The sequence below is a fragment of the Hemitrygon akajei genome, chromosome 2, assembly GCF_048418815.1.
Source record: "Hemitrygon akajei chromosome 2, sHemAka1.3, whole genome shotgun sequence".
Lineage (NCBI taxonomy): Eukaryota > Metazoa > Chordata > Chondrichthyes > Myliobatiformes > Dasyatidae > Hemitrygon > Hemitrygon akajei.
In genome coordinates this window covers 99,952,167-100,195,959 of record NC_133125.1, presented here as the reverse complement: position 1 = coordinate 100,195,959, position 243,793 = coordinate 99,952,167, and the positions used below count along the sequence as shown (strand labels likewise).

The 243,793-nt window shown below is 40.4% G+C and overlaps 1 protein-coding gene across 2 annotated transcripts; it reads right to left on the bottom strand.

The window, feature by feature from the left end:
* Window positions 1–9,586: 9,586 nt before the first annotated feature.
* acvr2aa (activin A receptor type 2Aa) lies at window positions 9,587–154,692 on the bottom strand. Of its 2 annotated transcripts, XM_073026022.1 has the most exons (12): window positions 154,225–154,692; window positions 67,067–67,274; window positions 61,845–61,951; window positions 51,353–51,507; window positions 37,976–37,999; window positions 36,649–36,792; window positions 36,364–36,507; window positions 33,736–33,881; window positions 32,959–33,073; window positions 28,147–28,285; window positions 21,485–21,615; window positions 9,587–15,386 (listed from the first exon to the last, which is right to left on the bottom strand). In XM_073026022.1, the coding sequence occupies exons 1-12, from the start codon at window positions 154,277–154,279 to the stop codon at window positions 15,192–15,194; spliced, it is 1,563 nt and encodes a 520-aa protein (XP_072882123.1). In that variant the 5' UTR covers window positions 154,280–154,692; the 3' UTR covers window positions 9,587–15,191. The 2 variants fall into 2 exon arrangements, with proteins under 2 accessions (XP_072882123.1, XP_072882131.1); XM_073026030.1 differs by lacking the exon at window positions 37,976–37,999 and having other exon boundaries at window positions 154,225–154,690.
* Between the last annotated feature and the right edge of the window lie 89,101 nt (window positions 154,693–243,793).

Here is a 243,793-nt window from a genome sequence, read left to right as displayed (position 1 = left end):
CTTAAGGGAATCCTGAACTTGGACTCCAAAGTCCCTTTGCACTTGCAATTTCAGACCTCATTTGTGAGGCCTCTTCCAAATCTCAGTACTAGATTTATTTTGGGTACTGGACAATATTTATCCTTCAACAGTTAAACAGATTGCTTGGCATTATTACATTGGTGATGGAGTCTTTCAATTCATGAAATGGTTATGATTGCCAAATGAAGAAGCCAGAATAAGAAGGGGTTGGGTGAAGTGGTATACACTAGAAGGTAATAGGTGAAACCAGGTGATGGGGGAAGGGGGTGATGAAGTAAGAAGCTGGAAGGTGATAAGAGGACAAGGCTGCAGGAGGAATCTGATAGAAGAGAGTGGACCATGGGAGAAGGAAGGAAGGTCACTGGAGGAAGGTGATGGGCAGGTGAGGAGAAGAGAAAGGGTAAGAGAGGAGCCCGAATGGGGAATAGAAAAGGAGAGAAAGGGGATGGGAGGAAAAAGAACCAGAAGTTGGAGAAATCGATGTTCATGCCATCAGGTTAGAGGCTATCCAGATGGAATATGAAGTAAATTCACAAACAGGGTCTCGACCCGAATTGTGAACTGTGTACTCTGTCATAGACGCTGCCTGGCCTGCTGAGTTCCTCCAGAATTTTGCATGTACTGCTTTGGAATATGAGTTGATGCTCCTCAAACCTGAGAGTGGCCTCATTGTGGTGCAAGAGGAGGTCATGGACCAACATGTCAGAATGGAAAGGAGAATAAAAATGGTTGAACACCAGGAAATCCTCCTGTAATTAAAATGATTGGCCACCGGGAAATCCCTCGTTACCTAACTTGTTCTGACTTTGTTTTTATTGCCGATTTCAAGGATGTCTCTCTTCTCCCCTTAAATTTAGTTAATATTTCTCTAGAAAATGGAACAGCCGCATTTGTTCAAGATGAGGAGTTGCTCAATATCAAAAATAAACCCATTCTTCTCGCGGATCTCTTGATCCAAATGCCAAACTGCTTCTGTTAATTGGACAAGTTCAACAAGCTTTATCCAACTATCAGATTATTTCAGTGGCACATTCCATCACTGAAGCTGCAAGGAAGGCCACTGAAGCCAGTGGAGCAAACAGCAAGCAGACATACTTTATTGATCCCAAGGGAACATGCCAGGACCTTGCTGCTGCCTACGTTAACAGAGATTCTAACATCATTGCATGGAAGAAGCAAGTTTTCAGTGATACTTAGGATCTCAGTTTCATACACAGGACTACATTTTCTTAAATGTGTGCATTCCGTAGAAAATTTAAAAAATTACAAAATTTACTCACATTTTTCCAAGGTGAAGCAAATGAAAGTCAAGTGGTAGGGGAAATTAGAAGTAACAAATAACATTATCACTTGAGAACCTAGTTTGTAATCACACAGAATACCCACCTTCTCTAGTGTGCATGGGAATCAAGTAATTGGATGATACAAGTCATTTATGTTCCTGAGAGTCAGTATCTCAGAGGATCTATCCCAGGCCCAATACATCGATGCAGTTACAAAGAAGGCATGGCAGCAGCTATATTTCATTAGGAATTTGAGGAGATTTAGTATGCACATTTCTACAAACGTACTGTGGAGAGCACTTTAACTGGCTGCATCAACATCCGGTATTGCTGGGTGAGGGGTGCGGTGTGTTTTGGCGCTACGCATGATTGAAATAAGCTCCAGAACTTTGTAAACTCATTCAGATCCATCATGGACAGCATCCAGGACATCTTCAGAAAGGTGGCATCCATCATTAAGGGGCCTCATCATCCAGGACATACCCACTTCTCATTGCTACCATCAGGGAGCAAGCTTCTTTCCCTTTGCCATCAGACTTCTGAATGGACACTGAAGGTATGGATACTACCTCACTACTTTTTCTTCTTTTTGCAGTACAGTTACTTAATTTAACCTCTATATATACACACACACTTCTTATTGTAACTTAGTTTTTATTATGTATTGCAATGTACTGCTGCTACATAAAAGCAAATTTCTCAACGTATGTGCGATTTAATCCTGATCCTGAATACAGCGAACTGTATCATACGACAGAGAGGTGGGAGGGGATGGGGAAATTTAAGAAAGGATCCCCACCATTGATACACTACTGTCAGGAAGGAGGTACAGAAGCATCAGGACTAGGACTGCCAGACAGGGTAACAGCTTCTTCCCCTAGGCTGTGAGACTAATGAATATCCTGCCACCACTGAGGTCCTGTCATTAGCTTTCTGTATTGTTTACCTGTGCTGCTCACCACATGCGTATTTGAATTATATTTGTTAACTAATTTGTGGTAATATTTTGCTTTACGTGCTCTGTGTGCTCAGTGTTTTGTGCTTTGGAGGAATGTTTGGTTGTATACGTGGGGCAGCACAGTACTGTAGTGAGAAGCACAACGCTTTACAGTACAGGTGAGCTGGGTTCGATTCCTGCTGCTGCCTGAAAGGCGTTTGCACACACGTGCCATGACCACGTGGGCTTCCTCCCTCAGTCTAAAGACCCACCGATTGGTCATTATAAATTGTTCCATGATTAGGCTAGCATTAAATCCGGGGATTGCTGGGTGGTGTGGCTTGAAGGACCCTGCATCTCAATAAACAAACAAATAAAAAAATAAATATGTACAGTCAGATGACAATAAACTTGAACTTGAGAAATTCTGCCCAAGAGTATTTCCATTGCACTGGCACAGTTATATGTATAATTTATTACCATAATCAATGCAATATGCAATTCCAATTAAAGATTTATAATAATCCTAGTAACTTGCAGCCAGGCAATGTACAAGTAACAATGGGACTTGCATAGTGCTGAATCAATTAATCAAGCACGTTTTATCATAGACGTCAAAGCCGGAGCAGAGGGGGTGATGATAATGGTGTCAGTGACAAACGGGCGGAATGATACAAGTGCTGGCATTATTTTGGATAAAAGTGAATAAATCAGAATCAGGTTTAAGATCACCAGCATGTGTCATGAAATTTGCTGTTTTGTGGCAGTACTATGCAATGCATAATAATAAAAAACTATATATTACAACATGCATATTTATATAATGAATTAGTGTACCTGAGTGTGGTGCAAATAGGTGACAACAAAATTTGAAAATTTAATTATTTTATTGAAATTATCAAAAATAAAAACCAACTGAGAGAGAGGAGAGGGCACTGGATTCAACAGTTTGAATTCAGTGGTCACACTGGAAGACTATAACATACCTTGTCAGCAGTGAAGATCCTGTTCACTAATTATTATTTTACTTGCACATTAATAGATACTAAAATTTGAGGCATCATTCAAGTGAGTATTTTTTAAATAACTGAAAATATTTTGCTGAATATTAATAAAAACTGGGAGGAAAAGAAATCCTCTAAATTGACACACAAAATGCTGGTAGAACACAGCAGGCCAGGCAGCATCGATAGGGAGAAGCGCTATCGACATTTCGGGCTGAGACAATTGAAAAGGTTTCTGTGAACTGTGGGTCTTGAAAGATTCGGGCAGCACAGATTTAGTTCAGTTCTGAGACAGGCAGTCCACTTTGAGGTTCCTTGTCATGTCTTGGTGAAACACGTTATGGCTTGTTCAAGCATCATCAGAGGCCAAATAGAGTGGTCCTAGACCCAGTGGGATGGAGTAACATGACAGGCAATGGAAAATTCAGGATTATTTCTGCAGACTGAATCATGACTCTCTGAAAAGTGGTCACTCTAGCTGTATTTGGCCTTTCCAATGTAGATGACATGATATTATGAGAACAGAATCAACTCATCAGCACATTTATTAAGTGCATTTTCTATTGAAATATGCACAAACTGATCCAAAACCTCTACAGAAAACTCCACAAAGTTTTCTGAATAATTCTGCCTGGACCAGGCAAGCTAAAAGTACTTTTTAAACACACACAAAATGCTGGAGGAAATCAGCAGGTCAGGCAGCATCTATGGAAATGAATAAACAGTCAATGTTTCAGGCTGAGATACCTCATCAGGACTGGAAAGAACGTGATTTGCTGAATTCCTCCAGCATTTTGTATGTGTTACTCTCGATTTTCAGCATCTGGAGAACCTCGTGTTTATAATAGTCTTTTGCATTAAAGACTATTTCCAGCACACTGTCTCTATCCATCAGTCATAAACATTCTGGTACTTTGTCAGGACAAGCTAATGTTCTTTGGGAAATTGAAGTATAGTTTAAGCATAAACTTCACTTTGTGGGAGGTTCAGCATTTGCAAGTTACCTGCACTAACTCAACAGTCTGAATTAATGGCTGCTTCACCAAGAAATGACAAGGAACCTCAAAGTGGACTGCCTGTGTCAGAACTGAACTAAATCTGTACTGCCTGAATCTTTCAAGATCCACTGTTTGCAGAAACCTTTTCAATTTAGGGGATTTCTTTTCCTCCCAGTTTTTATTAATATTCAGCAAAATAAATTATTTTCAGTTATAAAAAACTTGGATCACTTGAGTGATGCCTCAAATTTTAGTATCTATTAATGCACAGGTAAATTAAAATAATAATTAGACACTACTTCTGCCTTTATTTTATTTTTCAATGAATTCTTTTTCTTTCACATATTAATCCAATTTCCATCTGTACTTTAATGGTTCTGTTATTTTTGAATTACCATCATGCAAATAGCCAGTAGTACTGCAAAATAGGGGTTGGTCAGTAAGCAACTGAGCCTTTCAAAAGTCATGCACAACATTCAGAAAGCAAATTTAACCGATAATGTAATATTTGCCATGTTGACACTTATTGTTGGCACAGAACCTTGCTTTTCACTGGTAAAGTGAATTTCCAAATAGGCCTTCGGAGTGCCATTTTGATCAGTTAAAACCAGACTATTAAAGTGCCAAAAATAAGCTGCTAAAAAAGAATATTTATCTCAACTAGCATGTGACCGTGTGTACTAATAATGTTTCTTCCCATTTCATCTACAGATTTCCATTTTTCAAAAAGACAATTCTATCCTTTCTTACGTGAATACATTCATTTTAAATTCATTTAAGACATCTTCCCCAATTTCTTCCTGCAATTGAATATACATGTCAGTTATGTTGATTCAAAGTACATTTATTATCAAAGTATATATGCAGCATACAATCCTAAGCTTCACCTTTCCACAGCCAGCCTTGGAACAGACACACACTATGGAACCTATTCAAAGAAAAACATTTAATTCTCAATGCATATAAAATAAAAATTACAGAAGTGGCAAAATAAAAACCAGTGAAAAACACAAAACTCCGACTCCCGAAGTCACTGAAGGAGGCATGTTCAGTTCAATCTAGTGCTGTCGTTTGTATACAAGTGTCATATTTCCCTTTTTATTTTAGTGTACGTATTGTATTTGTGTGCCAAAGTTTTAGACTCTCCCACACACTAACGTTCTCTCCATGCATGCCACAAGTCATCTGTAATTTTACAATTCTCTATTGCCAAAGCTTATCAGTTTAAGTCTTTCTTAGTTGTAATATATCAGTGTCTGTAGATAGATAGATAGATAGATAGATAGATAGATAGATACTTTATTCATCCCCATGGGGAAATTCAAGTTTTTTTCCCAATGTCCCATACACTTGTTGTAGCAAAACTAATTACATACAATACTTAACTCAGTAAAAAATATGATATGCATCTAAATCACTATCTCAAAAAGCATTAATAATAGCTTTTAAAAAGTTCTTAAGTCCTGGCGGTTGAATTGTAAAGCCTAATGGCATTGGGGAGTATTGACCTCTTCATCCTGTCTGAGGAGCATTGCATCGATAGTAACCTGTCGCTGAAACTGCTTCTCTGTCTCTGGATGGTGCTATGTAGAGGATGTTCAGAGTTTTCCATAATTGACCGTAGCCTACTCAATGCCCTTCGCTCAGCTACCGATGTTAAACTCTCCAGTACTTTGCTCACGACAGAGCCCGCCTTCCTTACCAGCTTATTAAGACGTGAGGCGTCCCTCTTCTTAATGCTTCCTCCCCAACACGCCACCACAAAGAAGAGGGCGCTCTCCACAACTGACCTATAGAACATCTTCAGCATCTCACTACAGACATTGAATGACGCCAACCTTCTAAGGAAGTACAGTCGACTCTGTGCCTTCCTGCACAAGGCATCTGTGTTGGCAGTCCAGTCTAGCTTCTCGTCTAACTGTACTCCCAGATACTTGTAGGTCTTAACCTGCTCCACACATTCTCCATTAATGATCACTGGCTCCATATGAGGCCTAGATCTCCTAAAGTCCACCACCATCTCCTTGGTCTTGGTGATATTGAGACGCAGGTAGTTTGAGTTGCACCATATCACAAAGTCCTGTATCAGTTTCCTATACTCCTCCTCCTGTCCATTCCTGACACACCCCACTATGGCCGTGTCATCAGCGAACTTCTGCACATGGCAGGACTCCGAGTTATATTGGAAGTCTGATGTGTACAGGGTGAACAGGACCAGAGAGAGCACGGTTCCCTGCGGCGCTCCTGTGCTGCTGACCACCGTGTCAGACCTACAGTCTCCCAACCGCACATACTGAGGTCTATCTGTCAAGTAGTCCACTATCCAATCCACCATGTGAGAGTCTACTCCCATCTCCGTTAGTTTGTGCCTTAAGATCTTGGGCTGGATGGTGTTAAAGGCACTAGAGAAGTCAAGGAATGTAATCCTCACAGCACAACTGACCCCATCTAGGTGAGAGAGTGATTTGTGCAGCAAATACGTGATAGCATCCTCCACTCCCACCTTCTCCTTATACGCAAACTGAAGAGGATCCTGGGCGTGCCTGGTTTGTGGCCTCAGATTCTGTATTATCAGCCGCTCCATGGTCTTCATCACGTGCGACGTCAAGGCAACAGGTCTGAAGTCATCCAACTCCTTTGGTTGTGGTTTCTTCGGTACCGGGACAATACAGGATGTTTTCCACTGTCTGGGTACTCTTCTCTGCTCCAGGCTCATGTTGAAGATGCGCTGTAGTGGTTCTCCCAGCTCAGTCGCACAGGCCCTCAGTAATCGTGGGGAAACTCCATCCGGTCCAGCCGCCTTGCTGGTACAGATCTTCCTCAGTTGACCTTCCACCTGTGCAGCCGTAATCCTGGGCGTGGGCAAGGTCTCCTGTGAGTGGCTATTTTCCTGTAAGGGAAGTAAGCCTGGTGTGGATTTCTGCGGTGAGGATGAGATTGAGCTGTCGAACCTGTTGAAGAAGTTGTTCAGCTGGTTCGCTTTCTCCACATCTCCACTTATGTTTGCCCCCCGCTTTGCACCGCATCCGGTGATGATCTTCATCCCATCCCACACCTCCTTCATGCTTTTTTTCTGCAGATTTTGTTCTAGCTTCCTCCTATACTTTATATAGAACCCCTTTTTTTTAAAAAAAGGTTGAAGACTCAGTCAGTTCCATCATAAGCAATAGCTTCCCGACTGTCCAGGACCTGTTTAAAAGGCAATGCCTCAAAAAGGCAGCATTAATCATTATGGACCGCCGTCATCCAGGATGTCCTCTTTTCTTATTACTCCCATTGGAGAGGAGGTACAGGAGCCTAAAGACGCACACTCAGTGTGTTAGGAACAGCTACCTCCTTGGCCATCAAATTCCTGAAGCAACAACAAACCAGTCCATGAACACTACCACTCTATATGGGCTTTTTGCACTACTTATTTAATTTTTAGATGTATGTTTCTTATGGTTGTTATGTATTACACCGTAAAGTTGCTGTATAACAACAAATTTCATGATATATGTCAATAGTAAATGCATTTACTTGATGTTAAACCATCAGACCAAAGCTATAGGAGAATTAGGCCATTTGGCCCCTCGAGTCTGCTCCGTCATTTCATCATGGCTGACCCATTTTCCTCTCAGCTCCAAACTCCTGTACAACAAATTTTTGATAGGCATTATAGGGCTAAAATACAGTTCCAGATTTTTATTTTATAATTGTTAGATATTTTTGTTTAGAATCTTTTGAGAACAAGTCCAAGTGTTTTGGAGTTTAACTGCTGATTTTTTCCCCTTAACAAGTGTTTTTTTGAGACGTGAATAATCACAGGTATTTCTAGCCCATCCCAATTGCCTCTCAACTGCCAGTCAGTGGGGTGAAGGGATTTACAAACATTGCTAGGTGAGAAGTTCCAAGGTTTTGATGTAGTGACAGTGAAGGAATGATAACATATTTCCAAGCCATGACAATGTGCAAGTTGACATACAAGCTGAGCTTTCCAGCTTTGGGTGCTCTATAAATCTGCTACCATTGTCCTCAGCAGCAGTCCCATGCTTGGATGATGCTGTCAAAAATACCCAACTATTTTCTACAATGCACTTTGAGGATAATAGTGATATAAGGGGTGAATTTTAAGATGGTGAACAAGGCAAGAACATAATGTGCAGCTTTGTTCTGGATTATGCTGAGCTTTAGCCATTGAGTACCCCAGCACAGAATCAGGTCCTATGGACCATCTAGTCTGTGCCATACTGTTATTCTGCCTAATCCCATCAGCCTGCACCTTCCATCCATATATTTATCCAAATTTCTCTTCAAACCCACATCCATTGACCTTTGATGGTCATTGGAACTGCGCTCTTTCAGGCAAGTGGAGAATAGTCCATCACTCCCTTGTGCCTTGTAAATTAAGAGAAGTCTTTGCATCAATATTACATATTGGGACTGTAAATTGCTACTGCTACGACTGCATGTGGATGGCTGAGTGGATCTGGTCAATAACTCCCGGAGAGCTGACAGTGGGGGAAAATTGATAATCTTAAAGTTACTGAACATAATGAGGACGTAGTCAGTCACTTCTTTGTTATAAGCGGTCCTCGATCAGCACTTCAGGCACACATACACATGGCCACTTCATTAGGTAGACCTTCCCATTAATGCAAATATCTAATCAGCAAATCGTGTGGAAGCAACTCAATGTATAAAAGCATGCAGACATGGTCAAGAGGTCCAATTGTTGTTCAGAGCAAACATCAGAATGGGAAAGCAATTGTGGCTTTGACCATGGAACGATTGGCAATACCAGGCAGAGCTATTTGAGCATCACTGAGACTGCTGATTTCTTGGGATTTCCGTGCACGTTTCTAGAGTTTCTAGAGAATAGTGTGGAAAAAAAATCCAGTGATCGGTGATTCTGCGGGTGACAATACTTTGTTACTGGGAGAGGTCAGAGGAGAATGGCCAGGCCAGTTCAAGCTGACAGGAAGGTGACAGTAACTTGAATAACCATACATTACAGCAGTGGTATGCAGAAGAGTGCATCTGAAAGCACAACACCTCAAACTTTGAAGTGGATGCGCTACAGCAGAACAAACATATAGTACACTCACTGGCAACTTTATTAGTCATAGGAGGTACCTAATAAAGTAGCCATTGACTGTATGTAATTAACATTTTTTGCAAATAGCTCTTTACTAATCCGTGAAGGACACAAAATGAACAAGAATGCCAAATAACACAGCATATCCTCTGGATTGTCTCCTGTGAAAATTAAGCATACTCTAATATAATAAAATTTTAAAAACACATTAGATATCAGCAAGTACACTTCACTTTATGGATAGAATGTATGCATGTCACACAGCAGTCACTATATAGTTTATTCTTATGGGGAACAGCAAGTATTTCTGTACAATATTCAACACTTTCTCCCATCTTTCCAACCAGGCCATTCCTAGGCCTCCATTTGCTGGATAATTTCAAAACAAATACCCCAAGTACATATCCAGAATTACAGTAATTTGTGCCCACAAATGCACAGTACATTGATACAGACAAAAACAAACAACTGTTTAGAGGTATGTGTATCACAAACTGCTTAAAGAACCGTGTTGGCAAGTTCTGAGGTAAGCAACACTTAATAATAGAATGGCATTTGTATCATTCGCTCCACAAATTGAGAGGTCAAAAAATATTTCAACATAGTAATAATGATTATATTGCATAATTAACAAATTCACCCCCTTTCAGGCAACGCTGTAGGCTGCACGGAAAGACTTGACATTTAAAACATTACCAAATCACAGCTATGTAAGTAATTGCAATTTCTATGTGGATGAATGATACAAACCACACTCCGTAGAACAAGTGCCCAGTAGAGAAAAATACTCCCGGCAGAAAAATTGACTTGTGTTTTTTGAGATGGGCACCAGTTGACGATGGCTGTACAAGTGGGCATGTAGAATATATACACCATTGCATTTGCCCTTTATTCCCTCTCTGTTTGAGATATGGGGACAGATTTTCCTGTATTGACACCACAATTTTCTTGTCTGAGCCTATGCATAATAAAATTTCAGTATATTATGCAATTTGATGTTAAAAACAAGCACTTGTTTTATGCATATTAATCCAGAGAGTACTTGATTTTTAAATTAAAAAAAAAACTTTTATACTTCTGGTAAAAAAAAACTTTTATACTTCTGGTAAAAAAAAACCTTGCAATAGGGAGGAAAACTGTTCCAAAAATAAATTGAAATTACCTGAAAGTTAGAAATGTTATTCCTAAATTTTCATTGGTGAATAACCCGTTTATAATAAAACACATGTACAGCAAAATTTTTGATTTCTTTTTAAAGTTTGCATAGCCTTATCATTCTACTTCTAATCTGAGATACCTGAAGGTTATTGCTGTTCTGCAATGTTGCTGTTTACAGTACACCAACTGAAGCAACCTTGTGAGAGAAGTCACTGGTGCTAAAATTCAGGGACTAATGATAGCAAGTACCAAGAATATTTTAAAAAAAACTTGAGAAAATATTAGCTTGTGCTCAAGTTTTTAAAAATCAGGTGCTTTGGAATTGTAAGATTTTAGGATTCTTGGACCATCCTTCTCAGGAAATCGCTTCCAAAAGGTAACTGCTCTCTGGATGGAAAGATCCCCTCTAAAACTCTTGCTTCTCACCTTAAACCTGTGCCTTCTGGTTATAGATATCTTTACACAGGGAAGAAACTTACTACTGTCTTCCTCACTATTAGCCTCCACACAGCCTTCTTTGCTGCAAGGAAAACAAACCTAGACTGTCAGTCTTATTCAATACCCGAGATACCCCATCCTCAATTCCATTCTGGCTATGGTCTTAATCTAAATATGCTTAAAGATGCTTTAGGGTTTTTCCTCGATCTCATTTGCCAGTGATATTTCATGTTCCTCAAAAATTCTTAAACACCCTTGTCTGTCTCACTGTCTCCCAAAGAGCCTTCCCTATTTTCTATACTCTAAAACTACCCTATCCTACCTTTCTTTCTTCGTAAAATCTTTTGAGGTCCATTCACATCGAGGACTCCACACTCACTTCTACAGGAACATATTGGACTTGAACTTTCACTCACTTTTATGATGCCATTTGCCCGATGTAGACCAACCCACAAATAGCAGAATTTTGTTGAAATTAACCTTCCCCTAATTTAGTGCCAGAAATTCAAGACCATCCTTGCTCCTTTCCATAATTAATTTGAAACTTGCATAGTTGTCATTGTGTCCACTGGTACTTCATCCAATTGCCCAGCTTCATCATACAGGTGAATGATGATTACAAGAAAATCTGCAGAGGTTGGAAATCCAGAGCAACACACAAAAAAAGCTGGGGGAACTCAGCAAGTCAGGCAGCATCTACGGAAAAGAGTTATCAGGCGACAATTCAGGCCAAGACCCTTCTTTAGGACTCGTTACATAGATACTCTTTTCCAGAGATGCTGCCTGACCTGCTGAGTTCTTCCAGCATTTTGAGTGAGTTGCTCTGTAAGGTTAGGTTCCCTGGGATTCCGGGGGAGTTAGCAAGGCGGATTCAGAACTGGATTGATTATTGGAAGCAGAAGTTGATGGTTGAATTTTGAATCTCTGACTGAAGGCCTGTGACAAGTGAAGTGCCCCAGGTCTCAGTTTTTGACCGGTTATTATTTATGTAAATGATTTAGATATGAATGCATATAGCAGGATTAGCGGGCTAAACTGGGATGTGTTGATAGTGAAGTAGGTTACAATGAACAGAGAGTCCATCTCCCAAACTGATCAAGATAAGGAATGGCAAGTGGATTTTAACTTATCCAAGTGTGAGGTGATGCATTTTAGACAGCCAAACCAGCATTTTTCTTATACAAAGAATGATATGGTTCCACGTGTTGTGGACCAGAGGAACCTGGGAGTAGAAGAGCAAAAGTTGAAAGTAGCAATGAAAGGATTTATCTTGCTGGCCTGGTCAGGGCATCAGGTTCAAGAATAGAGACAGTATGTTGCAGTTATACAGGGTCGCACAAGGAGCATTGTGAACAGTTTTGATCACCCTGTTGTAGGAAAGACATTGTCAAGCTGGAGAGAGCGCAGAAGAAATTTACAAGGATGCTGCTTGGACAAGATGATATTGGGAGAGGTTGACCATGCTGGATCTTTAATTCCTGCAGAGCAGGAGAGTGGGGGGGGGGGGGGGGGGAAGAAGCAGTGACCTCAGAAGCTTATTAAATTATGAGGGGAATGTGCAAGGTGGGCAGTCATAATATTTTCTCCCAAAAGTTTATGTTTTGGATTAAAATATTCTGTATTTTTTTTAGTCCAAAACTAGAAGGCAAAGATACAAGATAAGGGGGAGATTTAAAAAGAAACCCGAGAAGTAGTTTCTTTACACAGAGGGTAGTGAGTATCTGGTAAAAAGAAAGCTGCCCTTGAAGGTTACAATTGCACAATTCTAGAGGCACTTTGATAGCTACACAGAGAAGAAGCGCTTGCAGGGAGGATGCTGTGGTTGGAACGCTTCCGTGCTGTATCACTCTTTGGCAGATTTGCAGATTTTTCTAAGATATCCTGCCTTATTATTGCTGTGACAGTGTCATTAATCATCACTGCAATACCAACTCCTCTTTTATATCCCCCTCTGCACCTCACCATGCCTGAAGGTTCTATACCCTGGAACATGGAGATGCCAATTTTGCTCTTACTTCAACAATGTCCCGGTGAGAGCTACAATACTGCAACCCCAAGTACCAGTTAAACTCCTTACAGCAAAATCAATGCAATTTAACTCATCAGGCCTTCCGCTTACAAGGCAGATCTAGTTATTCTTGTATATTCCCTCACAGCTCTGCAATCCTTTTGCATTTGATTCCCCTACTAAATTAGTTTAGGACCTTTCCGAAAGCATGAGAAGAACTCCCAAGGATTTTGGGCCCATTCTGATTCAGGTGCGACCCATCCTTCTGTACTGATCCCACATATGTTAATGACCCAAAAACCCAAAGACCTCCCTTCTCCCTTTAGCTATCCATTCTTCTGATGTACTCTCACTTTCATGCACTCGGTAGTACAAGATACTGGAAGCAACCCAGAGATTACAACCTTTCAGATTCTAATATTTAATCTACTACCTACATCCCTAAATTTATTTTGCAGGATCTCATCCTCTTCTCTACTATGTCATTGGTACCATTGTGTTTAACCTCTAGCTGGTTACTCACCCCCTTTAGAATACTGAGACTTTTTAAAACGTGACTTCTTTTTTTCCATTCATTTACAATAATTATTCTCAAAATGAAGTTAACCATAATTGAGGAAATTTGTTATAATACTCTTAAATATAGCCTGATGAGTGATCCTACTGTAAAGTTGGCAGAAATGTAGGAAAGACTTTAGTGTCATCTATCCAGAACATTTGGCACCTCATCACTACTTGCAGTCGGTGGAGGTCTATTGGTCTTGGTGATCACCCACATTATACAGTTTTGTACTGAGGCATCTAGGAAACCTGCAACAATGCAATGCATGGTTTACACTTGGTTAAATGTAATTGAACCCTGGCCCTGAATAGGTAAACTGAGCAGCAAATGCAGTGGTGAATTTTGACATGTCAGTTTGCAAAAAGTATAAAACGGTTGTAATACAGAGGAGCAGAAGTTAGTACCTGTCAGCCGTTTATGTATCCATTGCATATATTATTTCTTTAAAACAAAAAACTCTGTTGCCTTGTAAGTTTTCCTAGGTTTACTGAAATGGCACCGAGATTAGTGTAGGATTGTCACCACAACTCAAAACAGAGAGGGTTTCAGGTAACAAATTCCTGAGGTTATGTTGGTAGTGACACAGTAGATTAATGACTGCATTTATAATAGGTATGTAAAATCACTTTACATGTGTAATGAAAGAAAACGAAAGGATATATTACTTTCCAAAATAAAAGCATTCAAATTTTTAAAAAACACCTCCAGTGTTAACTATATCTTGCAAATTTAAAAACAGAAAAGCATGCGTAAATCTTTGAACTCTCTACAGACACAGCAAAACTAAAATAAGTGCTTATGAAAGCCAATTTCGGGCAAAAAGATATTTCCAAAGCTTCGCGTAGCAAAGGAGCTATTAAAAGCGGACCACTGCATGATAAAAATTACCTGGAGCATGTACAACAAGGCAGAAGCACTTTTTTGAACAGCCTTCTCCCATTGGCATAGAAAGGTATAGTTTACTCTTTTTAAATTGTAGTGAATTAATACACGGATCACATTAAGGTCAACTGTCAATTAAAGTCAGTTAGTGTTAAACTAAAATTTCTAATATAGTTTATCAAATATGGAAACTGAGGTATACCTTGTTGAGGGAGGTTTATGGTTACAATGTAATGCTTGAAGCTTCTTTGCTATGTCCCAAAAAACCTTGATTTGTTTATACGTATAACAGCAGCACACTGAACATTCACAAGCTATGTCATATTGGCATTACAATAGTTCTTTGTGAACGCAAATACTAAATGCAATAAAAATGAATCGCACTTCTTTCTGAAATCAAATGTACTATTGTTAAAAATTAACAGTAACCCATCTGAGTGACTGAGACATCTCCATGATAAGCCAGTTATCTGATGCACTCCTTTCACTTAAGCGCACGCTGTCAAATTTGAGAGCGACGTTTGACGCATGCTTAGCTTTATTTGCTGGAAGTAAAGAGTTACCTTCCAGTATCCAGAGTGATGCGTAATGAATTAGCAAGTGATCTTTCCAACAATCACTTATCTTCAACATCACCTCTGACTGACTCACTGACTGTAGTACCTGTTGCCTCCATTGTCCACTTGCCACTGCAATGGCTATCAGTTCTGTTAAGTGCGTAAGGACAAGATACTGAATTGTTTGTTGTAACCAGTGAAATAAATTCAGGAGATAGCAGCTCTACTGCAGAGTCTGATGGTCTGGTTTATGACAGCTGAAACCATCATAGGCTAGATTCTTTGGGTGGAAAGTCAACATTTGTAACCATAGTGACTACTGTCACTATGTTGTCTGTAGTAATTGTGCTCACAAGTCTTCGCATTTGAGTGATACGTTCTGCGACACAACCTGCTGACAGTCTTGCTTCTGCATCGTGATCCCAACATTCTTCTATTGTCTCACACAACATGGCCATTCCCTATGACAGGAAAAGTAAACACATTGGAAAAATGTTCAATGAATGAACAAACTCAGGAGAAAAACTTAAAGTATTATAAATATAGTAATATAATAAAAGACTAAATTGGTCATCCTGAGGAAAAAAGTTCAGCTTATTGTATTAAAAAAAAGGTGCCAATGGGTTCCAATATAAATCACTTTGCAATGCTTCAATAGGCTCCTATATAGATGAACTTCAGGAGCCACGTGATGCAATACAGGCATAAATATGAGGGGTGAGAAAAAAAGAGCAGCAAAATCTATCCAAAGAATGCTGAACCAGATTGGGTTTTATGACATGTACTTGTTTCACAGTCACTATTATTGATATTGTCTTATGTTGTGTATTTGATATTTCAGTAATTTTTGAATAATATTGTAAATTTTGGTTAAGCATTCTTCATCGTTTACATAATTCATTACAGGTTATATATAAAAGTACATGAATGGCATGCCATCATATACTAAATGCATACCTCACTCATGTAAAAACTTTGAGCATACACCTTATTCCCGGTTCCATGTTTTCTTTTAATTTGTTATATGTTTTGAAATTACAAAGCATAACAGTGATGATAAGGAAGTTTTAAATAAACCTGAGATGACTACCTACTTTCCTGTTGAAATTCAGCGACACATTAAGAGTAAAATAGAAGCACAGTGAGATACTTGAGTTTTTAAAAAAAACACAGTACTTGGTTTATTTGGAGGGGGATAAAGCCAGCCAAGTTTAAAAAAAAAGGCAGAAAATGTATGAATTCATGGGTTCATAAACAGTGAATACCGACTGATAATAAATTTAAAAAAAAAGCCAAGATAGCTGGCTACCTCAGAAAGATGGATATGTTCAACTGCACAAAAGATAATTGGCTGCTGTATACAGAACTAACTACCGTAGATTCCGGATTTTAAGCCGCTACTTTTTTCCCACATTTTGAACAGCTTTGAACTCTGCGGCCTGTAATACAGAGCGGCTAATACCTGGTTTTTTTTCATGCCGCCAAAAACATTTTGCCTCGTAACAGTAGACCAATAAAATTGATGAGTAGTTCACAGAGGTCCAATGAAATTGTACGATAAATCAAGCGCACTTTCACAATTAAATTATTGTAAATCAGTCATTTGTACTCACCCTCATCAACATGGAAAACACTCGAAGAAAAGCATTGTGCTGCCTTTATGGCAGTTATTTAGTTTATAATATTTTCGCTTAGTAATTCATTTGTTAGTTAAAGTTAGAACTGTTTTAACTATATTTGTTTTCTGTACTACATCGCGGGATGCTATGACGTCACACCCGGTTTCGCCGCGTCTTGTGGGAAAACGCCGGTTTGCGATAAACGGGACGGCGGGGGGGGAGCGGCATTACGCGAGCGGAGCGGCGGAGCCAAAATGCTGCTTTTAAGTTAAAGGCGATCAATAACTTTTCCTGGTAGGCTGCAGTATATATATTTTTTACCAGTCGTTAGGAGATATTGGAATGTTGTTCAGTAAAGAAGTATACGCAACGTATATTTAAAAGTAGCCGCGTTACAGGCACGGTTCGAAAAAAAGCATTTGCAATATGTATTTGTTTATGTTACCATATGGATTTAATTAAAAGTTAAAAAATCCTCACGTGTAATATCTTTCTGTGTAAATATCTCATATTACAACGTGGGACACCTGCGGCCGAAAATCCGGTGCGGCCTGTACAAGTAAAAAATTGATTTTATTTCTAAAATTAGAGCCAGCGGCTTTTAATCAGGTGCGCTCTGTAGTCCGGAATCTACGGTAATACAGTACGTTTAAGCAAATTACAATAGCCATTGAGAAGTTAGTGCAAGTTTTGCTGAGTGTACAAGGTGGAAGAGAATACACTTTGCTTAGAAATTTAACAGCTCCAATCAAACCAGCCAAAATGAGCTTTGCTGATATCATGAAAGTAATGCAGGAAAATTTTGAACCAAAACCACTGTTATTGCAGAATGCTTGAGGTTTCATAAGGGAAACAAAAAGGAAGGAGAGTCCATTTCAGCGTATCTGGCTGAATTGAACAAGTTGTCTGAGTTCAGTTCAGTGATTGTTGCATTAAGAGTTGCTTAGTTTGTGGAATCTTGCAAGACAGCATTCAAAAACAGCTCCTAACTGAAGTAAAACTCATTTAAAGAAGCAGTTAAAATTAATGTATCAATTGACTCAGCAGGCAGAGACACAATTGAGTTGCAGTCAGAAATTGTAATGTCTACACAGAAACTTGCTTGGCTGAACAAGTAGTGTTACCACTGTGGCAGGGGCTCACATACACCAGACCAATGCAGGTTTAAAGTTGAAACTTGCAGAAAATGCAACAAAATTATGACACATACAAACAGTATGTCAGGTAGATAAAAATAAATATGCTGCACGGGGACAAGCACTAATCTGCATGGTATTGATGAAAAGTCTGATAATGATGATAGTGACTGGGTGGCCTTGAGATTTACAATATGCGAACTTGCATGTGACAAGCAGTAGGGCTTACAACAGAAGAGAAAGGCAAATTAATTATAATGGAATGGACAATGGCTCGGCTATTTCAGTTTTTCCACAAAATGTGTTTGAACAGCATTTCAAAGATACTGAACTGAAGCCTGCAGATATCCAACTAAAAACTAGAGAAAAGGTAACTCCTGTGGAAATGAGATTCATAACAGCGAAATAAACACAAAACAAGTTTATATGCGATACAAATAGGAGGGCCAGCGTTGCGGGGCTGTGACTGGCTGAAACTACTACAACTTCATTGGAGATCCATCCACTATTTGCATCCTCTGCAACCGAGTCAATTGAGAGAACTTAACTAAAAAGGCAATACGGGGAGAAAAAATGAGGTACGAACGCAAGCTAGCAGGAATATAAAGGAAGATAGCAAAAGCTTTTTTTAGGTATGTGAAGAGAAAGAAGATAGTTAAGAACAATGTTGGGCCCTTGAAGAATGAATTGGGTGAAATTGTTATGGGAAACAGAGAAATGGCAGAAGAATTTAATGAGTACTTTAGATCTGTTTTCACTAAGGAAGACACAAGCAAACTCCCAGATGTATGGATGGGCCAAGGACATAGGGTAACAGAGGAAATGAAACAGATTGACATTAGGAAGGAAACAGTGATGAGAAGACTGATGGGACTGAAGGCTGACAAATCCCCAGGTCCAGATGGTCTGCATCCTAGGGTACTAAAGGAGGTGGCCCTGGAAACTGAGGATGCATTGGTAATCATTTTCCAATGTTCCTTAGATTCAGGATCAGTTCCTGAGGATTGGAGAATGGCTACTGTTATCCCACTTTTTAAGAAAGGAGGGAGGGAGAAAACAGAGAACTATCGTCCTGTCAGCCTAACATCAGTAGTGGGGAAGATGCTAGAGTCCATTATTAAAGATGAAATAGTGGCATATCTAGATAGCAGTGATAGGATTGGGCCAAGCCAGCATGGGATTTACCAAGGGCAAATCATGCTTGACTAATCTATTGGAGTTTTTCGAGGATGTAACCAGGAAGTTAGACAAGGGAGATCCAGTGGATGTAGTGTACCTCGATTTTCAGAAGGCATTTGATAAGGTCCCACATAGGAGATTGGTGAGTAAAATCAGAGCTCATGGCATTGGGGGGGAAGATATTGACATGGATAGAAAACTGGTTGGCAGATAGAAAGCAAAGGGTAGCGGTGAATGGGTGTTTCTCAGAATGGCAGTTAGTGACTAGTGGGGTGCCACAGGGCTCGGTATTCGGACCACAGCTGTTTACGATTTACATCAACGATTTAGATGAAGGCATTGAGAATAACATCAGCAAGTTTGCTGATGATACTAAGCTGGGTGGCAGTGTGACATGTGATGAGGATGTTAGGAGAATTCAGGGTGACTTGGATAGCTGGGTGAGTGGGCAGATACTTGGCAGATGACGTTTAATGTGAATAAGTGTGAGGTTATCCACTTTGGGAGTAAGAACAGGAAGGCAGATTATTATCTGAACGGTGTAGAGTTAGGTAAGGGAGAAATACAAAGAGATCTAGGAGTCCTTGTTCATCAGTCACTGAAGGTGAATGAGCAAGTGCAGCAGGCAGTGAAGAAGGCTAATGGAATGTTGGCCTTTATTACAAAGGGAATTGAGTACAAGAGCAAGGAAATCCTTTTGCATTTGTACAGGGCCCTGGTGAGACCACACCTGGAGTACTGTGTACAGTTTTGGTCTCCAGGGTTAAGGAGGGACATCCTGGCTGTAGAGGAAGTGCAGCGTAGATTCACAAGGTTCATTCCTGGGATGTCCAAACTGTCTTACGCAGAGAGGTTAGGGAGACTGGGCTTGTACACGCTGGAATTAAGGAGATTGAGTGGGGATCTGATTGCAACATATAAGATTATTAAGGGATTGGATAAGATAGAGGCAGGAAATATGTTCCAGATGCTGGGAGAGTTCAGTACCAGAGGGCATGGTTTGAGAATAAGGGGTAGGTCATTTAGGACAGAGTTAAGGAAAAACTTCTTCTCCCAGAGAGTTGTGGGGGTCTGGAATGCACTGCCTCGGAAGGCAGTGGAGGCCAATTCTCTGGATGCTTTCAAGAAGGAGCTAGATAGGTATCTTATGGATAGGGGAATCAAGGGCTATGGGGACAAGGCAGGAACCGGTTATTGATAGTAGTTGATCAGCCATGATCTCAAAATGGCGGTGCAGGCTCCAAGGGCCGAATGGTCTACTTCTGCACCTATTGTCTATTGAAAGTGAATTAAGAAAGGTACTGGATGATGCCACAGCAGAGTGCAAGGATGGCTTTGGAAAACTCAAACATATCAAGGGTAAAATAGTGTTAAATGACAATGAAATACCCAAGTTTTACAAAGCCCATTCACTTCCTTATATCATCCATGATAAAGTGAGCCAGTGAGCTAGATTGTATGGAGGCTGAAGGAATTCTTTCCAAAATTGAGTGGTGCCCAGTGAAAGTTTACTATACCGTGGATGCCTTAATAGTAGTTGTATTTCAGAGTATACTTTATCTATCATATACGTATACAAGTTGTGATGCAATCTATATTGAGTTAGAGTTTATAGTTAGGCAGAGAGGAGTGCTGTGTATTCAGTATTTCAGTAACATTGTAAGTATTTTGTTTGATAAAGCTCTCTTTGTTGTTTACCTAATTCTTTACAGTTATATGTAATAGTTCATGAATGTCATATGTCATCATGTCTCCACATTACAAGTGCACGCTTTGCTGAAGTAAAAATGAAACTAGAATACATGTTATTCCTGGTTCCATGTTTTGGAATTACAAAACCTAACACCTTGGTATCCAAAATGATTTAATTAACAGAGTTTTGACTCTCTAGCTTGTCATGGAGGGAACAGACCTCGTGTCTCATGAATACTTGTCCAGGACTGCAGACAGTACTAAGACACTATTAAATAACATCAACTCATCTTCCATAATGCTGCCCATTGATTCCAAAATATGCACTTAAAAATATTCAGACTGAGCTTCTTTTAAATGGCAGGGAACAAGACTTATGAAAGCTGCAGCACTTCAAATTTTTGAGGCATATGAGACAACACAAAAGACTGGAGGACTTTAGCAAGTCAAGCAGCATCTACAGAGGGGAGTTGGGGGTGGGGGCTACTGTTCAGGATTGAAATAAGCTGCAGAGAGTTGTAAACTAGCAAGGTCCATCATGGGCACTGGCCTCCATAGTATCCAACGCAGCTTCAAGGAGTAAGGCCTCAGAAAGGCGGCATGCATCATTAAGGGCCCCCTTCATCCATGACACACCCTCTTCTCATTACTATCATCAGGGAGGAGTTACAAAAGACCGAAGGCTCACACTTAGCGGTTCAGAAACAGTTTCTTCCCCTCTGCCATCCGGTTTCAGAATGGACATTGAACCATGAACAGCAGTTCACCAATTTCTATTTCTATTTTTGTAATATATATATATATATATTTACTGTAATTTGTGCTATTTTCTATTATGTATTGCATTGTACTGCTGCCACAAAAGCAACTAATTTCACAACTTATGCCAGTGATACTAAACCTGATTATGATGATCTACAAGTAAATACTTACAGCATGCTTTTGCCAATATTCTCTAAAAACAGGCCTCAACTTCTTATGCACAACCACCTCTTGCATATCTTCAAGGGATGGATGCTGTCCCACTTCTTCTTCAAATGGCAACATATATTCATCTACTGGCCCTGAGGGTCAAACAAAGAGTACATTCATTGATAGTTTTAAATAAAAGCAGGAATACATTTATGCTGGCTTAAGGATTGGTAATATAGTAATTAAGGTAATGTAGTAATACTTAACCAGATCCTGAAATCATTTAGCAAACTTCAAAATAGAATATCTCTGGATAAATGAAGATGATGTCCTGAAAAATCCTCATCATAATGAACTTGCAAAGGAAATATTTTTAAGTGAATCAAAGAATGTTTTTCGCACTTTAATAATTACTTAGTAATCATGAGAAGGAGATTTTAAGCCTGAATTTGGAAATCATGACTGCTAATATCAGATTTGAAGATACTCAAGAAAAATACCAAGATGCAAAATATATAAAATATGCACAACTTGCTAATAAGCAAAATGTAGTTATGCGTTTGTGGGTAAATACACAGGTACTGACAGCTTAATATCCTCTGAACAACTGAAAGGACAAAATTGAACAAAAAGGCAGACATGGCAAAAAATGAAAAGGGAAATACCAACTACAAGTGAGAAAATACCAGCATGGTAACAGACCCATCTACCCTGAGCCTACATCAAGCACGCGTTTTTACTAATCCCATTTTTTATCCTCTCCACATTTTTCCATTAACTGCCCCCAGATTCTATCATCCAGCTACAATAGTGAAAATTTACGATGACAACCCACTTGCATTCGGGATATGGAGGAAACAGGTGCAACTGGACAAAACATACACAGTCACAACAAAAATATACAATCAGTGGAACTTCCAGGCAGCAGCTCTACCAGCTGCACTACCCCTTATCCTTTAATATTTACCTACCCAGAGGAAATATATCCGTTTCGTGGATCTGATCTTTTCCCATGACATTATGAAGGTTGCATTTATGTCAATGACTTGCTTGAGTTGATTTTTCTTTTTCATTTTTGCCATGCCTTTCCCCATCCCTCCCCCGTCTCCCTTGTTCAATTTTGCTCTGCCAGTTGGTCAAAGGATTTAACCTGTCAGACCCTTGGTATTTCCTACACAGCAACACAAGCTGGGGGCACTTTGGAAAACTGTTCGCTTATCAGATTCAATTTTCAGGCAGCCTTTTGATTGTGCATTTTTCGGAAAACAGAGACCATCTCCTCTTCACAACTCATGTTCTCAGCATTATTTTTTATTCGCAGTTTGTTTTCTTTTGCATATTGGTCGTTTGTCAGTCTTTGTTTATATATTGCTTTTTGTTAATTCTATTGTATTCTTTTATTTTTCCTGTCAATGCTCTTAAGAAAATGAATCTCAAGGTAGTATATCATAGCATTCATGTACTTTGATTAATAAATTTACTTTGAATTTTTAAGCAGTGCATGCCAGGACTTTCTGGGATCTCTCTCAGATCCTCCTGAAATTTCCTAACTCTTGTCCTGTAAGACAAGCTTTTCACTTTAACTCTGGAACTGGTTTATTATTATCACATATACAATGTCCTATAGCTTTATCTACTGTGATTTCCTGCAGTCCATCCTTTCTATACCCCTCATGACTAATGTATAAATTAAGCACAACTACTCTTAACCTCTGCTGCTCCAGGGAAAATTGACCTGGCCTCTGCAGCCTCCCACAACCAAAATGTTCCATTCAGGGCAACATTCTGGTGAATCTCCTCTATATACTCTCTGGTGATATCATTTCTTTGTTACTGTGTGGTGATCAGAACAAGACATTGCTTTGCAAAATTCTATATTATTAACTAATTTAAATTCTTCACCTGCAATTGAGGAATTTAAATTCCCCCAGGCCAGAGACTTGGACCCTGGCCTCTGGGTTACTAACTGTTGTTCCTTCGCTGTGACCTGCATTATAGAATGCCTTGCCAATCAGCTAAATTGGGTGTCAGTCACAATAACCATAAATACTGTGTCAACTGCTCAGAGCCTGCACTTCCTGCACTGTGTAAGGCAGCTGCCATTTCAGCGTCTACAGACTGTGACGGAACAACTCAATTTACCCAACTAACTTCAACACCATAACACTAACCAGAACTGGCATTTAGATAAAACGTTTATCATTCACAAGATCTATTGGAGTAATCTATCAAGACTTCAAATCTCTAACCAGCTACCTCTATTACCAGGACAGAGAAGGCTAACATACTTAATGAGTCTATCGTTAAAAGGGCAGACACACAGCATAGAAACAAGCCTTTTCAATCTTCTACCATCTGGCAGGATTGACAGAAACACCTCTGCAGACATCCAGACTGAAAACCAGCTTTTTCCCCAATGACAGCCATGCAACTGAACAACGCCCCCCCACCCCACAACCATGCATAGTTCACAGGCACTATGAACAATTTGAAAGCGCAATATATGTGCATGTGCGATATTTAGGTTTAATGCGACAGCTACCTTCCTTTGAGTTCAGAGCTCTTTTAAATCTCAGCTTTAATTCCTGATGCTATTTCATATTTAATCATTGATTTTATAACATGGGCATGTGCAATACTCGAAATCAGCAGTCTCTGTTGCTGTTAATTTTAGAATTGTTTGCTTTTAATTCAGTTGTAACTTAGATGTCATTCTAAATAACTCTGACATTATTTTAAATGTAGTCATTGTGTTTTTAGTAATTGAATTGCCAGTATGCTATTTTGGCTCTAAAGGTAGTCATAGCCCAAGGGTGGTAGTGGGGACAAGCTCCCACTGCTAAACAAATGCTCTTCATGGCGTGCGTCCAACTCCTGGCCTTCACATGTGGCGTAGTTCTTATGCCTGGCGGAGCTGTTCTCACTGACAGGAGAAGGGGCAAAGGCGGGCCACTGGCACCTTAAAACCAGTTGCTCTGGGCAGATGGGGCTCGTTAACCACAGATGGTAGCTCATCTAGGAGAGGGAAACTCTGATTTCAAACCTCCGCTGCCTTGCGGCTATACCTGCTCACGGGAAAGGCTTTGGGAGTAAACCCTGAGGAAGATCCGGAGTCGGAGTCCCGAAGGCAGCTGACTGCTGTACCCAGCACCGGCACGGCAACTCCTGCGATGCTGCTGGCACCAAACTGTACCCACCTTCGTTGTTTCTTTGGACCTGTCATCAGCATGGGGGGGGGGGGGTCCCACTGCATGGGCAACAGACGGATCTCCATTATCAACTCTGACCTGGCTTGTGCCCTGGAGAGGCCACTCCAGCTTCGCTTCAGTGACTACCAGAGGCATAGTACCCATGGTCGACGACGACCGACAGAGGCCACACACACAACATGAATGGAGATAGCACTGCAATCTCATTGTCCTCACAAAGACAATAAAGCTCTAACAACAACGAACACGGCTTTGACACACCACATTCATGATAGCTGCTTTGTCCCATTTGCATTAGGTTTAGGTCCTTCTTTGCCAGTCTGAATGCCTCAAACATACAATCCAACTCCACCATAATCCTCCAACACCAAGTGCCAGGCATCAAACATTGTGTAAAAATATTCCCCTCAGATCCCATTTAAAAAACCTTCTCATCTAAATATAACTCACCCACACAACACAAAATAACATCACTACAAATAAACTAATAAATAATAAGGTGCATTTACAAAACAAGTTAAAAAGTAAACAGTATAATGCTCTCCTTTCAGGACACATTAATTGTTAAATCCATATTTATACTCTGGAAAATGCACAGCTAAAATCTATAAAGTAATGAAGTGGTGATTGATGACAGTCTGTATACCAAAAAAAACTCAAGTACTCTGAAGAAATTTTTCTTTCTTGCTGGAATAAGACCACAAGGCCTAAAACACAAGAGCAGAGTTAGGCTATTTGGCCCATCGAATCTGATCCATCATTCTATTGTGGATTATTATTATCCCTCTCAACCTCATTCTCCTGCTTTCTACCTTTGGCGTCCTTACTAATCAAGAACTTATCAACCCCCACTTATAAATATACCCAATGTCTTGGGCTCCACAACTACCTGTGACAATGAACTGCAAAGATTCACCACCTTCTGGCTAAAGAAATTTCCCTTTATCTCTGTTCTAAAGAGACATCTTTCTATTCTGAGGCTGTGCCCTCTGGTCCTTGACTCCCCCACTATAGGGAAACATCTACTCCATGTTTACTCTATCTATGCCTTTCCGAAGTCATAAAATGACCTCAGTCATGAGCTTCTCCAGCTTGCATTCCGAAGGTAACTGGTGAGAAACTGCTTACAAAGGTAAATGCACGAGAGATGCGATTTCTTTAACATAGAATTGACCTCAAGCATGTTGTATTATTATTGTCAAATGGTAGTACTTGGTATATTTCATAGGTCAACACAGGTCACACTTATACAATTAACAAAAATGTTTCAAGTTTAAACATGGTGATAACCAAAAGAACGAATGTGACTTGGGATAGCAATCACTAACCTGAACAACTTTCATTACCTAATACAGAAGGCTGTGTTCAGCAATAATTCTTATTTTCTACAATTAGATGGTGGTTGAGCTGGGGGTAGGGAAACTATCTGCTTGTTGGATGGCTCTTTAAACTGTATAATTCTGTGTAGAAAGTGAAAGAACTTGCTGCATAAAAAATAAACTGTGAATCTGACTATCTATTTTTCAATATTTTGATGAATACGCCAAGTTAATTGCAGTGCTGTCCTAGTCGCTTTCTGTGCTGGAACATTCTGTTGACATGGGCTTGAGCCAAGAAAGAAAAATTTCCATTACTCTTGCTTATTTCACAACCCTTAATTATCCCAATGTGCACTGTAGCTAATAAAACTACATTCTTAAGTGCATTCTCTGTTAACATGCAATCATTGCTGGAAACATATAGGATATATGACTATGAATTTCTGTATGACAACCTTCCACTGACTTTTGATATTCACCAAGTAATGACAGTCATTTTTTAAAAACGATTGAATATTAAATATTAGCCAGGAATAATTGCCCTACTTCATCTAAGTGAAAGAAACATGACTCAACCAGTAAAACAATTATCATAATGGAGAACTGGCCTCAAACTCAACCCTGGTGTTCAAGGCTCTACAGTGAGATTTGAACCCTCAACCTTTTTGACACATGAGTGAGTTTCCAATTGAGTATCAAGGGAATCAGTGTGATTGCCCAAAGTACGCGGATGAAGATGCAAAAAGGTTAAAATATTATTAGTATAGATGGATGCTTTATGGTTAATGCTGAAGCCATTTCCATGCAGTCGGAGCTTATCTTTTATTTTTGAGAGAAAGGCATTTCTGACGCAGGAAGCAATTGTGCTTAATAGAATGGAAGAATTTGAAAGGCAGCTGGCCAAACTCGGAAATAAATTGTAAAACTAGATGTGGTGGGAGACAGAGCTGTCGATGGGATGAGTGCAAGCTTCAGCAAAGATCAGATGAGAACAACTCAGTTCCATGCATTAAGTTCAAAATAATAGTTTTTAGACAACCACCAAACCAGCATTAGAAGATTTCCAAAGTTACAGCAGGAACATCTCTGACTCCATCACACTGAGCACTGGATCCCCACAAGGCTGTGTACTTAGCCCACTGCTGTTTACACTGCTAACACATGCCTGTGCAGCCAGATTCAAGGAAAACCTGATCATTAAATTTGCTGATGATACCACAGTGGTGGGGCTCATCAGCAAAAATGATGACACAATGTACAGGGAGGAGGTCAAACACCTAGAGAGCTGGTGAAGTGACAACAACTTGATGCTTAATGTCACCAAAACCAAGGAGATGGTCGTCGATTTCAGACGGTCTCAGCCTGAGCACACACCCCTCAGCATCAGCTGCTCCACAGTGGAGAGAGTGAAAAACATCAAGTTCTTTGGGGTGCAGATCTCGGACAGCCCAGCAGAGATTGCACTTTCTGAGGAAGCTTAAACAAGCATCACTCCCCACTAACATCTTAAATACATTCTACAGAGGCGTGGTTGAGAGTGTGCTGACCTTTTGCATCACAACCTGGTACTCCAGCTGCAGCGCTGCTGACAAAAAAGCCTTGCAGAGGGTAGTTAGGGGAGCAGAGAAGGTTATTGGGGTCTCCCTACCTTCTATCCAAGACCTCTTTCAGAGTCGATGCCTCCAGAAGACATGGTACATCATTAAAGACCCCTCACACCGTCTCCATGAACTGTTTGTTCTTCTGCCATCAAGTAAACGTTACAGGAGCATCAAAACTAAAACCACAAGGCTACTAAACAGCTTCCTCCCACAGGCAGTCAGACTGCTAAATAGCTGCTCTACCTGACTCTGTTTTGGACACTTAACTTGCACTGGCCACTTATAACTTGTTTTTAACTGACATGTGGCTGTTGTGTTTTACTATTTATTGTTATGTTTATTATTTAATGTTGCGTTTGTTATTTTATGATTGCACTGCTCCTGGGAAACGCTGTCTCATTCTGCCCTGCAGAGCTGATGTACAGTTAGAATGACAATAAAGTTTTTGAATCTTGAATAAAAAGCTTATTGTAAATTGCCACTTGTAAATTTTAACTCTATTGAGAGGCAACCAGGTACCTTTTCACAATTTTTATGATTAAAGCCACACTTACCATCAGTAGCTGTGCACCTTGATGCCAATTCCCAGAGCACAAGACCCACTGAGTACATATCTATCCTGAGGAATGCATCACGTTGAAAGTTAATGGCACCTTCCAAGACCTCTGGAGCCATGTACCTTCTGGTGCCAACCTTGAAAGAAGCAGAAGTACATGTATTTAAAAATCTTAAATATACAATTTTTGTTGAAGAAAGAGTAATGCCTTTTACATAGCTTCTCAAGACCTTTCAGCATTCACAAAACTCTCCATTTGCTTTTAAATGTAGTCATAATATTGTAGTAAATGTAACAGCTAATCCAGCCACATTATTATTCCAATAAAGAGCTATGATATGACCATTTGTCCAAATGCAAATAATAGACCTGATGTTCTATGGTAGGTTCATAATTCAATGGGAGATAAAATATAGATAGATCTGCACTCAATCTCTGCAGATTGAGTTTCCACCTCCCAGCTCCATCAAAGGGCACAACCCTCACCACCACTGAAAACCTCTTTCAGAGGTGATGCCTGAAGAAAGCAGCATCATTAGTAAGGATCCTCCCCATTTGGGACATGCCCTCTTATTACTACCATTGGAGAGACAGTACAGGAGCTGGAAGACCCACACTCAGCAGTTTAGGAACAGCTTCTCCCCTTCTGCCATCAGATTTCTGAATGGTCCATGAACACCACCCTCCATTCCTTTCTTTTTGCACCAAGTTTGTAATGCACAATAATTTTTTTCTGCACTGTACTGCTCTACAGAGCAATACATCTCATGTTACACAAGTCAGTAATAATAAAGCTGATTCTGATAGCTGTGGACACAGCTCAACACATCACAAAACCATACTCCCCTCCATGGACTCTCAACATTTCTCACTGCACCAGTAAAGCAGCCAATATAACCGACTGCCCCACCCACGCTGTCTGGTATGGAGGGACCAGTGCACAGGATCAGAAAAAGCTGCAAAAATTGTAAACTCAGCCAGCTCCATCATGGCCATTGGACTCCCCTACATTGAGGCCATCTCCAAAAGGTGATGCCTCAAAAAGGTGGTACCCATCATTAAGGACCCCCATCACCCAGGACATGCTCTGTTCTTATTACTACATCAGAGAGGAGATATAGAGCCTGAAGACACACACTCAATGTTATAGAAACAGCTTTTTCCACTTTCATTTCTGAATGGACAATGAAACCATGTACACTACGTCACCATTTTTTTGTTCTCTTCTTACATTACCTATTCTGTAAATATAGACACAGACACAGAGAGCTGTCTAAGTATTAGGCACATATAGGGTGCCCAAAACTTTTGTACAGTACTGTAGTAATTTTATGCATTGCACTGTACTGCTGTCACAAAAAAAATCGTGACATATGTGAGTGATGATAAATCTGATTCTGATATGGGTCTCTATTGTGGACTGAGAGTGGGAAAGAAGACAGAGAGAAGGGAATTATGGTTGGGAAAAGGGGAAGGGAGAGGGGAGGGGAGCAGGAAGCTAAAGAGACATTCTGTAATGATTAATAAACCAATTGTTTGGAATCAAATGACCTTGCCTGGTGTCTTAGAGCTGGGTGTGCCTACACCTGCGCCATCCCTGTCCCGGCACTCCTTCTCTGCCATCTGTCCCTCACCCCTCCCAATGCACTCCATCCTCACCGTTCCCAACATCTTTTGCTCCCGCCAGATTCACAAACTCGCTCTCAGTTTCATATTAACAAATACAGCACTGTGCAAAAGTCTCAGGCACCCCAGCTATATAATATGTGCCCAAGACTTTTGCACAATATTGTATTTTTTAATGTAATTTATAGTTTTTTTTAAATTATGTATTGCACTATACTGCTACTAGAAAACAAATTTCACAGCATAAGCCAGTGATATTAAAGATGATTCTGATTACGGATCAAATTAACCTCTCTCCCATTAGGTACATACCACCAGGCTCTAGGACAGCTTCTATTCTGTTCTTGTAAGAACAGCCCCTTATACGATAAGACAATAGACAATAGGTGCAGAAGTAGACCATTCGGCCCTTCGAGCCTGCACCGCCATTCTGAGATCATGGCTGATCATCTACTATCAATACCCGGTTCCTGCCTTGTCCCCATATCCCTTGATTCCCCTATCCATAAGATACCTATCTAGCTCCTTCTTGAAAGCATCCAGAGAATTGGCCTCCACTGCCTTCCAAGACAGTGCATTCCAGACTCCCACAACTCTCAGGGAGAAGAAGTTTTTCCTTAACTCTGTCCTAAATGACCTACCCCTTATTCTCAAACCATGCCCTCTGGTACTGGACTCTCCCAGCATCTGGAACATATTTCCTGCCTCTATCTTGTCCAATCCTTTAATAATCTTATATGTTGCAATCAAATCCCCTCTCAATCTCCTTAATTCCAGCGTGTACAAGCCCAGTCTCTCTAACCTCTCTGCGTAAGACAGTCCGGACATCCCAGGAATTAACCTCGTGAATCTACGCTGCACTTCCTCTACAGCCAGGATGTCCTTCCTTAACCCTGGAGACCAAAACTGTACACAATACTCCAGGTGTGGTCTCACCAGGGCCCTGTACAAATGCAAAAGGATTTCCTTGCTCTTGTACTCAATTCCCTTTGTAATAAAGGCCAACATTCCATTAGCCTTCTTCACTGCCTGCTGCACTTGCTCATTCACCTTCAGTGACTGATGAACAAGGACTCCTAGATCTCTTTGTATTACTCCCTTACCTAACTCTACACCGTTCAGGTAATAATTTGCCTTCCTGTTCTTACTCCCAAAGTGGATAACCTCACACTTATTCACATTAAATGTCATCTGCCAAGTCTCTGCCCACTCACCCAGCCTATCCAAGTCACCCTGAATTCTCCTAACATCCTCATCACATGTCACACTGCCACCCAGCTTAGTATAATCAGCAAACTTGCTGATGTTATTCTCAATGCCTTCATCTAAATCGTTGACGTAAATTGTAAACAGCTGTGGTCCCAATACCAAGCCCTGTGGAACCCCACTAGTCAACACCTGCCATTCTGAGAAACACCCATTCACCGCTACCCTTTGCTTTCTATCTGCCAACCAGTTTTCTATCCATGTCAATATCTTCCCCCCAATGCCATGAGCTCTGATTTTACCTACCAATCTCCTATGTGGGACCTTATCAAATGCCTTCTGAAAATCAAGGTACACTACATCCACTGGATGGACTTTTGACCTCATTATCAACCTAGTAAAGGCCTTGCACCAAACTGCCTGCCTGCACTGCACTTTATTTGTAACTCATAACAATTTATTCTGCCCTTGTTCATTGTTTTCCCTTGTACAACCACAATGAAATGGAATGGTCTATATAACTGTATGCTAAACAAAGGTTTTGTACTGTACCTTGTTACATGTTACATCTTTAACCAAATTACTGAAATTTTAGTTCAAAGCAAATTTATTATCAAAGTTCATACATGTCACCAATTGGACCCTGAGGTTCATTACCTTGTGGGTATACTCAATAAATCCAATAACCATAACAGAATCAATGGAAGACCACACCAACTGGGAGTACAACCAGTATGCAAAAGACAACAAACTGTGCAAATAGAAAAAAGAACAAAATACCGGTCGACCTACTATAATCCGGCACCATTGGGACCTGAGGAGTGCCGGATTAGTGAAAATGCTGAATTACAGAAGGATCACATTAAGCAATAGCTAATGGCCTCATCATACCTTTAAAATATCATGTAAATCAGTACAAGTTAGATAATAATGAATTCGGGATTCGGCGCTGGGCTCTTCCCTCTTCACTCACAGTTACTGAGGGAATCCTCGTTAGTCTCTTTTCCTCCGCTTAATAATATGCTTAAATTCAGCGGGTCACCACGTCTGATCTGAGGTCGTAGGCAGAAGAGAAAGGAGCACCGGCCGGGCGATATCGGAGGGTAGTATGTGACTGCCAGCGGGTGGGCAAAAAGACGAACCGACACAGCGCATGCCAGCTCCCCCGTCGCTGGCGGGTGAGACGGGCAGGAGCAGGGTGGCCACGCCTCACGCAAATGATATTAATAAATGCAGGAAAACAAGCAGGAATCGCCTGTCTGTGCTTACAAGAGCGCACCAACACGTGAACAGTTCTAGCCCAACCAAAACAATGCGCAGCAGATTGGTACAGCGGCCCGGGAAATTTGAAATTACAGTTGCGCGGAAAACTTGAAATCAGTGCCGGATTATAGGTAGTCCTATTAGTGAAGGTCGACCTGTAATAATAATAATAATAAAAATTTAAAAAATCAATAAGCAATAAATAAATAAGTCCTTAAAAGTGAGTCCATAGGTTGTGGGAACATTTCAGTGATAGGGCAAGTGAAATTGACTGAGGTTATGCCCTCTAGTTCAAGAGTCTGATGGTTGCAGGACAGTAACTGTTCCTGAACCTGGTGGTGAGAGTCCTGAGGCTCCTGTATCTTCTTCCTGATGGCAGCAGCGTGAAGAGAGCATGACCTGGATTGTGGGGACCCCTGATGATGGATGCTGCTTTCCTCAACAACACTCCATGTAGAAGTATGGAGAGGGCTTTACCCGTGATGGACCGGGTCATATCATCTACTTTTTGTAGGAATTTTCCATTCAAGGGCATTGGTATTTCCATACTAGGGTGTGATGCAGGCTGGTATACGTGTACCTGGTATTTTGTACCAAATTAATCATATTTGTAATTCCTTTAAAAACATCTAAGGTACAAGTAATAGACACAAATATTTAAAAAAAAATATTTGAAGAGAAAATCTTGACCAAATCATGCTTTAGCAACTCATACCTGACCATGTGTATCACCTGCTGACTTGCCAGCTTCAAATCTCAAAGCTAAACCAAAATCTCCTATACAGGCAGTGAGATTGTTTTTCAGCAGCACATTTTTACTCTTGAAGTCCCTGTTCAGACAGAAATACACATTCCTCAATATACAGATCATAGATTCATTTACAATGCATGATTTAAAAAGATCAGTAACTTGCACTGATAACTGAAGCAGCCATTTCATACACTGCAAAAATCAATGACCAGCTGAAGTTTGTGTTTTTTTTTGGAAAATAAATGTTAGCCAGAATTAATTTTGGGTAATGCCATAATGTCCACCTAAAGTTAACAGGTCCTAAACCTTTTAGAATCATTTCTAAGGGGCCTTTTTTGTACTATGTCAGTTAATGATAATACTGACAGACGAGTATAAAATAGAAAATCTAGATCTGTGTTCAAAATCTGCAACATTTGAAAGTATCAGCTTGTAACTCAGAGGTGAATGTGAAGCTAGATAGAAAAAAAAACAGGTAAAGAATAATGGCAGCTCAACAGGAACAAAATTCATATATCATTCAACACAGCAAGACCCTTTGGCCGAAATGGTTCATGATAATCACAGCATTCTCCCTGCTCGTCCCTGTTCAGTCCATAATCTGCCAAACCCTTCCCCCTCTGTGTGCCTATCTAAATGCATCTTAAATTGTCAGAATATTCCATTCTGGACCAGAGTCTAAATTCAACTGCTTATTTAATGAACCTTAACAGAAGTTATATAAACTTCCATGGATCATACCTGTGAGCAATGGCTGGCTTGTGTCCATCTTTTAAACCAGGTTTATCTTCGTGAAGATAAGCTAGTCCTCTTGCCATGCTCTCAGCAATATGACACAGTTCATTCCAGGATACTACATTGGCTTTCAGATAGTCTGTCAGAGAACCCTGAAAGGAAGATGAGGAAAATTAAATTTGGAAGGATCCACATAAAATGAATTTAAGAACTATAAATAGAATTATGGAACTAGCAGGAAATGTTATTTTGTTTCCTTAACACAGATATGGGAAAACTGAAACAAAACTACATATTCTGGAAATACTCTGGCTATATGTGCGGAGAGAGAACCAGAAGTTAACATTTCAGTCAGTAACTCAGAATGGGTAAAATGTGTGTGACATTAACAGAGATAAAGAATCACACAGCACTGAAACCATTAGTTTGTGCTGACCAATTTGTCTACCTGAGTTCACCCCTCTTCTCTTAATTTGGTCCATATTCCCATTAAACATTATCCATGTATCTGTGTAAATGTCTTTTAAATGTTTTAACTGTACCCCTTTAACATTTGTCCCTCAGATCCCTTTTTAAATTCTCTTCCCTCCTCCCCCCGTAAACCTATGCCTTCCAGGTTTAGATTCCCTAGTCTGTGAAACAGACTGAGGCCATTCACCTTAACTGTACCTTTTATAATTTTATATACTTCCATTGTCACTCCTCAGCCAGGAAAGAGAAGTCCCAGCCCACCTAGCCTCTTCTTATAACTCAAATCCTCTAGACCCAGTGACATCCAACTTTAAAAAGTTCTCAGCACCTCCATATTTAGGTTTCACACAACAGAAACATTCTTAAGTTCACAGGCCAAAAGCTAACTACCAAGTTTATCCAATTCTGCCTGATAATCAAATATAAATCTCTAATTTTGTGTAAAAAGAAATTTATCACCTCACTCTCCATCAGTGATGAAAAAACAAGCCGTATAGACTACTTTCTATGTATGTATGATACAATATCTCAATCATTCATGAAACAACTATTCAAGTGTAGCTCCAGAACAATTCTCCTTCCAATAGAAAACATTTTACTTCCAGCAGACACACCATTAAACATTTAAAACACAAGATGCAAGCTCACAAGTGTTTCCATAATATTAGATCACTATTGATAATAAGGTAGAGGAAGGAAGTTCAAAATAAATAATAAATCACACAAGTTGAACATTCAGGAGAGCTTCAGACTTGGATGCAAAAGACAACACATGTGCCACTGTACACATTCTGAAAAGTCAGCTTCAAGTTAAATCTGGCATTCAAATTCATTTACACACACTTAAAATCTTCCATAGATTAATGAAATAAAATCAGTTTATATTATCTCTTTGCTTTCAAATATATTCCTAGATATATGTAAGTGTGGTAACAATGCCAGTTTAGAAATAATGGAAGTGTAGTTTTAAAAAGAATGACTGGTCCCCATGTGAGTAATACAAAGAACTGAACAAAGAATATATCAGGAACTACACTAGCTTTATTGGCAAAGTTAATTTCTTAGTAAACGTTAAACCTTGCCAAATGTGACCATTTATGCCCTCATTTTAAAAAGCGTTCAATTTTAACAACTTTCCGCCTGGGCTTTAACAGACTGAACAGAAACTTGCCTTTGTAACAGAGATAGCTTGCACTTCAAATTTTGCAAACTTTTGATGCGTTTACTATACTTGTACAATTTCGACCTAGGAACAACTAGGAACATCTGAAAAGAAACTTAAATTTTCCTGAGCTATATTTTAAACAATGCCTTATACCTATTAAAATATGCTCCAGAAGCCAAATCTATAGTTACCAGCTGCAGTTGTAACAATGACAATTTATTTTTTGTTTAGCATTTTCCACCAGTTAATTTTAAATTGACGAGCTTTTAAACTATGTATATGGGAAGTTTTATCTGTTACCAACTTTGTTCTGACCAACTTGGCAAGCACCCTGATCTATTTTGTATTGTCCAGAGTAAATACAGCAATGGTGCAGGTAAGGTTAAAATTATTTTTGTGGTAGCTAAGCAGACAAAAATCAAATTTCATAAGTACCACTACAAAATAGCACCAAATCCCAAGGCACAATATCCTGCATGTACTTCATTCTCATTAACTCTGAATTTCTCTTAAATCATATTTGAGGTTTTTGAAGTTTAGGCTTGATTACAGCTCACTTATCAGAATAATGAAATGAAACTCATGATTAAGAAAAATAACAATTCAGTGGCAAGATTCATTTAGTCATGGAAATAATAACATAATTAAATCAAACAGTAAAAAATGTTGCTAATTTAAATAAACTCATCTATTTTAATCTGAACCTTCAAATTGATTTTGCTGTAGATCTTTATTCACTTTGTTGAAAGCAATCTTTAAAAGAGCTAATATGATTAGAATAATCTGTCACCACTTTTAATGCATCAAATCACCAGCTTACTCGAGCAAACAAGAATAAGCCGAATAAAGATGCTCATCTATTTCAAAATCACTGTTTTGTCTACAATAAATTCAGTACTAGTGCTGGAAGGGGCAAGGATATTTTAGAGGCAATTCAGCACAAAAAAAAAATCAAATTCTGAAGAAACAGACAAGTTTCCTAAAACACAAAACTTTACCTTTTCATGAAATGATGTTATTAACCACAACTCCACATCAATATTTGAACCTCTTTTCTCTGCCCCAATGAAGTGCAAAATATTTTCATGGTTCATTCCAGGTAGACAGTATATTTCATATTCATTTTGCCAGGACTGCCTGTCCTACAATAAACAGAAACACCATAGCATTATAAAATGACATGTTGACATGGGCTTGAGCCAAGAAAACAAAAGGTAAATATTGCTGAGAAATGATTGCCCATATCCCTAATATGCAGGAAGTGAATAATAAAAGCACTGTACCTGAGCTGGGAATATTTTAACTGCCACATACTCATTAAGCAGTTGAGCCTTCCATACACAACCAAAGCGCCCTCTAGCCTTGACCTCTAGTAACTGCAAAGGCTTTAGACCAAGCAATGGAGAGGGTGGTATTGGCCCCGGGTCCTACAAAGTAAGATTTTGATATAGTTTGAGTAGCAGATTTCACCGGAAAGCATTAAAGCTGAGGAAAACAAACAGGAAAATTCATCTAATAAATTTCAGATTTCTGCTTCATATTATTTGAATGTGAAAAAAATAACATTTAAGTAGTTATGAATACCTCATTTGATTTTTTAAAAAGAAATCCAATATAAATATTTTCAGTTCTTCAACAAGATTATGCTAGCAATTAAAATTTACTACAGTCCACCTAACTTACATCATGTTTTCTCTAGTGACGATTACATTCAAGAACTGAATAACCAGTATTTTCCAAAAGTGACGTTTTAAACTGTAAATACTTAAAACAGGATTATGCAATTTTATAATTTTCAGAAATCAAGGGTTCATCACAGTACATTAAATTGGTCCTAAGAAATGATTAAAACAAGTCTTGAAATTTTCCATGCTGTATTTATTTTGAGGAATGAAGCTAAAGATATGAGATAGTATTTTACAGTAAATGAATGTACTGGAAAATATCCACACAAAACCTGTTAAGCAATTTTCAGGACTTTGGCTATCGCATTAAAAGTGAGCCAACCAGAACAGAAGGAATTATTATACAATTCAAACTTTATTGCAGAACAATCCAATAATTCAAGTTAATGGAAAGCTTTACAGCAAATCTCAAAGTTCTAATCAATTAAAATCAAACATAACAAATTATTGTATTCTCTATCTTTGCCAGTTCAACATGTTATGGTCAATGCAGAAAAGTTGGAAAAAAACCCAGCAAAATATGTCTAAAATAATTTGTGCATGGCAGAAACTTTCTTTTTTTAAAAAAAATATGGGCAATGCACAGCATTTTATTGCATGCTCTAATCTCTGTCTAGTACAGCACTAATTATTGCAACTGTTAAATTAATATTTATAATTAAACAATCAAAAATGTTTCCAAAGCTGTAGTAGAGGTTAAAGTGTATATAATTTAGCTGCTGTAAACAGTTTCAGAAAGAAATATTGCATTATAAACAAGTTTATTAAATACAAGTTTTTTTCTTTATTAAAAACCCATATTAGCATTTCATGCAGAGAATGGTTTCGTGCAGAACTACCTTTTAAAAAAATTAGTGTGATATAAAAAGTGAATGCTGCACAGATTCTAAATTTAAAAATCTTCAATGGTTCCAAGTTACCTTACCTCTATCTCTATATGAAAGGCATGCTTGAGAAAAGAAAAGCAAAAGAAATTACCATTTGGAGAAAGCATGAAGCTGAAACAGATAAAAGTAGTTTAAGCAAATGATGGATGTTCTGGATGGCCACGTGATATTGATATGTTTACTATCTACACCTATTTAGATTCAGTACCTGGCACAGGCAAATATGCAGAGCTATTTTAAATATGTTTAACTTCTATTCATGCTGTAATATTGTTAAAAGCAGCCCCAGTCTTATGTACTATAGTGGACAGAAACACTCTCTGAAGTGTCAGAATTAACAGAAGTACCTAATCATTTCTGGAAGTTTACTAGCAGATTTAAGGTTGAAATAGTTAAACAAATTAAACTTTACCCAAACAGAAATGAAATTGCAGCACTAAATTGTGACTGTAATGCTGATTTTTTTTCTGTTTAAATTCCATGAAATATGTTTCACAAGTGATAACCTCACTGTTTTTTTTGGTGACTCCAAAATTAAAATGTGCAACTGAATTACTGGCACAAACATGTGGTTGCCAGATTAATAGTCACAGTTGTGAGTGAATACCATTTCAGTGGAAATGACTTGAGCAAAAACAAAATGATCAAGTGCTCACAAAGTTTAAAGAGCATACAAAACTGAAGCCCTCCAATGCCAGGTCAAAACCTTCATGTTGAGAGACTCTGTAACACTTTATTAACTGACTGGTGCTTGTCCTTCATCTTTAAGAGACTAATGCATATTTCTGATGTGTCTTTACACAATTAGTTGGAATGCAATGGTGGTATTTCAGCAACCAATTTCAACTAGCCTGACTTAGCAACAGATTTTTCTTAAAGATTTTGTCAATTGATTGCAACCAACATTTTTATATCAACTGTTCTCACGACCTGCATATTACTGGTGCGGACAAAATTTATTGCCATCTTCCAGCAATCTTGATTTTAAATTGCTAATTAAAAGATCTCTTCAAACACCAGTTGAATGCCAACTATCCTGGTGTGAACATATAGAACAGGCCAAATTAGGATAACTATAAGAAGATTAAAGACCTAATTTTGTTTTTATTACAATCCACTTTGTCACTTTTACTGATGCCAAATGAGATGGAATTCAAATGCTCATATAGCTGTACTACAGAACCAAAATACCATGGATGTTGGAATGACCCAGGCTTGGAAGTTGTCATTCCTAAAGTTTCAAACATTAGGAAGGACTTCCCAGCCTGGGGACCGGGGACCCTATGCTGAATGGGATTGGTCTATGGCATAAAAAAAGGTCGAGAACCCCTGCTCTAACACGATGATGGTGGAGGGAGAAAATTCAAAAATCAGAGGTGCAAAGGGACTTGGAAGTCCTCATACATAATTTCCAAAAGGTTAACTTGCAGATTGAGTTGGTTGTAAGGAAAGCAAATACAATGCTAGCATTCATTTTAAAAGGATTAAAATATGTAATGATGAGGAAAAGATATAATGCTGAGGCTTGATAAGACATTGGTCAGACCGCACTTGGGAGTACTGTGAGCAATTCTGAGCCTCTTATTTAAGAAAGGATGTGTTAGCATTGAAGAGGGTCCAGAGGAGGTTCACAAGAATGATCACAAGAGTGATCGCAAGAGTGAAACGGTAAGGAGCATTTGATGGCTCTGGGTCTGTACTCACTGTGACTTTGAAGAATTATGGTGAATCTTATTGAAACCTATCAAATACTGAAAGGCCTAGACAGAGTGGATGTGTAGAGGACTTTTCCTGTAGTGGGCAGGTAAGGACCAGAGGACACAGCCTCAGAATAGAAGGGCGTCCCTTTAGAAACTGGATAAGGAGGATCACTTTAGCCAGAGGGTAATGAACCTTTGGTGCTCTAGTTCTGTGTACCTCAGGGCTGGAGATAAATATTTGCCTGGATTTTTTCTCACCAACTTGTTAATGCTAAATATAATTCTTTTTAAATGACTTTGTGCTATAGATGTTTTTGGATCATCTTTCTTAGGAGTATTTCTCTGTCCAATATTTTTGGAAAATTTGTAAAGTGTGAAAGAATTACAACTTACATCTCTGTTGGCAGTTGGATTATTTACAGTTATTTCTTGAACAGAGTATTTGCATCACACTTAATTGCGGAAGGACAGGGTGTATGCAGCCAAAGGCTAGTCCTTCTCAAGGCACAATAATTTAGGCGATACAGGTATCCCCGCTTTTCGAAAGTTCGCTTTACGCCACTTCACTTTTACAAAAGACCTACATTAGTACCTGTTTTCGCTAACCAAAAGAAATCCGAAGAGGATTTTCACTTTTACGAGAGAAGGCAAAAAGCGAAAATAACGTTTGTTTTGCAGCGAGCCGTTACTGTATAGAGGCAGCGCACCCTGAGCAGTGAGAGTGGTGCTGCCAAGCTCCTTCCCCGGGAACTACACTCAGCATCAAGCTGCCATAGCTTTGAACTGTGTCTGTGAGCATCTGTGTTTTATCTCAAATTATTTTGTGAATCTGTTTGCAAGATGTGTCCTAAGGTATCAGAAGAGCCTAAGAGAGCTCGTAAGAGTGTTACGCTTAGTGTAAAACTAGACATAATTAAGCCCAAAAGTGAAGTTGCCCAGGAACTGAACATGAAGCACTTGCGTGAGATTTTCGCTACGATTGACAGTGCTGCAATGATTGCAGAAAAGTATGACTTTAATTTTGAAAGGGTATGTAGGTTTAGGACAGTCTTGCAGGATGTTTTGAGTGCTTACAAAGAACTGTATGATAGAAAAATGTGTGAGGCTAAGCAGTCAAGCATACTGTTGCATTTCAAGCCTTCCACATCAGCCACAGCAGACGACGAACCTCGTCGACCTTTGACATTAAGGCAGGCAGACATAGAAGAAGGTGTAGACGTTAGTGACCTGCCTGCCCCGATGGATTCAGATGACGATGAGATGTTAATAGATGACACTCTTCCTCTCTCTCCTACACCCCAGTCTCCTGTACCTCCCACCACCCCAACCTCTGACAACTCAGCCATCATCACCACCTCCATCACCTCTCAACCTTCCAGTGTGCTCGCTGTCTTCCCGATTCTGGTAAGTAAAACTACATTGTACATACATTTATTCTACTTTATATAGGCTGTGTATTTATCATATCATTCCTGCTTTTACTAAATGTTTGTGTTATTTTAGGTTTTATGCGTTACTTGGTATGATTTGGTTGGTTATTTTTTGGGCTGGGAACGCTCAAAAGTTTTTCCCCATATAAATTAATGGTAATTGTTTCTTCACTTTACACCATTTCGGCTTGCGAAAGGTTTCATAGATAGCGGGGGGAACCTGTAAATGGGTTTAACTAGATGATGTTTAAGACAGCTGATTTTATCTTCACCCTAAAACTTTGAAGAAATGCCAATGCAAAACTTGCGATAGTGGGTGTACTTTGCCGTTTGAGCTGAATCACCGAGAATAACTTTTCAGGTCCAATTTACATCACTCAGCTATGAATATCCTTTTAATATATGTAAGTGTCATCGGTATCCAATGGGGAATATCTCACTTATTTAATGGATTATCAAAACACAACAGGTGGAGAAAGCACAGGATTTGTAAGTGTAGAAGCCCTAGGGATGGGAATCTCATTGAAACCTATCAAATACTGAAAGGCCTAGATAGAGTGGCCATAAAGAGGAAGTTTCCTGTAGTGGGGGAGTCTTGGACCACAGGGCAGCCTCAGAATAGAAGGACATCCCTTTAGAAGAGAATGAAGAAGAATTTCTTTAGCCAGAGAGTGGTGAATCTGTTGAATTCATTGCCACAGGCATCTGTGGAGGCCAACTCATTGGGTATAATTAAAGTGGACTCAATGGGCTGAACGTCTTAATTCTACTCCTATGCCTTATGGTCTTATCAACTTTTAGATCTTTCTTTGATGCATGCTTATGCCAAGCAGTATCTACATGGTATGTACACACTGTCCAACGTATCATAGCACAATTGGGGGTGTGGTTGTGAATGATGTGAATTGGACATTATTTCTTTCATACATGGTTTTAGGTTCATCTTCCCTATATTACTAGACAACACAAATGTTTATGTAATTATATCTATGTAAATATTGTATATGGAGGAATATAAATCATGTACACGCAGGAGATTAGGTGTCATTAGCTTCATTAAATTTGGCAGAAGGTCATGGCCCAAGGGCCTGTTGTACTTTGCTCTATGACAGTAAACTGAGGCAAGGGTGGATCTGAATCAAGAAGTCACCTTATTTTAAAAGATACAAGCAAAATTATAAGTGAGATTTCAAGTTCTGTTACTTTCTATTTCACTTTTAAGAGAAGTCCTACCATGCTGTGATGCATCAATGATGTTTCCCAGTTAGCCTTGTAATCCTGACTGGCTCCAAACTCGAGCAAAGTTGTGCCTTCCTTGCATCACCCATGCCCCTTCCAAGCTTAATGGTACTAACCTTGCCCTTTTCTCTATGTCGAAGAAATACCAGATTTATTTAAGAATCCATCAATCACACTAGCTATCTTCTGCTCATAGAATAATACCAAAAAATAACCTCTAAACGTGTATGCAAACAAGTGCTTTATTTGGAATGGCAGTAGTTGATCACTGTCTAATATTAAAGGTAAATGGCTCATCCTGTCCAACTTAGCAGCTTAAGCTGAATTTCAAGTCTATGACAATTAACTTGAAAAATGAACACTTCAACACAAATCGATCGTATAAAAAATAACCAAGAGGAAAATCTAAGCTATAACAACTTTAGATGAATGTTGCACAAAGTTAGCCAGAAGAAAATTTTACAGTAATATATTAAATAATATAGGATTTTGTTTTGAAGCAAATTGAGGCATTGAATGATAAGCTTGTTTTTGCAAATGTAGTTCTAAGCAAAGGGAGGATGAGCATCCAGAAGATGTGGTACATAGTGGTACCAAAGACACAGGTAGAAAAAGGAAGGAGGTCTTGAAAACAGAAAACGGAGTTAGGAAGGAAGCTGAGAAGCAGGACCTCAAGGGTAGTAATCTTGGGACTGTTGCCTGTGTCATGCGACAATGAGGATAGCAATAGAATGAGGTGGCTGATAAATGCCTGGCTGAAAAATTGGAGTAGGGGGCAGGCATTCAGATTTTTGGATCACTGGGACCACTTCTGGGGCAAGTGTGACCAGTACAAAAGGGGCAGGTTGCACTTGAATCCAAGGGGGACCAATATCCTTTGGGCAGGTTTGATAGTTGTTGGGAGTGGTTTTTAAAAAATGACCGGGGGTGGTGGGGGGAGAGGGGATGGGAAACAGTATGAAAGAGCTGAGGATGAGCCAGCAAGTTTACAAGTAGATGATGGGTGTAATGTGAATGTAAGGAAGGACAAGCCAATGATTGGGTACAAACACAGACAGAACAGAGTGAAATTGTATTACAGAGGCAAACTTCAAAAGGGCAAAGAATGCAGGACTGAACTACTGTATTTAAATACATAGTATTCAGAATAAGGTGGATGAACTTGTGGTGCAATTAGAGATTGGTTGGTTTGGCGTTCTGAGCATCACTGAGTCGTGGCTGAAAGAAGGTCAAAGTTGTGAGCTTAAAGCCAAAGGATATACTTTGTATCGAAACGACAGGCAGGAAGGCATAGACAATGGTGTGCCTCTGTTGGCAAGTGATGGAACTACATTCTTAGAAAGAGATGACATAAGGTCAGAGAAATGTTGAATCTTTGTGGGTGGAATTATGAAACTGTAAAGGTTAATAAAAACATTTTGGGGATCATATTTAGGCCTCTAAATAGTAGCCAAGATGTGGGGCTGAGATTGCAAATGGAGCTGGAAAGGGCATTTAATGTCACAATTGTAATGGGGGACTTCAATATACAATGGAAAATCAGATTGGTGTCGGATTGCAAGAGAGGGAATTTGCTGAATGTCTACAAGATGGCTTTTTAGAGCAGCTTGTGCTTGAGAATACTTGGGAAAAAGCCATTTTAGATTGTGTGTTGTGTAGTAATCCAGATTTTATTGGGGGCTTAAGGTAAAGGAATCTGTAGGAGACTGATTATAATATTATTGAATTCATACTGCAATTTGAGAGGGAGAAGCACAAGTCAGATGTATTAGTATCACAATGGAATAAAGGGAATTACAGACACATGAGAAAGGAGCTTGCCCAGGCGGATTGGAGGAGGATACTGGCGGGAATAATGGCAGAACAGAGATGGCTGAAGTTTCTGGGAATAGTTCACAATGCACAGAAGTAGTTCTCAAATGGTAGGGGCAGGCAACCATAGCTGACAAGGGAAGTTAAAGACTGCATAAAAGTCAAGGAAAGAGCATGTTATGTAGAAAAGTGAGTGGGAAGTTGGATGATTGGAAGTTTTTAAAATCCATCAAAAGGCAACTAAAAAAAGCCATAAGGAGGGCAAAGATGAAATACAAGGGCAAACTAGCCAATAATATAAAGCAGGATACCAGTTTTTCAGTTATATAAAGAGTAAGAGGGAGGTGAGAGTTGATATTAGACCACTGGAAAATGATACTGGTGAGATAGTAATGGGGGGGGGGGGGGGAAAAAGAATTAGCAGATGAACTTATTAAGTACTTTTCATCAGTCTTCACTGTGGAAGACAGCAGCAGTGTGCCAGAGGTCCGTGAGTGTCAGGAATCAGGATTGAGTGTCATCCTATTACAAAGGAAAAAGTGCAAGGCAAACTCAAAGGTCTTAAGAACATAAGAAATAGGAGTAGGAGTAGGCCATCTGGCTCGTCAAGCCTGCTCTACTGTTCAATAAGATCATGGCTGATTTGGCCACGGAGCTGGATAAGTCACCTGGACCAGATGGACTACATTCTAGAGTTCTGAAATAGGTTGCTGAAGAGATAGCAGATGCATTGGTTATGAACTTTCAAGAATCTCTTGATTCTGGCATGGTTTCAGAGGACAATTGCAAATATCACTTCACTCAGTAAGAAGTGAGGAAGACAAAAGGAAATTATAGGCCAGTTAGCCTAACCTCAGTAGTTGGGAAAATATTGTAGCCTGTTATTAAGGATGAAGTTTCAGGGTACTTGGAGACCAATGATAAAATAAGTGAAAGTCAGCATGGTTTCTGCAGAGGGAAATCTTACCTGACAAACCTGTTAGAGTTCTTTGAGGAAGTGAAGGGTGGACAAAGGAGAGGAAGTGGATGTCATTTACTTGGGTTTTCAGACATCACTTGATAAGGTGCCACAAGAGACTGCTATGGCGTTACAGAAAAGATACTGGCACAGACAGCAGAATGGCTGACAGGCAGGAGGCAGTGAGTGGGAATAAAAGGGGTCTTTTCTGGTTGGATGCCAGTGACTAGTGGTGTTCCTCTGACATCAGTATTGGGACCGCTACTTTTCACATTGTTGTCAGTGATTTAAATAATGGAATTGATAGATCTGTGACAATGTTTGCAGATGATATGAAGATAGGTGGAGGGGTCAGTAGTGCTGAGGAAGCAATGCAATTGCAGAAGGACTTAGAGAAACTAGAAGAATGGGCAAAATAGTGGCAGATGGAATATAGTACTGGGAAATGTATGATAATGTATTTTGGTAAAAGGAACAAAAGTACAGGCTGTTAACTAAATGGGGAGAAAATTCAAACATCAGAGGTGCAGAGGGACTTTGGAGTTCTCATGCAAGACTCTCAGAAGATTAATTTATAGGTTTAGTCTGTGATAAAGAAGGCAAACATGATGTACATTTTGAAGGGAATAGCATACAAAAACAAGGTGATAATGCTGAGGCTTTATAAGACACTGGTCACTTGGAGTACCGTCAACAGTTCTGGGCCCCATATCACAGAAAGGATGTGTGTCATTTCAGAGTCCAAACGAGGTTCATAAGGTGATTCCAGGAATTAAAGGGTTAGCATATGAGGAGCGTTTTAGCAGCTTTGGGCCTGGACTCACTGGAATTTAGAAGAATGAGAGGGTGGGGGGAGTCTCACTGAAACCTGCTGAATGTTGAAAAGTCTAGATAAGGTGGGAGTGTAGAGGATGGTTCCTATGGTGGGGGTGTCAAAACTAGAGGGCACAGCATCAAAATTGAGGGGTAACCCTTTAGAACGGAGGAGGAATTTATTTAGCCAGAGAGTAGTGAATCTGTGGTATGCTCTGTCACAGACAGCTGTGTAGGTATATTTAAAGCAAAAGTTGATAGTTTCCTGATTGGTTAGGGCATCAAAGGTTATGGCAAAAAGGCAGGTGTATGGGATTGGGGGTGGAATCCAGGCTCAGCCTTGATGGAATGGTGAAGCAGACTTGATGGGCTGAATGGCCTAATTCTGCTCCTTTGTTTTATGGTCTGTGGTCTAAGCCACTAAGTCAAATTAATCTACCCTTATGAACAGCAGATGGCAGTAACACCTTACAATGTTAATCAATTTGCACATTAGTGACCAAATTCTGGGAATTTGACACGAGGTAAATACAAAAGCACCTGTCATTTTAAGATCACATTTTATCCATCCATTTCAAAATCTTCCAACATTGATAGAATTTTCTTTTAGAACTGCCCAAAAAACCTGCTATTCAAATTTAAGCTGAAATTCGGATCTTCACTTCCAATTTTTAAATGAATCAGTATCAGTTCTGCTGTCTTTGCTTTTTAGTGCCACAAATACCATAATTACTACTTACATGGCACAGACCCCATAAAGGAGCAAAGAAGAGTTAAAAGACAAGAAAACTGATGAATATGTAGGTCTAGCATATGAACACATTAGTGTTTACCTGTGCCATCCAACCTATTATTACCAAAAAAAATGTCCTTTCTGCTTTAGATTTTGGGAAGAAATAAATTTAGCTTTTGAGTGATGAATGTTTTTTTGAGATCAGCAGATTGGTCATTAACCACTTCAATATAATTTCAAACAATTCAGTGAGATTCCACTGCCAGATGCATCTTCCCCTCCAGCATTCCACAGTCATCACTCCCTTAGATTCCTCGGTCTGCCCTGCCACCTCCACCAACTATTCCCTTTCTCACAGTGCTCGCCCATGAAAAAGCATTAGATGATACAGTTTCCTTCCAAGGACCCAAATAATCCTTCCGAGGACCCAAATAATCCTCTACTTCTTCCCATATCGTGTACATTTGCTGAACATAATGTTACAGAAACAAAAAGCAGAATGGATGAATGCTTTGCATAGCAGCTGCGCTGTAAGACCCAGAGCTTCTCGTTGCCTGTCACTTTAATTGTCAGAACTACTCTGATTCCTGTGTTCTGGTCTCCTACACTCTACCTTCATCAATACATAACAAGGTGCAATGTGTGCTGGAGGAACAGCACCTTATCGATCATCTACGTATATCGCACCCTTCTAGACTCGGTATCTACATCAGGCAACTCACTTTTTCTGCTAAAATCAGAACCGAATTTGGATCTGCTTCCCCACCTCTCCCTCCAGAACATTAGCACAGCATGTTGTACTGGGTATTTCCCATTGTTCTGCATTTGACTACATGGTTCCTTTGATTCAGATCTTTCTCCAAATGGTCTCACTTCACAGCTCTTCCCCTCCTTTATTTGTGTTCTTATAACTCATCATCCAAATTACTTCACTAGCATTTGGAAAAAACATAGTGTTATTAGAAACAGTCAGTGTGGCTTTGTGAGGGGCAAATCGTGCCTCATGAAACTTATGACTTTTAAAAAGCGACAAAATAAATTGATGAAGGTAGAGTAGTGGACGTGGTGTACATGGATGTTAGTAAGACGCTTGGTATGTCCCCATGGAAGGCTCATCCAGAGAGTCATGAGGCCTGGGATTCATGGAACTTGGCAGTGTGGATTCAGAACTGGCTAGCTCACAGAAAGCAGAAGATCATAGTAGATGGAGTGTACACTCTGCTGGGAGATAGTGGTGGTCTGCAGCTATCTGTTCTGGGGCCCCTGCTCTGTGATTTTTGTAAAAGACCTTGGATGAAGCAGTGGAAGGGTGGGTTAGTAAGTCTTCAGATTATACAGAGTTCAGTGGAGTTGTAGATCGTGTAGGAGGTTGAAATAGGTTACTAGAAAGAGACAAAGTTACACGGTTCGGAAGATTGCACTTGCCAAAATACAAAGTTAACGACAGGATTTTTAGAAATGTGGAGGAACAGAAGTCCAAGTCCACAGATCCCACAAGCTGCCACACAAATAGATAGGTGTGGCATCCGAGTTTCATGATAAATTCTCCGTGGTGCTCAAATGTGGTGGTTTTGTTGTGCTCCTGTTCCCCCGACCTGAAACACCTATTGATTAAGTGCCACCCATTCTACTTACCAAGAGAGCTCTCCTCCGTGATCCCGATTGCAGCTTTGGCATCACCGAACAAAAAACACAGTCCACCCCAATACATTTCAAATCATTATAGGGGACTTCAATTAGGCTTGTCTGAAGAAATCGCTACCTATATACTATTTTTATGCAACCTGCAGCACCAGGGGTACTAACACATTGTAACATGCTATATTACATTAAGGAATGCCTACCATTCCATACCCCAATGCCCAGACCACGTTTCAGAAATCTGATCATTTGGCTGTCCTTCTCCTACCAGCATTCAGGCAGGTGCTAAAGAGGAAGGGTACAGAGATTAGAACAACAAAGAGGTGGTCGTGAGAGGCAGAGAAGCGGCAATGGGATTGCTTCAAGATGGTGGACTGGGCGTGTTCAAGGGCTCAGAGGATCTGAATGAATACACCACACTTGTCACGGTCTTTATACAAACAGTTGTGGATGAATGGATTGCCATAAAAATCATTCGGTGCCTTCCCTAACCAAAAGCCCTCAATAAACCATAAGATCCACAATCTGCTGATGAACAGATTAGTGGCATTCAGGTCTGGCGACCGTGCAAGATTTAAGTCATCCAGATACAATCTGTGGAAAGCCATCTTGCAGGAATAATGGAAACTCTGGACTAAACCTGAATTACTGAAGGATGCTCAACAGTTGTGGTGGGGCTTGAATGCTATCACCTCTTATAAAGTAAAATCAAGTGACAAAGGTGACAATAAGGCTTTGCTATCAGATGACTTCACTGCCTACTATGCTCACTTTGACCATCGAAACATGAACTCCCACAGCCCTTGATGACCGTGATTACAGTATCTGAGGAGAACTTGAGAGTATCCTTCATGAGGGTGAATCCATGGAAAGCATCCCGCCCAGATGGGATACCTGTGCTGATCAACTCGCTGGAGTGTTCACTGATATTTTTAACCTCTTACTTCCGCAGTTTCAGGTACCTATCTGCTTCAAGCAGGCTTTAATTATACAGGTGCCCAAGAAGAACATGGTAACCTACCTCAATGACTATCATTCAGTAGCACTTACATCCACTGCGATGAAGTGCCTTGAGAGGTTGGCCATGAAACATATCAAATCCTGCCTAAGAAGTGACTTGGATCCACTCCAATTTGCCTACCATCATAACAGGTATACAGCAGATGCTATTTCATTTACTCTTCACTCAACCCTGGAAAACCTGGACAGCAAAAGTGCATACATCAGGATGCTCTTCAGCTTGGCATTCAATACTATCATCCCTCAAAACTAATCAATAAGCTGCAAGACCTTGGTCTCAATACTTCCTTCTGCAATTGGATCCATGATTTCCCACTTGCAGACCCCAGTCAGCTGCATTGGTTACACGATCTCCATCAACACAGGTGCACCACAAGGCTGTGTGCTTAGCCCCCTGCTCTATTTGCATTATACTTGACTGTGAGGCAAAGCACAGCCCCAATCCTATATTTATGTTTGCTGACGACTTGGCCAAATCAAAGGTGGTGACGAATCAGCAAATAGGAGGGAGATTGAGTGTGGCACCACTCAGCCAGATTTTCAATTTCAGCAAGACCAAGGATCTGATTATTGATTTCAGGAGGAAGAAACTGAAGGACCATAAGCAAGTCTTAATCCAGAGCATCAGGGGTGGAGAGGGACAGCAACTTTAAATTCCTTGGTGTTTTTGTTTCAGGGATCTGTCATGGGCCCAGCGTGTTAAGTACAATTACGAAGAACGCATGGCAGCACCTCTACTTCCTTAGAGGTTTGTGAAGATTTGGCATGACATCTAATACTTTGACAATCCTCTATAGATGTGTGGTGAACAGCATATTGACTGATTGCATCACAGCTTGGTATAGAAACACCAATGCCCTTAAATAGAAAATTCTACAAAAAGTAGTGGATATGGTGCAGTCTAGCACAGGTAAAACCCTCCCCACTACTGAGCACATCTATACAGAGCATTGCTGCAGGAAAGCAACATCCATTATCAAGGACCCCCACCACCCACGTCATGTTCTCCTCTCACTGCTGCCATCAGGAAGGAGACACAGGAGCCACATCATCAGGTTCAGGAAGTTATTAGACCTCAAACATCAGGCTCTTGAATCAGTGGGGTTAACTTGACTGAACTGTTCCCACGCCTTTGGACTGTCTTTCAAGGACTCCACATCTCTCTCTCAATCACACACACACACACACACACACACCCTATTCTATGTTCCACATGCAACCTGCCCTTGTGTTTTTCATTCTCTACCAAAGGAGGTGTAATGCACTCCTTCCCTCCACTAGCCTGCAGGTCACCCTTGGGCAAGGTGTAGCACCTGCTTAGCCCCCACAGTCAGGGCCATGTGAAGTCAAGGGAGCAGGTGGTGGAGGGTCGTATGAGCAGCTGGTGCACATCACAAATCCTCTTTATGTGACCACTGATGCCAGGCAGACAATCTCTGAAGAGTATCGATAATGGTTGGGGAGGCAGTGGAGTCACCTGTCTTGTGATGCTGCCCAGAAGGAAACAATGATAAACCACATCAATAGAAAAAATTGTGAAGAACAATCATGGTCATGGATAAGACCATGATCATCCATGCCATACGATACAGCTGGTGATGATAAAAGTACAGGGAGTAATACAACACAAGAGCAGCCATTTGGCACTCTGACCTGGTTTTACAGTGCAATAAACCGGTGACCTCAACTTCATGTTAACTTGCATCCATGTCCTTAAATAGCTCTCAACCCTTGTTACAGCTACAGTGAAGAATGGTCAAAAGAAAGCAAAAGACTACATATTACAGAATAGAAATGTTTGGGCAATGATTTCAAGAATATTAATTCTAGTGCAGAAATGTACTTCAAAGTATCTGATCGTGAATTTAGAAAACAGTTCAGCATGCCATTGATTTCTGTTTCTGTTAGTGACTGAAGATGTATACAAGAATTGCTGATAGATACTTTAATCAGACACCAATTCAAGTCAGTTGCACTAATGCATAAAATTACTTAAGGTATACTTGCAGCCTCTTTCAATCAGAGCATGCAAAAATATAAGTGGTAAACAAATGAGTTTGGAACCATACCTGTGTTGGTACAAGTACTGGTGGATATGCCAACTTGTGATGCCTATACATCCAGAAAGAGAACAACACAACCACAGCAAATCCCATAATGGGCACTAGTGAATAAAGCAAAGTATTGAAGAGTGGCTGCCTTGTTGTAAAGGGATTTAATGTTGCTGTGGAGGAAAAGAGAAAATAATTAAGGGTTTTGTGGGATACAATTTACATCATAGCCATGCCCACAATGAAAATTCTAATGATTTGATTACTTCCAAGAGCTCTCAGCACTAGAATAAATTGGATTCAAAACTATTCAAAAATAAAAGGCATACAATTCCGGTTAGTTGGGACCAGTACATTTTGGCCCAATTAAGTGGCTGCTCCAATTACTAGCTGAAGTTTCATAAAAATAGTTCATTAACAAATTATATAGTTATATCAAATACAGAACAAATTAGAACATTATCAATATTACTATAGTACTATAAAATTGTATTAGTATCAAATAGTAATCAATTAAGGAATTCATACATTTTTACTGACTGTAAATGAACAAAATCAATAATCCATGAATATATCACTGAGACTGGGGTTGTAGTGGACAGCATATATCAAAGCTTGCAGTGGTATTTGAACCAGCTGGAAAAATAGCAGATGGTCTCTAATGCAGACAAATGTAAGATGTTGCACTCTGGGAGAACCAACTAAGGTAGGTCTTACACTGAGCAGCAGGGCACTGAGGAGTATGGTAGAACAGAGGGATCTGGGAATACAGGTCCATAATTCCTTGGAAGTGGTGTCACAGGCAGAAAAGGTCGCAAAGAGAGATTTTGGCACACTGACCTTCGTAAATCAGTGTGTTATTGAGTACAGGAGTTGGGGTGTTATGTTGAAATTATTTAAGACATTGGTGATGCCTAATTTGGAGTATTATGTGCAGTTTTGGTCATCTATCTACAGGAAAGATGTAAATAAGATTGAAAGGGTGTACAGAACATTTACAAGGATTTTGCTTGGACTTGAGGACCTGAGTTCCAGGGAACAGTTGAATAAATTAGGACTTTATTCCCTAGAGTGTAGAAGATTGAGGGGAGATTTGATTAGAGATATACAAAATTATGAGGAGTATAGACAGGACAAGCAGGCTTTTTCCATTGAGATTGGGTGAGACTACAACTAGAGGCCATGGGTTAAGGGTGAAAGGTGAAATGTTTATGGGGAACATGAGGGGGATCTTCTAAACTCAGAGGTTGGTGAGAATGGTGGATACAGGGCAGATTTTAACATTTAAGAGAATTTGGACAGATACATGGATTGATGGGAGGGGAATGGAAAACTATGGGCCATATGTAGGTCGATGGAATTAGGCAAATTAATAGTTCGGCACAGACTAGATGGGCTGAAGGTTGTTTCTGTGTCTTAATGTTCTATGATGGTCATTTATACTACAAATAGTGTGAATTGATCTTCTGGAAGCTCCAATGAGAGCAACCTTCCAATTTCAAAAACATTCATCAACCATTATCCTTCAACCCCCAACCTTTGTCTTTCCACTGAGCCAATCAGCCACTCTCCCTTGCATCCCATACATTTTTACTTTTCTGATTATCCCTATGTTGATGGAACTTTTTCCACAAGTCTTGCTAAAATTCATAGAAGCTCAATCACATATAATTTCCACATATCCTTGCTACATTTCAAAATAAATTTGATTAACCAAATATTCAAGATTGTTTAATACATTTCCAGTATACAAATGTAAAGGAGAGCAAAATGATTATTACTCTGGTTCTGACACAGCATATAAAATGCTAAGATAAAGAATACAATAAATATAAACACAGAAAACAGTTTATAGACATAGATTGACTATATATACATAAAGTGAAAACAGGTATACCCAGTGTCTGTAAATATTGTGACTGACAGGAAATTACAAACTAGAGGTGGTGGGGAGGGTTGTGGGGGTGGGGGTGGGGGTGTTGATTAGCTTTACTGCTTGGGGAAAGTAACTTTTTAAGTCAGGTGGTACTAATGTGGATGCTACACAGCCTCCCCCCGATGGGAGTGGGACAAACGGTTCATGAGCAGGGTGGGTGAAGTTCTTCATCATATTGCTGGCTTTTTTCTGGCACCTTTCAGAACATACGTCCTCGACCGCAAGTAGGCTTCTGCTGGTGATGCATTGGGCAGTTCTAATTACCCATTCTAAAGCCTTCCTGTCCACCACAGTGCAGTTTCTGTACCATCCAGTGATGCAACATGTAACAATGCACATCTGTGGATGGTCCTTAAGTATTCAAAAAGACCACAAGAGCTGAATTATACCATTTGGCCCATTGAGTCTGCTCTGCCATTTCATCATGCCTGATCCAATGTTCCTCTCAGCCGCAATCTTATGCCTTCTCCCTGTATCCCTCATGCCCTGACCAATCAAAAATCTCTCAACCTCTGCCTTAAATATACATAAACACTTGTTCTCCATAGCTACCTGTGACAAAGAATTCCACAGATTCACTACTCTCTGGCTGAAGAAATTTCTCATCATCTCTGTTCTAAAAGGACGCCCCTCTATTCTGAGGCTGTGTCCTCTGGTCTTAAGACTCTCCCACTATAGGAAACATCCTCTCCGCATCCACCTTATTGAGGCCTTTCTCCATTCGTTAAGTTTCAATTAGGTCACCCCTTATTCTTCTGAGTTCTAGTGAATACAGGCCAGAGCCATCAAACGCTCTTGATATGGCAAACCATTCAATCCAGGAATCATTTTTGTGAACCTCCTTTGAACCCGGTCCAGTTTCAGCACACCCCTTCTAAGAAAAGGGGCTCAAACCTGCTCACAATACTCCAAGTGAGGCCCCACCAGTGCTTTATAAAGTTTCAACATTACATCCTTGCATTTATATTCTAGTCCTTTTGAAATGAATGCCAACATCGCATTTGCCTTCCTCACCACAGACTCAAACCTACAAATTAACCTTTAGGGAATCCTCCACAAAGACTCCCAAGTCCCTTTGCACCTCAGTTTTTCGTATTTTCTCACCACTTAGAAAATAGTCTTCCACCAAAGCCCATGAACGTACATTTCCTGACACTGCATTCCATCTGCCACTTCTTTGCCCATTCTCCTAATCTGTCCAAGTCCTTTTGTAACCTACTTCCTCAAAACTAGCTGGCTCACCACCCACCTTCATATTGTCTGCAAACTTTGTACCAAAGCCATCAATTCCATTATCTAAATATTTGATAAACAACATAAAAAGAATCGGTCCCAACACAGACACCTGTGGAACACCACTAGTCACCGCAGCCAACCAGAAAAGGCTCCCTTTATTCTGACTCTTTGCTTCCTGCCAATCAGCCACTGCTTTATCCATGCTAGAATATTTCCTGCCATACCACGTTGTTATAACTTGTTATTCAGCCTCATGTGAGGCACCTTGTCAAAGGCCTTCAGAAAATCCAAGTACACATTAACCAATTCTCCTTTGCCTATCCTACTTGTTATTTCAAAGAATTCCAACAGATTTGTCAGACAAGATTTTCCCTTGAGAAAACCATGTTGACTGTGGCCTATTTTATCATGTGCCTCCAAACACCCTGAGATTTCATCCTTAATGATCAACTCCACAACTTCCCAACCACTGAGGTCAGACTAACTGGCCTATAGTTTCCGTTCTTCTGTTTCTCTCCTTTCTTGGAGCGTGGAGCAACATTTGCAATCTTCCAGTCTTCTGGAACCATTCCAGAATCTAGTGATTCTTGAAAGATCATTATTAATGCCTCCATAATCACTTCAGCCACCTCTAACAAATCCAAGATTACCTATCCTTCCTTAATCTGCACCTTTCTACAGCTTACATCATCACTCAGAAGCTTTTTGCTTGGAACAGAGGAAGAAAGAAAAGACCCAGATACTGGGCCTACAATTGTATAGTATCAATTCTATGAATTATGTAATGAAAGAAGAAAAAAATTTGAATACACTATTCCAAAAAGAACACAAGGTCCTGGACTCTCTGGGAAACAAATATAATGATCATAAATTTAGTGCAAAACATTTGACATTACTTTACAGCATCAAAAGAAGAGAGCACTGCAGACAAAACTAAAAGTACAAACGTAGAACTGAACATCTTAAGTACTGAGTAGTTTGCACATTCAAGTCACACCTGGCAAAGTTAGAATTTAGAATTCTGGATTCTGAAAAAAATAATTGTAACCCCAAGTGATTCAGGATCAGTTGTTACCAAGCTGTATGAGAAGTTATTAATTATTCATGCTACATCCGTTCTCAAACAGCCCATAATACAAGCAAATGACCAATCAATATTCTGCATCTTGTACTTCCAATCTTGTGGATAATATCACCTAGTTCCAAATATTCACCTAGCAATAATGCTCTATATTTAATCACTCTGAAATTCAGAATAAATGAGAATCCAACACAGCCTAACAGGTACATACAGAAGACCTTGGACTGTTTACTTTCTTTTCAAGATACTCTATTTTCACTTCAAAAAGAATTATTCCAGAATCATCTTAAACGGTTTCCCTTGTAAATGAGAAAAGAGCTCCTTACCTTTTTGAAAAAGTGTAGAATTTTCTAATACCATTCACTCCTTTGAAAATAGAAAGGTCACTCACAAACAGACTGACAACACCCTTTATGACACTTAGTAAAAAAAAAAGAATATACTGTTTTCCCTGATAATTTCCTACAAGTAAGTTCCTACAAGATAAATATGCAGGTTTTAATCTTACCATCGTGAAGCATCCATAGCAACAGCACTGTTGACAATGTTATCAAATCCACAAACTAAAATACACAATCCAAACCTAGATTAAACTAGCACTTGGTTATATGACAAAGCATATCCAATTATTTTGGAGAAGTAAATGATGCCAAACACACATAATCATATTAAAATGAACCAGTGCACAGTTTTCCCAGTGATGCAGCATACATTTCTGAATCTGAGGTTTCCATGGGTAGCTTGATTGTATTAACCATTTCAGTTGTTTCTCAGAATGACTGGTTCTTCTTTCTACGCCAACTCCACCTCTGTAGCCATTATGTATTATGCAAAATCTGTATAAGCTCACACAGATGGTGCAGGGGGTTGGGAGTTTCTACACTTCATATACTCCTGAATAAACTTTACAACCTGTCTTCCAGCCACTCCAATATTTTGAGTGATCACAGGATACAAGTCAACGGCATGGTAATTATTTCCCCATGAGGTTCTGAGAATATTCGAGGTATCTGCAGCTCAGATGACCGAAGAATGTGCTGGCAGTGGTGAATTCTGTGAATTTTGCCAATGGTGAAATACAATCTCCAAGATTTGGGATAAAATCCACATTTACTAACCTCTTGCCTTTGAACTTTCTTGTTTAAGGATGAGGAAGTTGGTGCAGATTCTGTGTTGTCTTGTATTTAATGCAATATTTATTCTCATGTGTTTCAGTATTATGTAAATGGAATTCAGCCTGCAAGCAGGTACAAAGCTCAGGATCGTCCGCATCCTGCAGCTCAATGATTGAAATTATATTCATGTAAATTTGGAACTAAAGGCATTGAAATTTGAAGTTTCCTTGTTTGTTTACTACATTAAGAGACTTGTTGGAAGTGAGATGCAACAATTTGCGATAACCCTTCTTAATGCTCCCCCCATGTTTAGACTTATCCTTATTCATAACTATTTTAAAACCTGAACTGTAACTACTGAATCATCAGCACCTAGTCAGGCTCATTTCCCAAGAGGTGCTTTAAAACCTTCCGGCTTAAGATGGTCCTGGAGAAGCACACCAACGACTTGCTGGTAGCAACCAAAACAAAAAGAAAAATTTACTGTATTAATCACACTTTTTCTTGGATATAATCACTGTAATCAACAGCCTGCAGCTGCCCTTTTGGGGCTGAGCTGTATGACCTGGCAGTTTTGCAGTGTGAACTGGTCTTGAAGGTGTAGGGTGGTTGTGGCGTGGCATGTATGGGCTGAATTGAGGTGGCAAGGCTTGGGCACAAGAGCGGCGATTGATCCAATGTTTCACCATCGCTGGAGCAGACTTTGAGACAATTCGATGCAACAGAACTGAGGAGAGGTGAGGTGATGCAGGGTCCAAGGGTATATCAAAGTGGCAGGGCCCAGGATTGAGAGCGAGGAAGACTGTTTGCACGATTTAAGTGCCTGGCCAGATTGTAAAGATCAGAGTGCTGGCTGGAAGCAAAGGATGGATCAGTGTTCAGCTCGCTGCTCTGTGAGATTTACTAGTCTCGGTGCTGAAGTGAGACTGTGGCCTACAACTAACGAGCACCTGGATTGGCTTCGGTGACGACTGGCTTTGTGGCCATGGACTCACTTTTGTGAACTTCAGTTCTGAAAGTTATTTGCTTACTTTTATTGTTGGCACTATTTTTTTTTCTGCACGTTGGGTGTTTGATGGTCTTTTTAAAAAAAACAGGTTCCATAGGATTTCTTTGTTTTGTGGCAGTTTGTAAAGAGATGACTCTCATGGTTGCATATATAGCATACATACATACATACTTTGAAAAAAAAGTACTTTGAACTTTTTAAAGAGGTTGGTTAGAGCAGTGGTCCCCAAACACTGAGCCGTGGACTGGTGGTTGGGGACCACTGGGTTAGAGCACAAATCAATGTCTGTCTCACATTTGCCTACCACCACAGCAAGTCAACAGTAGACATGATTTCTCTGGGTCTTCTCCCTGCTCTGGACCATCAGGAAAACAGGAACTCATAGGTCAGGCTTGCTGTTTGTTGACTACAGCTCAGCATTCAACACAATTATCCCTCACCGACCTTCAAAACAGGTGCAAATCAGGCCTGTGTGCTTAGCCCCTTGGTGACTATACACACAGCACCAATGTAGTCTTCAAATTTGTCGATGATTACACTGTTGTTGGACAAGTCTCAGGTGGTGATGAATCAGCTTACTGGAGTGAGATAGTTGATTGGTTTTGCAAAAACAACCTCTCATTCAACGTCACCAAAACTGAAGACTTGACTGTTGATTTTGGGAAGGGAAAAGAGGATCAATATACACCAATCTAAATTGGGGAGATCAGCAGTGGATGGTCAGCAGCTTTAAATTCCTGGGTGATACATATCAGATGACCAGTCCTGGGCCTTGCACATATATGTAATCATACAGAAAGTGCACTGGAGTCTTTACTTTCTTTAGGGGTTAAGGAGATTTGGATTGTCATCTAACACTCTTAACAATCTTTCACAGATGTACTGTTGAACATATCCTGACTGATTGCATCAGTCTGCTATAGCAACTCAAATGCTCAGGAAAGCAAAAAGTCCAATAAATATATCATGGGCACATTATTCTGCGCCATCTACAGGAAGTGCTGCCTCAAGAAGGCAACATCTATCAAAAATCCCCCACCATCCAAGCCATGCCATCTTTTCACAACTACCATTGAGTAAGAGATAGAAAAACCTGATGTCTCACACCACCAGGTTTTAGTACAGGTAATTCCCTTCAACTATTTGATTCTTGAAGGAATTGGCAAAATCCAAATCACTACAGTTTGGCAACACAAGAACCACTTTGCACCAAAAACGGACTTTGTTTTTGTTTTGTTTAAATTGCATTTTCTTGCAAAAATTGTATAATGTTTATATGAATACTGCTTATATGAATTTATGTTTTGTGATGCTACTGTACCTGTCTTCTGCTTATGACAATAATCTCAACTTGTCTATTTCCTTTTTGCCACATCCGTTGCTTTCCAGCTGTCTGGTACCTCAAGTGCAGCTAGCAAGGATTTAAAAATCCGGCTTTGCTTCCCATAGCAGCTTGGATACATTTAATCAGATCTAATTTTAAAATCTGCTAAGACATCTAATAACACATTCGTAATAAAAAAATATTTTCTTCTCTCCACTGTCCTAAATTGTCAAACTATAATCATAATAAAGACTTCATTTGCGACCTCTGGCTCTGCAACAGATTGTTCTTGTGGTCCCTCATGGAACCTAACTTCCATGATTATTTGCTTTGTGATTTTCCTTAATCTTATCTGCCAGTCAATTCCCCTTTGTCTTCCCAATTTCTTTTAAACTAGTTCCTTACTAAGTCTACTCGATAATGTTACACCTCAGATGTTTCCATATGCTTGCCTTTTTCCTCCCAAACACCAGCATCACTCCAGTCCTACTACTCCTTAGACTTCTTGTCCTTGCCATTCACACTTGTGGTTAACACGTCAGCCCTGAATTCTCACTCTTAAATGACTGGCATTTGTTGGATGTGCCTTAAAAGCAATTAGCTGACCCTGGTGCATTTTTGTCAGGCCCAAGCTTGCAATATTGAAATCAGCCTTTCCCCAGTTCATGACCTTAAATTCTGATCTATCCTTCCTCATCCATTTCAATTATCATCTTGACATTTAATATTATTGTTACTTTTGCCAGAACACCCACCAAACAACATTTCATCCATTTCCTTGGCTATATGCTTTAATATTAGATCCAATAGTGCCGCTTCAAGTAACAGTAGCTCAAATAGTTCTCATGGATACCCTTTAAACATACTCTTTATAAACATACTACTCAGGCCTTTCGTGCTGAGGTAATGCCAGTTAATACTGGGGAAATTGAATCTCCTATTATTCTCAAACCTCTGATTGTACTACACGTCTCCATCATTTGATCCACATTGTTAATACCAAGGATGAGGCACACATTCAATATGTGTAAATTCCAAAGAGAGAATATTCTCATTTGGTTTGCTAATTGTAGTCTTACATCTAAGGGAATGCTCAACAGTTAATGGTTCTGCCTATGAATGAGAAGCTGAAGCAAACATCTATCCTCATTCCCTTCATCCATCCAAAAGAGGTCTCATAACAAAACACAACTTGAAGAAAAAAAGCAAAAAATTCTATGCCTTTACAAAAACAAAACTGATATTGGTAGATATTTCTGATTATCAAACTTACCTGATGAAGGGAGTTTGCCATATTAAAATTTGCTGCCACATTTCCATATAGTAAAAACATTTCTACCCCATACTGCTCAAATCAAAGTTATCAAATCCTCTATAACTAAAGCTACATCCAAGAGGCACTGTGAAAAGCACCTTTATTTGCATCTTTTATATACAAGTTCAGTAGAGTCAGAGTAACACAACACAAACAGGCCGTTCGACTGATCTAGTCTATACCAGACTGTTGTTCTGCCTTGTCCCAGAAACCCGGATCATGGCCCTCCATACCCCCAACGCCTGTTCATGAACTCATCCAAACTTCTCTTAAATGTGGCAATCAAACCTGTATCCACCACTTTTGTGGCAGCTCATTCCACACTCGCACCACCTACAGGTTGCCCTTAATTATTTCATCTTTCACCCTTAACCTATAACCTCTGGTTCTAGTCTCAACCAACCTCAGTGGAAAAGGCGAGCTTGCATTAACCCTATTTATACCTTGCATAATTTTTATGTACCTCTATCAAACCACCCCCTCCTTCTCCTATGTCCCAGAGAATAATATACTAACCTATTCAACCTTTCCCTCCAATACAGACTCTCAAATCCTGGCAACACCTTTGTAAATTTTCTCTGTGCTCTTTCAGTTTTCTTGATATATTTTCTGCAGTAGATGAGAACTGCATACAATATTCCAAATTTAATCTCTCCAACATCTTATAAGACTTCAACATAACATCCAACTCTTGTACTCAATATTTTGATTTATGAAGGCCAATGCACCAAAAGCTCTTTTTATGACCCTACCTATCTGTGACATCACCTCTAAGGAATTATAGATATGTATTCCCAGATCCCTCTGTTCTACTGCACTCCTCAGTACCCTACCATTCATTCACTGTGTAAGTCTTATCTTTGTTTGTCCTCCCAAAGTTAAATGGTTATAAAGTGTAACACCTTACACTTGCCTGCATTAAATTCCATCTGCCATTTTTCCAGCCCATTTCACCAGCTAGTCCAGATCATGCTAAGCTTTCATAACCTTCCTCACTATCCACTATGCCCAGTCTTAATGTTATTTGCAAATATGCTGATCCAGTTTACCACTTTATCATCCAGATCTCTGATATAAATGACAAACAACAACAAATCCAGCACCAATCCCTGCAGCATACAGCTAGCCAAGGCCTCCTGTCAGAAAGACACCATCTAGTACCACTCTGGATTCCCCCACGAAGCCGATGTTGAATCCAATTTAGTACTTTATCCTGAATGCCAAGCCACTGAACCTCCTTGACCAACCTCCCTTGCGGGACTTTGTCAAGAGCCTTGCTAAAACCCATGTAGATGACGTTGACTACCTTTGCTTCATCAGCCTCCTTGTAAAACTATTAATTTAATAGCATTCAAATATGTAGCATAGACTCCAAAATATCTAATTATACAGAAATAGACAATTTCCATTATTTTATTGTTTCTTGATAAAAACCAATTTAATGCAAAAAATTTTAGGACACTTAAATATAAAATCAAATAAGTCAAAACTTACATGGTACTGTAATGACTGGAACATAAAAAATCTTCTCATTACACTTGCTTCCTTCACAACAACAGAAAAACACCTCAGGGCTCTCTTTTGTTTCGATACATTCACCCCTATAAAACAAAACAAAAGTATATGGAATGCTTGATATACGTTCAGTTAAGAAGTTACAATGGACCTCAAATTTAAATGGTGAAGTATGATTTAAATCTTTCAAAATTCAAGTGCACAAAAGGGTTTAACAAACAGAAGCTACATATTTAATAAGATTGAGTACAGTAATTAGGAATATGTGAAAGGGTTATCACATTTGACTAACTGAATAAATTGAGTACATGACCAACAAAGATAGGGGAGAATAAATTAATATGATGTATCTACTTTTTCCAGCAGGCTTTAAAGAATTTACACAAAGGTACTTGGAAATGGGGGTTATGTACTGGCATGAGATGGGAATTGTTTTAACCAGACAGAAAGCAAAGATTGAGAACAACCAGGTCTTTCTCAGGTTGGCAAACTGTAACTAATTGGGTACTATAGCGAACAAATGCATAGGCCCAGCTATATGAATCAATCATTCCATCAATCTCTACCTTCAATATACTCCGTGATGGAACCTCCACAATCACAGAATAACTATCTGTATTTACTCTGTCAATAAAAATTCTATAGGCTTTAGTGAGATGATTTCTCATTCTTCTAAACTCAAGAGCATAGGCCCAGCCAGCTAAATTCCTTATGGGAAAAAACACACTGTGTACAACTTTGATGCGACATGCAGGTTGTGGTATTACCATGCGCATTTTGCTCTTGCGCATACTTCTTGGTGGTAGAAGTGGTATGTTTGGAAGGTGGTATTGGAGCATTTGGGTGAATAACTGCAGTGCAATTTGTAGTAGGTATGGACTGCCACCACAGTGCAGTGGTATCAGACGGAATGAATGTTCAGGGAGATGGATAATGCACCAACCGATCAGCTACTTTGACTTGTATGCTGTCAAGCTTCTTTGAGAATTCTGGAATTGCACTCATCTATGCGACAGGAGGGTATTCCATCATGCTCCTGATTTGCACCTTGTAGATTATGGAAAGGAGCAGAGTTACTCAATGCAAGTTCTGGTCTGCTCTTGATGCCAGACTATTTCAAAAGCTGGTCTTGGACTTCTACATAATTGTCACCAAAAGGTACCAGTGGCGGGAGTTTTACAAAGGATAATACCATTGAATGTCAACGCAGTTGGTTGGATTCTCTTTTATTAGAGATGACTTTTTTCCCCCGACACTTCTGTAGCATGGATGTTGTAGTGCATATAATTAGCAGTCATGGGTTATGTGAGGAGAGTAGAAAAATTGAAAGCAAGACTGGATCAACCATGCTCTTATTGAACAATTAATTAGGTCCAAGGGGCTAACTAGCCTACTCTTTCTCTCTCTAAAACTGGGGTTCCCAACCTGGGGTCCATGGACCCCTTACTTAATGGTATTGGTCCATGACATTTAAAAAAAAAGGTGGGAAACCCTGCTCTGAAGTTTTTCTGCTGTTTTGCTGTATCTGAACACTAAGTTTAAGTGTTTGGTGTATATGGATACTCAGATCTCTTCAAATATCAAACACCTCTCAACTGCTCACCATTTCAAAATGCTCCATCTTTCCCTTTTCTCTCCATCAAAACTGGTAACTTTATTTTACCTCACATTAAATTCCATTTGCTGTGCCCTCATCCTACCTATATCCCACCAAAGCTCCTTCACATCTTCTTCTCATCTCATACTGTCACCAATCTTTTTATCATAAGTCTAGATCAGAATCTCGATGAGCAACACACACAAAATGCTGGAGTAACTCAGCAGGCCAGGCAACATCCATGGAAAAAAGTAGTCAACGTTTTGGCCGAAATCCTTTGGCAGCACTAGAGAAAAAAAGCTGAAAAGTGGATTTGAAACGCTGAGGGGATGGTGGGGGGGAGGGAGAAACACCAGGTGATAGGTGAAACTTAGAGGGGGAGGGATGAAGCAGAGCTAGGAAGTTGATTGGTGAAAAAGACAGAAGGTCATGGAAGAAAGAAAAAAAGGGGCAGGGGAAAGGAGTACCAGAGGGAGGTAATGGGCTGGCAAGGAGGTAACATGAGAGAGGGACAAGGGGATGGGAAATGAAGGGAGGGCAGGAGGCATTACTGGATGTTTTGAGCAATATAGGTTCATGCCATCGATGTTCGTGAATTTAGATGAATTAGTTTTGTGGTCTCTTTCATCACATCAAAGATAGAGATGGTCAATAGCTTGAGGTTCTGTACCAAGGTTTGCTGCATACCATGAATACCAACTTTCCAACCCAGAAGATCTATTTACCATCACTGTATTTTCTAACCAACAATTAATCCATAATTCACATCAGTACTGTATCCCATTCTGGCATGTTGATCCACGGTCTCCTTTACCGTCACAATGACACCACTTTCAGATTCGAGGAGCAACACCTTATATTTCATCTGGGTAGCCTCCAACCTGATGGCATACCACTAACTTACAGTAAACTCTTCTGCCTCCGTTTCTCCCTTTTTTCATTCACTATTCTGGTTCCCCTCCAACCTCTTCACTTCTCCTCACCTGCTTATCACCTCCCTCCGGTGCTCCTTCTCCTTCCCTTTCCACTCTCTTCTATCAGATTCCTCCTCCTTCAGCCCTTTACCTTTTCCACCTATTACCCACCCCCTCTTCTTACTTCGTCTTTACTCCCCCACCCACCTTCCCCCTCACCTGGTCTCAACTATCACCTGCCAGCTTGTACTTCTTCCCCTTCCTCTACCTTCTGGTCTGACTTCTTCTTTCTTCCTTTCCAATCCTGATAAAGTGCCTTGACCCGAAATGTCAGGCTGTTTAATCCCTCTCCACAGACACTGCCTGGCCTGCTGAGTTCCTCCAGCATCTTGTATGAGTTAATCTGGATTTCTAGCATTGTAGAATCTTTGTGTGTGCGTGCATGCTGAATATTACTGACTTTTCACCAATTCATATTGACTTTGTCTAGCCCCATTACAAGTTTTTTTTTAAAAAGTGTCCTGTTATCACTCCAGTATTAATTGATTTCAACAATTTCCCTACTTCTGATGTCAAGCTAACTAGCATGTACAAACCCCATTTCAAGAAAAGTTGGGATATTTTCCAAAATGCAATAAAAATAAAAATCTGTGATATGTTAATTCATGTGAACACTTATTTAACTGACAAAGGTACAAAGAAAAGATTTTCAATAGTTTTACTGACCAACTTAATTGTATTTTGTAAATATACACAAATTTAGAATTTGATGGCTGCAACACACTCAACAAAAGTTGGGACAGAGGCATGTTTACCATTGTGTTACATCACCTTTCCTTTTAATAACACTTTTTAATCGTTTTGGAACTGAGGATACTAATTGTAGTAGATTTGCAATTGGAAATTTTGTCCATTCTTGCTTGATATAAGACTTCAGCTGCTCAACAGTCCGTGGTCTCTGTTGTTTGATTCTCCTCTTCATGATGCGCCATACATTTTCAATAGGAGATAGATCTGGACTGGCAGCAGGCCAGTCAAGCACACGCACTCTGTGTCTACAAAGCCACGCTGTTGTAGCCCGTGCAGAATGTGGTCTGGCATTGTCCTGCTGAAATAAGCATGGACATCCCGGGAAGAGACGTTGCCTTGATGGCAACATATGTCTCTCTAAAATCCTAATATACGCCTCAGAGTCAATGGTACCTTCACATACATGCAACTCGCCCATGCCGTGGGCACTGATGCACCCCCATACCATCACAGTTGCTGGCTTCTGCACCTTTCGCTGATAACAATCAGGATGGTCGTTTTCATCTTTGGCACGGAGAACTCGAGGCCTGTTTTTTCCAAAAACTAGCTGAAATGTGGACTCATCTGACCACAGCACATGGTTCCACAGTCTTTCGGTCCATCTGAGATAAGCTCGGGCCCAGAGAACTCGCCAGCATTTCTGCATAGAGTTGATGTACGGCTTCCTCCTTGCGTAATACAGTTTCAAGTTGCATTTCTGGATGCAGCGACGGACTGTGTTAAGTGACAATGGTTTTCCGAAGTACTCCCAAGTCAGGTGGCTATTAATTGTCACAGTAGCATGACGGTTTCATAGGCAGTGCCGCCTGAGGGCTCGAAGATCACGCGCATTCAACAGTGGTTTCCGACCTTACCCTTTATGCACTGAGATGTCTCTGAATTCTCTGAATCTTTTCACAATATTATGTACTGTAGATGTTGAAAGGCCTAAATTCTCTGCAATCTTGCATTGGGAAATGTTCCTTTCGAACTGACTAACAATTCTCTCACGAATTTTGGCACAAAGGGGAGCCATGACCCATCCTTGCTTGCAAAGACTGAGCCTTTGATGGACACTACTTTTATACCCAGTCATGATACCTCACCTGCTACCAATTAGCCTGCTTAATGTGGAGTCTTCCAAACTGGTGTTACTTGAATATTCTGTGCACTTTACAATCTTATTTTAACTCTGTCCCAACTTTTGTTGAGTGTGTTGCAGCCATCAAATTCTACATTTGTGTATATTTACAAAATACAATTAAGTTGGTCAGTGAAACTATTGAAAATCTTTTCTTTGTACTTTTGTTAGTTAAATAAAGGTTCACGTGAATTAACATATCACAGATTTTTGTTTTTATTGCATTTTGGAAAATATCCCAACTTTTCTGGAAATGGGGTTTGTAGTTCTGAGTTTTTTTAAAATCCTTCTTCTTAAATAGAGGGATATAGAGTGATTATGCTTACTACCTTGTTAATCCATTCCAGAAATCTGTAATTTTTGAAGATGATAATCCATGCATTTCTATTTTTATTGTTCCTCCCCCTCCCCTTTCAAAAACTTGTAATGGAAATTATAAGCTCTTGGGGATTTCTCACTCAGTTCCATTAACTTCTCTGATACATTTTTTAAAACCAATTGTGATTTCTTTCAGCTTCCCATTCTCTCTAGATTTGTTTCTTTCTCCACCACTTCCAGATCATTTGTACTTTCTTCTGTGACTGATACAAAACAAACATTTAATTTCTATACCATTTCTTTCTTCCCCCCAATACAATTTCTTCAGAATCAGTCTGCAAGGTATCCATACTAACTTTTATTTTTTATTCCTTTTTACATAACCACAGAAAATTTAAAGGATTTTGTGAAAAAAAGATAGGAGTAACAATTTTTTGCCTACTTGTCATAGCAGTTCCAATCATCCAGCCAACAGCCTCCTTTTACAATTTCTACTGAACCAGAGTTGTTCTTCCAGGTGGCATAACAGTGTCCCCGTTTATCCTTTTCTTCAACACAGTTCTCAATCGCGGTGTTATTTGCTCGATCTTTATCCCTACTGGCGTTATAGATAATGCATACTTGCTTCTCGGTTCGACCAAGTATAGCACCTTAAAGAAAATTTTGGTTGGATTTATTAAAAATTGAAAAAAAATCCAATTTAAACATTTATATAAAAATTATATCAACAGCATATTGCACCAAATACTGTCTAAAAGAAAATTATGACAATTCAGGTAAAGAAGTGCACATTAGGTACAGTATTTTTTCCACTCAGATTGATTACACAATTACATGTGGAATGATTAAGCATAAATAACAATGATGAAAAAAATTGAATACAGTACACTAACATTTACAAAAGCAAATATAATTAATCAATGCTGTGGTAAATTGATTTATTATTGTCACATATATCGAGGTACTGTGAAAAATTTGTCTTGCATACTGTCCATAAAGACCAATTCATTACAATGGTGGATTCCGGTCGCACATGGTAAAAACAATACCAGAGTGCAGAATGAATTGTTACAATACAGAGAAACTGCAGTGCAGGTCAAGAATCTATTTTATTGTACCAAGGAAACATTCAGTAAGTAGTCTTATAAACAGCAGGACAGTAGCTATCTGAGTCTGGTGATGCATCCTTTCAGGCATTTGCATATTCTGCCTGGTAGGAAGGGGTATAAAAGAGTATGTTTAGGGTGGGTGGCATCTTTGATTATCCTGGTTGGACCAGGACAGGCTGTGTTTTTGTATAAATGGAATTCCTATTTCTGGTGCACCCCAAGTAGTTCATTATTTATATTACTCAAAACAAGATGTTAATTCAAATATGAACTCCCCACCTTGGTATGACAACAACTGAGGACTTGCAGCAATCGCTCTTTTTATTAGTACAGGAGCTCTCCAAACTGCTTTTTACAAAGAAAATCTGTTACATGCATAATTATGCAAAAGGAAGAATGATAAAGATGTGCAAGTAATTTGGCAGTAAGCTAAATGCCTAGAAAAAAGATCTATTGGGCACATATATCAGACTGGAAACCCAAATGAATTGGGAATGATTCTTTGATATAAAACTGTAAAAAAAAACGATGAACAACATTATTATGTGATTTCAAGTTTTAAATTGGTACGGCACGTACACATGGAGCCTCCATACCAGGCAGTGATGCGCAAATCTTTGGAGACACACCAAATGCTTCACAATTATATCATTGTGTTAGGCCCAAGATAGATTCTCCTAGAACTCCAAGAGACAATGGGAGATTATAGACTCAATCGCCATATGCACAACCCTTCTCACCACTGAGGACATCTACAAGAGGCAAAGACTCAAGAAGGCAGCATTCACTACAAAGGATCCTTATCATCTGGGACATACCCTCTTCTTATTACTGGTGGTCGAGGAGCCTGAAGACCCATACTCAGTGATTCAAAAGCAGTTTTTTCCCCCTCCAACATTAAGTTTCTGAATGGTCCACTAACCAAAGAACACTAGCTTGTTATTAATTCTCCCCCCCCCACAATAGAATTTTTGTAATTTATAGTAAATTTGTGTCTCTTTACTGTTCTTCTGCCACAAAACAAACTTCATGTCACACTTATCACCAATAATAAACCTAATTCTGATTATGTTCCTTTTATGGCATTTCTACCATCTGAATGAACAAATTGGGTTTATACCTGTGTATATGTGTTTATACCCATCTACTGCTTCCAGGTACAATAGAAGCACTGCACACCACAACTTGTCAAAGAGGTGTCATTCAAGTTCACAGATAATATATAGAAAATGAATGAGCCTTGCCTATTGCTTACTCTCACTGTGAATATACAGGTAGGTAAAGTTCCATCCACAATATAGAGGCTTTGTAAAGTGGTTGGGTCTTATGCAACAAAGTACTGATATACAGGGTGCTGGATTTAGGGTAGGAGAAAAGTGAGGGGAAGAAAAACTGACGTTGAAGCTTTGGCCTAGTCCTTACCAGCTGCAAAGAACTTTGTAATGAAACAAGGCAGGAAAAACAGCTGGAAATGCTAAAAGCAGGCAGAATATAATTGCAGAGAAAAAGAGTTAACATTACAGGTTGATGATCTTTCAACAAAACCCATCATAATTTACCACAGAAATTCAGCAGGGTCCCAAGTGCTAATGGTGGGCTGTAGGCAGTAAATCATGCAGTTCAGACAACAAATTCAGGTATTTTGTGTTTATTTACAGTGGTTGTGATCAAGTCCAGACAAGTACAAGCAATTTCACTTATCAATTAACAAAGACAAAAAAAAGTGGCCTTTTCTTCAAACACTGAAGAAAATAGAAGTAGGCCACCAGGACCCCAAAGGTTGCCCCACCATTTGATACAGAACATAGAAAATCTACAGAACATTACAGGCCCTTCGGACCATAATGCTGCTCCGACCATGTAACCTACTCTAGAATTTTCTAGAGTCTCTTAAAAGACCCTATTGTATCCGCCTCTACTACCTTGGTTGGCAGTGCATTCCACGCACCCACCATTCTCTGTATGATCATGGCTGGTCTCAGCTAGCCTCTTCCCATAATCGTCAATCTTTTATATATTCACTACCCAAAAGGAGCATGAGTATCCTTACTTTCTTAATGGATTAAACAGTTTGGGCACATCATCAACAAACTTCTATAGATTACTTACTGTTCAAAGTATCCTGATTGGTTGTGTTATGGTTTGGTACAGCAATTCAAATGTGCAAGAGCACATGATGCCAAGCAGAATAATGGATCCAGCACAATCCATGATAGGCAGAATCCTCTCCACCAGCAGCAGTATCTACATGAGGTGTTGCCTTGAGAAAGTACCATCTATCATGAAAAATCCCCACCATCCAGCCCATGCCATCTCTCACAGCTACCATTTCAATCAAACATCAGACCATAAGACAGGAGTAGAAGTAGACCATTTGACCTGTTGAGAATGCATTGCTGATTTTCCCCCCTCAATCCCTTCCTCCTGCCTCCTCTCCCTGTAAACTTCAATATCCTTACTATTCAAGAACCTATCAAGATCTGCTTTAAATATATCCAATGATTTGACATCCACAGCTGTCTGTGGCAATGAATTCCATAGATTCATCACCCACTAAAGAAATTTCTCCTCATCTCAGTTCTAAAGGGGTATACTTCTATTTTGAAACTGAGCTCCATTGTTCTAGCCTTGCCTTCTAATATATAGGTGTATACACTTCAGGCTTAAAATGACCAATCCCTTAATCTGTAGTCTTGTTCCATTCTTCGTGATTTGATCAGTGACAGTATCTCAACATCTTCCCCAACAAATTCCCTTAGTATCTTGTATGCTTAAGCAAGGTAACCCCCTCAAACCTCTATACTACAAGGAATGCAAACCCAAACTGATTAGCCTCTTTTATTGGACAACCATACTCACTGTAGAAACAAGTTTTTTTAGCCAAAAGGACCAAACTTGTGCAGAGTATTCCAGGTGTGGCCTCATCAAAACCATGTACAACTGTAACAAAATTTCTCCATTCTTAAACGCGATACCTTCACAACAAAGGCCAAAGTGCTATTACCTTTCTTAACTATTTCCAAACCAACAAGCCATGCCACCCAACAACTTAACTTTTTAAACACTGGCCCAATCACAATGACTAATTAACCAACTAACCAGTGTTTCTTTGGATTGTGGGAGAAAAACTGGAGCACCCAGAGGAAACCCATGCAGCCACGGGGAGAATGTAGTAACTCCTTAAAGATGCTGTCAGAAAGAAACTCTGAACCCTTGACACCAAGCTGTAATAGTGTTGCATTAATCACTATGCTACATGATGCCTCTGAACCTCATTTGTTTAGAACCTATCTCTATTTAGATAATAATCACCCAGGAGAAATCCAGTCACAGGGAGAATATCCAAAATGCACACAAGACAGTACCTCTTCTAGCCATTGTGCTAGTATTCTGTTAGCCTTTCTGATTATTTTACATGCTTGGCTATCCATTTTTAAGGAATTTATACAGATGTACCAACCCCAACCCCCATCTTTTGAGTCTCCACATCATGTAGTTTCTTTGCACTCTTCTATTATTACTGGAAGCAGTTGAGGTAATAAGTAATGTTTAAGGCAGACTCTATACACATGAAAGAGAAATAAATTGAACGATATGCTAATTGAGTTTGATTGGAATTATAAGCAGAATATTATTGTAGTGACGGACTGGTCGACCCTATAGGCCAGTTTTGTGTTGCATATCTGATGCAAATTTTTTTTGAATGGACTAAAGTCATATATAATTTAAATTTCTAATTAGCATGAACACATTCTATAGTTGCCACATTTTTTCATTTGCTTCTAGAGTAAAGCACAGGGAAACAAAGCACAAAAACATCTTGGACCAATGGTCCACCCTCAGATGACTTCAGAGAGAACAGCTTGTTATTTGCGAAATGCCTAGAGGAATTCACAGGAATACTATATAAAAAAAATAACAAACACAGTTTCCAAACTTAATTAGCCTGAAGGGCTAGCAACTAGTCCATGATGTTCCGGTATTCGAGGGAAATGGGGATAATTCTGGAAACTACAGATCAGTGATTCTCACAGGCACTTGTACGGAAGGTACTGGAGAGGGTTTATAAGCATTGGAAAACATGGCCTAATTAGGGACTCAACATGGTTTTATGTGGGACAAGTCAGATTTTACTAACTTACATTGAGTTTTTCCAAAGCCATGAATGATGAAGGGAGAACTGTAGGCATATCTACATGGATTTCAGTAAGGTGCTGGTCAAGGCCCAACATTCAAAAGATCAAGGTACACTGGAACCACAGTGTCTTGGCTACTTTGGCACAGATTTGGCTGTCTTATAGAAGGCTGAAGGTAGTGGTCAATGGGACTTATTCTGGCTGGAGGTCTATGAGAAGTGGTATTTCACAGGAATCCATATTGCGACTTCTGCTTTTTGCCATGATACAAATGACTTTTATATGGATATGGATGTGGATGGGTAGGTTGGCAAGCTTACAAATGATACTTATTGGTGGCACTGTTGATGTTGTAGAAGATTGCCAGAGGATAGCTGGTTATAGACCAGTTGTAACATAGGTGGTAAAATAGCAGGTGGAGTTTAATCTGGCTAAGTGTTGCACTTTGTGAGATTAAATGTTAATGACAATACCCATTAACAGTCTGGTGTACAGAAGAACCTCGGGGTTCAAGTTCATAGCTCCCTGAGAGTGGCAACACAGGTTGGCAAGGTGTACTGTACACATCCCTATATTATCCAATACATTGAGTTCAAGAATCAGGAAGTTACGTTGCAGCTTTATAAAACTCTGGTCAATCTGCGTCTGCAGTATCGCATTCAATTCTGGATGCCCCATTATGGGGAAGATGTTGAGGCTTTAAGAGGCTCACGTGCCCATCTAAGAATGCGCAGAGAATAAGATCATAAGACATAGGAGCAGAATTACACCATTCAGCCCATCCAAAGCTGTTCTACCATTCAATCATGGCCGATTTACTTTCCCTCTCAATGCCATTCTCTTGCCTTCTCCCCATAACCTTTGAAGCCCTTGCTACTCAAGAAGCTATCAACCTATGCCTTAATTATGCCCAATGACTTGGTCTCCACAGCCATCTGTGGCAGTGGACTCCAGATTCACCACCCTCTGGCTGGTGCAGTTCCTTCTTGTCTCTGTTCTGAAGGGACATCCTTCTACTGAGGCTGTGCCTTCTCATACACTAACTGGAACACCCTCCATATCCATTCCATCTTGACCTTTCAAGAATTGAAGGGTATAAATATAACATAGCAGAAGGGATTCATTTAGTTATGCATTGAATTACCAGTTTAACCAGTTTAGCATGATATCATGGGCCGAGGAGCCTGCTCCTGCTCTATATTGTTCCATGTTCTAGATTCTAAAATCTAAGTGCTAGAGAATGAGGTTTCTGGGCAAACGTATCAAAGAGATAGATCTAAGAAAGAGGTAAATGAAGGAATGACAAAACCTATAATATGAGGAACATGATTAAGTAAACAGGGAGGAAGAAGGCCAAAGAGATATCTGGAAAAGAGAATGAGCATTAAAAAGCATCAAAGTATACCTTGATACAACTTGCAAGCTCATGAGCATATGGGTGCAGCAAGTCACAAGAACCAGAGTCTTTGAAGAAACTCAAGATATTGAAGGAGTATGAATATGTGAAACCAAATGGAAATCTATATTAAAAACAGTCAAATCTACTGATAACGAAGATTGAGTGATAGGCTCAGCAGCAGAAGAGATGGACTAGGGCCTAAGCAGAACTGCATTGATTATTGTAAAATAATAAAAATCACATTAGAATGTAAATTGCATGGGAGCCATTCTGTAATTAGCATCATGATGCTAGTCACAGAACACTGGAACACAACCAAACTTTCAATATATTGCACAATAACTTATTTTCATTTAGAAGTTGTGCAACTTGCAGCATGCATAAATCATCCAGACAGAAATTGTTTTCAGACAGTCATGATTATATTTTATGATTAATTACATCCACTAGAATATGCTTAAAATTTTGAACCAACTTTGTTGATACATGTTCAATATAACCCACATTCATTCTCTGTAGTTATAATTTTACACATCCCCCACATTCCCTTAAATTGAAAGGCAAATTCAACAAGAGAAATAGTAAATTAATTTTCCTAAGTTATTATTCAATCTGCTTCTATTAATCATTCAGGCTGTATACCCTCAGATGGCAATACATATTGTGGAAGGAAATAGAACAGTTGCCCTTTAGTTACTGCTATAGGAAATCCCTTCATTCCTAATCCTATACCAGATATTTAATGGGATTCCAAACACTTTAATGTTAGCATTTATTAGTCAGTATTAATTAGATCTCAGTAGATAAAACTTAACTGCATTGCTTGTTAAATATGTTAATCTGAAATAATGATTGTGGATTCAAGACCCACTCTAGATAATTGAGCACAAAAAGTAATACATCATGTTAATGCCGGCTTTTGGACAAGACAATGAGGCATAACTATCCCTCAATAATTATCACCCAAGACTACCTGACCATCACTGTACCACTGTTTATGAGTTGCTGTGGAAAGATTCAACGCTATAGTTCCTACATTTCAAGTGATAGCACTTTATCTAGCATTTCACTGGCTGCAAGGGATTTGGAATGTCACAAGACTGTGAATACACTGTATAAAACTGCAAGCCTTTCCTTCCTTTCTATTATTTGTTTTTACTGCCACATTCTGGTTTAAAACACTTAACATTTCATTCCCAAAATTTTCATTGATGCTGCTTTGTTCAGCTGATGCATCTGTAACTTTAGAGTATGACTAATCCTGTGTGCCAAGATCAATAAGGCAGAGCAAATATTAATGCACAAGTGCTACTGAAACCAGTATTAAACAAAGACATATAGCTTCGCAACAGATACCGAAATTCAACTATTTTCAATATACAGGAATATTAATGTCTTCTGTACTAATTCAACCACCAAAGCAAAAACAGTGTAGTGGTTAGCGCAAAGCAATTACAACTCAAGTCATCGAAGTTCAGAGTTCAATTCCTATGCTGCCTGTCAGTAGTTTGTACATCTTTCCCATGAGTTTCCTCTAGGTGCTCCAGTTTCCTCCCACCTTCCAAAGATGCACTGATTAGTAGGTTATTTGGTTATTGTAAATTACACTGTGAATGGGCTAGGGTTAAATAGGTGGATTGCTGGGCAGCATGGCAGAAGGGCCTGCTCTGCGCTGTACAAATGAATCAACAAATAACATAGAAAACAATTAGAATGAGCAGATAAAACAAGGCAGGGTTATTTAATAATGATTACATTCGAGAGACTGCAAAGCTACAAATGAAAAATCATTGCATCAAGTTATGGAACAGATGTATAGACTAAAAACCATGAATAAGGTGATTTTTAGGACTTAAGGAGGACATTTCTGTATAGAAATGGATTTCAAAGAATAGAATCGAAACGAGTGCAGGCATGAACTAAATTAAGAGGCAAGGTCTAAGGAAGGAAATGTTCAAACCTGCAGAATGTTCCTAAGAGAGGAAAATACAAGATAATGAATCTACAAATCTCATTTGGTTAAAGAAGGGGTTAAATTCCTAAAGAGCATTTATTACTTGAAAATTCCTGTCAGACAGTTCTCAACTTTCACATGAGATACTCATTGCTGTAAGCCAGAAGGTAATCAATCCTCTCCCAATAAAGATGCAGTGAATTAAAAGCAAGCCACAATGGTTTTGACAAGACCAAATACAAAAGATAAAATGTACAAGTCAATTATCCAACTGCCATTTTTGCCAAATTTATTAAAAATAGACTATCAAGAATGCTTTCCCATTTTAGTACTCACTTGTGTTTAAGGACAGTCTCCAAACACGTTCCTTATTTTTTATATTGTAGAAAAGTAAACTTTGGAAACCAGTGTCGTTCAAACAATGTGAGATGCGCCACCAATCGTGATCTTTGTAAAACATAGCACTAAAGCATAGATGCAGATAAAATCTATAAAACACATGTTCAAATCTGAAGTTTAACTAACATAATCTTTGCAATGGTTGATGGCTATAACCAAATTTAAAAGACTGCATACTCAACAAGACATACCTCAAAGTAAAATTATTATCAAAGTACATATATGTCACCATATTCTACCTAGAAATTCATTTTCTTGTAGGCATTCACAGCAACAGAAACACAACAGAATCAATGAAAAACTGCACACAAAGACAGACAACTTATCTGCACAAAACAAATTGTGCAAGTACAAAAAAGAGAAAAATGTAATAATAAATAATACAGAAAATATGAGCTGCAGATATGCTTAGCCCAAAATGATTTTGTTTCTGCACAAAGATAATCTATATATAGATTAAAATAAATTAATCAAACACTAAATAATTGAGCAACCATTAACAAGGCAAAATAACCTAATGGCTGAGCCATTTAAAAAGTGGGAGGTGGTTAACAATTAGCATCTAAACAAAGTGAAATTGATGCTAAACTCTTATGTCACCTGCTGATATCAAGGATAGGATTGTAACATAAAACATGCATCACAAATCTAATTGCTCTGGCACTGCTTGGATGAACTTTTTTTTGGTTTATTCACATACAACTTGTTACTTGTAAAGCTTTTATGGAACAAAACTGACTTGCCCAAAAGTTCCACTGTGAATTGGAGAACATACCGTAGATTCCGTACTACAGAGCGCACCTGATTAAAAGCCGCAGGCTCTAATTTTAGAAAGAAAATCAATTTTGTACTTGTACAAGCCGCACCGGATTTTAAGCCGCACTGGATTTTAGGTCGCACCGGATTTTAGGACGCAGGTGTCCCACGTTGTAATATGAGATATTTACACAGAAAGATATTACACGTGAGGATTTTTTAACTTTTAATTAAATCCATATGGTAACATAAACAAATACATATTGCAAATGCTTTTTTTCGAACCGTGCCTGTAACGCGGCTACTTTTAAATATACATACGTATCGGTAACACACAAATTACGTTGCGTATACTTTTTTACTGAACAGTGCACGAACAACATTCCAATATCTCCTAACGACTGGTAAAAAAATATATATACTGCAGCCTACCAGGAAAAGTTATTGATCGCCTTTAACTTAAAAGCAGCGTTCTTGCGCGGGTCTAATGCGCTCCCCCCACCTTTCCGTTTATCACAAACCGGTATTTCCCACAAGACACGGCGAAACCGGATGTGACGTCATAGCATCCCGGGATGTAGTACAGAAAACAAATATAGTTAAAACACTTCTAACTTTAACTAGAAAATACTAACAAATGAATTACTAAGCGAAAATATTATAAACTAAATAACTGCCATAAAGGCAACACAATGCTTTTCTTCGAGTGTTTTCCATGTTGATGAGGGTGAGTACAAATGACTGATTTACAATAATTTAATTGTGAAAGTGCGCTTGATTTATCGTACAATTTCATTGGACCTCTGTGAACTACTCATCAATTTTATTGGTCTACTGTCACGAGGCAAAATGTTTTTGGCGGCATGAAAAAAAAACATGCATTAGCCGCACCGTAGTAAAAGCCGCAGTGTTCAAAGCGTGGGAAAAAAGTAGCGGCTTATAATCCGACATCTACGGTAATTTTAAAATAAAGATTAATGCTCTTGTGAAGGATTTCAACTCAATATTTTAAGTATGCCCCAGTTCAGTACTTCAGGTACTATCTGCTTAGAAAAAAATTAGCCTGTGAAAACTGGTCCTTTATAGGATATAAGAAGATGCTGTCTTTAATAATGATTTATGTCTAATATGCCACTACTGCAAGTTACTTGATTAACTAGGACGAGCTAATCTCTATACAATAGACAGGAATGCAGGTATAATTTGTTATAGTTTTCCTTTTCTGGTTCAATTAGTGCAAAGCACTTTTAACGGCTGGGGATCCAACTCTAGCAATACTGCAATAACTATTCTACGTATTGTTCCTTGTCCCTATATAACAAGGAAACTGGTAAAAAGATTAGAAGACACATGAGATTCTGCAGATGCCGGAAATCTTGAACAATACACAAAATGCTGTTGGGAAGGAACTCAGCAGGTCAGGTAGTATATATGGAAGGAAATGAAAGGTTACCTTTCTCTAGGTCCTCCCCTTTGTTTTCCCCTCATTATAGAGGCTCTCATCCTTTTTCTTCCCCTCCTCCCCCCCCCCCCATGATCTGCTCACCTCCCTCTGGCTCCCACGTCCTTCCCTTTATTCCATGGTCTACTGCCCTCTCCTTATCAGATTCCTTCTTCTTCAGCCCTTTACATCTTACATCTATCATCGTCTAACAAGTCACATCATTTCCTTTCATCACCACTCCCACACACATCTACCTTTCCCTATCACCTACCGGCCGGTGCTCCTATCTACAACTTTATTCTGGCTTCTGTCCCCTTCATTTCCATTTCTGAGGAAGTCTTGGCCCGAAAGCTCAATTGCTCATCTCCCTCCATAGAAGGCGGCAGCTACTAATTCTACCTGCCCCATACCTTTTACCAAACTCAACCCCCGCTCTCACACCCCAAATCTGCAGGGTGTCAAATGGGGTTACGGGCAAATGCTTTAGATATTTGTTGTAGAATGACCGGTACAATAAGGTCACCTGCAATCCAGTATCGAGAACAGCTTTTGTGTAAACTCCCTCTATCCGTAGGCACACACTGGCACGGGGTCTGTTGTTTGTGATGTACATCAAAGATTTGGATGAAAATGTGGATGAGCAAGTTTGCAGCTGACAACAAAATTGGTGGAGTGGTGGACGGTGTTAAGGACAATCAAAATATACAGTTACAGATGTGGGCAGATGGAGTATAATCTGGGCATGTGTTAAGCGTTGCACTTTGGGAGAGCAAATGAAAAGAGAAAGTAGACAGTTAATGATAGACTCCTTAACATCATTTAGATACAGAAGGATCTTGAGGTCCAGGTCCATAGTTCACTAAAAATGGCTACACAACTAGAAGGTTGTAAATACTTGCCTCCATTGATGGGAGTGTTGCTATAAGAATAAGGAAGTCATGCTGGAGTTAAACTTTAGTCTGCCTGCATTTGGAATATTGTATCCAGTTCCAGTCATCCCATTATAGGAAGGATGTGGAGAACGTGCTCAGGAGTTTTACTGGGATGCTGCCTAAGGAAGATGATTTGAGTTACAAAGGCAGGTTGGACAACCTTGGGTTGTTCTCCTTGGAAGAGAGGCTAAAGGGAGACCTGATAGAGGTTTTCAAAATTATAAAAGCAATAGATAGATCAGACAGTCAGAATCTGTTCCCCAGTGAGTAAATATCAGAACCAAAGGACATTCTTCTCAGGTTAGAGGCAATGTTTAGTTTTTCCTCTAGAAACAGAGTGATGGGTGCTTGGAATAGCTTACTGTATTAGTACTGGAAGCAGTCAGTTTAGTGATGTTTGAGAGGCTTTTAGATGGACACATAAATATGAAAGGATTGGAGGGATATGGATGATATACAGAAGGATATCAACATAATTTTCAATATTGTGGGCTAATTGGCCCATCATGTGCTGTACTGTTCTATGAACACTTTTTAAACACCTTGAACTTCAAGGCTGAAGGCCAACAACCACATCTCTTCCACCCCACCACTCAACATAGACATAATTGGCTAAATGAGTTTCTTCCGTACTACAGATTTCTAAAGTGTTATGTTCAATGGACTTTCAACTGGATATACCTGGTAAACATTGCATGGTATCCGACCAGAAAGGGGGAAATCCTTAGCAAATGCTTCTTCTACACTCAGAAGTATACGCCCCTATGAAAACATGATTATAGACTACATACTTATGAATGCAACTGATTTTCTGTTCTGGAATTTTGAAAATGCCAGATAAAATCTTACCAGAAATTATTCCCCTAGTTCAGGACAGTCTTCACTAGCAGTACTCAATTAGATTTAGTTTAAAACGTCTCAAGTAATGGATGTGGGAGGGTATCAAAGTCTTCTAGCATTCCATTACACAAGACACAGAGAGACGAATTTGCTACCTACGACATTTAGCCTGGTACCAAGTTTCCTATTCCTCACAGCGTTTCCTAATCTCCAGTGTTCCCACAGCCCTCAAGCAAATAATAAGATACCACTACTTTTCCTAGTTCAAAAATAGTGATTACTATTTGAAACATGATTTAAATTGCATTTAATCATTATTGTACGATTCAAGATTCTTGGTCGCAGGAAAAACAAACACCTAATGCAAAATTTGGAACAAACAGCCTTTCATTTCATGTGCACTAATGGGAAAAAAAACACTAATAGAATCATACAACACTACAGCACAGAAACAGGCCCTTTGGCCCATCTACTCCATGCCAAGCTATTAATCTGCTAGTCCCATTGACCTGCACCCAAACCACAGTCCTCCATACTCCTCCTATCCAACCATGTATCTATCTAAACTTCTCCACCACTTCCCACTGGCAGCTCGTTCCACACTCTCACCACCCTCTCAGTGAAGAAATTCCCCCTCATGCCCCCATCAACATTTCACCTTTCACCCTTAACCGATGACCTCTAACTCTAGTCTCACCCACCTCAGTGGAAAAAGCCTGCTTGCACTTACCCAATATGTACCCCTCATAATTTTGTACACCTTTATCAAATCTGCCCTCAATCTTCTATGCTCTAGGGAGCAATTCAAACTGATGTCACTTACTGCTTAGTGTAATATACCAAGTGACTGCATGCCTAAGGCATCTTTAATTTGCATTTTAAATGAACAGTTCAGCATAGGCCACCCAAAAGCACAGATATCTCAATTTAACATGCTGAGCCTTCTCAAAACCAAAACAGAACTGGGAAACTCACTCAGTCGCCTAACTCTGCTAAATCCTCTTGATCTTGTGAACCTTGCTGCACTTTCTTCAATGCCAATATATTTTGCACTATCCTGCAGAGCACGATTGCAGTGCATTTGGTCCTTAAATCCAAATATGACTGCTACAGTTTAAAAAAGACATACCATGAATCTGGCACAAGCTCTTGCTTCTACTCACACTTTCACAGCAGTGAAACAGTGATCTCATTGCAGTTTCCATCACATCAAAAAGTAGGTGATGACAGAGACTTTAGCATCTGGTCTGTCAACACAAGGAGCAGCCACTGCTAATCGTTTGTAATGGCCCACACTCACTGTGTCACTCTGGGAGCAGCCCTATGCTTACACCCAAGCTCCAAGTAGCTGTATCTTGTCACAGTCACCCAAACCTCACAGGCACTGAATGCAAATTCATTCATCAGAATCAGAATCAGGTTTATTATCACTAGCATGTGACGTGAAATTTGTTAACTCAGCAGCAGCAGTTCAGTGCAATACATAATCTGGCGGAGAGAGAAAAAAAATAAATAGGATTTTAAAATAATAATAAATAAACAAGTTATTTACATATATTGAATATTTTTTTAAAATATGCAAAAGTAGAAATACTGTATATTAAAATTAAAGTGAGGTCGTGTCCAAAGATTCAATGTCCATTTAGGAATTGGCAGTAGGGAAGAAGCTGTTCCTGAATCACTGAGTGTGTGCCTTCAGGCTTCTGTATCTCCTACCTGATGGTAACAGTGAGAAAAGGGCATGCCCTGGATGCTGGAGGTCCTTAATAATGGACACAGTGGTCCGAAGATGTCCTGGGTACTTTGTAGGCTAGTACCCAAGATGGAGCTGACTAGATTTACAACCTTCTGCAGCTTCTTTCGATCCCGTGCAGTCGCCCCTCCATACCAGACAGTGGTGCAACCTGTCAGAATGCTCTCCAGAGTACAACTATAGAAGTTTTGGAGTGTATTTGTTGACATGCCAAATCTCTTCAAACTCCTAATGAAGTATAGCCGCTGTCTTGCCTTCTTTATAACTACATTGATATGTTGGAACCAGGTTAGATCCTCAGAGATCTTGACACCCAAGATCTTGATGCTGCTCACTCTCTCCACTTTTGATCCCTCCGAGGATTAGTATGTGTTCCTTCATCTTACTCTTCCTGAATTCCATAATCAGCTCTTTCATCTTACTAACGTTGAGTGCCAGGTTGTTGCTGCAGCACCACTCCACTAGTTGGCATATCTCAGTCCTGTATGCCCTCTAGTCATCACTTGCGATTCTACCAAAAATGGTTGTCTCATCAGCAAATTTATAGATGGTATTTGAGCTATGCTTATCCACACAGTCATGTGTATATAGAGAGTAGCCCAGTGGGCTAAGCACACACCTCTGAGGTGCGCCAGTGTTGATCGTCAGTGAGGAGAATATCTTATCACCAATCCACAGAGATTCTGGTCTTCCGGTTAGGAAGTAGAGGATCCAATTGCAGAGGGAGGTACAGAGGCCCAGGTTCTGCATGATGGTATTAAATGCTGAGCTACAGTCAATGAACAACATCCTGATGTAGGTGTTTGTGTTGTCCAGGTAGTCTAAAGCTGTGTGGAGAGCCATTGAGATTGCGTTTGCCGTTGACCTATTGTGGCAATAGGCAAATTGCAATGGGTCCAGGTCCTTGCTGAGGCAGAAGTTCAGTCTAGTCATGACCAATCTCTCAAAGCATTTCATCACTGTTGATGTGAGTGCTACCAGGCGATAGTCATTTAAGCAGCCCACATTATTCTTCTTAGGCATGGGTATAATTGTTGCCTTTTTGAAGCAAGTGGGAACTTCCACCCATAGCAATGAGAGGTTGAAAATGTCCTTGAATACTCCCACTAGTTGGTTGGCACACGTTTTCAGAGCTTTACTGGATACTCCATCGGGACTTTCCTCCTTGCGCAGGTTCAGTCTCTTTAAAGACAGCTTAACATCGGCCTCTGAGACGGAGATCACAAGGTCACCAGATGCAGCAGGGATCTTCACAGCTGTAGTTGTGTTCTCCCTTTCAAAGTGTGCATAGAACGCGTTGAGTTCATCTGGTAGTGAAGCATCGCTGCCATTCATGTTATTGGGTTTGGCTTTGTAGGAAGTAATGTCTTGCAGACCCTGCCAGAGTTGCCGTGCATCCGATGTCACCTCCAAATTTGTTTGAAATTGTCTCTTCACCCTTGAAATAGTCCTCTGCAAACCACACCTGGTTTTCTAGTACAGGCCTGGTTGCCAGACTTGAATGCCACAGATCTAGTGTTCCGCAGATGATGTACCTCCTGGTTCATCCACGGCTTTTGGTTTGGGAATGTACAGTAAGTCACTGTGGGTACACACTCATCCACGCAGGTTTTAATGAAGTTGGTAACAACTGCAGCATACTCATCCAGGTTGGAAGATGAATCCCTGAATACAGTCCAGTCCACCGATTCAAAGCAGTCATGTAGGCGCTCCTGTGCTTCCCTTGTCCAAACCTTCTTGGTCCTCACTGCTGGTGCTGCAGTCTTCAGTCTCTGCCTGTACTCAGGGAGCAGAAGTACAGTTAGGTGATCAGACTTCCCGAAGTGAGGGCGTGGAATAGCACGGGAGGCATTCTTGATGATTCACTCTGTGCAAGTCTTAATCCAGTGAAAACATTTCAATTGTTTTATCTTTGCTGTAATGCCAGCAGAGAGCTAGGCCCTCAATTTGGCTCTCAGCGCAGCAGCGCTCAGGACAGGGAGTTGCATGAGGTCCCTAGCATAGCAGCAATGTCAGTGATGCACATGTAAAATGCTATAATGACCACTTTCTCTGTCAATTCTACTGTCACTTTCGTTTCTGGGAGAGTATCCTGAGAACTATGTGAAATAGAGTTCATCTTTCCTTGGGTGGTGCACCCAAATGAGAACTGAATAATCCAATTAAAAAGTTAGTCTAACAAATTAAAAGCAAAGAACTAATATGTTGTGACTATTGCACAAGTAAATCCACAGCTTCCTTGCATCTGAAAACTGACTTATTCACTTACTTCCCTAGTTTGCAAAATCACTTCCATGTGCATGAAATCTAAATCCCTAGCTCATAATTTGAAAATGCATCTACTATACTGTTGTTTATTAGTTAATTAGCATTTCAGAACTTCTCGTATTCTTGCGTTATGTTTCTGGGTTTGATATCAGACCCACATTCTTATCTTCTTTCCTGAAATCAAAATCATTTATAAGGAATTAAACAGATGGATCACACACATTGGCTTGATTTTTGTTGTGTCAGAATCTGAAGTTTACAGTTTAATCCTGATTTTACTACTCCCATTAAATTTCCTACCAATACCACAAGATTCTATTGTTAAACGTAACTAATAGTCAGCAAATACAATTACTTTGTTGAAGAGCAATATGTGAAACTTAGTCAGAGGGAAATTTATATTAACTTTAATAGCTTGCCAAGCACTGGAATCTGCTGAAAGCACATTCGCAAGTAACACTTAATGAAAATTAGCATATTTCCATCACTATTTCATAGGTAACTGTGCCTGAAGCATATACAGAGTATGCATATATGCTAATTACAAACATTTTATCTAATCAAGTGTTTGGAATTCAGTGCCTGAATGCCACTGACATCCTTAATGCACTTGCATCATTCAAACAGGAAAATTTTCCCAAGCTATCATCTCGTCATTGATACACAACTATGGAACATGAACAACGGGGTTTAGAAAAGCCTAATCCATACACTGCTTCTGGTCAGGCATCTTTTATTTTAACATGATAATGTATTAGCAAATGTTTCGGGTTATAAATCAACATGACTCATCTGGGATCAAGTTCTCTTCAGGTGAAAATACACTAAAAACTAGATCATCATTTGTTTACTAATAAATTCACAATTATCAGGTGAAGAGGGAAAAGCAGCAAATAAGCTGTTCTTTCAATGCCTGCAGTAATTTCTCAGATCACCAATGAAGTTATAGTTTTATTCTTTAATATTTGATGAAGCACTGAAACTTATCAGCAATTTAAATTCAACAAGACTGTGCCCTAGTAGATAACTTGTTCTCATACTTGATCTTAATTTTTAAAATATTGTAGTTTAATACTTCCAAACTATTTAGTTTAATTTTTGTTTTAAGATACACTTAAAATATTTTTATTTACTTTGCTTAATGGTTTTAAATTTTTTCAGTAACATCAGCAAAATTCAGATATTATTAAAAGCATCACAGCTTTCACAATTAGCAAAAAGGGGGAAAGGACTTTGCTGGCTCCGAAAAGATTTCAAGATGCCATTTACCCCTGGTGTTGTTCAGGCCATGCCTATGAAGGTCAGGATATTTCAGAGAAGTGAGATTAGCTCTCTGGATCCAGACCAGAGAACTGTAGGTATCAATTTCATGTGATGATCCTTGGCCAGTAGACTCAACATGTTAAATAGTTTCTGCAAATTTTATTTACATAATAAAACATAATTAGTCTGTTGGAGCTGCATTTCTCAGTCAATCTTAACTACAGGAGAGCTCAGATTCATTCTGGCCTAGTAACCCTAAAGAAGGTGAATGATTACTTCAATGAAGGACAGTTTAATCTTTTAGTATAATTTTTTCAAACATTGTCACTTTAGTTATTGTATAGATTCCAAGATCTTCTCCACGAGTGATGTTTGAATTATTTGTCTGTAATTCCTCACTTTTTCTCTTCCTGATTTTTTTAAAATATTGTTACGAATGAGGAGCAAATCTGCTGAACAGAAGGGTCCAGAATCGCCAATGCCTGCCCCCCCCCCTTTTGAGAATCGCAAGATCGTTATTATTTCGGGTCTGAGACCCAGGAAATGAGAGAGAGAGACGCAGGATCACAGCAAAGGCAGTTGTTACAGACAACGCAGAATACACAACAAGGTGGAATGTCTCCCAACAGAAGCGGAACGGAACCACTGATTACTGCTATTGTCTCTTGGAGAAGGAATTGTGTATTGAGTATTGTACTATTCATTGAAACCTCTCGGGACAACCAGAGTGGTCTGGTTGAGGGATTGCATCATCCCAACATGATTGACATCTGAGACCACGTGAGTGAGGATAAAAGAGGGGTCTGGGGAACACCCCTCAGACACACCAGGAGAAACGCTAGAAATCCAGTGACAGCGTTTTATAGCGAAAGCCGGTGAGAGCTCGTGTGTGTCCTCCTTTGCCTGGGTGGCGGGCTCATCACGGAAGAACGGTTTAGCTAAAGGAGAGGTCCTACTTGAACGGCCACAACAACGAGACACCGACGGATCGAAATCATAAAGGAAGGTTGGCAAAAACAATAGCGGTAACTGTTCCCATTCTTCTATCTCTCTCTCTCCTACAATTGCAACACAGCGACAAACAAACGACGGCAGCCTGTGTGAACTGCAGCGAACTTCATATTTCCATCGGACAATTCATTATCCCCTAGACAACGATAGAGCTTATTTCTTATTGATTATTATTATCCCGCACTTTTAGGTTTAGTATTGACGACATATATTATCTGTATATTTGCATTGATATTATTTTTGTGTATTTTTACTAATAAATACTGTTAAAAGTAGTATCACCAGACTCCAACGGACGCCTCTATCTTTGCTGGTAAGTAACCCAGTTACGGGGTTCGTAACAATATAAATTTGTGAAGTTCCATTGTGTCTGTAAGGAACTGCTTCAGGGTCTGAAGAATTCTTCAATTTGATTGCTAATGCATCCACTAATTCCAAGGTCATTTCTACCTGATTATCATGATTCGAGGATTTATTAGCATTTAACTTAATTACTTTACTTAGCACGGTTTCTTTACTGTTACTGGTTTTCTTCAGTTCCACCTCCCTAGAACCTTGGTTTGCAAACATCCAGAGGTTATTTGTGGTTCTGTCTTCATAAAGGAGGACAAGTGTATATTGTTCTGTCACTTCTGTGTTCCTATTTTTCCTCCCATTTCTGGCTGGAGGAGACTACATTTGTTTTCAATAACATTCTACCTTCACACATTCATAAAAACTTTCAGTTATATTTTTTAAATGTCCCTTGCAACTTTGCTTTTGTATTTCACTCTTTCCTGATTGTCCTTCTATGCTGAATTCTAAATTGTTTACAATTCTTAGATTTGCAGCTTTCACTGACAATTTTATACATCCCCTTGTATCAAATATTATCACAGCTTCCTTTATGACTTATTTTTGTGCCAGAGACCACTAAATATTTTTTATAATTTAATATGCATTACTTAAGTACAGATTGATTATACCTTTTCCGAAATTTCAAAATCTGCAAACCTCTGAAACTGAATTTTTTTTTTTAGCACTGACATGAAGTCACAAATGCAAAATTCTACAAGGTGCTGGGAAGGTTCTGCACACCACAGACTTTTCTGAGGAGTAACCTTACAAATGTAATAAACAGAAGTTAATGAAAAATAGAAAAGTACTGCATAAAGTGAAAATTGAAGATTTCGATCATGTATTGAAAGAGTGAACATCAGCGGCATGAACAGATGCCGCTTAAATGGTATGCTGATCATGAAACAAGCCGAGATCTATCACGACCAACTGTAAACTGATCATAATTATGAATATTCAGCAGGCTGGATGCGGAAGTTTAAGAAAAGGCACATCATTAAATTTTTAATGATTTAATTTTTTTTTTCAGAAAGCAAACAGCCAGTCAGGAAACAGCAGAGAGATTCATTGATGAATTTGTGAAGATCATTGCTGGTGAAAATCTAACACCAGAACAAATCTACCATGCTGATTGTTTTAATACCTTATATAAAACCTAAAAAAAGTAAAATACAAATACAGTGTGCTGTATAACCTTTTAATCAGAACACAGCATCGTAGATGGTTACTGAGAGCCTGTTGTTTATTGTTGTTAAACAGCTGATTCAGGTATTCTCCCGATGCTGTTGTGCTGCTTTTGTTACCCTGCTGACATCATATTTATGGTGTGTAATAATTTTTACTGTGTGATTAACAGGTCTAAGACAAAGACCGCTTACTGCTAGCACATAAATTCAGTCAGAAATTAATGGTGATCCAAAACTATTTTATTATATATTCCAAAATCAGAAAAAAAATCCAAAATCTGAAACACTTCTGGCCCAAGCTTTTTGTATAAGGGGCATGCAACCTGTTTTATGCATTACCTTTCCACCATAAACTCATGTCAAGCTCTCTTGCTTTCATGATAAATTTGGACCTCACCTCCTTGTAGTATCTTTTGTTCAGATTCAGAACCCCAGTTTCTACCGTAGATTCCGGACTACAGAGCGCACCTGATTAAAAGCCGCTGGCTCTAATTTTAGAAATAAAATCATTTTTTAAATTATACAGGCCGCTTCGGATTTTAGGCCGCACCGAATTTCCAGCGGAACGGATTTTCGGCGCACTGGATTTCCGGCGGACCGGATTTTCGGCCGCTTGTAATATGAGATATTTACACAGAAAGATATTACACGTGTTGGGCTTCAAATTCTGCCCTGTGTTCGTTTTGGAAGAGAGACAACCAACACCGGATTACAGTGCAGCGTGGCTTTATTGCAGAACGCGTTTTGCCTTCCCCTTACATTCTGCTCTTATTTATACTCCTTTTTCCCCCAAACCAAACCCTCGCTACACATATTTGGTGAGGCTAAACTTTGTTATACCTACCGGTATTTGGTAACATCGGACACTTGTGTCCTTATTGGCCCGATACCATTCACACACGAGTTTTACTGTTTTTTTTGTTTACTGAATCGCTAGCAGTTTCGGTGCAGCGGAATCCTCAGTTTCGCTCCCTCCCTCCCTTGTACTGCTGTCTAATATCACGTGAGCCATTCCTGACCTGAAGCGGCAGTCCCAAATTAAATCTCCACCGTCTCACCATCGATTCATGTATGCCAAGATTACGCGCAGCAGCTCGATTTCCTTGTTCAACCGCCAGATTGATTGCCTTTAACTTAAAAGCTGCATCATATGCTTTTCTTCGAGTGTTTTCCATGTTGATGAGGGTGAGTACAAATGGCTGATTTACAATAATTTGTGAAGTGCGCTTGATTTATCGTACAATTTCATTGGACCTCTGTGAACTACTCATCAATACTGCCTCTACTGTTACGAGGCAAAATGTTTTGGCGGCATGGGAAAAAACTTTCTATTAGCCGCACCTTATTATAAGCCGCTATGTTCAATGCTGTTCAAAGCATGGGAAAAAAGTAGCGGCTTATAATCCGACATCTACGGTAATTCTACTGCTTCAACCTCCATCTTAACAAGAATGCTTTAATCGTATGATTGGCCTTCCCTCGAGAACCATGCACAGAATTGTTAATTAATTCTTTCTCATTTGCACAATACCCAGTCCAGTATAGTCTATTCTCCAGCTGATTCCTCAATGTATTTGTCCAAAAGATCTGACACACACCAGGATTTGCTCCTCCCTATCACTGAATTGATTCAGCCAATCTAAACTTCCATAAAGTCACCCACGTTTACAATTGTAACCTTCTTGCATGTATCTCTAATTTCCTGTTTAATTCCATCTCCTGCATTCCCACAATTATTTGGGGGATTTTATATCCCTTGCTGTATCTTGGTTTCACCTGCTCAGATTCCATATGATGAATTTCCAAGCTACTGTCCTTCCTCAGCACTGCATTGATTTTCTCCTCCATAACAACACTCTTTTCTTTTGCCCATCCTGCCTAAATACCTCTTAATGTTCAGCACCCATCATTCCTCATTCTAAATTTGCAATAGTGAGAATATCGTGACTGTTATTCTTTACCTGTGCTGAATGAAGTACATCTATCTTATCGCAAATGCTCTGTGCATTAAAGCATAATGCCTTTAGAATAATTTTTAAAACAATATTAATCCTAATTTTTTTATTGCATCTGGCCCAATTGGCCTCTCACCCAAGTTCGCTGCCTTCCTCAGTAATCTTTTATTTGTCTGCTTTTCCCTTCCTGCTTCCAAATTCAAGACTTTCTTTCCTGCCATTCAGTTTAAACTGTCTCATATAGCAGTAGCAAATGCCCCTACAAGGACTTGGGCCTCAGTCTCACTCAGATATAATGTGCCCAATTTGTACTAGCTCTATCTCTCTCAGATCTGTATCCCTTCCCTTACTCCTAAGCAGTATAATTAATTCATCTTGTACATCATTTGTTATGTTCCCACTGGCATATGGCCTTGATGTGATCCTGATTAATATCTTTAAGATCCTACTTTTTAAAGTTGTTTCTTAGAATTAGAACAAAATTTATTATCACCAGCTTAATGATGAAATTTATTATTTTGCAGCAGCAGTACAGGACAAATACATAAAATTACTATGAATCACAAAAATAAAAGTACAAGGAAAAATACCGAGGTGGTGCTCATGGACCCAAGAAAATCTGATGATAGAGGGGAAGAAGTTGTTCTGGATTCACAGAGTGCAAATCTCAGGCTCCTATACCGTCTGATAGTAGGGTCTTCAGTGATGGATGCCACCTTTACAGTGCCTCATCCATCAGTGAGTTTTCAAGACTGTCTCTAGAAGATATTCATGATGGCAGAGAGGATTATGCCTATGCTGGAGGTGGCTCAATCTATAACCTTCTGTAGTCTCTTGCAATCCCGTGCATTAGAACCTCCATACCAGTCAGAATGCCGAGTACCTTTTGACCTATAGCAATTTGTAAGAGTCTTTGGTGACATATGTAATCTCGTAATTAAGTAGAGCCACTGGCTCAACTATCTATATTCAAATAGTAGGACACCAATACTTTTGTTTTAGGTTTTTTAATGATACCAAAGGTATCGCAACCTAACTAGTTCATCCTCCCCACCAGGATGACCTACAGCTATTTCACTGGCATCAGGGAGGCAACATACAATCCTGGAGTTTCATTTGCTAGTTTAGGAATGCCCATCTGTTCACATCACCATTGAATTCCTTATCACTATGGTCTACCACCCCTCCTGTGTACAAGAACACTCCTCTCCCTCTTCAGTATAGAAAGTGATATAAAGATAGATAGATAGATAGATAGATAGATAGATAGATAGATAGATAGATAGATAGATAGATAGATACTTTATTCATCCCCATGGGGAAATTCAACTTTTTTTCCAATGTCCCATACACTTGTTGTAGCAAAACTAATTACATACAATACTTAACTCAGTAAAAAATATGATATGCATCTAAATCACTATCTCAAAAAGCATTAATAATAGCTTTTAAAAAGTTCTTAAGTCCTGGCGGTAGAATTGTAAAGCCTAATGGCATTGGGGAGTATTGACCTCTTCATCCTGTCTGAGGAGCATTGCATCGATAGTATCCTGTCGCTGAAACTGCTTCTCTGTCTCTGGATGGTGCTATGTAGAGGATGTTCAGAGTTATCCATAATTGACCGTAGCCTACTCAGCGCCCTTCGCTCAGCTACCGATGTTAAACTCTCCAGTACTTTGCCCACGACAGAGCCCGCCTTCCTTACCAGCTTATTAAGACGTGAGGCGTCCCTCTTCTTAATGCTTCCTCCCCAACACGCCACCACAAAGAAGAGGGCGCTCTCCACAACTGACCTATAGAACATCTTCAGCATCTCACTACAGACATTGAATGACGCCAACCTTCTTAGGAAGTACAGTCGACTCTGTGCCTTCCTGCACAAGGCATCTGTGTTGGCAGTCCAGTCTAGCTTCTCGTCTAACTGTACTCCCAGATACCTGTAGGTCTTAACCTGCTCCACACATTCTCCATTAATGATCACTGGCTCCATATGAGGCCTAGATCTCCTAAAGTCCACCACCATCTCCTTGGTCTTGGTGATATTGAGACGCAGGTAGTTTGAGTTGCACCATATCACAAAGTCCTGTATCAGTTTCCTATACTCCTCCTCCTGTCCATTCCTGACACACCCCACTATGGCCGTGTCATCAGCGAACTTCTGCACATGGCAGGACTCCGAGTTATATTGGAAGTCTGATGTGTACAGGGTGAACAGGACCGGAGAGAGTACGGTTCCCTGCGGCGCCCCTGTGCTGCTGACCACCGTGTCAGACCTACAGTCTCCCAACCGCACATACTGAGGTCTATCTGTCAAGTAGTCCACTATCCAATCCACCATGTGAGAGTCTACTCCCATCTCCGTTAGTTTGTGCCTTAAGATCTTGGTAAAGGTCTTGGTAAGATAAAGGTAGAAGAGAAAGAGCAAAGGCGATTCCTGCATTACCTGCCATTTTCTACTCCACCCGGTAGTCAGCCACACTCTTCCTAAATATGCAGTCCATGCTGTAATATGCTTCACACATATTGCTAAAAACTGTACAAGTTGATACAACAGCCTCCATTTGAACCGTCCCACTTTAAAATGACAGAGGGAAATGTAGTACTTCCTCTTTTATTAAGATGGACTTTCTCCTACAGGGTTTATGAAATGAAAAAGAATTGATTCTTTGAAAATAAAACTGCAGGAAATCAGCCAACACAATATGAATAATTCAAAACTAGTCAGCGACTCTTTCCATTATCAATTACCAGACTTCATACAATTTGGTACTATCAACTTTACCTAATCCATTTTAAAATTTCAAAAGAATTAAACTATGTTTGAGAAAGCAAGTGAAACAAAAATTCAGCATATCTACCCTTAACACTACTCATCTTTGGCTTGATAAATTCCTTTCATGGCATTTCTTATACTGCTGTAAATACATCCAATATACACTGGCCTCAGTATTTTAAAAATACTTCAATTTTATTCCACACTTTTAAATCTTTAATTCTGTTGTTGGAAATGCTACTTAGTATCAATTTACATAATTATATATCCACATTACCACATTCTCATTATGGCTATTTCAATCTTCTGAAAATTTCTTCAAGACTTTTAAAAAGTAGCAGGTCCTAAAACCTACTCTGAATCTTCCTAATCCACATTAGTAAGTGAGGCTATCAAAGGAGTTTTTATAATGTTAAAACTGAAGTCTAAAACAACAGAATAACCTACATTAAATAGCATATGATTGTGAATTTCCTTACATCTTCTGTGTATTAAAAACTATTGATGCAAATAAAGTGTTTAAATATCAAGGTTAGTTACAAATGTTTGACTGTTTTAATGAGCATCAATTATTAACTTTGTTAAAAGCTACAGATGTTCAAGGAAGATCAGGAGAAATGGTATGACATAGGATGTCTGTTCCTTCCCTGAACTAGGCATCCTATGTGAAATATTTGTCATACTTAAAAATAACTAAATACATGATAAATCTAATCCTAATTTTAACCAAAGGTCAATGATCTATATTGTACCTTTCTTCAGAAATTTCTGTACAAAGATTTGTAAATATTATAAACAAGTTATTCTTCAAAAGATTTTTGTATACAATTTAGGAAGATCAAAACTTTTTCCAAAGGCATTGAACAAGATGATTTACATTGCAATCAGAATAAATCTTTGAATCCTTACCATTTGCTTCCTTATAAAACATTATCTTAAGGTATTTTGTTCAAAGGTATGCAACCAAAACCGGTCCTAACAAATTCTTATCTTCCAGTCTTAAAAATATATATTCTGAAATATTTATTATAGTTTTTAGACTAAACATACAAAAAATGTTCTACTGCACACTATACTTGACACACAAAACAGGATTTACCTTAAATTAGATATGAAAGGAGGTTAATGTAATCACAATTCCAAATAAAATTGTTGTATCAGAAAGCACCGCTGACTTTGTAAATAACTTTTAGGAGAATTTCCAAGCCAAATATTCCACAGATCAATAAAATCCAAGAGTTCAACTTGAAACGGTCCATACAATTGTCAATATTGTTAGAAAATATCCAATAATTTGTAAATTTGCTAGGACTAGCAATTTTCTTTCTAATATGTAGTAGTTCTTTGCCTCGCAACAGGGAACCAGCACAAATCAAGTACATAAAACTGTAAAAACTTAAATAATCAATGTTCAGGTCTGATCTGGATAAGTTTAACCATATTTACCAAAACAGCAGTGACAAAAAAAGTTTTAGATTCATTTTCATTCTGGAGCAAAGAACAAAGTTAGAAATGAAAAACAACCATGGGTTAATGGATGTGTGGAACATATACTCAAAACAACAGTGTCATCAAAAACCTTTTGACCACAATATAATTAAATATGCATAGGAAGCAATGAGCGTGGTTTCTGACTCCAGATGTGTCTTTCTTCCCATTTGAATTGCTGAAGTACTTAACACTTCATTGCAATACCAAAGGCAGGACTTGCAAACTAATGGCACAAAAATACTTGTTGATATAATTAGAATGCAGCAAAGAATTTTGATATAAGCTGATAATAAAGTTTAGCTCAACTATAGCAAATACATTGGAACTGAAAGCTCTAAAAATAGCTTTATCTATGAGTAATTTTTTTAATAAAGACAAACATAGTTGAAACTGCACCTTAATATACAAGCTTAATGTATAAGGATTATGACCGCAAAACAAGCAGAAATTTCACAGGCAGGAAGGTTAAACCATAAAGACAATGTGTGACCTACTTAACCTAGATATTTAAGTTACTATAATGTTAAGACTTTTTAAAAATCTAAAACAGTTTTTAAAAAATTCTTTGTTTAGGATGTGGCATTTTTGCCTGTCCCTGAGAAGGTGATAGCCAGCCCACTTCTGAAACTGCTGCAAAAGTATGAGAAGGCACTCCCACTAAAGCTCAGGATCTAGACCCAAAGGCAATAAAGAATGTTACTACTTAAAGTGGAAAACTTCAGAGTCTTTCCAAGACAAAATCATTGGATGTGGTGGGGTTGTGATACTATACAGAAGCTGCCAGTGCCCAACAGTTTCATTAGATTGTTGAGCAACAAACAACTCCAGATCAAATATCATCTGTTGAAGGAAAGAAATTTTCAGATCAAGGTTTCAAACCAAAACAATGACAATTTATTTCCTCCCTAAAGATGCTGCTCAACCTCTTGGGTTCAGACTGTTTGTTTCTCCAGCTTCCAGCAACTGCACTTGCTTGTGTCTTTATTATGTTGTGGCATGGTTTTCCAATTTTCTGTATTTACATAAAAGGGTCGAGTACAAGAGCAATGTTAAAATTTATGACCCTTTTATAAGCATCATCCCAAAAGGAGTCTTTAGAATGTTCTTCCACAGAAGGCTGAGGGTAACCATTTAAGTATTTTTTAAGATTACTGACTTGATTTTTGAGCTCTGAAGAAATATGGGGATAGCCTGATCTGTAAAAATATGACAAGTTGTGGAACAGGCTTGAGAAGTCATCTAGCTGACCTGAATTTCTACTTCTACAACAGGATTACAAAATGAAGATTTAATATACAGAACAAAATACAAGAGAGAGAGAAAAACATCACGAATTTTGAATAATAAGGATCCATAGCAGGTATAATATTCTAGACAAAGTACACTGCAGATGCTGCGGTCAAATCAAGACGTACAAACAAGCTGGATCAACTCAGCAGGTCAGGCAGCATCCGTTGAAATGAGCAGTCAACGTTTCGGGCCAAGACCCTTCGTCAGGACTGAAGAAGGAGGGGACAGGGGCCCTATAAAGAAAGTAGGGGGGAGAGGAAGCAGGGAGGGGATAGGCCGGAGAGGTGAAGAAGGAATGAAAGGGGAAAGCACTATGGGTAGTAGAAGGTAGAATCATGAGAGAGGTGATAGGCAGCTAAAAGAGGAAACAGAGTGAAAGCAGGATGGGGGAAGGGAGAGGGAGGGAATTACCAGAAGTAGGAGAATTCGATGTTCATACCAAGGGGCTGGAGGCTACCCAGACAGTATATGAGGTGTTGCTTCTCCGACCTGAGTTTGGCCTCATCATGGCAGTAGAGGAGACCATGTATGGACATATCCAAATGGGAATGTGAAGCAGAGTTGAAGTGGGCGGCAACCAGGAGATCTTGTCTGTTGTGGCGGACGGAGCGGAGGTGCTTGACCAAGCGGTCCCCCAATCTGCGTCAGGTCTCGCCGATGTAGAGAAGGCTGCACTGGGAGCACCGGATACAACAGATTACACCAACAGACTCACAAGTGAAGTGTTGCCTCACCTGGAAGGACTGTTCGGGGCCCTGAATGGTGGTAAGAGAGGAGGTGTAGGGACAGGTATAGCACTTACGCTTGCAGGGATAAGTACCAGGTGGGAGATCTATGGGGAGGGACATGTGGACCAGGCAGTCAGGGAGGGAACGATCCCTGCGAAAAGCAGAAAGGGGTAGAGAGGGAAAGATGTGCTTAGTGGTGGGGTCCTGTTGAAGGTGGCAGAAGTTGCGGAGGATAATATGCTGGATCCGGAGGCTGGTGGGGTGGTAGGTGAGGACAAGGGGAACATGGTCCCTGTTTTGGTGACGGGAGGATGGGGTGAGGGCCGAAGTGCGGGGAATGGAGGAGATGCGGGTGAGGGCATCATTGATGACGGCAAAAGGGAAACCACGATTCTTAAAGAAAGAGGAACAGAAAGCCTCATCCTGGGAGCAGATGTGGCAGAGATGGAGGAACTGGGAATAGGGAATAGCATTTTTACATTTGGCAGGGTGGGAAGAGGTATAATCAAGGTAGTTATGGGAGTCAGTGGATTTATAGAAGATGTCAGTGGACAGTCTGTCTCCAGAGATGGAGACCAAGAGATCGAGAAAGGGGAGAGAAGTGTCCGAGATGGACCAAGTGAATTTGAGGGCTGGGTGAAAGTTAGAGGCAAAGTCAATGAAATTGACGAGCTCAGCATGGGTGCAGGAAGCAGCACCAATGTAGTTGTCAATGTAGTGAAGGAAAATTTGGGGAGCAGTACCAGTATAGATTTGGAGCACAGACTGTCCACATAACCCAGGATGAGGCAGGCACAGCGAGTGCCCATAGCTACACCCTTGATCTGAAGAAAGTGGGAAGAGCCGAAAGTGAAGTTATTAAGTGTGAGTACCAGTTCTGCCAACGGAAGGAGAGTGGTGGTGTTGGGGAACTGGTGAGGTCTATTGTCAAGAAGGTAGTGGAGGGCTTTGAGGCCTTCTTGATGGGGAACTGAAGTGTATAAGGATTGGACATCCATGGTGAAAATGAAGCGGTCGGGACTGGGGAACTGGAAGTTATTGACGAGGTCGAGGGCATGGAATGTATCCTGGATGTAGGTAGGGATGGACTGAACTATGGGTGACAAAATGGAGTCCAGGTAGGCAGATACAAGTTCGGTGGGGCAAGAGCAGGCTGAAACTATAGGCCTACCAGGACAGTCAGGCTTGTGGATCTTGGGGAGGAGGTAAAACCGAATAGTGTGGGGTGTTGGAATTATGAGTTTTTTAGCTGATGATAGAAGGTCTCCAGAGTTGATAAGGGCAGTAATGGTACGGGAGACAATGGTTTGATGTTTTTTGGTGGGGTCCTGTTCCCAGGGGTAAGTAAGGGGGGTGTCAGAGAGCTGCCGTTTGGCCTCAGCGAGGTAGAGGTCTGTCCACCAGACTACTACGGCACCACCTTTGTCTGCGGGTTTGATGGTGAGGTTAGGATTAGTGCGGAGAGAGTGGAGGGCAGTGCGTTCAGAGGGAGTGAGGTTGGAACAGGAGAGAGAAGTGGTGAAGTTGAGGCAGTTGATGTCTTGGCGACAGTTGGAGATGAAAAGATTGAGTGCAGGTAGAAGGCTCGGTGGGGGTGTCCAGGAGGAGGAGGGTTGAAGATGGGAGAAGGGGCCATCAATAGGGGGAAGGGAATCCTTGTTAAAGTAGTAGGCTCGGAGACGTAGGCGACAGAAGAAGAGTTCAGCGTCATGCCGGGCACGGAACTCACTGAGGTGTGGACAGAGGGGGACAAAAGTGAGGCCCTTGCTGAGCACAGAACGCTCTGCCTCAGAGAGGGGAAGGTCAGAGGGGATGGTGAAGACATGGCAAGGGTTGGGGTTGGGGCTGGGGTCAGAGGAGGGTAAAGAGGAGTAGAGGGTTGGGATGTTCAGGGAGAGTGGGCTGAGGGGAGGATGAGGGATCAGAGGAATGGAGGGGAGATGAGGGGTGGAGGGAAGGTTGGGAGTCACGGGGAGGATAGGGGGTAGTGGAGGAATAAAACTAGCAGTAGGACCGGTCCCAGTCTGGATAGGGTCAGGATCTCGGTCCATGTTGGATCTAGAGAGCTGGGGGTGTCGGAGCCTGTGGCCTGCAGGGCGCCAGAACTGAGGTCCAAATCAGAAGCGAGTGAGTCCATGGCGCGCCGGGGGCTGATGCCCATGTCCGGGAGGCCGTGGTTCCAGTCGGGGTTAGAGTCAGGGGCGGATGAGAAGTTGAAGTCCGAGGGATCGGGGTCCGGGCTGGAGGCAGTCGTTGTGGGCTGCAGGCAGGTGAGCTTGTGATCCTTCTTGGATGCGAGGAAGCAGAAGAAATGGCAGTTGGAGGCGTGAATCTGGCGGAGAATGAAGCGCAGGAGAGGTCCATGGCAGACAGTTAAGAGCGAGGCCCACAGTGGGGGGGGGGAGAGAAGGTCTGTAAGTATCTCCACATGGCGGTGAGCGTGGCTTGGAGAATCCGGCGCGAGCAGCAGAGGGAGCAACGGTCAATAAAACGGCGGTACCAGGGATCCTCGCTGGGCCCTAATTGGGAGGCCTGGAACTGGAGCTGGAATCCTTGTGGTACCCAAGATGGCAGCGGAAACACATTCCCAAAAACGAGACATGGCTGTGGTACCGTGTCTGGGTCAGGACATGATCAAAGAGTTGAAGAGAGGCGGAGATCAGAGGGTGAGCAGTGAGAAATGGTCTCACTGAACTCCCGTCAAAGAGAAGATTTAAATTTCTTCAGGGTAGGCATACCTCGAAGAGACTTCGCAGCGGAGTAACGAATAGTAAACACAAAGTACACTGCAGATGCTGTGGTCAAATCAATATTCTTCCCAATTAAATCAAAATCATGTTAATGAAAGGCTGCATGCCTTTCCAGGTACAATGAAGACATTTAATTAATTTCACTATCAAACCAGGTGGCTGCACTGTAATGAAACCATAACTAATTAAACATAATTTGTGCATGATTATCCTTCACTCACTGCATTTTGATTGTAATTTCTGCCTCTCCACTCTTTAAACAGATCAACTCACTTCTTAGTAAAATGACTTTGTTTGACTTATGTTAAACTGCTGTGCTCTAGTCCACCTTCACTGAATTAGCTGATAATCTTGCCAGGTTCAAAATCACTGCTCATGGTCTCTGTACTTAACTGGTCTAGATTCACATTCTTATCTCATTCTATTGCAGTTATGAAGTTTATGTGACACGAGTCATAACAAACTCCACATTACTTAATTTCAGATCACTCTACAAAAAAAACTGAATTGTTAGTGAACACAAGAAAATCTGCAGATGCTGGAAATCTAAAGCAATACACACAAATACTAGAGGAACTCAACAGGCCATGCAACACCTGTAGAAAAAAGAGTACACAGTCGACATGATGCCTGAATTAAACGGTGGGGAGAAGGATAAGAGGCCAGCTGGAAGATGACAGATGGAGCAAGTGGGCGGGAAAGGTCAAGGGCTGGAGAAGAAAGAACCTGATAGGAGAGGAGAGTGGACAATAGGATAAAGGAAAGGAGGAGGGGAGCCAGGGGAAGTAATAGGCAGGTGAGAAGAAGTAAAAGGTCGGAGTGGGGAATGGGTAAACTTGGTTCACCAGAAGGAGAAACCTGTATCATCAAAATCCTATCATCAGGTTAGAGGCTACCCAGACAGAATACAAGGTGTTGCTCTTTCACCGAGGCACACGAGGAGCCCGTGGTTCAACACATCGGAATGGGATTGGGAATCAGAAATAAAATGTTTATCCACCGGGAAGACCCACTTGTGGAGGATGGTGCGGAGATGCTCAACAAAGCAGTCCCCCCATTTATGATGGGTCTCACCACCGCTGCATCGGGAGTGCTGGACGCAACAGACAACCCTAACAGATTCACAAGTCAAGTGCTGCCTTACCTGGAAAGACTGTTTGGGTCCCAGAATGGAGGTGAGGAAAGAGGTGTAGGGGCATGTGGAACATTATGGCCACTTGCAAGGGTAAGTGCCTGATGAGAGATTAGTGGGGAGGGACAAATGGAGAAGGGGAGTGATCCCTGCGGAAAGTGGAAGCTGGGGAGTAGAGATATGTTTAGTGGTAGAGTCTCTTTGGAGGCAGCTGAAGTTGTGAAGTTGAATGCAGATGGGGTGTTGGGCAAGGACACGAGGGACTATCACTATTATGGCAGCAGGAAGATGGGGTGAGTGCAGACGTACAGGAAATGAAGGAGATGTGGGTGAGGGCAGCATCAATGCTGGAGGAAGGGGACCCCCATTCTTTATACAAGGACATCTCTGATGTCCTTGTATAGAAAGCCGCATTCTAGGAACAGATGCGGCGAAGGCTAAGAAACTGAGAAAAGGGAATAGTTATGAAATTTACATGATAGGAGTTATTACAAACTCCACATTACTTAATTTCAGATCACCATACAAAAAAAAAAGCACTGAATTGTTAACAAACAAGAGAAAAACTGTGGATGCTGGAAATCCAAGCAACATACACAAAATGCTGGAGGAACTCAGCAGGCTGGGCAGCAACTACAGAAAAAATTACAGTCAATGTTTGGGCTGAGACCCTTCATCAGGACTAGAGGGGGGAAAAATGCTGAGGAGTAGGTTTAAAAGGGGGTGGGAGGAGGAGGGTGGAAGAATGAAGTAAAGAGCTGGGAAGTTGATTGGTGAAAGAAATACAAGGCTGGAGTCTGATAGAAGAGGACAGAAGGCCATGGGAAAAAGGAAAGGGGGAGGAGCACTAAGAGGGAGAGGATGAGCAGGCAAGGAGATAAGGTGAGAGAGGGAAAGGGGGATGGGGAATGGTGGGGGGGGGGGGTGAAGGTATTACTGGATGTTTGAGAAATCTATGGTCATGCCATCAGGTTGGAGGCTACCCAGACAGAATACAAGGTGTTGTTCCTCCAATCGGAGTGTGGCCTCATCATGACAGTGTAGGAGGCCATGGATGGACATATCAAAATGGGAAGTACAATTAAAATGGGTGGCCACTTGGAGATTCTGCTTTTTCTGGCAGACGGAGCATAGGTACTCAGTGTCGTGGTCCCCCAATCTATGTTGGGTCTCACCGATATACAGGCGGCCACACCAGGAGTACCAGACACAGGATATGACACCAAAAGACTCACAGGTGAAGTGTCGCCTCACTGTTTGGGGCTCTGAATGGTAGTGAGGGAGGTGGTGTGGGGGCAGGTGTAGCACTTGTTCAGCTTGCAAGGATAAATATCAGGAAGGAGATCAGTTGAGAGGGACAAATGGACAAGGGTGTCATGTAGAGAGTGATCCCTGAGGAAAGCAGAAAGTGGGGGGTGGTGGAAGGGGAAGGTGTGCCCGGTGGTGGGATCCATTGGAGATAGCGGAAGCTTTGGTAAAATTATGTGCTGGACACGGAGGCTGGTGGGGTGATAGATGAGGACAAGAGGAACCTTGGCAGGGTGGCAGGTGGGTGGGGTGAGAGCAGAAGTGCATGAAATGGAACAAGTGCAGTGGACGGTAGCATTGACGGTGGAGGAAGGGAAGTCAGTTTATTTGGAGGAGGAGAACACCTCCTTTGTTCTGGAATGAAAAGCTTCATCCTGAGAGCAGATGCAGCAGGGACGAAGGAATTGGGAGATGGGGATGGTATTTTTACAAGTAACAGGGTGGGAGGAGGTATAGTCCAGGTAGCCATTAGAGTCCATGGGTTTATAACAGACTTCAGTAGATGAGCTGTCTCCAGAGAGATAGACAGAGAGATCAAGAAAGGGGAGGGAGGTGTAGGAAATGGACCAGGTAAATTTGAGGGCAGGTTGGAAGTTGGAGGCAAAGCTGATGAAGTTCGCAAGTTCCGCATGGGTGCGGGAAGCAGAACCAATGCAGTCGTCAATGTAGTGTAGCAGAAGTGCAGGAAGGTCACCAGTGTACGCTTGGAACATAGACTGTTCCACGCAGCCGACAAACAGGCAGGCAAAGCTGGGGACCCACATGCGTGCCCCACAGCTGCACCTTTTGTCTGAAGGAAGTGGGAGGACCCAAAGAAGAAATTACTTAGAGTGAGGACAAATTTCACTAAGTGGAAGAGGGTGGCGGTGGAGGGGGAACTGGCTGGGTTTGGTGTCCAGAAAGAAACGGAGAGCTTTGAGGCCTTCTGTTAATGTTGCAAGTTGTGTTTTCTTGGATAACCCCATGAAAATGTAAAAAAGTTTGTTGGAGGCCATTTAGAGAAGAGTCAAAGTAATTGTATCTCTCAGTAGAACTTTCTAAATGAGCTAGCAGCATGTTTTTCATTAGTATTCTTCCCTTTTTGGTCATTATTTGAGAACTTCATGTCTGACTTGTTCAGAAACTAGCAAATAATACTGACAATCAAAAATGATATCTAGAAGCTAACAGTTAAAAATAGAATTACTTCTCATATCTGTGCAATGCAAGCTCACATACTGTATAATTGAGTACAAGTGAATCCAAAGGAATTAAACCAGATTCCACAGCAGTCAGCCTTGCAAACACCACTTGAACTACTGTGCAGAGTAGTCTATATTTGTCTTAGCACAAATATCCATATGACAGACTAATTAGAAGAGTAAAAGGCCGAGTGATCTAAATCTAGATCACAAATTAGCTCAGAGGAAGGAAAGTAAAGATAAAGCTGGATAGGAATTTTCATGACATGGAGGCTATAAGCAATTGAGTTCCTTCAGCCCAAGTGTCAATAGCACAGTAATATGAGCAGCACTATGGAGTAATCATTAGCGTAATGCTTTACAGCGCTAGCAATCAGGGTTCAGTTCTCACCACTATCTACAGGAAGTTTATACATTCTCCTCATGACAGAGTGGGTTTCTTTCATGTGTTCTGATTTCCTCCCACATTCCAAAGGGTTAGGGTTAGTAAGTCATGGTGAGACGTGTGGGCTATGCTCAGCACATACTTGGATGTATTGGTCGCTGACACAATTCTCTAAATGTTTCAATATACATGTGACAAATAAAGATGATCTTGTAATCTTATCTTATAATACCGTAGGGTTGTACAAATGTAACGACCACAATTAAGTTCTATCAATGATACCTAAAGTGGCATTATATTTAAAAACAAGGAAGTTACAGGAGATACAAGAGGTTGCAAATGATTGAGAAAGATTCAGGTGTACAATGAAATGGCAAATATAATTCGACCCAGAAAGGTTTCCAAGGGAAAGGTAAGGAAATATATAATACGCAAGATGCCGAACAAGATCCCTCTGTTGCTCCATACTGGAATGCATGCTCATAAATCCCTGAAGACAGCGGGAGAAAGTAAATGTGGTTGAAGTTGAAATGGCAAATAGGATACTCATCCTTACTGTCAAGAAAGAATTAAGAGCTGACTGTTCATATTGAAGTGTGCAAAACACTTATCAGAAATCAGCCACAGTATGGCATTTGGAACTTACCATGCCACAGGAAGTAAATGAACAACATAAAGCACAGTAGGTATTTACTAGGATGTTATCTGTTATTTTACATTTTAGTTATAAGTATGGGTAAGCTCGGGGTTGTTTACAATAACAGAAAGAAAAAGAAAAATTTAATTCAAGTATATAAAACTTTGAGACATTTATATAGGAAGTATTCAATCCTCTTTAACAATGAAGTCAAAAAGTAAGGGGGGGGGCACAGATTTAAAATAACCAAAAATAAAACCATAAGATATAGGAACAGAATTACATCATTCGGCCCATTGCGTCTGCTCTGCTATTTTAATATGGCTGATTCATTCGCTCTCTTAGCCCCAAATGAAGCAGTAGAGGCTACCTCAGTAAATATATTTAAGACAAGGTTGGATAGATTTTTGCATAGTAGGAGAATTAAGGGTTCTGAGAAAAAGGCAGGTAGGTGGAGAAGAGTCCATGTCCAGATTAGCCATGATCTTATTGAATGGCGGAACAGGCTCGACGGGCCAGATGGCCTACTCCTATTTCTTATGTTACATTCTTATCTCCTGCCTTCTCCTCATATCCCTTCATGCCCTGACTACCCACGAATCTATCAACCTCTGCCTTAAATACACCCAATAACTTGGCCACCTGTGGCAATGAATTCCACAGATCTTTTAAAGTTCCATGAATGAACATTTGAAGTATGGTAACCAACAGAGCAATACACTGAAAGCAGGAATAAAGGAAATCTGTCACACGTTTAAGGGGCAGAACAGTCTTCTAGGATGTGAATTTGTATGGCCATATGAATAGTTAAAATGAGGAGCATTATCAATTTGTTTAACTAAATCTTACTTTTTTTAAAACTTAAAAATGCTAGAAGCCCTTGCGTGAGCAAGCAGCAATTATCACATATAAGAGGTACTGCAGGACAATGACCTTTGAACAGAACTACGCAACATGTGGTAGATAAGAATTGTTTACTCCAGCAAGAAGCTTAAGTAAATGAAAAACCAGGATTGGGGATGGGGGGGGGGGGGGGGGAAAGGAGGTTAGGAAGAGCAAAGGGCATAGTTAAAAAAAGGTGCTAATGGGACTAGTATTGAAACAAAAAGATGTCCAGAGATTATACTGCTGCAGCTCAATTGAAGGAAATATGGATAATGGATCCATGTAGAATAATGATGAATTGCAATATGTGAGTAGACCATTCAACTACACTTCAAAAAAGATTTCCACTCCAAGCACCAGTCTACAAATCCTTCAGAGTCAGAATCAGGCCTATTATTACTGACATATGAAACTTGTTGTTTTGTGGTGCCAGTATAATGCAAGCCTTAAAATTTGCTATATAATTACTATAGGTTACAAAAAAATACTGCAATACACAAAATGTGTTATAAAGTGTTTGTGGGTTTATGGACCATTCAGAAATTTGATGGAGTAGAGGAAGCGGTTCCTAAAATATTAAGTATGTCTTCAAGCTCCTGTACCCACTTCCCCAATGGTATTAATGGGGAGAGGGCATGTCCCAGAATGCAAGGGCCTTTAATGATGGATGTCACGTTCCTGAGGCACTACATTCTGAAGATGGCATGGAGTGCTGAGCCCCTGATAGAGCTGGATGAGTTTACAACTCTCTGAAGCCTCTTCAATCCTCAATTTCTTTACACAAGTTGTTTGCCATTGCCTTCCTCTGGGCAGTGTCTTTACACGACAAGTAACCTCAGCTATTATAATTATTCAAATTGTCTGCCAGGCATCAGTAGTCACATAACCAGGACTCGTGATATGCACCAGCTGCTCATACGACCAGTTCCCATGGCTTAACTTGATCCTGATTTTTTTTTTTGGGGGGGGTGTTTGTGCAGGGACTAAGCAGATGCTACACCTCGCCCAAGGGTAACGTGCAGGCTAGCAGACAGAAGGTGTGCCTTACACCTTTTTTGGTAGAGACGGATCTTCGACAAGCCACCCAACATGAGAGTGTAGCCATAAATTGATGCAAGTCAGTCAGTTTCACCTCAATGCTGGATTAAGTTCTACAAACTACCAAAAGCAGAATCAGCAGCCATTTGGACAAATTGAGACTTACTAATAGATTTGCTAAACCAAATCAACACTAATTTGGGCGTATTTTTTGATGAACTAAGAAAGAGATTTGATGAGGGAAATGCAGTTGATGTGCTACATAAGAACTTCTAAAAAGATTTTTGACAAAGGGTCATAAAATGGGCTTGTTGTCAAGATGGAAGTGTATGGAATAAAGCAACTGCCAGTGTGAAAAGAAAACTGACTAAGTTATAAGTAGTAGTGAACAATGGATTTTCAGAATGGAGAGAAGTGTAGCATAGTGATTAGCATGACACTATTACAGCTCAGGGTGTTGGAGGTTCAATACTAGTGCTGTCTATAAGGAGTTTGTACGTTCCCCACATGAACATCCTCATGGTGCTCTGGTTTCCTCCCAGAGTCCAAAGACATATCAGTTAGTAGGCAAATTGGTCATTGTAATTGTCCTGTGATTAGTCTAGGGTTAAATTGGCGAGTTGCTGGGTGGCAAGGCTTGTTAGTTCAGAAGAGCCTGTTTCGAGCTGTATCTCTAAATAAACAGCACAATTATCCAGGAGTCAGTTCTTAAGAACACTTTTATTTTAAATATATACTAATAATTTGTAAAAGTGTAGAAGGCTAAATTTTTCAGATCACACAATTTTTGAGCACAGATCACAGAGAATTTGAACCTGAAGTGAATCATGAGGAAGATGGAAATTGACTTCAAGGAGAAAAACACATGCTGGTGAGAAGGACTGACTGGTAGCTGCTTGAATTTCGTTCAGACAATACAATAGTTATAACTTGGCAAGGAGAGTAACAGATAATACAAAATTTTGTACTATTCTAAAAAGGATTCAAGAAGAGGGATCAGAAGGTGAATGTGCAAGGTTCATGAAAAGTGACAGGGAAGATCAAAGTAATTAAAGAAAAAAGCAAAAGAATTCTGGCCTTTACAAAAAAAGGGTGTAGAGTGCAAGAGCAAGGAAATTATGAACAATAATAATCATTCAGACACAATAGCAGCACCGTTTCCAGCTCTGGATACCACTCTAAAGGAAAAGATGGAAACATATTAGCGAGGATGTAGAAGGGATTCCCAGAGTAATCCCAGATATGAGGAACTTGAAATCTATAGAGAGACTGGAGAAACAATGGAGCATACTGCAACAAACGAGGTTGTATGGGACTTAAAAAAAAAATCACAGAATAGATGGCAAATGGTCCTATTGATTGAGAGTTAAGAATGACAGGAGCAAAAATCATAAATTTTAACACGGCAGTTGGCTAGGGTCCAAAACGCACTGGTAGGAGCAAAAGTGAAAGCAGATTTACTTGAAAAGTTCAAAAGGAACTGGATTCAAAGTACATTTATTATCCAAGAATGTATAAATTACACACCTTGAGATTCATTTGATTATAGGCAGCCACAGATTATTGAAATAATTATATAAATAGAAAAGATCTGTTGGGATTTTGCAGAAAACTGTATGGGAGAGGGCAATAGCACAAGTGGAATCAGATTTTGTTGGGACATTATAGGTCAAAAGCTCTCCTTCCACTGAGTAGCCATTCTGTTATTCTTTAAGTCTACAATGATAGAGAAAAGATGCCCATCAAACTTGTATATAGAGAAATCATTACAATGTATAGATAGAATTATATAGACTGAAGTTTTCTTAACCTTACATTTTAATTATATAAAGAATTTAGAAATGGCAACCTGTTTACCTCATCAAACCAGTCCCAGATTCAAAGAGATCATGGCTAACTAGTGATCTAACTTCACATTCAAGGACTATGGTGATTAAAACCTGCAAGGAATGCAAGCTAATTTTTGAAAATTAACATTTATTCAATTCTATCTTATTCTGTCCAACTTCAAATGAGCAAGAAATAACACATTTGTGTAATACCTTTCACAACTTTGAACACCCTAAATCATTTTTGAGCAGCAGACAATTCTATAATGCGACAATAACAAACCACAGCAACCAATCCCTCTACACTGAACTGAGCTAAAAGGCCATGCTCAGTGTGGGAAACTGAATTGGCTGATATCAGTATTTGGCAAACTACAGCTGACAACTTTTTATTGAATTTGAATTGAAAGGAATGTCTTTTAAAAATCAATCTGTTGGCTTGTGTTTTTTTTTGGAGCTATTACTACAATGGATAAGAAACATTAAAAAAAACTCTAAATGAGCTATAACTCATTTGAGAAAGTCCTTACCAAAATTCTGAGGTGATAAACACTTATGGCAAGGTATCATGAAGCAGTTACTGTTTATAGATCTAGTTAACATTTTATTTAAAATGCAAATGGCAAGTACCAATGGGAAAACAATCTTGCAAGACTTATAAATCTATTTGCAATCCATGAACACTACCTCACCTGTTCTTCTTTTGCACTATTTACTTTATTTCTTAATAAAACTTAGTAATTTGCAGTGGCATGCAAACGTTTGGGCACCCCTGGTCAAAATTTCTGTTACTGTGAATAGCTAAGCGAGTAAAAGGTGACCTAATTTCCAAAAGGCATAAAGTTAAAAATGACACATTTCTTTAATATTTTAAGCAAGATTACTTTTTTTATTTCCATCATTTACAGTTTCAAAATAACAAAAAAGGAAAAAGGTCCAAAGCAAAAGTTTGGGTACCCTACACGGTCAGTACTTAGTAACACCCATTTTGGCAAGTATCACAGCTTGTAAACGCTTTCTATAGCCAGCTAAGAGTCTTTCAATTCTTGTTTGGGGCATTTTTGCCCATTCTTCCTTACAAAATGCTTCTAGTTCTGTGAGATTCTTGGACTGTCTTGCATGCACTGCTCTTTTGAGCTCTATCCACAGACTTTCAAAGATGTTTAGGTCGGGGGACTGTGAGGGCCATGGCAAAACCTTCAGCTTGCACCTCTTGAGGTAGTCCATTGTGGATTTTGAGGTGTGTTTAGGATTATTATCCTGTTGTAGAAGCCATCCTCTTTTCATCATCAGCCTTTTTTTTTAAACAGATGGTGTGATGTTTGCTTCCAGAATTTGCTGGTATTTAAATGAATTCATTCTTCCCTCTACCAGTGAAATGTTCCCCATGCCACTGGCTACAACACAAGCCCAAAGCATGATCGATCCAGCCTTGTGCTCAACAGTTGGAGAGGTGTTCTTTTCATGAAATTCTGCACCCTTTTTTCTCCAAACATACCTTTGCTCATTGCGGCCAAGAAGTTCTATATTAACTTCATCAGTCCACAGGACCTGATGCCAAAACGCATCAGGCTTGTTTAGATGTTCCTTTGCAAACTTCTGATGCTGAATTTTGTGGTGAGAATGCAGTAAAGGTTTTCTTCTGATGACTGTTCCATGAAGGTTACATTTGTACAGGTGTTGCTGCACAGTAGAGCTGTGCACCACCACTCCGGAGTATGTTAAATCTTCCTGAAGGTCTTTTGCAGTCAAACCGGGGTTTTGATTTGCCTTTCTAGCAATCCTATGAGCAGTTCTCTCAGAAAGTTTTCTTGGTCTTCCAGATCTCAACTTGACCTCCACCGTTCCTGTTAACTGCCATTTCTTAATTGCATTACAAACTGAAAACGCTTTGCTATCTTCTTACAGCCTTCTCCTGCTTTGTGGGGATCATTTATTTTAACTTTCAGAGTGCTAGGCAGCTGCTTAGAGGTGCCCATGGCTGCTGATTGTTGGGACAAGGTTTGAGGAGTCAGGGTATGTATAAAGCTTTGAAATTTGCATCACCCGGCCTTTCCTAATGATGAATGTGAACAAGCCATGGCCCTAACAAGCTATTTAAGTTCTGAGATCTTAGTAAAAGTTATCTGAGTGCTCAAATCACTTGTGGTATCCAAACTTTTGCATGGTGCTCCTTTCCTTTCTCCCCCCTCCCACTCTAAAATTGTACAAAACAAAAATAATACACTAATCTTGCTTAAAATGTTGAAAAGAATGTTTCACATTTAACCTTATAACTTTTGGAGATCAGTTCTTCTTCTACTCACTTAACTATTCACAGTAACAGAACTTTTGACCAGGGGTGCTCAAACTTTTGCATGCCACTGTATGTCTTGCAGTGTACTGCTGCCACAAAACAATAATTTCACAACATACATCAGTGACAATAAACGTTATTCTAATTTTATATGATAGAAGACAACCTTTTCAGAAGGGGGGGGGGGATTAACCCTCATCCTATTTGTAATCATATGGTACATCCTTTGTTCCTGGACTCCACATTCATATGTTTGGTTTACCATTCACGTATTAACTGGCCACTTAATACATTCTGTGAATGACGATTCTGATGTGATTAGAGTTGTGGGATGAGAAGCCTTCCTTTGAACCGTGTGTTGGCCTGTGCATTCAGAGACTGGGAGCTAGATAGTTTACGTTACTGATAATTCACATAAATCCCCTGTATAGCACACCATCTGCACATATTGGAAGAGAATCAATTTTGGCAGCAGCAGTGTTAAACAGAATATCTTGACTAATGCCATTATATTATAAAATGAAAACTAACAAGAATCCACAAAGGAATTTTCAAACCGCTGTAACATTAGTATATTGGACTTACAAAGGCTTATGATCAATGAGGAGAAATAAAGAAAACACAGTCTCCATGGTCTCCAGAGGGAGTGGATTTAAGGTCAGGGGGTAATTTTAAAGGAGATGTGAGGGACAAGGTTTCCCCCCAATGTAGACAGAGTGGTAGGTCCCTGGAATGCACTGCCTGGCGTGGTGGTAAAGGCAGATACATTAGGGGGCTTTTAAGATGTTTTGATAGGCACATGACTGTGAAGAAATTGGAGGGATATGGACATTGTGTAGGCAAAGAGAGTTTAGTTTAGTTGGCCATTTAATTATTAATTTAATTGGTTTGGCACAACATTGTAAGCCGAAGGGCCTGTTCCTGTGTTGTTCTATTCTATGAACAAAATTTCAATACTGTAAAGCATGCAAAACAAAGCTATGTAACCAATCAGGATCTAGATTGTTTAATAAATAACAGATCCTACTTGTTCATTGTAGATACTGCAAGTTGGATAAACGATGCAAAGAAAAAAACAAATTTAGTCTTCCCTACATGGTATCATTATTATGAATGACTGTCCAAGTTTTGGTATAAGTATTTATTCTAGAGCATATATGTCAAACTCAAGGCCTGCGGGCCAAATCCAGCCTGCGGTGGAATTATCTTTGGCCCGCGAGATAATATCTAATTACTATTAAAGCTGGCCCCAGTAATCGAAGCGCCTATGGCGTATGATATGGCTAATGCTGAGTTTATTCAGGTACCAGGTTTTCAGGGTTTTTAGTGTTTATTCGGCAGTCTTGCTCGGCAGTCTTCTTCATAAGAAATGGAATTTGTAAAGTGAAACACTTTGTAGTTATAGCAGAGACTGAGTCACATGAGAGCAGGCTGAAAAAACGGAGGCAACGAAAGCTGCGTTTGCACGCATCCGACTGATCCGGCCCGCATGAAGCTGCATTTTGCTCAGTCCGGCCCGTGACCTAAAATGAGTTTGACACCCCTGTTCTAGAGTATACTCAGTCATCTACCAAAATGACCTTCCTTAAAATCTAGTTTCTTTTGTTTTGGTTCTGCATCCCCTTTAATATGCATCTCCAAATGCACATCATTCTGCTTTCCAATGGATTTCTAAATACATCCTAAATACATTTGACTGAGATCAAATTTGCAGTATTTCTTAACAACTTGCTAAGTCTGAAATATTGCTGATGTGCAAGACTAGGCACTAAATGCTAGCAGAGAGACTTAATGGATGAAGGATGCATGGTTTTATCCTCTCCAGAGGTCAACTGACTGAGTGAAGGTGTAGCTAAAAAAACAAGGGGTGGATAGCTTAAATGAGTTACTTATCCCACCCTTTTTTTCCTAGAAGTTAGTGATGAAAATAATTTTCCACCTTATGGTAGCAATGCATTTAATTATTTTCAAAAGGATTTGGAACTTGAGACAGAGTCCCTAACATTTCAAAAGTACGTGGACCAGTATTTCAACAAACCTAAACCATACATCCATAGACCAAAAACTGGGAAATGATATTAACCCAAATGGTCTTTTCTGGTTAACATGGAAACAGCGTGCCAAATGGTTTCCTTCTGTACTGCAAATTTCTGTAGAATCTATAATATCAAAGAAAAGCAAGAACATCCACCAAAAGGGGTTCCCAACCTTTATTATGCCATGGACCAATACCATTAAAGCAAGGGGTCCGTGGACCCCTTTGGTGCAGCACAGCTAAAAACGGACTGAAAATTTGCATCAGAGCCACTCTCATGAGCACATCAGCATTAGTCTTCTGAAGAACAGTGCATGTTGTTGTTTGAAACATAGTGGAAAAAGCATTAGAGGAGTGATAATTAACACCTCCAAACTGACATCAAATTACAAGATCTACACACAGCTAGTTTCATACTATATGGTTCACCAGGTTCCCTCTAAGTCTGTAGAAATTAAAACAAAATGTGGCAAATCTACTCTTTAAATATATCTAGTTCTCACAACCACTGCTTTTCAGCCTGCTGGGACTGGTAATGGTTTTGCAGTTGCAACTCACGGATCACTGGGACACATTTTTTGGTTCTTTAGTTGTCTCACTAACACCTAGCTGTGTTAGCACTTATGGCTAACATTTAATACCACCAAGAACTAAGAGGAAAGCACACTGGCCATTCAAACCACACAACCTCCCCCCACCCCAAAACCCACACCATTTTATCACCAGACTGCCATTTTCCTGTACTAACCCATACACCTCAAATTTCCTTGATATGCAAAAATTGCCATATCTGCATGCTAACATTAAAGGCCAACAACATCCAAGTTGTGTTGAAGACCAACACATCTGAATCATTAAAAAGAAGATTGTGTATTTTTTTACTGTTTTCAATCTAGGTGGATAACTTCACATTGCTACACACATGGGCAGCACACGGGCTTACAGTTTCAGTGACAAAGGCCTGATCAGAATTTTTCCATGTGACCAGAAAGGTTTTCAATTGCTCTAATCTCTATCTACATCCCCACAACTTGCAAGCTCGTAGATTAATCGATCTCTCCCTAGTTTTAAGTAGTCTCTACGTGTGTACAATTAGTGACTTTGGGGATGCTACTAGGAATGTGGAGAGAAAATGATATGGCTAGGATTAGTGTAAATGAGTGCATGATAGTCAGTACAGAGGGCTGACAGGCCTGTTCCAGTACTGTAGATCTCTGAATATATATACTCTATTAGTGGTTGGCCATTAAGCTATCTTTATTAACACATACAAACAAGCTGGATGAACTCAGCAGGGCGGGCAGCATCAGTTGAAATGAGCAGTCAACGTTTCGGGCCGAGACCCTTCGTCAGGACTGAAGGAGGAGGGGGCAGGGGCCCCATAAAGAAGGTGGGGGGAGGGTGGAAAACCAATCAGAGGAAAGATCAAGGGTTGGGGGAGGGGATAGGCAGGAGAGGTGAAAAAGGAATCTAAGGGGAAAGCACTATGGATAGTAGAAGAAGGCGCGATCATGAGAGAGGTGATAGGCACTTAGAAGAGGAGACAGAGTGAAAGTGGGATGGAGGAAGTGAGAGGGAGGGAATTACCAGAAGCTGGGGAATTCGATGTTCATACCAAGGGGATGGAGACTACCCAGACGGTATATGAGGTGTTGCTCCTCTAACCTGAGTTTGGCCTCATCATGGCAGTAGAGGAGGCCGTGTATGGACATATCCGAATGGGAATGTGAAGCAGATTTGAAGTGGGTGGCAACCGGGAGATCCTGTCTGTTGTTGCAGACAGAGCGGAGGTGCTCGGCAAAGCAGTCCCCCAATCTGCATCGGGTCTCGCCGATGTAGAGGAGGCCGCACCGGGAGCACTGGATGCAATAGATTACCCCAACAGACATCATTGGTATGAACATCGAATTCTCCAACTTCCGGTAATTCCCTCCCTCTCCCTTCCCCCATCCTACTTTCACTCTGTCTCCTCTTCTAGCTGCCCATCACCTCTCTCATGATTCTGCCTTCTTCTACTACCCATAGTGCTTTCCCCTTAAATTCCTTCTTCACCTCTCCTGCCTATCCCCTCCCTGCTTCCCCTCCCCTACCCCTTGATCTTTCCTCTGATTGGTTTTCCACCCTCCCCCCACCTTCTTTATGGGGCCCCTGCCCCCTCCTTCTTCACTCCTGATGAAGGGTCTCCGCTCGAAACACTGACTGCTCATTTCAACGGATGCTGCCCAACCTGCTGAGTTCATCCAGCTTTTTTGTATGTGTTGATTTGACCAGAGCATCTGCAGTATACTTTGTGTAAGCTACCTTTACAGTCTTCATACATCTCGTCATCACCAAAGTTTTTTAAAAAATCAACAGAAACTTAATCTAATTCAAATTCAGTTAATTGCCATTCAACTGTACACATGTACACTGGCAAATGAAGATGAAGATGATGATGATGATCCTTGGAAGTGAGTCCACAGGTTGTGGAATCAGTTCAGTGGTGGGGTGAGTGAAGTTGAAAGTAAAATTTATCATCAGAGTACACACTTGTCAGCACATACAATCCTGAGATTCTTTTCTTTGGGCATACTTAGCAAATCTATAAATTTTAGTAACTGTAAATTGTAAAGTTACACATTGTTATCCACACTGGCTCAGGAGCCTGATAGTTGAAGGGTAATAACTGTTCCTGAACCCAGTGGCGTGGGACCCAAGGCTCCTGTATCCTTCTTCCTGATGGCAGCAGTGAGAAGACAATGGTGTGAATCCTTAATGATGGACGCTGCTTTCTTGTGCCAACACCCAGTGGTGGGGAGGGCTTTTCCTATGATGGATTGGGCTGTATCCACTATTTTGTTTTGTAGATTTCTCCCCCTCTTGGGCATTGATGTTTTCATATCAGGCCATGATGCATCCAGTCAGTAAACTCTCCATTGTGCATCTATAAAAGTGAATCTGCACAATATTAGATATTGTACATTCATCCCAGCCTAATTCCACTGGAATCTATTCTAGAGGAACAACTTTCTTTTTCCTCTGGTACAGGTAATAATAATGCACCAAGAAACTGAAAATCATTACTACCATGATCACTTAACCACTCATTCAATTCTTCAATCTTATTTTAAATTCCTGTATTGAATTCGCCTTTTACTGCACAACAGACCATCTCTTACGTTCCCTATTTTATTTGCCATTACCCCTCCTCCTGTTTCTGTTCTTGCTTCAGACTGATAAAAGGTGGCAATATACAGTCATCAACCAGAAATATGAATGCCATTTCTTATCTTACAGTTATTGGCTACCCCAAGCATTTTCAGCATAGACTCATGCAAAAAAAAAAACACAACAACTTGCTTACCTGAAGTAAAACCGGAAACTGCTGTAAACAGTCAAGTTAGGAAACAAAAGATTTCAGGCCAATGATCTTCTGTCAGAACTGAGAAAATGTCAAAAATGCAACCAGTTGCAAATGGGAGGGGAATACTGGAGGAAACAAAAAAGGTCAGTGGAAATCAAGAGAGATTAAATGACACGTAACTGAAAGTTGGCATTAAAGATAACTGAATGACTAAAGGCCTATCTGAAGGAGAATGTAGGCGATGATAAATGAAGTCTAAGCGTCACAAGAGAGGGAGTAACAAACCATACTGGCAATGTGCGGCAGAGTACTGGGGATGGTTATTCATCTGAAATTGTTAATAGACGGCTGAACACTATAATGTGCCAGTAAATACGTAGTTATCAAGCTTACAATGAATTTCATTGTTACAGTGTATAAGGCCAAAGATAGAGATCAGAGTGAGAGTGAGATGGCAATTACATATTACAGACAACTAGAAACATAGACAAGAGAAAATCTTCAGATGCTGGAAATCCAAGCAACACACACAATGCTGGAGGAACTCAGCAGGACAGGCAGCATCTATGGAAAAGAGTACAGTCAATGTTTCAGGCTGAGACCCTTCATCCTGAGTCCACTACATTCTTTTCCGTGGAAACATAGGGTTACTCTTGTGGAATGAACAGAAGCACTCTGCAAAGCAGTCACACAATCAGCATGTGGTTGCCCCAGCATAAACAGGAAACCACATCATGATTTAAGACACGTCCTCAATAAACCCTTACAAATTTGTTCTGCTGCTTTCAAAGATTTTATTTTTAATTTCAGTTTATTAATTTAGCCAAATTTAAACTCCTTAGCTATCGCATCTAAATCCTAACTCATGTTCTGCACGACCCACAATTTCCTCACTTGCAAACACCAGTCAGTTTGGATTGGCAACAACATCTCCTCCACAATCTCCATCAGTACAAGTGCACCACAAGGCTGTGTGCTTAATCCCCTCCTCTACTCACTTTGCACGTATGTCTGTGTAGCTAAGCACAGCTTCAATGTCATACTTTAGGTTTGCTGACAATACCACCACTGTAGGCCAAATCAAAGGTGGTTTTGAATCAGCATATAGGAGGAAGATTAAAAGTCTAGCTGAGTGGTGCCACAACAACCTTTCACTCAATGTCAGCAAGACCAAGGAGCTGATTATTGACTTCAGAAGGAAGGAACCAGACATCCATGAGTCAGTCCTCATCGGGGCTATAAGGTGGTGAGGGCCAGCAGCTTTAAATTCCTCAGTTTATCACTTCAGAGGAGTTGTCCTGGGCCCCAGCATGCAAGTCCAATTGTGAAGAAAGCATGGCAGTGCCTCTACTTCCTCAGGAGTTTGTGAAAATTTGGCATGACATTAAAAACACTGACAAACTTCTATAGATGTGTTCTACAGTATAATGACTGGTTGCATCACAGCTTGGTATAGAAACACCAATGCCCTTGAAAGTAAAATCTTACAAAAAGTAGCAGATTCAACCCAGTCTATGAAGGGTAAAGCCCTCCCCACTATTGAGCACATCTACACATGAATTGGTGCAGGGAAGCAACATCTATCATCAGAGACTCCCGCCACCTAGGTCATACTCTCTTCCTGCTGCTGCCATCAGGAAGGTGGTGCAGGATCCTCAGGACTCCCACTACCAGGTTCAGGACCAGTTACTACCCCTCAACCATCAGGCTCTTGAGCTAGTGCGAGCAACTTCACTCATCCCATCACTGAACTGTTCCCACAACCTATGGACTCACTTTCAAGGACTCTTCATCTCATGTCCTCAATATTTTACTGCTCAGTTATTATTATTTCCTCTTTTGTATTTCCACAATTTGTCGCCTTTTGCACATTGTTTGTTTTGTCCATCCTATAGGGTGTGGCTTTTCATTGATTTTTCATTGGTTCTTGGATTTACTGAGTATGCCGACAAGAAAACAAATCTCAGCATTGTACATGGTGACATACATGCACTTAGAGAATAAATTTACTTTGAACAACAATCATTAATTTCTTTATATTTCTACCCAAATTCATGCATTGGATTGCAGGTGACACTGAAAATGCAGGCATTTATTCCCATCTTTGAGAAACTGATTGCATGCTTCCAGTATTGCTTCCACAGGGCAGTGAATTCTAAGAGGAAGACTTAGTGATGTTTACACAGAAAATGAGAGAGCCAAATAAATGAATTATTTCTTTGTTTTAGTTTTCCATGCAAAGATGAACTTTGCATGGCCAACTCAAAAATGATCCTCCACAACCTGGATCAACACATTGATGTCGTATAGACGCTTGCATACTTCAAGGACTCCATCAGGCGATGCCAGCTGAAGATCAATCCAACCCTAGCTCCCAAACAGACAAGACTCATAGCTGCCCCTCCTGGGCCATGCTATACGAAACTCAAAGATGATAATGGCACAAAGGCAACAAGTAGCAAATGATTCTCAATAGCATATATAGGCTCAGAGATAAGAACTTTTCCAATATGACCCAATGTAGAGCTCCATCCTCACTTTTAGTTTCATCTTATTATTTTGACAAGGAGAGAGAAAGATGGTTCCAGGATGTAGGCTGACATCATAAGTAGCATTTCGTGCTAAAATGTTGACAATAAAACCTTCTAGAATGCACTGGATTATGCAAATCTCATTTGTGAACTGGCATAATGCTTAACCCATTGATGACATTTGTATTAGTTTTGATCTTGGTAGGACTGTTACAATTTTTTTTTACAATGGAATGGCTGGTAAGGCCATTAGATAGATCATCCAGAGTTAACTGGACTACATAAACATGTAGCCCAGAATGGATGCATCACTAATGAACTTTAGGAACTTACAATCCCAGTACTCTTTCTAAAGTTCTCTGGAGTTCAGAAGAATGAGAGGGGATCTTACAGAAACATACAAAATTTTGAAAGGATAGATAAGATAGAAGTAGGAAAGTTGTTTCCATTAGTAGGCGAGACTAGAACTAGGGGACTATGCCTCAAGATTCAGGGGAGAAGAATTAGGACAGAGATGAGGAGAAACTTTTTCCCAGAGAATGGTGAATCTGTAGAATTCTCTGCCCAGAGAAACAGTTGAGGCTTCCTCACTACATATATTTAAGATACAGTTAGATAGGTTTTTACATAGATGGGGAGTTAAGGGTTATGGAGAAAAGGCAGAGAGATGGAACAGACAGACAGATCAGCCATGATCTTATTGAATGGTAGGGCAGGCTCGATGGGCTGGATGGCCTACTCCTCCTCCTATTTCTTATGTTCTTATGTAAAAAAATAGAAACAAATATTACAAGCCCAGAAAGAAAGTTTTCTTATGTATCTAAAACTCTGAACAAAATTTTGAGAGATCTTTGGACAATTACAGTCAGCTTTACAGGTGGATGTCTGACTTAATGGAAGGTTTGGTAAATTCACTTACAAAAGATAATTTACAGGCACTAAAATGCCCAAAATTCACCAAATGTTATCAACGATAATATTGTATCCAGATCATTTGAACCACAACATAAGTGCAGAGATACTGGAAAGCTTGCCTTTTGAATTGTAAAACATAGATGATGGGTAATATTGGATCTGTTTAGACTATGTGGAATATTGGCTGGGAGACCAGTAAACTAGAAGCTTGACGGAATGCAAATGAAAATAAAACCATTACTTTTGTCTATGCATTATAGATGTAACAAAAACACGAGGATGGTGTTGAACATTGATAGATCGGGATGAGGCCATCTACAAACCCCAAAGAACCGCGAGCTATAGAATTCAAAAGTCAACTGAGTGGGTAGTCAATCAGGACTGAGGCAAAGATAAACAAATGTGCACTGAGGATGTCATCTCGACTGGTGATAAAACGTCTGCAAGCTAATTGCCAGGGTCGGCGAACACCACAACATCAAACAAAAGCATTGTTGTTAAAACTATCTCATTATTTCTAATTTTTTTTTTACTTCATTCTATATTGCACACACAAGTAATCAGGTTCAAACTGAAGCTAGTTATAGGTTGAGTTTCTTACCAAGATGCCAGATGCTCCCATCAAGAAACAAAGCAAAAATGATTTTTTCCTTCTAAACTTTCTGTACATCAAGCAAGCAATATGATAATAAACTCTAGGCACAAGACTAGAAATTAATTTAAATGGATTGCTAGTACAGTAATATGCATTAACAACTTTCTTGTCAAATAAAACAACAAGACTACATTTGACCTCAGTAAGATTTGAATGGATGGAAGTAGGCAGCAGGAGAACTCTCAGTCTGGTTAACATTAAGACACAAGGAATTGGGGAGATAAAATTATATTGATCCATAATATAATTATGAATATATTGATGGAATAGTATTGAATAGGTTTGAAATCAGAAATTGCTAGAGAATAGTATTGTAATTTGTTTACTATTTCAAAAAAGTATCCAGTTGAAACAAATAAAATCATCTCCAAAGTTACATACTTGCCAAAATGGTGCCAGCAACCAATGCTGATGTTTTGCAGATGGCTCACTAAACTACTGGATACTAATCTTCTTCTGAACTGTGATCGCTGAAGTCTGCAGCCTGTAATTTCCCTTTTAAAGATGTACTTCTGAATCAACTAAATGATCTGGTGCCTTTGCGATCTCCCAGGGGATTTGGTGAACTAGATTCTTGAAAGTGTAAGTACAGCCGGGGCAGCCATTTCTGTGCGTGGATGCTACGCTGAGACCTGATAGCGGAAGATGGACCCGTGGTCGGCTCCATTACTTTGTGCTAATTAAAGCACTGAGCAATATTAAAATAGTCAAGGACCAGAGAGGAAAACAAACAGGTGCTTAGCACCTGATGAATGGTCTCGGTCCAAAACGTTGACTGTACTCTTTCCCATAGATGCTGCTTGGCCTGCCGAGTTCCTCCAGCATTTTGTACGTGTGGCTTAGATTGCTGGCATCTTGTATGTGTTCAGCGTTGTCTGCCTGTGTTTGATAAGTCTCTCTTCCATATCGTTAATACATCAGGCGAGAGGTGCAGCAGTCTTGGTTCACAAACCACCGAGGTTGGGAGCATTTATTCCCAGCAGCCATCAGGTAGGGTTCACTAGCTTCAGTGTTGAAATGGCTCTGTGCTGTGGACTCACTTTCAGGGGCTCTGCAGTTCGTATTCCTATTGTTTATTTCTTTTTACTATTTGTGCAACTTGTCCTCTTTTGCAAATTGGATATGTGTTTTTAGAGAATCGAATTGTGTTTCTTTGTTTTATGAGTGCCTGCAAGATGAATCGCAAGATTGCATATGGTGTACATACTTTGATAATAAATTTGAACTCTAATTCTGCAGGGGAACCTTGTTCAGCAGCAATGCAGATCAAAGATTCAGGCATGTAATTTATTGGATTTTCCTACTGATGTAGCATAATTAGTCTGTTACATTAAATGGTACATTATTGATCATAACCACAGGAATTACAACTTGATAACCAAGTATGAGCTTGGCCAAGATTTCAGAGTCATCATCTTGATTTTCCAAAACAATTTAAACACCTTCTCTTTCAAAGCTGAAAGAGAAAGTAAGCAAGCAAACTATTTACAGAATTTCAAAATCCAGAACATAAATTGTGTACCTAATGAATTTCAAATATCTGGGAGACTCAATACAATTCATGTATTAGAGCTCAGAGGATGTGCAGACCAGCTAGCAGATATTCTCGCTGACATCTTCAACATCTCCGAGCAGCGCCACCTTTCCAACATGCTTCAAGGCCGCTACCATTGTCCCCGTGCCGAAGAAGTCTTCAGTGTCCTGCCTAAATGACTACCGTCCCGTTGCACTTACATCCATCATCATGAAGTGTTTCGAGAGGCTCGTCATGAGGCATATCAAGACCCTGCTGCCCCCCTCACTGGACCCCCTGCAGTGTGCGTACCATCCCAACCACTCAACAGATGATGCCATTGCCACCACCCTCCACCTGGCCCTAACCCACCTGGACAAAAAAGACACGTACATTCAGATGCTGTTCATAGACTTCAGTTCAGCATTCAACACAATCATCCCTCAGAAACTGATTGGAAAGCTGAGCCTACTGGGCCTGAATACCTCCCTCTGCAACTGGATCCTAGACTTCCTGACTGGGAGACCTCAGTCAGTCTAGATCGGAAGCAGCATCTGCAACACCATCACACTAAGCACGGGGGCTCCCCAGGGCTGTGTGCTCAGTCCACTGCTGTTCACTCTGCTGACCCACGACTGTGCTGCAACACACAGCTCGAACCATATCATCAAGTTTGCCGATGACACCACCGTGGTGGGTCTCATCAGCAAGAACGATGAGTCAGCATACAGAGAGGAGGTGCAGTGGCTAATGGACTGGTGCAGAGCCAACAACCTGTCTCTTAATGTGAACAAAACAAAAGTGATGGTTGTTGATTTCAGGAGGGCACAGAGCATCTACTCCCCGCTGAACATCGACGGCTCCTCGGTAGAAATCGTAAAGAGCACCAAATTTCTTGGTGTTCACCTGACAGAGAATCTCACCTGGTCCCTCAACACCAGCTTCATAGCAAAGAAAGCCCAGCAGTGTCTCTACTTTTTGCGAAGGCTGAGGAAAGTCCATCTCCCACCCCACCCATCCTCATCACATTCTACAGGGGTTGTATTGAGAGCATCCTGAGCAGCTGCATCACTGCCTGGTTCGGAAATTGCACCATCTCGGATCACAAGACCCTCCAGCGGATAGTGAGGTCAGCTGAGAAGATCATCGGGGTCTCTCTTCCCACCATCACGGACATTTATACAACACGCTGCATCCACAAAGGAAACAGCATTATGAAGGACCCCATGCACCCCGCATACAATTTCTTCTCCCTCCTGCCGTCTAGGAAAAGGCTCCGAAGCATTTGGGCTCTCACAGCCAGAGTACGTAACAGTTTCTTCCCCCAAGCTATCAAGACTCCTCAATACCCGAAGCCTGGACTGACACCTTGCCCTATTGTCCTGTTTATTATTTATTGTAATGCCTGCACTGTTTTTGTGCACTTTATGTAGTCCTGTGTAGGTCTGTAGTCTAGTGTAGCTTTCTCTGTGTTGTTGTTTTTTTTTTAAAACGTAGTTCAATCTAGTTTTTGTACTGTGTCATGTAACACCATGGTCCTGAAAAATGTTGTCTCATTTTTACTATGCACTGTACCAGCAGTTATGATCGAAATGACAATAAAAGTGACTTGACTTGACTTGAAAATGCTATTGTAACACATTGGCTTTCATGACTAACTAAGCAGCTTTTCCAATATTCTTTCTCCAATAACAGCTGCTTGAAAGGACTTAGCAAATAAGGTAGATTATATATCTGCAACACTGACATTAAAAATTAGACAAAAAATGATCCCTTTTAAGAGAGCCTACAAATAGGAAGTCAACTTTCGTCCAATCTGTGGGGACATCTTTGTGCCTTGTAAGGATGATTTGTTTATAAGGGTCCACTGACATGAGTGTATGATTTAATGTTTCATATTTTGATATTATACTTCATGGCATTTACTTATGCCAAATTATATTAAATATGAAAATAAAAGTTAAAAATATAGGTACAGTGGTGCTAGAAAGTTTGTGAAGCTTGCAGAATTTTCTCTAATTCTGCATAAATATGACCTAAATTGTGATCAGATCTTCATGCAAGTCCTAAAACTAGATAAAGAGAACCCAATTAAATAAATAACCCAAAAAAAATTATACATGTTCATTTACTTATTGAGAAAAATGATCTAATATTACATGTACATTTTGAGAAAAAAAGTATGTGAACCTCTGGGTTAATGCCTACTACAAAAGCTCTTTGGAGTTAGGTGTTCCTATCAATGAGGTGAGATTGGAGGTGTGGTTGTAGAAGTGCCCTGCCCTATATAAAAAAAGTCACACAAAGTCAGGTTACTGACAGCCTGCCCTTCTCAAGACAAATCTGTTTATGTGCACCATGCCGCGATCAAAACAACTTTCGCAGGACCTTAGAAGAAGAATTGTAGAGATGCATCAAGCTGGAAAAGATTACCAAAGCATTTCTAAAGACCTGAGAGTTCATCAGTCCACAGTAAGAAAAATGTCTACAAATTTAGGAAAATCAGTACTGTTGCCATTCTCGCTAGCGGTGTGTGTCCTGCAAAGATCACAAGAGCACCATGTGCAATGCTGAAGGAGTGGAAAAAGAACCCAAGGGTAACAGCAAAAGACTTGCAGAAATCTCTAGAACTTGCTGAAGTCTCTGTTCATGTGTTCAGTATAAGAAATACATTGAATAAGAATGGTGTTCGTGGAAGGACATCACAAAGGAAACCGCTGCTCTTCAAAAAAGCATTGTTAATGTCTCAAGTTTGAAAAAGACCCCTTGATGTTCTACAATGCTTCTGAGACAATGTTCTGTGGACAGATGAGATAAAAGCTGAACTTCTTGGCAGAAATGCACATTGCTATGCTTGGAGGAAAAAGGGCACTGCACACCAACATGAAAACCTCATCCCAACTGTGAAACATGATGAAAGGAACATCATAGTTTGGGGCTGCTTTGCTGCTTCAGGGGCCTGGACAGCTTGCAATTGCTGAGGGAACAATGAATTCAAAATTGTACCAAGACATTTTACAGGAGAATGTCAAGATAGCAGTCCGTCACCTGAAGCTTAACAGAAGTTGGATAATGCAACAAAACAATGATCTGAATCACAAGAGTAAATCAACAACAGAATGGTTTCAAAAAGAAAAAAAATCCTGCTTTGGAATGGCTGAGTCAAAGTCCTGACCTTAATCCTATAGAAATGTTGTGGAAGGACCTGTAGCAAGCAGTTCATGTAAGGAAGCCCACCAGCATCCCAGAGTTGAAGCAGTTCTGTAAGGAGGAATGGCCTAAAATTCCTCTAAGCCGACATGCATGACTGATCATTAGATGCCAGAAACATTTGAAGTTATTGGTGTACAAGCGGGTCACACCAGTTACTGAAAGCGAAGGTTCACATACTTTTTCCAACAATAACATGTAATATTGGATCATTTTTCTCAATAAGTAAATGAACAAGTATAATGTTTTTGTGTTATTTATTGAATTGAGTTCTCTTTATCTAGTTTTATTACTTGGGTGAAGATCTGATCACATTTTAAGTCATATTCATGTAGAAATAGAGACAATTCTACAGAGTTCATGAACTTTCTAGTACTACTGCACGTGTTAAATTTTCATGATGTAGTACCATAATTTGCTCTCTTTAAAGTTCAGTTCTCAAGTTAACAGTTATAGATCCATGCTAAAACCAAATCAAACTCATTTTGTAATGTGTGACACAAGGACACACTATTATGACCTTCACACATTTGAAATATTTCTGATCACAGCACGTAATCAAAAGGAATAATACAATATACAACACCCTGGTAAAGATTTCACTGCTAATGTTGCAGGATATTTCATGCAATGGTCTTTCTGTAGAAGTGTCTGGGTTATTGTTAGAGATAACGGATGCTTAGTAATGTAGGCCATCCAATGAGGTGAGAAGGCTTGGGGAACGGGGCTTTTGTGCCTGACACCAGAGTGAGCCTTGCTCTTGGTTGGGCAGAAGATGGAGAGTAGACGCTGGAAAGAACCCATTGTAGAATTCAATCCAATGGGGACCACGATTTGATGGAGCAAGGTGAAAATGACTTTTGGAAGATTTGAGCTCCAAACTATACACATTCAACTGTTTAATTATAATAGGCCCTTTTTGTCTCCCCCATCTTTCTTTACTAACTTTATAGTTAAGTTAATATTCGTAAATATACTTCCTTTAATTATACACAGTGTGCGGTCTGTTATTTCCTGCCAATGAGCTGCAACAGGGCAACAAATCACACAGCATTCACACAAATCGAGGCTTGGATGGGAGAGATCTCCCAATCTCACGGATTTGGTGGGACCAGAATGTGTATATCCTCGACATATGAGGCCAGAGAATAGTGGGTTTCCCGGTGCTGAGTTGGGAGAGACTGTCAGTGAGGATTAACAAGCCATTTCCTGAGATGCCTGGGAAGAAAGTGCCTTCAAATAAAAACAATTAACAATGAATATGCTCAAATTTCACTCTAATGGAGTTAAAAACAAATTCAAATAGTTAATAATAAAGATACTGAAACCAAATACTACAAACACAATTTTCTGTATGACTGTGTCTGGAACAAACAAGCATGCAACCGTAAGTCATCAGGTATTTTTCTTACTTTTTTTGGCTGAAAAAATGCATCAGAAAGTTTTTCAAAATTTACTTGCAAATTACTTGTTTTCCCAAATGTGCAACTAATCTAATTATGGTAACAATCTTTTCAAATAGCAGAATAGGTTATTTTGAGACACTGTAGATATACCCATTTATGTTTTACATTAAATAATGACAAATACAGCCACACAGGTGTTTTATTCTTGTTTCACATCGCCACTGCAATTTTAACTCAGAACTCTGCCACATCAGATGTCCCATTAAGCTGCTTTCAAACACCTAAGCATTAACTACTGCTAACCTGTATTTCCATTTGCTACATCTAGCTGAACAGACTAATCACAAGACCCTTTTTCAAAATAATGCTTGTATTAAAACATATCAAACTAATCTGTGACAAATGTCATTTAACCCAAGAAAAGAGCTTTCCTGCCAATGTAACAGGGCAGCTCAAAACCAAGAACGAACCCAAGAACCATTTGTATTTCGGACTATCCTACATCTTTGCAGAGTTGGTCATTATAGATACCAAGAAAATCTAAATATATTGATCCTTAGAATTACATACACCAGCCTTCAAATGAATGGTAAAATAGGACACATTTTCATTACTCATATTCCACCTTAGAAAATCAGTAGAACACCATTAGAGTTGGAGTCACCCTTCTGGTTCTAGGTTGTTGGAAAACTAACTTGTGACGCAGAAGAGCTTGGTCACAGCTCAACTTATTCAAGAGCTGCATACAGCGCCTGTAAAAAGTATTCACCCCTCCCCCCCTTGGAAGTTTTCATGTTTTATTGTTTTACAACATTGAATCACAGTGGATTTAATTTGGCTTTTTTGATACTGATCAACAGAAAAGGACTCTTTTGTCAAAGTAAAAACAGATCTCTACAAAGTGATCTAAATTAATTACAAATATAAAACACAAAATAATTGATTGCAAAATATCTACCCCCTTCAATATGACACACCAAATCATCACTGGTGCAGCCAATTGATTTCAGAAATCAAATAATTAGTTACCGTAGATTCCGGACTACAGAGCGCACCTGATTAAAAGCCGCAGGCTCTAATTTTAGAAATAAAATCAATTTTTTAATTGTAAAGGCCGCACCGGATTTTAGGCCGCACTGCTACTTTTAAATATACATACGTATCGGTAACACAAATTACGTTGCATATACTTTTTTACTGAACAGCACGAACAACATTCCAATATCTCCTAGCGACTGGTAAAAATATATATACTGCAGCCTACCAGGAAAAGTTATTGATCGACTTTAACTTAAAAGCAGCGTTTTCGCTCTGGTCTAATCGGGTCTGACGCGCTTGCGCAATGCGATCGGGTCTAATCGGGTCTGACGCGCTTGCGCAATGCGATCGGGTCTAATCGGGTCTGACGCGCTTGCGCATTGCGATCGGGTCTAATCGGGTCTGACGCGCTTGCGCAATGCGATCGGGTCTAATCGGGTCTGACGCGCTTGCGCAATGCGATCGGGTCTAATCGGGTCTGACGCGCTTGCGCATTGCGATCGGGTCTAATCGGGTCTGACGCGCTTGCGCAATGCGATCGGGTCTAATCGGGTCTGACGCGCTTGCGCAATGCGATCGGGTCTAATCGGGTCTGACGCGCTCGGGTCTTGCTTTTCTTCGAGTATTTTCCATGTTGATGAGGGTGAGTACAAATGACTGATTTACAATAATTTAATTGTGAAAGTGCGCTTGATTTATCGTACAATTTCATTGGACCTCTGTGAACTACTCATCAATTTTATTGGTCTACTGTTACGAGGCAAAATGTTTACGAGGCGGCATGATTGTATTGATTGTATTGATTGTAGCAAAAATACATCTGTATCTGGAAGGTCCAACTGTTGGCGAGTCACTATCCTGGAATAAACTAAACTATGAAGACAAAATACATTCCAAGCAACTCTGCAAAAAAGGTAATTGAAAATCACAAGTAAGGAGATGGATGCAAGAAAATTTCCCAAGTCACTGAATACCCATTGGGGTACAGTTAAGTCAAACGGAAAGAATATGGCACAGTGTAAATCTACCGAGATCAGGCTGTCCTGAAAAACTGAGTGACCGTGCAAGAAGGAGACTAGTGAGGGAGGCCACCAAGAGACCATGACAATTCTGGAGGTGCAACAAGCTTCAGTGGCTGAGATGGGAGAGACTGCAGATACAATTGTTGCCCGGGTGCTTCACCAGTGCAGCTTTATGACAGAGTTGCAAGGAGAAGGCCACTGTTGAAAAAATCCGTGAAACCTCAGCTGAAGTTTGCAAGAAGGCATGTGGAAGAAGGTTCTATGATCTGATGAAACCAAAATTGAGCTTTTTGGCCATCAGACTAAACACTATGTTTGGCAAACACTGCACATCATACCGTGAAGAATAGTGGTGGCTGCATCATGCTGTGGGGATGCTTCACTACAGCAGGCCCTGGAAAGCTTGTGAAAGTAGAGGGTAAAATGAAATGCAGCAAAATACAGGGAAATCCTGGAGGAAAACCTGATGCTGTCTGCAGAGAACTGCCACTCAGGAGAAGATTTGTTTTCCAGCAAGACAATGACCACAAGAATAAAGCCAAAACTACACAGGAATGACTTAAAAACGACAAAGTTATGTCCTAGAGTGGCTAGTCAAGGCCTCAATCTCAATCCAATTCAGAACTTGAGGCTGGACTTGAAAAGGGCCATTCACGTATGATCCCCATGTAACCTGGCAGTATAAGCAGCTTTGTAAAGAATGGGAAAAAATTACACTATCCAGATTTGTAAAGCTGTTAGAACTATCCCCACAGACTCAAGGCTATAATTGCTGCCAAAGGTGCATCGACTAAATCCTGACTTGTAATTCCACTTCTATTATAGATCCTTAAGGCCATCATAACCTTAGAGTCCGGGGGGGGGGGGGGGGGGGGAAGAAGTAGTGGGGATAAGCTCCCACTACCTATCAAATGCTCCAAAAGCATGCATTTCAAATAGCCTCTGATAACCAAGTCCAGCTCTTGGTAATTTACACTTGTGATTGCAGAAGTTGTTTTAACTCATTTGAACAAACAACCAATAAGATTAGATGTAAATTATAACTTTCCTTTGCATTTCAAATAGCCTGAAGAGTCAATTTGTGGAAAAGAAATCCAGCATCTAATGTTTTTTTTGCAGGCTAGATTGGCCTTTTCATAGAAACACAGAAAACCTACAGCACAATACAGGCCCTTCAGCCCATAAAGCTGTGCCGAGCATGTCCTTAACTGAGAAATTACCTAGGGTTACCCACTGCCCGCTATTTTTCTGAGTTCCAGATACCTGTCCAGGAATCTCTTAGAAGACCCTATCGTATCTGCCTCCACCACCGTCGTCAGCAGCCCATTCCACGCACTCACCACTCTCTGCGTAAAAAACGTACCTACTTCCAAGCACCTTAAAACTATGCCCTCTCATGCTAGCCATTTCAGCTCTGGGAAAAGGTCTCTGACTATCCACACAAGCAATGCTTCTCATCATCTTATACACCTCTATCAGGTCACCTCTCATCCTCTGTCGCTCCAAGGAGAAAAGGCAGAGTTCACTCAACCTATTCTCATAAGGCATGCTCCCCAATCCAGTCAACATCCTTGTAAATCTCTTCTGCACCCTTTTTATGGTTTCCACATCCTTCCTACAGTGAGGCAACCAGAACTGAGCACAGTACTCCAAGTGGGATCTGACCAGGGTCCTATATAGCTGCAGCATTATCTCTTGGCTCTGAAACTCAATCCCACGATTGATGAAGGCCAATGCTTTCTTAACCACAGAGTCAACCTGCACAGCAGCTTTGAGTGTCCTATGGACTCAGACCCCAAGATTTTTCTGATCCTCCAACACTGCCAAGAGTCTTACCATTAATACTATATTTCCTATTCTTAAAAGAAAGTAAACACTTACACAAAAGCCAATTTAAAGAATAACAATCCTACAGCAGAACATTATGAGAGTCCTTTAGGTTTGTCTTCAGTTCCACTTTCATAAGTTTACTGAACTGACGATGGGGGCATTTCCAGGTGACTGAAAATTACAGCTTTTGTTTGGATTTTCCTAAATTACGTACTTCAAGTATCTACCTAAAAATGCTCATGGATGATGAAAGAAATGCTGAATATTTTGGACTGTGTTTCAGGAGCTCATTTGTCAGCCATCCACTGGAATTTTGAAATGGTTACACAGTCACACATTGTTCTTGGCATAGTGTTGGGAAATTAAGTCCTCACTACCATAGGCTGCCTTTTGTTTTTGAATAAAGTTCAGCAGTTTTGACAAAGAGTAAGTCGTAACATGAAAGTCACTCTGCTTGTAGACTTCTTGAGACCATGGCATCCTACTTGCAGACCTACATTGATTGGCCTAATCTCAAACTATAATGAGGCAGCCAGAGAAGAAGTCATCACCTTGACACCGTGGTGTGAAGAAAACAACCTCTCCCTCAATGTCGCAAAAGGAGCTAGTTGTGGACTACAGGAGGAATGGTGATTGGCTAGCCCCTTTTGAGATCAATGGATCTGGAGTTGAGAGGGTGAACAGCTTCAAGTTCCTCGGCATAAACATCACTGAGGATCACACGTGGTCTGTACATACCTGCTGTGTGGTGAAAAAGGCACAACAGCGCCTCCTTCACACTAGGTGGTTGAAGAATTTTGGTGTGGGTCTCCAATCCTAAGAACTTTCTACAGGGACACAATTGAGAGCATCCTGACTGGCTGCATCACTGCCTGTTATGGGAACTGTACCGCCCTTAATCGCAGGATTCTGCAGAGAGTGGTGCGGACAGCCCAGCGCATCTCTAGATGTGAACTTCCCACTATTCAGGACATTTACAAAGACAGGTGTGTAAAAAGAGCCCAAAGGATCATTGGGGACCCAAGTCACCCCAACCACAACTGTTCCAGCTGCTAATCCGGGAAACGGTATTGCAGCAAAAAAGCCAGGACCAACAGGCTCCGGGGACAGCTTCTTCCACCAGGCCACCAGACTGATTAACTCATGCTGACACAACTGTATTTCTATGTTATACTGACTATCGTGTTGTACATACTATTTACAGTATTATAAATTACTATAGGTTGCACATTTAGACAGAGACGTAACGTAAAGATTTTTACCATTGTATATGAAGGCTGTAAGTAATAAAGTCAATTCAATTCAAACCAGTGTGAATTTGGGAGATAAGCCTTTTTGTAAGAAGATGCAAAGTTAGAATTACCGTAGATTCCGGACTACAGAGCGCACCTGATTTTTAGCCGCTGGCACTAATTTTAGAAATAAAATCATTTTTTTAAATGTAAAGGCCGCACCGGATTTTAGGCCGCACCGGATTTTCGGCCGCACCGGATTTTCGGCCGCAGGTGTCCCACGTTGTAATATGAGATATTTACACAGAAAGATATTACACGTGAGGATTTTTTTAACTTTTAATTAAATCCATATGGTAACAAAAACAAATACATATTGCAAATGCTTTTTTTCGAACCGTGCCCGTACGCGGCTACTTTTAAATATACGTTGCGTATACTTCTTTACTGAACAACATTCCAATATCTCCTAACGACTGGTAAAAAATATATATACTGCAGCCTACCAGGAAAAGTTATTGATACCTTTAACTTAAAAGCAGAGTTCGCTCGGATCCAAAGCCGCTCGCGTAATGCCGCTCCCCCCCTCCTTTCCGTTTCATCGCAAACGGCATTTAAAAGCAGATTTCGCTCAGATCCAAAGCCGCTCCGCCGCTCGACCCCCTCCTTTCCGTTTCATCGCAAACGGCATTTTCCCACAAGACGCCGCGAAACCGGGTGTGTCGTCATAGCATCCCGCGATGTAGTACAGAAAACAAATATAGTTTAAACTAAGAGGGTAGGTAGCACAATGCTTCGAGTGTTTTCCATGTTGATGAGGGTGAGTACAAATGACTGATTTACAATAATTTAATTGTGAAAGTGCGCTTGATTTATCGTACAATTTCATTGGACCTCTGTGAACTACTCATCAATTTTATTGGTCTACTGTTACGAGGCAAAATGTTTACGAGGCGGCATGAAAAAAACCTTGCATTAGCCGCATCGGATTATTGGCCGCAAAGTTCAAAGCTGTTCAAAATGTGGGAAAAAAGTAGCGGCTTAAAATCCGGAATCTACGGTAGTTTTAATAGTTTTGTTATTTGGATGTAAAATTGCAGCCATTTCTGCAATAATTTCTCAGTAAATTCTTCATCCAATCATTTTCATGTAGATAAAAATCACAAACCAGTTTGTGTGTTCAGTAAATCTCTTTACTGCTTGCTGAAATTGTCTGCCTTATGTTCAGGCATTTTTTTAATGTGGATATCTTGATTTTCCTTAATTCTGATATTTCAAGTTTTCAAGTTGCTTGTTTTGTCATAAATGAGTGATGCATTGCAAACAGACAGTGGTTTGCAAACCTTTTCTGACTTGAAAATGTTGTTTTTTCCTTCATTCCCATATTTCTTCAATGTAATCTCACCACCATTGACAAAAGTCTTATGAATTATTAATCTTATGAACACAGCCTACTATATAGAGGCACTGTGTTCTACAGAAACAATGCAAGCACACCACATATATTCACCATAATGACTGAATATATTTGGATTCAAACCATCTTAACATCACAGTTCCAACACACAACCGAGGTTTTATGGCCAGTCTACTCAGAGTTTGGCAGCATTATGTACAGTACTAATTCATGAGAAGTGCCAGTATTTATTTTTAAAGGCAGCAAAATTCCCTTTCAGAAACACTTGAATCATTTTCTTAAATGGTGGATGTTGTAAAGGCACCATCCACATTATGAGGGATTGTATTCCAAGAAACACTTCTGTATTACGATTTTCTGTAATGCAAATCCTCTTTTTCTATTGAATCCATTTTGTAAACAGACATGCATTCTTCCAGGATATTTCTCTCTTACATTAAACCATTTTATTGGTAATGACAGACACCCTCCATCATTATTTAACAGTTGAGGACAACATTATACTCAGACGATATGCGAGGCTACAGCAAAAGAAACAACAGTTTGCTAACTTTTATTTTTAGTCATTCAATACTGTGGGGCAATAAAATTTGGTTATTGATTGGAATGGCATCACAGTTATATCCTACCTTTTCCAAGCTGTTTGCAGTCTAAGGTCATGTGAATTCAGAGTGCCTCGTTGTGCTCTTCACCTGGCCCACAAAGCTCGGGATTAGGACAAGTTTTATGCAGTAAGTGGGGATTTCAGGGGAAGGGGTGGGATTTGAGGATTGGAGTTCATGGAAGAAAGGTGGTGTGGTAGGTATTCATCAGGTAGGCTTATTGTTAGTGGAAGTGGAGAAATGGCAGAGGGATACAATAATGAGCCAGCCATGGCTACAACAACTCCCAACCATGCAGTGACATGAAAGGTTGGTAAAGATATTGTCTTTAAAGGTTTTGAGCTGGGTAAAGATAGAGAGAATAGGAGATTTAAGATTTGTAACCGAATGACAGCAAAGTGAAGGTCAAGAATTGGATATTTTTTAAGATGAAATGCTATAGAAATAATGAGGCTTCAAATATCCATAGCTTTGGGAAGTTCAAAGTTCTGAGTAAATTTATTATCAAAGGACATACATGTCACCATATACAACCATGAGATTCATTTTCTTGCAGACATTCACAGTAGATGCAAAGAAACACAATAGAATCAATGAAGAACACATGACAAAAATGGACAAAACCAATGTTTTGAACAAACTATACAAATACAATAATAATAAGAAGCAGCAATAAATATTGAGAACACAAGTTGTAGAGTCCTTAAAAGTGATTGTGGAATTAGTTCAATTTCAAAACCAACATAAGAGTTTTAAATTTGGTCTACGAAAGCATTAGAACTAACATTCATCAGCAAGATCACAGATACCAGTTCAGTAAAATTTGGGCAAAATGCATTACGGACTAAAATTTCCAGATATCAAAGAATGATGACTATCATGATGTCAAGTCTGCTCATGATATATTGGGAATAACTATTTTAACAGCAAATTGAACACAGAAACAAATGTCAAGGAGGAAAGTTCTCTGCAACAAGATAGATCTAAATAGATTAAAATATATGTAGAGTGTTAAAGTAAATGCAATGCTCTGTGAAGTAGATGAATTTCAATGTGGAGAAATTAGAGGTTGTACATTTTGGTGGCAAGAATGAGGAGAGGCAATGCTATTCTAAAAGGAATGGAAAAGTAGAAAGGCTTGAGATTTGGGGACACAAATCATTGAAAGTAGCAGAGCAGATAGAGAAAACAGTTCTAAACATTATCACAGACAAAGTATGAATGCAGAAAAGTTTTATTCATCTTTTATAAAACACTGGCCTGGCCTCAACTGGAGCGTTTACTTACACACACCCCAAGTTACCACGTGCAGGATATATGTAAAGGTATTAGAGCATATATGTCAAACTCAAGGCCCGCGAGCCAAATCCGGCCTGCGGTGGAATTATCTTTGGCCCGCGAGATAATATCTAATTACTATTAAAGCTGGCCCCAGTAATCGAAGCGCCTATGGTGTATGATATGGCTAATGCTGAGTTTATTCAGGTACCAGGTTTTCAGGGTTTTTAGTGTTTATTCGGCAGTCTTCTTCATAAGGAACGGAATTTGTAAAGTGAAACACTTTGTAGTTATAGCAGAGACTGAGACACATGAGAGCAGGCTGAAAAAACGGAGGCAACGAAAGCTGCGTTCGCACGCGTCCGACTGATCCGGCCCGCATGAAGCTGCATTTTGCTCAATCCGGCCCATGACCTAAAATGAGTTTGACACCCCTGCATTAGAGCATCCAAAAAAGTTACAAGAAAATGGTTACTGAAATAAGTAACTATAATCACATGGATAAATTATGAGTTGCTAAAGAGAAAACAGTGGGAGTGGGGATTTCAAATAAAAAGCACACAAAATTGAAGAGCAGAGTGGAAAATTAGAAATTGGGAGGCTGTCCCTTTGGTTGAAGAATCACTGCATGGAAGACAAAGCTGTATGAGAATTAAAAGTATCTTGAAAATTTTAAAATCTAACTACGTGGTTGTAATCAGAAGTTGTGCGATGCCAGGCTTCCTCGTGAAAGTGGACTAACATATCGTGAAGAATGATTTACAAGCTTATAGAGATAGGGGCATGGGTAAAACTGCTGAATCACTCAGGAAAAAAAGCAGGCGCAACCAAATAGCCTGGTTCTGTGCCCTAAACCTACTATAATTCCACATTTCTCATTGTATGCTTTCATTTGAAACATACAGTCATAAATTAACAATTGCAATTCCTTGGGCCTTTTTGTCCATACAGGCCACCCCGCCCCCCCTTAAATTAATCCCATTTCCCTTCTATGCCACTCTTTAAGTGCTCATTTAATACTATTTAAATATTATACAAATTTCTGCCTCAGGTAGATATTTGTGCGATATTTAAGATCCCAGTGTAGGGGTTTGGTCTAAAACAAAGACAATTCTCTTCCTCCCACAGATGCTGTTTGAAGCTCTGGATCCCTCCAGCAGATTGTTTGTTACTTCAGATTTCATTATCCAGTGTCTTTTTAGTCTCCAAGCATATATTTTAACTGATATCTTTAAAACTGAAAATTAAAACTGCATGAAATAAACTATAAATGAAACAGGATCAAACAGTTTACACTTCCAAAGTCAACAATTCATCTTTTTAGGTGGAATAAACATTTCCCATTTTTTTTATATCTCATTTAATTACAGTAAAACCCAGTTATTAGAACTTGTCAGATTTGACAGGTACAAGCTAATCAAATTGCCAGTTTACAACATCAGCCCAGGTGCTCCTTTAACACTGTTCCAGTATCAGTTTGGAGAATATAAAGTGGTCAATAACCAAGCTGAAACTACATTATGCAATACTACAACATATTACAATAGATTTCCACAGCATTTTCTGCAGATTAATGTGAAATTTCAGTGTTCAAGCTCATCTCTTAGTATTAGCAGTTGAAAAATAACCAGGCAGTGTGCTAAACTTAAGATTGTATCTTTTTTGCACTAATGACATATAACAAATCCAATTAAATGCTTTTCAAATGGATCGCATTGCGATTTTGCTCCTATTTGTATCAAGATTTACAAATGCTAAACTCCCACATTACACCAGATAAAGGGTGAACTGGTAAGATATTGTGCAATGGGCAGATGTTGGGCTGATATTACAAATATAAAATTGGGGTGGGGGAAGAAATCAAATTTATGTTACCCCACCCCCACTGCTCTGATTCGGTACACTGCCTGACCATTTATATGGAAGGGGAACGCTGCATAACATCCAACAAGCTTTGTAAATAACTTGTAGTGTAGGGAATGCCACAAAACTAACTGTTCTGAAATAATCTTCAACATAAAACAATTTAAAGTATCAAAGATATAATGGATGCATTATAGAGCTGAGGACAGCATTACAGAAAACTGTATGGGGACTGCCGGTGCGATTATTTTTCCTCACAGGGAAGTTGGTAAACATGTGGAAAGAGCAGCCACAGGAGGTCATAGAGGGAGGTACAATATGGCAAAGAACATTCAGTCAGGTACTTGGATAGGAAAGATTTAGATGGAATTGGTTGAAACACAGGCAAGTAGGATTAACCTAGACACACAAAAACGAGAAAATCAGTAGACACTCGAAATTCAAGGCAAAACACAAACTGCTGCAGGAACTCAGCAGGCCAACAGTCAATGTTTTGGGCTGAGAACCTTCACCAGGACTCAACTTCAAGCAGACATCTTGGTTAGTCTGGATGAGCTGGGTCAAAGGGCTTGCTTTCAGAGTGCATAACACTGTTGGTTGCTTTAAGTGGGAGCTGACATTGTTCTCGTTTGAATATAGTGCTTTAGTAATCAACACGTCTGTCAACTAATACTTGCCTCTCCCTTCTAATGTTTATGGTGAACAATAATGGCCAGCAATACTCTGTCAAAGAATATTAACTACAAACAGAATGCTATCACAGTGCTTAATCAGTGGAATTCTGTTACTTATAATGATTAAATAATGCAGTTCAGAAATATTTAACCTTGTTTTAATATTACACTATCACTAAAGCATTATGATTCTTGAATAGCATTTAAAAGCACTTAATGAAAATAAACCTATAGATGCTTACTAACATTTTTTGTTTTAAATACATACCAAAACAAATGTATGAGCTGATATTTGTGTTTCATTCCAACCAGAAACAAATTCATAACATTTATAACAGGCCTTCAAATAGGGCTCCTCAAAATTACATCAATAACCCCTAGCCTATACCACTTCCTGCTGTGAACATAGACCTTGCAATATAAAATGTGCAAAGTGGTTTTCAACTACTAAGGCACTCAATTGTTTGAGGGGAAAAGAAGCATTAATGCTAATTTGCTAAATACCAAACACTGTCTTTTTCAAGAAGATAGGATTTTATTTCACTATTTAATTTGTGAATGCATTGTTCTTGCGGCAAATAATCTTTCTGCTTAATTCTCTCTGCCAAAATTTACTGCAAAGAAACCTTTTGGCCAAACTACCCCATACTACCATTCCCTACAACCCCCCCCCCACCCCCAACATCTTAATTGTATTTTACAGGAAGACCATTGAGAGTGTCCTGGTTGCATCTCCAACTGGCATTTGCATTACATCAGAAGTCTCTACAAAGGACTGTGAGAACAGCTGAGAGGATCACAGGGGTCTCCCTACCATCCATCGGGGACATTTATCAGGAGCACCATGTATGCAGCGTTCTTATTATTAAGGATCCCACCCATCCATCCAACATCCTCTGACTTTCTACCATATGGCAGGAGACTGCAATGCATAAAAACAAAATGAGAAACGGTTTCTTCCCTCAGGCCATTAAGATTCTGAACTCCCTGCCACATCACATTCAAGGTGTCACTTGTTAATCTGTTCTGTACTTCGCAATATTTAATTTATGCACTTCGATTTGTTTATTTATGTGTAATCCATATGTAGATTTCATCCTTACTTTCACAAGTTATTATGTGTTATGTATACTATAGTGCTTTACACCCCAGTTCGGAGAAACATTGTCTTGTCTGACAGCATACTTGACAATAAATTTGACTAGACTTGCCTGCAAACAGTTCTAATACCAGAACACTATGACACCAGCAGCAGACTGAGATGCAGAACTTGTTTCCTTATCAGTACTCAGTCTGAGGTCTCTCTCCACTAAGCAACCCAAGCGCACTAAATGATCTTGCTGTTGCCAAAACTACTGGAGGAGGCTAACCACTGATGAGAGGGTTAGGAAATTCAGCTCACAGCTGTGAATCACGGTACAATCATTGCTGGCAAACAGCCAGAGGCTGCTGCTGTACTCCAGCAAATCACCGACTTCTCGGAAGAGATGGAGATATGTAGGGGCTGTTATAGCCGTAACTACCCATAAACAGGATTGGACAAGTTGGCCCTGTTCTATCTGTAACATACGGGATAAAAGGAAAAATAGAAAAGAAAGAAAATACTGAGAAAAGCTCAGCACTGAAGCAACACCTCGGGGCAAAGAAAGATAAATTCTCTCTTCACATATGCTGCCTAATATGGAGAATACTTTGCATTTTTGCTTGCTTTTTGAAAAGAGAGCATTGCTGGTTTGGTGATTTCTGAGAATTGATAGTGTACAGAATTCGTTCCCACAGTCCCAGTCTCCTCCAGCAACGTGTTAATATTTGATTTGCTCGGAACACCTCTTTCCACACCCAATACATTCAAGTGCCACCCAGAACAACAGTCACCAATGAAACAGAATACCATTCCAGCCTACCGAAGAGCCTGAAGTACTCAAGGCTACAGTGGCAAATACATTGTAACTAGTCGAAAAGGACTAAAATGAGACAGAGATATACCGTAGATGTCGGATTATAAGCCGCTACTTTTTTCCCATGCTTTGAACAGCATTGAACATAGCGGCTTATAATAAGGTGCGGCTAATAGAAGGTTTTTTCCCATGCCGCCAAAACATTTTGCCTCGTAACAGTAGACCAATAAAATTGATGAGTAGTTCACAGAGGTCCAATGAAATTGTACGATAAATCAAGCGCACTTCACAAATTATTGTAAATCAGCCATTTGTACTCACCCTCATCAACATGGAAAACACTCGAAGAAAAGCATATGATGCAGCTTTTAAGTTAAAGGCAATCAATCTGGCGGTTGAACAAGGAAATCGAGCTGCTGCGCGTAATCTTGGCATACATGAATCGATGGTGAGACGGTGGAGATTTAATTTGGGACTGCCGCTTCAGGTCAGGAATGGCTCACGTGATATTAGACAGCAGTACAAGGGAGGGAGGGAGCGAAACTGAGGATTCCGCTGCACCGAAACTGCTAGCGATTCAGTAAACAAAAAAACAGTAAAACTCGTGTGTGAATGGTATCGGGCCAATAAGGACACAAGTGTCCGATGTTACCAAATACCGGTAGGTATAACAAAGTTTAGCCTTACCAAATATGTGTAGCGAGGGTTTGGTTTGGGGGAAAAAGGAGTATAAATAAGAGCAGAATGTAAGGGGAAGGCAAAACGCGTTCTGCAATAAAGCCACGCTGCACTGTAATCCGGTGTTGGTTGTCTCTCTTCCAAAACGAACACAGGGCAGAATTTGAAGCCCAACACGTGTAATATCTTTCTGTGTAAATATCTCATATTACAAGCGGCCGAAAATCCGGTCCGCCGGAAATCCAGTGCGCTGAAAATCCGGTCCGCCGGAAATCCAGTGCGCCGAAAATCCGTTCCGCCGGAAATTCGGTGCGGCCTAAAATCCGATGCGGCCTGTATAATTAAAAAATTGATTTTATTTCTAAAATTAGAGCCAGCGGCTTTTAATCAGGTGCGCTCTGTAGTCCGGAATCTACGGTAGTCATACAGCATAGAAACAGATGCTTCAGTTCAAATAATCCAAGCTGACCGAGAAGCCCCATCTAAGATAGTCCCATTCGCCAGCATTTGGCCTATAACCTTCTAAACCTTTCCAATCCATGTACTTGTCCAACTGTCTTTTAAAAGTTGTCATTTACCTGCTCAACCACTTCTGCTGGCAGCTAATTCTACATGCGTGCAAAAAAGAAGTTGCACCTCAAGATCCTCTTAAACCTATCCACCCTCACCTTAAAACAGAGCCATCTAGTTCTTGATACACTAACTATAGGAAAACGACTGAACATATTTACCTTTCTGATCCCAATTCTATCTCCTTTACCATAGCATTGGAGAGGGATAGAAACAGACAAGTTAGGAAAGTGTTTAATTGGTGTAAAGGGAAATATGAGGCTATCAGGCAGGAACTTGGAAGCATAAATTGGGAACAGACGTTCTCAGGGAAATGTACGGAAGAAATGTAGCAAATGTTCAGGGGATATTTGCATGGAGTTCTGCAAAGGTACCTTTCAATGAGAAAGGGAAAGGATGGTAGGGTACAGGAACCATGGTGTACAAAGGCTGTTATAAGTCTAGTCAAGAGGAAAAGAGCTTATGAAAGGTTCAAAAAAACTAGGTAACAATAGAGATCTAGAAGATTATAACGCTAGCAGGAAGGAGCTTCAGAAAGAAATTAGGAAAGCTGGGAGGGGCAATGAGGTGACCTTGGTGAACAGGATTTAGGAAAACCCCAAGGCATTCTAGAAGTATGTGAGGAGCAAGAGGATAAGACATGAGAGAATAGGACCAATCAAGTGTGACAGTGGAAAAGTGTGTATGGAACCGGAGGAGATAGCAGAGGTACTTAATACTTTATTCAGTATTCATTACAGAAAAGGATCTTGGCAATTGTAGGGATGACTTGAAGCGGACTGAAAAGCTTGAGCATGTAGATATTAAGAAGAGGATGTGCTGGAGCTTTTGGAAAGCATCAAATTGCATAAGTCTCTGGGACCAGATGAGATGTACCCCAGGTAGTGTGGGAGGTGAGGGAGGAGACTGCTGAGCCTCTGGTGATGATCTCTGCATCATCAATGGGGACAGGAGAGGTTCTGGAGGATTGGAGGGTTGCAGATGTTGATTCATTATTATAGGATTATAGAAATCTACAGCACATTACATGCCCTTTGGCCCACAAGAAAGGGAATAGAGATAGCCCAGGATATTATAGACCAGTGAGTCTTACTTCAGTGGTTGGTAAGTTGATGGAAAAGATCCTGAGAGGCAGGATTTATGAACATTTCCAGAGTCATAATATAATTAGGAATAGTCAGCATGGCTTTGTCAAAGGTAGTTTGTGCCTTATGACCCTGACTGAATTTTGAGGATGTGACTAAACACATTGATGAAGGAAGAGCAGTAGATGTAGTGTATATGGACTTCAGCAAGGCATTTGACAAGATACCCATTCAAGGCTTATTGAGAAAGTAAGGAGGCATGGGAACCGGGGGAACATCGCTTTGTGGATCCAGAATTGGCTTGCTCACAGAAGGCAAAGAGTGGTTGTAGACGGGTCATATTCTGCATGGAGGCTGGTGACCAGTGGGGTGCCTCAGGGATCTGTTCTGGGACCCTTTCTCTTCATGATTTTTAAAAATAATCTGGATGAAGAAGTGGAGGGATGGGTTAATAAATTTGCTGATGACACAAGGTTAGAGGTGTTGTGGATAGTGTGGAGGGCTGTCAGAGGTTACAGTGGGACATTGATAGGATGCAAAACTGGGCAGAGAAGTGGCAGATGGAGTTCAACCCAGATAAGTGTAAAGTGGTTCATTTTGGTAGGTCAAATATGATGGCAGAATATAGTATTAATGGTAAGAGTCTTGGCAGTGTGGAGGATCAGCGGGATCTTGGGGTCCGAGTCCATTGGACACTCAAAGCTGCTACACAGGTTGACTCTGTGGTTAAGAAGGCATACAAGTGCATTAGCCTTCATCAATCATGGGATTGAATTTAGGAGCCAAGAGGTAATTTGCAGCTATATAGGACCCTGGTCAGACCCCACTTGGAGTACTGTGCTTAGTTCTGGTTGCCTCACAACAGGAAGGATGTGGAAATCATAGAAAGGGTACAGAGGAGATTTACAAGGATGTTGTCTGGATTGGGGAGAATGCCTTTTGAGTGAACTCAGCCTTTTCTCCTTGGAGCGACAGAGGATGAGAGGTGACCTGAGAGAGGTGTACAAGATGATGAGAGGCATTGATCGTGTGGATAGCCAGAGGCTTTTTCCCGGGGCTGAAATGGCTAGCACAAGAGGGCACAGTTTTAAGGTGCTTGGAAGTAGGTCCACAGGAGATGTCAGGGGTAAATTTGTTTTCTTTTGGGTGTTTTTTTAAAAAGAAACACAGAGAGTGGTGAGTGCGTGGAATGGGCTGCTAGCAGCGGTGGTGGAGGCGGATATGATAGGGTCTTCGAAGAGACTCCTGGACAGGTACATGGAGCTCAGAGAAACAGAAGGCTATGGGTAACCTTAGGTAATTTCTACGGTAAGGACATGCTCAGCACAGCTTCGTGGGCCGAAGGGCCTGTATTGTGCTGTAGGGTTTCTATGTTACCTTATCTATGCTCCTCATGAATTTATACATCTGTATGAAATCACCTCCCAGTACCCTACACTGAAGGAATAAAGTCACATGCACAACGTGCTGGAGGAACTCAGCAGATTGGGCAGCATCTGTGGAAATGAACAGTCAACGTTTCCGGCCGAGACCCTTCGTCAGGAGCATGTCCAACCTCTCCCTATAATATAACCTAGTGCCACAAGTCCTGGCAGTATCCCTGTAAATCTTTGCTGCATTCTTTCCAGTTTAAACAACATCTTTCCTTTCGCAGTGTAACCAAACCTAAACACAATACTTCAAGTGCAGCCTCGCCACTGTCCTGTAAAACCACGATTACCTCCCAACTTCAAGACTCAATGCCCTGACTTTGAAGGCCAAAAGCCTTCTTCACTGCAATGTCTACCTGTGACTGTACTTTCAGGGAATCGTGTACTTGTACTCCAAATTTCCTCTATTCTACAACAGTCCCCAAGACCGTGTAGTTCCCTGTGGAAGTCCAACTTGGATTTAACTTTCCAAAGTGCAACACCTCACACTTATCAAAATAGATTCAACATAAAGTATCCCAGTCTTCAGGAACACTACCAAGTTCTAACTGAAGACATTATACAGATATACCAAACAAAAAATAAATCAAAATTGTAAATTTAGTTTGATTAATAACCAAGTGGTATGATTTTCCCCCCAAATATTAATTATTCCCAAAAATGACTGCAAACTGGATCAAAATTATATTTAAAAGCAGTTTATATGTCCCCTCCCCAAGGAAATCTTAAAGTAATTATCAATTATACTTTCTAAAATATGTTGCTTTCTTGTAGAACAATGACATTCTTTTAAATATATACAGGAAGAAATCAACCATAGGTAAGACATTTGTATTTTACCAATGCCATAAATTCTCACTCCTGTCTTCAATAAGAACATGCCAAGTTAATGAAAATGCACAGAACTACACTTAAAATGTAGAAAATTTTAAACTAATAAATTCCACTTCATTTGCAATGAAGCAGAAATTTATACACAAATGTCACATCTGTAACTGAATGATAACAAGAACCTTGTTTTTCTTTTATTAAAAAGAGTTCACTTCAAACTATATAATTTGAAGTTTCCTGTTCTCAATGTCCCATGTAGCTGTATTTGTGACAGTATTCACTAAATGAGCTGAAGCAAACAGATTTTGACTGTGCTGGTTTGTAATTAATTAAATTCAACTGTATACCTATTTATGTCAAATATATTTTGAAGGCTAAATAATTTGTATCATATTGTGTCATGTAAACCAGCCTCCATAGACTGTTTACACTTCCTGTTGCCACAGAAAGGTAGCCAAAAATATCAAAGATCCCTCATTCTGCCTCTAAAAGGTACTGTTTATTTTATATGCAATTTGTTTTGTACCAACATCACTTCTGGTTCGTAAGCTATCTGTTTATCATTTCCCACATAGGTTAATTTGGATTTCAACTTTAAAGACATCCATCTACATGCACTTTTTATTTGCCCTTGAAACAGCAACATATGTGCAACTTAAGCTTTCTTAATTTTGGTAAACATTAGGTAGATGTACTTTGAAGGAAGTATTAAGTTTATTGTTCATCACTGTTAAGCTATCGTTGTGGCAAGAGTTCACTTTAGTCCATGGCATAGCTATAGCAAGGTGCATGTATTAGCTTGTTTAATGATGATCATGATAATAATCAAAAATATTGGTATATTAACTCATGCAATATTTCTGTATTGAATTTAATGTATTTTACTTAACCTTCTGCAGTTTCACAAGTTTTCTCATTAGAAACCCTGAAAAAAGCTTCCAGCTTGGGTGATTTTTGAAAAGGTGTTTAATTCCCTACCTAGCTTTGTATGCAATGCCCTCTGAGAGCAGTAGAATGAAAAGATAACTTATCTTCAAAAGTCCATGGACTAGAGACGTGCCACCCATACGCTACAATGTCAGCGTCTGACCCCAGCAACATTGATCACTGAGCCCTGGAAGTCAGGTCAGAATATGGCACATCATCACATCTTCGTTGCACTCAAGCAAAATTACAAATAGCATAGCTGCAGCACGAACTTGTCTTGCCAGGGCTGAAGTGGCAAAAATTAAGAGCATCATATGCCAAGTATGAAATCAAAATGCTAATAGAGAAAGCACGTATGGAGGCTACATTGAGTGCATTCAATGAGAAGCATGAAGCCTTAGCAGAGGCAAAGGTGTATGAAACAACAGACTTCGACAATGGTGGTCATCTCTCTGAGAAGGTGACTGAAGAACTGACCAATGGTGCAAGCCCTCTAATGTGACATGGTTGCTCAAAAGAGGATGAAATCAAAGGACCAAAGATAAGAACCAGTTTCCTGTGATGCTTCACATCAAATCTTTACCCAGTTCTCCTGAACTTGCATCCTCTGCTTCAGATTCAAATCTAAAGAAAAATTAACCATCATTTAAGGTAGAAAGTGATAAGTGTCCAAAGTCACCCAATTTGAAAATACAATGGTGTTCACCACTTAATAAGAGCACACCAGGGCTGAACAGTGCACCAAATGCATCAGTAGTTCATCTTTCTACAGAAGCTACCACAGAACCAACTACACAGCCCTCACTCGCTGCACCAGGCTGTGGTGATAAATCACTGTTGGACAATAGTTTGAGTGAGATGCTAAGTCTGGCCAGAGAAACCCTGAGGCAAAGTCAGTCCGATTGTGGATATAACAATCATCGGTATAGTGGTGGAGAAACTGCAGAGGGTGGCAAGGAGAACTGGAGAACAGTAACAATATATTACAGAACAAGAATGGGCAGACGGTGCAGCAAGCACCGGTGGTCTCCAGGAAACGGAGCCAAGAAACTATTGACATTCCGGAAGAACTAGACCCAGATACAGCTGTAAATTCAGGGCCAGCACCTTGGGCTACTAGTTCCAGCACCTCCGCAGCAGAGCACGGCGGGGAGCAAACTGAGCATCCATCAGATATAGATACTTCCCCGCAAGTTCTAAAGAAACTTCGGAAGTCACTGGAAGCAAAGCCAATAGATTTGTTGTGGAGTCAATAAAGTTCTGCTTACCCCTGCCAACTCTCATTGACTGCTATTGTATTCCCAACAGGTATGAAATCCCAACTCCTGAAGCTGCACACAGTCATTCACACCTTAAGGACATCGTTGACAAAATCCCCTTACCTCACTCTTCCACTGAGATTCTCCTGTGTTTGGCAGAAACATTGTCTGTGCGCATAAGGTATGTGAACAGCACAACAATCAGCTTGACACCTTATGCTCAATGACTGGACCTGAGTTGGATCATAGTCTGCCACGATGGTGCTCACCAGACCACTACCAGTGCATTTAAGACTAACGTCTGAAGGATGGGCACCCAAGTCATTTCACAGCTTGGCGCAATTGTAGGCAACCTCTCAACACAGAGTACCAGAATTGGGTAGAGGTTAGAATCCTTCTTGTTTAAAGACAGGTGTATGAAAAGAAATGTAGTACATCACAAAGCAGGAACTTCTCACAAAGCAAAGTCTCCTTGGTAAATGTTGTCCCTTTATTGGATCTGAGGGGCTACAGTGAGTTGGAGGACACATTAAGAAGGCACAGCTCATTTCTGAGGAAACTCATCATCCTGGGTAAGCATCATGTAACCTTTCGGCTCATCAGACTTCACCATGGAAAAGAATGTCATCTTGGCCGACATTTTATTGAGGAGCTGTAAGAGCAGCAGGTTTATGGATTGTTGGAGGAAAGCAAACAATCAGTAGCCTAGGCTACATTTGTGTGATACATCGCAAGTTGCGGGGTAGACAGCAGGAACAGAAGATTCGTTTGAACACAGACCCTGTGTTTAAGCATGTGGGTTTGGAGGTGTTTGGCCCATAGTCCATTAATTCACGGAAAACACATGAGAGTCATGCAAATTCTAAACATGGGGCTGTTATTTTTACATGTACGAGCACACATGCTATTTGCATCAAAGTAATAAAAAAAATGGACTCATTCAGCTTCATCAATGCCCTCCGCTGTTTCTTCACAATCAGGGGACCAATTTCACTGGAGCTTGTAGAGAGCTTCAAATTGATGCTATATGCTGCAAAGACAACTATGTGAATAACTATTTTTCCAATCAAAGTCAAGCATGGATTTTCAAACCCCACCCCCCCTGCCATGTTTCACATAGAGGATGATTCATAGGAAAGGACGACTTGCATCACATGCTGGATTTCCAATGCAATGCTCCTTAAAATGGGCCTTTGAAGCTCACATGCAAAATCCTGACAACCTTCATGGCGGAGGTTACAGCTACTGTAAACTCCAGGCCAACTTACTTCAGTCTGTACATATCCAGATGAGCATCATATTTTGATGCCTGCTCTGCTTCTGACTCAAAAGCTTGGCTCTCCTCCTGTTCTGCTAGGTCACTTTAACAATGCTAACCGATACAGACAGGAAGGGGGGCAGGTCCGGAGTTTGGCCAAAACCTTTTGGCTGAGGTGGTGAAGAGAGTATATTACCAATCTCCAGAGTCAGAGAAAATGGAAAACTATAAGGTTAGTCACACAAATCTTCGAGTGAAGATGGGAAAATTAGGAAAATTGAAGAGAGAACCATTAAAGATGGCATAGTAAGACTTTTTTTAGACCAGTCTCTGAAACCATCCATTCTTTTCCCAAAAACTCAATGAAATGATCATTTGATTTTTAATTTCAGTAGTTGAGTTTGACATCACAGTTAACAAGCAGAGGGTGTTCTGCCTCTAGAGGCACTGTTCATTTTGTATGTGGTTTATTTTGCACAAACATCACTTGCTGTTTATAAGCTTCCCCCCCACCCCAACATCATTCCCTGCACAGGTCAATTTGGATTTTGAGTTGAAGCAAACACATCCATCTCCATCCACTCTTTATTTGCCCTTGAAACAGCAATTTATCTGTGAGTCTTTAAGTTTTCTTAATATTGGTAATTATTTGGTAGATGTACTCTGAAGGAAGTATTACGTTTATTGTTCATCACTATTAGGCTAATGTTGCGCCATGAGTTCACTCTAGTCCATGACATAACTATAGAATGTTGCATGTGTGTATTTCCTTGTTTAACGCTGATTGTGCGAATAATCAATAATCAGTATATTCAGGCTTGAGATGATTCTGTATTGAATTGAATCCGTATTTTATTTAACTTTCTGCAGTTTCACAAAGTATCTCATTAAAAATCCATAAAAACCCAGAAGAAAGCTTCCGGCTCACAGGTGATATTTGAGAAGGAGTTCAATTCCCTGCTTAGCTTTGTATGCAATGCACCTCAGGGCAGTAGACTCCTTCCACGCCATACATTCTATCTGCTCCCTCTTCCATTGAGCAGAAGATACAAAAGCCTAAAGCATGTACCACCAGCTTCTATCCCATTTTTATAAGACTGCAGTACAATAAAGATCAGTAGCACCTTCTCCTCACTGACACATTTCAAGGTTATATCGTTACCCCCACTGCTCTACATTCTCTAAGCTCACAGCACAAACACCATGTATAATTCACCAACGTTGCTGATGAAGAGGTGACAAAAAGAAAAATAGATCGGCTGGTTAAATGGTATTGCAACAAGCTCACACTCAAAATTAGCACGACCCAAGATACGATTGTGAAGATACGATTCAGGAAGAAGTTGGGAGAACACACAACAGTCTTCCTTGAAGGATCTGTGGTGGAAAGGCTGAACAGCTTCAAGTTCCTCAGTATCAACATTTCAGAGGATCATTTTGGGCCCAAGACATTGATGTAATCACAAAGGTAGTACGGCAGCAGCTCTACTTCATGAGCAGTTTAACAAGATTCAGTATGTCATCAAAGATTCATCTAAATTTCTACAGATGGATGGTGGAGAGTATTCTAATTGGCTACATCACTGTCTACTACGAAACGTCCAATATGCAGGATCAAAAGATGCTGTAGAGGGTTATAAATTCTGCCACCTCCATCATGAGAACAACCCTCCCCTCCATCGAGAACATTTTCAAAAGACAGTGTCTCAAGAATGTGGCATCCATTACTAAGGACCTTAGGTGCATTGCATACTAAGGTATAGCAGCCTGAGGACCCACACTCAATGCTTTAGGAGCAGCTTCTTTCCCTCCACCTTCAGATTTCTGAACAGTCCATGAACACGACTTTGTTATTCCTGTTTTGCACTATTTATATTTGTAAATTGTCATAAGTTTTGTGTCTTGCGCACACTACCACAAAATAAATTTCATGACATTTCAATGATAATAAACCTGATTCTGAACATTTGACCTCAATCTAACGAGATATGGTCCTTGCACCTTACTGTCTACCTGCATGTCACTTTCTCTAATTGTAGCACTACAATCTGCATTCCATTGCATTATTACCTCAATGTATGCATTTTTAAATTACCTGCAAGGATTATATGCAGAACAAAGTTTTTCCACTGTATGTCAGTAGATGCAACAAGAAGTGCCAGCATAAGAAAAATGTTCCAAAAACACATCTGCGGAAAGAGCAAGTTCCTCTATTTCAAAGTTCAATTGTTTTTCTTTCCTCAAATCCTACCTGGCCTGCCAAAAGTTCCAACATTTCCAGTTATATTTCAGTTGCTAGCAGCTGCTGTCCTTTTCATTTACAAAATGGTCAACATCATTTGATACTTGCTCCTTTGGCCACCTCCACCATGAGCTAATGCTCACCTACAGTTGTGAAATAAGATCACCATGTAACACAATATGGTGGAATAAAAACACCTTTACTTTTGCAGTTAAGACTATTCAAAATACAAGTTACCACTGAAACATAAAATTCCAATGCTAAAATTCATAAAGGAGGGAATTTAACCCATATACTGTCCGTGTTAGTAGTTTAAATGCAAATCATTTTGGGTTTGAGGATTTTCTAGAATGTTCTATTGCAATCAAATGTTTACTCTGCTGGATTTATACCAAAGGCAATAGAGAAAATAGATCTGTACTTGTATAGCATTTTTCAACAATATTTAACTATTGAGCAAACCATTCAACATAGATAAGGTGTTCAAGGAACAAAGTAGTATTAAGCTAACAAAAAAAGTGATAAGCCACTGAAGATGTTGGAATACATGTAAAGCTTTGCACAGAAAACTTGGCTATGATGAAAAGAAATCAAATTGAAGGACCATAGCTACCTTCAGAGCTAAAAGTGACAAACAGCCAATAACTTGATGGGAAAACAGGAATGGTAATTTTATAATCAAGGTATTGAGTTGATGGGGGAATTTAGTGCGATTGAAGGCATCGGTTTTGAAAGAAGGGAGCTATGAGGCTAACAAAGCATAGAAAAGGGGCAATTTTTGAATAAAGCTAGAGGCAAAGGCATGGAAAGCGATTCAGGAAAAGATACTCAGAGCAGGACCAGGCAACTTTATACTGATGGTAAGCATATTCTTAGTGATGGCACAGGTGCTAGCTTTGAAACAACTTGGTGTTAAGTTAACACCAAGGTTGTGAACACACTGGCTCTTTTGCATTCATAGAGATGGAGCAAGTCAGTGTTTAGGGCACAAAGTTTGTTCCGGGAACAAAAAAAAACTATTTTAATATACTCAGTGTTCCTTTGAAAGACATGTCCAAAATCCTGTGCTGAATTTAATTAGCAAGCAGTCCGATAATTTAGAAAGATTGCAGAAGGGTCATGAGAAACAACTGAGGGTTAAATCTGGGTACCATTAGCACACATGGAAAATATACTTTTGGATGATACTGCTGACATTGCATGTACATAAGAAAGTGGACCATAGGCAAATTCTTTAAGGCACCAGAGCTAACAATGACAGCTTGTGAAAAGATGCCAGCTGTGACAACCATGCTAATAGACAAGTGAAATCCTATTTGCTGTACCAGAGGAAATTGATATGATCTTAAAAAGTGCAGGGATAAATTAATTTCATCACAATCATGCAGGATGCCATTACTGGTTTAGTTTGGAGCAGTTCCCATACTGCTGTAGTATAGGAAATGTTAGAGGTTACACTATGTTCAAGGCCTAAAGATGGGAGTTTGGAAATGGGCTAGTAGAATGAAGGCCTGGAGTTATGCAAGGAGCAGCAACAAGATTTAAGAGAGACAAGTACTATTAATAACAGTTCATATGAATCATAGAAAGCTGCTAAATCATAGAAAGTTGCAACTTCAATACTTCAGTCGTAAGCAGCTCAGAGCGATAGGTGGATCTTACAGGTGAGCTTAAAGGGCCTGAAAGGACATAGAAGAAAGGTTAGTTTGAAATCAAGGCCAGTCAATACTAAAAAAATTAGGCACATCGCTTATACAGTCACAGTCTTGTGACAAAATTCTCAAAGCTTCTTGACATTGTGACTAGAGACAAGGGTTCTTGAAATTCTAGAACCTTGTGCCTTTACAGTCAATGAAATGTTTTAAGTGCTATCACTATTATTTTACACTTTAGTATCTTTCATGGGCTTCGGTCACTGCAATATGTTTCAGAGCATATGCAATTTTTTTTGAAGCGCAGTCATAGTTGTCATTCAGCTTGTTCTGCATTAATATTGTACATTTGTTCTGGACATAGTTTGCCATTTCTGATGTCAAAAGTCATATCCCACACAAAAACCTCCAAGTGGACAATTTAAATTGTATGCAATGTCTAGTTGGAGTAATGAGTATTGATTAGGAAGAAACTCATTTTGGAGGAGAATGTCAAAATTGAATACATACATAAAAAAGAGAAACAAGATCTTTAATTAAAAGTTTGAAACTGCAAGCCACAACCTTTAAAGTTTAGAAGTGCATTTTTATTAAGAACTTCCACTGAATTGTGAATACATCATTCCAAATCACTGACAGATTCTCTCTCAATTTTAATCCTTTGACACATTATAGGACCTCTCCACAATAAAGGAAGGCAGACAGAATTGGTATAGGTTTCCATCACAGTTCAGACAGCAGCACTGAAAGATCACTGCAATTCTCCACTGACTACACTTTCTTTTTTATACGAGTTTTGTTTTTTTCTAAAAAGTTTATAATTTGAATTTCATCGTGCAATTCTACAAGTGGATTACCTACTTTCATTTCTGACTTCACACCAAAACTCCCTGTAGCAGAATATGGGATATTTTTGTATTTTATATTGAATACTTTATGAATGCAAACAAGAGAGAAACTACAGATGCTGGAAATCCAAGCAATACAACGCACACAATGCTGAAGGAACTCAGCAGGCCAGGCAGCATCTACGGGAAAAAAAAAGTACAGTCGACTATACTTTTTTCCTTAAATGTTACCCAGCTTGCTGAGTTCCTCCAGCACTTTGTGTGTGTTACTTTACTAATGCAGTTGGGAAATTACTCTTAGACTGCAGGGGCAAAAAAAAGTTTACTAGGATGATTTGAATTCAGATTTCACAAGTAAACATTAAATACAGGGGATTCTAGTTAATTGGGACTCATGGGGACCAGTACAATTTTGGACCAATTAAACAGCTGCCCAAATTAGCCAAAGTTTCATTGAAATAGTTTAAAAAGTATATTTAAAAAAAAGACAACCTACTATTTAAATGAGTAACAAACTAGGTAATTAAATGAAATACAGAACAAATTAGAACAGTACCAATACTACTACAGTCCTATAAAATTGTATGAATTCATTATAGTTATAGAAGGTGTGCGCGCTATAATGTTCTTTTGGTTAACTGTAAATGAACAGGCACAGACATCTAGTACAGAGAGTGGACTCTCTTCATATAATGCTTTCAACGAATGTATCCTCCAAATCTTAATTTTCATTGTAACATTCGAGATGATTGTTGATACCTTCAAATTCTTTGTAGTTCCCAACTTGAATTAGTGACATTGTTTCATTTTCACTCCCAGCAGTTTCTGGCACCTCTAAGCCTCAATGCTTGAAACCGCAGTGAGCAAAAGCAGTTCTGAATTGTCTTACTGCTCGTTTCTCGCTGACTATCAGTGACAAAAATCACTGCTTTTTGAACAGAAACACAAGCAACTGTCACTATTTAGAAACCACTTGCTCTAAGCACAGTCACACATTCATGCGATTGACACTAGTTTTCTGTTTCAGCAAACAGTATGTGTCCCAATTAAGCAACACAGTGTCCCAAATAAACAAAGGGAATCCTGGCTATTTTCTCAATTAGTTTTTGTTCTTTAAGAGTTGTCTGAAATAAGTGGCTGTCCTGATTAACCGTAATCTACTATTGTCCAACCATGGCTCTCTTGTTAAGGACATAACTAAAGCCAACCCTAAAGACAAACTACGAATACGTGCAATGGAACTGGTAGCAAACAATGTTTGACAAACACATGTATCTACTACCATGGATAGTTATAGGTCTGTTAGTCTAACTCCTTATGACAACCGTTGTTATTACATTGATAAGAATTTCACAACACGCTCCCCATTCTCCCACTCACACAAATTAGGTGCATAGGCAAAACAACAAGTACTTAATCAGTTTAGTTTAAAACACTATGAGTTTTGCAATACAATAAACTACAACAGATAGAAAAGTGTGCAAACACATCTTTCATTATTTGGCGAGCCATAATTTGACATCATTTCAACTGGGTAGTTCGAAATTCAGTAACTGATGTTGCTTTAAAACAGAATGCCATTCATTACAAAGATAAACATTATGGATATGGTTTGATCTTATTTTAATTACTCACACAAAATTTTGCATGAAGGTACCACAGTATTATAATTGCATTCATATCGCTGCCTAACTTTAGTTAAAATTTCCACATTCATTCAAGAGCAGAGCCAAAGAATCTTTCAAAACTGGTACACCATACAGGAAAACACCAGACCCCAACTAAATCAAGTAAAAAATAACTGGATGTAATGCACATGAACAGAAGTTTAACAGCAACTTAAGCACTGATAAACAATATCTACATAAAATCACGGACACTTTACTTGTCGATCAGATTGAGTGCTATCGATGTAAACCAGATTAAATGATGCAACGCAATGAAACCGTTTCATAAGCACTAAAATCTGATCTGGTTTTCCTCCCCCCCCCCCCCCCCCCCCCCGCATAATGCAAACTTTATTATAAATCACACAGAATATTCAGTTTCAAATTGTCAGTTAAAATCCAAACTGCGGCCTACTATTTTCGTTACTCAAGCGAAAAGCTATATAAACTGTCCAGGTATAACAGAAGGGCCTAAACGAAACAATATTTATGCATACTCCACCTCGAAAAGTTACAACTGTCCTCCAACATTAAAAAGTGGAATGAAGCGAATAATAATTAACGTAAACTTCCATTGTAAAATTTTTGTTAAGTTCAATAACTGCAAGTTTAAGTACGGAAATCCTCATCGTTTTCGTCTGACAACCTGGACACGATATTGTTACTCCCATAAAACAAATAATCTACTGGAATTGCCGGCAAATCCAGATTGCTAAAAACTTAACTCCCTCGTTTTGAATTGATTTTACATTTATCTTTGTATTTCAAAAAAATATTCTAGTTCTCACGCAAATAATGGAATAATCTTCAATAACTGTTTCAGTCAGATACGCCCATTTTTAAAAGTTAAAATATTGTAATTGACAATAAACTGCATCCGTGCGATATTTTGTGCGTTGTCAGCATCTACAATTAGTTTTAACCACGCTTTCTTCCGAGCGTGGACCCGTCCCTAAACACTGCAGAGGCTTCATCTCTTTGGCAGACGCCAGGAACAGGAATTCTTAACGATTTGTGGCTGTCGTCTTACAATTAGGGATTCAAAAGTACTTCCAAATACTGATTAAATACACTACAGCAGAGAAGCAAAAAAAAAGTACCGGGAATATAACATCAAACGGCGTATTGATACTGACTTTCGTTTCATCAATTTCTTTTTCATTTAATGTATACGTGAAACATGTTGATACAAATGGGGCATTGCAGCCATTCAGCACCGACCTAATAAAATTCACCAAAAAACCTTAAGGAGTGTTGACGCTACGCCAGATCGTGCCCGTAGCAAATAGCGTTGCACACGAAAAAAGTGCGATATTTACAAAGCAAAATTATTGAAATATCAAAATTAACAATGAATTAATTCTGAACAGTTGCAATGCGGGTCGTGAGAAGCTTGCTTTGAACAACAGCACCAATCCCTTTAATGAAAGGAAGAAACCATCTAATACACCGAAGACTAACTTATTAAAAATAATAACATTTAAAATGTGGTTTTCGTAAAAGTGCAGTTTCTAGCAGGAGCTCCAAGCGCTTTATACACTTCCTCTCAATCAAATTTTACAACTCGAGTAATCACAAAATGATTACGCTCGGGGGGGGGGGGGGGGCTGGAAAAATATAAACTTTTCAGAATAGCTTTTCAATAAGGAGAGGAAATGGTTATAAACGTAGATAGTCGAATATTAAACAGAAAGATGTTGATAACCAATGAAACAGAACTGATTGAAATACATTTCTTATCAAATGAGAATGCATGTTAGATATTAAAAGTCAAATGCTTCACTCTACAATGAGACCTATCAGGCAGGTCGATGACAGCGTGATGGGAAAAAGATTTGTCTTTAGCAGGTTATGCAAGCACGGTGGGTATACTTATGGATAATACGGCAATGACCAAAAACAGAACCGTTTTGTGAATAAGAACAACTATTCTCAGATATATTTGGCATAACCGAAATATCATTGCTCATTTAGTAAGTTTGCCAGCAACGAACAGTCATTCTGAGCAATAGACGATACATATCATTATAACACACAAACACCACGCTTCAAAACCTCGCACATGTACGCCACAATTTGACAGAATTTACTCATTGAACAGCAATCACGTTGCACTAAAACTAGGACATTGATATTAGCGACCAAAACAGATAAAATCCCTTATTTGTAACATTTATAAGCAACCGATTAATTAAAATGAAATCTCCACCAGTCCAAACTACTTACCCGAAGAGCACGATATCAAAAACACAACAAACGCAAGCTTGGTACCAGCTCCCATGGTTTGAGTTTTTGGACAGCTTTAAGAAAATAGACTAATTGAGATAACAACGTTCGCTGTTTCGCTTCCAAAGCAAAGAAAATTCTTTGCGACTCCACCACGTCTCCTGACTAGTTACTGGCTGCGATCCACCTTTTTCTTCCTCAGTGGGCAACTTCATTCACAAAAGATAGGAATTTGAGCAGCTCACACTTTGGTTTTTTTTTAAAAAGACATCAACAGAATTAGTTTCGTCGATCAAAGACCGTGCAAACAAAAAGAAACGCAATTCGTATAGAAGGATGAGGAAGGATGGAAGAAAAGCCACGGTACAAATCCTCAGCTCCTTTCATGGGAATGGTGTACTCGAAGTCTCCCGGAATTCATAATTAGCAAAGTAGGCCTAAGTCCAAAATGGCGTTGACTTGTTTTTGTTTCCTCCCCCCACCCCCTTTACACTCACCCTAGAGATTTTTTTAACGAAGGGAGGCTCGCCTCCCAATCAGAGAAGGGGCCGTGGCCTTGATTGACACTCGCAGCGAGCCATTCAATGCCACGTTTGCGCTTTACGTCACCCTGATTGACATGCTCGCTCCTCCCGTGATCGTCAACAAAAGGCGCGTTTATTATTGGATGCGGACCAATCACCTTCCAGCAGTGTGGGAGGGGCTTTTGGTGTGTGTGTGTGTGTGTGTGTGTGTGTGTGTGTGTGTGTGTGTGTGTGTGTGTGTGTGTGTGTGTGTGTGTGTGTGTGTGTGTGTGTGTGTGTGTGTGTGTGTGTGTGTCCGCCCGCGTCGTCAATGTTTTTTAGCGGCCCAAGTTCAACCGAACTTGATAGCCGTGATTGACATTCACGTGATCCCTTCACGGGGAACTGTGATTTCTGTGATTTACACGCGTGGAAGTGGATTGGCTGAGCGAGAGGGCCGGGAAATGCCAGATTTACGATAACGATAATATTAAAGGAATCTGATGACTGGAAGGAAATGATTGCAAAACATGTTTGGGATCGGTGCTGAACATTGGAATGTTGTTACCTCAAAAAAGTGTTGTTGTCACTCAAACATAACATCAAGAAGTTGCTACTTTTTCAAAGTATTAGCAATAAAGATAGTTAAAGTTATTGCATCGTGTTTATTATTAGACCAGCCTGAAAACACAATAGCTAGCGTTCTGTTTATTCCTATGTTACATTCTTGTCATCCTGCCGAGTCGGGAGCTGAGCCAAGTCAACATTCAGAGTAATAAGATTCCTCGACTAGCTGTCTCTTGTCGAAATACGGTATATGTTTTCAATGCCATTGGCTTTCAACGCAACACGTTGCTTTCCTTTACGAAGGAAAGGGGTCGAGAATAATATATACTTTGAAAAGCAGACCGAGTTTTTAAATATTTTTGTTTGATTTCAAGACCGGACATTCTGTCACAGGATGTAACCAGGAGCTTATACGTTATTATTTTCTACCTCCAGCTCGAAATTTCCCATACACCGTCCGGTTAGGTAGGCTTGTAGGTCTTTGCAGCTTTTTTTATGCAAGTACAAACTTCTGAGTTTATTTTCTGCTTTTAAAATCTGAAGCAAAGGGTACCGAGAGCAATTGAAAGCCAAACATCAATATAGCTGGTTAGGATCCGTGCAGGTGAGAAATTATGGACCCATTTCTCAAAGCTCGTAAACAGATATTTAATGAAAATGCCACCCACGGGCGCAAGTGTTAGGAACCGATCCGACTCTGTGTCTGTTGAACAAAGAGAACGGGTGTGTATGTGATGGGGGAGATAAATTAGAATCCCTGAGAGGGAGCCATTTCTTCAGTTGCCCGGGTCTGGTACTGTACTCTTTGACGCAGTGAATGGGAGAGATGATTTCAGTCTGTGTAGAGGCACAGGTTTGGTACAGTGTTCCATTTTTTTTCTGCACTGCAGTTTCTAATATAAAACGTAAAATGTATTAAGGTGTTATGCTGGATATCGATGAAGAGGCATTCCAGTTCCTCTATTAGCGTGTGCTTCCCGGGAGGACATCTGGAAGAGAGGCAGGCAGTCTAGCTGGTTAGATGGCACCGCGCCTGGACATGTGTGCAGCCACCGTAGGACAGGCCTCATGGAGGAATAAATGAGAGTGGGATTATCATTGTTCTTTTATTGCACTCATCCTCAGCGTTTTACACTTCAAAGGCAGCGTTGCTCCAGGTAACGCCTCCAGTTGCTATCTGACACCACCCTACGGTAGTTGTATAATGCCCGGGAGAAAGGGCAGATCTGAAACGTCCCTGTATCAGTGAACCGCTATAGATCATAGACCTCATTGGTTACTTTTCACGTTCATAAGATCGTTGGAAAGTTTGAAAATAACAAGCGTAGTCTGTGTGATAGTGGATTTTGCAGCTCGGTAGAGTAGCGCTTAACATAATGTTATTACTGCGCAAATGACCAGCGATCGATTCCTGCCTGTTGTCTCTTAGGGGTTTGTACATTCTCCCGGTGACTGCGTGGGTTTCCTACAGTCCAAAGACGTAGCAGTTAGAAGGTTATTAAGTGATGCTGGCTAGTTGTGCTGGAACTGATGTATCTCTGTTTGTTTGTTTACCTATCTATGTATTTATATTTTGTTTCAGAAACAATCCTGAGAGCTCTTTGTAACATTTTTTTTCTCCATCCTGTTCCTATTCTTGCAAAATAAGATTAATCCACATGGTTCTGAAAATCTAAATACTGTACCTATCAAAGTCACAAATAAAAGGTTTCAGAGGTACGTTCAACGTCAGAGAAGTGTATATAATATACATCCTGAAATTATTTTTCTTCGCAAAGCATCCACGAAAACAGAGAAGTGCCCCAAAGAATGAATGACAGTTAAATGTTAGAACCCCAAAGGAACCCCAAAGGAACCCCCAGCTCCCCTCCCTCACACTCGTAAGCAGTAACAAGCATTAATTCCCCCTCCCCTCACCGGCAAAATAAAGCATCGGCATCCGCCACCGAGCACTCAAACATGAGCAAAGCAACAGCAAAGACACTGACTTGCAGTTACCCCAAAGACTACATTGTTCACCACAGGCTCTCCCTCTCTCCCTAATAAGGGAGAAAGATGTTGTAGAGACACTAAGAACACCAGAGTGGCTTTGAGTTTTGTTTTAAGAGTTTATTAACATAATAGTTTATTAACCTGAGTCTACAGCAGTCTCCACTGCCACCAGAACTCTGATTTTTAGGCTGTACAGAGCTCATATTTATACAGCAAAACAAACAACTTCACAGAACTTTGTTTTGCATCCCACGGTCAGTGCAAGATCAATCATTTAAAAGACATGTCAATTATTCTCTCAGTGCAAGTCTAACAGTCTTCTTTGTTCCCTGTTACCAGGGCTCATAATTTACCCCTAGACGCATTCTCCCTCCTGGTTCCAGGGGCCTACTATCTTATTAATTGGAGTTCCTGGTACTGTGCTTATCATCCAAGGCCATTCTCGCCAAGTATCCCATCAGACACTAGTTTTAACCATTTCTACCACAAAAGAGATGTCTCCGTTTTCCCAGCAAGCGGAGGAGACATAACAAATGACTCGCTGGTTTACAATGTTAAACGTCAGTTGCATCACTTTTTTCAAGCTCTGTGTCCAAAGATCTCGGGTCTCTGGGCACACAGCTATAGATTTTCCAACTCCCCCGACGACATGCGGATCTCCCGCCGTGACACCAACCCGATAACCTCCAGAGCCCCGAGATCCCGGACCTTCAAAGGCAAGCTGAGCTCCTAGGCCGAGCCCTTGGCCTGCTGAACAACGGCCAGTTGTGAAACCCCGAGAGCGGGTCCCATTCCCGCAAAGAACCGTAGTCAGCGTGTAACCCCAGGTCAGGGTCCTCAAAAGAATCCTGAAAAGGAAAAATAGAGATATTGAAGATAGAAATAGATGTTGAATAAATGGAAATAAGTGTTGATTTAGCAAGCCATGCAATGCTATGGATTATTATTAACTCGATAACACATGATTGCCTTCACTGTAGATCTCAAGTACATACTGTACCAGCTGTGTGGTAAAAAAAAGCACAACAGCACCTCTTTCATCTCAGACAGTTGAAGAGGTTTGGTGTGGGTCCCCAAGTCCTAAGAACTTTCTACAGGAGCACAATTGAGAACATCCTGACTGGCTGTATCACTGCCTGGTATGGGAACTGTACTTCCCTCAATTGCAGGACTCTGCAGAGAGTGGTACAGACAGCCCAGCGGCATCTGGAGAGGTGAACTTCCCACTATTCAGGTATGATGTTGTGGTCATCACTGATTCGTGGCTGAAGGATGGTTGCAGATGGGAGCTGAATGTCCAAGGTTACAAGTTGTATTGGAAGTATAGGAAGGTAGGAAGAGGGGGAGTGTGGCTCTACTGGTAAAGAATAACATCAAATCAGTGGAAAGATGTGACATAGGATTGAAAGATGTTGAATCCCTGTGGGTTGAGTTAATAAAAAGCAAGGGTAAAAGGGCCCTGATGGCAGTTATATACAGGCCTCCCAACAGTAACTAGGAAGTGGACCACAGATTACAACAGGAAATGGAATGGCTTTGTCTACTAGTCTTCTGTTCTTTGAAAATGTATTGTGGATTTAATTTGGAACAATGCATTTCCTAAAAGCTGTGGATCCCAGTCCAGACGTTGCTGGCGTCTGTGGGATGGATGCAAATCAGAAGGTGTGAAGTTTGTATGTAGCTTAAAAAGAAAGCATTGTCTATACTGTGTAAATATGGAATTGTCCTTTGTGCTTAGCAAATAAATATTGAACCCAACATTGGGCCAGCAGACCTTTCCACTGATGCCTGCTGTACCTTGCTTTGTCGAATAAAGAAGCTGCTTTGTATCTACCAGTCACTCTCTCCGGTGATTTCATTCACGCAACAACATTTGGTGTCAGGAATGTTAAAAGGGTAACATTATGATAGTCATGGAATATTTTAACATGCAGGTTGACTGGGAAAATCAGCTTTGTAATGGATCTCAAGAGAGTGAGTTTGTTGAATGCCTAAGGCAGGGGTCGGCAACCCGCGGCTCCGGAGCTGCATGCGGCTCTTTCATCTCTGTGCTGCGGCTCCCTGTGGCTTTGGAAAATAAATGATGAGTATTTAATTAAAATGTATTTTATATTAGTTTGTTAGTTTTTGAAATGTAATTCTAAATTTGAAGATTATGGTGATCTTGTACAATCAAAATAAAACGTGTTTTTGTCGCTATTAATATACGTCACCACTACCAATGCCTGACACCCGCCAGTGCGCGATTTCTTTAATTTTTTGATCCAAGGTAGGCTAACTATGGAGAATTCTAAAAAAAAGAAAAGTGACTGAAGAAAGCAGAACGTTTAATGATACGTGGGCAGATTCATTTGCTTTCACTGCTGACGAGACTGGTTTACCGGTATGCTTAATATGCAATGAGAAACTAGCAAACAACAAAAAGTCAAATGTCGCAAGACATTTCCAGAATAAACACGCAGCCTTTGCTCAAAAATATCCGGATGGAGATGAGAGAAAAAAAGCCGTTTCGGAACTGATGCGGAAGGTTGATCTGAGCAAAAATCATTTCAAGAAGTGGATGAAGTCTGGAAAATCAACTACATATGCTAGTTTTGTTGCCGCTCAGGAAATAGTCAGGCACGGGAAGCAGTTTACAGATGGTGAATATATAAAAGAATCTTTCATTAATATTTCAGAACATCTATTCACGGAGTTTAAAAACAAGAGTGAAATTGTGCAGAAAATCAGGGATATGCCCCTCTCTGCAAAGACTGTCAAAGACAGAACCATAAAAATGGCAGAAGACATCACAAGACAGCAAATTAAAGACATTAATTCAGCTGTGGCCTACTCGATTGCCTGTGACGAGTCTAAAGGCAAAGGTGATATTGAATAAATAGCGCTGTTCTGCCGGTATGTAAACTCTGCCAGGCCACAGGAAGAAATGATTGAGTTGATACCTCTAAAAGGCCAAACACGGGGGGAGGACATCTGTGAGGCTGTCTTGAATTGTTTAAGAGCCAAAGGAATAAAGACCACCCACCTGGTGTCAGTAGCTACTGATGGGGCACCAAGTATGACAGGAGCGCACAAGGGCTTTGTGGCTTTACTGCAGAAGTCGCTGGACAGAAAGCTGCTGACTTTTCACTGCATCTTGCACCAAGAGGCACTGTGCACTCAAACATTTCCTCCAGAATGCACAGAAGTAATGGATGTTGTCATTCAGATTGTCAATAAAATAATGGCAAAAAGTTTAAATCACCGTCAATTCCGTTTGTTACTGGTCGAGCTGGAAAGCGCAGATTCTGATCTCCTGCTGCACAACAAAGTCCGGTGGCTGTCCAGAGGGGAGGTGCTGAAACGCTTTGTCGCGTGTCTGGAAGAAGTGAAAACTTTCCTGGGCAGCAAAGGGCTCACCTTTCCTGAGCTGGAACAGCCAGAGTGGCTGGAAAAGCTACACTTCATGGTAGACATGACAGCGTACCTGAACACGCTGAACACAGCTCTTCAGGGGAAAGGACGCACAGCCCTGCACATGTTGGAGGATATTTTGGCATTCGAGCGCAAGTTGACAGTGCTTGCCAGAGATTTACAGAAAGGCACATTGTTTCACTCCCCCAATTTGAGAGAGTTCAAACAAGCCTACGACATGATAAATTCAGAGTATTTACATTCTGCAATCATTGCAATGCAAACATCGTTTGGGAAATTCTTCTGTGAGTTCAGAGAGGAAAAAAACACATTATCCTTCCCGGTCACTCCCCTAAGCATCAATCCATCCCTACTGAATACGACTGCATTGGCAGGTGTGAGTCAACCTGATCTTGAGATGGAACTGGCCGACATAGCTGACAAAGACATATGGGTGTCCAAGTTTAGACGCTTGACAGCAGACCTTGAAGATGTTGCCCGTCAGAAGGCCGTTCTTGCTCAGAATCACAAATGGAGCGATATTGAAAACCTCCCCAAACCGGACAAACTTGTGTTCGAAACATGGAATGCTATCCCTGACATTTATGTAAACATTAAAAAGTATGCGCTTGGAGTCCTGTCGATCTTTGGATCCACATATGTATGTGAGCAGGTGTTCTCCAACATGAACTTTATTAAAAACAAACATCGCACACGCCTCACAGATGATAGCTTGCGATCCTGTGTAAAGATGAAGGTGACGTCATACAGCCCTGATGTGCAGACGTTGTGCGCTGAGGTCCAGGAGCAGAAATCCCATTAACCAAGTATGATAAATATTTTAATTGCCTATTATTTTACGTATATTCATATTTTTTCATTGTTCAGTGAAATAGTCCTTTTATTTTTCAGGTTGACAGCTGGCTGATGTTATTTTTGGTTTGCTGCTGGCGGACAATTTAAGTTCGGCGTTTTTCATAAATACAAGAAGGACTCAAATAGACATTGAGTATTTTACTTAAAAGTAACCTTCAACCCAACGTCTTTTTTTCGGAGTTCAAAATGTTTTTGTTGCATGCAGAAATGTAATTTCGTTTTCTCTGCAGGAGTTCATCGATTTCATAAATGCAACACATTATAGTTTGTTTATACATAGCATAAAGGCAAAAAAAAAACGTTGTATGCAGTGTTATTTCATTTTAAATGTCAAACGGGTTTTGTGGCTCCCAGTGTTTTCTTTTCTGTGGGAAACGGGTCCAAATGGCTCTTTCAGTGGTAAAGTTTGCCGACCCCTGACCTAAGGGATGGCATTTTAGAGTAGTTTGTCATTGAGCCTACCAGGGGATCAGCTATGCTGGATTGGGTATTATGTAATGAACTGGAGGCAATTAGGGAGCTTAAGGTAAAATAACCCTCAGGAACAGTGATCAGAATATGATTGAATTCAATTTGAAGTTTGATAGGGAGAAACTAAAGTCTGATGCAGCAGTAGTTCAGTGGAGTAAGTGAAATTACAGTGGTATGAGAGAGGAATTGGCCAAAGTAAATTGGAAGAAGCTGCTCAGAGGGATGACAGCAGAGCAGCAATGGCGTACATTTCTGGGAAAAATGAGGAAGGTGCAGGACATGTTCCAAAAGTGAAGAAATACTCAAATGGTAAAATAGTACAACCATGGCTGATGAGGCGAGTCAAAGCTAATGTGGAAACAAAAACCTACAGAGAGCAACTAAAAGAATCATTAGAAGGGAAAAGATGGAATATGAAAGCAAGCTAGCAAATAATAAAGTGGACAGTAAAAGCTTTTTCAAATATGTAAAAAATAAAAGAGAGATGAGAGTGGATATAAAATCGCTAGAAAATGAGGCAGGAGAAATAATAATGGGGGACTAGAAGATGGCAGATGAACTAACTATTTTGCATCAGTCTCACTGTGAAAGACACCAGCAGTATGCCAGATGTTGTGGTGTGTGAAGGAAGAGAAGTGGGTGCAGTTACTATTACAAAGGAGAAGGTGCTCAAAAAGCTGGAAGATCTAAAAGTACATAAGTCACCCAGACCAGATGAACTGCACCCTAGGGTTCTGAAAGAGGTGGCGTAGGAGACTGTGGCGGCATTAGAAATGATCTTTCAAAATTCATTGGACTCTGGCATGGTGCCAAAGGATTGGAAAATTGCAAATGTCACTCCACTCTTTAAGGAAGGAGGAAGGCAGCAGAAGGGAAATTATTGACCAGTTAGCCTGACCTCAGTGGTTGGGAAGATGATAAAGTCAATTGTTAAGGATGATGTAATGGAGTACTTGGTGATACAGGACAAGATAGGACAAAGTCAGCATGGTTTCCTTCAGGGAAAATCCTGTCCCACGAAAACAGGATAGACATTGGATGTTGTATATTTGGACTTTAAGAAGGCCTTTGACAAGGTGCCACACATGAGGCTGCTTACCAAGTTAAAAGCCCATGGTATTACACAAAAGTTACTAACATGGTTAGAGCATTGGCTGACTGGAAGAAGGCTGCGAGTGGGAATAAAAGGATCCTTCTATGGTTGGCTGCCAGTGACTAGTAGTGTTCCATATGGGTTGGTGTTGGGACCACTTCTTTTTATGTTGTATATAAATGATTTAGATGATAAAATAGATAGCTTTGTTGCCAAGTTTGCAAATGATATGAAGATTGGTGGAGGGGCATTTAGTGTTGAGGAAACAGGTATGATGAAGAAGGTCTTAGACAGGTGAGGAAACTGGGCAAGAAAGTGGCAAATGAAATATAATGTTGGAAAATGCATGGTCATGCACTTTGGTAGTTGAAACAGCTGTGCAGATTATTTTCTAAATAGGAGAAAATCCAAAAATCTGAGATGCAAAGGGACTTGGGAGTCCTTGTGCAGAACACCCTAAAGGTTAACTTGCAGGTTGAGTCGGTGATGAGTAAGGCAAATGCAATGTTGACATTCCTTTCAATAGATCTTGAATGCAAGAGCAAGGATGTGATGCTGAGGCTTTATAAGGCACTGGTGAGGCCTCACCTTGAGTATTGTGAACAGTTTTGGGCTCCTCATCTAAGAAAAGATGTGCTGGAATTAGAGAGGGTTCAGTAGAGGTTCACAAGAATGATTCCAGGAATGGAAGGGTTATCATACGAGGAATGTTTGATGGCTCTGGGTCTGTACTCACTGGAATTTAGAAGGATGAGGGGGGATCTCATTGAAACCTTTTGAATTTTGAAAGATCTAGACAGAGTAGATGTGGAAAGGATGTTTCCCATGGTGGGAGGGTCTAGAACAAGAGGACACAGCCTCAGGATAGAGGGGTGTCCATTCAAAACAGAGATGTGGAGAAATTTCTTTAGCCAGACGTTGGCGATTTTGTGGGATTGATTGACATGTGCAGCTGTGGAAGCAAGGTTGTTGGGTGTATTTAAGGCTGAGATTGATAGGTTCTTGATTGGACATGGCATCAAAGGTTACGGGGAGAAGGCTGGGAAATGGGGTTGAGGAGGAAAAATAAAAGGATCAGCCATGATTGAACATGGAGCAGACTAGATGGGCCAAATGGCCTAATTCTGCTCCTATGTCTTATGGTCATGGTCTATTCAAGACATTTACAGAGCCAGGTGTGTATAAAGGGCCTGAAGGATCATTGGGGACCCTATTCACCCCATCCACAAACTGTTCCAGCTGCTACCATCCAGGAAACGGTACCGCAGCTTAAAAGTCAGGACCAACAGGCTGCGGGACAGCTTCTTGCACCAGGCCATCAGACTGATTAACTCGTGCTGACACAACTGTTTCTCCATGTTATATTGACTATCCTGTTGTACATACTATTTAGCATAAATTACTATAAATTGCACAATGCACATTTAGACAGAGAAGTAACGTAAAGATTTTTACTCCTCATGTATATGAAGGATGTAAAGTCCATTCCATTCTAATTCAATTTTTGTGGCAAATTGCAGTGGGTCCAGGTCCTTACTAGGCAGGGGTTGATTCTGGCCATGACCAACCTCTCAAAGCATTTCATCACCGTAGGTTCTCCTTACACAATGTCCACATTCTCCCCTATCCCCTGCATTTCTACAAGTTTCTTAAATACCCCTCCTGTTTGCCTGCACCACCACCCATGGCTGTGCATTCCAGGCACCCAGCACTGTCTGAGTTAACTTGCCCTGCACAATCCCTTTGAACTTATCCTCTCTCTCCTTTAATATGCCTTACCACAAGTCCCAAGCCAAACATTGCTGCTTTCATGTCAAAGATGCTTTTCTGTCAAGATTACAAATGATCATCAGGAGCCCGAAACTTTGATACTTTTTCCCTCTTACTCTTAGGCAGGAGCATAAGGCTGAATTTAGTATTTTGAAGCTGTCCTAATTTAAGACAGTGTATCATGGTCTACTTTACATTAGTATCAAAGAAATTATTTTATTTTCATTGCCTATGCAACCCCGATGCAAACTAGTTGAAGTTACCAAATTTAACCATAGGTAGGGCCAGTTGAAAGACTTTGCAGCATCCTCATTGCTATCCATGTAATTTTTGTGTCATCATGAAACCTGGAATTATTACATTTGATCCTCTCAGTCAAATCATTATTAAAGATTTTGAATATTCAGTGCTCAAGCACTGATCCCTGTGATGATGTATTAATCACAGCCTGCCAATGTGAAAAGGGCACATTTATTAAGAATCAGGTTTAATATCGCTGCAATATGTCGTGAGAATTTGTTATGTGGCAGCAGTACATTGCAATACATCATTTTAAACACTGTAGATTACAGTAAGAAGCATATAGGTATTTAAAAATTAAATTAAATAAGTAGTACAAAAAGAGAAAAAAAAATAGTGAGGTAGTGTTCATGGGTTCAATGTCCATTCAGAAATCTGATGGCAGAAGGGACGCTCCTGTAACTCCTCCCTGGTTGCAGCAATGAGAAGAGGGTAACTCCTGGGTAACTGAATTAACTTAATTACTTACATCCTTCATATACATGAGGAGTGACAATCTTTACGTTACGTCTCAGTCTAAATGTGCATTGTGTAATTTATAGTAATTTATGATAAATAGTATGTACAACAGGGTAGTCAATATAACATGGATTTAGAGTTGCGGCAGCATGAATTAAGCAGTCTTATGGTCTGGTGGAAGAAGCCGTCCTGGAGCCTGTTGGTCCTGGCTTTTATGCTGCAGTACCGTTTCCCGGATGGCACAGTTGGAAGAGTTTGTGGTTGGGGTGACTCAGGTTCCCAATGATCCTTCGGGCTCTTTTTACACACCTGGTTTTGTAAATGTCCTGAATAGTGGGAAGTACACATCTAGAGATGTGCTGGGCTGTCCACACCACTCTCTGCAGAGTCCTGTGATGAAGGGAAGTACAGATCCCATACCAGGCAGTGATGCAGCCAGTCAGGATGCTCTCAATTGTGCCCCTGTAGAAAGTTTTTAGAATTCGGGGGCCCATACCAAACTTCCTCAACCATCTGAGGTGAAAGAGGCACTGTTGTGGCTTTTTCACCACATAGCCAATATGTACAGACCACATGAGATCCTTGATAATGTTTATGCCGAGAAACTTAAAGCTGTTCACCCTCTCAACCTCAGACCCATTGATGTCAATAGGGGTGAGCCTGTCTCCATTCCTCCTGTAATCCACAACCAACTCCTTTGTTTTTACGACATTGAGGGAGAGGTTTTTTTCTTGACACCACTGTGTCAAGGTGATGACTTCTTTGTAGGCTGAGATTAGGCCAATTGGTGTAGTATCATCAGTAGATTTAACTAGCTGATTGGAGTTGTGGGTGGTTATACAGTCATGGGTATTCAAAGAATAAATGAAGGGGCTTAGGACACAGCTCTGGGGGGCTCCTTTGTTGAGGGTCAAAGGGGCAGGGGTGAGAGAGCTCACTCTTACCACCTGCCAGCGATCTGACAGGAAGTCCAGGATCCAGGTGAAGGCCAAGATTGAGCTTCTTGTCAAGCCTGGAGGGAATTGTGGTGTTGAATGCTGAACTATAGTCCAAGAACAGCACTCTCACATAAGAATCCTTCTTCTCCGGATGTATAAGGACAGTGTATAGAGCTGTGGCTATTGCATCATCAGTCAATTGGTCCTTAATGATGGATGCTGCCTTTTTGACACTTTGCTCCTTGAAGATGTCTTGGATGCTGGGAAGGCTAGTGCCCATGATAGAGCTGACTGAGTTTACAACTTTCTGAAGCTTATTTTGATCCTGTGTGGTGCCCCTCCCCTCCATACCAGATGATGATGCAGCCAGTTAGAATGCTCTCCATGGTACATCTGTAGGAATTTACAAGTGTCATTGGTGTCATACAAAATCTCCTCGGACTCAAAATGAAATATAGTCACTGTCATGCCTTCTTTGTAGCTGCATAAATATGCTGGGTCCAGTGGAGATCCTCAGAGACGTTGACACGCAGGAACTTGAAACTGCTCACTCTTTCCACTGCTGATCCCTCGATGAGGACTAGTGTGTGTTCCCTCACCTAACCCTTTCTGAACAGACTTCTGATGGCACCATTAAGAAGGCAACCCTTGTGAGCAGCTCTGATGGAAAACATCTAATATTTATTCCTACTATTTGTTTTCTATTAATTAACCAACACATTACAAATATGTATATTGCCCCCAATTTTGTGTGTTCTGACCATTTTCCAGAGTTTGTCTCGTACAAATGATTGTACCAAACTTCCCACTAACATCAGACCAAACACATAAATATGTTAAAGAAATAATGATTTTTTACAAAAGGATTTCTTCAGGATGCCACAAATTGCTAATTAGAATCTTAATTGCATTTTAGCAACCTTTGTTTTTTGTGTTAATTTATCCTAATTTTCAACAGATACATTAAACAGACTATATAAAAATAGCTGAACATTTAACTGAATGGAACGCGTGAACAGAGAATTGTACAACGTGTCATTTAAAACCGACAAGTTGTTCGCAAGGTAATGTGGCATTGAAAATTATTGGCATCCAGTTGGGTAAGTTAATCTGTTGCTCGCTGCAGTCTGAGTCCAAGAAGTCAGGTGCTAGAAAAATGGCCTTCCACAATAATACAAACTTTTAATTCTGACTGGTTGCATCAGCGTATTGTGTGGATACAGCAATGTGCAGGATCGAAGATATTACAGAGGCTTGTAGACTCAGCAGCTCCGTCACGGCCCCTAGCCTCTCTGCCATCGAGGACATCTGTTATAGGCAATTTCTCAAGAAGGCTACATCCATCATTAAGGACCCTCGCAATCAGATAGCTGAAGACGCACACTCAAAGTTCAAAGTAAATTTATTATCTAAGTACCTATATGTCACTACATACAATCTTGAGATTAATTTTCCTGTGGGCATACTCAATAAATCTATAGAATAATAACCATAACATAAACCATGAAAGACCACACCAACTTGGCATCAACTAGAGTGCAAAACCCAACAAACTGTGCAAATCAATAAATAAACAGTTGAGAGTATGAGATGAAAAGCCCTTGAAAGCAAGTCTACAGGTTGTGGGAACATTTCAGTAATGCGGCAAGAGACGTTGAGTGAAGTTATCCCCTTTGGTCCCATTCTGTTCAAGAGACCGGTGGCTGGGCGTCATAACTGTTCCCGAACCTGATGTTGTGAGTTCTGAGGCTCTTGTACTTTCTTCCTGATGGCAGCAGCAAGAAGAGAGCATGGCCTGGGTGGTGGGGGGTCCCTGATGATGGACTCTGCTTTCCTTCAACAACGTTTCATGTAGATGTGCTCAACGGTGGGGAGGGCTTTACCCATGATGGGCTGTAATGTTTTAGGAACAGATTCTTCCCCTCCACCATCAGAGTTCTGTATAGTGCACGAACCCATGAACATTATCTTACATTTTGCTCTTTTTTGCACTACTTATTTTAAAATATTTCTTATTGTAACTTATAGTAATTTTTATGTACTGCTGCCAAAAAACAACATATTTCACAACACATGTGATCATAAACCTGATTTTGATTCTAATCCCTTCATTTTGTGTGTCACAGGAACACAGGTAATCTAGGTGGGGCACTGTGGAGAAAGGCCAAGATCGAGAGATCGGTATGGGTCTCATTCCAGTGGTCAGATGCCACAGAGGAACAAATCAGAGATCTGTGATTGGTGGAGGGGAATCTGTTATCGGTGTCAGGGGTTGTTGATCACTACATGGTCAATGCAACTGATAGTTCGGGTGGATAGGGTGACTCACAAGCCTGTGATTGGTTGTTGGTGAGTGAATACAAAAACAGAGCCTTCAGCCCATAAAGTCTGTGCCAACCTTATGCCAATCCAAATAAGTTCCCTCTGCCTGCCCATGGTTTACATCCCGCATTCCTTGCCTGTTCATGTGCCTATCTAAATCTCTCTTTAATGTCGTCATTAAATTTGCTTTTGCCATTCCTCGTGACTGCACATTCCAGGCAGCTACCACGCTCTGTGTGTTAAAAAAAATTTACCGTGTAAATCTCCTTTAAACTTAAATGAACTCGGGACTTTGACATCGTAAACATCGCCCATCAGAGGCACACTTCATAGCCATGTGCACAGCTAGCAGCAGAAACAGATTCATAATGAGAAGTGCCAATTTAAATTTTCAGAGTGATTCAGTTTGTCCCAAAAATCATAATCACTTACTGCTGCAGAAAAAAAAGCCACCATCATACACATGGCACTGAAAAGAGAAGTGCTACATGATTAAATTGAGAGGCCCATAGATATGAGGCAGAATTGCTGAACATCAATTGTTAAAGCTAACATTGGTAGATAGCGTTAGAGTTATATCACTAGAAATATAATAAAAGTTATGATATTTATTTTTGAGTTAGTTAGTGATTTTTGTTTAATTATTACAAAAAACAAATTGCAATAAATAATTTAAAAGATAAACTGATTATATAGCCTTATGGTTTTTAAATTGTTAATGTGGTTTTATTTTCAACAGTTATGTTCCATATAGTCACACAGTCTATCTATTTGTTTGTTTATTTATTTATTATTCTCTGTTTTATATTTGTATTTGCACAATTTGTCTTCCTTTGCAGACTGGTTGCTTGTCAGTCTTAGTGTATAGTTTTTCACTGATTCTATTGCATTTCTTTGTTCTCCTGTGAATACCTGCAAGAAAATGAATCTCAGGGTAGTATATGGTGACAGATACATACTTTCATAATAAGTTTACTTTGAACTTTGGAATTTTGAAAAGAAAGCAAATGGTGAGATAGTGTTCATGGACCATTCAGGAATCCGATGGAGGAGGGGAGGAAGTTGCTATTCTTATACTGAAGTGTACACATCAGTGAAATTATATCAATTGGATTTTTAATTACTGCTACAATGTAGGCCTTGCTGAAAAGGAAGCATTATTCAAGCATTCCAGAAATTTTAAATGAATCCCAAAGTGAATTTCTGTTGCTTAACTTGAAAGTGAGCTGGTGTTTTGCTCATTCTTAGAGATTCTGACATTCTGATTGGTTGCCTCACTGTCCGATCTGGGCATGGGGGGGGCTACTGCACAGCATTGAGGTTTGCTGCGGAGAGCTGTGAAATTAGTCAGCTCCATCTTGAGCACTAGCCTCTGTAGTATCCAAGACATCTTCAAGGAGCGGTGTCTCAGAAAGGCGGTGTCCACCATTAAGGACCTCCACCACCCAGGACATGCCCTGTCCTCATGGTTACCATCAAGAAGAAGGCACAGAAGCCTGAAGTGTACACATCAGTGATCCAGGAACAGCTTCATCGCCTCTGGCATGGGACTTCTAAATGGACATTGAGCCCATAAACACTCCTCACTACTTCAAAATTTCTGTTTTTGCACAACTTATTTAATTTAACTACTTAATATACATGCTGTAATTCACATTTTTAAAATCTATATTTATCATGTATTGCATTGTGCTGCTGCCGCTAAGTTAACAAATTTCATGTCATATGCCAGTGATATTAAACCTGATTCTGACTCTGAAGGCAACCTCTGAGACAAATCTCTGGTGTGAGGCAGACTTTTAGAATTCCCCTGTATTACCAATATTTTTGTGCTTTGTATAATAGCTTTTTTCAATTGTGTTTTTTTTGCTGTAACTCTTTGGAGATCTTGGGAAAAAAAACTGAAAGTGCTGGGAAATTTATATATGGTAGAAATTGCAATGTGTGAATCACTTGTGTCTGATTGACCCAGTGCAGGTTGTACATAATACAATGATTTCAGCTCTCTCTCATGATAGTTAGTGTGAAACCAGCAGCAACCATTCTGTTATTATTGCCATTGGCACTTATCCATTGGGTGTCATTTTGAGAATAGCTTGCACCAAATAAAACTGTTGTTTATTGAATCCGCATCTGGTAGCTTTTAAGGGGAGTGGGTATTCATTGCTCCAACGACAGCTAGAAGTTTTGATATTGGTTTAAAGAGTAAAAATGAAAAAAAGGGTAGAGAGCAGCCAGCTTAATATTTCAACACCACTGTGACCTTATGATATCTCACATGCATTCTGAGGGGTAAATGCAAGCAGGCGTTTCCCACTTAAGTTCAGTGAGACTAGAACTGGAGGTCACAGGTTAAGAGTGAAAGGTCAAATATTTAATGGGGACCTGAGAGAGAACATCTTCACTCAGAGGGTCATGAGGGTGTGGACTGAGCTGCCAGTATAAGTGGTGGATGCGGGTTCAACTGCAACATTTAAGAGAAGCTTGGATAAATAGATGGATGGGAGGGGTATGGAGGGCAATTGCCAGTGGCCTTGGAAGCCAGTTAGGTTGCTGACGACAAGCCGTAACCGAGTGGTTAGCATCAAGAATGGAAGAAAGAAAAGAAAGAAGAAAAGAAGAAAAAAGGAGATAGTCCATCCAGGTGTATTTCAAATTATAATCCCCAGATGTCTCACACTACCAGGTTCAGAAACAATTAATATCCCTCAACCATCAGACTCTTGAAGCAAAGGGGATAACTTCATTCACCCCGTCTTGAAATGTTTCCACCTAAGGACTCACTTTTAAGGACTCTTCATCTTGTGTTCTTGATATTTATTGCTTATTTATTTATTATTATTATTTCTTTCTTTTTGTATTTGCACAGTTTGTTGCCTTTTACACATTGGTTGAATGCCCAAATAGGCGTGGCCTTTCATTGGTTATGGTTATTATTCTATAGTGTATTTATTGAGTATGCCTGCAAGAAAATGAATCTCAGGGTTGTATATGGCGACATATATGTATGTTGATAATAAGTTTACTTTGAACTTTGAATGAAGCACCCTGAGTGCTCAAGAAGGTTGAATGATTTCTCACAAATTCTAAGTTAGGGAAGCCACGGTAGTGTAGCGGTTGGTACGATGCTATTACAGCTCGGATATTCTGGTGTTCAGCGTTCAATTCCCATGCCATTCTATAAGGAGTCTTTGTACATCCCGTGGAATGCATGGGTTTTCCCACCACAGTCCAAAGGCATACTGGGTAGGTTAATTGTCCCGTGATTAGGTTAGGGTTAATCAGAGCTGTGGGGTTGCTGGCTCAGAGGGCTGGAAAAGCCTACTCCATGTTGTATCGCAAAATAACTAAAATAAAATCAGCAAATTCCATCTCCCAAAATCAACTCAAACTCTGTTCCACCGTCACCTAACAACGATCTTTTTCGATTATGATTAAAGTCCAATATTTATGTCCCCATGACACCCACACGTGTTTCTCAGTATTGCAGCACTCACACCCATACTGCACAGTTTAAACACACATACCTATCTTTCTAACCATGCCAGGAACACCCACATTGTTGGGCACATTCCAGCAGTTCCTCATGCAGGTGAAGGCAGCACATAGTTAACACTAGTAGATTGACAAGGGCCAGGCCCACATCTGGCCTTATCAGTGTTCCATTTAAAGCAGTTACAAAATCAGCTCTGCTATGGACCTGGATTCATTCCTGACCTTGGGTGCTTTCGGTGTGGAATTTGTACACCCCACCCTTAAACTCACGGCTTTCTCCCAAGAACTTTGGTCTCCTCACACATGCCAGAGATTTGCTGGCAGTTTAACCAACCGCTGTAAAGTGGCAAAAGAATCTAACTGGCTAATGAGCATTTGAGTTTGCAGAGGTACAGGCCATAGAAGCCATGGGAGAATGAGACTGATGGTATAGTTGGTGGGGTAGCCAGTATCACGTCCTAATAGATCCAACAGACCAGGATTAACTATGACCTCCAGTGCCATGTGTGAGGTGGTTGGACTGGTTTGAACCCCTTGACTGGTTTCCCTCAGGTCTCCAGATCCTCCCACAGGTCAAACTCGTGTAGGTTGGTAGGCTAATTGCTGTTGTAAGTTGTCCCTAGTGTGTATGTGAATGATAAAATCAGGGAAACTTGATGGGAATGTGGAGAGAGTATTTTATGGGAAAATTAGGTGGGATTACTTTGCTTCCCATAGTTTTGGTTTGATAGGCTGACATGGTCTTTCAATGTCAAAGAGGTAATATGGATATCTCAAGCCATTGATGATTGGTGTCAAGAACTCCAACATCAAGTCCAGGTCATATTGTTCTGTTGAGAAGCTCTGTTGCTTTTGCTGTGGCAATCACTCAGCACAGATGCACCAGTTCTAACAGATACATTTATTATAAGAGGCAAGAGTACACAGTTGCTGTATGCAAAACTGAACAAAGCAAATCAAGCCTGCCACAGTAGCAATCCAGCAAATGTTCAGAATCAGGTTCATTATCACCGGCATATGTCGAGAAATTTGTTGTGTTGTGGTGGCAACAGTGCACAAGGCATAAAAATTTACCATGAGTTGCAATAAGAAATATATTAAAAAACCAGAGTGTATAAAGAGAGCAAAAAATGAGCTAGCTTTCATGGGTTCATGCTCCATTCAGCAATCTGATGGTGGAGGGGAGAAACTGAGTCTTCAGGCTCCTGTACCTCTTCCATGAGAAGGAGGCATGCTCTGGATGGTGAGGGTCTTTCATGACGAATGGCACCTTCTTGAGGCGTCGCCTTTAGAAGACATCCTTGATGGTGGGGTGGCTGGTCCCCATGATGGAGTTGGCTGAACTTAAACCCCCTGCAGGATTTTCTGATTCTGTGCCAGATGGTAATGAAATCAGTCAGAATGCTCTCCATGTAGAAACTTGCTGGAGTCTTAGATGACATACCAAATCTCCTCAAATTCCTAATGAAATATAGCCACTGCTGTGTCTTCTTTGTAATTGCATCAATATGTCGGGCCCAGGGTAGATCTACAGAGATGATGATGCCATAGAACTTAAAGCTGCTCATCCTTTTTCATTGCTGACCCATCGATGAGGATTGGCCTGTGTTCAAAGAATGTTCTAACGGGAAGGGAATAATTACAGTAGAAAGCCATAGAATCAGAACAAGGTTTAATATCACCAGTATATGTCATGAAATTTGTTGTATTTGCAGCAGCAGTACAATGCAATACATAATAATAGAAAAAGCATGAATTACAGTAAATATCTATAGATATATATATAACATACACTGAATAGTTAAATTAAATAAGTGCAAAAATAAAAATAAAATACAAAGTAGTGAGGTCATATTCGTGGATACAGTGTCCATTCAGAAGTTGAATGGCAGAGGGGGAAGAAGCTGTTCCTGAATCATTGAGTGTGTGTTGTCAGGATCCTGTACCTCCTTCCTGATGGCTAGCAATGAGAACAGGGAAAGAGGCTCTATGAATGTTGAATGGATAATGGAAAACATATAGGTTGCATGCCATTAGTGGTAATAAAAGAAAATCAGTAGTTTTCAAAATTAGAATAGGTATTTATAATCAGAATATCAACATGATTATTTCAAAATAAATTTTATTTTTAGAACATATATACTAAAGAAGAATAGATAAAAACAATGTATGGCTTTCTTTACATCTGGGATATCTTTTAGTCTATACATATATACATAGTGTTATTGGTTCTATACACTTGCAGTGTGAGCACGTCCTGGAGTTTGTACAGAACAGTATTGCCACCCATGTTGCTCCTTTGTGTGATGCAAAACTATATATTAACATGATTACTGATGCAGCTGCAGACAATTCTCTTGTGGGAAGGAACACGTAAGAAGAGGAAGTTTGGCGAGATGCCAGAATCACATTGAACTGGAAAGTACAGAATTTATAAAATTCATACAGTGGAGTAAAGGGCATGTTTCTGTGTTGTACAGACAACCTCCACGTTATGACTGTTCACATAATGGAAACCTGCACTTGCAGAATTTACAAATCACTACCCAAAATGGTGAGATTCAGGACCAAGCTCGCACTCATTTGCAGGGGGCAGGGATCCAGAATGTGAGAGAGGATAGCGAGAGGAAGAATAAAGGACAGGTGGGGACTACACGGTTCCGGAATATTAAGTGTGTAGTAGAGAAAGGTGAGGCGGAACAAGTGATAAGGAGGACACATGTACAGAGGGATGGTCTGATGAAACACGGAGTTAAATGTGCAGAAAGAATAAGTAAATTTAGGAAGGACAACAAAATTCAAGGGGCGTATAGCCCGATGGGAGTTCGGGGAGCTGGGTTAAGCACAATAGGCAGCGATTCAAACAGAGAGAGGAGAAATGGGCTGAAAATTCTATATCTGAATGCACGAAGTGTCAGAAATAAGCTGGATGAGCTTGAAGCCCAGGTGCGAATGGGTAACTATGATGTTGTTGGGATAACAGAGACATGGCTGCAGGGAGATCAGACCTGGGAAATGCATGTACAAGGGTATACGTGCTATCGTAGGACAGAAATGTGGGCAGAGGGGGTGGGGTGGCCCTGTTGGCGAGGAATGAGATTCAGTTCTTTGCAAGGGGGGACATAGGATCAGGAGAAGTAGAGTCTGTGTGGATAGAACTGAAGAACAGTAAGGGCAAAAAGACCCTAATGGGTGTTGTCTACAGGCCACCAAACAGTAGCATGGATATTGGATGCAAGTAGAATAGGGAGTTAACATTGGCATGTGGCAAAGGTAATGTTGCAGTAGTTATGGGGGATTTCAACATGCAGGTGAACTGGGAATCAGGTTGGTGCTGGACCCCAGGATAGGGTGTTTGTAGAGTGCCTACGGGATGCATTCTTGGAACAGCTTGTACGAGAGCCGACCAGGGACAAGGCTATTCTGGATTTAGTGTTGTGTAATGAACAGGATTTGATAAGCGATCTTGAAGTAAAGGAGCCATTAGGAAGTAGTGACCATAATATGATAAGTTTTTATCTGCAATTTGAGAAGGATAAGGGCAGATCGGAGGTGTCAGTGTTGCAGTTGAACAAAGGAGTCTATGGAGCCATGAGGAAGGAGCTGGCCAAAGTTAACTGGACGGATATGCTAGCAGAAAAGACAGAGGAACAGCAATGGCAGGTATTCTTGGGAATAATGCACAAGGTGCAAAATCAGTTTATCCCCCGGAGAAGGAAGGATTCAAAGGGGGGAAAGGGGCCACAGTGGTTGACAAAGGAAGTCAGAGATTGCATAGCATTAAAAAGAAAAGAAGTATGACAGAGCTAAGGTGAGTGGGAGGACAGATGATTGGGAAATTTTTAAGGAACAACAGAACTTAACTAAAAAGGCAATATGGGGAGAAAAAATGAGGTACGAACGCAAGCTAGCCAGGAATATAAAGGAGGATAGCGAAAGCTTTTTTAGGTATGTGAAGAGAAAGAAGATAGTTAAGATGTTAGGCTCTTGAAGAATGAATTGGGTGAAATTGTTATGGGAAACAGAGAAATGGCAGAAGAATTTAATAAGTACTTTAGATCTGTCTTCACTAGGGAAGACACAAGCAATCTCCCAGATGTATGGATGGGCCAAGGACATAGGGTAACAGAGGAAATGAAACAGATTGACATCAGGAAGGAAACGGTGATGAGTAGACTGATGGGACTGAAGGCTGACAAATCCCCAGGTCCAGATGGTCTGCATCCTAGGGTACTAAAGGAGGTGGCTCTGGAAATTGCGGATGCATAGGTAATCATTTTCCAAAGTTCCTTAGATTCAGGATCAGTTCCTGAGGATTGGAGAATGGCTAATGTTATCCCACTTTTTAAGAAAGGAGGTAGGGAGAAAACAGAGAACTATCGTCCTGTCAGCCTAACATCAGTAGTGGGGAAGATGCTAGAGTCCATTATTAAAGATCAAATAGTGGCATATCTAGACAGCAGTGATAGGATTGGGCTGAGCCAGCATGGATTTACCAAGGGCAAATCATGCTTGACTAATCTATTGGAGTTTTTCGAGGATGTAACCAGGAAGTTAGACAAGGGAGATCCAGTGGATGTAGTGTACCTCGATTTTCAGAAGGCACTTGATAAGGTTCCACATAGGAGATTGGTGGGTAAAATCGGAGCTCATGGCATTGGGGGGAAGATATTGACATGGATAGAAAACTGGTTGGCAGATAGAAAGCAAAGGGTAACGGTGAATGGGTGTTTCTCGGAATGGCAGGTGGTGACTAGCGGGGTGCCACAGGGCTCAGTATTGGGACCACAGCTGTTTATGATTTACATCAACGATTTAGATGAAGGCATTGAGAATAACATCAGCAAGTTTGTTGATGATACTAAACTGGGTGGCAATGTGACATGTGATGAGGATGTTAGGAGAATTCAGGGTGACTTGGATAGGCTGGGTGAGTGGGTAGATACTTGGCAGATGACGTTTAATGTGAATAAGTGTGAGGTTATCCACTTTGGGAGTAAGAACAGGAAGGCAGATTATTATCTGAACGGTGTAGAGTTAGGTAAGGGAGAAATACAAAGAGATCTAGGAGTCCTTGTTCATCAGTCACTGAAGGTGAATGAGCAAATGCAGCAGGCAGTGAAGAAGGCTAATGGAATGTTGGCCTTTATTACAAAGGGAATTGAGTACAAGAGCAAGGAAATCCTTTTGCATTTGTACAGGGCCCTGGTGAGACCACACCTGGAGTATTGTGTACAGTTTTGGCCTCCAGGGTTAAGGAAGGACATCCTAGCTGTAGAGGAAGTGCAGCGTAGATTCACAAGGTTAATTCCTGGGATGTCCGGACTGTCTTACGCAGAGAGGTTAGAGAGACTGGGCTTGTACACGCTGCAATTAAGGAGATTGAGAGGGGATCTGATTGCAACTTATAAGATTATTAAGGGATTGGACAAGATAGAGGCAGGAAATATGTTCCAGATGCTGGGAGAGTCCAGTACCAGAGGGCATGGTTTGAGAATAAGAGGTAGGTCATTTAGGACAGAGTTAAGGAAAAACTTCTTCTCCCAGAGAGTTGTGGGAGTCTGGAATGCACTGCCTCGGAAGGCAGTGGAGGCCAATTCTCTGGATGCTTTCAAAAGGAGCTAGATAGGTATCTTATGGATAGGGGAATCAAGGAATATGGGGACAAGGCAGGAACTGGGTATTGATAGTAGATAATCAGCCATGATCTCAGAATGGCGGTGCAGGCTCGAAGGGCCAAATGGTCTACTTCCGCACCTATTGTCTATTGTCTATTGTCTCATGAAATTTATCCTCCAAGAGGACCACAACCTTGCTGTAGGGTTTGGAGGCTTGCATGCCTCAATAACCCAGAAAGCTATGTCGGCTAGAGTCAGGGCCTTGTTCTTTGATTCTTTTTGGGGTCACCTATGCCAAACAGGTCAAAGGGTAGAGGCCAGACTAACAGTGCTCCATTGGTCTTCCAGGTTCGGGGGTTCAGCTCAGGGCCAACAACCCTGACTAGTTAAAAAAATTGTTACGGAAACAGCAATGAAGCTGGAGGACCTTTATAGCTGCCCTAAGAGCCAGTAGTGAAACGGACAGGAAGTAAATAAGTAACTCATGAAATTCATAGAATTTATAACAACGTAGCTTAGCACAGAACAGTACTTCGGCTCAGAATATTGTGCCAACCTTTAACCTACCTCCAAATCAATCTTATTCTTCCCTCCTACATTTCACTACACTTCTCTATCATCCATTTGCCCATCTAAGTGTCTCCCAAATGTCTCTAATATATCTGCCTTGGCAGTGTGATCCATACCCCTACCACTCTATGCGTAAAAAAACTTACCTCTGACCTCCCCACTGGACCTTCCTCCAAACACCTTAGAGTTATGGCCACTTGTATTAGTAATTTCTGCCCTGGGGAAAAATCTCTGGCTGTCTGCCTGATCTACACTTCTTATCATCTTGTACACCTCGATCAAGTCACCTCCCACCCTCCTTCACTCCAAAGAGAAAACCTCTAGTCAACTAAAAAGTAAATAAATAATCATAAAATTAATATTTTAAGCATGTGTTTCTTGATGACGTGGCCTTACATTATGGAAAATCACAATATGAACTGTTTGCTTAGGACACAACCCTCTATAATGTGAGAGTCGCCTATATTGCACTTTGATTCTTAAAGTCCACAAATGGGGTGAAATATCACCAGGATTTTTTTTCATTCAGTATTGTTTACTCAATCAGAAGCGATCAGCAACAACAAAAAGGAAGATGAAGTTCATGAGATAAAGTATTTAGAAGGCCAAATCAACTTATGTGAAAATGAGATAAAGTATTTAGAGCAATTCAATCTAATTATACTATTACAGCTATTATACAGATCTAGCACAATCTCCCTGATCATATATACTTTACCTTCACTAATAAAGGATAGCATGTGGAAACCTCTTCAGCCATCTTTTGACCTGTTATGCTACCTTTGAAAATATGTGCATATACTGTACATGCCTCCATCCTACTCAATATTGTTCCTTTTCTATGAGTGGAATTAGATTAGGGAGGGATGTGAGGCAGATGGGAAAGTGGTGAAGGGTAGCAGATCCAGTGGGTTGAGTTGGTGACAGCTAGATGGAATCCAGAGGGGGAGGGGAAAGAGACGGGGTAAACAGGGGCTGGGAGGGATTTGAAAAGAACTGGATATGTAGAGGATCCAGGTGGATCAAAAAGAGAGAGAAAAGAAGTTCAAAGAACATTTATTATCAGAGTATGCATACTGTTGGCTAGCAGGGTGGGGATACGCCCTGACCTAAGGAGGTGTAAGGTGCTCCTGCCCTCTGCTAGCCTGCAGGTCACCCTTGGGCAAGGTGTAGCACCTGCTTAGGCCCCCCTCCCCCAATCAGTCATGTGAAGCCACCAATAGGAGGTGGGAGATGGTTGTATGTGCAGCTGGTGCATATTGCAAGTCCTGGTTATGTGACCACTGACGCCAGGCAGACTATATCTGAAGAGTTTTGATAAAGGCTGGGGTTACCCATCTTGTAAAGACACTGCCCAGAAGGCGGCTATAGCAAACCACTTCTGTAGAACAATTTTCCAAGAACAATCACGGTCATGGAAAGACCATGATCGCCCACATCAAATGACACGGCACATAAGGACGATGATGACGACCTATACTGTATACAACTTTGAGAGTCATCTCCTTACAGGCAGCCACAAAACACAGAAACCCAAACAGAATCCATTAAAAAAAAGACCATCAAACACCCAATGCGCAGAAATAAAAAATAAATCACCCTAACAATAAACGCAAGCAAATAACATTAAGAACTGAAGTTCGCAAAAGTGAGTCCACAGCCAATCCAGGAGCCTGTGAGTTGCAGGCCAGAGCTTCAGTTCAGCGCAGAGATGAGTAAACGTCATGAGCAGCAAGCTGAATACTGCTCCATTCCTCTCCTCTGGCTGCATCACCCTGACCTTTTCAGTCTGGCCTGGTGCTTATTTCAGCCAAACAGCGGGTCAAACCTCAGTAGCAGAACTGGGCCCTGTCGCCTTGACTCTGCCTTGCCTCACCTCTGTTCTGCTGCTTTGAATTGGTTCCAAATCTGCCCCAGCAATGGTCATACATTGGCTGGTTCCCCACTCTTGGGTCCCACCACCTCGATTTGGCCTGAACACATCATGCCCCACCCATCCTGCACCTTCAAGACTTCACACTGCAAAAATGCCAAGTCATACGTGTGGTTCTGAAGCTCAACTCCAACAGGAAGTTACAGGCTAATGATTGCAGCGATCGTTCACCAGAAAATGTATGCTTAACAAAGTGGTGGCATGAACATTGATTTCTCTAACTTCTGTTAATGCCCTCCTCCCCTTCTTACCTCATCCTTTATCTATCTATCTATCTATTTATTATTACCCCCCTTTTTTCTCTCTCTGCCCCTCTCACAATCATTCCTTGTCTGTTCTCTATCTCCCTCTGGTGCTCCCCTCCTCCTTTCCCTTCCCCAGCTGTGTATCCCGTTTGCCAATCAACTTTCCAGCTCTTAGCTTCACCCCACCCCCTCTGGTCTTCTCCTATCATTTCGGATCTCCCCCTCCCCCTCCCACTGTGGTGAACTACATATACCTGTCTGGACACGCCCCCCCCGCTGTCTGCTCCTGTGGCTCCTCCCACAGACCCCGGTATAAAGGCGGTTGGAGGCACTGCTCCCCCCTCAGTCTCCAGGATGTTGTGTGGTCATTTCTTGCAGCTAATAAAAGCCTATTGTTTGCCTCCCGTCTCCGAGAGTTATTGATGGTGCATCACCCACTTTCAAATCTCTTACTATCTTTTCTTTCAATTAGTCCTGACGAAGGGTCTCGGCCTGAAACGTTGACTGTGCTTCTCCCTATAGATGCTGCCTGGCCTGCTGCGTTCCACCAGCATTTTGTGTGTGTTGCTTGGACTTCCAGCATCTGCAGATTTCCTTGTGTAGTTGTGTTTGCTGCCAGCAAGTCGTCACTGTGTTTCATCAGCGCCATCTTAAATCAAAACTGGAGAAGTCAATGTACATACCTTTGGTTTGTATTTCCAGGCAGAATATGAGATGCTGTTCATTAAGTGTGTATTTGGCTTCAGCCTGACAGTGGAAGAATCCGAGGACAGACAAATTGGTGTGGGAATGGGGAGGACAGTTGGAATATTGCACTGCTTCCCCACCAATTCCAGTATAGTGATAGTGACAGCATGTTTCTCTAAATACCTATTGCAGCTTTTTGTGTCAGAGCTTCATTAATCAGATCATTAATTACCTGGTTGAAAGTGAGACTTCAATGGCCTTTAGAAAATTGTTGTGACCTAAGTGCTGGTCCCAGTCCCAGTCAATGTATCATGCTGAAACTGATACACTCAAAGAATGTGTTTTCTGGTATCTAGCGGCAGAAATAAATTCTAAATAATGTGGAAGTAATTAAACACATTGCTTTCTTCTTTAACCGTTCAGTGCATGAATGCTTAATGGGTTTAAATCCCTTAGGCAGTACTCTCTATTTTACATGCTCCAGTTAATAATCTGGTTTTCGGTCTTGGTGCAACAGCCAAGTTAATGCAAAATATCCAGAATTCCTAATCACCCTTATATTCGACATTGTCTGAAGCTTTGAGAGAAAGGTCAGGCTGGAAGGTCCAGTACTGGATACAGCTGGTTATCCTCTTACACCTCAACTCATGACTGTGTGGAGTCTGCAGTGAAGCTTGTATCTAAAGCAGATCTTATTTCACAACAATTTGAAATCCCAGGGAAGACAATATTCCAGTTTTTGCATCATTCAGAGGGTACTTCATGCACCTTAGAATGATGCAGGATGTTGCTTGACAGATGAACTAACAGGTGGGAGAGACATAGCAAACATTATGATGATTAGATAGAACTGGCAGAAAATGACCAGAGGAAAGAGAAATCCAGAGATGAGACTGCAGTGGATGAGGCTTTATTAACAGTTACCCAGTAGCATTAGGATATAATTGTCACATTCTTTAACTGAGTCCTGACAGGCACTACTGAAATGTCCGGGAGGCATTGCTGAATGTCTAATCTGTTTCTTTGCGGAGCTGATAATACTGTCTTGCCTTTTACTGTGAAGAGATGATCCTTCACTTCAGCTGATGACCACTGGGTGTTTTCAAATGTTCAAGACAATTCTTGCTACAGTGCTTTGCAAATTTGATGTCTTCTACTTGCTTGAAGGGTATCAGCCATCTTGCTGCAGAAATTGATCAAAATGGTTCAGGTTCAGTCTTCTTGAAGCAGAAATAGTAATGGCAGAAGAAGTGTAGGTGCTTAAGCACTGAAGGGAAACACAAAAAAATGGAAGACTTCCGAATATTCATGAAAAAGGTGGAGCGTAGCATAAATTCCAAACGCCAGAATCACTATTCTCCAGTCCCTTAATGCCCAAGGCTAAAATGATGATATCTTCAAATGTTCTACTGAGACTTGTCTCAGTAGAATGCTGCCAACACTGAGGATGCATTACCGCAAATAACTTCTGTCATTTCCAACAGAAGCATAAAAGTAATAGGTTCCAAACCTCAACTATAGCCATTCTTACTGTGGATTATCCCTGAGAGTAAAATGTCATCATTTAAAGGACACAACGAGCACCTTGTTGTTACACATAGACATCGAGTGCTGCACTTGGGAGTCCTTTGAAAATTGGTTTCTGTGAATGATTCATGTCAGGCTTTCTGGTGTCCCCCTCTTTCACCTTGCCCTGGACTGTAGTTGAAAAGAGACTAGTTTTACACAATTTCCAGTTTCAAGGAAGAGGAAATAAAGGACATTTAAGTAAAAGTTAAGGAAATCCTTTTAGATAATTTATATTGAGCTTGAATTCAGATATGACATTTGACACTGATTCCCTCTTTGTGTTTGCTACTGTACTTAGAGCTTGTAACTTCAAGGTCTGGTCAAAAAACCTTGTGATAATAGTACTCTTTAAGAACATGTCTGTGATTGTATTTGCTTATAGAAAGAGTTCACTGCAGCCTATTGATTCAGTGCTCAGAGTAAATCCATCAGCCCATTTGTTTCCCTGCCATTCTTTCTCTCACATATGCCCATTAACACCACCCTAAATTTCCCATGAAAGCTCAGACCTGAGGTAATTTGCAGCAGCTGATTTATCCAGCAGCTATCATATCGCCTGGATATGGAGGGAACTGGACAACAAGAGAAAGCAACTCTATCACAGAAAGACCATGCAAAGTCTACGTAAGCAGTAGGTCAAAGGTCAGAGGTCCAGCAGTCCAGAGGTCAAAACCAAACCCAGTAGCTGGTCATCAGCTGTGGTGAATTATCATCTCTTCAGAATTAATGGAAAATTCCATTAAAGCTTTTGTTTCATTGCAATTTGTCCATAAGCTACTTCGATTTTATTAAATTTATTTGGATTATCTCTCTAAAGCTGGCAGCATTCTTCTGAATAAGACTTGCTTAAATCCCTTTCAAAAATTACATTATAGGATTATTAATCCATATCAAAAGTCGGAAAACTCTGCTAGAATCTTGGAATGTTCCCAAAATTTGGACTATAACCTTGGAAGTTACAATTAAAAAAAAAATATTTTGAAGGTTTCTGCCCCCACCACTGTAAAACAAAAGCCCTCAACATCCTAATCCTTCCATGAGACAGAAGAGGGCATGGGTTCTTTTGACCTTGTGACTGGGAATGAACCAAAGAGAGATTATAACTGAGAAATGAAAAAAATAGCATCACGTTCAGAATGTTGGAGGGACTCAGCTGGCCAGGCAGCATCTACGGAAATGATCAAACAGTTGGTGTCTTGGGCCAAGACCCTTCAGCACTGAGAAGGAAGGGGGAAGACACCAGACTGAAAAGGTGAGGGGAGGGGAAGGAGGATTGCTAGAAAGTGATAGGTGAAGCCAGATGGGTAGGAAAGGTCAAGGGGCTGGAGAGGAAGGAATCTGATAAGAGTGGAGAGTGGACCATAGGAGAAAGGGAAGGAGGAGGGGACCCAGGGGGTGGTGGTAGGCAAATGAGAAGAGGTAAGTGGAAGCAGCTAACCAATCAATCACGAGTACCTGGGATCCAGTCTGAGAGGCCTGAAAATGGAGCTGAAAGCCATGTGGAACAAGATGGCAATGACCGCAATTTTCCAGGAAGGTTTATTCAACAGGACGGACAGTCATTCTGGAAAATTTGTCTCTCTTGAAGGAACTCTGGAGAATCTCTCTGAACTTCACAATCAAAGTAAATTTATTTAGAGGTACAGCATGGAGTAGGCTGTTCCAGTCCTTTGAGCCACGCCAGCCCAGCAAACTCAGAAAAACTTGGTTCAGATGGTTTCGTTTATTATCAGAGAATGTATGCTGAATACAGCCTGAAATACTTACTCTTCACAGACGTCACCGAAAAATAGAAGCCCAAAAGAATGAAAGACAGGAAAATGTTAGAACCCCGAAGCCCCTCTCCCCCGTGCAAGCAGCAGCAAGCATCAACCTCCCCTTCCCCTTCCCCACTGCTCATTTCAGCAAAAAGGCGTCAGCGCCCACCACTCACCAAGCAATAGCAAAGCACCCAAAGAGAGACCATGATCTGCAGTCAACAAAACTATTGTTTGTCCAACAGCTTGTCATGTCACAGGCACTCCCTCTCTCTCTCACTCACAGCTGACAGGGAGATATCACCCACTTTCACAGCGAAAGGGGAGATTAACAGTCGCCGTTACGATATTACAGTCTATCGCGTTGCTTTTCCGTACATCCTGATGTTCCGTCTCCTGCGACGCCTCAGTCGGCATAATCCGGCCTGGAATCGGTCATCCATAAGGACACGCAGGGCTGCATCCCGGAGGCGCTATCTTCCAAGCCGGACATGGAGAGTGTCGGAAAACAGCCACTCAGCGTGGTCCAAAAACGGGAACTCACCGGCTGTAAAAAAAAATGCAGTCCGAGTGCCACTTGCAGGTCAGGACCTCGATAGAACCCCAAACCACCTTGAAATGAAGAGACAAGGGACACTAAAGAGAGGAATTTAAGCTGTTTCTGCACACAAAATCGAAGAGGCAGACACTTGGTGCCATCTTAATGCTAATCTAATCATGGGACACTTTACAAAGACCAATTAACCTACCCGGTTCATCTTTGGACTGTGGGAGGAAACCGGAAGACTTGGAGAAAACCCACACATTCTAGGGGGAGGTACTTAGGTTCACAATCTCAACTATAAGTTGAGTAGGGTACAGGCCTTGTGGTATACCTGTACTGATGGTGATTGTGGAGGAGATGTTGTTGCTAATCCAAACTAACTGGGGTCTGAAAGTGAGGAAATCAAGGATTTATTTTTGCAGGGAGATATTGAGGCCTAGGTCTTGGAACTTATTGATTAGTTTTGAGGGAATGATGATGGTGTTGAATGCTGAGCTCTAGTCACTGAAGAGCATCCTGATGTATGCATTTCCATTGTCCAGATGTTCCAAAGCTCAGTCAAGACCTTAAAACACGAACAAGAGAAAATCTGCTGATGCTGGAAATCCAAGCCACACACACAAAATGCTGGAGGAACTCAGTAGCTTCAGGACCATCAATGGAAAAGAGTATAGTTGACATTTTGGGCTGAGACTCTTCATCAGGACTGGGGAAAAAGAGACGAGGTTTCAGGGTAAGAAGGTGGGGGAGGGAAGGGGAGGAAAAACCACAAGGTGATAGGTGAAACTGGGAGGGGAGGGAGGGGTTGGAGTAAAGATCTGGGAAGTTGATTGGTGAAAGAGATACAGGGCTGGAGAAGGGGGAATCTGATAGGTGGGGATAGAAGGCCATGGAAGAAAGAAAAGAGGGAGCAGCACCAGAGGGAGGTGATGGGCAGGTAAGGAGATAAGATGAGAGAGGGAAATGTGAATAGGAATGGTGAAGGTCATTACTGGAAGTTTGAGAAGTCGATGTTCATGCCATCAGGTTGGAGGCTACCCAAATGGTTCAGGCTCCTCCAACCTGAGAGTGGCCTCTTTGTGACACCACATCAGAATGGGAAGTGGAATTACAATGGGTGACCTACTTTCTCTGGTGGATGGAGAGTAGGCTCTCGGCAAAGCAGTCTCCCAATCTACGTCCTGTCTCACCAATTATACATGGTACATAACCCTCCATTTTTCTTAAATCCACATGCCTATCTAAGAATCTCTTAAATTACCCTTGAATTACCCTAATATATAAGCCTTTTCCACCATCCCTGGCAGTGCATTTACCAAACTCTGTGTAAAGATCTTCATTTGCTCATTATGTGCCTTGTCGAATGATGTGGATCATATATGTCAAACTCAAGCCCCGTGGGCCAAATCCGGCCCGCGGTGGAATTATCTTTGGCCCGCGAGATAATATCTAATTACTATTAAAGCTGGCCCCAGTAATCGAAGCGCCTATGGCGTATGATATGGCTAATGCTGAGTTTATTCAGGTACCAGGTTTTCAGGGTTTTTAGTGTTTATTCGGCAGTCTTGCTCGGAAGTCTTCTTCATAAGAAATGGAATTTGTAAAGTGAAACACTTTGTAGTTATAGCAGAGACTGAGACACATGAGAGCAGGCTGAAAAAACGGAGGCAACGAAAGCTGCGTTCGCACGCATCCGACTGATCCGGCCCGCATGAAGCTGCATTTTGCTCAATCCGGCCCGTGACCTAAAATGAGTTTGACACTCCTGAGGATGATCATGGTCTTTCCATGAACATGATGGTTCTTGACAAATTTTTCTACAGAGGTGGTTTGCCATTGCCTTCTTCTGGGCAGTGCCTTTACAAGACAAGTGACCTCTTCAAGAGACCTCTGAATTGATACTCTTCAGAGATTGCCTGCCTGGCATCCGTGGTCACATAACTAGGACTTGTGATACGCACCATCTGCTCATATGAGCATCTACCAGCTGCTCACATGACTCTGATCCAGGGTGGGGAGAAGGAATGACTAAGTAGGTGCTACACCTTGCCTAAGGGTGACCTGGAGATTAGTGGAGGGAAGGAGCACCTTATACCTCATTTGGTTGAGATGTATCTCCACCTTGCCACCCGATAAAAAACCTACCTCTGATAACCCCCTAGACTTTCCTGCACTCACCATAAAAGGACGTCCTCTGGGATTAGCCATTGCTGCCCTGGGAAAAAGGTGCTTGCTGTCCACTCTTTCAATGGCTCTAATAATTTATGTAAGTAAAGATTTATGAAGAAATTATATATTAGCAGTGGAGGCAGTCCAAAAGAAATTGATCAGGCTAATTCCTGGACAGAGAGGGTTGGCCTATGACAACTTTCAAAAGGAATTAGGTTCATGTACTTTAAAGTTTGGAAAAGTATATATGGTCTTACTGAAGCATATAAGTTCCACAGTAGACTTGATGGAGTGCACATGAGGAATTTCCATTAATGAGAGAATCTCAAACAAGGAGACATAGTTAAAAGATTGTCATCCAAATGCACCAGAATATCTTCCAACAGAGGGTGGTGGATCTCTAGAGCTCTCCACCTGAAGAGTTGTGACGACGAGATCATTGGGAGAACTTAATGAGGGAGTTGGTAACCTTCTGAAAGGTCTGGGAATTTTGGATGGGGAACTGGCAGAGCAGAGGAGATGAGGCCTACATTGAGAGAGAGAAAGAAGAAAAAGAGAAAGAGAGCTCTCTGCAGACAATTCTGTGTATTTGTGCAGCTATCCATGTCTTAGATTTGGATCTGGTTCTGATTTGTATTAAATACCTGCTACTCCAATCCCATAACCTCCGAAAGGTGCCCTGCTCTCACAATCCCTAACAGGCCCTTTGTGTGTGTTTTGACTATTAGTTAGATCCTGACTAACTTTGACCTCTGTTGTAGGAGTGATGCATTTTAGAGTGAGGGAAGTATTGCTACGTTTGTACAGGGCATTGGTGAAGCCATATCTGTTTTTTTCTGGTGCACAGTTTTGTTCATAGAACATAGAACATAAAACACAGAATGGGAATGGGACCAGCTCTCACGGCCTCACGATCGGCCGCTTTTTGATATCCCAAGGACACGGCCTGGAAGACTAGCACGCCTTCAGGGTGCTGGATTTTCGTGGCTCTGGAGACAGGCAGATTCAAGGCCAGTGCCCCTGACTGAGGCTTCGCGGGAGAGCACGGAACATTGGGAGCAGTGGGTTAGCTGCCGTGGGCTGTGAGCCCAGAGACCTGAGCTCGGAAAAAGTGATGCAGCAGACTTTTAACATCATAAATCTGCGAGTTGTTTGCTATGTCTCCCCTCTCGCTGTGAAAAGGGGACACCTCTTTTTCCCTTATTAGGGAGAGAGGGAGAGAGGGAGAGGGAGAGGGAGAGGGAGAGGGAGAGAGGGAGAGGGAGAGGGAGAGAGAGAGAGGGAGAGGGAGAGGGAGAGGGAGAGGGAGAGAGGGAGAGGGAGAGGGAGAGAGAGAGAGAGAGGGGGAGAGAGAGAGAGAGAGAGAGAGAGAGAGACTGTGGTATGTTGAATTACCAGGTGAACGAGTAGTCTTTGGGGTACTGCAAGTCTGTGTCTTTATTGATGCTTTGCTGCACGCTTGAGTGCTCAGTGGGAGGGGGGGGATGCCAATGCTTTTTTGTGGTGGTGGGGAGGGGGTTGTTGAATTGCTGCTGTTTGTACCTGGGAGGTGGGAGCTGGGGGGGTAGTTTGGAGATCTAATGTTTAACTGCCATTTATTCTTTGGGGCACTCCTCTGTTTTCATGTATGTCATGAATAAGAAACTGAGAGGAGATCTGAAGTTTTCTTTTCACCCTGATGGTGGTTGTAGCCTGAGTTGAAGCCGGTACTTTCACAATATCCGAACAGGCACTTGACTTATCATAGGCTATTAAACAAGTGCTAGTAAATGGGATTAGTATAGTTATTTTATATATTATGACATATATTATATATTAGTATTCTATTCTGATTCCCGTTCCTGTTCTGACATTATAATCCATGGCTTCCTCTTGTGCAAAGGTGAGGCCACCCTCAGTGTGGAGGAGCAAGACCATATATTCTGTCTGGGAAGCCTTCAATCTGATGGCATGAATACCAATTTCTCCTTCCAATGAACAAATTCCACCCCCCCTTCCTCATTCTGACCTTTCACTTCTTCCCACTTGCCTATCACTTCCCACTGGATCCCCTCCTCCTTCCCTTTCTCCTATTGCTCACTCTCCTCTCCAGTCAGATTCCTTCTTCTCCAGCCCTTGACCTCTCCCGCCCACCTGGCTTCACCTATCACCTTCCTTCCTCTCCCCCCACCTTTTTACTCTGGCATCTCCCCCCTTCCTTCTCAGTCCTGAAGAAGGGTCTTGGCCTGAAATGTTGACTCCTTACTCTTTTCCATAGATGCTGGCTGACCTCCAGTGTTTTATGTGTGTTGCTTAGCATAATTAGGACTTGATGGTCATCATTGACATCAAAGTTCAAAGTTCAAAGTAAAATCTATTATCAGAATACATACATGTCACAACATACAACCCTGAGATTCTTTTTCTGCGGGCTTACATTGCAAATCTATAGGACAGTAACCGTAAACAGGATCAATGAACAACAAACCGTGCAAATGCAAATATAATTAAATAGCAATAAATAATGAAGATAAAATAACAAGATAAAGTTACCTTAAAGTGCAACCATTGGTTATGAGAACATCAGATGTAGAATGATTGTAGTTATCCACTTTTGTTCATGTGCCAGATGCTTCAGGGGTAGTAGCTGTTCTTGAACCTGGTGGTGTGAATCCTGAGGCACTTGTACCTTCTACTTGAATGCAGCAGCAAGAATAGAGCATGGTCTGGGTGGTGAAGAACTTTGATGATGGATGCTGCTTTTCTATGACAGCATTTCACATAGATGTGCTCAGTGGTTGGGAGGGCTTTACCCGTGATACACTGGGCTGAATCCGCAACCTTTTGTAGGATTTCCCCCTCAAAGGCACGAGTATTCCCATACCAGGTGATTGTGCAGCCAATCAGCACAGTTTCCAAGGTTTTTGATGACATGCCAAGTCTCTGCAGACTGCTGAGGAAGTGGAGGTGCTGTCATGCTTTCTTTGTGATAGCATTTATATGATGGGTCCAAGACAGGTCCTGAAGAAGTAAAGGCATTGGGTGATGAAGCAGTTTCTGTTCTCTGTGACTCAATGATCACGTTGAATGTCGAGTGATTTAGTCTCCACTCTGATTTTCTTGTGAGTTTAGCTTTGCCTCTATGAGATTCCAATGATTCACTGACTTCTAGGTGAATGAATTTCCTTCATCTTTGTCCTGAATAGCAGATCTGCTATTTTGAGATGGTGATCCTTGGTTCTAGTTGTCTCAGCTAGGAAACACATTATCTCTGAACCTATCCTTTCAAGCCCAGTAAGAAATTTATACAATTCAATTGAGATTATCTCTCAGAGTTTCGAGTTTTTCTAAACTCTGGAGTATATGGGCTCAGTCTGCTTAACCTCTCCTCACAGTATTGCAACTGTAGTCTCACCAGGCTCCCATGTTTTTTTTCAGCAGGGTGCCTTTCAACTCCTCTCATAATAAACATGAACAGAGCGCTTTCATTGAAGCATGAAATTACAGATGTTGGAAATCTGAAACAGCAATAGAAAATACTAGAAATGTTCAGCAGGTAAGGCACCATCTGTGGAGAGAGAAACAAAATGAATGTTTAGGTCAGCGACTCTGTCAGAACTCAAAAGGGGAGATTGATGTGCTTTTAGAGATGGAGAGAATAGCTAGAAATACACGTTAAGGTCACAATTACTTTTAATGCTGGCAGTGAAAGAGAAAAGCAACACATTGGATCCTCATGACAACTGCTGGAAATTTGGAGGGAATTAGATAGGGAAATACCTAGTAGATCCAGCAGCCTCCGTGGAGAAAAAGGATAAACAAGTTTGTGTTACAGGTGGATGGTCTTACACCACCACCAGCCAACCATGACACGAGAAAGAAAGATCAGCAGCCTTAAATTGTTGAATTCAACAATGAGTCCTGAAGTCAACAACATGCTCAGAAGGAATTTGAGGTGCTTCCATTGAGGATCATTTGAGAAGTATAAGATGCTGAAAGACACAGAAATCAAAGTGAAATACAATGAAGAATTAAAATGACAGGTAACTGGAAGCAGGTTCCTCCTTGCAGACTGCTTGGAGTTAATTCTGTAAAGCAATTGCCCAATCTGTATTTGGTTTTCCCAATGTACTTTGGAATTAGAAATGGTTTATTATTGCCACATCTACTGAGATATGATGTAAAGTTTGTCTTACGTACTGTTCATTCAGATCAAAATCATTACAAAGTGCATTGAGGTAGTAGAAGGTAAAACAATAACAGAATGCAGAATAAAGCATAGCAGCTATAGAAAAAGAGCAATGTAAGTAGACAACAATGTGCAGGATTATAATGAGATAGACTGTCAGGTCAAGAGGCCACATTGTAACCAACACATACATTTGAAAGAAGTACAAGTGAATTACTGCTTCAAATGGAAGGTCTGTTTGGGCTTCTGGGCAGAAGACAGGGAAGAGTTGGAAGGGAAGACTTTTTTGAGGATCTATCCTGAGCCCAACATATTGATGTAAATACAAGGAAGGTGTGACGGATGTTATATTTATTAAGAGTTTGAGGAGCAATGGTATGTCACCAAGGCCTCCAGCAAATTACTACAGATGTGCCACAAAGAGTATTCTAACTTGTTTTATCGCCATCTGGTATGGACGGGCCACTGCACAGGATTGGAAAAAGCTGCAGGAAGTTTTCAATTCTACCAGCTCCATCATGAGCACTAACCTCCCCAGTATCAAGGACACGTTCAAAAGGCCATGTCTCAAAAAGGTGGCATCCATCATTAGGGGCCCCCATCACCCAGGACATGTCCTCTTCTCATTGCTACCATCAAGGAGGAGGTACAGGAGCCTGGAGACACACACTCACCACTTCAGGAAAAGCTCTTTCCATCAGATTTCTGAATGGGCAATGAACCCATGAGCACTTCCTCAGGATTTTTCCCTCTCGTTTTGCGCTAATTTATTTAATTTACAACGTACTGCTGCCACAAGACAAGATATTGCATGACATAGGCCAATTATATTAAACTTGATTCTGATTCCGATTCTGAGATATGGTATTTCCTACGGATATATAGGAAAGAAAATGCTTTGAAATGGAAAGTGATTAGTTAAGTTGGAAGAATGAATTTTCAAAGGGAATGGTCCCATTGGAATGGTGAAACAGGAAGGAGAGAAGAAGCGTCTGTTGGTGGAACTTGTTGAGGATGACAAATATTACCAATTTCCTTCTGGAGCAACACACACAAAATGCTAGAGAAACTCAGCAGGTCAGGGAGCATCTATGGAGAGGAATAAACAGTCAACATTTTGGGCCGACACTCTTCATCAGGATTTGTGTTGCTTTGGATTTTCAACACCTGCAGAATCTCTTGTGTTTATTTTCCTTTCTAAATGTTTGTTGTGTCTGTAGTTTGGTTTCAGTAATATGAAAAACACCAAGGTCCCTTTGCATAACAACCGTACCATCTGCCACTAGTGTAAAAGTACTCAAGGCTTTGTTCTTTCCATAGTTTTACAGAAGTCCTTGAAAACAATTACTTTTGGATACTTTTGGTTATTTTATTGTTATATATTATGTTATATTTTACATAATAAATATAACATTTATTGTGTGAGAGCTACACTGTGACCCATTTGAAATCATTGTCATAATTTTTTTTTACAGACCCTGAATCCAAAATTATTTTATTCCATACCATTGTGGGATATTTTCTGCCTGCCAAAGAAGTGGACATGTAAGACCCTACTTTGATCTTGGTGTAGAAGTGTGAGGATCTATGAAGGAAACAGCATGGGTAATTCAAGTTGTTCAGAAGATTGATGGGTTACTTGCTGTGATATATATGAGCAGGGTGGTACAGCTCTACAAAGCTTTACTTTCTTTTTACAATATTTTTATTCAGAAATAAAAAAAAGATTTACAGAGTGCAACACATGGATACATCTCAACATAACTTGTATACATTCATATATTGTAATAACATTGATCAAAATGTTATAGCATAACACATAAAGGTATACCACTCTGTAATCAAAAATTTAAAGATAGGTCATACATCATAAAAGTAATTTTTTATATATAAAAAAAATCAACCCCCTACCAACTACCAAAGAGAAAAGCTGATGGATGACAATGGATAATTAGAAAAAAAAACATATTCACTTAAGAAGAGAAGATAAAAATATACATAAAAGTCTGTGCACTGTTAAACTTTATAAATTGGAAAAGTAATTTAGGAAAGGTCCCTAAATATCATAAAAAGATTGTTTCGAATTTAAGACTGAGCAGCGGATCTTTTCTAAATTTAAATATGACATAATATCACATAGCCATTGAAGATGTGTAGGAGGGGTAGACTCCTTCCATTTAAGCAAGATTGCTCTTCTTGCTAAAAGAGAGGTAAAAACTAAAACCTGTAGGTTAGGAGTATTTAAAGTTATATCTTCATTTGCAATAATACCAAACAAGGCAGTAAGGGGATTTGGGTCAAATTGGACCCTAAAAAGTTGAGAGAAGGTATGAAATACTTCCCGCCAAAACTTTTCAATTGTAGGGCAAAACCAAAACATATGAATTAAAGAGGCATCAGCAGAGTTGCATTTATTACAAAGTGGAGAAACATTCGGGTCAAAACTGGAGAGCTTCTGTTTAGAAATGTAAGCTCTATGAACCACTTTAAATTGTAGAAGAGAATGACAAGCACAGAAAGATGATTTATTAACCCGTTTAAGAATTTTATTCCATCTATCATCAGAAATCTGACAATTTAGGTCATCCTCCCAAGCTTTTTTTATTTTATCTAAAAAGTCTTGTCTAGAATCAATCAACAAGTTATAGATACCGGTAATAGAACCATTAACAAAAGGTTTTAAATTTAAAAGATCGTCCAGTAAATTTTTATCAGGACCTATAGGAAAAGTAGTTAATTGGAAACGTAGAAAATCTCTAATTTGAAGGTATCTGTAAAAATGTGATTTTGGGAGTGCAAATTTATTTGACAATTGGTCAAATGAAGCAAGAGATCCTGAGATAAACGGGTCCCAAAAACACTTAATACCTAATTCATCCCAATCTTTAAAGACTTTATCAGTCATGGAAGGGATAAAAAAAAATTAAAGAGAATGGGAGATGATAATGAAAAATTCGCTAAACCAAAAAATTTTCTAAATTGAGACCAGATCCTTAAAGTCTGCTTACCAATTATGTTATCTGTTGTTTTATTTGCTGAAAAAGAAGAGTATGATCCAAGAAGAGAGACAATAGAGGAATTTTTTACGGAATTAACTTCTAAGGAGACCCATGATGAGCAATCTTTACGATAAATATAATAGGACCAGAAAGTAATATTCCTTATATTGGCAGCCCAATGGTAAAACCTAAAATTGGGTAGGGCTAGTCCACCCATCTCCTTATTTCTTTGTAAGTAAACTTTACTTAAACGAGCTTGTTTATTATTCCAAATATAAGAGGTTAAAATTGAAGCTAAAGAATCAAAGTATGTCTTAGGACATACTTAAGGGATAGGTGGAAGCTTTACTTAAGGGATAGGTGGAAAAATGGGTACAGTTCTGGTTGCCACTCTAGAGAAAGAATTAATTGGGAGAGGGCACTGGGATGGAGCATTTCAGCTGTGAGGACTGGTTATGTTTAGCTGGGAACAGAGAAAGTTAAGGACAGACATGCCTGAGGTATATAAATTTATGATGTGTATAGATAGGGTAGATGTGAGAAACTTTTCCCTTTCACTGAGATGTCTGAAACTAGAGATATAGATTCAAGTAGAGGGGTACATGATTTAGAAGGAACTTGAAAAAGTTTTTTTTACCCAAAGGATGGGCAGAATGCATTTTGAGGGCCGATCGTGGCAGGTACACTCACACTAATTAAGAGTATTTACCTGGGCATTTAAAACAATGTGGCAGAGAAGGTTATAAGACTGTTGCTGCAAGGGATGAACTTGGATAGGTATTCAATGGGTGGTGTGGACTTGGTGGGTTGTAGAGCCAACTTCTGGACTGTATGGCTCAATGCTTAATAAAAAGGGAGAGAACTAATTTTTCAAACAAAATCTGCAATAATACAACATTTATCACATCTTCATCTCAAAACACTGCAAGGTCAATGAAGTACATTGACGAGTACTCAGTCTTGCTATGTAGAGAAATATAGCAATATAGGTTTCAGAGAAAATCTCGTATCAGTGAAATTGATTAACAATTCATGTGTTTTAATAGTATTGATTAGAAAATAAATGTTGATCAAGCCATGAGGTGAATTCATGGAATGTTTTATATCTACATGCAGACTCAGCTGCGAAGTTTAATGTTACATTTGCAAGAGTCTGCTTTAGTTTCCCACTCACTTTTGCCATCCCAAAATTTCTCAGGGAGAAGAGTCATTACAGAAAGGATAATTCACATTCTAAAGCACCATTTCTAGTGGTTTAGTAGCAAGGACATATGGGTGTTGTGTAATGAACCAGATTTGATTAGGGAGCTTAAGGTAAAGGAACTGCTAGGAGGCAGTAACCATAATATGATAGAATTCACCTTGCAGTTTGATAGGGAGAAGTTAAAGTCAGATGCATCAGTATTACACTCGGGTAAAAGGAATTACAGAAGCATGAGAGAGGAACTTGACAAAGTTGATTGGAAGGTGACACTAGTAGGGATGACAGCAGAGTAACAATGGCTGGAGTTTCTGGGAGCAATTCTGAAGGCATAGGATAGATACATCTCAAAGATGAAGAAGTATTCTAAAGGGAGGATGATTTAACCATTGCTGACAAGGGTTGTAAAAGACAGCATAGAAACAAGACATAGAACATAGAACAGTACAGCACAACAGCAGGCTCTTTGGCTTACAATGTTGTACCAAACCAGCTAAAAAGTAAATTGAAAAATCCCAAAACTAATCCCTCCTACCTACAAAATGTCCATTGTCCATATCCCTCCATCTTCCTCATATTCATGTTCCTATCTAAATGCCTCTTTAATGCTCCATTGTATTTGCTTCTATCACCATACCAGACAGCCAAGCACTCTCTGAGTAAAAGATTTACCCATCACATCCCCTTTGAACCTACCTCTAATACAGGAAAAAATTGTAGGAAGTTACAAGATTGGAAAGCTTTTAAAATCAACAGAAGACAATTTAAAAGCCATATTAAGGGAGAAGTTGAAATCTGAAGATAAGCTAGCCAATAATATAACAGAAGGATACCCAAAGGTTTTTTAGATATATAAAGAGTAAAAGAGAGGCAAGAGTGGATATCAGACCACTGGAAAATGATACTGGAATGGTAGTAATGAGGGACAAAGAAAAGGCAGATGAACCAAATTAGTATTTTGTGTCAGTCTTCGTTGTGGAAGATACTAGCAGTATTCCAGAAATGTGAGAATGTCAGGGGGCAGAAGTGAGTGCAGGAGAAGGAGAAGGTGCTTGGGAAGCTGAATGGTCTGAAGGTAGATTAGTCACCCAACCAGATAATGGACTCCACCCCAGGGCTCTGAAAGAGGTGTCTGAAGAGATTGTGGAGGTTTTAGTAATGGTATTTCAAGAGTAACTAGATTTTGGAATGATTCTGGAGGATGGAAAATTGTAAATATCACTCCAGTCTTTAAGAAGGGAGGGAGGCTGAAGAAAGAAAATTAGTCTAGCCTCAGTGGTTGGAAAGATGTTGGAGTCCATTATTAAGGACAAGGTTTGGTGTACTTGGAGGCACATGATAAAGTAGGCCAAAGTCAGAATAGTTTCCTTAAGGGAAAATCTTGCCTGACAGATCTGTTGGAATTCTTTAAGGAATTAACAGGCAGGATAGACAAAGGAAAGTCAGTGGACTTTGTGAGCTTAGCTTTTCAGAAGGCCTTTGTCAAGGTACCGCACACAAGGCTGTGCAACAAGATAAGAGCCCAGGGCACTATAGGATTGATATTTGCATAGATAGAAGATTGGCTGCCTGGCAGGAGGCAAAGAGTGGGGATGAAGTATCCTTTATTGGCTGCCTGCTGCTGTCTAGAGATGTTCCACAGGGATTGGTGTAGGGACTGCTTCTTTTCATGTTATATGTCAGTGATTTTGATGGCTTTGTGGCCAAGTTTGCTGATGGTAGAAGCAAGAACAAATGGAGGAGAAACAAAAGTCAGAGCACTGGAAGAACCCAGCGAGTCAAGCAGCCTCTGAGGAGACAAAAGCTTTAAATCAAAGTTTTGGGTTGAGATCCTGCACCAGGACTGGGGGAAAGATTGCCATAGTGCATCAGTTCAAGGAGAGGCTGGATGATAGGCAGAGGGGACATGAGAATGGGATGGGGGAGGGTGAGAGGAAGGAGGGGATGGGAAAGGTGAAACCAGTGGTGGCCAGTGCTATCATGTTTGCTGTTGTGTGCTGGGGCAGCAGGCTGAGGGTAGCAGACACCAACAGAATCAACAAACTCATTCGTAAGGCCAGTGATGTTGTGGGGGTGGAACTGGACTCTCTGACGGTGGTGTCTGAAAAGAGGATGCTGTCCAAGTTGCATGCCATCTTGGACAATGTCTCCCATCTGCTCCATAATGTACTGGTTAGGCACAGGAGTACATTCAGCCAGAGACTCATTCCACCAAGATGCAACACTGAGTGTCATAGGAAGTCATCCCTGCTTGTGGCTATCAAACTTTACAACTCCTCCCTCGGAGTGTCAGACACCCTGAGCCAATAGGCTGGTCCTGGACTTATTTCCACTTGGCACGATTAACTTATTATTATTTAATTATTTATGGATTTATATTGCTATATTTCTACACTATTCTTGGTTGGTGCGACTGTAACGAAACCCAATTTCCCTCGGGATCAATAAAGTATGTATGTCTGTCTGTCTGTCTGTCAATGGAGAAGAAAAACAGGTGGGCAGCTCGATGTGCGAGAGAAAAACACTGTAGACGTAATCCTTTTCCCCTCTATCTGTTTCCATTTGTCACCTACTAACCTCTGTCCCACTCCTCCTTACCATGTTCCCTTTTCTCTTGCAATCCTCCTATTTTGTGTGATTTTGATTGGGGTGGACTAGCTCTGTGGCCTGCAGTTAACAAAAGGACACAGCACTGAATTGAACTGAACTGAACTTTCCCAGACAGTTTCAGTGACTCTGTGGTTTGATGTTGCATGTTCTGTGTGTTTTGCTCTTAGTTTGCCATTTGCGTGATTTGCTCTCTATTCTGCGTGCTGCATGTTAGATATTTTCTTTGAATGGGTTCCATGATATTTTGTTGTTTTGTGGCCGTCTGTGGGAAGGCAAATCTCAGGGTTGTATACTGCATACATACTTTGTAAATAATTGTACTTTGAATCATCCAATCCTCACCTCAAAATGTCAATTTACATATTTGTCTCTACAAGTGTGACTTGACCCACTGAGTTCTTACAGTGTTCTACTTTTGTTCACTATGCCAGCATCTGCAGTCTCCTTTCAGTCTTGTGCACAAGGAGGAGGAATGTCCCCAAATTTATACTATTTTCTGAAACTATTTTGAATATAGAATAAATAAAAGATTCATTCATTACTTAAGAAAACATTGTATTTATAGCCGTTTTCATGCATGAAACACGCATGATGAACAGATGATCAACTTTTGTAATGCTAAGTCACATGGATGATAGTTTAAGTGTGTATTAAGTATATAATCTGTTAAGGCTAGCAGCATTCGATGTGGTTTCATGTATGAGAAAGCCCCTTCAATTGTGTATTTGCAAATGGTTGTTATTAGATCAGTTAATGCTCAACTCTTTTAGGATCATTTCCAAGATTATAAATCTGCTTGCATAAATGCCATATGTACTTTCTACATCACGTCATTGTTTACTTACCAATTGGTGTTTTACAATTACTGTATTTAACTTCCATTCCAGTTAAGCCATTGCCAAAATGTTGCATGCTGTGGAGAGCCTTCCAGCTGGCTGCATCACAGTCCAGTTATAGGCGGGTGAGGGGGGCACTGCACAGGATCAAAATAAGCTGTAGGAAGTTGTAAAGTCAGACAGCACCGTTGTGCGCACTACCCTCCCCAGATTCCAAAAGGAGAATCCATCATTTAGGGCCCCCATCACCCAGACATACCCCCTTCACATTGCTACCATGAGGAAGGATGTACAGGAACCTGAAGGCAATGCTTCAGGAACAGCTTCTTCCCCTCTGCCATCCGATTTCTGAATGAACGTTGAACCCACGAACTCTACCTCACCATATTTTTTTCCTTTCTCTTTTTGCACTACTTATTGAACTTAACATTTTAAATATATAGACAGTGCCTACAAAAAGTATTCTCCCCCTTGGAAGTTTTCATGTTTTATTGTTTTACAACATTGAATCACATGTAATTTGGCTTTTTCTTAGACTGATCAACAGAAAAAGACTCTTTCGTGTCAAAGTGAAAACAAAGTGATCTAAATTAATTACAAATATAAGCCACAAAATAATTAATTGCATAGGTATTCATATTTGATATGACACATCAAATCATCACTGGTGCTGCCAACTGGTTTTCAAAATCATGTAATTAGTTAAGTGGAGATCACCTGTGTGCAGTCAAAGTGCTTCAATTGATTGTAGTAAAAATATACCTGTATCTGGAAGGCCCAAATGCTGGAGAGTCAGTATCCTGACAAAAACTACACCATGAAGACAAACAAACATTTTAAGCATCTCTGCAAGAAGGTTATTGAAAGTACAAGTCAGGAGATGGATACAGAAAATTTCCAAGTCACTGAATAGCCCTTGGTCTAGAGTTAAGTCAATCATTAAGAAATGGAAGAATATGGTGCAGCTATAAATCTGCCTGGAGCAGGCTGTCCTCAAAACTGAGTGACTGTGCAAGAGACCTATGATAACTCTGGAGGAGTTACATGTTTCAGAGGCTGAGATGTGAGAAACCGTGCATACAACAACTATCATTTGGGCGCTTCACCAGTCGCAACTTAATGGGAGAGTGGTAAAGAGAAAGCCAGTGTTGTAAAAAACCTCACATGAAATCTCAGCTAGAGTTTGCCAGAAAGCATGTGGGAGACTCTGAAGTCAGCTAGAAGAAAGTTCTATGGCTTGATGAATCCAAAATCAAGCTTTTTGGCCATCAGACTAAATGCTATGTTTGGCGTAAGCCAAACACTGCCATCACCAAAAACACACCATCCCTACCGTGAAGCATGGTGGTGGCTGCATCATGCTGTGCAGATACTTCACTGCAGCAGGCCCTGGAAGACTTGTGAAGGCAGAGGGTAAAATTAATGCAGCAAAATACAGGAAAACCCCGAGGAAAACCTGATGCAGTCTGCAAGAGAACTGCAACTTGGGAGAAAATTTGTTTTCCAGCAAGACAATGACCCAAAGCATGAAACCAAAGCTACACAGAAATGGCTTAAAAACAACAAAGTCAATGTCCTGGAGTGGCCAAGTCAGAGTCCAGACCTCAATCTAATCGAGAATTTGTGGCTGGACTTGAAAATAGCTGTTCTCTCATAATCTCCATGCAATCTGACAGATTGTAAAGCAGTTTTGTAATGGAGAATGGGGAAATATTGCAGTGTCCAGATGGGCAAAGCTGATAGAGACCTACCCACACAGACTCGAGGCTGTAATTGCTGCCAAAGGTGCTTCTACTAAATACTGTTTTGAAGGGTGTGAACACTTATGCAATCAATTAAAAATAGGGGACAAGCTCTCCTCTACAATCACTCTGAGCACCGGTGCCCCACAAGGCTGTGTACTCAGCCCCCTGCTGTACTCACTGTACACCCATGATTGTGTAGCCAAGTTTCCATCAAACTCAATATATAAGTTTGCTGATGACACCATAATTGTAGGCCGTATCTCGGGTAATAATGAGTTTGAGTACAGAGAGGAAATTAAGAACCTGGTGGCATGGTGCAAAGACAATAACGTCAACGTCAGCAAAACAAAGGAATTGGTTGTTGACTTCAGAAGGGGTAGCGGACCGCACGACTCCATCTACATCGGTGGTGCGCAGGTGGAACAGATCAAAGGCTTTAAGTTCCTCGGGGTGAATATCACAAATGACCTGACTTGGTCTAGCCAAGCAGAGTCCACTGCCAAGAAGGCCCACCAGCGCCTTCACTTCCTGATAAAGCTGAAGAAATTTGTACTGTCCCCTAAAACCCTCACTGATTTTTATAGATGCACCATAGAAAGCATTCTTCTAGAGTGCATCATAACCTGGTATGGAAGTTGTCCTGTCCAAGACCAGAAGAAGCTGCAGAAGATTGTGAACACAGCCCAGCACATCACACAAACTAATCTTCCGTCCTTGGACTCACTACACCACACACTGTTGGAGCAGTGCTGCCAGGATAATCAAGGTCACAACCCACCCAGCCAACACACTTCTTGTCCCTCTTCCCTCCGGGAGAAGGTTCAAGAGCTCGAAGACTCATACGGCCAGATTTGGGAACAGCTTTTTTCCAACTGTGATAAGACTGCTGAACAGATCTTGACCCGGATCTGGGCCGTGCCTTCCAAATATCCGGACCTGTTTCTCGTTTTCTTTTTGCACTATCTTACTTTTCCTTTTCTATTTTTTAAAAATTTAAGATTTATGATTTAAATTTTTATTATATTATTATCGATCTGTACTCCAGGGAGTGTAAAGTGCAGAATCAAATATCGCTGTGATGATTGTACGTTCTAGTATCAATTGTTTGGTGACAATGAAGTAATTATTTTGTGTTGTATAATTGTAATTAATTTAGATCACTTTGTAGAGATCTGTTTTCACTTTGACACACCAGAGTCTCTTTCTGTTGATCAGTGTCATAAAAAGCCACATTAAATCCACTGTGATTCAATGTTGTAAAACAATAAAACATGAAAACCTCCAATGGGGGTGAATACTTTTTATAGGCACTGTGTATGTTAAAGTTAAAGTCTGTCTCGAGCCTTATAGCCTCATCAGGCCGGTGCTTATGCTGGTTTCCGTGGCGTGAAGCAACTGAGAGTACGAGACTCCCCCCTGGATAGGACGCCAGTCTATCGCGGGGTTAACCCCCACTGCAGCTACTTCAGCTGCATAACAGCAAATTTTTATGATACATGCCAGTGATATTACGCCTGATTCTGACTAAAATCACAAGTTTGACTTTGGTTCTGTTGGGTAATGTTCAGAACTTATGTTAGCAGAGTTGGTATTATCACTCTGCTTCAACATTATTTATCTTATTAGGTATCTCAGAGGTTGATAGCTTTTATTGATTCTTGCTACTGTATGTTTTTGAAGGAAGTTAATAAGTTAAAATATTAATGGAGCAACTATTTAAATATCTATGCAAAAAAGGCAATATTCAACATATCTTGTCAAAGTTTGCAGAAAAACTTTGTGAAGGTTTTAATTTCATTTAATAGATCAGTAAAGTCAGGTAGCTTGTCTTATCTATTCAAGACAAATATTGCTATGGAACTCATCCTGCAAAGAAATTGCCGTTTGCTATTTATGGCAAGGGTGGTCTATGCTTGCCTTGAAACCAGAATAGTTATATTCTGGAGCTACATTTTGAAAGTAAGTGAGTGTTTGTAAATCAAATAGAGAAACTATTTCCAATTTAAATCAGCACACATAAAATTCTGCGGGAACTCAGCAGGCCAGCCAACATCTAATGAAATAAATAACCAGTCGATATTTTGGGCCAAGACCCTGCTTTAGGACTGAGAAGGAAGGGGGAAGATGCCAGAATAAAAAGGTGGGGGCAAAAGGAAGGAGGCTAGCTAGAAGGTAATAGGTGAAGCCAGGTGGATAGGCAAGGTCAAGAGCTGGAGGAGAAAGAATCTGATAGGAGAGGAGATTAGACAATAGGAGAAAAGGGAAGAGGAGGGACGCAGCGGGAAGTAATAGGCAGGTGAGGAGAAGAGAAAAGTCAGAGTTTTGGTACAAGATTTGATCAGTTTTGGAGCTCTAATTCGTTGATCTGGGAATCCTGAAGAAATTTTCCTCAATGAGAGATAAGAACATTGAACCAGCTTTTGAATTTAGTAAGAAATTGTTTCATTAAAATGTTTTGATTTTCATACCCTATGCAGAAGTATGATAGTAATCCAAAGATAAAGTAAACTCAGTCTGTCTGGTTCATGTTTGAGATCTGAGCAGAAGAATAAGTTGTCAATCTCAAGTGTTGGTCTGCTGTACAGACCAACTGCATAGCTCATCAAATTTGGGCAAACTACCAAGCGATACATGCTCATGCATCGGGCTGTATGGCTGCTTGTTTGATTTACTACTGGTGTCTGCTGCACCCTATTTTCCTCCTGCTGTACCAAGGACAACTGTTGCTCTCCTTGGCTTTGTTTTGTAATTATCACTGGCTCATGCCCTAAGTCTGTGTCTGAGTTATAGGGGTTTGTTTTTGAACAATCCTCACCATTTTTTGGCAAAGGATCTGGTGTGAATCATGTCAATTGTGCACTTTCTAGAATCCATAGGGTCATAGGGCACTACAGCATAAAAACAGGCCCTTCGGTCCATCTCCTCCCGCCTATGTACTTATCCATACTTCTCTTCTATTTTGAATTCAAACCCACATTCATTTCTTTCCTTGGCAGCTCTTTCCACACTTTCATGTACCCTCTGGGTGAAGAACTTCCCCTCATATTTCCGTTATACTTTTCATCTTTCATCCTTAACCCATGACCTCTAGTTCCAGTTTCACCCAACCTCAGGGGAAGAAGCTTGCTTGTATTTATCCTATCAATACCCCTCATAATTTTATATACCTCTATCAAATCTCCCCTTATTCTCTCCTATACTCTAGAAAATAAAGTCCTAACTTTTCAACGTTTTCCCCATAGCAACATCCTTATAATTTTTCTCGGCACTCTTTCAATCTTATTGATACCTTTCTTGTAGGTAGGTGACTAAAACTACACACAATACTCCAAATTAGGCCTCGCCAACATCACCATAACATTCCAGCTCCTGTACTCAATACTTTGGTTTATGAAGGCCAATGTGCCAGAAGGTCTCTTTAAAACCCTATCTAGCTATGACACCACTTTCAAGGAATGATGCATCTGTATTCATCTTCTAGAATCCACCTTCTATCACATATCCATGAGAATCTGGTAGGAGGAAACCGGAAACCATAATCTGGATTCCTTGAAGCCATATGTTAGATTTTGGTAACAATTAAGTACAGTTTTCAGATTGATATTTCATTCCAGGTTGTGGTCAGGGAATGCAGATTCAGTGAACTTACAACTTCAATAAATGTTGCATTCAATTCTGTAAATTCCTGCTGGACATTTGAAGAGTAAACAATTCATGACATTGATCAGAATGCATCTCCGATGTGATGCTATTGCTGCCAATTAGAACACTACATTTAATGCTAATTGACCTCATTCATGAGAGCACTTGCTCAGCTGCAGGATGGACTGCACACTAGCATTATTTAAAGTGATCACAAATCAACTGCAAGTTGGAGTTTATTTGGTTCTTACACTGCACAGTGCAATATGACATTAACTTATAGTTGGGGTAGAACAGAGGGGTCTCTTTCAGAATCAGAATCAGGTTTAATATCCCTGGCATATGTTGTGAAATTTGTTGACTTAGCCGCAGCAGTTCAATGCAATACATGATAATAACGAAAACAAGTAAATCATTTACAGTAAGTGCATACAGTATATGGATGTCAAATAGTTAAATTAAAAATAGTGCAAAAACATAAAGAATAAAAAAGTGAGGTAATGTTCATGGGTTCAATGTCCATTTAGGAATCGGATGGCAGAGGGGAAGAAGCTGTTCCTGAATCGCTGAGTGTGTGCCATCAGGCTTCTGTACCTCCTTCCTGATGGTGACAATGAGAAGAGGGGGTGATGGGGGTCCTTAATAATAGATGTTGCCTTTCTGAGTCATGCTCCTTGAAGATGTCTTGGGTACTACGGAGCATTTATCTATATAGAGTCACATGGTATTGAAATAGGGCTTTTGGAACAACACATTCGTGACAGCATTGTGCTGATCTGAGCTAGTCTCAGATTTATTCCATAACCCTTTGCACCAAAGGTTCCCAACCGTTTTTATGCCATGGACCCCTACCATTAACCGAGAGGTCTGTGGACCCCAGCTTGGGAACCCCTGCTCTAAACCTTTCTTATCCACGTACCTGTCCAAATGTCTTTTAAATGTTGTAATTCTACTTACTTCAACCACTTTCTCTGACAATCTTTTCTATGACTGATTCACACACTAGAGGTATTAAGAACCAAATCTCTTTATTTTAGCAATCAGCTTTGGACGGACACTGGTGCGGGATGCATGCAGTGTTGCAATTTTCTCTTATGTGATATACAAATGTTTGTAGAACCATAGAACCATAGAACATTACAGCACAGAAACAGGCCTTTTGACCCTTCTTGGCTGTGCAGAACCATTTTTTTGCCTAGTCCCACTGACCTGCACCTGGACCATATCCCTCCATACACTTCTCATCCATGTACCTGTTTTTCTTAAATGTTAAAAGTGAGCCCGCATTTACCACTTCATCTGGCAGCTCATTCCACACTCCCACCATTCTCTGTGTGAAGATGCCCTCCCCTAATGTTTCCCCCTTCACCCATAACCCATGTCCTCTGTTTTTTTTTCTCCCGTAGTTTCATTGCAAAAAGCCTGCTTGCATTCACTCTATCTATACCCATCATAGTTTTATATACCTCTATCAAATCTCCCCTCATTCTTTTATGCTCCAGGGTATAAAGTCCTAACCTATTCAACCTTTCTCTGTAACTCAGTTTCTCAAGTCCCGGCAACATCCTTGTAAACCTTTTCTGCACTCTTTCAACCTTATTAATATCCTTCCTGTAATTCAGTGACCAAAAATGCACACAATACTCCAAATTCAGCCTCACTAATGCTTTATACAACCTCACCATAACATTCCAACTCTTATACTCAGTACTTTGATTTATAAAGGCCAATGTACCAAAAGCTCTCTTTACGGCCCTATCTACCTGTGACACCACTTTTAGGGAATTTTGTATCTGTATTCCCAGATCCCTCTGTTCTACGGCACTCTTCAGTGCCCTACCATTTACCTTGAATGTTCTACCATGGTTTTTTCTTCCAAAGTGCAATACCTCACACTTGTCTGTATTAAACTCCATCTGCCATTTTTCAGCCCATTTTTCCAGCTGGTTCAAATCCCTCTGCAAGCTTTGAAAACCTTCCTCACTGTCCACTACACCTCCAATCGTTGTATCATCAGCAAATTTGCTGATCCAATTTAACACATTATCATCCAGATCATTGATATAGATGACAAATAACAACGGACCCAGCACTGATCCCTGTGGCACACCACTAGTCACAGGCCTCCATTCATAGAAGCAATCCTCCACTACCACTCTCTGACTTCTCCCATTGAGCCAATGTCTAATCCAATTTACTACCTCACCATGTATACCTAGCGCCCGAATCTTCCTAACTAACCTCTCATGCGGGATCTTGTCAAAGGCCTTACTGAAATCCATGCAGACAACATCCACTGCCTTTCCTTCATCCACTTTACTGGTAAACTCCTCAAAAAACTCTAATAGATTTGTTAAACATGACCTACCATGCAGAAAGCCATGCTGACTCTCCATAATAAGTCCCTGTCTATCCAAATACTTGTAGCTCCTATCTCTTAGTACTCCTTCCTATAATTTACCTACTACTGACGTCAAACTTACCGGCCTATAATTTCCCAGATTACTTTTAGAGCCTTTTTTAAACAACGGAACAACATGAGCTATCCTCCAATCCTCCGGCACCTCACCTGTAGATACCGACATTTTAAATATTTCTGCCAGGGCCCCCGCAATTTGAACACTAGTCTCCTTCGAGGTCTGAAGGAATACCCTGTCTGGTCCTGGGAATTTATCTACTCTGATTTGCCTCAAGATAGCAAGCACCTCCTCCTCTTCAATCTGTATAGGTTCCATGACCTCACTACTTGTTTGCCTTATTTCCATTGACTCCATGCCAGTTTGTTTAGTAAAAACAGATGCAAAAAACCCATTTAAAATCTCTCCCATTTCTTTTAGTTCCATACATAGCTGACCACTCTGATCTTCAAGAGGCCCAATTTTATCCCTTACTATCCTTTTGCTCTTAATATACCTGTAGAGGCTCTTTGGATTATCCTTCACTTTGACTGCCAAAGTTACCTCATGTCTTCTTTCAGCCCTCCTGATTTTTTTCTTAAGTATTTTTTTGCACTTTTTATACTCCTCTAGCAGCTTATTTGCCCCTGTTTCCTGTACATGCCATACATCTCTCTCCTCTTCTTTATCAGAGTTCCAATAACCTTTGAGAACCAAGGTTCCTTATTCTTATTCATTTTGCCTTTAATCCTGACAGGAACATACAAACTCTGCACTCTCAAAATTTCTCCTTTGAAGGCCTCCCACTTACCAATGACATCCTTGCCAGAGAACAACCTGTCCCAATCCACGCTTTTTAGATCCTTTCTCATTTCTTCAAATTTGGCCTTTTTCCAGTTTAGAACCTCAGTTTAGATGACATGATTGCTTAAAATATTTTACTTTGTTACTTTATTTAAACTTTTAGTTACAGTAAAAGGAATTGAAATTAGAATTGGGTTATTATTGTCACATATACCAGGATACAGCATTGCTTCATTCTTTTGTAAACCTTTAGAAATCAAAATAGATGTACTGAACTAATATAAAATAAATGTGAAGACACTACAGTCAAAGATAAACATAGTTACACAAATTATACATGACAGGTCAGGTCATTTAGGGTTATGAAACTTTTGGACTCTCTTCATCCTCTTTGGAAGAGCAAGCACACTTGAAGACTTTTTTTGTGGGGATAATCTGTACCTCACCAAATCCAGGGAGTTACCTCTGCAGCTTCCATAAGCCCATTAGACATTGGAGCAGAATTAAGCGATTTGGCTCATCGAGTCTGTTCAGCCATGCCATCATAGCTGACTTATTATGCCTCTCAACCCCATTCTCTTGCTTCCTTCCTGTAACCTATCTCCTGTCTTCTCCCTATCATCTTCTGCTTGAAACATACTCAATGACTTGGCCCCCACAGCAGCCTGTGGCAAGGAATTCTGCAGATTCACCACTCAATTGCTGAAGAAATTCCTCCTCATCTCTGTTCTAAGTGGACCTCTATATTTTGAGGCTGTGACCTTTAGACCTAGATTCCCCCACTATAGGAAGCATCCTCAAAAAATATACTGTACATATAACATATATAACCATATAATGTACATAGAAATGAGAAGTTTCTGCAAACCGGGGTGTAAAGCACAGTACTACACATAACACACATGTTAACTTATGAAGATAAGGATAAAACCTACATATCACATAAGTAACAAACTTAAGTGCATTAGTATTAGATATTGTAAGGTACAGGCAGATTATCCGGTGACACTTCGAATATGATGTAGCAGGGAGTCCAGAAGACTAATGGTCTGAGGGAAGAAACTGTTTCCCATCCTGACCGTTCCTTGTTTTATGCATCGGCGTCTCCTGTCTGACGGTAGAAAGTCAAAGAGGATGCTGGATGGATGGGTGGGATCCTCCATATAACTGAGGGCCCTGCATATGCAGTGTTCCTGATAAATGTTCCCAATGGATGGTAGGGAGACCCCTATGATCCTCTCAGCTGTTCTCACAGTCCTTTATAGGGACTTCTGGTCTGATGTTTGACTGCTCCCACACCAGATGGATTTGCAACTTGTCTGATCACTCTAGATTCCCCCTCATTTTTCTGCACTCCAGGGACTACTGGCCCCTCCATTTATATCCTTGGGTTCCAGGATTATCCTCTGCTCTGTTTCCCACTAAGAGAATTTTCTTTTGCTGATGTTGTGGTGAAGTTGACTCCATATCTCCTTTTATTTCTATGACAGAATCCAAGTACTTTCTATAAATTTCTATCAGTCCTCGTAAACTCAGTCTCACATTGTATAGCCATAACTACAGGATACCTCCTATAGTTAAAATATCCTATAGGAAGGAAAAATTTAAGAGCAAATATTTATTAGAATAGACTGATGGGGTGGTTAAGAAGTCTTATGGAATGCTTGTTTTTATTATTTGAGGCACTGAGTTCACAAGTCAAGAGGTTATATTGCAAATTTATAAGACACTGGTTAGGCCACATCTGGAATATTGCATACAGTTCTGGTCACCCCACTATAGGAAGTTCTGGTCATCCCACTGTAGGAAGTTCTGGTCACCCCACTATAGGAAGTTCTAGTCATCCCACTATAGGAAGTTCTGGTCATCCCACTATAGGAAGGATGTTGAGGCTTTGGAGAGGCTTTGAGTTCACAAGTCAAGAGGTTATATTGCAAATCAAGAGGTTCACAAGTCAAGAGGTTATATTGCAAATTTATAAAACGCTGGTTAGGCCACATCTGGAATATTGCATACAGTTCTGGTCACCCCACTATAGGAAGGACATTGAGGCTTTGTAGAGGATGCAGAAGAGATTTACCAGGATGCCCTCTGGTTTAGAGGGCATGTGCTATCATGAGATGCTGGACAAACTTGGATTATTTTCCTTGGAGCGGTGGAGGCTGAGAGGAGATCTGATAGCGGTTCATAAGATTATGAGAGGCATAGATAAAGCAGGCAGACTGTATCTTTTCCCAGGATGGAAATGTCTAATACCAGAGGGCATGTATTGAAGGTGAGAGGGGGTAGGTTCAAAGGGGATGTGAGGGTTAAGTGTTTATTCAAAGAGTGGTGGATGCCTGGAACGTTCTGCATGATATGTTGGTAGGTTGAGAGGGTGAACAGCATTAAGTTCCTTGGCATAAACATCACCAAGGATCTCACATGATCTGTGCATACCGGCTGTGTGGTGAAAAAGGCACAACAGCGCCTCTTTCACCTCAGATGGTTGAGGAAATTTGGTATGGGCCCCCAAATCCTAAGAACTTTCTACAGGGGCACAATTGAGAGCATCCTGGCTGGCTGTGTCACTGCTTAGTATGGAAACTGTACTTCTGTCAATCGTAGGGCTCTGCAGAGAGTGTTGTGGACAGCCCAGAGCATCTGTAGATGTGAACTTCCCACTATTCAGGGTACTTACAAGGACAGGTGTGTAAAAAGGGCCCAAAGAATCACTGGAGACCTGAGTCACCCCAACCACAAACTGTTCCAGCTGCTACCATCTGGGAAACAGTGCTGCAGCATAAAAGCCAGGACCAGCAGGCTCTGGGACAGCTTCTTCCACCAGGCCATCAGACTGATTAATTCACACTGACACAACTGTATTTCTATGTTATATTGACTGTCCTGTTGTACATAATATTTATTATAAATTACTACAAATTGCACATTGTACATTTAGACAGAGACGTAACGTAAAGATTTTTAGTCCTCGTATATGAAGGATGTAAGAAATAAAGTCAATTCAAAAAGAGGTAAATACATTCGAGGCTTTTAAGAGACATTTAGATCGGCACATGAATATGAGGAAGATGGAGGGATATGGACATTGTGTAGGTAGAAGGGATTAGTTTTTGGATGCTAATGATTTACTTTTTAGCTGGTTTAGCACAGCATCGTGGGTTGAAGAGGACTGTCCCTGTGCTGTCCTGCCCTATATTCTATCTATGTTCGAAAGATGGAGACATTACAACAGTGATATGCAGAATAGCTTCTCCGAACACCCAACACTTCGAACCATGAAGTGGATAGGCCTCAGCAGCTGAAGACCAGGAACATAGACTCAGTGGCCACTGAATCATAGGAGATGTGTACGGTCAAAGTGGTGTTATGGTCAAGACTGGATGGTCCACGACTCTACCAAGAGGCACAGCTGCATAAAGGGTTCGAAGGACCTATTCTGGTTCCTGTTTCTTGTGCTCTAATATTGTTCATCACATTCTTTACCTCTTTGATCCTTCCTCTTTTACCCTGGCTCCCAATGAGTACTTACAAACTACAGCTACCTGTTCCCTTCTTTCGTTTGAGGAAAGTATATTGACTTTAAATTGTTATTACAGTTATTAATTGACTCTCTGTAACTTTTATGTTCTACTGTGACTATGCCACCTTTTCCTCAATGTTATGTTCTGTAACTTCAAAGCAGTAAACTGATTCAAAGGAAGACACAGAAGTCCGAAATGTGAGTCTAACTTCAAGTTTTACTTTACGAGAGGCCCACACGTATCACATGGTAGTGCGATGACATAAGCAATTCATGTATTTGTACATATAACCCATAATGAATTATTTAAACAAACAAGAATCCTTAATCAACCAATATATACACAAGATTACTCAAATATTACTGAAATGTTAAATACAAAACACTCAGGTACCGGAGCAATGCTCAGGGCTCCATGTTCTTCAAGTTCTGCAGTAGCTCCATGCGATTTGCTTTCCCTATCTTGCAGCATTTCTCATTATTTCCTCATCACGACCCTTCAATTCACACAGCCTTTCTATCAGGAGTTTACTGGCATTTCTTTGTAAGCTCTCAGGCACCTCTAACATGTTCTGTAATGCTCTGTGACTTAGGTGGCAGTCCCTGACCTCTGATTCACTGTGCATTCTCTTGACTTCCCCACTGCTGGTCCTTCTATAGTAATCGGTTGCATGGACCCAGTGGGTCACCCTGCCAGTGACTCCACACTGGCTCTGGTGGGTGACCTTGGGGCAAAGGCTGATTCAACTCTGACCATAGTGGGTGACCTTGTGGAGAAGAGTGACTCTACTCCCGCCATGATGGGTCACCTTGGAGTGAAGAGTCACTATTTCTCTGTCTTTTTCCTTCCCATAATCAAAGGAGGAGCGGGTGCTACTGAAAGTAGACAGGACCAAACCGTTTATGTCCTTGTCCCTTATTCCTCATTGGGAACAGTACATGCAATTGCCTCAGCTGCTTTCATTCTGTCCTTCCTAGTATTGTTGGTACCTAGGCTTAGTTACCAAGGGTAGAAGCAAATTAATTTCCCTGCCCACTTATGGAACAGTGCACCTCATCTTCCTCTATTGGATTAGAGTGCATGTCCTGTGAGGAAAAGTTGAGCAAGCTAGGGTTTTTCTCTTTGGAGCTAAGGAAGATGTATGGTGACTTGATACAAATGTACACGATGGTAAAGAGGCATAGACAGAATGGACAGCCAGCACATATTTTCTCAGGGTGGCAATGGCTAATATGAGAGGGCACACTTTTAAAATGATTGGGGCAGAGTACAGGGGGATGTCAAAGGTATCTTTTTTTTACACGGGACAATCATGGGACAACTTACAATGACCAATTAACCTACCAGATGGTACCTGTTTGGATTGTGGGAAGAAACCCACACGGTAACGGGGAGAATGTACAAACTCCTTACAAACAGCGGTGGAAATTGAACCCCGGCCACTGGTACTGTAAAGCTTTGTGCTAACCGCTACACTACCGTGCTGCCCTGCCCAGTTTGTCTTCAAATTAAAGGGCCCTCATGAACCATGGAGTTCAATATTCCAAAAAGAAATACAGACACTGCAAGTTGACCAATTGTCCATGAACCATTGTTTAGAACTTAGGTTTCTTCAAAATGTTCTCCCATACCTGTCGTTGGGAAAAGTGTGTGCAATAAGAGCATGGCAAAGCTCATACGCTACACCTTCAGGACCATGCTTTTGTAGAAAAAAGGCCAATTACTCTCAAATATACCTGGGAGTTCATGCTCACTACATAATGATACCTGTGATTATTACAAGTAGAGTTTTAGAGACATACCAACCAGTTCAGATTATCAAGCAAGTTAGGGAAAGAATCTTTATGGATTAAACAGACATTACTGTTCTGCTGTAGCATTGTTGTCTGTTTCAAAACACTGACCATTTTCAACGATAATGATTTGAAGTTGGAGCAGTATTTACACGCTAGAGTACTGTTTCAGAATCAGTGACATATATTCCTTTATTTTGTTATTAATTTCTCATGCATCCACGGCACCCCTCTGAGTCTTCACATCTTTACCTGTACCTCTCTGCTAATGAGACATGGGCAAGAAGTTTCAATGCTTTCTACATTCCAAATGATCCTTTCAGTTTATGCAAGATATCCCACTTTATCACAATTGTAGCGACGGGCTGTTTTGAATGGATAAATTTAGGGTGAGTGATTTCCTTGATGTTAGCAGAGGAGCTTTCTGACTTCTATAATTGTATGACCAATCTTTCCAGTCCAACTGAGTTGCTGGATTCTTGCTGAGACACAGCCTACACTACTGTCCCTGTAGCTCTGGACAATGCTCTTATTTATGTCTTGAGCTGACCCAAATCGTGTCACATTTCCCAGTGTTGTTCCCACCATCATGTTATGTTGCATGTGATTCCTCAACATGTGGTCTGCACATTTTATAAGTTTGAACTGAGAAACCTCATCAGCTGGCCCACATACTAATCTGACCCTTGATGCCTGGTCCAATCACAGGTAATTCAATTTTTATTTGTTATTTCTATAACTCCGCAAGAGTTTTGCTGCCTCCTAATGATTATCAATGGAGCTAAAGTCTCCAGGGAGTGGTATGCCAGGTGCTTAAGAAAATCCTGTTAACTTCCAGCCTGCCATACAAATCTGTTGTTCACAGACATGAATACATTAATAAGGAGTCTTCTTGGACTTCAACAATCCCAGGAGAATAAGCAGGAAGCACAAGGAGAGGAAGAAGCTGATAAAAGAGAGAGGAGAAGTTTGATCTCAGATAGAGATGTTTCCATTACGGCTTTGGGAAAAAAATCTACCAAGGCACTGGAAAGATGCCAATAGTTCAAAGCGAGCCAGTACCTTTATTTCTTCAGCAGACCTGTACTTGCTGGAGTTTAGAAGAATGAGGGGTGATCTCATTGTAACCTATTGAATATTGCAAGGGATTGATGCGGACAGGATGTTTCCTATAGTGGATAAGTCTAGGACTAAAGGCCACAGCCTCAGAAAAGAAAGATATCCATTTTAGAACAGAGGTGAGGAGGGATTTATTTAACTAAAGGATGCTGAATCACTGACACGGACGGCTCTCAAAGCCAAGTCATTGAGTATGCTTAAAGTGGAGGTTGATAGGCTTTTGATGAGTCAGGGTGTCAAAGATTACAGTGAGAATGGGGTTGACAGAATTAATAAATCAGCCATGATGAAATGGTGGAGCAGTCTCGATGGGCTGATTGGCCTAATTCTGCTCCCATGTCTTACAGTTCAAAGTACGTTTATTATCAAAGTATGCATATATCATATGTAACCCTCAGGCTCGGTTAGCACGCGTTTGTGTAGGGGAAGACAGCCTCTGTACCCGCCAAACTGAGAAATCTCATTTGTGTGGATGCTGTGTGATGTGTTGCCTGGCTGCAAATCCGCACCACAAAATATCAGACAGTACACCATGTGCAATTAAATGATTGAACTTCATAAATCTTAATCTGAATATAGGGTTAGTAAAGAAAATACAAAGAAAAAGGGCCCATTTTAAGGAAAAAGTCAAAAGTGCATGTTGGAGCTCACAAAAATGGCCATTTGTCAGAGCGTTGCTGACCTTCGGACCCTTGCTCCCAGTCCACTCCATCCAGCGGTCTACCAGCTCTTTCCTCATACGTGTTCCTTCTTCATCTCTTGTTGACAAAAGACCGCGAAAATCCCTCTTCCAGACCCACAAGAAAGAACAACACCCCTCTCATTGGCTAACATACATTCCAAAGTCCCCATTATCTCTAGTCATAACCCAAAAATTGCTGCTACAGAGAAACCATTGCCTTAGCCTTAGCAGTGAAACATTACAGAGAGGTCATTACATTAGCAGTGAAACCGTACAGTGTGTTACATATACAACCTTGTGGTTTGTCTCCTTACAGGCAGCCACAAAACAAGAAACCCAAAAAGAACTCATTAAAAAAGACCAACAAATGCCCTCCCCCCACAAAGGGCAGAGAGAGAAAAAGCAAGTAACAACATTCAAAATGAAAGTGAGTCCATAGACACGAAGCCCAGAGCATCTGGAGCAGGCCGTATTCTCAGCCTCAGTTCATCATATAGCGGAAGAAAACGTCGTGGAGTTCGCGTACATGTTTTGTAAGTCTTATAGTCTCATATAAATATTAAAGTCTTATAGAAGAAACCTTAGGAACCATAGGTTAGAGTTTGGAAGGTGCACAATTCTGTCTAGTTAAATTGTCATAGAGAACAGAAACAGATTTTCACTCACAATGTTCATTCTGACCATGAGGAGCATATCTGTACTAATCGCTGTTCCAGCATTTAGATATTTCAGCATTTTCCACGTCTACTTTTCATCCAGACATTTTTTTTAATGTGGCAGGAGTCCTTGTCAGAAAATCCCACCAACAATAATGAAATGAATTGACAAGCTAATTAGAATGTTAAGTGCAAGTAAGCCGTTTGTTCCTATTTTTACCTTTTGTCTTTTAAATAAAAAGAAGATATGAGTTCTCTTTAACTATCTTTGAGGGAGATGTTAAATGACAATCAGTATGGTCTTGGAACAGGGCCTTAATTTCTGTTTTCTGAGGCCTGGATACTGTTCTCAGACCACTCCACTTTGCCAGAGGACTCTTGGTTGTGGAGGATCAGGAATAATAATCTCCATCGGTAAGAGTTTGATGTGGGTGAGCACTGAGGCTGGTGAGTTTGGGCAGTAGACCAGAATCACATGATTTTGCCTTTTGTTTGTTTAGTGTAACCAACCAGAGTTGAAATGTTAAATATGACTCCTTGTATTGGTATTAAAAATCTTGAGGGATGATAAGGACTGGCCACTTAGGGCGTGTAAAGTACAGAACAAAATCTAAATCTAATGTCCAATGTAATATACAATAACTCTGAACGTAAAACAACTTATTCCTGATATATTGGAATATGGACCTCATTTTTGAACCTTAAGTTCGCACATAAGATTCAAATTCACATCCATAGATCTAGATAGAAGGAAGAAACAGCACACATGTTGGTCCATGGCCTCCTCTTGTGCCAAGATGAGGCCAACGTCAGGATAAAATAAATTCTGGCTGGGTAGCCTCCAATCTGATGGCATGAATATCGATTTCTCCTTCCGGTAAAAAACTTTTCCCTCCTCCTCCCCTCTTCTTCTGTTCCCCACTCTGGCCTCTTCCCTCTTCTCATCTGCTTATCACCTCCTTCTGGGTCCCTTCCTCCTCCCCTTTCTCCTATGGGTCACTCTCCTCTCCTATCAGATTCCTTTCTCTCTAGCCCTTTTCTTAACCTATCTTCTATCTGGCTTCACCTACCATCTTCCATTTAGCCTCCTTCCTCTCCCCTCACCTTTTTATTCTGGCATCTTCCCCCTTCCTTTCCAGTCCCGAAGAAGGGTCTTGGCCCAAAACATAGACTGCTTATTCACTTCCGTGGACACTGCCTGACCTGCTGATTTCCTCCAGCATTTTTTGTGTGTGTTGCTTCATATTTTACCTGACAGCTTTCACAATTTCTGCTCCAAAAATAAATTTGAAGTGTCATTATTGTAACATATGAGCATGTGGCGGGCAAGCAGCGCATTGCAATATCCTACAAAGAGTAATGTGGCTTTTAAGTGCTGTTAAATGAGAGACAAATATTGGCTAGGATGTCAGGAATTTTCCCAACATTTCTTCCAATGGAGCAGTCATGCATAGGAGTTGCTTACCTGGAAAAATTAATGCAGATTTCCTCCCGCATTTTGGGTGCGTTACTCCTGAAAAAAAAGGACACTTGTTTTTGTGTCTTATGTGCAAGTTGACATCTCTGAAAATACACCAGTGTAACAGTGAATTATCCTCTATTAATATTCTCAAAAAAGCCAGAGATTCTGCAGATGCTGGAAATGCAGAGTAACACACACAAAATGCTGGAGGAACTCAGCAGGTCAGGGAGCATCTATGGAGAGGAATAGACAGTCGATGCGCCGGCCATTGCTGATGAAGGTTTTTGACTGATTATTCCTCTCCATAGATGCTGCTGGCCTGCTGAGTTCCTCCAGCATTTTGTGTGTGTTGCTTAATATTCTCATGTTTTCTGAGTGTCATGATTCTCTGAGTAGAAGGCAAATGTGCTGATACGTTGGAATTGTGACTTAGGTGTCATTGTCAAATTAAACATTATATAAATATAGAAGTAGATCAGTTTTGGACTGATATATTTCATGCAAACATATATTTCAATGGCATATGCAGAAAACTGAAAAAATGTTCATTAAATGCAAAGACCAAATTCGAGTAACTTTTAATCTTACTTTCATATTTGCTTATATGAATCTAACATAGAACAAACAATGTTGGAGTGTTGAAAGAAATTATGCAAAAGTGGAGAATAGCTGTGAGAATGTGTATGGAGCGGTTACTTGAACAATAAGCTAAAATCGCTAAGAGTTTTGTCAGAGGTTACAATGGGACATCAATAGGATGCAGAACTGGGCTGAGAAGTGGCAGATGAACTTCAACCCAGATAAGTGTGAAAGTGGTTCATTTTGATAGGTCAAATTTGAAGACAGAATATAACATTAATAGTAAGATTCTTGGCAGTGTGGAGGATCAGAGAGATCTTGGGCTCCATGTCCATAGGACACTCAAAGCTGCTGTGCAGGTTGACAGTGTTATTAAGAAGGCATATGGTGTGCTGGCATTCATCAGCCATGGGATTGAGTTCAAGAGCCATGAGGTAATGTTACAGCTATATAAGACCTTGGTCAGACCCCGCCTGGAGTACTGTGTTCATTTCTGGTCACCTCACTACAGGAAAGATGTGGATACTATAGAGAATGCAGAGGAGATTTACAAGGATGTTGCCTGGATTGGGGAGCATGCCTTATGTGAATAGGTTGAGTGAACTTGGTCTTTTCTCTTTGGAGCGACGGAGGATGAGAGGTGACTTGATAGAGGTGTTTTAAGATGATGAGGGTCATTGATCATGTGGATAGCGAGAGGCTTTTTCCCAGGGCTGAAATGGCTAACATAAGGGATCATAGTTTTAAGGTGCTTGGAAATAGGTACCGAGGCGATGTCAGGATGAAGTTTTTTACATAGAGAGTGGTGGGTGCGTGGAATGAACGTGGTGATGGTAGTGGAAGCAGATACAATAGGGTTTTTTAATAGCCTCTTAGATAGGTACTTGGAGATAGAAAAATAGAGGGCTATATGCTAGGGAAATTCTAGGCAGCTTCCAGAATAGGTTACATGGTCGGCTCAACATTGTGGGCCGAAGGGCCTGTAATGTGCTGTAGATTTCTATGTTCTATGAGAGACTAAGTGAGGGACACAACACTGTATGACAGGCTTCTAAATAACTGAGTCCCGATTTTAAAAAAGTATGTTTGATCCTTTGTTACGACACCAGCAAAGATGAATGATTTTATTTAATGATACAAAAACTAACAAAAATAGTGTAGCAATAATGATATAGGTGAAACAAGCCGAATAAGCGGTTAACATAACCAGATTAGTGATACAGCAAAATAACCGAATAAGCAAAGTTAACACAATGAGATTAGCAATATAGCGGTCAACAAAATAATATCCATTTCCCTGGCTGACTAATAACTGAAAGCTAATACTCATTTGCCTCTACCATGCCCCAACCCACATGACAAATTACCCATAATAAACATGGCATGCAAAATACAATACAGACAGAAAATACAAACTTTGTAGATACATAGCTCCTACTGTGTATATCAAGCTGCTGTAAGACTAAAAACCAAGTCAGAAAGATAGAAAGAAAATTAAATAAAGAAATTTGCTTTTAGTAGTGCTGATACTGTGATTCTTACAAGTTCCTAGAGCACTTCCCACAGAAGAAATAATGATGCTACTTATGTGCTTAATATGATTATACTTTTCGAAGAGCAAACAGATGCTTTCAATGTAAAAGATAAAAAACAAGGCTGTTGAGAAATCATAGCGTCCAAGGTGCTTTCAGTGATGCAGAAATGTTCAGGTTTATTAACATGGTGGAATGCCTAAACCAGACATTGATCACTATTGTCTGAATGTTTTTTTATAATGTTGGCGATTATATATATATGTAACAGGGTGGTGATATGTCTCTAGCAAAGGAAGTATAAGGTGCTCCTTCCCCCCATTAGCCTACAGGTCACCTTTGGGCAAGGTGTAGAAACTGCTTAGCTCCCAGCAACACCCCTCTGATATCAAAGGGCATGTGAAGCCAAAGGAGCAGGTGTTGGATGGCCATATGAGCAGTTGGCACACATCGCAAGTCCTAGGCAGACAATCTCTATAAAGTATTGATAATGGCAGGGGTTAACAATCTTGTAAGCACACTGCCCAGAAGAAGGCAATGGTAAACCACTTCTGTAGAAAAAAGTTGCCAAGAATATTGATGTTTGTGCAAAGACTGTGATTGCCCACGTCTTATGACATGGTACATAACAATGGCAATGGTGGTGATATATTAGAATTTTAATTTTAAACTTGTACCAAAGTGGTTGAAAAGAAGTTGTTCTGCAAAGTAGAGAAATCTGTGAAATAACAAAAAATATTGGTGACAGGCAGCATTGGTGGAGCAAAATACAAAGTTGATGTTTCAGGATGTTGATCTTTTGCAAGAGTAATTGGCATTTAATGCTTTTCTTGTAAATCCTGTATCTGAGAAGCAGAAAATAGATGGAGTGAACCATCAGTCAGGTATGGGAGAAATCATTGTGCTCTATTTCCCTGAGCGGCATGCTCAAACTGGGCAATTCAGCATCAGGATTTATTGGTTGGGGTGGTAGTGACATTTAAAATTGAGAATAGAAGAGACTTCTTTTAAGCAGAAGATTATAAATCTTTGGAATTCTCTGCACCCAATGGTTGTAGATGTTCCAGTGTAGAGTATATTAAAAGAGATCGATAGCATTTTTAACATAGACCAAATCCGGGGAAGTGGATATTGAGCAGCAAAATAGGTAATGTACAAGATCAGCTGGTTTAAAGGTCATGCTGCCTTCTCCTACTTTCATTTCCTATGTTCCTATATTTCATCCAAAATTATGCTCCCAAAGAATACATCAAAATTCGCTTACTTTTCTAAAGCGGCACATAATAATCCAAAATGTGCAAACCTATCATTTTTCTACATTAAACATTTGTTTTTACCTGTTAATACCTGGAAGTTTTAGAACTGCCAAATGCAGAAAACTACAATGCATTTCAAAACGCACCACATCTTTTGAGTTTATAGTATAACTTTTAAGAGGATATCCTATGGACAACTCATTACTTTACAAAAGAGGGGTGTGAGAGATATAGTTGAAGAATTAGTTCATGGGCTGACATGCTGAGAGAGTGAAAATAATTTTACTATGAAAAAAAGCAGGATTTCAGCTTTTTGAAACAATCTGACATGTACCTTCAAAGAGAGAAAACTGAAATTTTCTGATAGTTGTTCTTTTGAGATAAATAAGCAGATAAAAACTTTGGGTACAGAGAGGCAGATGAGGTAGCTTAGAGTGTCAATGAAGACTTCAAAATATTTCACTGAGGAAAAGTGATAGAGAGATTCACGTAACACAAGGCACATTCTGATCAGAAGCAAAATAAAAGGACTAAAGTGGAAAATGGAACCAAAAACCAAGATTAATTAGTTTGCTGATTTTGTTTATTTCAAATTACTTACTAATGTGAAGGCTAATAGATGTTTAAATCTTGTTTGGAAATTTAAAGGCTTTCTAAGTGATCTAAATCATCTCTACTAATGCGAATTAATGTAATTTTATTCATATAGAATGCACAGATGGAGGGTATATAGAGTTTGACAGATACTGAAATTTCTGACTTTGGTATCTATATTTCTGCTTCTCCTTTAGTTCCCTGCCTGTTTCATTTGCAATTCTTTTATGTGGAAAAGCATGCAGCAAGGTAATTCCCTCGTATGCTACCCATTGACCTTTGTTACTGACCATTAAACACTACAAGCAGCTGATCTGTCATTTTTTTTCCCTTAAAGCTGTGCCTTTTCTCTGTACTCGTGTTCCAGGCAGTATGGTCAGTTTATGAGCATATCATGTTTGAAATCAGTAGAATTGACATTCATCCAGTTTCTCTGGTCTACAACTTAACTGTACATTGAAAGGCATTGAAGGGCACCTCACTAATTTCTAAAGCATTGCTTAGAAACAGAATCAGGTTTATTATCACTGACGTGCTGTATGCTGTGAAATTTGTTGCTTTGCAGCAACTGTACGGTGCATTACGTGAAATAATGTAATTTACAATAAGAAAATATAAATAGTGCAAATAAAAAAGCAAAATAGTGAGGTAGTTTTCATGGGTTTGCGGACAGTTCAGAAATCTGATGACAAAGGGGAAACACTGTTAATGGTGCATCTTCAGGCTGCTGTACCTCCTTTCCGATGTTAGTAATGAGAAGAGCACATGTCCTGGATAGTGAGCAACCTTAATGATGGATGCCACATTCTTTAAGTTGTCCTCTGTTGTGTAGTTCAAAGTTCAAAGTAGATTTATTATCAAAGTGCATATATGTCACTATATACAGCCTTGTGATTCATTTTTTTGTGGGCATACTCAATAAATCCATAATAGAATCAATGGAAGACCGCATCAACTTTGGCGGTCAACCAGTGTGCAAAAGTGGACACATAAAAAAGAAAGAAATAATAATAATAAATAAATAAGCAATGAATATCAAGAACATGATGTGAAGAGTTCTTGAAAGTGAATCCATAAATTGTGGGAACATTTCAATGATGGGCTAAGAGAAGTTGTTCACTTAGGTTCAAGAGCCTGATGGTTGAGGGGTAATAGCTGGTCGTGAACCTGATGGTGTGGGTCCTGAGTCCCCTGTACCTTTCTGATAGCAGCAGCAAGAAGAGAGCTTGTCCTGGATTCAGGGAGTTCCTGATAATGAAAGCTGCTTTCCTGTGACAACACTTCCTGTAAATGTGCTCAATGGTGGGGAGGGCTTTATCTGTGATGGACTGGGCCTTATCCACTACTTTTTGTAGGATTTTCCATTCAAGGGCATTGGTGATTCCATAGCAGGCTGTGGTGTAGCTGGGCCCAGAACAGGTCCTTTGAAATGACAACACGAAGGAACTTAAAGTTGCTGACCCTTTCTACCTCTGTTTCTTCGATGAGGACTGGCTCACGGACTTCTAGTTTCCTCCTCCTGAAATCAATAATCAGCTCCTTGGTCTTGCTAACATCAAGTACGATGTGGTTGTTGCACCACTTAGCCAGATTTTCAATCTCCCTCCCATATGTTGATTTCAGTATAAATATTTTACTAATGTTTGAGTACTATTGGAAATATATCATTTGATTATGCATTCTTTATTGTTTACATAATGCTTTGCAGGTTATCTGTAAAAGTACATATATGGCATACGTCATCACGCCATCATGCGTTACGCGAGCACCTCGTTAAGAGTAAAAACTAAGCTAAACTGGCATTTCGAACTCTCCATCTTTTCCTTTTAATTAGTTTAATGGTTAAGAGTTACAAAACATAACAGTGGTGGCCAGTAAGATTTTTATAAATCCAAGATGACTATGTACCTGTTGAAGTGCAACGAGATGTTCAAGTTACAAAAAGTGCAGCGAGACATTCAAATTAAAGTACACACAGTGAGAAATGGTTGACGTAAAAGAAAACAATGGACCATGTGCTTCTTCAGGAATGGACAGAGACTGTTGAGTTAAAAAAAAGGCAGAAAATGGACAAATTCACTGGTTCATAAATAGCGAATAGCAGGTGCAAATAATGATAAAAAAGAGCAAAAATGGCAAGCTGCATCAGAAAGATTGACATATTTGATTACACAACAGGTAACTGGAATATGTATACTGAGTAAATTGAGCACTATTTTGAAGCAAATGAAATAGCTGATGAGAAGGGGTTCCTCTTTTTTGCTGAGTGCATTGGATTTAAAGGCATGTAGTTTGCTTAAAAATCTGGCTGTTCCAACCAAACCAGCTGAAGTGAGTTTTATGCTATCTAGAAAGTAATGCAAGAACACTTAGAACCCAAACCATTGTTCATTGCAGAAAACTTTAGGTTTCTTAAGTGGAATATAAAGGAAGGGAGTCCATTTCAGCATACGTGGCTGAATTAGAGAAGTTGTCTGAGCATTGGTAGTTCAGTAATGAGCTTAATGATGTCCTGAGAGAACATTTAGCTTGTGGAATCTTGCAAGAAAGCATTCAAAACAGCTCCTAACTGTAGCACATCTTACATTTTAAAGAGCAGTTGAAATAGCCGTATGCTGGAAACAGCAGACAGAGAAACAATTGAGTTGTAGTCATGAATGAAAGTGAGAATGAACAAAATTCTAAAATCTAAATAGAAACTAGTCAGGCTGAACAAATTGTGTTACCATTGTGGCAGGGTCCCACATGCATCAAAAAAATTCAGATTGAAAAACATGCAGAAAATGTACCAAAGTAGGCCACACACAAAGAGCATGTCGGGCAAATGAAAACAAATGGATTGCACAAGGAAGAGAAAAAACTAAAAATTCGAGTTGTAGTTTCAAAAGGGGCACTAATCTGCACGCTGCTGATGAAGAATCAGATAATGAGTGTATTGCAGGACTGGCTAGATTTGAGATTTACAATGTGAAAACTAACAATAGAGAAGCAATATAGCTTGTTCCAGAAGTGAACAGCAAATTAATTAAAACAGAATCGAACACTGGCTCGGCTGTTTCAGTCATTCCACAAAATGAGTTTGAACAGCATTTCAAAGATACTATCCTGAAGCCAGCGGGTATCCAGCTAAGAACTTATATCGGAGAAAAGGTAACTTCTCTGCGAATGACGTTCACAACAGTGAAATACAACAATCAACAAGCCAATATTATTTTTGGCGTGATTGGCTGAGACAACTGCAAGTGAATGGAGATCCATCCACCATTTGCATGCCACATCCCCTGCAATAGAGTCAACTCAAAGCTAATTAAGAAAGGTATTAGATGATACCACAACTGCCTTCATGCTGTAAACCATAAACCACTGCCCAACAGAGCATAAACAGGTGTTGGCGCCAACCTCTGTGCCTCTGGTTGGAAAGCATATTGGACCAAGGAAGGACTGTGCTGCTCAGAGGGATCATGAAAATGATGAAAGCAGTGGTCTGATTACAATGGCTTTTGTAGACAACATTTTTGAGAAAGCTTCTGATATGTTAATCAGGCAGTTGATTGCAAAATGTGCCTTGGTTTTAAGTTGGAAGAGAGTTCAAGGAGCTTCAGGAAATTTGCAAGCATTCAGTTTTTGTGAGTATATGGAACCAGAATCCTCTCTGCATGCATTATGGTTATTACAAGAACTTCAAGTGAGGGACAAAAAGCTGCTCGTAAAGGTAGATGGAAAGACCAAAGCCCAAGTGGATGAATGGAAGGCCGAGTAGAAAGGAGTCAATGAGATATGAAAGCAGAAGATTCATCATATGATGTTGTGGATGAAGAAACCAAGAGTTGAGATCAGATTGTAAAGGGAGCAATAGAAGGACTAATAAGAGATACTCCAGTGAACTAAATGCACCTTCCCAAGATCAAGATAGACATACTACAGGAAGAAAAAGTAAAATAAAGAGGATTAAGGGAGAGAAAGAAGGACTGAAGTAGATCCAGAAAAAAAAGTCAAGAAAAGGGGAAGAATGTGGGCAGAGCTGTCAGTCCCAAAAACAACTCCCACAACCACCATGGGGGAAGTCCCAGAACCTGAGATTGTTTTCGCAGTTCACCTATGAGAGAGAGAGAGAGAGAGAGAGAGAGAGAGAGAGAGAGAGAGAGAGAGAGAGAGAGAGAGAAGATCAATGCACATACATAAGTTATCAATCCATATGTAGTGCTAAGGGGAGTTATTGCTCTAAAAGAAAGGTTCAATGTCCACTCAAACATCTGATGGCAGAGGGGAAGAAGCTGTTCCTGAATCATTGAGTGTGTGCCTTCAGGCTTCTGTACCTCCTCCCTGATGGTAGCCATGAGGAGAGGGCGTGTCCTGGGTGATGGGGGTCTCTAATGATGGTGCCGCCTTTTAGAGGCATCGCTCCTTGAAGATAACTAGGTATGACATCAACAGTGGACTGACTACATTTGGGTCTGGTTAAGAGGTTGAAGTGAAGGAGTGCAGATGTCCCAGAAGACTGCAGGGTTGGAAGAGTTTACAGATACAAAAAGTGAAGAGGCCATTAGGGAATTTGTTAATAGTGATGCTAATTTTAAAATTGAGACATTGCTTGGGTAGTGATGCACGTTGGATGATGAGCAAATAGGGCTAAATTATCATTCTTCGTCACAGAGAGGGAGGTGAAGAAATGCTGTGGCTATTACCGGTAACCACATATATTTATAATATGGCTAGCATACAGATCAAGCAAATCTTTGTAGGTGTGAAAGCTTGTGTTATTTGTGACAAAGATTTGGCTCATTGGCCCTCATAAGTCAAAATATTAAGTGCAAGGGGTGGGATGTTATGTTGAAGTTGCATAAGACTTTGCTGAGGCCTGATTTGGAGTATTATGTACCATTTTGGTCACTACCTACAGGATATATATCAATAAGATTGAAAGTGTATCAAGAAAATTTACAAGGATGTTGCCAGGACCTGAATTATAGGGAAAAATTGAACAGGCTAGGACTTTATTCCCTGGACTGTAGGAAAATGAAAGGAGACTTGATAGAAGTATACAAAATTATGAGGGGTATGCGTGGGTTAAGTGCATGCAGGCTTTTTCCACTGAGGTGGGGTGAGACTAGAACTATTTACTTTTGCAACATTCAAATGCAATCTACTAGAGGTCATAGGTTAAGGGTGAAAGGTGAAATATTTAAGCGGAATTGAGGGGAAACTTCATTGAATGGTGGTGAGAATGTGGAACAAATGGTAGGTGCGGGTCCCATTTCAACTTTGAAGAGGAACTTGGTTAAGTACATGGATTGAGGGGTACAGAGGGCTATGGTCCAGGTGCTGGTCAATGGGACTCTGCAGAATAACAGTTCGGCATGGATTAGATGGGCCAAAGGTCTTCCTTCTGTGTCTGAGTACTCTGTAATTCCATGACTCTAATTGTTATGCCCTTTAAAAATCTTCATTGTTACAGCTTTTGTATCCACCTGTAAGGAAAGATATGGCAGTCTAATACCAGGACTAGATGTATTGCATTCAATGGCACAGCAATCCCTCAGCACAGCATTGTAAACACATTCCAGATTTTGACAAATAAAAACTGTCTCAATACTAAGCTCTTATTTACAAAAGACAGGATTAAATATATAGGTGCTCCGAAGATGAAATAATTGGTTATTTGGGGAAAGAAATATATATACTAAAGTTATTACAAACTCCATGGAGCATGTGGAGATATCCAGGCACTCTTTCTTTTTTTTCTTTCTTTCTTTCTTTTTTCTATAGGGGTGTTAGGGGGGATGGGGGAAGGGTATATACATTTTTTTTGATATATTTTTTTTAATTTCTGTAATTATTTGAAAACTCAATAAAAAAAGTTTATAAAAAAAATATTAAGCTCTTAAAATCGTGCTGGTTAGTTACCAAAAAGAAGAAAATTTAAGAGTATACCAACTGCATGCTGTAGATAGAATGGATAGAGTTTTATTCTTTTTCAGTAAGTTCCTCCATTCCTTTTACATTTTTGCTATGGTTTCTGACATGATAAAGTTCATTTAGTAGTGGGTACAAATATGAACTTGAAAATCAAAACAAGTTCAGGCCATAAACAAGCCTGAGGCTGTTCTGGCAGGAAATGAATTGAACTTAACCATATGTCAATCAAATGTACAATAATGTGAGTTTTGGAATTGTAGAAATTAACTTTGCATGACAAATAAAATATTTTTGTTTCTAATAATACACCTCCTTGATGAAATGCTGATAAGTTTAACATTTTTTCTGCAAATAATTAACTCCTGTTTACTTTTAATGTAGATCTGCAGGAAATACGTGTGTTGATTTTAGGATAAGTGTAATATCTACCTAGTCACAGATCAGTTTGATATTTACCTCCTGCAACTAATAAAATGGTTACTGAGTGTATCTTTGTGTCTTTTGCAGCTGTAGCGCAGCCACTTCAAGGTTTGGCGTGTTGCACATTCAGGCATTCTCTTCTGCATGACATTGTTGTAACGTGTGGCAATTTGAGATGCTATCTCCTTCCTGTCAACTTGAACCAGTCTGGCCATTCTCCTGACCTCTCTCATTAACAAGGCATTAACCCCACAGAACTGCGGCTCACTGGATTTTTTTTTTGTTTTTCGCACCATTCTCTGTAAACTCTAGAGACTGTTAAATGTGAAAATCTCAGGAGATCAGCAGTTACGGAGATACTCAAACCACCCCATCTGGCACCAACAAACATTCCACGATCAAAGTCACTTAGATCACATTTCTTCCCCATTCTCTTGATTGGTCTGAACAATAACTGAACACCTGCATGCTTTTATGAATTGGGTTGCAGCCACATGATTGGCTGATTAGATATTTGCATTAACGAGCAGGTGTACAGGTGCACATAGCAAAGTGGCCACAGAGTGTATGTGCAAGTTGATTTTAGGATAAACACATTCTCTCTACGTCAGGTGAAACAAACATTTTGAATTAACACAATTTCCAAGACCAAATTCATCCTAAAATGGGTTTAATTTTAAATACAATAAGTAATTAATATCATAAGATCCATTATAAAAACATATTAAGTTCCAATCTAACATTTAAGGTTATTTGTCCCATCCAGTAACACATTATTACAACATGTATGGAAAATGTCATGACTATTTCCTTGTTGAAAAAATTGTTTGGAAAGTGTATCTCATCATGTGAAACCTGTCCAAATCAAGTTGGGCAGGTTTCACTCACGTTCACGTTCCTTTTGTAATGATATTTTGAGACATTTAATATTTCACACAACATTGACAGGTCAATAGGCCTCTTAATCCTACGTCAGTTCTCAGAGCAATTCCTTGAATGTCTCCCAATTATTTTACTGTAACTTATTCTCCCCTATATGCCCATCATTTCATCCATTCTGGAGTACTGAAAACTGGAGGATCCAAGAGAAGCAGCTGTAGTTACTGAGAGAACATGTAAACTCTACATAAAGAGAACCTCAGATTAGATATGAATCTTAGCTCCTCAAGTTGGGAGGCAGTGGTAATAATTGTTATGTCATCATGCCACTCTGTAACATCTATTGATTTCAGTTCCTATTTATTTTATATAAGAACAAGTTATGCCAAGGTTTGTATCACCTGAAATAAAAAGATACTGTAAGAAATTATACTGAGGTACAATACTGTGCAAAAGTCTTAGGCTCATATACATATATATATAGATGGGGTGCCTAAGAACTTGCACAATACTGTAATAATTTTAGAAATTGCACTATACTGCTGCTGCAAAAAAAAACCACATTTCATGTCATGAGAGTGATGATAAACCTGATTCTGATATTGGTCTCTATTGTGGACTGAGAGTGGGAAGGAGGTAGGGAGAGGTGACTCATGGCTGGGAAAAGGGGAAGGGAGCTGGAAGTACCAGAGAGACATTCGGTAATAATCAATAAACCAATTGTTTCTGATCACTCGACGTTCCTTCTCTACCACCTGTCCCACATCCCTCCCATGGTGATCCACCTTCGCCATTTCCAACGTCCTTTGCTCCTGCCAGATTTGCAATCTCGCTCTCCACTCCACATTGACAAATACAGTATTGTGCAGGAGTCTGAGGCACCCTAGCTGTATCGTATCTGTGTCTAAGACTTCTGCACAGTACTGTAGATCAGATGTGATAAGGGCAAGCCAGATGTGCTTCTCCTGCTTCTAATTTTGAATTCTCGCATTCTTTAGCAATTGTGCCCTCAGTTCCAGAGTAATAGGAATTAACTGGCTTGTACTTACTCACAAAGTATGCATAGCCTTTTTTCAAAGTAATTGGAAGATCATTTGAATGTCCAGAGACTTTGGCATGTAATGGAAAATTCCAATAGATTCATTGATATGCAAGGATTTCACATAGCCTGATACCAACAAAATTATTTCTTTTCAAACCAATTGTATCTCTTTCCTCACAACAATTTGGAACTTGAAACTCACTGGTGCTCCAGTGGCTTTAGACCTTCCCCAGCATTGTCCTGCTGCAGCACAACAACAAACTTCATGACATACTGTACGTCAGTAATAATAAACCTGAATCTGATTCTGATTCATTTGTCAGATCTGTTTCCATTTGACATCTCTCTGTTATTACATATATACATTAATAGCATGAATAAGTTTAATTTGCAATCAAGTGGTAAATTCCAAACATTGAAACATTGTGAAAAGGTTCTACTTATCAAAAGATGCACCGGAGAAATATTCCGGAGAGAGGTGAAGTTCAATAATTGACCTAATAATGTTCACACTACCAAAAATTCAGTGATATTTCAAATATTATATTTCTGTGCCTTAGCACTCTTATGCTCTTTTCTCGCTGCTGCATCAGGACCCACACTACCAGATTCAGGGGCAGTTATTACCCCACAACCATCAGGCTCTGGAACCAAAAGGGATAACTTCACTCACCCAACTTGCCCCATTATTCAAATGTTTCCACAACCAATGGACTCACTTCCAAGGACACTTCATCTCATGTCCTCAATGTTTATTGCTTATTTATTATTATTATTATTATTATTATTATTATTATTATTATTATTATTTATTTTTGTATTAGATAGATAGATAGATAGATAGATAGATAGATAGATAGATAGATAGATAGATAGATAGATAGATACTTTATTCATCCCCATGGGGAAATTCAACTTTTTTCCAATGTCCCATACACTTGTTGTAGCAAAACTAATTACATACAATACTTAACTCAGTAAAAAATATGATATGCATCTAAATCACTATCTCAAAAAGCATTAATAATAGCTTTTAAAAAGTTCTTAAGTCCTGGCGGTAGAATTGTAAAGCCTAATGGCATTGGGGAGTATTGACCTCTTCATCCTGTCTGAGGAGCATTGCATCGATAGTAACCTGTCGCTGAAACTGCTTCTCTGTCTCTGGATGGTGCTATGTAGAGGATGTTCAGAGTTATCCATAATTGACCGTAGCCTACTCAGCGCCCTTCGCTCAGCTACCGATGTTAAACTCTCCAGTACTTTGCCCACAACAGAGCCCGCCTTCCTTACCAGCTTACTAAGACGTGAGGCGTCCCTCTTCTTAATGCTTCCTCCCCAACACGCCACCACAAAGAAGAGGGCGCTCTCCACAACTGACCTATAGAACATCTTCAGCATCTCACTACAGACATTGAATGACGCCAACCTTCTTAGGAAGTACAGTCGCCTCTGTGCCTTCCTGCACAAGGCATCTGTGTTGGCAGTCCAGTCTAGCTTCTCGTCTAACTGTACTCCCAGATACTTGTAGGTCTTAACCTGCTCCACACATTCTCCATTAATGATCACTGGCTCCATATGAGGCCTAGATCTCCTAAAGTCCACCACCATCTCCTTGGTCTTGGTGATATTGAGACGCAGGTAGTTTGAGTTGCACCATATCACAAAGTCCTGTATCAGTTTCCTATACTCCTCCTCCTGTCCATTCCTGACACACCCCACTATGGCCGTGTCATCAGCGAACTTCTGCACATGGCAGGACTCCGAGTTATATTGGAAGTCTGATGTGTACAGGTTGAACAGGACCGGAGAGAGTACGGTTCCCTGCGGCGCCCCTGTGCTGCTGACCACCGTGTCAGACCTACAGTCTCCCAACCGCACATACTGAGGTCTATCTGTCAAGTAGCCCAGTTTGTACACTTTTGCACACTGGTTGAATGCCCACGTTGGTGCGGTCTTCCATTGATTCTATTATGGTTCTCATTCTAGCTTGGATTTGTTGAGTATGCCCACAAGAAAATTAATCTCAAACTTGTATATGGTGACATATACGCACTCTGATAATAAGTTTACTTTGAACTTTGAGTTCAGTTGTTGTAGTTTCAGATTCCAATCAGGAAGCTTGAGCATAAACAATTCAGCAGAGAATTTAAGCAGTGCCGTCCTGTCAGACATCTTGCCTTTGAAGTGAGCTCTTGACCTGTGTGCTCTGTAAAATGGGATGCAAAGAATCCTTGCACAACTTCAAGCTGTGGTGCTATCATTCATGTATTAATCAGTGTTTCCCTCTTAATCAATCTCACTATATCTATTTAACATGCTTGATGTTTGGGAGCTTGCTGTGTTCTCTCTATTGTAGTGGTTATTACAAAATCTATCTTTCTTTTACCTTCTAACCAAAAACGCTGCTAACCCCTGGGAAGCCAAATTAAATTTCAAGAAAATTGAGTGTAGTTTCAAAGAAAGCTGCTGGATAATCCTTTCCTAGCTTCCTAGAGCAATCAAGTCAGTTACAAAGGTATCCAAGTAATAGGCTGAATTGGTCTCATTCTTACCATATCCACAGCGAACCTAATCTAAGGAATGAAAACCTCCCGAGAACATTTCCCCTTGTGTGTAATATATATATCAGAACATTTAAAATCTACCATTGCTATCTGTCAGAATATACCATTTTACCTGCACCTAAAAAAATTAAAAGGCAATGACAAACAATTTTTCGTAAAACATTGAAGGAACAGAATATTTGAAACATCTTAATAAGGAAAATAACAACATTAAATTTAATTAAATGTATTCAAAAATATGACACCCCACTCATATTCTTTATTATTTAGAAGGAAGGATTTGCACCAGGTCTAATCTGGCATATATTCATTGGGAAGATTTCCCCACTGTCAGTTTTGTGGAATTGCTACAAACTGGAGCTGTGTCCAGAAAGGACCAGTGTTACCGTGCAGTCAGGAAGGTCTAACTTTCAGCTATGTGCATATTTAAGAGTCTTCTAAATGTATTTAATATATGTCTCTACCAACCCCCCTGACAGTGCGTTTCATGCACCTACCACTCTCTGTGTGAAAAACCTACCTCTGACATCCTCGCCCTTACTATACTTTCCTCCAATCACCTTAAAATTATGATCTCTTGTGTTAGCCATTTTTGCCCGGGGTAAAAGGTGCTGGCTGTCCATTCTATCAATGCCTCTTATCTTATGCTCCTCTATCAAGTCACCTCTCATCCTCCTTTGCTCCAAAGAGAAGCCCTAGCTCACTCAACCTATCCTCATAAGATATTCTCTCTGATCTAGGTAGCATCCGAACAAATCTCCTCAGCACCCTCTCTAAAACTTCCACATCCTTCATAAAAAGAAATACACAATAATCCGAGTGTGGCTGATGCACCATCAATAACTCACTTTGAGACGTAAAAGCGAGGTATCGGCTTTTATTGACTGGAAGAAGGAACGAGTAGTGAGTGACCACCATACTACATCCTAGAGACTGAGAGGCCGGGCTCAGACCTCCATCACCTTTATACAGGGGTCTGTGGGAGGAGCCACAGGAGCAGTCATCAGGGGGCGTGTCCAGACAGGTATATGTAGTTCACCGCAGTGGCCTAACCAGAGTTTTAAAGAGCTGCAAAATTATCATGCAGGCTTTTGAACAGTCTCCCAAAAAATGAAGACCAATCTCCATAAGTCTTCTTAACCATCCTATCAACTTATGTTACAAATTTGAGGGATCTATGAGTGGACTCTGTGCCTCCACATTGCAAATAATCTACTATTAACCTTGTTTTCTGCCTTCAAATTCAATTTTCTAAAGTATATCACCTCACACTTTTCCAGATTCAACTCCATCTGGCACTTCTCAGCCCAGCTCTGCATCCTATCAATGTCCTGTTGTAAACTACAACAACCTTCTACACTATTCACAGCACCACTGACCTTTATATCAGCTGCAAACTTATTAACCTATACCTCCAATTCCTCATCCAAGTCATTTATAAAATTCACGAAGAGCTAGGGTCCCATTACAAATCTCTCACCAACCTCCAGGCAGGATACACATCATTGACTACCACCCTCTGCCTTCAGAGGTAAGCCAATTCTGAATCCGCACAGCCAAGTTTCCTTGGATCCCAACTGCCTCCTAGCTTTCTGAATGAGCCGACCATGGAGAACCTTGTTGAATGCCTTACCAAAATTCATCGAGACCACATCCACTGCTCTGCCTTTGTCAACTTGTTTTGTCACTTCCTCAAAGAATTCAATCAGGCCTGTGAGGCATGACCTACCCCTCACCAAGCCATGCTGACTAACCCTAATCAGACTATGTTAGTCCAAATGCTCCTATTATGTAGAATTCACTTCTTAAAGTTTTATCTTTCTCTAGCACATTATAATATTTCCTCTAATTCAGGGATTGCAAACAGTCTTGACAGCGTGTGCACAAATTGGCGATAACTCTCTTAAAAATCATCTTGGTAATACTGAGCAGAAATGATTGCCAATTAATGAGTTGCCAACAGCGCTGTAAATACAGTTGTTTTTAAGGAAAAAGGATGGGTGAGGCCAGTGGCTTATTTGCATATATTCATTATTTTGCTATTAATAATGCAGAGACAGATTGAAATAAGTGAATAATATTAGAACAGCTGTTCAAAAATTATTAATATTGATCTTTTAAAAAGACAATTGAAAAATAACATGATTTCTAAATAGTATTGTTATTGTACCTCACATATAATATAAGAAATGCAAATGCATAATTATAGGCTTTGGAACATTTTTATTAAAGATGAAGGAAAGGAAAATAAATGGACTTTATTCTCAGTGAGACTTTTGTTACGACACTAGCTATGACAAATATTTTATAGTTGTCTTGTATTGGTTGGTTTGAGAGTTATGTATGTATAACCAGTTTCGCCCCTATGGCTAGCTGATCTCTCATTAAAATCTCTCCTTTGATGAGGCTCAAACCTTGTGCTTTATAAAACTTGCTCTACAAAAAGTAAGTTCTAACATATGATAGAAAGTGTATTGTATCTGGAAGATAGAAAGATGAAATGCTGTGTAATATTATTACTAACTCAGTGTAGCAGATTGTTTACCAAGACTAACTTAATTGTGTCTTTGGCTCCATGACAATGGTTAAAGATGCTCAAATGTCAAAATACCAAAAACTTAATCTTCTCTTTGGAGCAGCTCTCAAAAGAATCTTTCTATGTAATTTCTAACCATGTCCCTTTGATAAAGCAAGACTGTATTCTAAACTTAAAAATACCCAATCAGCACTGTTCATCAAATGGTATTTTTCATAAGGTGCTAAGGAAGAAGAACCAGGCTTATAAATAAAAGGTGAAATGTTTAAGGGGAAAAATGAGGGGAGACTTCTTCACTCAGGGTGGTGAGAGTACGGACCATGCTGCAGGTGGTGGATGTGATTTCGATTTCAATGTTTAAGAGAAGTTTGGGTAGATACCTGGATGGAGGACTATGGTCCGGGTGCAGGTCGACTGGACAAGGCAGTTTAAATGGTCCGGCAAGAGCTGGATGGGTTGAAGCACCTGTTTCTGTGCTTTACTTTTCTAAGCATAAACTGAATTTTCATCTGCAGTTTTGTGAATGTTGTCTATCTCATTCAGTATCAGAATCAGAATCAGGTTTATTATCACTGGCATGTGACATGAAATTTGTTAACTTAGTAGCAGCAGTTCAATGCGATACATAATCTAGCAGAGAGAGAGAGAGAGAGAGAGAGAGAGAGAGAAATAATAAATAAAATAAAACATAATAAATAGACAAGTAAATCAATTATGTATATTGAATAGATTATTAAAAAATGTGCAAAAACAGAAATACTGTATAGCATAAAAAGTGAGGTAGTGTCCAAAGCTTCAAAGTCCATTCAGGAATCGGATGGCAGAGGGGAAGAAGCTGTTCCTGAATTGCTGAGTGTGTGCATTCAGGCTTCTATATCTCCTACCTGATGGTAACAGAGAGAAAAGGGCATGCACTGGGTGCTAGATGTCCTTAATAATGGACGCTGCCCTTCTGAGACACTGCTCCCTGAAGATGTCCTGGGTACTTTGTAGGCTAGTGCCCAAGATGGAGCTGACTAGATTTACAACCTTCTGCAGCTTCTTTAGAGAGCATTATTCATGCATTCTACAGAGCATTATTCTGGCACACTCTAAGTATTGGGTGTATATCTTGGAGCAGTATACTTCAACAGAAACTTTCAAAGACCGAGTCTTTGACTCATATGTATTCCAGTAGCAAGGTATGAAGGGAGGCTCTTAAGTAATCACAACATTTGCACACCAACTAAAAGGGAGATATCTAATTAATGCAGTAAAGTTAATTCTTATCCTGTGGATTTGTGAGAAAGGATTTTAGTACAGCTTTGTAATCCCATTTTGTGATGTCAATACATAGTTTGACACATTTTTTTACAATACTAATATTATCTATTCACTTACAAAAGCATAGCAGATCCAGAGCTATTGATTCTTCTGCTTTGAGTGTGAATCAAATAAGGATCGAAATTTAAATGCACGCAGGGAAAACAGTTACTTGCTCTTAGATTTCAAAAACTTAATTGTCTAATGTATGTTTTTACTTAAGGCATCTTTGTCCCAATATCAGATATTGAGCACCTCCTCTCCATCTGGCGAAAGTGGGAAATCCCAGTGTCCAAACATTTTAATTCCCATTCCCATTCCTGTTCCGATATGTTGGCCCGTGGCCTTCTCTTGGTTTGCTGGTGGCTTTGTGTATAATGGTACATTGGAGAGCACCATACAAGTTAGCACATTTCATTCCAGATGTGCTCCGAGTTGGGGAACTTCATTTCAAGTGAGTAAGTATGGGTTTACTGCAATATTTTTGGACAAAAAAAGTCAATAATCCCATTTCTAAGAACTACTTCTGTGATTTTGCTATAAAGTAAACAAATAGAGGGTTATGGTAGGATGAGGGTCTTCTATCATTTCCCTATTATCTGTGGTGAAACATCTGGAAACATTTACTGTACTTATAGGTAAATTATCACTCATCTCATCTGCGAATGATTCAGATTGAAAATATCCCCATTCCCCATCAGGAAGTTCTAAGGGCCCTCCAACATCTCTCCAATAATTCCCTTTCACACTCATCCACTTGGGCTGAACTTACTATTATCCTGAGCAGTTTCCATTTTACTCTGCTTACTTTCTACAAATCAAAGATATAGCCAAGAGCACTTGCAAGAACTGTCCATCTTTTCATCGGCCATGTGGAACAGTCCTACTGATTCCCACAGCCATATTGATTAGACCTCTTCTCACTCTGTCTCCCTTAAAAATGCTATTCCCTTTTCTCTTTTCCGTTGTCTCCACCGCATTTGTTCCCAGGATGAGGATATCCTTTCCTGAGCTCAGAGATGTCCTCCACTATTTATGCTGCTCTCACCCACATCTCCTCCATTTCACAGATATCCGTGCTCATCCCAACTTTTGGCTGCCTTAACAGGAATATAATTCCTCTTGTTTTCACCTGCCACCGCATGAGCCTCTGCATCCATAACTTGTGCCATCTTCAAAGGGATCCTACCACCACACACACTTTTACCTTTCCCTCACCCTCTTCTTTCTGCAGGGATCGCTGCTCCCTCCATGATTCCTTGTCCATTCGTTCCTCCCCACTAATCTCCCTCCTGTTATATATCCTGAAAGTGACAAATGCTACATCTGCCATCACCGCCATTCAGTGCCCCAAACATTTCTTCCAGTTGAGGCAACACTTCACTTGCAAAACTGCTGGGGTTGTCTATGTATCCAGTGCTCCTGATGTGGTCTCCTCCATGTTGGTCAGTTCCGATATAAATTGGGGATCTGCTTTGACGAGCCCTCTGCTCCATCTGCCAAAAGCGGATCTTCCCGGTGTCCGACCATTTTAATTTCTATCTCCATTTCCAATCCGATATGTCGGTCCATGGCCTTCTATTTTGCCATGATGAAGCCTTTCTCAGGGTGGAGGAGCAACACTTTATCCTTCGACTAGGTAGCCTCCGATATGATGTCCTGAACTATGCTTTGGGACCAGACAGCATACCAGATGTGGTACTGAGGACCTGTGCTCCAGACTATCTGTATTTCGATCCAAGCTGTTCCACCACAGTTACAACACTGAGTTCCACCCAAAAATGACCCTGACCCTCCATTGTCAATGGGTCTAAGTCCTGGCACTAATTATGGAAAGACACTATGGAAGTATGTTAACTATCGGGACCGCAGCAACTCAAGAAAGCAGCTCACTACCACTTCCTCAGGATTTATTGTTAGTGACCAGCACTAAATCTGGCCTTGCCAGTGACAAGCTCCCCAAAATGCACGAAGAAAAAGAGAAAATCAGAATTTGAAAACTCCAGTAGATTTATAGAGTGAAATGGAAAGTGCCTGGAGGCACATTCCTAAGGTTTCATCATCCGACTTCTAAGCTGTCTTCCCAGTGTAGCAAACACAAAATATTAGCAAACTTGATTCAACCTTGTAGCTCCTATGTATTACGATTCTAGTTATCTTTGATGCTAACTTCTTGTCCAGAAAGAGTTTCACAATGTGGAACTTGTGATGACTCGAGGGATCAGGCGATGGCTCTGATAAAGTTATTGGAGTTGTTATATTTGAGGAAAGTCAAGAAAACAACACAAGGAAAATAGAAAAGGAATGATGAGCTTAAGAATTAGATTATGTAAGGTCAGGAGGGCATGTGTAGACTTAAAGCTCTGCCACAAATTGGTTGGGCTGAATAGTCTTTGTATTACACGTACTTTGTAACTCTATATAGAAGATAATTATCCTAATTTTGTATAAATTGCTACATATAGCTAATAATTGCATGGAATGAAATATTTACTATGAAATACAAAGAGCATGTAAAGAGATAGAGTAAGTGAACTGTTGCATGAGTATGGAAGAAGTTTCCTGGAAAGTGGAATTATTACTACATACGTAATTCCATCTTTGGACTGGCAAATACTGGATACAATAGTGAATCCACCATACCTGTTCTCAGGGTGCAGATTTCCATTCCAGGATGTCAGAGATGTCCACCTTCTTTAAAGAATGAGGTATCACTTCCTCCTGCCCTCACCCACATCTCCCCCATGTCCCATACATCTGCACTCACCCTATCTCCCTTCTGTCGTAATAGTGATAGAGTCCCTGGTGTCCTTACCTATCACCACATCAGCTTCTTCATTCAACACATTATCCTTTGCAACATCCACTATCTACAAAGGGGCTCTACTAGTAAACATATCTTTATCTCCCCCACCCATTCCACAGGAATCCCCTCCCCATCCACGATTCCCTGGTCCTCCTTACTAATCTCCCAAAGGCACTTATCCCTTCAAGTGGCCCAATTGCAACACCGGCCTATTCACCACCTCCTTCACCACCTCCTTCACCTCCATTCAGGCCCCCAAACAGTCCATCCAGGTGAGACACCACTTCATCCCTGCGGATCTGTTGGGGTAGCCTGTTGTGTCCAGTGCTCCCAATGTGTCCTCCTCGACACTGGTGAGACCCATCATAAACTGGGGGACTGCTTCATCGAGCACTTCTGCACCATCTGCCATAAGGGACTTCCCGGTGGCCAAACGTTTTAATTCTGATCCCCATTCCCATTCTGACATATTGATCCATGGCATCCTCTTTGTTAAGATGAGGCTACCCTTAAGGTGGAGCAGCAACACATTATATTCTGTCTGGGTAGCCTCCAACCTGATGGCATGGATATCGATTTCTCCTTCTGGTGAACTAAATTTCCGTCCCCAACCTCTTCCTTTATTCCCCACTCTGAACTTTTGCCTCTTCTGACCTGTCTATTAGTCCCCCCGGGTCCTCTCTTTGTTTCCTTTCTCGTATTGTCTTCTCTCCTTTCCTATCAGATTCTTTGTTCTCCAGCTCTTGACCTTTCCCACCCACCTGGCTTCACCTATCACTAACCAGTTGGCCTTCTTCCCCTCCCCTCACCACTTAATTAAGGCATCTGTGGCACCCTTCCCTTTGAATCCTAAAGAAGGGTCTCGGCCTGAATCGTTGGCTGTTTATTCATTTCCATATATGCTGCCTGACCTTCTGAGTTCCTCTAGCATTTTGTGTGTGTTGCTTTGGATTTCCAGCACCTGCAGCATTTCTTGTGTTTATAATAGTCTAATAATTCTTCAAATAAATAAGTGATGGCACTAAACGGCAATTCTCTCGCTTGTATCTTCGGAAACAGCTCTATTTCTATCTTTCATATCTCTTTATTTCTTTCTCAAAGTTCTTTTGAAGACTCTAATCTGGAGTTACACCCTGACTTCGGATGTTTGTGGGAATGGGATCCACTCTCAGGGTCTCACGACCAGCCACTTTTTCATATCCCAAGGACGCGGCCTGAAAGACTAGTGCACCTTTAGGGTGCCGGACTTTCGTGGCTCTGGTGATGAGCTGATTCAAGGCTGGTGCCCCTGACTGAGGCGGTGCGGGAGCAGTGGGTTAGCTGCTGTGGGCTGTGTGTCCAGAGACCTGAGCACTGAGGCCGACTCTCTGGGTGCAGAGCTCGGAAAACACGATACACCAGACTTTTAACATTGTAAATCAGTGAGCTGTCTTCCCTCTCTGTGAAACAGGGACACCTCTTTTTCCCTTATTAGGGAGAGAGAGAGCCAGGGGTATTTCGAATTACTGGGTGAATGAGTAGTCTTTGGGGTGCTGCGAGTCTGCATCTTTATTGATGTTTTGCTGCACTGATGATTATTTTTACTGGTGTGGTGGGGTTGCCTTGCTGTTGCCTGTGCGTGGGAGGGGCTTTGGGTTTCTAACGTTTAACTGTCATTCATTCTTTGGCGCACTCATCGGCTTTTGTTGATGTTTGCGCAGAAAAAGAATTTCAGGATGTATATTGTATACATTTCTCTGACATTAAGTGTACCTATTGAAACTTACTGAAACCTATAGAAACGTTTTCCTTTTATGATTTACTTATCGTGTACATACATTGAAATATCAAAACATGCCTGAGTTACAGAGTTTTGCATCAAGTCAAATCAGTGAGAATTGTGGGGGGCAGTCAGCAAGTGTCTCTATGCATCTTTTGCCAACTGATGAACAACCTTAACCATAACCGTGTGTCTTTAGAATGTAGGAGGAGACCAGAGAACCTGGAGGAAACCCACCCGGTCATGGGGAGAACGTGCAAGCTCCTTACAGCCAGCAGTGGGAATATAACCCCGATCAGTGATCACTGGTGCTGTAAAGAATTGCGCTAGCTACTACGCTACTGTGCCGTCCTTTTGAAGTATCGTAAGTATTTCAGAATTGGGAGATAGGAAATATCACATTCGTCAATAATTTACATACAGGATAATAGCACGCTTTGCAATGGGCCTTAAACAAAGGGGATTGTCATTTTACACAATTGTCTAGAACTCCCTTTGCCAACACTTAGGACTCAACAGGAACACAAACACCCACGTGAAGTGGTGACAGAGAAGTCAGTGTTTGAATTTTGCTGGAATTGTAGCTCCTACTCTCTCCTTCAGCTTGTCGTGTAACTTTCCTGACTAAGTGCTGCTGCAAAACATTCCTTTTACTCTGAATGCCTGTGAATTCACCCTACACTGATGAGATGAACATATGTTATCCCTGATGGTTGCAAGAGGTTAGCGCAAACTGAATTTGATCTAGCCTTAATCCTGTCCCTTGTGGACAAGGCTTCAAAGAATAAAAATTGTTCTAAGTTGGTAATTTGTTGTAAGGAAAAGAGAGTTTGAAAAGATTCTGAAGCTCTCTGTTAAGTTATGTATCTCAAACAGAGACCCCATCTCATCCCGAGGATTATTGTTGTTCAGTTGAACTATGAACTTCCAAATTCTTGTTCGTCTCAGAGGACGGTGATGCCAGATCAGATAATTTGCTTGAGGGATGGAGGTGAAAGAGTTTGAATCAAGGAGAGAAGTAATGGGTCCTGATAGAGGGTCTTGGCTCTTTGTTCCTTTCTGCAGGTGCAGCATGACCTACTGAATTCCTTCAGCATTCCACATGTGTTGCTCGAGAAGTTATGGTTGAGGAGTTCTTCAAATCGCTCCTCACCTCCATGTCTGGGAAGAGGAGGATATTCCAGGGAACCCTGAAGGTGCAAGTTCATCTTTAAGAAAGGAAATGAACTTGGTTGTGACAACTGTAGTTTCCCGGCTGTCTGTCCTGGGGAAATAGTTGTTTGGGTCCTTTGCTTCACAAATGAGATTTGGTCTTTTGTGAACCTGCTGGTCAAGATGGTGGCATGCGTGTCTTCATTGGAAATGAGCGAGCAAAATCAATCTGTTGATTTTGACACAACACCCTTGAAGGTATGTGTCTTCTCAAATTAGATTGCCCATAGAAATGTATTTTCATCTTACATCCGCTGCATTGATGACATGTATGCTGAAATCCGAACCAACAGGTCCACAACCTTGGCTCGGGCTTGTATTAGGCAAGGCTGTCTATTTGTCCTGAGACATTTCACAATCTTTCTCACGACGGTGTTTGCACCCCACCTCCAACAGGCTTTCACTGGAGTGGAGTTAATGATACCGGCGCATGTGTTCCAGGTTCCAAGTTAAAAACAGTGTTGGGAATGAGCACTGAGGTCAGAGCCAGCTTGGAATTTCGTTCCTGTGCTAATGCTTGAAAACTGAAAGTAATCCATTCCCTTGCGTAAGACCCACAGATTAAAAAAACTGTTAAAATCTAATTACTTCATTGCTTATCTACCATCTGTTGTTACTTCATGTTACTCACATAATTATAACATTGCACAACATTTAATCACCGTTGCTAATTAGACCAGTACCTTTGAAACTGTATAATTTCTTTTCCAGAGGATTATACAAACCATTTATGCAATAAATAGAAAAGCAGAAAAAGCATTAAAAGAAAAGGGAATTCAAATCCTGCAAATACTGGAGATCAAAATATAACAAAATAATATGTCTGTACATTTGAAATATGATGTTACCTTTTCTCTGACAGACATTAATGGACATGTATTTCCAGTACTTTTTTTGCTTTTATACAGAAATTGCAGAGTAAAGTGTTTTATTAGCTTCTCAGTTTTGGTTTAAAACATTGTGAAATATTGTTTACACTGTAAACTCTTACCTGTTCATAATTCAGTCAATTTTATTATGTTAAATTGGCATATTAGAGAACATACAGTACTGTACAAAGGTCTTAGTCACATATATATAACTAGGGTGCCTAACACATTTGCACAAATATTGTATTTGTCAATGTGATGTGGGGGGCGAATTTATAAATCTGGCAGGAGGAAAGGATGTTGGGAATGGCAAGGGTGGAGCACTGCGGACAGGTGGCAGAGAAGGAGTGCCAGGGTGGGTAGGAATGGCAAGGGTGCTGACACAGCCAGCCATGAGGCACCAGGCAAGGTTGTTTGATTCCAAACAGTTGGTTTATTGATCATTACAGAATGTCTCGCTCTCTTCCCCTTTTCCCAACCATGATTCCCCTCTCCCTACCCCCTTCCTCTCTTATTCCACACTAGCAACCCATATCAGAATCAGGTTTATCATTACTCACACGTGTCATGAATTTTTTTGTGTGGCAGCAGTACAGTACAATGCATAAAATTACTCCAGTACTGTGCAAAAGTCTCAGACACCCTAGTTACTGTATACATGTATGTGGCTTAAGACTTTTGCACAGTACTCTATAGTGTGTTGTTTTAATGTCACAATGTTCACTACCATGACATTCAACAGTGGATCTCAGCAGAATACAAACTTACTTTTGTGTGGATGCAGAGATGTGAATGCTTGCAAGAAATTGAGTACCAGGGTAGTATTTGGTGACATGCACGTATATTGATAATAAATTTACTTTGAACTCCGCACTTTGAATTTGTAGATGTTGTACCTCAATACAGCATCCCTACTATTTCTTAGTCTTTGTGTCTGGGTGCAGCAACTTATATTCCATCTGGGTTGCTCCAACCTGATGGCAGGACTATCGGTTTCTCCATCCAGTAAAAATGTTTTCTCTCCCCCTCCCTTCTTCTCTATTCCCCACTCTGGCCTCTGACCTCTTTCCTCCAGCCAATCATTTCCCCCTGGGTCCCCTCCTCCTGTGGTCCACACTTGTCTCATATCAGATTCCTTCCTCTCCAGCCCTTTATGTTTATCCAACCCACCTGGCTTCACCTATCACTTTTGAGGTATCCTCCTTCCACTCCCCCCAACTTTTTACACTGGCAACCTTCCCAGTCCTGAAGAGTCATCTCAGCCCTCTGTCTGACCTGCTGAATTCCTCCAGAATTGTGTCTGTTGCTCTGGATTTCAAGCATCTGCAGAATCTCTCATGTCATTGGGCTATGATCATTTGTGAAGCACAGGCTGACAGCTTTTATTGCAATCCT

Coding starts and splice junctions, on each gene's coding strand:
- acvr2aa (XM_073026022.1), bottom strand. CDS start 154,279: ATGGGAGCTGGTACCAAGCTTGCGTTTGTTGTGTTTTTGATATCGTGC. Junction 67,275..154,224: donor TTTGATATCGTGCTCTTCGG/GTAAGTAGTTTG, acceptor ATTTTCTTTAAG/GTGCTATACTTGGTCGAACC. Junction 36,508..36,648: donor TTAAAATATTCCCAGCTCAG/GTACAGTGCTTT, acceptor TGTTTATTGTAG/GACAGGCAGTCCTGGCAAAA.